Here is a 288358-nt window from a genome sequence, read left to right on the forward strand (position 1 = left end):
ATGTCTTTGCTGGCCTTTCCAGGGTATTCTGTAACACATTTTCTCAGAAAAGGTGTACTTTATATAAAAAGTGTGCTGGTTTTGGCTGGGATAGAGATATTTTTTTTCACAGTATCTAGTATGGGGCTGTGTTTTGGATTTGTGCTGAAAACAGTGTTGATAACACAGAGATGTTGTCATTTTTTCATACCTGTGTTAACTCACCTCCTCCCAAGGTTTCTCAAGGAAGGAGGTTACTCAAAAAGGAACCCGTAGATCAATGGCACGAAGGAACCAGCCACCAAGAGTGATTTAATCAAAGGTATGAGAGTTGAAATTAGCAATTAGCAAACGTCCAGACACATGATACTGATAAAAAGAGATTAGAAGGCTTTGTCCACCCTGCTTTCCATGGGGTGTGTGAGACAGGCACAAGGTAGCCTTAATCCCCTAAGCAGAGGTAGCATAGCGGTGAAGACATGGCAGCACGGTGTGGGCCAGTAACCAATATAGTCTGTCTTCATTGTATAGCCCCAGCTACTCCTGATGTTACGATTATCAATGCTGTGGTTAACTGAGCAAGCCAGATTGCAGCCCACACAGTGGTACTGGCCAGTGCTGCTGCTGTGCATCCCATGGGTAGGCGAACACGTGGAGAGGCCAGTGGAGACAGTGGGGTACGCTACTGTCCTGGTTTGGGCTGGGATGGAGTTAATTTTCTTCATAGTAGCTGGTATGGGGCTGTGTTTTGGATTTGTGCTGGAAACAGTGTTGATAACACGGGGATGTTTTTGTTACATAGAGATGTTGTTGTTGTTGTTGTTGTTGTTGAGCCGTGTTTACACAGAGCCAAGGCCTTTGCTGCTTCTCACCCCACCCCACCAGCAAGGAGGCTGAGGGTGCACAAGGAGTTGGGAGGGGACACGGCCGGGACAGCTGACCCCAACTGACCAAAGGGATATCCCAGACCATATTGACATCATGCTCAGCATCTAAAGCTGGGGGAAGAAGAAGGAAGGGGATGACGTTCGGAGTGATGGTGTTTGTCTTCCCAAGTAACTGTTATGCATGAGGCAGCCCTGCTTTCCTGGGGATGGCTGAATACCTGCCTGCCTGTGGGAAGTGGTGAACGAATTCCTTGTCTTGCTTTCCTTGCGTGTGTGCCGCTTTTTCCCTACCTATGAAACTGTTTTTATCTCAACCCATGAGTTTTCTCACTTTTACTCTTCTGATTATCTTCCCCATCCCGATGAGGGGGACTGAGCGAGTGGCTGCATGGTGCTCAGCTGCCAGCTGGGGTAAAACCATGACAGTCTTTTTTGGTGCCCAACATGGGGCTCAAAGGATTCAAGATACTCACAGTTTTGATTGGAATGTGCTAGTTTGAATTTATAGCTGTTATTGCTGTTTAGCTATTAATTGGCAGGCTCCTGTGCTTGCCATGGGGCTTGCTTGCCTTACAGTATAGTAGGGTCTAGTGCTCGTTAGTGGCTGCTTTTCACTTTCGCTGCTCACTGTACTGCTGTACTGCTTATCATCTCACTGTGCTGTGCCTGGGAACATTGTGATAACAGCAATGGTGATGTGCCTGGGCTGGCCGGTGGCCAGGGCATCGCTGCTGTCTCTGTGCTGCTGTACTGGGCATGGTGGAACTCCGGTGTGCACTTGAGTCGAAGGGACTATGACGTGTGGATGAGTCCACATGGGAGCAGGACACCCTGATGTGTCTGTGGCCATGAATAAGTCCACAGCAGAGCAGGTATATCTTGAAGTGTCTGTTTCCGTGGTTATCTCTGTGCTGCAGCAGGTATACCTCTGAACGGATTGTGGCCCCAGGTTAAGTGCACACTGGAGAAGGTACACCTTGAAGTATCTGTGCCTGTGGATAAGTCTGTGCTGCAGCAGGTACACCTTGAAGCATCAGTGGCTGTGCATGGAGTCATACTGGAACACCTCAGGGCATGTGGCCATGTATGAGCCCCCGTCAGAGCAGGTTTATTTCTGAAGGCATTGTGGCGAAGGCCACGCTGGAACAGGTGCACCTCTAAGTGACTGTGGCTGTGGTTAAGTCTATGCCACAGCAGGTGTACCCCTGGAGAAACTGTGGCTCATGGATAAGGCTCCACTTGGAGCAGGTACACCCCTAAGGGACTGCAGTCTGTGGGTAAGTCCAGGATGAGCAAGGGGAGGAATTCACTGCAATATTAAACCCAATGGTCTGGTCCAAAGGGATCAGGGGTGGAGATTGTAATGGAAATATCTTTAATTTCTTATAAGTTGGGATTTGAGTTGCATGTTACAGGAATTGCTATAGCAGGAACCATCTGAACTAATGGAGGACAAGCCTTACAAGAAGCAGTGCAAGTGCAGCAGTGACCTGACCTAAGCTGGCTTTGGGGTCCAGTAACTCCACGCAACACACCACCTCTCGTGTCCTGAGTGACCACCATAACAGATGGAGCCCAAAGTCATGGACTAAATGAACTCAGTGGACTTTTTGTGTACATTTGTAGACATTTATGGACAGTTTACAGGGGTAGTCCATAGACTAAGGGAACAGTATCTGTGTATGGGAAGGGGGGTAGCGGTTAATGAAGTTGTATTGGATAGTGTGGTACCTGAACGTGACATAAATGGTATGGAATAAGGGGTGGATAATGCTCTGGTTTTGGCTGGGATGGAGTTAATTTTCTTTGCAGTAGCTGGTATGGGGCTGTGTTTTGGATTTGTGCTGGAAACAGTGTTGATAACACGGGGATGTTTTCGTTACTGCTGAGCAGCGCTTACACAGAGCCAAGGCTGCTTCTCACACCACCCCACCAACAAGGAGGCTGGGGGTGCACAAGAAGTTGGGAGGGGACACAGCTGGGACAGCTGACCCCAACTGACCAAAGGGATATCCCAGACCATATTGACATCATGCTCAGCATCTAAAGCTGGGGGAAGAAGAAGGAAGGGGATGACGTTTGGAGTGATGGTGTTTGTCTTCCCAAGTGACCATCACACATGATGGAGCCCTGCTTTCCTGGGGATGGCTGAACACCTGCCTGCCCGTGGGAAGTGGTGAATGAATTCCTTGTCTTGCTTTCCTTGTGTGTGTGCAGCTTTTTCTTTACCTATGAAATTGTTTTTATCTCAACCCACGAGTTTTCTCACTGTTACTCTTCTGATTCTCTCCCCCATCCTGCTGGAGGGGAGTGAGCGAGCGGCTGCGTGGTGCTCAGCTGCCGACTGGGGTAAACCTATGACAAAAGTTAACCTGAAAATCTTTCCACAGATAATATTAGAAAGTATTTAATTGAAAGTCATCTTTAATATGTTATGGCATTCACAAAGCCACAGGTTAATACGCTGTCTCTGTAAATATACAGGGAAGGATTTTGCTTCGTGGAGGAGTCTTGAAATACACCTTTCAAGCTAGATATCGCAGGTTTCTTGAATTAAAATAATGACTCTTCTCAAATGCAATTACTGCCCCTGACCCATAAGCAATCCAACTTAGGAGAACAGGAAGGGGACAGACTTTCAGGTGGTAATCTAGGGATCTGAAGACCCCGCATATCAGCTACTCATCAGTATCTGACTATATGCCTACTTTCACCTTGTGGTAAAAGTGAGTTCACGGGGGGTGGGGGGTGATCTGTTTGCCACATTCTTTGGAGATTAAACCAGACAGTAATTCATGGTAACACTGGCAATTAAGGGACAGCTGATGCATTGTGAATTCACACCCTGCCTTAGCCTGCAGTAACTAGCTGTTATGTTCACCTCTTCAATATACCTTCCTGGTATTGATATGAGACCACACATGGTTTCTTCTTGGCAGACATGTAAGATAAAGACTAGGGCACAACCAGATGGGATGTTATTGGTTACTCTGCCAGGCTTCTGGCCAGCTAGTTTAAAACACTGTGGGATTTTTAGACATGGGAATTCAGATTCCAATGAAACAGTCAACGTGGAGTTTAATGGTTTGGTACGTGAAAAGCTACATCTGTTTAATGTTGGGTGAGAACTCAGCAGATTAAGGTGCTTTGTGGTTTCTGTGAAGAAATGCAAAAAATCAGGCACTCAGCTGCCATGCACTTCAGAAAAACAGCAGGCACTTTCTTTGGACAAAATGGGACACAGTATTTCATAGGGTGCTCACAGAATAACATAAGCTATAAGGCATTGGATTTGTTCAACCACGAATGCTTGATGCTTTCAGTTTAACATGGAGAGCAAAAATCTTCCTCCTTATCTACTTAGATTATGTTGGATTTCTTTGCTACAGTGAATAATTCACTATTTCTACTTGATAAGTTTTTAAAATGTAAGTTCTATTATCTTATCATTTATTTTTGGAAGGAATAACATTGGTGAGTAAGACAGCTTTTATTTGTAATGTTTTTTGGAGGCATCTTGAAAGTATTAGTTTACATTTTTGTATGAAGAGATGGTACTGAGGCGTGAGACATGCCTGTATTGGTTAGTGACTGGGAAAGTAGGTGTACCTGTAAATACTCGGGATGCAGGCTTTATCTCTGTTCTCTTTACAGAAATGATAGAGATCATGTGCTGAAACCACTTTCAACATCTGTAGGGTAGTTTTCTTTTACATCACTCACTGACAGGTAGGATTAATTGCTAATTCAAACATAGCCCAGTCATCTCCTCAGAACACTTTTTCTCTATGCTAGTTCAGTCCTTCATCTTTGGTGCTACCTTGCTCAACACCCAGGCCATCTTCAACGGGCTCAGTACTTTCCAAACATCGACTGGGATGTTAATATTAACGGCTTAAAGTTTCCAACATAATTTTTCAGTGTTAAGCGTGAAGGATTCCTGACAGGTTTCTCTATTTGGAAGGCAGTCCTTGCAGTGCTTTCTTGGTCATACAGGATCTTCTTTTTTGACAATCAAGATATTCAATTTGGCCACAGATAAATTCCTAATACCAAGTGATAACTAAAGGAAATAATCAAGTTTTCCTAGCATGTATGAACTGGCCAGCACAGGTAGGGTCAAAATGTCCACAACTTCACCTACATGTGACTGTACTTCAGTTTTGAAGGATTTAATATCAGCAGTTTTAAGATCATTTTCTCACTTAAGACAATGGTCTTAAGGTCCTCTAAGGTGTCATAATCTGAATTTCAACTTTCCCAGGGTATAAGGTAATGAACTGGATAACTGGAGTGGTTTCTCCCCTGAACAGCATCAGAAACGTGCACTGCGATGATGACTTTGCTTCCTTTGTTCTTGTATTTTTCTCCCTGGGGACAAGCCCTCGTCATACACTCTAGGTATGGAATAACTGGCTGTTCTCATGTCTTTGCTTTTAAAAAGAAGTTTTGTTTCTTCTTACCTCTGGGTACCTATTTCACACATAGCGAAAACAAGTGTTACTGCAAGACTACAGCAAGTAGATCAGCCCTTCCAATGAGCCTGGCATTGCCTTGGCAAGTTTAGCCCTCAGGGTTGCTGTCGTGGTTTTACCCCAGCTGGCAGCTGAGTACCACGCAGCCGCTTGCTCATTCCCCTCATCGGGATGGGGGAGAGAATCGGAAGAGTAAAAAGTGAGAAAACTCATGGGTTGAAATAAAGACAGTTTCATAGGTAAGGAAAAAGCTGCACGCACGCAAGGAAAGCAAGACAAGGAATTCGTTCACCACTTCCCACAGGCAGGCAGGTATTCAGCCATCCCCAGGAAAGCAGGGCTGCCTCATGCATAACAGTTACTTGGGAAGACAAACACTATCACTCCGAACGTCATCCCCTTCCTTCTTCTTCCCCCAGCTTTAGATGCTGAGCATGATGTCAATATGGTCTGGGATATCCCTTTGGTCAGTTGGGGTCAGCTGTCCCGGCCGTGTCCCCTCCCAACTCCTTGTGCACCCTCAGCCTCCTTGCTGGTGGGGTGGGGTGAGAAGCAGCAAAGGCCTTGGCTCTGTGTAAACACGGCTCAACAACAACAACAACAACAACAACATCTCTATGTAACAAAAACATCCCCGTGTTATCAACACTGTTTCCAGCACAAATCCAAAACACAGCCCCATACCAGCTACTATGAAGAAAATTAACTCCATCCCAGCCCAAACCAGGACAGTAGCGTACCCCACTGTCTCCACTGGCCTCTCCACGTGTTCGCCTACCCATGGGATGCACAGCAGCAGCACTGGCCAGTACCACTGTGTGGGCTGCAATCTGGCTTGCTCAGTTAACCACAGCATTGATAATCGTAACATCAGGAGTAGCTGGGGCTATACAATGAAGACAGACTATATTGGTTACTGGCCCACACCGTGCTGCCATGTCTTCACCGCTATGCTACCTCTGCTTAGGGGATTAAGGCTACCTTGTGCCTGTCTCACACACCCCATGGAAAGCAGGGTGGACAAAGCCTTCTAATCTCTTTTTATCAGTATCATGTGTCTGGACGTTTGCTAATTGCTAATTTCAACTCTCATACCTTTGATTAAATCACTCTTGGTGGCTGGTTCCTTCGTGCCATTGATCTACGGGTTCCTTTTTGAGTAACCTCCTTCCTTGAGAAACCTTGGGACGAGGTGTTGCTGCAGTGCATTAACACAAGTACAGTTTGCTATCCAAGCCATGGTTCTTTTCCTAATTTTCTGCTGCTTTCATACCCCATCAATTAGACAAGTGTGGAGCTCAGCATGCAAGATCTGATTCCCAAGGAAATAACCTGATTTTTCATTATCAACCTTCTGGCAAACCTGTCAGGACAGAACAGAGGAACTGGCTCTGTATAGAATCATGATAATTTTTTAAGCTATGTTCAGATTCTTGTGGAGCGAGCAATTATTTCTATCAGGCAGTAGTCTGTACCATCCTTCATATTATAGGTATTCCTTAAAAAATGCCATTTGGGTAGCAGGAGCAACCATGAGACAGCATGGAGAACCGTGCAGGGTAGAGCATGGCTTCTCAGCTCGACAGTTCTCAGCAGCATATGGGAACCCACGCTGCTCTCTGTTGCTGCCCTTGGACTGCTTTCAATAACCAGGTTAGCTCATTTCAGATGAGTTAAAATTAAGAGCTCTAACGAGGATGTCCTGAGGTGGATCTTTTGGCTCTCATGCTGCTATTTACAGCTGTGATAAAAATCAGTTACATATTTATTCCTAATAATAAGATCTTAAAATGCACCTCATGTTTGGCAGGCTTACATCAATTTTTTCTTCTAAATATCTCCTGAGGCTATGTTCTGGGCAATCTGCCTAGTAACGGCTTCCACTAGCTTTGCTTCATTGTGTCATCTTGAATCGCAATTTCGGCTGGAAAAGTCAGTTCCTTTTGTGGGAAAACGTCATCCAGTATTATTATTTTAGCCCTTTTTAATAACTTACTATTAGGGATTTGACTTTTTCCTTCACCTTCAATTTTAATTCCCTTCATGCTTTACAGAAACAGCATTTCCATCAATTTTGTGTCTAGGCTAAAATTTCAGTTTGCTTCTCTTTTGCTGACTTTTAAAGTCTATTTTTTTAAATTCCAGAAATGGTAGCAATCTGATATTTCAAATCTTACCATTCTCCACTGTTTACATGGTCTCATATCATGAAAACAAAAGAGCTCTTTATTTCCATTTACTGCGAGGTATCCCAAAAATAGTCAAGGAAATATTCAATTCCCTAACATGTTTATTCTTCAGTTGACCAAAGTTTTCTTTTTTCATTAAAGAGATGTAGGAAAATAAGCCTTAATTTAAAATCTATCACACTTCAAAAACTTGCAGAGAAAATATTAATTTTCTTTATACATTGAAAATCAAATCACAAACTTCAACTCAAGGGAATTACTATTTTGGAGAAAAGAAATTGAGAAAAATAAGTAGAGAAAATTACAGTCTGCATTTTGTGGAGAGTTTTGATGGGATTATCTGGTTGTGTTGGTAATTAAAAAACAATCTACATAACTTCAGCTTAAGCAGTATCCAGAAGCAGGTATTTTTCTGAGACTGCAACAAAACATTTGTATCTCAGGTTCTATCTTCCTCTCTGGCAAGGTCTGGTTAATCCCTATTTACTATATGATTAGAAATAACAGGGTTCACTTTCTCAACAATGCTGATGAATAGTAATTACAATGTGCCTCCAGTGACTGCTTAAGACATTAACATCAAGATGATGCAACACAAAGCTGACCCATCTGTATGGTACTAGAATCTGTTGCTTGTAATTTTAATTATCAGTCCAACTGAATATTATAGTATGATATGTTGTTATTTCTTATCCGGCTTCACAAATGAAATCAATTTAATTTTGTCCCCATCTCATTTTTGGCCAACTGCCTGAATTTCTTTGTGTTTTTCCAAACTCTTTCCAATTTGTAAATAACTTTGTGATAATGTACTAACTTTGTGATAATGTGGTTGGTAATCAGGAGCTGTGGTGAGGCTTTTAATGCAGTCTGTCCAGGGCTATTAAGAAAAAGAAGATAGGAAAGTCAGAATCTGATCTCTCTGCTAATTCTGGCAGCAAAGGTATTTGAATTCATATCCCTGCCATCCCGGCTGAAATGACAGGCTGCTTTGTTGGCAGATCATTAATTTGCTGTACGGTTGTGGTTTGTGTATGCTCGCAGTTCATCTACCACATCAAAATCTCCAGCTGAAATGAGGAGATGAGTGCTTCAATGTCGCTGGAGGCTTCCACTAACACTAAGCGTGAGACAAATGTCAAACGCTGCATGTTGTTAATGTTTGAGTCATTTTCTCATTATTATCAGCAAAACCAGTGAGAACTTTCAAGGTAGAAATGAACTGATCCATTTCCAGGGGTAGGAGATATTTTTTGAGAGTAATTGGCCTGAATGTTTTGACCATACTGCTCAGAAAAGAAGTGAACCAGTTTGAGAGATTCCCTTCATCCCACTGCCTGAGATTACTTTCCCTGTAGCAGAGTGCATCAAAAGAAACACATATTTGAGCTGCACTGTTTCAGTTGAGCATCCCGCTTTCACTGTGATTAAAGAAGTAGGCTGCATTCTTTATCTGCATTAGGAAAGTAGTGACCTCCAACAAAAGAGGGAGAAAACAGGTAAGGGGTGAAAAGCAAGATTCATGAAAGCTCTGTCAAAATCTTTAATTGCTTCAAATGGCAATTGCTTTTGGGGGGGTCAGTTATGACATACTTATGTCCTTGTGTAACATCATCTATACTTCCCTTGCAGCATTACTGATTACCCACTTAGTCACTCTTTTTGAATGCTTGCAGGGTTGGGGTTTTTTTTAAATATAATTTTGTTTTCTGTTCTGGTTCTATTTTGTATTCTCCTAAGATCGCTATATGTCACTCACTTCTATTCCAACTCCTCCCATTCCCTTATCAATTTCACTAATATTTTATTTACTTCCTTCTTATGGTCATTAATAAAGATGGGTCAGAAGTGTAATCTCTGTGGCATAGTAACACATTGTTTGGATGCACTGATAATTCAGAGGGTGGAGTATTAATGATTGGCCACTTACATTTTAAACCCTATTTCTTCTAGTCATGAGGGGACATTTCATTCCAGTAAAAATGTATTATTATTTATGCAATAATAACAATAACTGCATTTAGAAACTTATAATAGTATCTTCCACATGAGGAACTGCAATGATTACAAATCCATTATTATCATCACTTTTCATAGATAAGGAAGACGAAAGAAAGCAAAACACTAGGTGTTAGCTAAATATCAGTAATGTGGTGGAAGACTTCTGAAGAAAATGCATGTCTTTCCCCTACTGGCTTTTTGTCAGTTCCGTTTTTATAGAATTGTTGAAAAGGGATGCTGGGAAAAGAAGTAGCTGGCAAGTAAGACGTGGCATAGATACAGGGTCGTACTTACTCCTGAGGGGCAGAGGAAGTGTTCCTATCTGTTGGATTTAGTGTCTGAAGGCCTGATCCTGTCTATGCTTTTTGGACCTTGACTGTGCCTTCTTAGATGTAGGCATCCTAAGAGACCTTCTATCTCTCTAGGTCTACTCTTTCTCCCAGCAGATGATTTCTGGAAAACCAACCCATCTGCTGGTTTTTTGTTTGTTTGTTTGGTTGTGTTTTTTTTCTGTTACTAAGTATCATAGTTAGATGGGCTTATAGAAGCTGCATATGAAACCAGTCTGATAGGAACTGACTTCTTGGTTAAATATTTAAAAGTCACTTCATGTTCTTCTGGTTAAGAGTATCATGTAGATTACCCAAATCTAGATCTTGCCATCACTTTTTCAGGACTGAATTCACAATTATACGTGGTATCTTTTCTTGCTTTCACTGATTGTGGAAAAGGAGCCATTAAAGAAGACTTTTAACAATTGCAATGGTCTCAACCGTTACACAGTCTGTGGAGCAGCATGCCCAGCATTTTATAGCTCTCCCAACCTTCCAAAGACCCCACACAGTCAGATGGACTGGTGAATTAGCAGAAACAAATCTGTATCCTATTTTCTCTGCATCTGACAATAAACAAATGTGGTTCAGTATTTATCTTTTTTTTTTTAGACACTGAAACAAGAATTGTCTGATACCGTAGCTGTATGTCATATCACAGTTATAATGGTGATTGTTGTTTAGATGTCTGTTACACCTCTTTTGAAAGGTGTATGTTAAAATGACTGATGCACACTATTGCGTTATGGCCACCTACTCTTTGAAATACTCTAATAAATGCAGTGAACAATGGTAACATGTTGTAATACCTTTAGACCTTGATCTAGCACTGTGCACAAGTGCATCTTTCACCCATGTGCATTCTTAAATTTACTACTTTGAGCTGCCCAAGTACAACTACTTTTACTCGGTTCTTTCTGATAGTCTAAGTATTTTCTCCAAAACCTAACAAAAGCACAGTCTCAAGTCAGTCACTTATAAGGAAAGATGTGAAGAATGGATGTTAAGCACTCAAGTCTTGGATTTCTTAAACTGGAAGGCATTCACAGATGATGTCCCTCTGCCCCCACCCCTCATTTTCATTAAAAAGCAAATTGCAGTCTCTCAGAGCTTTCTAAGGGAGAGGTGAAAATAGATTCAAGTTTCTCCGGCCAAGCTTAGGCTAGTCACATAGAAACCACATGCAGTCTAAGGGCTGTACAGAGGAACACTACGCACAAACTATCACGTGCTGCTTCTTAGCCAGCTTCCAGAGTATTGTTCCAGTACAACGGTGTCTTTTCTAAACTGGACCCAGTCCATGTTCAACTGGACCAGAATGTGGGCAGAAAAGATTGGAGCTTGTAGCTATCTGACTAATTGCCCTCACCTGACTACTTCTGCCAAAGCTTTAAGCACAGAAGTAGTACCCAGGTAGTCAGTATGTCTACAGTTTTACACATCAAAACTCAGATTTCAAATTTCACTAAGGTACTGATCAGCAGTCAGTATAACAAGTTTGATAGGTTTTACTGCAGTTAATATATATTATCTGACATTTTTAGAAATTCAAGCATGTACTTATATAGAATGTACTGCAGTAAACATGGCAACTGTACCATGCTTAGCTGCTATGAGATGGACTCTCAAAAGGACATTTCTGATAGATTTATATACAAAGTACGTTTTCTTCTGTTCTTTTCACATGGACATCCAACGGAACCTATGGATCCAGCATGACCTGAAGTTGTGAACCTGCACAACAGACTGTTCAGAGGATTTCTCAACTCTGTTCTTTTCTAGTTACTTCCAGCCCACATGAATCTGTAACTCAGATTGGCCATATATGAAGTAAGCTGCTGAACAGCACTGACTGGATCTGATGAAATCGATATGTACTGCTGGGTATTACCCTCCTACTGAAGGTACCACAACTCTCATATCATCACGGATTTCCTGTGTGTCCTCATCCATACATTGTACTGGCCAGATAACAGAACAAAACACAGGAGAACTCTGGTTGAAAAGTCATCCATGGCAGATTAGTAGTTATCCAATATGCAGGTGAGCAATCACCTACTGTTTGTTGTACTCAGTGCCAATCTGTAGAGGCTGACACTATAATAGGTCTACAATTATCACCATTTGAAGTGGGTATATATAATAATGTACTTTTCCTCAAAGATTACTGCAGCTAGTGAGTGCGAAAGAAATCCTCAAATGAGAAAGTTTTTAATGTGTTGGAATTGATATCAGGATCTCTGGGACTGATCTCTAGATCTGTTTTGGGCATCCTGTATGACTTAAGGTATGCCACTGTGGTGGGTTGACCCTGGCTGCAGACCAGGTGCCCACCAGAACCACTCTATCACTCCCCCTCCTTAACCAGACAGGGAGAAAAAGTATAATGAAAGCCTCATGGGTTGAGATAAGCACAGAGACATATCACTCAGCAATTACCCTCATGGACAAAACAGACCGAACTTAGAGAAAAATTCACCTAATTTATTATCAAGCAAAACAGAGCAGAACAATAAGTAAAACCAAATCTTAAAACACCTCCCGTCATCCCTCCTTTCTTCCCGGTCTTTACTCCTGATTTCTACCTCGTCCCCACCAGTGGCACAGGGGGACGGGGAGTGGGGGTTACGGTCAGTTCATCACACATTGTCTCTGCCACTCCATCCTCCTCAGGGAGAGGACTCCTCATACTCTTCCCCTGCTCCAGCCTGGGGTCCCTCCCACAGGAGACAGTCCTCCACCAACTTCTCCAATGTGAGTCCTTCCCACAGGCTGCAGTTCTTCATGAACTGCTCCAGCATGAGTCTCTCCCACGGGGTGCAGACCTTCAGGACCAAACTGCTCCAGTGTGGGTCCCCCACGGGGTTACAAGTCCTGCCAGCAAACCTGCTCTGGCGTGGGGTCCTCCCACCATGGGGCCACAGGTCCTGTCAGCAGCCTGCTCCAGCATGGGCTTCCCACGGGGTCACAGCCTCCTTCAGGTGCCTCCACCTGCTCTGGCATGGGGTCCCTCCAGGGGCTGCAGGTGGAATCTCTACACCTCCTCATCCTTCCTCCATGGGCTGCAGGGGGACAGCCTGCTTCATCATGGTCTTCTCCAGGGGCTGCAGGGGGATCTCTGCTCCGGCACCTGGAGCACCTCCTCCCCCTCCTTCTGCACTGACCTGGGTGTCTGCAGTGTTGTTCCTCTCACATGTTCTCACTCCTGTTTCCATCCGCTGTTTCCCCAGCAGTTTTTTCCCCTTCTTAGACACATTATCCCAGAGGCGCTACCACCATCACTGATGGGGCTGGTCTTGGCCAGCGGCAGGCCTGTCTTGGAGCTGGCTGGAACAGGCTCTGTCAGACATGGGGGCAAGCTTCTGGTATCTCCTCACAGAAGCCACCCCTGCAGCCGTCCCGCTTCCAAAACCTTACCATGCAAACCCAAAACAGCCACTCACTTTCCCATGCCTTAGTTTTCCAATATAAGATGTGAATAGTATTTCTCGGTCTCACATAGGTGCTGAAAACAAAATTCTCAGATATTTTCAAGGTATTCTGATGAGATTGTGATGCACAGAAAAGCATCTGAAAACGAAAAGGCACTGACAGGATGAAAATGGGTATTTGAATTGTGCAGCAATTCATCACTGAGATATGCAGGCTGCTTTGTTATTTCCGAGGGGAGTAAGTTAAAACTTGAAAAGTGGGTGATCAACTGAATTAAAGGCATTCAGTTTTAACTTAAACCCAAAAAGCAGAATGTCCAGTGAAAAAGTATATCCATGAAGGCAGGAAGCTAGTAACAAATTAGGTTAGGGGATACAGCACAGGACAGGATGAGGAAAAATGGCATTGCTTGTGGAAGGAAGCAGTTTAGAAAGAATTAACTTTATTTAATTGACTGCACGTTACACATTTAGACTAAGATAGTTGCAGACTAACATAGCTCTCAACAGTCAGCTGAGAAGAAGAAAGACACCTCCAGAGAGTCCCTCAGCTCATCTGCGGACTGGAAGGACGTAGGGTTAAGACAGTCTCCCTGCACTGGCTGCAAAGGGAACACGGATCACTAGCTTTGACTGGCTATCTACTTTTCAGATAGCTCAGAGGAGGTAAAATTAACCCCACCCTCCTGTTTTGGGTTTTATCCAATAGTAAGCAAAAGCTCAATGCTAGTGGTTATCTCAAATTGTAATAATGAACAATCACACATTGCACCACCTGAGTCACGATGTGTCCTTATTGTAAAAGAAGCATAATTAACCCTATCTTCTCCACAGCTCGCTCCGGTGCAATGCTAGCTTTTTTTCAGCAACTAGGAGAGGTTTATATCCAGATTAGGCAACTCTTGTTTGATAGATTTTGAATATAATTTGAGACTAGTATTCCTTAAGCAGCAAAGCAAAAAAGAGAAGAACAAAGAAAGAAGAGCAGAAAGTGGGAGAACAAAAATTGTATAGATTTATATAAGGGATAAGAAGATTCATCAGAAGTTATTCCTCTGATTCCCCAGGAAGCAGATGCTGTGAAGAAACAAATCCGAAGGAAAGAAACTTCGTAAGATGAGACCCAAACTTTACAGCGATAAAGAATGCTGATCAATTCTTGAACACCAAGATATGTCTCTCCTGAGTCTTGTGGATTCAGGGAGTTTAAGGTGGAAAGGACCATTGGATTATCCAGCCTGATCTCTTCTTAGCACAGTTTAGAAATTTTCATGTGGTAGCCCTACTATTGATCACAGTAAGTTATGCTTAACCATATTTTACTACAAGCCTTAACTTAACTGCCAAGAGCAGGAAAATATATGCATTTCTTTCCAGAGCTTATGATCCCTTTTCCCATTTCTCAGCTCTTTTTCACCACCCTTGTGCCTCCCTTTCTCCATCCCAGTCTCCTCCCAAACACATGACCTGACTCGAATTCCTTTTTCTCAGTTAGTCTCAGTTTTGATAAATTTGTATTCAAATCTGGTATGCCTGGTAGTGATCTCATGATGTGGTTACGTAGGTGCTCTTGGTGTTGTAGGACTGTACTCCACGAAAGATGCCATTTCCAAAATATTCCCCATTGAATACCCAGGAAGTTTGGCTATTGCTCACATAACTCCCCTGTAACCACTTGTGAGATCCAGCCACCTTCCACAGCATTATCTGTAGCTGTCATCAGCTTCTCACAAAGTTATTCTTGTTCAGCAATTTCTCATGTCACATCCACTAGATTTCCATGTCCCCGCAGTTGGCTTAACCTAGTCTACAGCCCAGTCATTTGCCTGCAGCTTTAACACCACCTTTGTATCAAGTTTATTGGCAGCCATTTTATATGAACTTCTATATCACCAAAACAATACTCAAAATACATCGTGGTTAGAGCCAATCTGTGAGGTATCCTTCTGAAATGAACAGCTTCAACACTTCTTACTGACACTTCTTTTTTGGGATCTGTTCATTAGCCAGTCTATAAATCAGTATTTTGTGTGTGTGCACATCTATGCATTTTATAGACTTTTAGCAAAAAATGGTATCAAACAACACAAAGAAGCCCTGGTTCCAAGGTTCTCATTGTTTTTTGTGATTGAATGCGTCCATCAATATGGAAAAAAAAAGTTGATTTTCTATGTCGGGTCACAAAGCATGCATCAGATCCGTAAATGAAGAAACGCCATGGGATGAGATCCACTGATACAAATAACTATCCTTCTCTATTATTTTCTTCATTAAAAAATGACGGAAAAAATACATATAAAGTCTCAAAGTAGTCAGTGGCAACAAACAAGTAGTATGTCATGGAAACATAACACCTAGAAGGAGTGTGAACACTAGACATCTAGTGATTATTCTTGCTGCTGAAAATCTTGATCGTTTGTTAATTACCCATTTATTATTATCAGAACAACTTCTCAGTTGTTGAGGTGACTGCCATCTAGAACGTTTGTTTGCTTTTTCTTTTGGATATCTGTAGTTTATAGTAATGCATCAGCATTACTGTTCAGATACAGTCCAGATACTCTCAGTAAACAGTGTCCATGAAATACTCCACAGAGCTTTCTCGAAATGCACTTTCCACTGAATCAGCTATGCTGAATGCCATTGGTGGTAACCAATGAGCTACCATCTCTTTTCTTTTACACCAGCCCTTTGTATCAGAGACATTAAACCCCAAATGCCAACTCGAGAGGACGGGCTAGTAGCTGCCAAATTTTCAACTAGAGGAGGAAGGCCTTTCTCTTATATACATTTACAGAAAACAGCACTGTGTTATATAAACATTTTATCAACACTCAAAAAATCCTTCATGACTCACCTGTTCCTTTGCTACACTCGGATTTGCAATACCATCATCCAAACTGCACAAAATCTTACCATATCATCAGGTTTTTAAAATAATAAACAGGATTCTTCTGATGGTAACTCATTGCAAAAGACTGACCTCTTTCCTTTTGTTTGTCATCCAATTTTGTCCTTGTTTTTTTCACTTTAGTCATTCAAAGTGGAATCACCTTTAGGTGGAGACTTCAATTGGTATACTTCTTAAATTCCCTATAGATCTGTGACCTTATAATGAATAGCAAGCATAAGTGAACCAATGATGGTTCTACCAACAATCCAAACGCCACACATGTATTTTGTTGAATAATACTAAATGGAGGTTCCTTCATTTTTTCTAAGGGTATTACAGCCTTTCTATCTCTGACCCTTTCCTCTCTTTGCTGCTTTTTTTCAGAGGTCTACCCTGTCTTCTTTCTCCCATTCATTTTGGTTTTGCCAGGATTCTACATGTTTTTGTCACAGCTACAGAAATCGAATGATTTTTTACAGCATTATTCACTCACTACAACAATCCAACTCTCATCTCCTTTGACCCAATCAAAACTCCTCCTAATAAAATAACCTATGACTATGTAACTCAAGTGAAGACAGATGCAGAGCAGACTCATGCAACTTGTGCTGCATCTTTAATTTTTCACTAGATCTGGCTTCTAGTGGAACACAAGAACTCCAACACACAAAAAATCATCAAAATCACCACAAATGTGTACATGCAAGGAGTTAAGGCAATATAGAAAAAAAAATTATCTCTATCCTAAAAGTTACCTAAAAGTTAGAATTGCTCTGTACTTTGTAGAGAGAAAAATGAAACCTGCCTCCATGGGATGATCCACTACATTCTAAAATATGTGTTTGGACTGAATTTTTCTCTTGAAATGCCTCTTTTCCTTGACTGTAAAGTGAGCTTGTATCACTAGATTAGACAAGATACTTAAACTCTAGATGAATAAAGATGAGTAAGATAAATTTCAATGATAGGCCACTTTAGGCATGATATTATTAAGATATCATGTATGGCATCTATGGAAAGCTAATGATTAATAACTTATCAAATGAATAAGGCATATATATACATCTCACTGGTTTTTACAGTGTTAACAATCTTGAAAATAGAAGAACCATACCTGCTATAAAGAACACTAATACGTGCAGCCAGAATGTAAACTGAGAGAGGCTGAACTGTTCTACTTAGTGCATTTGCATTACTATAATCCAACTCCAAGAAGAAGGGGACAGCTCAGAGAAACAGCTGCTTTTAGCGGCCTTAGGCGTACTGCAGATACGGGATCAGCTTATGAAGAATCCGTTTGAGAAAAAGGTAGAGGAAAGACATAATCTTAAGGAGCTGGTCAGGACACACAGTCCCACAGCTGTTACAGCTAAATGAAGCTTCAAAAAAAAAAAAATAAATAGCCAATTATCACTTAAAGAGGAAAATATTTTTCAGATATATTTTAAGTAAGTCTGTATTATCTCGTTTCTGTGCTCTACACTTTGTAATCAAGAAATGAACCGGGGCAGCTCACACTTCCCTTTCCCTCTCCGTGGGAATCGGGAATAACGACTGGAGCCACGCCAGAGGCCGGGGCGGCGACGAACCTACTTCGACCGCCCCTGACCAGCGCTCGGGCGGGAGCCTCCCCGCCCCCCAAAGTCCGTCAGGGAAGAGAGGCCTGCGGCGAGGGGAAAAACCCGCCACCATCGCTGAGGGAAGCCCTTCCCGCGCTCCCGTCACTCCAGCCCGGACAGCAAGGCGCTGTCTTCTCCCTGCGGAGCAGCGCGGGCGACCGACTCCTCCCGCCTGCAGGGGCAGGGGTTACCGGGCCGAGCAGGAGTCCCCCCGCCCCTCAGCGGCTGGGGCGGCTAACGGCCCCACCGCCCGCCCTCCACGGCGCGGGCATCGGAGGCCCACACGAGGGGCTGGGGGGAGGGAGGAGCCATGACTGTTATGGATAGCGCCACCGCTCTCCTCCAATAGGCAGGCGGACTCCGCTGTTTTTCTCTCCTCCGACCAATCAGCACTCGCTTCCTCCCCCCCGTGAGCCGTTCTGGCCAATAAGAAGCGGGCTCTTTAGGCGTCACTGATATTCAAACTGGGAGCGGCGCGGATGCGCTTCTCTGGCCGGAGCCTCGTCCCGGCCCTGAAGCAGAAGCCGGCGGTGTGGGTGAGTGTGGCCGGGTCGCGCCGCGGGGCCGGGAAGGGCGGAGTGGCGTGCGCCTCTGACGGGGAAGTTTCTGAGCGGTGCTGGAGCCCGGGCTGAGTGTGGCGGCGGCGGTGCCCGCGGGGTTCGCTTCCCGCCGGCCCCGCCCTCCGCTCCCCGCCGCGGCCGGGAGGCCAGCGCTGCCCCGCGGCCCGGGAAACGGCACTGTATGGGGCGGCCTCGGCGGAGAACGGGGCCTGCGGCCCCGCTGGACTGCCGCCCCTGGGGGTGAGGAAACCCGGTGTGTTTCTCTCTCCCCTCATCTTCCTCACCGCCTTTTGTCACTGCCTTCCTCTTCTGTGATTTTGGGTTTTAACCTGAATTTGATGAGGGATTTCCAGAGTGGTGTGGGGTGGTTTTTTGGTTTGGTGTTTTTTTTTTTTTAGTTTACGCTTGATATATTATGAAATCAAAGGAAAAAGAAATTCTGGATAATGCAGCTGGCAGCAGACTTGGCAGCATGTGATAAGATGTAATTGGGTGAGGATATCAATCCATCGTGCAAGTTATCCTCAGGTTGAGGAGTAGCACTTTATAGGAATAGCCACAACACAGACCTGTGCTTGGCACTAATTTACTCATTGTTTTGGAACCAGGAAGGTGCATGTGGGCAAGGAGAGGGAAAAAGAGAAAGACTTGGGAATGTGTGTCCATCCAGCTCTGGCTAGTACAGGTGGTAAAGCAGTAGCTATTCCTGAAATTATACTCTAAATTAAAACTACTCTTGCTTATGCTCCTTATTACTACTTGGCTATATTCTTAAGCCTTCAGATGTTAAAACTGTGTCTCAGTGGTTTTGTGTGCTGCTCTGTTCTCTGCTGTCTCTTGGTAACTTTTACATGCCATACAGCCTCCAGTTTGTTTATGCTACAGTAGTTCACCTGCTTCCCTGCTGTTGAGCGTCTTTCTGATTAGCCTTATTTTGTATCTTTGAGTACCTTTTTGTAGTTAATGCTAGAACTTCTATTTTTCCAATTTATATTCATAGTTAATGTTGCTAACTGTTTATTATTTTTTTTTAAAATATTGGGGGCTTTTGTTTTCCTTGAAAATCCCGATTTAGGCTTTAGGACTTGTAAACAAAACCAAACAAAGGTTATGTGCATATATAGCCTTTTTCTAAAGCCTGGATAGAGGCTTTGAAAACACCACATTTCTATGTATTTTGGGGAATAGTGTATGAGTAAAGGAGAGACTTCTACTAGTGGCTGCACTAGGGAATGGGTTAGAAGTGAGTTAACAAGTCTGCCTAGTTGGATAGCTAATTAATAAGCTTTTAACCCAGTCTTGTAATCAGGGCATCATATGGGACATGAAGGGAACTGAAGTTAGAGATTATTTGGAGGGTTTTGCCACTTGTTCCATAAGCCATCACCAAAACCTGAATTCAGACAACTTGGCTTGATGGTTTCTACTAACAGCATTTTTTTAACATTTGTCTGGATGCAAGGAAAAGTCACAGGATTTTTCATGTTCTTACCATTGCAATTTGCTCTTTAGACTTTAACCTAAAAGCTTGTATCGTTTAGCAAGCAGATTTGCTTTCCCGTAGCTTTTTAAGAAACTTGTGTGTCATGGCTTAGTGATGAACATGGCAGTGTTAAGCTTACAGTTGGACTTGGTGATCTTAAAGGTTTTTTTCCAACTTAAATGATTCTATGATTCCATGAAAGCTGGTATCTGTTTCTTCAAAGGAGTAAAAAAGACTAGTTTCTGCCATAATACCTACAGAACAATAATTGATGGCTGGATGACTGACAGATAATGCCATGTGTTTCTGAAGATGTTTTTGTGTTCTTAGCATGTGTTTCCATTCTTACTTTCCTTGAACCAAGCTAAGATCTCAAAGGTAGGAACGTTTAAACACTTGAATGTCTGTGTAATAGATGTGATGTGCAGTAAGGGTCTTTTGGCAGTGTTGATGGAACTATATTTGGAGATAGTTCTACTTCCTGACAGCATCTGCTATACTACCAGCAAGCATGTGCATCTTTGCTTAAATGGTGAGAATTATTAAATAATGAACTGAATACATCAGCAGAATAATGCAAATACTGTAGAAAATGAAGGCTACAGTTAGCTTTCCCCTCATGTTTGTGTTTGATCTCCCTGCATAGGAAAGGAAGGCACCAGAAATGGTGCATGGGTGAAGTTCCTGATTTAGAGGTAACATTTTTAGCTCTTCTACTGAGAGTAGAGGACTTAAGTTTTCAACACTTCTTTTGACACTAGCAGATTCTTTAATCAGACCGTAGGAACAGAGCTAAACAAATATTTAACATAATAGTTGTAGCTACAATGGTCTGGGGGTAAAAGGAAAATATAGGTAATAGGATAACATAAATGTATTTTACTAGGCTGATCAATTCACTTGGAGAAAAGCCAGGCAAGCTTTTGGGCACTTGCTTAATTTTTTTCTGCTCTTCACTTCTCCTTAGATAGAAAGATGCAATATTTTAGGGATAGGAAGAAAGTACCTTTTTGTTCAATAATTAAAAAGTATTTTTGTACTTTCTCAAAGTTTACATTTGAGGAAAAACTGCATCTGGCTCCATTCAGAAACTGAATGGAGTAATGTAACTAATGTAACACAGCAAATCCAGTATATCAACACTGGATGTTATTGTTACTCTTTAGTATCCATAAATATTGTTGGGTGTATTACACATGAATCCTATGTATAACCAGTACTGCCACTTCATCCATTTACAACATAGACTGCTCTTTTACCCTCTGTCCCTTGGCTCCTTATTTAGTGGGTCTGTATGAGGGGTTGAAGTTATTTTATTATGCTTTTTTAAAGGTTTTTCTGTATCTTCTTGATCTCTGCACACATGTTCTCCCTCTTTTTTGCTTCTGTTTCTTACCTCTCCTGGATGGCTTTTTGAGATCTCAAATGTGCTGCCATGTAGCCATTGCAGTTAAAAGGTTACACAGAAATAAATGGCAAATGCTTTCTTTAAAAGTAATCATGCAGCAGACTAAGCCAACATGAGACTCTGAATACTTGTTTATGATTGAACTGTGACATGACTAGAAAGATTAGTTGCAAATTGTGACAATACACAGGTGATTGATGGTCTTTTTATGGTGTATTTTTATCTGTAAATGTCATAACAAGCTGACACATTTGGAAGTGCTTGCCCTTAGTCCAAAATAAATCTTTGAACTATTTTGTACTGTTTTATTATTAACTAGGAATAGTTTTATTGATTTAATGAAAACTGTATTTCTGGGATGCATTGGACATGAGGCAAGCTTATAGGGTATACGGATATATATTTAGTTTTCAATGTCTAACCATTCCAATTTTGATACACAGGAACTTCTTCAGGATGCAGAGCTACATTTCTTGCTGGATTCTTGGGATCATCTGAAGATAGTTTGACCCTCATCCTTGTTATTTTTTTGATAAGGCATATCCTTTCTTCAGGAGAGGTTTTCTCCATATAGTACGCGGTGAACCTTGAACAGTTAGTGGCACACCAGAAACGTAAGTTTGGCATGTACTGATGAGAGTTAAGATCACATTTATGCAGAAAATGTGTGGGGGGTTTTTGTCTACTGCATTTAGCAAGCTGTGACTGTAAAAAGAATAATGAACCTTTTACGTTGGCAAAGAAAATATAAATACTGTGTTTAAAAAAATATCCATCTGGGAATTGTTAGCTGTTAGAGTTGTAATGAGAGATCGTGGTGTTATTAAACTTAAGGTAAATTTCTTTTGATCTTGTGCTTCAAGTTTTGGAGAAGCTGATTTCATCTGTACTTTGAGGAAATAGGTACAGTTCAAGGACAGATCTTCAAGGATATTCTCACCCATAAAGAAGAGATCTGGAGTATTGAATTCCTGTAGCCTTTTCTACTGTATTTATCAAAGGCAAAACTGCAATATGTACCAAAATCTTATGAAGAGACAAATATTTTTCCCCTATGAAGTAAATAAGTATCATATTTGGAATGGTACATGAACAGCCTTTGCTACAGTTATTGCCTACATAATTTTTAGCAACATAATCCCCAAAAGATGGGACAGTTTACAGAGTGAGTCTCAGAATAGCTTAAGATTTTTTTTTCCCCTATGCACTTTAGGGAGACACAGGTATTAAAGGAAGTTCCTAATGAGCACTGAAATTTGAATTTATTCAATGTACTACTTTTTTTTTTTTTAAGAAAAATGAAGGGGGAATTCTTTTTATTTGGTCTCAACTCAGTGAAACAAATTGTTTTTTCAGATAGCACTGACTTAGCATGCTGTCTCTAGCTTTCATGGCTTTTTCCTGTATAGGTCTTGCTTATAGCCCTATTTGGGGGGATGCCTACTTCTACTTTTCTTAGACCACTGAAAATACTTCATTTTGTAAATGAAGGAAGGAACCACTTTCAGAACTTAGTGCTTTCTTTGCTTTTCTGCAAAGATATTAAGTCATGTGTTGAATATCTCACCAGACTCAGAGCTGTTAGTGATGCTAAAACATTTTGATAGTAGTAATGCACATGGTGTTTTTGCCAGGCTACATCTTGGAGTTAACACAAAAACCCCCTTTGTGTTGAACCTACTAAAACAACACTTCTATATAGAAGACGAGAGCAGGCTTAATATTCTTGGTGGGCCATTTCTAATACAGGAAGAACATGAAATATGCCTACTGCTGCTGTATAAGCAAACTCTGTAAACATGAAAATCTTTCTGGTTTATGGTATCTGCTTGGGGAAAGCTGAGAGTCTGCTGCTTTTAAAGAAGTGCAAACTTGTGACAACTAGGGCTCTAAAAATTAATTATGAGGCTTTCTGAAAGTGATGCCAAGTTTGTTTCAGATATGGAATTAGAGGTGGATGAACTTACTTTGTTCCATTTGATTACACCTCTATCAATAATAATCTCTAGGTCCTCTTATTGTCACAAACTGTGCAAAATAATGCTGTAGATGCAGTGTGTCTTCTAAGGTATATGTTTTCTTACTGACTTTGCTTATTTCTCCTGAACTCCTTTTAGGCAGATATGCATAGTTCATCCCTGTCTCATCACAGCCTTATCCAGAATTATCCATTGTTTGGTTTGGTTTATATGTAAAAGCAGTTGTAATTTTCAATTATTTTCCCCTGTCTTCACTGCTAACCAGGAGAGCAGAGATTTATCTGTGATTAGATATTCATCTGTGACTTTGCCTACTTCTAGCCAATTTTGTTCATGCTTCTCTAACACAGTAGTAGTTGCAGTGAAGCTTTATAATTTAGTTTCCAGATTGAATTACAGTGAATGAATTTGCAAGGTGTTGGAGTCAAATGTGGGCATACAGAAACAGGTTTGTATAGCATACCTTTGAGTAAAGAAAACTATCTTTTTTGTTAGTAAGCTGCTACCCATATCAGTCATGCTATCATATCCTTTGAAAAAATAATATGGCTTATGCTTTGGACATGTGCACAAGCATTTGCCCTTCCTGAACAGAGAGACTATCGAAATGTTGAACATACATAGTTGTGTCTTAATTTGAGGTTTACAAAAGTAAATATCAGGAACATTACTCCAGTTATGTGGAGATAATTCTTAGTAGCTGACACAAATTTGCTTTAGGGTTCTCTCAGCCTGCATGTAGGCTGGGAAACTCTGCAGATACATCTTTGGCATTTCATGTGTGAGCTTTCTTCATCTTCTGAATAGCGTCTCCTGGCTAGTCCTCTCTCCTCCATCAGTTTTTAGTTTCAGTGTTAGATTGTATTCCTTAATAAAGCAGACATTCCAGTCAGGAATTAATACAAAAGTTGAATATTATTCATTACAAGCAATGTAGTGTAGCAACTTGTTACATATTCCTTACTGATGCATCTACATTCAGTGGTTTGTGTAATCTCTTAGAATGAATCCTGTTGGATAGACATCTAGGCAGTAAAATTTTGCTGCTGCAAAACTTAATGAGAACTAGGACAAAGAACTATTTCAAAATGTTTGATTTAGTATCTCAGTGGTATAAGTGCACCACACTTAAGTGCTGCTTTAGAGAAGGATAATCTGATATTTTTCAGAGCACATCTTACTGTCCAACTATACATGTATTAAATAAAAATATCATGCCCATTAGAGAGAAGAAGTAATTGTAAAAGATGGGTTGTAAGTATCTCATGTCTTGAAACTTATGATTTCTACTGTAAGTTATACCTGTGATGGAAAAGATTAATATTGTTAAAAGTTCAAATTCATATTACCAAGTTTTCTTTCCATCTGAGAAATGTTTAAGGGAGGTGTATGTGTGGGGTGACACATCTAAGGTAATCTAACACAGCCTTACAAGTGTTATCAAATGAAAGTCTTTCCTTCCTGCCTTTCTTTTCTCTTGTCCATATGGTGACACAGTTTAGAGAGCAGGAGAAACATTAAGCAAAAAGATTAAAGCTCTCCCCCTTTTTTATGCAGTTTTCTGTTGGCATTTGTCCCTAAGCCAGATCACCATGAAGTTTGACAAATGCTTGTTCCATTGCTCTTTATTCAAGAGAAGTGGCAGGAGTGTAATGGCTAGGAAGAGGACTGCCTCTTAGCCATCCTAACCTATGGATTCAGGATGTGATTGAATACATTACTCATAGCTATTCAGGCAACATATCCCACCCTCCATTTTATTCAAACACTGGATATACCTTATTGAAAAGGGCTACTGTAAAGCATGGACTATTATTTGAGCAGATCAGTTAAGTCCTTTTGCTCATCTGCATTGGCTTCTGCTAAGGAGTTTACTTGTATAACTACACTGACAAAGGCTTAATAGAGTATTTATGTTACATAATGTGGTTGAGTCTCAATCTGCAAAATATGCATGAGAGGCTTTCCCATGGCAATTCTAATTAAGGTTTGCTACAACAGGATTATTCAATAACTTCACTGTTTTTTAACCTTGTGTCTGCAGATGGAGGAGGAGGACCTAAGTGAAAGAGGATTGCCACAAATTGCTTCAATCATGAATAGAGTTAGAGACTTGAAAAACAAATACAGAAATGAAGAAAATATCACAGATGAACTTAACTGTACTAAAATCTCAGCTGATATAACAGGTATGTGTTTTTGTTACTCTGTTGTCACTTACACAACTGATCTTAATGTCTCTTTCACTCTTAGTTTAGGTTAACTGAAAGGATTTAAGGTTTAGCATTTCTTCAATATTGACCACAAAATAAATTTAATCTCTCCTTGTTTCTTTAGTTAACTGGGTTGCTCTAATCTTCTGTTTAAAAAAAAAATAAATCACTAGTTGTCTTAAATGAAAGCTTATAAAAAGTATTTTCTTCTGTTCATGTTTGCTGCAGTTTTAATCAATCTCCTTTGTTTTTCTGTCAGATAACTCTGGAACTGTTAATCAAATAATGATGACAACAAATAATCCAGAAGATTGGCTGTGTTTTTTGCTTAGACTAGAGAAAAAGGGTATTCCTCAGATGGATGTTAGCCTATTGAACAGACTAATTGGTCGTTACAGTCAAGCAGTGACTGCATTACCTGCAGAAAAGCATAGTCAAGATGAGAGCTATGCTCGCATCCTTGTGAGATTTGCTGAGTTGAAAGCGTAAGTATAAACTTTCAATTTTTGATATAAGAATTCATCCTTCAGAATTCTGAATTTGATAAAAATTGTTTGTTCTCATTAGTAGTTTCTGTAATGAATTATCATTTTGAGTAGGGATGTTTTGATGCTGACTCCTTGAAACTCTGAGCAGCTTTGGCTAGTCAGCTTATCTGTTGTCTCCACAGTACTCGCATTTTTCGTATAGGCTAATAAAAATGATTGTTCAGAGCTATTTGATTTAGAGATGTTAACGCACTTTTTTCTGGGATCTATGTGTAATGTGCATGGGGAAGTAGCATGAGACTTGTTCAGCTCAAAAGAGGCTGCATGGATGAAACCTGTTATAACTTTGAGTAACTATAATCTGTGTATTAAACTGTAAGTTGTAAGTTAGAATTAATTTCCCTGTGGACTTCTAGAACTGATTTGGCTGTGAGGTAGACAATTTGCTATTATCTAATCCATCTAATCAAACCATAGTGGTCTATCCTTGTCTAGTCTGCTTTTTCCCTTGCTAGGAAAAGTGCATCCCAGCTATGTTAAATAGTAATGTCTCAGAACATCATTCTCTGCTTCTGTACTCATGAAACTAGTTTTGCTTGTGGCCATTTATTGCTTTATTCAATCCAAATTTGAACAGTGTGGTGGTTCAGACACAGTTTGGGACATGGTTATATTTTGACTTTTTTCATAAGGAGTTCTTTTGTCACGTGAAATACTGTGACAGCAAATATTTTGAAGAGTTGCATTTTAATATCACAGCAATCCTTAACAATTAGCATGGTCTTCCAGTGAATATAGCTAGTCTTTTTGTGTTTCTTGTATGTCCTCCTATTTGGCTTTTTGGTAGGTGGCTTGATCTTGCAGTACGATATGGTCGACTTCTTTGTACTGTCACTTGCATGGCTCTTCATGCTTTCAGTAAACACAAAGCATACAATGGAAAGTAATCTGTTGAATCTACTGTTGAGAAACAAGCAGGAGTGAATAGTGACCTGCAGTGAATCCTTAGTATTTTGGAAAGGTAAAGTGTTTTTGTGGAGTGGAGCATATCTTCCAGAAAGACCTCTTGTCTCTAAAGATACTGAGAGATGGCATTTTTGTTCAAAGCTTAGTTGCTTTTCCTCAGAACAGAAATTGTGTAACACCAGGTTTCCCGATCATACTTTCTGGAATTTCTTTTTCAGAATGGTGATTGGATGCTACTGTCAAGTCACATCTGTTATCTCATTATGTACAGTAGGAGTTTATGTTCAGAAAGATTGTTTCCTACCTCCCTAATCACTTCAAAACTCTTGAACCTCTTTCCACTTGATCTTTAAAACATAGTTTTAAAGGTGGATACTTAAATGGGTACTAGAACTGTGTTCAAGTATTCTGTGCATTGTCTTGCAGAAAGCAAAACTGAAGATGCTGTCAGTAGCCTGTTAATGCTAGAATGCATTAACGTTGACCGCTTTAGTTGCGGTGTCCCGTTGAAATGTCTTCAATTGCTTCACTGCTACACCCTTTAGGGACCTTCTTGGGAGAATAGTCTGTCTTGTTTCACTATTAAAATGCACTCTCTCTAGCTATACTAAAATATACTGGCTCACTAGGTAGTTCAGATCTGCTCTTTTTGTGTTCTACTTAATAATTTTAATTGGTAAATGCCTTAAGTCATGTTTCCTGACTTGCTAATGAAAATTATTTTTAAAAATAAAGAGGAACAGCTCACTCCCAAACCCCTCTTAAATGTACCCACCAAAACTTGACATAGTGTCAATCCCAATGGAATTTTGCTGTGTCTCCTGAAGTGGTCCCTTATCTGAAAATTACTTTCAGAGATTAGCTAGTTCTTAATTTATAAGCTAATACTTTCTCATGCATTGTGGCATATAATATAAAGTCAATTATTTATGAGACTACATCTATGAACTACATCTGTAACCTCACTACAACATGAAGTTTTGGACTGATCAGATCTAAAACCCAACAACAATTCTGCTTGTCTGTAGTTTTTGGAGATGAATGTTAAGTTTATCAGTGACTGGTTATTTGGATCTTTTGTTTGGCATGTTCATTTATTGCTTGCAATTTTCTTGGTGTTTGAGATTTCCCTGGTGTTTCAGACTTACCTTACTCTGTTCCTGGCTGTCAGTTTGTCTAGTACTATCTATTTTGTCTCTGTTCAGTTTTAGCTTCTGTTCAAGAAAATCCTCTTGTGACTTCCCAGAGTGGTTCTAATTTATTTTTTTCACTATTGCAAGTAAAGTAACACTTCGATACATAGGTGGTCTGATGATACTGCCTTTGGAAGAGGAAAGGTTCTCTTCAGTAGAGTTCTGTTTGCTGTTCTCCCAAATGTTCCACCTAACAGGAAAAGCAAGTCACAGCATCACAAATTTCAGAAGCAGTGACAAAGGCTGATTTTAGTGTCTGTTGGCATCAACCCTGTTATCATCTGATAAAAGCTGCATTATTCCATTCTTGGTACTGGACCTGTCTTGGTACCTTCTCTAGCTGGAACCTGACTGTGCCAAAACCTTTTGACCTATTATGATACTGAGGTTGTGTGAAGAACCCTTGAATGTACTCTGAAACAGAGAAAGGTGAATTGCCAGCTGCATCTGAATCTGTATTGCATATTAACCGTGCCAGGCCTGCTTTCATGTAACGCTTCTGGCTGTAGCACAGTGCCACCAAGCGTGTGGCACTTGATGCCTGTTGCTAATGTTAGGTCTTGTTATGCAGATTGCTATCCAAGTCATTGCTGCTTTCTACAGGAACTTAGATTTTAATATGCTTTTTGAAAGTGAATGCAATTCACATGTTACAGCCTAATTTGCTGCAGGCTCTGACTGCATCTGGGTTATTCTGTGCCTGTCCTATTGCTTTGGATGATCAGAGCTGAGTTTATTAAAGTTACTGGAGTCCAGTAACATGCCTGAACTATGATAGATGCTTTTCTCATTCTAATTCCACAGAATTGTAGTGGAAATATGTTCTCTTTCGCTTTCCATGTTGTATTTTTCTCTACTTATTTTTTTAAGCCATTGTCATCAACTTTTCACCATCCCCAGTTCTAAGTCCTACCTTTGCTTACCTGTTGAACCAGGGTGGAATTTTGGAAGAAATTTGTTTATTTCTTGATTGTGGATTTTGCCAGTAAAAGTGTTAAAAGAACTATTTGTTTTAGTATTAAAAAGGGGGAGGGAGTCCATTGAAATGTAATGCTAACTTATTTCATAGCAGTATAGATCTGGGCCTCTTTTATCTTGACAAGCATTTACTTAAGCTGTAGATCCTCTGGTGTACTGTGTGCAAGCATCTCAGTTGTCCTCCTTAGCAATCTATGGCTAAACATAAAACTAGGATTAAAATTTAGTAAAAATAAAGAAACTATTAAATGTGAAATATTTTGTCTGGACTTTGTGGCACAATCTCTATTTTTTCAAGTATACCGTGTTTGCAGACATACTGAAAGCAGCAATGGCAGTAAATGGACTTAAATCCACTTTGTGTTACCAAATTCAACTGTTAAGACTGTGTTGCTTAGGAGTATGGGGAAAATTGAATGAATTTCCTACATTTTGCAAGGAGTCCATGTTTCTGTAGAACCCTTGATAGAAGTAGCTATTGTATAAATGTAAGCAGTGTTAAAGAATGAGTACTTAATCTTTCTCTTTGGGCTTAAGCACACTCTGGGTTTTTGGAAAGGGTCAGCTTGATGCTTTCATTTATTAGCTTTTTAAAACTCTTTGCTTACTTGTACTTCACTAATGGCTCAAAGGAAAAACTTCAGTTATAGATGGATTGCTTTTCCAGAATTACCTGAAGTCATGACCCAGCACACAGAACTTCATCCTCGTTACTCAGGCTTTTCACCTTGTGTAGCTATTGATATGCTGTCTTTACAGTCTTCAAGATCCAGAGGAGGCACGGGACCAGTTTCATCTGGCCAGACTGAACTGCAAGAAATTTGCTTTTGTGCATGTGGCTTTTGCACAGTTTGAACTCTCACAAGGTGAGTAGAAAAACTTGTTTGCTGCTGCTGTTTTGTGTTGTTCTAAGCTTGTGCTCTGTTGCATAATTTGCAAGGAAACTGATAGGTATTAAATTGGAAAAAGAAGAATCTGGATTTCTTCTCTTTTGATTGAAATTTAACAAGAATGTGTGTTCATTTTTAATGAAAATATGCACACAGTTCTCAGTTTTTTCCTTTTCAGGAATAACTTTTGAACAACATGAAAATTGGCAGCAATTTCTGTTTTGTGATTTAAGCTTAGACCTTACAATGGGAGGTATGAGTAAGGCTCTTGCTGCATTGAAAAATGATGCTCAAATTTGGGTGGTAATTTCCCTTTAGATACTTTCAGCTTTCTTGTGAAAGAAATTCTGGCTCCTTCCAAAAAGCAACTGTAGATTCTTTGTGTGGGATATTTCTTTCATTAAACCAAAATACACTGTAAACGTACAATTTGGTTCAATTAAACTTTCCCCTCTGTCACTCAGGTTCTTAAGTAGCTAGCAATTGGATTTTGATTCTTATGTTTCCTGTTTCATTGCTGAACATTCATACTGGGACAGTAGAGATGGTTGATATCTTCTGTGCTTCATAAATAGCATGGACTGGCTTTTTTGACAGTATCATAGATGCCATGTTCCAGTCAGCTTGGGGGTATGTTTGTTATTATTCAAAATAGAATGGTAATTTGCCACACAGTGCCATACAGCAGTGTTTTAGGCAAGCCATTTTGATATGAGAGCAATAATGTCTTTTTAAAATTCTGGTTCCCAGGTCTGTCCCTGCTAGGGATAGTTGCACTGGGAGCAAACATTCCATGTTTATCCTGTTCCTTGGTGTACTGGATCTGGCTTGGGTGGGGTTAATTTTCTTAGCAGCTTGTATGATACTGTGTTTTAAATTTGAGACTACAACAGTGTTGATAACACACTAATGTTTTAGCTGTTGCTGAACACAGTGCTTGCACAGTGTCAAAGCTTTCTGTCTCTTGCCTGGCTGTTCTTCTGCCCAAATGGGACACAGCTGGGACAGCTGACCCGAACTGGCCAAAGGGATATTCCATGCCATAAGGCATCACGTTCAGCAATAAAAAACTGGAGGATAGTCTTTCCACAGTAGCAGTTGCTTGGAGACTGGCTGGGCGTTGGTCTGCTGGTAGGAGGTGATGAATGATTGCCTTTGCATCACTCTTTTTTCCTTTTTTGTTTACTTACTAAACTTTGAGTTGTTTCTTGTTCTTGCTCTTCCAGTTCTCTAGAGCATAACTTATAGTCTAGAATAGTCTAATATCTAGAACAATAGGCCCTCAGTACTTTTAGGCCAGTAGTCCACAAAGTTCACCTTGACTTATGTCACTTCTTTCCTATTGTGTGTAGGGAAGGTGGCCCTGGTACTAGGTAGCAGGGTTGTGCTGCCTACCCAAAAATGTTTAGTGACCACTGTATACTTATTAAAGATAATAAAACAGTAATACTTCAATAATAAAGATATTGTCAAAGAAGTGTAGTAAAGAAAACCTACTGTAACTTAAGTATAGAAATGTTACTAGTGGTTGCCAATTAAATTCATCCTTCTGTCACAATGACTTGTGAATTTAATTACCCCATGGCTATGGGATGTGTTAATGCAATAGTTTCTTTTACTTTGACAGCAGATAATTAACCTGAAATGAAACCAGAGGAATAAGCCATTTATGATTGGCTTTGCTTTATTGCCAGTGTGCTCTGATTTGTATCTCTTACCTTTGAGCTGGTCTATTTGACACTTGGTAATATGTATGGAGCTATAGTGTCCCTGCTGGGTGCTTCAAAGAGGATTAATGTACCATGTGAGTTGTATATTGTTACTTTAAAGTGCTGTTACTTTTTCACTGAGTGTGTTCAGCTTGGGCCAGAGGGAAAGGAGGAGGGTAGTGCTTTGTTACCTCCTCATCTTGGTCACTTAAGCAGTGCTTTGGCACACCTCCCAATTGCTTCTGGATTAATCTGTATTTCCCTTTGTATTAAGAAGAAAGTTAATTATATGTTCACTTGCCTGTCTTGAGCAAAACTGTGAGCTAAAGCTCAAGTCAAAATTCTGAAATTATGGTTGGCAAATTGATATTGATTTCCTTATAAATTGAATATTCATGACCTGAAAATGGAGTGGCACAACAAAGATGGCATTCTGATTTTATTTAAATGCTGAATACAACTTCATTTAAATAGGTCAGATGAGGACCTGTCTCTTCCTTACTTTTGGTGTGCCTTGAGTAGTGCTCTTGAAGCAAGATTTTCTGTGAATTCCTTGGAACTCATGGTGATATATAGCCAAAAGTAGAGTTTTATTTAATACGTTACACATCGATGGATCATTCAGGCTTTTCATATGTGATGAAGTGGACTGATTGAAAATCACAGATGCTTCTGGTTTTACTTTTGCGCCTTGGCTCCTCATCCGTTCAGGGGGATGCAGCAGTTCATTTTTCACATAGGTGTTTTGGTATCATGTTATTCAATGAGGCAAATAATACTAGGAGGAATTGCTTTTCATTTTGAGTAGCAGGTCTTGTAAGCACATACTGCTTCAACTAAATATAGCCAAAGGTAGAATGCTGGTGAAGGATTCTTATAAAGAAATACTAAGCCTATCCACTTGCTGAGGATTTGGAAGAAAAATAGTATTTGATTATATGATTAAAACCAGTCATAACAAATAAGCACAAAATAGATTTAAATGAAATCATAGGCAATCTTATTGTGGCATTACCTTGCTTCAGTGTCCAGCATCACCCATTTAATATTCTTAAAATAGATTACTTAAGTGTAAGGTCCTAATATATATGCCCCACTCCTCCCAGTCTGAACTGCAGGTGACATTGACATCTGAACAAATTATCAGTAGTGTCTTGAGTGCTGGAGACATCATGGGGCTCAAAATATACTATTATATAGTAAGAAGTACTTATGCATGTATGTGGCACCTATAAGAACAAAGTAGTTTATGTTTTGCTGCTTTGACAGCATGGACATTTGGGACTTCAAGGGTGTTAACAGCTGTAACAAAACATGAAATCCTTTTGCCCTGGTGCTCTCTAAACCAAGGAAAAAGTTTTGGTTTCAGTACACTTATTTGACTCTTATGTTTTTCTAATAGCTATGTGTGTATGTGCTTGTATATGTAAACTGATTGCTTTCAATATGTTTTGTTAAGGTATTCCCTCTTCCCTCCCAGTTCTTTTCAATCTCTGTTTATGGCACTTAGTAATGTCTAAAACTATAATGAATATCCTTTTCTCCTCCTCTTTTCTTACCTGTGGTGCTTTCTGGAGTAGTGATGTCTGATTTAACAGCTGCTTTTAACTTTGATTTCTGTTAAATGCATTAAAGACGTTTTATAATGCATGTGTAAATACAGTTTATATCTGGTCAGATCTAAATGAAAGTCCATAAAAGTAGCCTTTCCTTGTTGATACTACAGAATAAAATGGATTTTAGAATTTTTGTTTTATTTAATTACAGTTCCTGTAATACTAAACAAATACTGAGAATGCAATTTTGTGAGTTCATAAAGCATGTTTTGTGACCTGGTGTTCAATTACATATGGAAAACTGACTTACATGACTCACTTGTAACTAGTTCCAGGCAGTATCTTTAAAGTAGGTATCTTAAAGGGGGAAATGCCCAATGAACAATGGCTTCAGAGAATAATACAAAGTGAATAAAAGACAGCATGAATGTAATGACATCTTTAAAAGTAGACCACGTTGTCCTACTGTAACTACTTTCCATTTCCTTGATTTCTGTCTCTGTGATCATTACTACTTAGGAAATACAAAGAAGTGTAAGCAGCTCCTTCAGAAAGCTGTGGAGTGCTCTGCTGTTCCACTAGAAATGTTGGAAACTGCTCTACAAAACTTTCATTCACAAAAAACACAGTTGCTTTCAGATGAGGAGAAGGAGAACTTAGGAGGTAATTGCAGTTTCTTCAAATATTGGTTGTGTTTATGCATGTTGTAATTCTAGATTGAAAAAATCTTTCTAATGTTTGTCCCTTCTAGATATGAATGCATAATCTACTATTGTCTAATAAAGTAATATTTATCTATTATCAATTTTATTTCTTGAATATTTGGGTTCCATCTTCAATGCAGTGACTGGTTTGCAGGAGCCATAGGATGACAGATTCTCTAATTCTGAAGAGTGTTTCTTTGACTCATTTGGTATTTGTACTTTGTAATAGACTTACAGCTGAAAGTGTGAAATATGAGCTACTGGTAATAAAGAAGAATTAGAACTGAAACATACAGACTAAACTATACAGATAGCTTACTTTGAGGTGTATCTTGTGACAGGCTGGTGAACTTCTGGCAGATGCTTCTGTGAAGTTAAATCTAGGAGAAATAATCCATTTCGGCTTTATTCTACAAATGGACAAAATCCATGTACATGTTGGCACAAAATAGAAGTGCTCGGCTATATCAAAACAACTGATACTGGTTGCTGGTTATACAGCTTCAATAAGGGAACAGTTATTTCATGAAGCTTTCAAGAGATAAATTTGTTTGAATTTCTCTTCCAGGAGTGGTGCTTAACATTTTGATATTTTTTTGTATAAGGACAGAATTAGTGCAAAACAGATCTGATTCCATTTTCTTAGAGATATGCCTTCAGGAATGTAGTTGGAGATTTGGCTGGCTCCTGTTGAATCGACCTTTGTGTAAAACTCTAGTTTTGTGGAGGGGACCTCAAACATCTGGCAACACTTGCAATAATAATCAAGTTATGGTACTTTTTTAATAAACATTATTTTTGGTCCTATTCTGTTTACCATTAATCAGATATAGACATCGTAAATGCCACAGCTGATGTGCTATGCAACAAGAGAATATCCTGTGGAATATCCTTCATGGAGTGTACAATTTCTATCTGATATTACTGGCTTTGCTTGCTGCAAAGCTAAGGGAATACCTAGGAGAGAATAAGTGGCAAAAGCCTGTTGGCCATTTAGGAAGCAATGAACTTTGGGGAAAGAGTAGGCTCAGTTAGTTTTTCATTTATATAGACTTGTAACATCAGGTATTTGAAAAATGCTAAGTATTAATTCAGCTATTTAAAGATAAAAGTTTAAAGGGCAAATAAAACTAGACTTGAAATATCTCAAACTTAAGGATGTATGTGACTTAAATCACTGAACTTGGCTTTAAGTGCATTTGTATGCTCTGGAGCAATAGAGATTGTTTTAATGTATGGGCATTTGTCTTGTCTCCTTTGTATTTCCATTTAAAGAGCTACTTCTGAAAGCTTTTTATTTGAAAATAGGAATGCTGTATATGTCAACACATTTCTTCACAGCTTCAAAAGATTATTCAGAAAGCTTTTAACAAGAGTTTATGCAGTTATACTGTAGTGATGCAAATATAAAAATCATGCAGCAAGTCTAGAAGCCTTTGGTTTAATTCCTTCCCCTCTTTCATTCATGCACAGCAGTCTAAAGTATTTGACATACCAGGTGCAATCAAACATGTTTAGTTGGGAAAAATTAATTTAGTACTTATAGCTCATAGAATAATTTTAGAATCATCTAAGTTGGAAAAGACCCTTAAGATCAGAGTCCAACTGTAGTCTTGAGTAGTATGAGGCAGATAGGCTGTCTCAGACTGTGAAGGAATAAAAGTATCGTAGATCACCAACTGAATGTGAGAGTCCAGTGGTAAGCTTGGGCAAAATATCTTTCTGTGTATATGGAAAAAAAATGTGAGGTGGTAGTGGATTGGTAAACTGCTAATTCAAAACTATGTTCGGTGTTACAGAAACAAAACCTTACAACTGCATTATACATGGTGGTATTTGTCTCTGAGTAGTTTGGTCTATTAGCATAAGTAGTTTATAATAAAAATTAAGGACTAGAAACAGCTAATATGGCAGTGTTCATCTGCCAGAAGTCTGGCTTTTGCTGGCTGAAGGTAGAAGGGGGACATGACAGGATTCAAAATAAAAAATCAAATTACTTTTAGTGAACTGATCCATAATTTAAAAATATTGAGAGATGGTATATTAAAAAAGTACTTAAATTCTGATTTGTTGAGAGGCTGTGGATAGCCATGAATTCTTCTGTTTATTGGGCAAGCAAATAATTTCCTATACTGATGGAAAACAAGGCCTATGTGATGTAGAAGAACATATTACATAGCATCTTAGTTGTCTCTGATTTTTTTAAATACATGTTCTTTATCAGATTTTCTTTTAAAAATAATCTTGTATTGTGGAAGAGATCTTTTATCTGAATAATCAGATATTAATTTCAATTTTAAAAAGCTTGTCAGGAAAATAACTGGATTTGAGAGGTTAGTGTGTATCTGAAGGCTCTTAAAATAGCTTATACTCAACAGTGTTCCTTAAACGAAGAATTAAGCTACCTTTTTTACATCTCAACACATGAACACAATGTGTTCATGGGCAGTTATGAAAATGTTGATGTATTTCCATTAGTGTGTTCTGACTTCTGGTCACTTGGTCATCTCTGAGAAATAACCTTTCCTTCACCTCTAGGCAAAAATCATTCAGATGATGATGATATTGTCTTGAGCTGTTTATTTGTGGTTTTGAAGTTCTAAAATGACTTTTCAAATAACTTCATTTCTGGTTCTGCTTACTGTAATGTACATTGGAAATATATACTTTATTTTCACAAGGCTCATTATTAATGTGACCAGGAGTTGACTTGACACTTCATTTTAAGATTCACGTACATCTTCATGTAAGTTTTGCTAGATCCTCAACAGTTGAGCAAGATTCTGTACTGGATTAAGATGGGGCTGGTGAATGAGTTGTTTGCTATTGCCTACCTCAATCTTCCCTGACCTGGCAGTAGAGCACAGCTTATAAGATCATTCTCAAATTTGCTATCAGTGAAATCAACTGGTGTAATTTAACCCAAGTAATTGCTTAGACAGATTCAGTTGAATTTTTCTGATATGAATTAGGGATTACTCTCAAGTGCTGTGTTGGCAAGCCAGTGAGGTAGAAGGACCAGCAAAAGGTCTTGGGCAACAAGTCACTGAGCTGGTAAATTCAACTGGTTAGTAGAGTTGGCCCTAGAAGGGAATGTGCCTGTGGCCTAAGTCTGTCAGGAGGTTTGGAGGTCATTTTGAAATTTCTTTCAGCCTAGGATTTGTCAGTGTGAAAATCATGTTCAGTAACTGAAATTGAGAAGCTTCTTAGGATTTTAATACACTAAAACTGTCTGTATTTAAATGCCTCTCTAAGAAGGGGAAGGAGAATCTGAGGGAGAAAATCAAGTGTTTAACTGATGATTGGTAATTCTGATGTCCTGATTCTTGTCTCTTACCTCTAACACAGTAGGTAGTTCTAGGGATTTAGTATGCAGCCTTCCAGAAACTGTACTGAAAAACCTAAAGGAGAAGGTATGCTTGTAAAAAAAAAAAAAAAAAAAAAAAATTCACCTATTTATTGTGATTGCTACTTGTTTATTACTTTCACTAGAACTGAAAAGGCTGCATGCTTTTGCAATTGCAGGCACCCATTAAATGCTTTAAATCCAGATGGATATACAGAAACATAACGGAGGTAGCACAAAAATGTTGTTTCATTTTGATACCACAAAAATGAAGTCAGAGCCCAATAGCAAGTGTTCAATAGGAGGAGAACAGGTCAGGGATATTAATATCTTGGGTATCTGCAGTAGCAGGGAGTTTGTAAGTATGGTCTAGACAGTTGTACCTTTGAGATACTACATCTGAAACAAGCTGGGGTTTTGATGCTTAATTTAGGATTTATTGTATGTAGTTAGGCATGGGTGTCCTCATGTGTGCTGATAAATAGTTGGAATGAACCACGAAAGCATCCAAATGTAAGCAGTTTTAAATCGGAGGAGTCCTTATGGAGCAAGCTTCAGAAGCATCCTTCAGATGATGCTGTTTTGGAGTAGAGATTTATTCTTGGAATGTATATTTGGAAAATCATCTTGCTCTGAAAGCGTGGGTTTCTTCCTCACTCCCTCAAGATACTGTTTAAACCATGTTTTTGGTGGTTGTCTTCCTCCTTTAACATTGTAGAATAAGATTAACAGTGAGGTTTTTCAGTTAGAAGTAAACTTTCTTGGATAGTCTTTGGACATCTCGAATCTCCCTTTTATGTGTTTAAAATTAGTTTACAACTATAGCTGTGTAGAAAACAAGTAGCTAATATATTTAACAATTGTTACGGGCCATTTTTTGCTTATTCTGGAAAGCTCCTTCTGGTTCCAAGTCTGCATTTGGATTTTTTCTTTTTTCATCTGAGCTATCATATCTTGTATCTCATATAATTATATAAAATGTCTATCTAGATCAGTAGAAAATGATATATGTCATTGATATTAGATTACTGGAAATGTATATTTTAAAATTTCACTTATGAAAGAACTTTTTTCTTTTGAAACAAATACAATTTACAGTATTATCTGAATAATTGTAACTCATTTACCTACAGTATCAAGTACACAAGAATCTGGACTTCATAACATAGTTGGAAATCACAGAAGCATAAAAAAGAATGATTCTGGTGAAAATTCTTCTACTGTTACCAGACTTTTGCTTGGGTAATGGCTTGATTTCTTATTTAATTTCTTAAAACATCATTTAAACCAAACACAAACATTGTGGGTTTTTTCCTTGCCTTCAGGGAGGAGAAGTCACAAGAACTTGATGCTCTAGTTAACTACCACAATCCATTAAGACCACTAAACAAATCTAACCAGGTAAAACGTGTAACATTTTGCTTAAAAATCTTAAACTTTTCATTCTACTTTACACATCTGATAACTTTCAATTTGCTCTTAGGCCTATCCCTTTGGGAGGGTTCCTGTTAAACTAGTAACTGACGCTGATGATGTGAAGACAGACGTCCCACTGACAGCTAGTGTAATGAAGAGGTATGGTTATTGGGTTTACTACAGCGCAACAGATTTTAATATTAATTTTCAACAGGGTTTTTATTGGATAGTGGAAATGTCAGATGTTAATGTTAAATTGATCTAAAGATTTTTGATGGATAGTCACTCTAACTGCAATATGTATTATAATAACTAACTTCTGATCTTAATACATTCTTTGTATGAGAACGTGCAAAGATCAATTTCTTGTTCTGGCTAATCAGTAGGCTAACAAGAAATGGAGACTAAAACAAAAATAAATTTTGTTCAAAATAACTTTACAGTTTTATATTCCAGTTTCTAAAATTAGATATAAGGTGGTCTTGTAACTTCCAAAAGACTTTTAAATTCTCACTTTTAACACGATCTACATGGCAATTATTATATTAAGTGGTTATGTTCATTTTCTTGTGAATAACTCTTCAGCAGTAGAAGAATCTGCCAATTAAAATAGTACTTTGCTACATGTTACCTGGCTGTGGCATTGCTTGAAAGTAAAGAGAAAGCTTCCCCCCTGCCCCAATCAAGTCTGTTATGCTGTCTTTAGCTCTTATTGCTGTGTGATTAAATTCATGCAGAAATAGGAACTTTAGGGAGAAGTACATAACCAAAGAGTAAAAACTGCATATTTAGCCTCTCAGAAGTTAGCTAATTTTTTTGTATTATTTCTCACTTGGCTGTCAGAGTGGGCCTGCTTTTCTGTATATTTGAAACTTGTAGACAACAGTTTTCACACAACTGCCTCTTTCATCTGGTTCACAAAAGGCAATCATTGCATTATATGTTGGCATGTGATGTAACTAACAATGTTATTTCAATAGGCAAATATCCAGCTCCAAATGTACAGCCTTCGCTGCACCATTTCTGCCATCAGAACCAAAATCTAGTGGGAGTGATTCATATGACCTGGGAGACTTACAGGTAACTTAAATCTTTTAAAAATAGCTATAAAGAACTCTGCTTCGCTGCCCTATGGTATTAGAAAGGAAAATAATAATACTTTTTCCAGTTCAAGAAAGAAATAAGGTAGAATTCTCCTTTATATTAAGTAATCAGTTGTGAATAGAAACGTTCATTGTGGCTTTGAAATTAGAAAATTGTTATGCACAATCAGGCATTTAGAGTGAGCTTTCTCTGAACAATACATCTGATGAAGGAAATGGAGGGGGGTGTTAATCTGTCATGATTTACGAAGAGGGGATAAACAGATTTAATCTTGACTACAGGAGCTCTTTCAGCTGTAGTCATGATTTTTATCACGGGAAGTACTTCATTGAATAAGGTCCATTTAATTGACTTCATTAAGTGCTCTATAGAGCTTTAAATTATGACTTTTGATAGAGATTAATTTTGAGCTATGCCTTTTCATGTCCTGTGTTCCTGTCTCCTGAAAGAAAATTCAAACATAGAAAGCGCTTAGGTCTTTGTTATAGAAACTGTATGATGGAATTCGGAGTGGTGATGGATTTAAAAATAGTATCAGTAATACTTGTCTGTGTACCCTGCACTGTTTTTTGAAGCATATTTGCTTTGTGGGATGTTGGTCATTAATTATCATAAAGAAATACCTTTTGGACACTATGTTTGGGATCTCCTTTGATTCTTTTAAGACCCTCTTTTTCTTGAGTCCTTACAAGAAAAAAATCTTTACTGTTGCAGATGTCAGATGAGAACAGCTTAGAAACAGCTAACAATTCAACTGTAACTCTCAAAACCAAAATGGATACCAGTCTTGGGACAAAAAGAGAAGGTAACTATTAATATGTGATTGATGTTTTAGTAGTTTGAAATAGAATAAGCATTGAAAATTTGCAGGTCTGTATTGTTAAAAACAGCATTACTACATAAAATATTCCTGAAAAGGTAAAAAAGTTGATGTGCTTGGAATTGAGGAGCATTTAATTAAAATTTGGCTTTTGAGTGGTACCTGTGAAAGTAGTAAAAGGAAAAAGCAAAGTGAAAACCCAATCCCCACAAAAATCTCCACTGCAACACTGTCCAAAAGTACGGAGTACTGGGCCTAAAGTAAAATGCCGATGTATAGTGCTAATTCATTATGTCCTTAGCTGTTACAATATACAACACAGGCATTGAAATAGCAACAATGAAAGGTTTCAGATTAAGACTTGCCAGCCTGAGTGTAAAAAAAATGTTGCCAGAGTGTCAGGTAACAGTGCTGGTTTATACAAAAAAAAAAAGGTGGATGTTGGCCAAGAGAAATTCAAATTAGTAGCTGTATTGCATTTAACTTCTGCTCAGCATGGGATACTGCTTTCTAGTCATTTGAAAATAAAACTGCTCAAGCATGTGAAGTAACAGTCTTAGGCTGTGCTACTTGCAGCCTGCCCTGCAAGATTCCACCAACTCAATGTCCTGTTACCTCTGCAAAAGGAACTGTGAGATGGACCATGCCTTGTCCCTTATGCCTCTGACTTCAGTTGTTACACTGCATTGTAGACTGCCTATTGTCACAGACAGCAGACTTCTAATGAGAAGTGTTGCAATAAGCTTATCTCAAATGCTTTATAAACCTGCTCAGTGTCCCAGTATGTTGTTGTACAAATGATGAATATGATCTTGTTCTGTATGTTGGTGAAAGAAACATTTGTATCTCTGTTACTGTTATAATAGTATCCTAAGATTTTGAAAAAAGTTGCCATGTTACTACACTGAACTGAATATGAATCCTGAAGATTACATTAATACCTTTTAATGCCTGATTCCAGTAAGTCAACTGTGTTAATTTTGTTCTGATATAGAAAATGAGGTAAAAATCCTCTAGAAACTATGGGATGAATCTGCCAGAAATTGTTACAAGTACTAAATATCAAGTCTTTTTAAGAATCTGATTTTTTTCCCCCCAGAGAAAGTCCAGCATCAGAAGCTGAAGATACCAGAGCCAAGGAGTCTGGAAAGTCAACAGCAACAACCTAGTTTTGGAGAAAGCTATAGAAAGCAATTGGATCAGATTAAACTAAACTGTGTTAATGGCAGAAAAAAATGGCCAATTCAAGAAGCCATGACACAGAAAAGCTGCTATAGAGAGGTAACAGCTTTCACCTGTTAAAGTGATTTCTGTGTTCTTAATTGTGGCTCCTTGTGTGGAAGAACAGTATCTTTCTTTGCCCTCTGTAGGGAAAACAACTGAGCCTTGAACAATCTGGTCATCCTGTTTCAAGAGGTTTATCACCACCAGATGCTGTTTCTAAGAAAAGTGATCCATCACATGCTTGTGGAACACCAAGCACCACATATAATGACTATATGGACTGGTAAGCTACTTTTGAGCTGCATACTCATGAATGGTAGTCAATCTCTGGACAGACTTCAGCAGTTTTTAACAGGGTTTCTTAAGGTTTTCTGTTCAGATAGCAAACAAGACTTCTGAGTGCTTATAACCCTTGATGTCAAGTGTCTGACTTGAAGATTCAGATTGCATTTAGGGAACTATGTCTCCTGGTCAGCTTTTCAGCATTTAGAACACCATCAAATTACTAAGTCCTTATTACAGCACTTACTTCTTTCTCTGTTCCCTGCTACATGAAACTCTTTTGGATGCCTTGTTTTTTGTGGCTGACAGGCTTTTCAGATTGATAACTGTATATCTGTCTGGTTCCCATGATGCAAGTATCTGTGGGTTTTAAAAAAGAAAAAGGGTAAGAAATCTAGAGGCTTGCAGAATCGAGCACTCAAGTTAGGAAATGCTAGCATTTGTTTATCCATGCAATCTTAAATTAGGCATAAACCCCTGTGCCTATGTTGATAAATCTTTCTAATTATATGATTACTTACTATTTTCATAAGTCTCTAGGATGAATCATATAGGTCAAGGCTGTATGATGTGTAAGCACTGTTCCTGTTGGTAGGATCTCTGTTACTGTTTACATATTTAAAATATATGCAGTGAATGAAGCACACCATCTCATGATGGAATTTAATAAAAGTGGTCCTTGAATAGATTCTGTTCTTGCTTCTTTCAAACTTTGGGATTTTTTTTGAAATTAAATTCTCACACACAGTATATATGGCACATAGAAAATATGCAGAATTGTTGAGTGCTTTTATGTTCAGTGATAACTTTTTAACTGGTTTTAACTTTTTTCAAAACTTTGTCATTTTATTCTCTACAACAAAGTCCTAGGTATAAATTATTTTCCTGTTATGATCTTAGCATCAATTTTTGTAAACACTAGGGGGGAAGTATATTTGGTAATATAACTAGATATATAGTAGACACATCAAGGGAACAAATGTTAAGGATTTCTTGCAGTCTTTAGTTTTCTTAGACATGATCTTTCTGCTCATACGCAGTGTAGCTAAAGCTCTCAAAAACCCTTTTGTGATTGCTTTGAAGCTGTCTCAATATGCTCATTTTAAAAACAGTTTCCCTTAATTTAAAAAGGTTTTTGAATAAAGAACAATAAGCTAAAGAAAACTAATGGTGGCTCAGACTATCTTCCTGTCTTATGCTGCTCTTCTAGTTACATGGTGCTTTTATTTTCCAGTTTGTGGGCAGTGCCAGATAGTATCTGAAGATGGGGATTTAATTAGTTACTGTTTTAAACTATAAAATACTTAAGAAATATTTAAGTGTACTTCTAAGTCAAGAACTTAAAGTGATCTTAATGCTAATTAATGAACGTAGCAGAGGCTTGGGCTTTTGCTAGTCAACAGGGTTTAACAGATGATTTCAACTTGTTGTTAGAATAATTGTAAAACCATATAACTAAATGCAGATATTTGTTCATAATTTCCTTTAGTTTCAGAACACCAGTTGTAAAGAACAACTTTCTACCAGGATGTCAAATTTCTACTCCCTACAGCCAGCTCCCATATTTCCTACCACATACTCCAGCAACTCCATTTCAAAATCAAGTTGGCTTGCAGGTAACAATTTTAGGCAATTAAATTAATTAAATTTAATGGCAATTAAAATCTGCCATTTTTTTAGTTCATATTTTCATTGGAGACTACTTTAGGTTAAATATATGCATGTGTGTATATAATTTTTTTAATCTGAAGTTGCTATTCATCTTTCTGGATGAGTAATGGAAAGTAGTCTGTATTGCTCATTCTCAAAATAACTTTCTTCATATGTATGTCTGAATTTAGGTAAAGTAAGTCAGCTCTTGAAAAATCAGTTCAGTTGTGTCAAAATCCTGAAGTCTTTGTCTCAAATCTAAGCCTTTTCAGATCCTCCTTCATGACAGAGGCAAGAACTAGTCACTATTTGTGTTCCGCTATACTTTTGTAGTGGTGCTACACACTACAGTGGAGTACCCAGAAAGAAAAGCAGTGTGTGTTAGTAACCATAAAAGTCCGAGGGAGGTAAAAGAATGAAGAATTAAATTTCTTCATTTTGTTAGATTTCACAAATTTTGATGCACTTGTAGTAGCCTGAAATCATGTAAAAATGGATTACCTTAGACGAGTTGCACATTCAGGTAGGGATCTTCCCAACTGTAGATAGAATTGGAGGATAGATTTAAAATTCCTACCGGAGGATTAAGATTTAAAACTTGCGGCTGTTCTACAGCTTGGCGTAGCAGGTACGGGCAATACAGGCTGTTTCAGCTTCACAGCACTGAAGTCTGCTAGCTAGTAGTTAGCTTCAAATAAAATAGCAGGTGATTTGAGTAGAGCTCTAAGTTAGTTGCATGCTGTGACTCTAAGTCTTTTAGATAGTCTAGTCTCCAATGTTATCTGTAAAGAGGGAGGTGTCTGTAATGATCTCAGAAACCTTATTAAAGAACACCCTGTTCTTGATTTCCAATGTGAAGAGCATTGGTATCTTTTATAAGAGTTCAGTGATGTTACATGCCAAGTGATGATCATTATACAAACACTCTTAGTATGGGGATCTTTAGCTTTCAAGACAAACATATTTAAAGCGTGCCAAAGCTAAACTTTAATCTTGTTCAGAAAGACCAAGACAACTTAAAGCATATTAACTATTGATATACATTCAGCAGAACATGGTAGAGATCTACTTTTTAATGTTATTTTCTTAACTTTTTCTGTATGTACACAGGTTCCAGCTTCTATACCTTCACATGAATGTCTTGCCATCCAAGGAAAAGTTTATACAATACTAAAGCAAATAGGTAGTGGAGGCTCAAGTAAGGTAAGATGCTCTTTTGTCCTTTTACAGTCATTCATTTACACAGCAGTAGTTGTATTGTAAACATATATGTTGAAGTTATCTAATGAGGAGTGTCTAGTACTAGTTCTCTACAAAGTGTTTGAGTGACCCAGAGAATCTAAAATTTGTTGTTTTAATGCTATGCTTAGACTTTATCTCTCATGGATGCAGAAGAAACATAATGCACAGATAAAACAGCATTGTACTAAATCTAATCTGAGTCTTCAGGTAACTGGCAATAACTGAATTAATGTCTTATGAAAAAGATGCTTCAATTATTACAGGATGTTAAGCAAGTACTGTTTATTTGAGTGGAGAAATAAAGTAAAAACAGTGGGTAGATAAAAGGGGGGTGCTGAAGTAAAAAAATAAACAGTGAAGAGAAATTCTGAACAGATGTGGTCAGAACACTGAGCAGAAGTTACAGAAATAAGAAAGTGATCACCCAACTCATGAGCATCTAAACTATCACTTAAATCAGTAAACAATGGTGGGAGTCCACTTCCTTTTGGTTTCTGCATGAAGGCCTGAAGGTAGATTGTGTATGCTCTTGACGATAACCCTTTCTATGGTGGGGTGAGTATTAAAATTGTTAACAAAATCAACTCTTCTGTTATAAGAGATGTGCTGCAGTATTACTGTACATCTTAATTTGAGAGGCGGCTGTTTAGGGCAGTGTGGTTACATTGCTGGGAAATGTATGGCTTGTAAGGTTGAAGGTTCCTGAAGTGGGCAGACCATCCATTATTACCAAAATCTTCGGAAACTTGTGAGAGAAATGAGTGTAAGTATGAGTGAGCTGCTTTTTACAAGGAAAATTAGGGTCACAGGAGCTTGAGAACCAGCTTTGGCAAAATCTTTTTCAGAAAATAAAGAATTGTAACAAACAACACAAGCAGTTTTGTGTGAGTTAGATCTCTCTTCTCTCCCACACCTCTGCTTCACCTGTATGCTTCTGTCTGTGAAGGCTGTATTAGTAGTCACAGGGACAGCCTAAAAAACTCTAAGTGAAATCTGATACACACATTGGTTAGTAGCAGCCTATGTACTTAGTCTGCAGCACATGCAAAGTGAAATGGTTACTCTCGGTTAATCTGAGGCACGCAGTGAAATACAAGTTACATACTTAAGTTAAATGATAACATTTCTATTTTTAAAACTTTTTTAAAAGTATTCTTTTGACTTGCCAAAAATTCCCCAGAAAGCCTAGTAAGAGCTAGTTTTAGAACTGTGTATTTCTAATCTTATCCTTAAGTCCAATCCACTAAATCCTCTGGTGTTTTGTTTAAAATGCATGGATTTTCCTGAACTGGTTTTAAGTGTCTGAGATGGTACTTAAGGTTGGCCTTGTTTTATAGCTTTTCAATTTTTTTTAATTAAAAAAATATTTTTTAGTTGTCACTTCATCAGTAGCTTAATGGAATGGAATATGCTCCAGCTCTCATGTTGCAATTACCATACTCACTTAAAATAGGCTTTGTCCCCTGCAAAACTGAGGAGTGTAGAAATGTGCGTGCTCAAAAAGTGACAAGTATTGTCAGCAGCATGTATACTTTATTGGTTTTCAGGTATCTCACAATCCAGTAAAACAGTCAAAGAAAATAGGATTAGAACTTTGTTCAAAAATCCCCGTATGTGTAGATTTCAGAATTTTAAACACAATCATATTTATTTAGACTTGGCTTATATTTATGACCCTCTGTGCCTACTCTTTATTTTGGTTTCATGTTTGCATATGAAGGAACTGACAGAACCAGAGTGGTACTGAGCAATCAAGCCATGTGTTTTCTAGTGATAGAAGTCTGGGTGCATCATAAGACATGGGAAATCACTTTTAATTGTTGTATATCTTACATGGTTCTGTTAATCCAGAGAGTAATAAATTGAAAAGACTAACAGAATAGAATATTTCAGTTGGAAGGGACCTACAACAGTCTAGTCCAACTGCCTGACCAGTTCAGGGCTGACCAAAGGTTAAAGCATGTTATTAAGAGCATTGTCCAAATGCCTCTTTAAAACACTGACAGGCTTGGGGCATTGACCACCTCTCTGGGAAGCCTGGTCCAGTTCTTGACCATTCTCTTGGTAAAGAAACACTTCCTAATGTTCAGTCTAAACCTCCTCTGGCACAGCTTTGAACCACTCTCGCACATCCTGTCACCGGATCCCAGTGAGAAGAAAGTGCAAGACAGACATGGAGCTGTTGGAGTGAGTCCAGAGGAGGGCCATGAAGTTGATCAGAGGGCTGGAGCACCTCTCCTATGAGGACAGGCTGAGAGAGTTGGGGTTGTTCAGCCTGGAGAAAAGAAGGCTCGGGGGAGACCTTATAGCAGCCTGCCAGTGCCTAAAGGGGGCCTACAGGAAATCTGGAGTGACTGTTTATAAGGGCTTGCAGGAATAGGACAAGCGGTAATGGCTTTAAGCTGAAGGAGGGTAGATTTAAATTAGATACAAGGAAGACATTCTTTCCTGTGAGGGTGATGAGGCACTGGAACAGGTTGCCCAGAGAAGCTGTGGATGCCCCCTCCCTGGAAGTGTTTAAGGCCAGGTTGGATGGGGCTTTGGGCAACCTGGTCTATTGGAGGGTGTCCCTGCCCATGGCAGGGGGGTTGGAACTAGATGATCTTTAAGGTCCCTTCCAACCCAAACCATTCTATGATTCTATAAGAGCTCAGCACCTCCCTCTCCATGTCCTCTCAAAGAAGCCATAGGGAGCAATGAGGTTGCGCCTCAGCCTCCTTCTCTCCAAACTAGATAAACACAGAGTCCTCAGCCGCTCCTCACAGGACATTCCTTCAAGCCCTTTCACCAGCTTTGTTGCCTTCCTCTGGACGCATTCAAGGACCTTCACATCCTTCTTAAATGGTGGGGCCCAGAACTGCACACAGTACTCAAGGTGAGGCCGCACCAGCACTGAATACAGCAGGACAATCACCTCTCTTCACCGGCTGGTTATGCTGTGTCTGATGCACCCCAGGATATGGTTTGCCCTCTTGGCTGCCAGCGCATGCTGCTGACTCATATTGAGCTGCTGTTCACCAGCACCCCCAGATCCTTTTCTGCAGGGCTGCTCTCCAGTAACTCCTTTCCCAGTTTATACTTGTGTCTGGTGTTACTCCATCACAGGTGCAGAATCCAGCATTTGTTCTTGTTAAATTTCATGCCATTAATGATTGCCCAATGCCCCAATCTATCTAGATCCCTCTGCAAAGCCTCTTCTCTTTCAAGAGAGACAATAGCACCTCCCAGTTCTGTATCATCAGCAAACTTGCTAATGATGCTTTCAACTCCTGTATCCAGATCACTGATAAATATATTGAATAGAACTGACCCTAGAATTGAACCCTGACGAACACCACTGGTGACCAGACGTAGCCCCATTCACTACAACCCTTTGAGCTCTGCCCTTCAGCCAGTTCTTCACCCAGCACACAGTGAACCTGCTTATCTCACAGTTGGACAACTTGTCCAGAAGGATGCTGAGAGACACAGTATCAAAAGCCTTACTAAAATCCAGAAAAACTACATCCACTGCCTTCCCTCCATCTGCTAAGCAGGTGCCCTTATAGAAGAATATCAAATTGGTTAAACAGAACTTTCCTTTTGTGAAGCCATGTTGTCTGTGCCTGACTGCATTGTCCTTGAAATGCCATTAGTAGTACCCAGTATGATTTTTGTCTCATTTTTCCAGGAACTAAGGTTAGACTAACAAGTCTGTAGTTTTCTGGGTCTTTGCTCATGCCCTTCTTGTAAATTGGAGTAACAATGGCTAGCCTCCAGTTGGCAGGGACCTCCAGGAAGAAATGCTTCCTGTGTTAGCAGCATACAATTGTAGAACGAGGTAGGATGGAAGGGACTTCTGCATGTCACTTGGTCCAATAGTCTGATTAAAGTAAAGTCAAAATAGAGCAGGTTGCTCATAGTTTTTTGCAGTTGAGTTTTGAGTATCACCGCAGATGGAGATTTCACAGCCTCTCTGGACAACCTGTTTCCCTGTTTGACTACACAGTTATAAGTTTCTTGATATGTAATTGGAATCTTCCTTCTTGTTAGCTATGCCTGTTGCCTCTCATACTTTGATGGTTCAAAAGGAGTTTATCTTTTTCATACTTTCCCTTTAAATAGCTGAAGGCAGCAATAAGATTCCCTGTAGTCTTCTCATCTTAAAACTGAACAGAATCAGTCTCTCAGCCTTCTATGTGCCATGTAGTCTAACCTCCTAAACCATCTGGGTGTGATGAAATGGATGTGCAGTGGCAGGTCAAACACACCTGTTGGAGGTGTCATTTTGCATTCTTTGTTAGGAACAGTTCAGACTTGTGATCAAATACATCTAGTGAAATATGTGGTACCAAGATGGTTTCTGATAGAGGGTTGTTTCTGTTGTAAGTGGTGACTTCTTTCTTAGTTTTTCTTCATGCTGACTTGTATGGACTTTGTAAATTTAGCATTGCTTCTTCCTTTTAAAAGGTACACTTTTTTCTTTGAAATTCTGGCTGTGGTGAGATGAAGGACCATAGTAAATCAGAATTAGGATTGAATGAAGTTACTAACTGATACTGTTTTGCAGGTGTTTCAAGTACTGAATGAAAAGAAGCAGCTGTATGCTGTCAAATATGTGAATCTAGAGGAAGCTGATCAGCAGACTGTTGAGAGCTACAAGAATGAAATTGCTCATTTGAGTAAACTACAGCAACATAGTGATAAGATCATCCACCTTTATGGCTAGTGAGTAAACACTAATTTTATTAAACTGGTATCTTTTAATATAAAGAAGTTGCCTTAAATTTTAACATAAGTATATTTATTTTTTAGTGAAATTACTGATCATCATATCTACATGGTAATGGAGTGTGGAAATATTGATCTCAATAGTTGGCTCAAAAAGAAAAAGAATATTGATCCATTGGAACGAAAGAGCTATTGGAAAAATATGCTGGAAGCTGTTCACACAATCCATGAATATGGTATTCTTAAATAATTCTAGGTATTTGTATAGGTTACATGGCAGAGAGTAATATGAATGTGCTTAAATTTTGGAGGTGGTACTGCTCTTAGTTTTTGATGTAGCTTAGTGATCTTCAAAGATGGGTATTTAATGTGTTGTGAAAAAAAAATTGAAACAAAAGCCAAGAGTAAATCTTGGTGCAGAGGCAGACTTACTAACTGAAAGGGCTCTCCAAGTATCACTGCTGTATAATGCTTTATTTTCTGCTGTTGCAAGGAAAGAGAAACTTTTTTCTGTATTAGACTATGTTGTATACTCCCAAAACTGCTTGTTCTCCATTAGATTCACATTTCAGCCACTTACCCTTTCCAGAGCAGTTTTGACATTAACGACAGCTTTTACACAACTCTGTCTTCTTTACTTTGACCTGGTGTTTCAGCTTTTTGTCATAGTTCTGCAGGCCTTCCTTTCATCTTTACTTATGTAATTGAAATGCATCCATCTGTATACAGTTTGGTTGTATAACATAAGGGAGAGAGGAGATTTGGATCCTTACCCTATTTAAGAAAAAAGTCAAGAGACCTGTACATATAGCAGAGACCATCACCTCTTCATAGCTCAAGAACACTAGAACATTCAATAATATAAAATGACAGAAAAATCTGCTGAAACACAGGGTATATATTATGTGATGTTTCCTTGAAACAAACAATTTTGCAAAATACAGGGATGAATTGGTTGATTATATGGATAATAACGAAATTTCATATTAAATCATGTAAGTAGGGTTTGTGAGAGGTGGGTCATATGTAATCCTTAGTGAATGGTATCTTTGATATTAGGAAGCAGAAAACATCAGACTAAGCAATGTAGTTCTTTTATTTTAAGTACCTGCTTAGCTCATTATTTAAGAGAAAGCTACAGGAGTAGACAGGTCGTTGAAATGGTCCAGAACAGCAGTCCAGTATGGCAGTGTGCGCATACAGCTAGAGCGCACATCCCTAACTGAGAGAAACTGCAGCTCAAGTCTCTTGGAGCTATTTTGGGGTGCCTGCAGATTTAAATAGGTAATAATTCATACTATAAACTCATGCAAGTTTTAACTGTTTAAAAAGAAATGGAAACACTTTGAAATCTGTGAAGAATAACTTGGGTTTGGCCAAGTAAAGCTGATCTGCACCTTCTCTCTGTGCAAGGGTCATGAGAATTAAGTAATTAAAACCCCCGTACTTCGGTAGGAACTTGGATTGACTAAACCTGGATTGACTTTAAATTCTGTCTTACAGGTATTATTCACAGTGATCTGAAACCAGCAAACTTTCTGATAGTTGATGGAATGTTAAAACTAATTGACTTTGGTATTGCAAACCAAATGCAGCCAGATGTCACAAGCATCATTAAAGATTCTCAGGTGAAATACTTCTGGAAAATAGATGTACACTTCTGTAAAGTGCTATAGTACTTGCTGATTATGTTGATTAATGTAGTAACTTTAGTGAATACTGAAAATTTATGCTGAATAGTTTTATATATGTATAAAAACATTCATATGTATGAATTTTTACATGCTCTTATTGAACAGAATAACAATGGCCTTCAGCCTTAATAGAAACAAATTTTCACGATGCTTTTCAGTGCTTTGAGACAAAAATCTAACTTTTTATTGAGTAAAATTAAATGGTTATTTCACTTAAAGGAATATTTTTACATTTTTTGGCTAGGTTGGCACAATGAATTATATGCCACCCGAAGCAATAAAAGATATGTCTTCCTATGGAGAAAATGGGAAATCTCGATCTAAGGTAACATCATCTTTTTTTCTTCTGATTCCTTTAATGTTAAAGTAATTCAGGCATATATCTTAAGACTTTGTTTTCTCAAAGTATTCTACTGAAACTAGAACACAAGGAAATTCATTGTGTCATGGTGATGGTGGGCAGATTGAAGGTTAAGTTATTCCTTTGAACTACCTAAAAGCATTTTGCAGATGGTTAGAAAAACATAAACAGTGAATTAATGAGTAAAATTGAAAGCAACTGAGTGTTGGAAAAGCTGATAACTATAATATCTAAACTGATAATAAATGTAAAAATATTTTTAAAATCTATTTTTATGGAACAATATAAAAGTCTTCCACTGTTATCAGTGTGAAAGGCATTGAATAGCAATAGAGTACAGGGAATGCATGCGGCCTTTCATGTATCGAAGGCTGTACTGATGACTAATATTACAAAAGTCTTTTGAGCATGTTAAGGGTCCACCATGCTGTGTGTCTCTGACAAGCCCTTCTTTGCACTGAAATCACTCCACGCTAGAGCTTTTAGGGAAGTGTTTCTGGGTGGATCTTCCATGGAGTTGAGTGAGAGAATCATTCCTCAGTTGCTTCTTGGTTGCCTATTGTGCTGCTTATGTCCTTTTATCTTAGCTTTGTTCTACCAAAAATTGATGCAGCTCTTATGCTACTGCTAGCTGCTACACAGCTACAGCGTAGCATTCTGCAGAAAAAACTGGCTTGGAAATCCTCTTCTGAAAGGAAGATGATTTGCTTTCTGATATAAAACATTGTTAGTATGTTTGCTTAAACAACAAGATATGATAATGCTTGTGTCACTGTCATATCTTTGAATCCTAAGTGAGAGGCAAGTTTTGCCAGAAATGAGTGATACCTAATGAGGTTTTTAAAAAGATAATGAAGTTTATTTTAGAGACACATGGATGAGTTCTGTGTATCCCATTAATTTTTCTGTGCTACAGAGTACTGTGTATTGTAGAACTTCTTATTTCACCAGGGTAATGGAATGTGAATCGTGAGGAAAGTACTGAAGGAAAGCCAGTTAAACTTCAGTTAAGGGGTACATAGTTTTGTGGAAATGTATTAAAGTCTATATTCATGCATATGCACACTCAAAGACTGTGCATTTTTAACACTTGAATGGAAGTATTACTGTGTAGTAAAACACAATATTGTCTTTCTAAACACAGAATGGAATGTTTTATAGATTAATTTCTTTTGTTAAGGATGGTACTCTTAAAGTTAAAGTTTTACCTTAAGTTTTTAAAAATTGCATGGAAAGTACAGACTTGTTCTGAAGCTCAGCTCATCTAAGTGAAAATGTAACCATTGTGCTGGCAGTTGGGCTCTTTGTGTGCCTCCTTCCCTACCTTCCTCCTGTCCCCCACTCCCCCAACCTTAGGTGCTTTTCTGAAGTGCTTGAGCTTCAACAGGAGAAGTAGAAACTCCTCCTGTAAGGAACAGACCAGGTGTGGTGGTTGAAATCTGGATCTGAATCCTTTAAATGTGGAGGAACTGAACTATGGCTTCCCCCTTTGGGGATATAGCTGTGATGTCTTGCTGGTTTCTGGATCGAATTAATTTAGTATACTTTTATTTGTATTTACTTGTAAACCTGAAATTAGAATCCTGCTCTTCAACTTGTTAAGGTTGACCTTTATCTTAAGTTAGTTGTTAAAGTAAGTTGATTTTTCAAAGATAATTAATAAAAATAGTTTTCTTACAGAATATTACTGAATGAAGCCACATCACTGTCTTAGTAGATAATGGCATGCTGTCTTGATTTTGTGTGATAGTTACTAAGATCTGTTAAGTGAAATGACAATACCATTATATGATAAACTGACTGAAGGGACAGTTTAAGTGAGGAATAATCTTATTTTTTTCTTTTTATATTAGATAAGTCCCAAAAGTGATGTGTGGTCATTAGGATGCATTTTGTACTGTATGACATATGGAAGGACTCCATTTCAACATATAACAAATCCAATTAATAAATTGCATGCTATCGTTGATCCTAGTTATGAAATAGAATTTCCAGATATTGCTGAGAAGGATCTTCAAGATGTGCTAAAGGTAACTGTTCCTTAATTTTGATTCAAATAATGGCAACGTCTTTATTTAAAGCATATTTTCTGAAACCTAATGAGTTGTGCTTGAAGTTTTTCACAAATAAATGCTAACTGCTACTTGTAGTAACAGGCCTTATTCCATAAGAAGACTTAATGAAGCCAGAGCTATTTCATGTAGTTTCCATAGTAAAAGTCTATTTTCAACTCAGTAGCAAAAAACCAAGTAAATACAGCAGTCTGGCTTAACTCCTTTGGCTGAACAACCCAAAGTAAATACAGTAGCTTTTGTACTTGCCATCCCTTTCCTTCACCCTGCATATTTGCCCGCTTTTGAAACTTGGCCTATGCTTTTACCTGAGCCCTGTGTTGCTCAGCAGGTAACAAACTGAAACCTAGAAACACTTATCTCCTTAACTTTCAAATCTCAGTGTCACTTTGTGTAATTCAGAATAAAAGGATACTGCAGGGTTCTGGTCTTCATCTCTTCTGACACTGTTGCTTGAGTAAAACAGAGTATCAGACTTCACTCTGAAGATAACTGCTAATGAAAGCAATTGGGTTCATCTGTTTCTGTATTTTGAGCTGAGTCTTTGAGCATGTAGCTTGGCTGTAAGAAGTTCTGACATGCATCTACAGGGTCTTTTAAATATCCTCACTGTTAATTCTTAGGAAAATTCTTAATTTATAGGCAAAGCATTCTTCCTTTTTCATTTGCAGCGCTGTTTAATAAGAAATCCTAAACAAAGAATATCTGTTTCGGAGTTGCTGATACATCCCTATGTTCAAATCCAAAGTCACTGTCAAACAGGTATGTTTATTTCAAATTACATTTTTATAAAATATTACTTGTAATTCTGTTCAAGAAAACAAAATGCTTTACTCTTATTTGTGCTTCCCACTTGCTGGTGTAACAATCTATTTTGTTTGGTGCCTATGTATCTTTCAGAGAAGATTTCTATATTTTAATTCTTAAATTCTTCATTTCAAAATTGACTTTTTGTATACCTCTTACAAACTGCACTGGTAGTTTATACATAGTTGTGTAAAACTTCAGCATAATTATAAATTAACTGCAGGTGTTCCAAATGCAAAAGGAACAACAGAGGAAATGAAACGTATCCTTGGCCAGCTTGTTGGCTTGAATTCTCCCAACTCTATTTCTAGAGCTGCTAGGGTAAGTAAATTTTTCCATTCTATTTTGTGTGTTCATGCAAACAAAGGTTAGAATGTTTAGTAGTGAAAGCAGAAAGGATACAAACATATCAAAGCTTAACCACTGTTGAAAAACATTATGCATTGTAGTGCTTTTGTTTGCAAGCATGGAGAATCTCTCCACATCCTTCTGAATGGAAGGGTTGAAAGCATGATGGTAATCTGGATTTTAGCTTTTTCTTTCTACATCCCAGTATATCTATATTGCTTTATTTCAAAATCCCCCACTACCCCAGCATCTCCCCTCTAAAACAGTCCTTACTGTGCTGCTTTGCTTTTAAGCTGCCCAAAAACTGTAGTAGATCTTCCAATTTAAGAACCACCATTATGGAGAAATTACCTAAATCGATCTGTCAAGTGTGCAAGCTTTTGGACTGCAACTGTTCTTACTTCCTGGAAGTTGCTGAACTGTTACTGCATTGCTATGTGTAAAGTAGGCCCTGTATGTGGAGGTATTATGATTCCAGCCTCTCAGTTTACTGCCTGAAAGGGAAGCTTGGTAACCCTTCACCAACTTGGTTCTTTCCACCTGCCTCTCAGAGGTGATGGTAGTCAAATATACAGTAAGTTGAGATGGAATGCAAAGCTGTTTTCATGGGTAGGAAAGCAAATTCAGTATCCATAAAGTAAACCTAAAGAAGCTTATTTACACTTACACTGCTAGTCATACCGCTTGGTTTTTTTGTTCAGATATGGGGGTGAACAAGAGATTATCCTTTTAACAATATTGTGATGTGGTTGTGTTTGTGGCGAGTGATTTTCCTATCTCATGTAAAGCTTGCCTACTCTGAGTATACAAATACATCTCTTCCATGCTGATGTTTCCGTGTCAGAGACAATGGAGTAAATTTGATTTTTAAATCTGGTAATTAGTTTTGTTCTCTGCCAACTTGTGAAACTCTATACCTTTGCTCATGCTGATAAGTCAGTGTATGTGTTTTCTTTTACATACTACATTGCATTACAACTGGTACAACTATGCTGTCTTAAGTGTATCTTTATTGTCTGATTTGAGAGAGAAATTTTAGTATAGAGTTTGGAATACTTCAGTATGTGATGACTTCAAGTGGTAATGTTTCTTATAAAGATATAGTTTGAAGTCGTGTGTGATAACATGCTCACCTGAATACTTGTGTTTTTATTAACTTTCAGACTTTATATGAACAGTGCAACAGTGGTAAAAGTCTTGATGTATCAGCATTTGCAAAACTTGGGAGTCAAAAGTCACGGACAACAAAATGATGTACTACTGTTCAGGATGCAACAGATGTCTGGTCTGTTCAAAAAATATTTTGTGCTGCTAGCTTTTAAAAGGACATTCAGCATAAAGTTCATATTTTTAAAATGTTCTTTGTCTTCTGATAATGCTTGCAAATCATTAAAAAGAATTTAATTGAATAATTTTCACTGTGGGCTGTTTCACTCTTTGCATGCCACTTGGATTGAACAATAAAAATTGCTAGTTGATGATTATGGTCTTTGTAAGTAACATAGTTGAAGTAACATTTTGAAGTACAAAAACTTGTGTGAGAATCTTCAAGCTCTTTTATCCCCTGAAGCTAAATCAAAAAAGTTCCTGAAATGCCAATTGGTATACATGGAAAAACATGCAAATACCTCTTAAAATATCTCCTCTGACATGAACAGAGTATTATGCTGTTCTGTCCTTTGCCAACAAATACCTCTTGTGTCCAGTTTTAATCATAACAAAGGACATAAGCACTCTGTTTTATATAAGTGATCAGTTACACTACTGGTAGATACAAGTAAATGTCGCCCAGTTTTTGAGCTGTCCCTGTGGTTAAGTAACACAGTGGAAGCATCAGTGCTGTTCTGAACAGTTAGATGAATAAAATGACTTTTGTTTTGTTAAAAATGCTACTATAAATCCAATATGCTTTTCAAATTTCAAAATAATAGAAAACCCATCAAGACTCATGATGGTCAGCAATTACTAATTTGAATTTTTAAAAGCATGAATACTGAACACTCTTTAAAATGCACTGAATGTAGCAGGACTGTTTTTACATGATAGTGGATTGATCAGGTTTTAGTTTAACTGAGTTACGTTTCTGGTGCCAGTGTATAAATTTTAAATTTAATTAAATCATTGAAAGTAAAAATAATATTTAATAGTTTTAAATTGAAAAAATCTTGCCTTCATTTTCATGACAGCTGCCATGCTGTCTTGGATACCTTCTAAAATGTGGAGCTTGTCAGCTCTCTATCTTGATCAAGCACTTTGAATTAGTTTTGTTTTGCCTTTCCTTCATAATAGCTCTGCATATAAAGATCCCAACTTCATTATTAAAGTAGATCTTTCCTTGTTTATCTGCATGAATTGAGTATGCCATACTCCTTGATCAGTGATGGAAGAAGTTGACGGTCAGCACTAAGGAAGTTTTCCTTGACAATGTCTGTGTCTGTTTACTGAGTTCATGTTTTAGCTTCTGAAGAGCACTGAAATATTTCAAAGTCTTTGTGATACCTTTTGTGTTTAAGTTTGGATAACTCCTATTGGGAAAAGATGTCATAATGTAATGTTGCACAAAGGCCTAAGTTGAGAGGTTTGTCTTTCATTGTAAGTATATATTTAGATATTCACTTCCCCCTTTCTGAGCTTTTTTCCAGATTGCCTGTATTCATAGGACTCAGTTGTTTTCTTTTTGATTGTGGAACATTAGGTTTCACTGATGTCTTACTACCAGTTGATTTCTGCAGCTTTCACTTCCATGACTCTTGAAATATTTAGAGGATCAAAAATCTGAGTGGCATGGTGCTACTGGTTACCTGTAACAGTACTCTGAAATCTCCATAAAGCCTTTGAAGAAGGGAGATAGTCTAGTTTAAACTGCCAGGTTTTACTACCTGACAGAAGTATGATTTATGTATCCAAATACTGGAGTGCAAATGAAATTCTTTCTGTGCCTGTGGTGGAAGTGCATGTTCATATAACTTCTGTTATCTGTATGCCATTGGGCAGGTTGATTAGATCAGCTGTTGGGGGGCGGGGGGGTTGGAAACTGGTCATTCTTGCTGTGGAGAGGCTTACTTAAGCTAACACATCTTGCTGCCTTGTGAAGATGTGGCTGGAGTCTAGAGAATTCTTACAAGTGACTGTGAGCATCACAAAATACCAAGTAGTTGTGTTTGATATTCTGAGGATGTGGATATTCTTGAGAACTTCCAGTTTGACCTTACAAAAGGGAATTCCCTCTGCCTTTGCCATGTGTATTAGCAGGGCTGAGATACCTTTATCTTCTGCGTGTTCTGTTCTACTTTCTGCAGGATCACTCTTTACTGACAACTTTAAAGAAATTGTGTTACCTTTTATCCCTGGAAGGTGCAGCTATTTCTGCAGTGATCTGGATACAGAGTGGCAACTGTAGTTTGCGTGATTCTTCAACTCACAATATAACCCTTTTCCATGCTTGCACACTGAGCAGTAGTAGTTCTATTGATATCACTCATAGCACTATTATGTCTTGATCTGAAGATAATGGCAAAGAGGAGAGATAGCAAGTTGTAAATACCTTATCTCAACAGCAATATTGGAAGAAAGACCCATATTTCAATGTATTCTTGTTATCTTTCCTGCCCTTGATTTATCAATTTTTTATGACTTTATAGCCCTATAAGAACCAAAGAATGAGAGAGAAGAGTAGCACAGACTTTGATCTTAAATGATACATGAAACTTGAAGTATTCTATTTTTCCCAAACTTTAGTAACTTTTTTAAAGTTTTCCAGAGCTTGCTGATATAAAAGCATGGCTTGATAGGAGGTGGGAAACTTTGTTCTTAATTTGCCATATTCAAAGCAGCAAAACAATTCTTCAAATAATTTAAAAAGTTCTTTAATGAAGAATAGTATTCCTGTAATTTTATCATCCCTCTGCTTAATCTGTGTTTCAAAACTCTAAGCCCTTACCACATTGATGTGCCAGTCAGGACTATCCTGCTGTGACAGAGCAAGTGCTTGTAAGAGAGCATTAATTATTCTGGGGTGTGGTGTTCCTGTGTCTGTTCAACACCTTTGTTCCAGGTTAGCAGTGATTCTCTGGATTACATGGGGAGAGTGATTGGGAGTGGGAGCTACTTCTGATACCACTCCTATCCTCAGTCCGGGCTGGGAGGGTGGCTGAAGCAGGGGGCAGAGAATGTGTGCTCACCCCAGTGATGGGGCATGTGCAGGAACAGTACATCTCCCTTGTAAGGGCAAACCTGGAATGATAAACTTAACAACTTTGTTGTTGATCTAATTGTTATATGAAACAGACTGTGGAGTCTCAATTAGTCATCTGGGGGTGAGGGGGAAAGCTATCCCATATTTCTAGAGGAAAAAAAAGGTTTAAAGACTTGTTCCCTGTAATGATCTTGTTCTTTCTGGGTTTTTTAGTAAGACTTCAGTACTCCTGCAGAAGTTCAGTGGTATTTCAAGCATAATGAGCACATATGCTAATTGTACTCTGCATGTCTGTTATATAAATGTTAAAGTTATAAAGCTTGAAGCTACCAAAGGAAAAAAGTTAGTGTTCTGCACCTTTCATGTTTTAGACAGTTTGGGAGACTACTTATGGTGTGGGAACTGAAATACTACCTCTAGCTTTCTCTGGAGAGGGGGGGAAAGAATACCAGCCTCTTCAGAGGAAAACTTGTGAAGAAAATCTTTACTCTGCAGAAACATCTCTTCATAAACAGTTACTATTGAAACATCTCCCAACTACTTGTCTAGATTACAGATCTTAAAATATTTCTGCATAATTGTTCTAATGTTATAATTAACTTTCACTGTTTTGCTTCTTTGCCTAGTGTTGAATATGCAGAGCAGCAGTACTTCATGCCTTGTTTTTTTTTTCTGTTGCAATGTATCATTTATCAATCCTCTTTCTCATTCTGTGACTGCTCAAGAACTCACAGGAAATATAACTGGTGTGAGAGGGAGCTTATGAAAGAGGACTGGTGCTGATGAGAGGCAGCAGGTTATTATCAGTCATCCCTTTTATTTAAAAATTTTCCATTGTAAATGGGTAATTGATTTATATTCCTTCCCTGCCTTAATGACATGCTACAAGATGTCTGCCTACCTTGGCAGCTGCCACTTACTGACCCTCAGTCTATTCCTATTGTCTTGGGGTTTTTTTGATGTTACAGCCAGCCATCTCCCTTTTCAGATTCTGCTGGGATCTTAGGTGTTTGAAGTACAGAATAGCTATGCTTTAAAGGGCAGAAAATGCCAGTCTTAAATGTTGGGTAACAGAGGTTGCTGCCTGAAGCTTTCTCCAGATTACAAAATGTCCATCGTGCATTATTGTCACCCTCAAGGCCACAGTTCTGGATGTTGTGTATGTATAAAATGGGGAGAGAAGATGGGTGACTGTCTTTTTGTGATCACTGCTACTGGATACATGTATAATATAAAGCTGTATCAGCTAGTGTTGAGATACAACTACATGAAGAGGAGAAAAGTAAATGAGAACTTCAGTAAGCTTTCTTTAGTAATTCTTGTTCAAAAAAATGAGTTTGGAAACTTACAACCTTTAATATTGTGGTCCAAAAATCTTTTACTTGGCAGCTAACACTAAGAAAAGCCTACCTGCATAAGGGTGACTTCCTTTCTTTTATTTGTAGATTAGTATTACTCAGCCTGAACAGCTGCATGCAGAGTTGGAATTTGAAGACTAAATGGAGTTTAAGTTTTTGAAGGCTCTGCTCTTACTGGTTGTCTTGGTGTGCCAACACCCAGAATCGAGTCCTTGACAAATGTAAGAAAAGGAAGCTGTTCTCTTGTGTAACTCCTGCTCTCGGGACACTTGTCCAAGGAGCATGACAAGTCTGTCCCCTCAGCCCTGGAGGAGTCAGATACCTGTTTCTCATCTGGCTTTGTTGAAGGCACTCTAAGCTCCTACTGTTGAATGTGTAGCTAAGTGGGAAGGGAACGGTTATAAATACCTAACAGTAGAGAGTGCAGAGCAGGGTATGAGTTAATCTGAAAGTGGTCAATTTGTCACTCTATTTTGGTCCCTCTTACAGATTTCTGTGCTAAACAGAGAACTAATTCTGGGAGTGGTGATAAGCATCAAATTAAAAATTAAACATTTGAAGTAAACTTGAGTTCTAGTCCACCTCTGAAGCCTAGCTTACTCCTGAGCTCCTCAGCAAGGATCACAGGCTAATCCTTGCAGGTGCCAGTTACAGGAAGTAAGAGCTGAAAACTATTTGCTGCTTCCTTCCTGATGTCTACACTCTCATACTGCCTTGCTGTTCCCTCAGTTTCTGTGAGTTCTCAGCAGCAAGAATAGAAAAATTACTCCTTTTAATCATATTTGTATCTTGGATGCTCACGGCTAAGACACATCCTGTTTCAGCCATGCATGCTCAATGTATAAATTGCCTCCCAACTCAGTTATCCATGCCCACCTGCCAAGAGCACAAAGCCTGTCTGTCTGTTGGTGAGCTTGCAGTGTAAGCCCTTGTTTGCTCACTGCTCTGCATAAAGTAATTGAGAGAAATCTTCTTGCAAGACAAAGGCTTTAAAGAATGGAGCAGGCAATGTAGTGTGATTTCTTGTAGGATATAGAGGTGTACACCTGTGTGGAAACAAGGAGTCTTTATACAGCCTGCCCATACACTTTCATGGGAGCTGCTGAAATGAAACCTGAGATAAAAATCTGACTCCTCACCTCAATTCCTTGGCAGGTGGAATATCCACAGCTAAACAGTGGTGCAATTCCAAGACACCAGCTCTAATCAGATGAATTGCTAAAATCCAGGCAGCTTTTGCAATGAAAGAGATGACTAATTTAATGAGGAATAGTGGTGCCACTGTTTTGAACCCTTAGTAAACACAAGGAAAAAATCAGTGATTAAATAGCATTAGCCCATTGGTCTTGACTCTTACAGTATTGTAAAGATCTCTGATTTGTCTCTGTACCCACTTTAAGTGCATGTTATGTGGTAAGCACAAGTAAACTTTGAATACTTGCTTGTTACGTGCTTTGTCTATCTGCCTCAAGTTTTTCTGTATTTTACATAGCTGTTGAAAACCAATTAAAAATACAATTAAGTAACTATATTAAAGGAAATATGAATGAGATTATTGGCATTGATGCTTGCTTCCTGTGTGGTCTTGGATAAAGTATTTCTGTGAGTCTTTGCTCTTTATGTTCCTTGTCTTGTCTGCTTACAGTTTGGCAGAGAGCTGTTCTGTACCGCAAGTCCATACAGTGCTTGTTGTGTTTGTGACTGGAGAATAGAGCTCTTGATGCTGCTATTGCAGAGTGGCATCATACTTTGAAATATTCTTAATGGGGGTAAAGTTTGTCATCCACATGGTGTTTGGATGTTTGTACAATAGAGCTCTGATTTATGGATGCACTGTTCTGTGCAGCAGAAGGCAGCAAGTCCCCTCTGCAGTGTCTAAGGAGCACTGGGCACCACAGCAGCTGCTGTGTGGTGGAGGCACTCCTGAGCCAGCCACTGGGAAGCACTGACCCAAATCTGCCCCTTGGGCAGAGGACAGCCTGTAGCCTACATGTTTCACTTCACTGATAAATGTGCTAGCTATTGCACCAACATGCAAAACGAAACTTCCAGGGCTGCCTCTGCTACCTCTGATTTGGATGTATCTAGTGGCCTGGGCCCTTCAAGGAACTTGGCTGCTGACACAGGGTTTTCAAATTCATGATGGTTTGGGTAAAAGACAGCCAGGTGCTCCTTTCCAACAAGCCAGTGATGCCTGTTGGCATGGGCAGCGGTGGCACTGTAGTGCTTCAGTGAGGTTTACAGGTGAAAGTGCCCCCAGATAATGAGGTTACCTTAGTCATGAGACAAGCAGGAGTCTTGAGCAGGACTTGGGTACCTGACTCAAGGGTGAGTGTCTACCTAAATATCTTTTGGCCTGATCTTGGGACTTAGCAGAGGTGCAGCACTGCAAAAATAAAGATGTTACCTATGTGCAGTGACATGTGGGCAAGCCAAATATGAACAAGGAATTGGTTTTAGGGAGAACAGATGATGATTCAAAGAAATCCTGGCTTTCGGCATGTTGTTCACCTTGAGTTAAAGAATGCTCCTGTTGATACTCTTGCTTCTCATCTTCTCTAGGGAGAGAAGACTGTGACAGAAAAGCAAAGTAAGTTACCTGCATCGGTGCTTGGAGCAGAGGAATTCAGAAGCTTTCATGTCAGAGTCTTGCTTTGTAAGAGATTAGTCCAAGGAACTATTTGAAATTGATGTGCCAATAACAGCTTTTTAGGGCAGTTGATAAAATGAGCCAATAGCAGCTCTCCAGGTGGTATTGCCTGAAGCAGTCTAAAGGAGTTTGCAGTAGCTGTGCTAGACATTGTACTTTGTGACTTTTAAATTAGCTTACGAACACAGAAATTGGTATCACATTTACAACCTTCAGTGTTCAAGAATGTTGGAGCTTGTAAATTAGGCTACTAAGTATGACTTCCATACCAAATAAATGAAAGGGAGAAAATGCATTCAAGAGTGGAATAGGGGGATAAATTAATATGAAGTGTTGAGAGAGAACCCTTTGCAGAGAAATAATGCTTACAAATCTACTTAGTTCTTTCCAGTGAGTGCATGAGCATGATACTCCTGTATGGTATATTTGGATTTTGCAAATGCTAGTAACGCAAAGTCCTTCAACAGCACTTAAGAGAAGCTTAGGAGAAAAATCTCAAGGGTAAACAGGTGAGAGAAAGCTATGGAATAAGTAGTCAGCCATTCCCACCTAAGGAAGATTACCAGTAAGGTGTGTCAAGGAGCTGTGGTCATGCACATTCCTAAGTCATCTTATGGTTCAATAGCAGATTGATTGTTGATACAGGAGAATTCAGAAAAAGAAAACTTGGAGCTTCCTGTGGGAAAACAGGTAGAAGAATCTTGTATTATTGATGAAGTGGCAGGGGAAAGCCTACATTGACAGAACACAAAGGAATTCACATGGGAGGAAGGGATCCTAATGTGTATAGGACAAAAAGCTTCAGAGGGGTATTTGAGGAAGGTTCTTTGGCATTATGCATAGTTCTCTGAAAACATCTGCCTGACCCTTGTACTGAAGGAGCCAATTAGAATATGAATTATTGGGAAAGGAAGAGGACAAAACAAGATATTGATGTGCTGCTATATAAATGTGTTTTGATCTGAATGCTGTCTGCAGTCCTTGAAAAGGATCTAGTAAAAGTAGAGAATGTGGAGAGAACCAGTGAAGGTGTCCAGAGAGATGGAACAACTTCCATAACAAGGCTGTGAGCTGTATGACTCGCTTAGGAAACTGTGTCACACGGGCAGGGTGCTGGAGGGGAGAGATCAGCGTTGCACAGGGCTAGGAGCTGATGAAATGATGGGTCAGAATTTTCAAACAAATGAAAGAGGGAGATACTGGGGTTTGTATGCAAAAATGGAATTGCACTCCAAATGAGGGTAGTGGTGGATATTGTGGGAGTCAAAGGTATAAGCATGCTCAAAAAGAGATTAGATACATTTGAGGAGGTTAGGATGGCTCTTGGCACTGAGTGTAGGTGGTGCGGATGTAATCTCTGCCTTGGGAATTCCTTTTAAACCTCTGATCCCAAGTGCCTGGGATGTTTTGCCAGAGATGGAATCGCTTACCTTGCCGAAATGGTTCGTGTTGGAAAAGGATACCAGACCACACTGCCTCCTGCTCTGACCCATTGTGGCAACAGTTAGATTCCTTAAGTGGAGCCCTGTGGTTGGGTTTCTTTGGTACTGGATACTTGATTTCAATCTCCATGCCTGTCAACATGACACTTTTTGTAAGCAGCATTCAAATGTACTTAATTAGATATGTCAGTGTCAAGCAAAAAGCAGTCATGTTTTAGCAGGTATTTTGTGTACCAGCAATGGTTTGACCATGTCTGTACAACGTTGTCTGGCATCCCACTGTCACCTTCTACCTGAGCTGCTGCCTCAAGTAGTCATGCAGGTTTTGTAACTTTGCTGTAACTTCCCTCCTGAGATCGTAGGCTGTACCTCAGAAGGGCGCCTGGAAGCTAGGATCATGGCAAAGGCTTTTGCCTGGGTGCGAGCTGGGAGCAAGGCTATAGGAAAGCAAGTGGCAGAGTAGTCAGCTACGGCATGTGTGGTAGGAGCGAGGTTCAGGTCTGCTTGTTAGAAGTTTGTTCTTTGGGTTTGGCCTTACAGCTTCACCTTTAGGTCCTGCGTATGCGCTATAACTTTCTCGACTCGGCTTGTGACCACACGCTGACGTAGTTGGCACTTGATGACATTTTTGCGCATAGCCTGCCAATAGCGCCAGCAGCAGTTCCTGCCGGCTGCTTAGGTCGGTGCAGGTGGCGATGTTCCAGTAACATTTGGCACGCTGGTAGGTTTTTTTTGTATGTGGGCAGGTCTATAACCAGTCCTGCAAAACTTGTTTAACTAGCCCTTCCTTTGCACAGTTCCCTGTGTGCTCGGCCTTCCCACAGCGCCTTGCCTCACACTTTGCTATATGTCTGTCCTTATTCCCTGTTTTAGAGCAACAGCTGGAAGCTTTCCAGTGGTGGTTTTGTGGGGAAATGCCAGTTCAAGGAGTTTGCAGTATTCCTTTCAAATTCTTCTGGGTTTCGCTTTTGACAGGTGCCCAGTATCTTTTGGGTAGACTCCTGCCATAGTTCCTAGCATACGGCCTCCGTGCCCTGGAGTTTAGGTCCCTTCAGGATCTGGAATAAGCCTGCTGGGGAAAAAAGGAGCCCCACAACACTTGCTGTTCACTTTGTGGTCTGTCGTTGTATCAGAGCATTAAATCTTGCCCCATCAGTCAAGGATGTTTTTGAGTTCAGGGAGGGTTCTGGTTCATGGATGACTAGTGAAAAATAAACTTGCCTGGGTATCGGACATCCTGCTTTTCTCTATGTCTGGAAACCTATATGTTCCCAGAAGGGATGTGCATAAAGACCGGTTGTGTAATGAGTAAATCCATAAACATTGCTAATGCATGAGTTGTGCATCCAAAGCTAGTGCATCCAAGCACATTTTCCATAACAGCTTATTCATCTTACCTGCTTACAGTAAACAGGAGTCATTACAAGTGCTGACTTGTTCATTCTATTAACCAAAATATCATCTCTTTCTCTCTTAATTTTGCAATTATAATAATACCTTATCTCAATATAGACTTCAAGTTATCACAGAGGTTAATAGATTTTCATCTTAAGCATCTCTTAGAACAGAAATGGAGAATTTCCTTTCCCTAAGCCAGGCCAAACATAAAAGAAAGATGAAGATATTAACGCAAGACTAGATAATGCATCCACTTCCCTATGCAGCAAAACCACGCTGTAGTTCCTGGTGTGAATGGATCCAATTTAAAAAAAAAAAAAAGGCAAAAAAAAAAAAGCACACAGGCAAAGGAACGAGCCCAACCAGAAACAGGGAGGTGCTGCATCTCCACTGCTCTGCCTTGTGAGCTGTCAAGGGCCTCTGGGAGGGTGACAAACTGCCTGGTGCCCTCTTGCTTACTCAGCCAAGCAGGAGGCAGCTGGGAGGGAGTCTGGCCTTTCTGTAGAGCATTTTCCTGACCCACCTAGTAACCTGTCTTTGCCCTTTTGCATGTCCTGGTTGGCCACACTCAGAGAAGATGAATTGAAAATGAAATTGTTTCAGAAGTCTTACCAGGTGCCTTTTAGAGGGAAATATTAACACTGCTGTGTCTTTTCAGAGAATACTTTTCTCAGCACAATCCCTAGGCTGCATCCTTTTTGTTGGCTTAAGCAGTTGTGATTGATAACTAATAAAAATGATTAATACAGAACACTCTGGTTTTTATTTCCCTCTCTCACCTCCAACCACAAAGCTCGTAGCATGCGGGTGAAATGCTTTGGTTCTTTGTATGATTGAGTTTACTGCGACTTGTTTTTACCTCTACTCATGAAGATAACCACCTAGACCTGAATTTGTGATCCTAAATTGAGGATGATAAAGGCAGAGGCAATGATAAATTTCATTTGAATGCTGATTTTGTCATTAATGAAAATATTAGGCTGTGATCCTTAAACTTTGAAGGAGCTCTAAGAGCCTCTTTTCAGCCTATTGAAACTGGCCTTGCTTTGCACCGAGCTCCTCAGGCTTCTGACTTCTCTCTGACCAAGCAGGATGACATCCAAATCCACATGATGAGCAAGACCAACATTAGTACTTTCTGTGTCTTCTGTCTTTATGGGTCACTTTTTCCCTATTTCAACCAGTAAGAAGCTATTGTGCCAAAAGCTGTATGTGAGAATACATGCAGTACATCCTGACCTCCTGACTGCCAGGAGGAAAGGAATTCTTTGGTAGGGTCTGATTTATCATTAATAAACCCAAGTTGTATTTTGTGTCACTTCCCACATTATTATTGTTGTGTTTCTTAAATCAAAGCATATGTTTGAGATCAGGCTAATTAGTCTTGCATACATCAGCACCTTTTTGCCTTTTTTTATCTTGGTGATGTTCAAATGTGTTACATTCACTTTAAAATGAGTCTACCTCACCTGCAATTCCATATGCCAATCCTTTTGGAATAACCAAAGACCAGCTTCTTGGGGTCAGAACTGAGGTCCAGGGAGCCTAATACCTTGTGTCTGACCAGTGCTGGATGCCAAGGAAAGAATGGCCTGAGGCAAGCGTGCAGTGCTGCTTCTGAGATGGTGATTAGCGCCTTCCCTTGAGTGCAAATTAAATTGCCCTTCCAATTCCAAAATAATGGAGTTGTGCAACACCGTGCTCAGTTTCAGTGGCCGTCCTGCATTTGGTCCATGGAGACGTTGCAGCCCTCACTGAAAACTGAAGTAGAGAATTGGTTTCTTTTGGGGTTATATGTAAATTTAGGTATCTGTATATTGTCCTCATTTTTCCCTGTTGCCTTTTATGTATGAGAGGACATCCTATTTGTTTTAATATCTTTTGCAAGGTCAATCTTAGCATACCTTTTAGATGAGAAATATGTTTTTTGAGAAGTCTTTCCCTATTTTACTTTGGAAGGTTCTCAAATTTTTATGTCTGGAATTCATGCTCTTAAAGATTTTAAAAACCAAAAGCTGTATTCTTAGATCTATTTTTGTTTATTTGTCCTGCTACTTTATTTTAATCTGTGATCACTTGCTATTTCTAAAAGAAAATCTTGCAACCCTTCTATCCTCCTTGCTTAACAAAACCGAGTGGCTTTTGCTTTTACAGATTTAGGGCCTATTTGGTAAAGAGAAATATCCCTCTCCAGGTTGTCTCTCGAACATTTTTTTTTCCCCTCCTATTTTTTTCAAGGATGCCAGCCTTCCATAAGAGTATAGTATAGGGTGATGTTTAGTCTCTGGTTTAGCCGCTGTGGTGTCTGGACAGCGGTTCTTTCCTGTAGGCAGTGCTGCTGCCCAGGGTGGTAGGTGTGGATGTCACCTGCAGGTCAGAAAGGAATCAGAAGCCTGAGGAGCTTGGTCTGAGGCAAGACCATAAATCAGTGCCCTCCTCGCACTGCTGGTATGGCACGGCCACAGATTTGCCCACTAACTTCACTAACAGATCACTTCAACTGGGGCCACTAACTGGTGCTTGGTGAGCCCTGAGGAACTGACTAGAAGAGACTTCCTCAGGAGAAGGTTGTTCCGCATCTTCTATGCCCCAAGCTCAACTACTGGCCCTAATCGTAACGTTGTCTTTTAATTGCTTAAGGTTGCGTTTCTGCTGTAACTGCTGCTTCCTAGTTGTCCTTGCGTTAATGACTGCCAGCTTTTAACGCATGTTGTGACTGTATCAAAACCAGATCTGTACCAGCGCCAGCCAGAGCGCAGGTTTGCTTCCTTTGTGGATATTCAACTGTCCCAAAGTGTCGTGTGGGGTGGTTTCTCTTCGTACTGTTGTCAGGTATTGTCCTGGGGTATGCTATCGTTAGTGATGATGATCTAGAACAAAACGTCATTGTCCAATGTCAAATCGATACCAGCATCAGTATAAGAGCTGGTATGCCAGTGTCATCAGTCCCTTCTCTACTTTGCACGGATCTGTACTTTTGACATAAAGCTGGCAGGTCTCGACAATGTCTTCAATCCACCTATTCATTTCAAGCTAATGCAAAATGTCTCTTTAGCTTTCTTAAAATTATTTTATACATAGAGATATAGATATTTATTAGTCAGAGTCTAGGTGCCCTTCTACCTGCACTGAGAGTTTCCTCCTATGTCAGTAAGATGTTGTTCATAATCTCTTGTATTCATAGCTCTACCTTTTATTTTTTTGTACAGTTTTGTTTTGAGTTACAGCTCTTGTAACTGTTTTCTGAGCTGTACAATACTTTACTGACACACCGGTGGCTCTGGACTATATTTTAGCTCACTTCTGATGGATCCTTAGGGAAAAAATTCTGCACTCACCAAATCTCTCCCAGGCTGGCATTTGATTTGCAAATTATATGTGTTGACTTCAAACACACAGAGCCTTTTAGCAGTGTCTGAAAAGTGTGTTTCTTGAGGCCGTTGATTGCAAAAGTTTTTTTGTCCAGAGTCAGACAACACTGCTCTGCTAACAAAGAGGTCCGAAATTTGTTATGACTATATGCTGGGACCAAACCTGCTGTTTCTGCTGGTTACTGGTGTCTGTTGGTGCCTGGTCCACATACTACGAGCCCGACTGACTCCTATTGACCATGATTTCTCTATACCTAGGAAAGTTCCTTCTAATAAATACAGTTTGCTGTAGCTTTAGTCTTATATTGCCAGTTCTTTCCCCAGCTCAGCAGATTAAGTCATGCTCAACCAACCTGCTTGCCTTCTATGATGAAATGACTGGATCTGAGGGTGAGGGGAGAGCAAGGGATGATGTTTACCTTGACTTTAGCAAGGCTTTTGACACTGCCTCCCACAATACTCTTGTATCCAAGGCAGGATATTAGAGGATGGATGGATGGATGACTGGATAGCTAGAAGATGGGTGAAACGCTGGTTGGATGACCGGGCTGAGAGGGCACTGGCTAATGGGTTGTACTTTACAGACCCTTGTGGTTCTTTGCTTGTCACTGGGGTGTGTCCTATTCAACATCTTCATTAGCGACCTGAAGGAGGTGATGCAATGCACCCTCATCAAATTGCAGATGATAAATGCTTGAAGGCAGGGCTGCTTTTCCTGGGCAGGCTGGAGGAATGGGCCAACAGGAACCCCATAAAATTCAGCAAGGACAAATGCCAAGCCTTGCCCTGGGGAGGAAGAGCCCTGGGCACCAGGAGAGGCTGGGACTGCCTGGCTGGGGGTTTCTCTGCAGAAAAGGCCATGACAGGCAGTGAGCTGCGCGCAAGCGTGAATGTGCACCAGCACCGGCATGGCTCTTCTGACAGACCTCTGCCCATGGAGTGTTCAGCTGAGGTAAATTAGCTAAGCATCGCTGAGAAGTTTTACATCACCCACCATGACTCAAGTCCTCTCTAGTGGCAGTATCACTTGTGCTGTAACCTCTCAGCAGTAAGCTCATTGTATAGGTTCATTGTACAGTCTTAGAACTGAGGGATTTTTTAACGTTATGTGAACTGGGTGTCAGGGTCTTTTAATTTCCACTTCAGCCTCTCAGGATGTTCCCTGCCTTCTTTAAGAGTGTCTCCTGGAGCCCATGCTGCCCCTATATCTTTCTGATATGACATAAAGCACAGTACATTTGTAACATAAACATGGGAAGGAGAAAGCCATAAATGGGTCCTGTGTCTCTTCTAGTATTCTGTTAACGTCCATGTCTGGTTCCCTGCTGATTTTCTTTATGCCAATATCTTTACTGCTGCTTTCTGTCCGTCTTCTGCTGTGACAATGTCGTTACTGTGAAAAGCGGTGATTCTGGCATCTGTTTCCAGCTAAATGTTGCAGTATCTCTTGGTGAGTAGCAGCACGCCTGGCTTGGGACTCGTGCTGGTTTCAGAGCTGCTTTGTGCAGTGCCCAGATTGCACCTGCACCCTTATTATGTGACACAGACCTTCCAGATGAGCATCTTGCCCTCTGCCTCGCTGCCTTGCGTCTGCTCTGGTAGGTAGAGCAGAGCCGAGCTCCTTCCCCGTTCCTGAGGGCCGGGGCACTGTGTGGCTCATATCCATACACCTGAACTCGCTTCTGTCCCGGACCAGGGCTGTCTCACCCAAACTGCCTCCCCTGAGCTTGCACTGTCCCTTGAATTTTCTGGGAAGGGAGTAGTTGGCTCAGGCAAAGCTTCTGGGGGGTAGTTTGCCACCAGTGAAGCAGTATGGGGCAAACTGGAGTATGTCACAGCTGCCGGCACAGTGAGGTGACCGGACGGCACGTCGGCAAGGGCTGGTGTCAGGAAATTTGGCATCAACTGCTGATTTCCAGAGGAAGGCAAACAATACTGCATCTGGGAAGGGAATCAAGGTCAACGGCATTTGGTCTGCTCTTGGGTTCCAAAGCTCCTTGATTTTCTGCTTATCCCTTGGAAACTTCAGGAGGGTAATGCTGCAATCAAAGCTTTTTTTTTTTCTTTTTCACCTGAATCAAATAATTTCTTGAAAAAAGAAAAAGAAATTTCTCTTAACAAAATGAGAAACTTTTGGTCTGGCAGTCTGGTAATGTTGAAGGACATTTAGTCCTCCTCCATTGCAAAGGGTCTTAGGGTGGGCACAGGCTGTGGTTGCAGTCTGGGGTTGCACACCAGAGAGCACGGACCATCTCCCCAGGAGAACCCGGGCTGCAGCACGTTCCTGAGTGTTTCGCATCCACTTGAGGGCACCATACTATTGCCGATAGCAGAGTTTTTCCTGACTGGACGGTGACTGTTCCCTGCATTTTAAAGGCATCTTTTAGAAAAAAAGCAATTGCTTAATTTATTTAAAACTACCACCATCTCGTAAGGATGCCCGTGTCTGATCTGGTTTATCTTCCCCCGGATTACGAGCATCTTGCCCCAGCACACAAAACCCTCTGTTGTGGTGCACATCTTATACCAACCCTTTCAGTAACTCCAAACAGGGAGGTGAGCTTTTTAGGTGAACAGACTCAAACAGAGAGAAAACAAGGAGTGATTTAGCTCTGAGCTCTTGTGAGATATGACCTTTGCTTCGGGAGCCAGGGCGGTGACAACTCATTTATTCGAGAAGGGCCTGAAAGGCGAAGGCAGCCGCTGTGCCCAGCATGGCGGGTGGGCTGGGCATGCAGCCCCTCGCACCATCGCTCCGAAGCCTCCTGCACTGAGGTGCTGAACTGCTTCTTTCTTCCCTTTCACCTCCCGTGCCCGCTCCCCATCCTTCCTCTCCCTTCGCGCACTGCTTTAACCTCAGCCTCCGACATTTCCAGCAGCAACCAGGCTAATGTGGTCGTGTTTTTTATTACCCTCCGCAACATCCCCAGCAGGCAGGGGCAAGTCCAGATTTGGAGTGCAGCTGCGTTCGCTCAGCAAAGAGAGTCCCTGAAACAAGAAGGTCACCTTCACGTGGCTGAGCGTGCGTGTGTGTCTGTGTGTCCCCGGTATCGCACAGTTCCCAAGAGCAGCAAAGGCTGAGCAAACCCCAAACAGCCTGGAGTCGCCCTGTGTCCGCTCAAAGATGTGGCGTCTTGGCTTTGTCGCTTGAAGGAGGGCGATGCTGACGGTGGCTGATGGATGGCTACTTGCTGGTTTTAGGGGGATTCTGAATTTTTGGCAGAGAGGGTTGACTGAGGGTAAGACTAAACTGGAAAAGACAAAAGGGTGATCTGCTCCTGCTAAGGACAATTGCTAACCACACAGGAGTGTGTACCCAAGGGGTACTTTGCATTTAAGCTTATTACCTCAGAGGAATAAAAAGGAGGAGGTGTGTGCTTCTCTGGCAAGTACCGCGGGCCTTGGAGTTGTGCCCCAAAAGTGTTTCTGTTTGTATTTCAGAGGATGAGCCACTTCAGGCTTGTCAGCACAAGAACGGGCTCCCAAATGCATAAAGCTTCAGTAGGAGAGCTCTGTCCTACAAAGCGAGAAAGAGCACGAGTAGATTTAATTTGGGGCTCGGCCTGGGACTCCGAAGGGCCCTGGCTGGCAGGGCACCGGGCGAAGAATCAGGAAAAATGGTTTTGAGTCTGAAATCTACTGCCGAGTTATGTGATAAACTGCGCAGCCTCTCTGAGCCTCAGATTCACTAGCTGCACGCCGCGCTTAATTATGTTCAAATTCAATGGCCTAACACGTAAGGGTGACATTGCTGTCTAGATTTGCTTTTCTTATTTATGGTCTCGTTGAGGACCTTATCTCAGTGACTCATCTCTTCCAGAGCTTCTCTGTGACAGATGAAATTTCACCCGGATAAAAGGCTTTAGGCAGGCTGGCATCAGTCTAAGGGGTGGGAAAGAGGAATGCCTCTTGTCACTGGGTCAGCTGCTTGCTTGCCGAATGTTCCTCTGAGATTTTAGCTTTGTTGAATGAGGCTGGTGATCAGGCTGTGAGATTTGGGACTGCCGGTCATTCTGGTGAACTTGTGCCAGCTGGGGGTGAGGTGCAGCCCCTGCTCTCCACAGAAGATGCAAATGGGACGGCGGCTGATTTTTATGAACTGTTTGGAGAAGGAATATCAATAGAAATAACTCCCTGGCTTTCCACGGTAAGAACCCAGCTGTCTCCCCCTCACAGAGCTGTGTGAGGGTCTCCCACCGTCCCGGTCAGCCCATGGTACCTGGGCTGTCTCTTGCTTCACATACTCCTGGACAACGTGTGGTTTGAAAGCCCGGGGATCAACTCTGCAAGTCGCTGTGGCCGTTATCCCCCTCTGTCAGGCCAGCTAATCCACCCATTTTCTGTAAAGAAGTCAGAGCTATGAACTGCAAGTATTGACTCCAGGAACATTTCTGAGTCACCCTTTCAAAGCAGTTTGGTGTAGGTGTCAGAAGAGAATGGTTCCTGTTCTTTAGCATCTAAGAGATGACTATTTAACAGGTACCTGCACAGTTCAAGGAGGCATTGAGAAATAGGCTTGACTGTATGTTTTTGTGGTGTGTTTCTACCACCTTCAGAGGCTTGTAGGCTCTCCTCCGGTTGTCTATGAACTCTGCACTCTCCCTTCAAGGCGCTGGGTAGCTCAGCTCTGTGTCTCAGTCTCCAGCTCCTTTCCCTTCCTGCCCAGTTGCTCCATCTACACCACGAGGAGCGGTTGCCTGCAAATCCCTCTCACTCCTTGTTTTCTTTCGCATAAGTCCATTACCTTGGCAGCCTCTGGTACCTATACGTCTCATCTTCTCCAGTGCACATTTTTCATATAAGTTCTTACTTTATCTTGGTCCTCCTGGCCACCATCTCTGATGCGGTGAGATACAGATTCCATCTGTGTCACCGCAGAGCGGTCATTGCAAACCTGTTTTGTATTTCTAGCTCTATCTTGTACGGCAGCGCTGCCCAAAACAACCTTTGCCCCCCTGTTTTCATTTCACACGGAAATCTTGCTCATTCAAACTGACTGAACCAGCTACATGCAGTGGAACATAGGGATGAAGGTGTGAAGGGCTTTGTCAATAAATTTAGGTAGGGATACACAGTTTACCTTTTTTTTTTTTTTCTCTGCCCTATGTCTCTTGTGAACATAAACTAAGAAATTAGTATTAGAATTACACCTCTGGAGACAGGTGCAACAAGAAGGGATCAGTCATAGGTGATGTTTGCTGGGGAAAGCTGCGCCTGGGCTTTCTCTTGGACTGCTCTAAATCACAGCAAAGCGTATGCGAAAAACTGAGTAAAGAGGCCTCCTTGTGCTTAAATACATGTATGTGTAAATTATGTTTTTATTTTAAAAAAACCATCTTTGGTGTCTTTGTAAAGTTGACATGAAAGCACTGGTTTCACAGTGTGAAGTAAAGACGAAATCAAAGCAATTCTACCTGAGGCTTGGTGTCAAACGGCACTCACTGCGTTGTGGCTTCGTAACGTAAACATGGTTGTGTCAGATCAGAGATTAACATTTTCCCTTAATTTTACTTGTTGCATAAACAAGATGGGATTATGTGTATTTTTGTTTTTGAAAAGCAATATTTAGCAAGCACACGCTGCTGCTGGATCCCAATTAAAGGTTAACTACAGTCAGCTGTCATATTCGTCTCTTATCAGTTGCTTTCTATCTGTGAAGTCAACCTGTGTATAATTCTCTGTCCTTGGATGTTGCAATTACATCTGGGTAGTTTGGTTTACCTTTAAGACAGTTGGAGTGAAAATAAATAATAAACTTATGGAGATCATTGTCAGATCAAAAATCATTCGGTTCTTGCATAGAAACACCAGGTGTGTGGTCATCAGCCTGTTCGTAGCTGATCCATCTGCACGTTCTGGGACTCAGAAGTGTACCTGGATTTGTCAAATGATGAAGTGAGGAAAAAGAAGTTTTGGAAATAGAGTAACAGAGCAAAGCTTCATAATACCCTATAAACAGGGAAATATTTTTCCATCACTGCTGCTGTTGCTATTTGTATTACCATAAATAGCACCTGTTAGATGTGATACACATATATCAGGGTATATCCCAGCAAGTATCTTAGAAATAATGATATATGGTAATAAGGGTTAATCTGCCTTCCATTTTTTACTTTCACATTTAGAAATATTCTGGTTTTTTTGAGAGAAATGAGCTAGGATGCACCTGTAAGTTGCTAGTGCATGTTTACTTCTTATATTAATTTGTTTTGTGATGACTCGAGTATCAAAGTCCAGCTGTTTTACCTGCTCTACAAACACCCTGTGACAAACAAGCGCACAAAACAGAAAGCAGGAAAGTCAGGGCTAGCAGAAAACATTTGATTATGAAGGAAGTTAATGCACATTTTGATGTATCTTCACACGCCATTGATTCTTTTAGCATTTTTGAATCACCATATTGGCTATGTGCAGCTGAGGCACATCCAAACCCAACTTTCTTGTGGACATCAGTGCTAGAAATGCTTTATTTGCAGGGAAAAAATACTTTGCTGTTAGAAAAGAAAATTAAAGAGAAAAAAAAAATGTTCCTGCTTTTCTGGTTTTTATTTTCTTTGAGATTAAAACTTTCACAGTAAACTCCTAGCTCAGACAGTGAAGTGTTAATTTCTTAATAAACAATAACAATGAACAACAATAACCAGTAATAATATTTTTTTCCCAATAATTTTATTTGCTTGCTTAATTTGCTTCCTCAGTTCTCTTCTTCTAAACGGCTCCATCTGTTGCGATTTCAGTGCCGGGATTTAATATGTAACAGAAAGCACAAAGACCTCGCTCTTAATCTCGCCCTTATCCTTTTCAGCACTAAAGTGGTTGCGTGACCATGTGGCATCTGAATCATTTTCATGGGTTTACTGTAAACGGCAGAGGTATAATAAAACAGGAACAGGTGCACTTCAGTGCTACTGCATGGTGAAATCATTCCTTTTGATGACGTCAATACTTGTGTACCTACTCTTTTGTCAAAATGTCCTCAGTAATGTTTTTCAGAAGAAAGCTTGATCTTCCAGAGACCTCTTCCTCTCCTGTTATTATGATTATTTAGTGGGGTGGGATTTTCTATGTTCTACTCATTTTTTTTCTCTTCTTTTGCTGCCTGAAATGACATTTTGGGTTTAGACATGCAGTTTTTGATGCTATATTAACAATCTGCTAATCCCCCATGCACACCGAGGCCCAAATTCAAACAGAAGGTGAGGAAGGCTAGCTAAACAGCTAATGAAACAGCTAAACCTCTGCTTAGTGTTTTTTCAAACCATACAGCTTGCTGTGGGCACATGAATTTTGGGGGAAAAATAAGTTCTTCCAAAAATAAATATTTTTAGCTAATCTGCATGGCACTTTTAACATATTCTATATCACTTGTTTTAACTTTAGCAGTGTTTAAAGTGACATTTTGTTTTGACATTGAAAATAAAAACAGAATTACTTTTTCCCCCATTTGTTTTGACTTCATTTTTGTTCCAGTCTTATATTTGATCTGAAAAACAAATCTCTTCTTTGCCATAGTTCATAGCTTATTAGTAAAGTAATGTTAGGATGCATGATAGCAAACAGAGCAAACGTGAATGCTGTTCTTCCAAATGCTGCTTTTGTTACTGAGCGGGTCGCAGACCCTGGCTCCCACGCTCAGCGCAACTGCATGGCAAACAAAATCACTGGTGGATGCCCCGGGATGGGAAATGCTGCTGCTGCCTGAGAGTGAGACGGAGCAGACGGGGAAGCTGTAGCAGCATCTTCCCTGCCAGCCATCTCCTGCAGGTCCTGACACGTGTAAAGGTACGCAGGACCACGTTAGTCAGGTTAATGTGCAACAAAAATCATTATTACTGCCACGAGTTTTGCTCTGGATCATAATTTCTCATGTCTGGAAAAATGCAGTAGGAAGAGTTATCTGTCTTTGCTGAAATACCCGTGCTGGGCAGAGTCATCATTTCCATGTCCCGCATAACCTGAAGTGTTGGAGGGAGCCCTGCCCCAAAGGTCCTGGTAAGACTCTCACTCAAGCTGGTGAGACTCTCCTTCTGCTGAACCAGAGACAAGGTTTTTGCCTATCCCTCAGACCAGCTCTGCTGTCCTTTTCCACTGATGAACCAACTCAAGGTCATTTTCTTCTCTCTGTAGATGACTTTTCTCCTGCTTTTCAAAGCAGATAAGACACTCTGAGGAGTGTGGTGGGTGCAGAAGTGTGCAGGACCCAGCAGGAGCACGGAGCTCTGAAGGGGTGGCCTCCTACCACAGGATGGGACCTGTTGGGTCACCTTAGCACATCTTGTCCCAGCAGCCTCTCCAAACACTGAGCTGGTAACTGGGTTGAGGTACCCTCCAACATACTGTCACCTCCACACGTGTGGTTGCAATCAACTCTAGTCTTGGATGAGATCAAGTAATGAGCTGTGTCATTTGTTCACACTTATGAGTTTGTGTAAAACATGATTAGCAGGGTTCATGGTGTGGGTACAGAGTAGGAGGTTTAATATGAAACATTTATATCCTGGGATTTGGGCATTCCCTAGCTCAGCTCTACTTCACAAAGAGCTGAGAGCTTGTTAAGAGTCTTGGCCCGTTATGGGAATAGCTGTGACCTGTCTGAGCGAGGACAAACCCTCCAGCCCTGTCCAAAGGAGATTCAGATCTCCACAAGAGATGGTATCAAGTACTGGCTTAATGGAAGTGCTAGAGCCTTTGCTGCTTGACCTAATGAACAAGAAGTATACGGGGCAGAAGGAGGGAGGGTAAGGGGAAGAGGTTTGGACCAGAATGACCCCACTGTTGGATCTGAGCTATAAAGGGAAGCAGGTGCTGAAGGTATAAATGCTTCAGTCCATCTGAGTTTGGATGTCCCCTCGTACAGGACTGCCGCAAAGCTCTTAGCATCTTGTCACAGGAGTCGGGGAGGGTGGAAGGATTGTTGAGCACTAACTTAAACACTCTGCAGACACGTGCTTCTCTTGGTCTTTTGTCTCTTTTCACATGTTCACGCAAGCCTTGCAGCTCTACTGACAGATCTGGATTCTCCAACACTCAGTTGCTTTCAGATGAATCTTGCCTTTCCGAACACGATTTCAAGTACATGGCTGGAGTCTAAGGTGTCTGTTCCCTTCAGGGTGGTAGTTCTAGGTATCAGACACTCTCTCGAGGACAACATTCCTCATACATGTGTTTCCCAGGGGAGCTAAAGGAGGAAAAACGTATGTCTCTGTTTAGTTTCAAAGGTGACAATGTAGACATCTCTGAAGGAAAAATACCTTTTGGTGGCCACAACAAGCTAGGAGCAGTGACTGGCATATAGCATGATAAAATCAATCCCAGATTGTATAGGTTCTGAAGGAGAACGTTACACTAAGACTAGAGAACACACTTGATTTCTTGCCCACTGGTTTATAATGTGTTTGAAATCAGTACATTGCATATATTTCAATTTCCATTGCTCTAATGATCTGATGATTTCCTGAAACACTTTAATGGAGTTTCCATTGACCTTAAAATAACAGTAGTTTTTAAAAAGTGGTTTAAGTGCAGACTTTTATGAGACAAATGGAGCCAAACTTCTCTTTCAAAAATAAGATTTTTGCAAATGTGTTTGCTTCCAAAAATCTCACACATGTTTTTTCAGCCTGATAGGAATAACATAAATGCCAGAGTAAGGAAAGTTGATCTCGCAATGCTGAAATCTCAATACTGAATGAACAAAGCATTCAGTTACTGCATACAGGAATAGGTCCAGAAGAAGGTCTGAATGTCTTTCAAACTACCAGTGGACAGCATGGAAGTGCTTGTGTTTTGTGGCCACCTTTGACCCCACGGGCAACTCAGATCTTCATATGAATATTTGCAAATAACATTTATCCTGTCATAATCTGCTCTTATTAAATATGCTCAGGTTTATCTTTTCCTCCTTTCCCTCCCTTCAGTTTTCAACCCGTACTATTTAAAATTTTCAGGATCTTCAGGATACTCTGTCAGCATCCTGGTTCTTTCTACACAGAGACACTGCGACTATCTTACTCTGGGTTTGGGTACTCAAAATTCATTTTCTTATCCTTAGTTTCCTAATCCAGTTTGCTCAAAACCATAGTGCTCTTTGGCAAGGTTTTCACAGCCTTTCCTCTTCATTTCTGCTGGACTCCACGGTGGTCAGAAAGCTGGCTTTTCCCCAAAGTATCTTGACAATAGAGCCTCACGCATGGAGATAAAAGCATTTCCTTTACAATTTCCAACATGTACATGACATCTTTTCTTCCACCCCAGTTTTGTCAGACCAGCCTATTCCTAAAGGAAAGATTGCCTAAAGGTTGGCAGACTCTTGCCCTTATTGGTCTTCAGTGGTGCCAGTTAGGTAAATGCTTAACAGATTGAGTATCAGTTGTATGTAATACCAGAGAATTTCTAAAATTTGAAGTAATTCAAGCTCATGCAATTGAATGCAAGCTCATGTGCTTAGACTTGGACGTACAGCTTTTGCAAAGATGTGTAAGCTCCAAAAGTGGACTGGGTTTTGTTACTCCTCTCAGTTCCAGGGATCCCCTGATGTCCTAGTCCCCAGATGCAGTGGGTTTGTGAACTCCTCTGTCCCTGCCTCTTTGGGAAATAATAGGAAAACAGTAAGGAAATAGATCTGCAATACAATCCTACCACAGCTGTGTCTGAACTCTGCCCAGCCTTACTTCGAATCAGATGGGAAACCAGCTGCAAAAAAACAGAGCAGGTATGTCCTTGGCAGGGGTGTGGTAGAAGAAAATCACAGCAATCAGGGTGGGGAGATGGTCAAAGGCAGATAGAAGAAATGGGGCTCTTTCCTCTGGTGAGGAAATATCTGATGAAGAATCTCTCTGGGGTTGGGTGAACACTTGGAGATTTGTACATACAGGCTCCATGAGTCATTATCAGTAACTGATTATGAAGAATCAAACCCAAATGATGTAGATTTTTCTATCAGTTTTTAAGTAGTCTGAGCTCTAAGAAAATCCAGATTTTGAGATAGAACTGCTTTCTTCCTCCCCCCCCCCCCCATCTGAATAGATAGATATTTTATTTAAGAGTTTAAGAGTTATTGATAGAGAAGTTGTCCTATGGCAAACAGTGAGGGAAGTTTGGGCGTGTTAATTTTGTCACAGGGAAAACGCAACGCATTAGACCTATACCTCTAGTAGAAGTTAATCTCCCGTCATATATTTAAAAATAAAATGTGTGTTTAGGATTTGTTTTTTTGGACCACAGATTACTTGTTTAGCCCTCGCTCATTTTATTATAAGTAAAATGTGTAAAGATAAGTCTGAAGATATACACCACATATCTAATCTGCCATCTAACCTTCACTTGCTAATCTGTAGTATTTATAGTGTGCTAATTACTAGATTGGGCATTTATCTTCAATGATATAAGATAGACTTAAGTTTAGTATGATAGTGGGCTCCATGTGTTAAAATGTTTATCATCTCAACCGCTCTTCTCAACCAGGGAGGGGGCTGAAGGGAGGACTCACCTTTTCAGTGCCACTCTGGAGATGGCATTGCTAGCCAGAAGCATTTTCTAACTTTGCTTTTTGAAAACTGTGCCCATTTTCTACCATGCTTTCCAGCATTTTCCACTTGCTAAGCAATACTAAGCGGTACATCTATCTATATTTAAAATGACAGATGGTGCCTGTCCCAGTGCTGATAAGGATGACTGTACAAACACCATCATCTCCTTGGTTGGGGAGCAATCAGATACAAGGTCATTTCTGGTTTATTTTATAATCTCTACACCCCACCCCCTCCAGATGTGCGCTTATAAAAATTTGCCAATTTACCCTCATAAAAATTACCTTTTTTTCCCAGTATGAAGAAACCAAACAATTGATGTTGGGCAGCTTAAAAACTACTCATGTCTCCAGATTCACGCCCCTCTCTGTACACTGCTTAAACCAAACCCTTACCTTTAACCAAAGGAGAAATGGCCCAGCAGCAGCACGTGTCCTGCTCTGGCACATGCAGCGCTGCTGCGACTCCAAAGTGATGACTGCTTGGGTTTTTAGATGAAGAAGGCTCTGATCCCAAGTTACTGAGAGGCAGGATAAAGCTATTCAAAAATCACTGAAAGAGTTTACTTGTCCAGCTGGTTTTTGGTTTTTTGTTTGTTTGTTTGCTTGTTTGTTTGTTCATTTTAAACAACCATGAAAGCCCTTTTGGGTTTATTTATGTATTTGCATATATAGGAATCCATTGTTGCTTTAGATTCATAAGAAGCTGAGGAGCTAAGAAATATGTTCCTGTGTCACCCCATCTTCTGCCTGAGGAGCATCACTGAGCTGATTATTTACTTTCTGTACTAATATTTTAATCTCAGATTTGGTTATAACTCCAGATGGCACGTGTTTGCATTCACATTTGCAACAGCTGACATACGGTCGGGCAGCATAAAGTCTCTAACAAAATGTTCTCAGTCTAAAATGAAGACAAACACTCTCCCTTCTTCAGCCAGTGACCAGCACCTGAAAAAAAGTCATTTTAAATGTTGCTCCAGTGTGTTTGGAAATGAAGAACAGCAGAACATGAGTTAAATGTAGATGCCTGGGGTAGGTTTTTAGGAAAGGGGCTTCTCAGAGCTCCTACTTCATGTCAGGATGTGAGGCAGAAGTTCAGAGGCACTTGCTTTTTCTCTAACTAACTCGGTCACCAGAGGCAAGTTTAAAACAGGCCTAGTTTCAGTGATGGACAACGTTTCACTGCGGGGCCTCCTGGGGCAGCTGCCTCTCTATTAATTTGCTACTTGTATTCAAATGGCTATCATTGAAGAGATGCTGATTTTACCGGACCTAATCAAGCAAAGTATTTTAAACACATGCTTAACTTCAATCACTTGAGAAATTCACCCACTGACCTTCAAGACAAGCTAAACACGTTTAAATTAATTGCATTTACAATTTACATACCCTTGCTTCAGATACAAGGGCCAAATCCTAGTTTGCCGTGGCATTACCCATTGGAGCACAAGCTAATGACATTGTTTCAGAGCCTGTTTCAAAGCTGATCAGGCTTTAATTTGGGGATGATACTTCCCACTATCTGCCTGGCCAAAGTAGGCTGTTTGAATGGTAGCTCTTGGTTCCTCTGGTTCAGAAGTGAATACCTTTATTGCTCAAGAAAGATGGTGTGCACCATGGGACAAGGAGGAGATGGAATCTGTCTAGAAAGATAATGGTTTTATTACTGGCTTCAGCTGTCATCATAAGGGCTGTTAGTGAAGTCAGGTGTCCTCAAAAGTACCAGTGACACGAGATTCACCCAACTCCTCCCAGAAAACAAAATGTTTAAAACTCCTAGTGAAAATCCTGTTCTGAAGTCATATAGATATTTATAGGCCAATCAAATGTTTGTACAGGAGACCAGAGAGATAAGAGATCACTGAATCAAGGAATACGTGCATGTATCAGACTGGTGTGACAGGATGACCTCAAAAAGGCTGCTGTCAGCTTCCTAGGAAGGTGTTTCCTTTTTGTAGCTCATATGCAATAATAGTGGAAGATTCTTCTCCTCCGTAAGTGTACCTACCTCCAGTCTCACCTCTTCAGAAAGTAGGACAGCTCACATCACTGCTACTAATAACTTAATTACTATATACATTGTGCTCCAATACAAATAGTCCAACATATCTGTGCTTGTGTACATGGACACTCTACTGCAAGGACAACATCAGATTTTCTGCCCCATAGTTAAATTATGATTGTCTTTTAAACAACTGACAGCACTGAGTGAACTATTCTGAAGAGCAGCACATTCAAAGTTTCAAAATATGAATGTTTGCTGACGATTGATACAAAATTATTCAGAGGAAGAGTAGGGCTGTCAGAAGAATTGCAGAGGGCTTTATGAAAATTATCAACTAGGTGTCAAATGATAATTCAGTGTAAATATGGCAAAGGATGCACATAAGATAAATCAATCCTGACTCCACTCCTGACTAAGATGAGAGGCTCTGAACTGATGACTATCACCCAGGAGTAAAACTTGGGGGCTCTGACAGTCCTAGATACCATTTCCTCTTCTGATACTTTCCCCACTTCCCCTTAAAGAATGTCTTAGAAAAGACATAGGGCTAAGAGAGGTTCAAAGAAGGGTAACAAGATGATCAAAGGCATAGTACCATTCTAAAGACAGAACAATTTTGGAAGCTACGTCTCTTTAGTTTAGACAAAGGATGACTGTGGGAGTCTTACTGAGATTTATAAAATAAAGGAAGCTATAGAGAAGGTGAATGGGGATTGACTGATTCCTTTTTTTTCCCCAGTACGAGAACAATAAGGCACCAAATCCAGCGAATGTCATGCTTGATCAACATAGAGGTCCATGACATAGGCTGATGTGGATATTCATGTGTTTTCTAGGAGCAGACTGCATGAGATCATAGAGTAGAAATTAATTGAGAGTTATTAAATGCATAAAATCACTCTGGTTCAGGAATTCCCTAAGCTGCAAATGACTGAAGGCAAGAAAAGGACTTATGAGAAAAGTGGTATATATATGACACTCTTCCTGAAGGACTCATGTTTGGCTACTGCCAAGGTAAGGATGAGATGGCCACTTAGGCTCTTCAGCCTTCCAAGTATTCTGTTAGGCAAATTAAGGCTATGGGTTAAGAACCAAAAATGCTACATGTCTTATACTTTTGGACCCAACAGGATATTTAAGAATGTGTATAAGTCACTGGGTATTTAATAGTCAGAAATACCCCTCAGCTCCTGCTGACTTCATTACACCGACCCTGCTATCGCACACTGGTCAGAGAGGGTAGCAGCCCGGGACCACCTACGCCTAGCAGGCAGTTTTTGCAAAGCTGAGGAACCCAGGGATTTTAGGATAAAGGTTGCATCATGTGTGAATCACCTAAACAACAAAGATGAAGAGTTATATTAAGTATATATTACCTGTAACAGTAATATACAGGTGTGCAAAACAACATTACTCATGGGAGAGACAGAGACGGCAGCCTTGCTTGGAGCAGGACAGTTCCCAGCAGTGGTGTGAATGTCCACGAGCTATCTGTGGTAAATTTGTGTGTGGACTTAGGATACCCTTTGTTGTTATCCGAATGGTGGCACTTTTGCCTGAGAAGCAGTTCTGATGGTTGCAGAGAAAATGTAGTAGCAGTGAGTATTTGTGGGTGTATATGTGCTTTGTTGATTGAAAAGTATATAAATGTAAAGCAGAAAAAAATTAACACTGATATGACTGTGTCTTACTGTTCTCAAACCATCATGCCAGAAACAGCTAAAATAGATAAAAGTCCATGGGGATTTCTTATATCACAAAATTGTTTTTTGCATAGCATACGTTCTTAACATTTGAAAGTAAGAAACATTGCTACTGTGGCAGAAAGACTGTAGATGCTTGATATCTAGGTGCAAGTGGCTTCAACTATTCTATAGGCAAGATTTAGGAAGAAAAAATAACTATTGGCTAATTTATGAGCATAGAGTTAAATTTAGCTGCTGGTCCTCTACATTTGAGAGAATCAGGTCACACAGAGACAATTCTGAATCAGGATCACCAGGATCAGTTTCACCTGCAATTCAGTATTGACTCATAATTCTAAGTAATCATTCTCTCAGAAAAAACTGATGATGTGTCCTTAGCAGTAACCTTTACTCTGTATTTTTGGTAAACAGTCATAAAGCTATTATAACATGCCAGGAATTCTTGTCAGAAAAAATATAATTTGCTTCTGTCTTTTAGAACTATACACAAACAAAGGAAATTAATTATGATTGATAAATCAACATCAGGTAGGATGGGGTTTTGAGCAACCTGGTCTAGTGGAGGGTGTCCCTGTCCATGGCAGGGGGGTTGGAACTAGATGACCTAAACCCAAACCATTTGATGATTCTATGATAAACAGAAATGATATCCAATACTATATGTTACTGACATCAGGACTCTCCGCATATGACTGATGCAGATCTCAGGAAAAAAAAAAGTAGGACAGGAACCAATTTAATCTGGAGTAGAACTTGAATAAACACAATTAAGAGGAACTGTGAAATGATAACATGAACCATGAGGGTGAAATGATGGTGAACTATGAAATGGTGCTGATTTCAGCTGAAGTCAAAGATTTTTTCCCTTGGAGTAGAGGAGTTGGGTTTATCAGAGCTCACTCAGCTACCCAGATTACTGAAACACCACCATGCTCACCAGCAATTAGGAGTCAGAACTTTTCACAAGCAAACTCTGTGTACAAATGATTTTAGCAAGCTCAGTCTCTCTTTCTAGTACAGCCTTTAGCCAATCTATGTAACTCATGCAGAACCTCAGATGGCATTAGCCCTGCAACTGGAATTTCATTCCACTGAACCTCAGTCCAGCTAGAATTTTACAGTGAGAATAAGAATAGGACTTTCTAGGGACTTCTCTGATACTGTGCCATTTAACCTAAAAAGCTCTTTGATACCCAAGCAATGGACAACAGCAGAGAGCTGCTGAATGGATGGAGAGGTGGACAAGCAAATCCTATCATCAGGTGTTCAGTGCTCTGGGCCCCCTTGACCTTCACTGCAGTTAGTGGTAGTTGCACCTCAGCAGCACTACACTTCTAGATTGCTCAACTTTGGAGCAATCTCTTCCTCCACTTTTTGTCTGCTCAGAAGGGGAAAATTTTGCAATGTAAATATCATGGAGAGGTAAATAAATGGAAATTTTAAAATGGCCCAGTATGGAAACAACAAATAGTTGTAGCAAAGGACAAATTGCATCTGGTGGGATGGCCTTTACACACCTAAGGCTTGGAGATCTAACAGAATCATAGAATCATAGAATGGTTTGGGTTAGAAGGGACCTCAGAGATCATCTAGTTCCAACCCCCCTGCCATGGGCAGGGACACCCTCCACTAGAACAGGTTGCCCAAGAGAAGTAGCTCTTGGAACTGTTTTTTTTTAATGGTTTTTGGTTTTTGTCTTTTGGGGTTTTTTTTGTTAAGGCATGCTAAGAGCCCAGACAGTAGGAATGCGTAAACATTATGCCTGATGAAAAAACATAGTACCTCTTCCCCCAATGAAAGCAAGCAAGAGAGTGCGAAGTAACAAAAACTTGAAGTATCAATTTCTTCTTATTAAGGCTGAGTTCCTTGCATTCCTGCTACTTAATGTTCCCTGATGTTGACTGAAGAGTCCTGGCAATTCTATCATTCTGCTCTTCCTCTGCTACAAAAGTTCACACATACAGCAGTACGAATTACCATTTTGCTCTCTTTCTTCATCAGTTTTATTTCCACAGCTTGTATGAAGAATATTTAATTACACAGCAAGTCTGGCAGAAGTCTACATGTTCTATGTTTGAAATTATCGTATGTGAAATGCAGGAGATATAACATTGCCATGAGCTATAGCAGCTGACTTTCTCCGAAGTTTCTCTCAAATCTCCCAGGAATGTGAAATAATTGCTATACATACACATTTCCATGCCTGGGACTTTCACCTGTGAGCTGCTTGATATAGGTGTCACATCCTATTAGTTACAGTGTAAAATGTGAACACTGTTAAGTGCTCTGTGAAAAGTAATGGTAGACATCGACAGTGTCTTCAGGTGGCTCCTTTTAACAAGAAATAAAAGCATCTACTCAAGGGGATGCTTTTATTTATGCTACCACAGCATCATTCCTAAGTATAAATGTATTTCTGCGCACTCCAGAGCATCAGCTAGTGAGGCCAGGTCCGTGTATCAATAAAAATATAGACAACTTGTTCCTTCTTCACTTACAGTGTCACAGTTTTCCTTTGGCTTCCTTTCAGGGGCAGGTTGTACGCGTGATACAGCTGGCCTGTGCAAAAATACTGCTGCTGCTGGCAGCCACACAGAGCCGCTGGCATGGTGGCAGAAGGCCCAGCACAGCCTGCCTGCACAGGGGAACGGTGGTGAGCAGCACTGGGGTACAGCCTGCCTGCACCGGGGCACAGCGGTGAGCAGCACTGGGGTACAGCCTGCCTGCACCGGGGCACTGCGGTGAGCAGCGCCGGGGCCAGTGCTGCCGGCAGGCGGGAGCTCTCCTTCTCCCCTGGGGAGGATACAGCACCCTGTGCCATGCCGCCTGCAGCCCCGCCTAATTCGAAACAGACCGGAGCAAGTAAAGTTCAAGGTAACTTTACAGATCGGGGTCATATTACTTTTCAACCGCCGGTGTATATAAAAAGCACACAATGCCTCGCTGTGTGGCAGAAATGCTCTCCCCTGTCGCTGATGCATAGCTCCACAAGCGCCGTTTCCTGCCACGGCAGGGCCGTCCCACGGGACGCGTTTGGCTCTATGGATAGCGAGATCCCAGCTGAGAAATTTGGGAAATGTCAGTGTGAGCCACACCGTGCCGACAGCATCCTGTACCAGATCCTTAAGAAAGAGCACGCAGGTGAGACCAAGTGGCACCAGCAGTATCATGGTCCCCACCGCTCCACGGGAAGCCGAGGCTGCTCTTGCGTGGACAGGAGAAGAGTTGTCCTGAAAACTCCAGAAGCCACGTGCAGAAGAGCTTCCGAAGTGCTCTTGAAGACTTTAACTTTTATTAGAAACCTGCCTTCTTTTTATCACGTGCCTTGGGAGGATCAGGTTGTCCTCATACAGCAGAACTGGGCCCCTCTTTTTGTCCTGGGCCTAGCACAAGAAGGGGTGGATTTTGACCTGAGAGAGATTTCAGCCCCTAGCTTATTGAAAAGAATCCTCCTCAATCAGTCTTTGACAGCTAGCAATGAACTGGGCAGCTCGGCACTGGGAGCATCTTTAGCAGAAGTTCAGAAGTTGAAGAATTTGTTGTGGAAATTCTGGGACCTGGACATAAGTGCAAAAGAATATGCCTATCTTAAAGGAATTATTCTTTTTAATCCTGGTAAGTCCTCCTGGAAATTACACAGATGATTATGTGCCTAGAAGGACATTTTGGCATTTTCATTTACATATAGACAAATGTTTAGTTTTACTCTTTTCTATGAATATAGCTAAATGTTCTCAAAAATCTATATTCCACAATTTAATGATTTTCTGCCTGAAGGCGTTTATTTCCATTCCTTGGATGTGTGCAGTAGGTCACCCACTGTAAGCCAAAACTGCTTCTATTAGACAAATTTTAAGTCATAAAGCATAAACTGTGTCACTTCCAACTCATTTCCAGTTCAAAGGTAACAGAGCAGCTTCACCCGTAGCACAGCAAAGGAGAGATGGTATGTGGGTACGTGATGGGAGTATTAGAAGTATTTTAACAAAGAATTCCTCTGTAGCAAGAACACTGCAGAAGATAAAATAATCTGTATCATCTGATTTTCATCAATGAGGCAAAAGAATATTGCGTTGAGGTCACACAGCTTTTATTTATTTATTTATTTATTTATAGAATCATAGAATCATAGAATGGTTTGGGTTGGAAGGGACCTCAAAGATCATCTAGTTCCAACCCCCCTGCCATGGGCAGGGACACCCTCCACTAGACCACATTGCCCAAAGCCTCATCCAACCTGGTCTTAAACACTTCCAGGCAGGGGGCCTCCACAACCTCTCTGGGCAACCTGTTCCAGTACCTCACCACTCTAACAGTGAAGAATTTCTTTCTAACATCTAATCTAAATCGACCCTCCTTCAGCTTAAACCCATTACCCCTTGTCCTGTCACTACACTCCCTGATAAACAGTCCCTCACCATCTTTCCTGTAGGCCCCTTCAGGCACTGGAAGGCCGCAATTAGATCTCCTCGGAGCTGCCTTTTCTCCAGGCTGAACAACCCCAACTCTCTCAGCTTGTCCTTATCCTTTAGTATCTGTATGTTCAAGGCCCAGGGCAACAGTCACGGAACAAACTCAGACTAGTGACTGTATCCTCTCACTTCTGGTGCCCGATTCAGCCTCTTTAGGAAGGAAGGTTGCCTAGGTCAGCACCACAGAGTGCGTGAGTCCTTAAAAGCTGAACTCTACATCCACTAATGTAAATGGAAAGACTTATGGCCTCCAGGCTGCTCTGGCTCAGATCCCCGACTCCTTCCCCAGCAACCACTGCTGTTGGCTGCACTGTCAGCAGTGTGCTATACTTGGGACTGCACCAAAAGGATACTTGAACGCTTCAGTTATTCCATGATATTTTTTGTGGTGAATGGTTTATAGGCTGCTCAAAGGCTGTAGTGACTTTATATCTGTTTCCAATAGGATTCAAATTCTGATTCTTGAGATGTAATGTCATCCAGATGTTTGGTATTGTCTTGTGTGTCTATGCCGCAGCACCAAACCAGTTGAGTTGGTTTCAGTGCAAGTTATTTTCTTAATTTTTCACAATAAAATCAGGCTGAAAGACACCACCAGTTATATCCAGGGTGATTATAAGAGGAGAAATCCCTCATCTGCAGCAACTTACACAGTTTAACTATCAGGTATTTTTATTATCTCCATGGATAAATGTGATTTTGACTTAATAAAGGAGAAAGCAGTGTTATGTTCTGGATTTGTGCTAACTCCTGCTGCTTCCCCGGGGCGCAATATGAGAGTCCCAGCAGGCCTTGATGCTGTCTGCAGACACCATCCATAGCTTCAGGGAGATTCCCCAGTCGTTAGGTGCGATGACCCTACTCTCTGGAGGCACCTTTCTCTGAGGGCTGCAGAAGGCAGCTGGGAGGACCTCAGTTAAGTCTGGATTGATTCCAGATCAAAGAGTCACAGTCTAACTCTGGGCTGAAACAGGTACTCAGGGATTAAACACAGCCCAAACCACCCTTTCTCTACCTGTTTTGCTGCAAAAAAAAGTGTACAACTGTCAATTCACAATTAGTATTTTTAATAGTTTTTGCACACTTTCCACCAAACTCAGAAAATGTTTTCTACATACGTGCAGCACATTTTCAGCTGCCCTCTTAGTTTTAGCTTGATGTTTGGCCAAATCCTAATGCAGACCTCAGTTCAAAGTGGATTTCAGGCAGTCACTGGCAGCGACAACACTAAACCCTCTCCTGGGTCATGGACTACCTCATGTGGGGTCCTACTCTATACCTTTTATTCCTGTTAGGCCCACCAAAACTGGCTGAGGCAAAGGGGAAGGACCAGGCACGGAGCAGTCCAGAGCTGGGTTATGAGTTGGAGTTCAACAACACTGGCCGCAGCAGCACAGCTAGGCCAGTCCTTGGAGAAGCGGTGTGACAAACAAATATGGCAGAGCTTTGCCTGTGGCCTAAGTGATCTCTTGTGGCATAGAGATTGTGCTTACTATCATAAAAAAATCCATTTGGGGACAGGGTGGCAGGCAGCATGGGGTGTAGGTCCTCCCACTAAAGCACAATTTGTGTAGTACTTCTGTGCAGGAGGCTCTGGCTGGGTTACTGATTCACCATGTCTGGGCCAGCAAGAACCTGTGAAGGAGAAAGTGTGCGCCCAGCCCCTGAGGGGAAACAGGCAGCCCTGCACCAGCAGAATCCAGGCTCTCCAGAACATATTGCCATCCCTGCTCTTTGCAGGGGTGCTTTGGCTAGGTGGCTTTGGAGAGGTCAAAGTGTATATGGGCGAAGGGTCTGGCTGCAAGGCCTTCTCTAGGACTCACGCAATAAGTCAAAGGAAGGAGCAGGTAGGACTGTCCCAGAGTGTGGTGAAGCTGCTCTTGCTGCTTTTGACAATTATCTGAAAAGCAATGGGAACTGCACAGTGAAGAGATGGGAACTGTGAAAAACAGTGATGTTATTGTATCAGTGCCATATATATATATATATTTATGGATAAATAAATAAGTAAATATATAAAAAACTCCACCAAGGCTGTGACAGGACTTCTGTTAAAAAAGATGCTCTTAAGAGGTTTACAGTTCAGCTGGAAACATGTGTCTGACTGAATATTATTACAACAGATCTCAGAACAAGAAGTTTCTCATTATTTGTAAATTAAAACCAGTGTTTGATTACATATAAAAGAAGACCAAATGGGGAAATCAAGCAAATTTGAAGGGTTATAAGCAATTGCAATTTCATCCTGAATATACAAAATCCTGACAACTTCCTTTCCATGAAATATCTAACAGTTGGAACCATCCTCACAGCTTGCAGCTGGTGGTAATCCTGGGGGAGGAGAAGACTTTTCCAAACCCTTCATTTCTGGCTAGCCTGGTTGCAGGCTTTACTGAGGCTTCTTCTCCTCTGGCAGTGATGTCTAGGGAGAAGAGAGTTGCTGAAGACTGTCAAAGGGCAGCCAGCCACAGACTGAAAAAAACCCAACCAGGTTGGTTTTGCCCTAGTACAGAGCACTAGGTAAGAAGGCAGAACCTCCCACACTTAAACAAATGATCCTGTGTGAAACACTCCTCGATCTAAGTTCTTCAGATGTGGAGTCAGTCACTGTAAAAGATGCTAAACGGGCCTGGAGTCTGTCTTGGGAGAGAGGTTAAAATAAGACGTGGGAGGCAGGAGAGGCAGAAGTCAAAACTTGGGGATTCATGCTACCCCTGTCCAGGCTGCAGCAATTCTAGGAAAGAAGAGATGGTGTTATCTTCAGGTGGTGAGGACAGGAGGCAACAGGTTGCTGAGAGCTACATGACAAGGCAAGGTTCCTTTGAACTGAGCCCTGGCATACACAGAGACCCTCAATGAGCCAGCAGGTTAGAAGTCACGTGCTATGGGAGATACGTCATTGAGGGTCAAGACAATGGATCCATAAGGCAGAGACCTCCCCCTCTTCAGAAATGGCTGAGGAAAGGGCATACAAAACTAGGAAATACAATTATCTGTGCTACTCCTGTGGGTCATGATACATCTCACAGGGAACCTTTACACTCTTTTTAGACTGTAAATGAAGATATCTAGATAGCATGGTCAACCATAGTGCCCCAGCTTAGTCTAGCAAGCAGAGGCAACAGGAGGAGGGAGATGGAGCTGGGTAGACTGGAAACCTATGTCTTCACACTGCCAGCCTGCTCGCTGCTCCAAGCCACCACCTCCATCCTCCTGATGTTACCTACCTATTTTAGATCAGAGCTGGAATGTTTCCACCTACTCAGACTACAGCCTCAGCACTGCTTGGTGGGTAGACAACACTATAAAGCTTCTTCTCCATCTATACTGAGTCAAAGTTACCTCCTGTTACCTTTTCAAAGCTGGATTTAATGTAACAGGCTAGATTCCAATGTGCTTACAATTCTCCTCAATGTTCCTTCAAACTATTGAACTATGCATATCTTCTTTTTCAAAAAGGTATGTTTACAAAGTTTTTATTGTTTTCTAGAGAAAGTTGTACTATAAGCTAGAAAGCCAGACACCCATCATTATAAGGGACACAGAATGAAAGTGTTTACTCAAGATTTATTATTTTACTTTTTGTTTTGACAGGATGCCATGCCTTAAAATGTCTCTCCTATGTACAAACACTGCAGCAGGAGGCTCAGCAAGCCTTGATGGACTTTATCGCAATGATGTTCAATAGAAACCTAGGCAGGTTTGCTTGGATTCTTCAGCTAATTGCCTCTCTCCAAGACATTGATGCAGATGCTATTGAAGAACTCTTCTTCAGGCCTATCCTAGGAGAGGCCACCCTAAATGTATTACATCCAGAAACCCTATATATCAAGCCACACTTGCTTTGAAAACAGATGACATCTGTGCTCTCAAATACCTGTTTTTGAAGAGATGAGAACATTCTATGAGCTAAACACATTTCAAATAAATCATTGATGCATCTTTGTAAGCCATATATATTTTTTGTATGATGAAGTAATTTTATAACATTTTGGAATTGAAAGCAGAGATATCTAAGCATTTCATGATTCGGTGTGCTTTCAAAAATCTTTAGTCTAACATATTCAAAGACTGTCTAGGAGCACCAGCATACTTTCCAGTTGTGCTAGGTTCAACCACATTACTTCTAGTGAGCATTTTTATAGCTGTTGAAAACTGTACTATATGCTTTTGGCTTTCAAGAAGTTTTTGCTTTCAGGAAAAGGGGCAGTGGTAAATTTTATTCAGTGCATCACCAATTGAAGACAAATAGACACATAAAAGGCTGATCAATGGTAAAATCAGTATAAATCCTTCCTTTTCCTGGGATGTCATTCCCTGATCCCAACTCCTTTTCTGTTCCACTGACAACTCTAGTCCTTGGCTGTAATTGCTTGATAGAGCTCCTCCTTACTAACTGCATTCTTGTAGGTTCCTTTTCTAAGTCTTGCAGTAAAATGTGGGCATTAAATCCCTCTCCCATTAGTCACAAAGTCCTTCCCTGACTAAGAAACTCAACAGTATGATTCAAAAATTTGTTGACTAGACAAAAGCCATCATTCAGGATTGCTTCCAGGATGGGAATAACAAAGGCTGAAAGCTACTGTGTTATGCCATAAGCAGCAGAACTAATGTAGCCCAGTATCCTACATATTTAAAACCTTTAGCCTTCCCTGCACCCTTTCATAATTACCCTCACTTCCCTCCAAACAGATGGCAGATGTTCCTTGGACAGCAGAAATGCTGAAATATGGTTTCCTACAGATGTGTACAATCTGTTCCTCCATCTCTCACTGCAAGAGTTCCACGTCTCCACCTCCAAGTGCGCTATGGCATGCCCTACAACATTTAGCTGTCTCCTATCTGTCTGGCTGGAGAAGAGGCAGCACGTGTTGGGATTGGCGCCAAGCTACGTGTGTGCTGACTGGTCATCCGTCAGGATGAAAAAACCATAGGGCTTGCACATTAGCTGCAGTAAGGGAAGCTATTTGTATCTCTTTCCCATTCCATTCCTTTCTCAATGATTTCCAAGAAACTAAGAGGAATTAATTTCTGAGTTTTTTTCAGCTGACGGTCCAATCTAGTTTTCTTTGGCAAGGGGGCTCAAAAATCACCAAATAGGGACTGACAGGCAGGTAGACTGACAGGAGGACAAACAGTATTATAGCTTAATCCATTCTTCCTTAGAAAGTCAAGCTAAAATCATAAGGAAAAAAACCCAACTCACATAGATATACATGCACACATCAACACATATTCGCAGAGATGGATGTTCGCAGGACTTTAAAAGAAAGTCAGTCAAGGAAAAAAGAAGTTTAAACAATAATAAGAGTTTACTACCTACCACTTTTGACTAAATACCACATATTTTTCCCTCACTTTGGTAACTGAGGAATGAATTGTAAAAATAAGGGGGAAAAAACCAAACCCCAAACAAGACAAAACAACTAAGCCCCTGGGTAGATCATGGAAGTAACAACCTCTACAGTAAACACAACTCACCTTCCTATGTTACAAGCTAACCAAACCTTTCAGAAATTAAGCTCTTTGGACTGATGTTTTCCATGGAAACCCTCCAGGCTACCAGTTTTTAGTAGTTTTTTGGTAAAATGTCTCAATAGTATTGCCACACATCAAGTGGTGTGTGGTAACAGGATATTCCATGGTTAGTTGTTTGTGTTAGTGCATGGAAACATTAATTCCAGAGGTTTGCTTTTTGTATGTCCTTTTTTAAGATTCACCCAAGCAGTATACATCCAAAAATTGTATTTGTACATTTGCTATCAACAATATCATATGGTAGTAGACGTACGAGTTTTTCTCTCTCAAACGCCTCCCAAGTCCTAAAGGCTTCTACCTACTGGCTACTACAAATGCTTCCCTTGCCCAGGTGACAGAGCAGCTCAGGCCAGGGCTGCGGGAGCAGGATCCTGCTGGCCTTGCCCATGCAGCACCTGCTGCAATGAGAACGGGAAGAAGATCCCTGCTCTGATCGCGGTACTCCCACTGCTGGTGTGAAGAGAGCAGAGAGGGGAAGAAACATCCTCAGCTCGGTGGGAATAGTGAGGAATTTTGGATAGAGGTAAAAGTACAGGAAACATGTATAAGAGAAATAGTCATGGGTGGCTAGAGACAGGAGGAAAAAGGGAGAACAAAAAAAAAGCAGAAGAGGACAGAAGCATCTTATTAATAGAGCTAATTTCTGTGTAGTGTCCAGTTTACCTTCATAAGCCAAAGGCCTGCTCAGTGACTCACCAACAACCTGAACCCAGGACAGGGTTCACGATTCAGTAGCTACTGAGAGCACCTCAGACAGTCTCTGCTCACAGCTTTACTTATCAAAATCTACTTTGAGGTCTTTGACTTTATCTTCAAGGTATACATTGGCTTCAATTCAACTTTCTTTGAATTGGAGGGCACAATGCCAACAAGTTGCCATGGCTTGGCTCACCTGGAAGACAATGCTGTATTTGCTGACTACCCTTTTAGCCTGATGGGTGTCTATGTAACCAGCTGTCTGAAAAGAATGCCTAGCGCTCCACAGTGAAGATCATGGTCAACGTCTTCAAGAAGGCGTTACCTTCTACCATGAAGGTAAATACTAGGCTGCAAAGGGAAGTCCCACAAGATCTGATGCTCATGGACCTCACCTCATTGTGCTCTGAATACAAGATTGAGTCCTCCAACAGGTCTTTAACAAAATACATCTTCTTTAGTATTTATGCAATTAAAAAACTCAACAATATTGAGCTAACGCTGTATGTAACCAAACATTCCCCATCTCACAGACCTGATCACAGAGAGAGTGTGAATCTTAATAATCATTTGCTTGATATCCAGTTCAAAGGGGATAAGATACTATTGTCTTGCTGAGGGCAGAGTAAGAATCTGTATCTATAGTAATTAAGCTGTATATGAAGGTGTGGGCTGTGAAGGTACAAAAGGCAGGCAGGAACAGGAGAGGTGAGGGATCATGAGCAGAGATTGGGAGAAAAGCAGGAGCTCTCTCTGGAAGGAGGAACGGCACCGCATAAGGCAGCCTTTAGAAGTCCATGGAAATAACACATTGGAATGGAGAAGCAGAGGCACAAATGAACAGAAGGCAAGAGAAAGCTAAGGAAAAATTTCCTACCCCCCCCCCCCCCCAAAAAAAAAAAAGAAAAAGAAAAGAAAAAGAGAAAAAAACAACGAGGAGAAAAAGGTTTGTCACACCTTCCTTTAGCTTCTGGAATTGAAACCGGAAGCAGAAGCACTGGTTCTCCGGCTGTGAAATCCACCAGCAAATTATGTGTATCCACCCCCCTCTAGTGCCCAGGAGATGACAGTATTGCCACCACCTAGAGTATGAGCTTAGCTGATGAAGACCTGACAAATAAAGTACCTGGTTGTGGTCAGGAACCAGGCAGAGCTTTCATTCAGAGACAGCTCTCCTTTCCCAGTTGCTGAATTTTTCAAAATACTGTATGATGATATTTTAAAATTGTTAGAAGAAACCTATATTTGCAAAATCAAGAATGAAAAAGTAAATTCAATTTGTGAAACCTTACTCCAGCCTCCTTCTGAATATTATCATAAGCTCTTTTAATGACCTGATTACAAACTCCTGTGGTTTCCCCTCAGGACTCCCTTCCTTACGTGGGGCAAAGAATGGCCTGTGCTGTGGGAATTTGTTATGACTGCGCAATGGAGGAGGCTGCTAAGGCTCAGCTGCTTTCGTTGCAGCACCAACATTGCAGAACCTGGATTAAAATGGGTCTGCAGTGACAGAAACAATGCTCTTCCAGTTAAATTGGATGAATGACACCTCACAGACTGTGGGGCAACCATGTAAACTCAAGTGGCATTATTCCAGGCACTCCAGAGTGGCATGTATCCCAGAATAAAGCTGCTACTAACAGTGTTAAACTGGAATAAAACTTTTTCTTTTTTTCATAGTGGCAAACACGGGGTCTGGGGAAGCGTGGTTTGCAGAATTCAGTAGGCTCTCACAGCTGCAACCCAGGTCACAACAAACTGTGTCTCACACTTCCAAAATGATGTATAGTACTGTAAGCACTGAAAAATCAGTTCCCAAAGTGCAGGGAAGCTTTGAATGACTCTAATCTCACTGCTTTCATTCCTCCTTTGTCAAAAGACGTCATAATAAATTGCTTCTTTTTGTGACAGATCTCTGAAGACATTAATCAGTGTTTGTAAAGAGCTAACAAATGCTATCATAGAATCATAGAATGGTTTGGGTTGGAAGGGACCTGAGCACCTTAGAAAATCCCACTGAAAATGAATAATTCTGTGTTCTGTGCTATATTCAATAGCACACGGTAAAATAGTGCAGAGGCCTACACGTTATAAGGAAAGGATAAAAAAAGATGCTGAAGAGTAGGAGCTAGTAAGCAGTGAGTGAGGCAGTGATCCTGTAGCAAAAATAACATGCCATTTGCTATGGTGGGATCCACCTTGCAAGCAAGTCACTTGCACTCTCTCTAGAGCAGAGACAGAGGAGCACGGTCCAAGGGAGGTGCGTGTCCCTTAGACACCTCTTTTAGGTTTGGATGAATCACACTATGAAGTGCTTTACCTCTGCCTATTGATACAGCTAAGGAGCCTACCTGACCATTTGAGATTCATTGCCTAACTTTCAGATGGTAAAAGTGAGATTAATCCCACCTCTACAACATCTACAGACGTGGTGTGGATCCAGTTTGCACATGCAATATTAACTTTAATGTCTTCTAATGTTAGTATGCTTGGCTTTGCAGTCCTGATCTTCTTTAAACAGTAGGTTTTAGATTTATGCTTCCAGCTAAACATGTATTTCTAATAAACAACAGGTATCTGATATAGGCTTGGAAACAAAGATAGTTCAGTGATTTTATTCACTTGTCCAGAAAGGCCTAAGAAGACACACTCATCTCTTTTAAGTAATACCAGATTTCAAAGCCACATGGGACATCATACTCATCTCTGTGTCCTTGTCTATATCAATATTTCTATGGGTTTTTTCTGTGTAATGACTTTATTATCTCTTTTGTAGAGACAAAGGTATTTCATTCAAAATCTAAAATTTCACTTTTGCTCGAAAGCAATTGCAAGGCATAATCTCAGTCTTAAATATAACTTTATTTGAAGTTGAGCCAAATATTGTAGGGTACAGATGTGTGAGAAACGCAGTGCTGTACTTCATATTAATATAGTCACACCAGGAAAGATATGCCGCTTATTTCCATCACACGTCCACTGATAAAAGCAACTCGAAAAAAACAAACCAAAACTGGAGACAAGTTTCTATAATAAAGGTATAGGCTAAAGAAGCTCCAATTCTTTTAATGACAAAAAGGGATCTCACTGAAGCCAGTGGTACTAATTGCACAGAAATTCTCAATCTTTTCCAGTGGGGCCAGAAGAGGGGAGGGTGAGTCAGTAGTTCAGTTTTGCTTGGGCTTGTTATCAACTGTTGTCGTAGGTGAGGTTGTGATTTTGAAAGTACAAGTTGTCATTCTTCCCGTGCGCTCACACTCTCTCTCCCTCTCTCTCTCTCTCTCTCTGCCTGGGGGGGTAGCAGAAATGTTGCAAGATGAAGCACTCCACATCTCACCTAAGATAAGAGCTTCTTAATCAAAGGAAGACATGGCCACAGCTATCTGCTAGCAGGTAATCTCAGGAGCCAAGAATGCAAAGCTTCAAGTAGCGTGGGAATGGTCCCCTTTCAGCCACAGCAGAGTGTGAGCCACACACACACTCACGCAAGCATAGATGTTTACTAGGAGGGCAAAATGGAAATTTAGTGTGGTTGAGACAGCAGTCAGGATGGCAGGAGAGGAATTTGCAAAATAAAGGTCTTGTTTATGCGCATGATCATGCAGTGAAGGATCTTAATAATCTTTCCCCACCAGGATCTTATTAGCAATTAAAAATAATCTGTCATATGCCTATAATATACAAACATTTGCTTCCAAATATACAAATATCAGTTTATTGGAACATAACTTGATGCAGCAGATGGCTGTGGTCGCTGCAGCATGAGCAGGGGTTTGTACTTTTGTTGAGGAGCAATGCAACTTCTGGAAACATGACATGAAGTATGATGACAGACAAGGAAGGGATGCTCTAACTAGGAGGAACAGTGGCATCATCTCCCCTGTGCTGTGTTCTCTAGGAACTCAGCACAGCTTGGAGGGCAATCAAAGATGTAAGAGTAAGTTGTTGTTACTGGTGACATCATACACAATTTTGGTGAATCAGACTTGAGTCTGCCTCACGCTGTCATACAGAAGTGACCAGAGAGATGTTGCACGCGGCTCCTGAGTGCTGCTGTGGTACCCTGGAGTAGTAGATGTTGCTACTATGTTTCTTCTGGGATCTCAGCCCTGCTACATCAGCTTGTACAGTCCCTGCACCCCTCATCTGAGTAGTTTTCACACTCCTCTGAGGCACTGAACATGTAAGCCCTGCACAACCCTCTGAGGGTGTACGGATAGGTGTGGACTCCCTCGCCCACACTCCAAGTTAGGCAAAAGCAAGCCAGTTCAGATCTGAAAGTCATGCATTTGCACAGATTTAACAACTTGGGCACAGCCCTGGGCCACTCCAGCTACACAGATTCCAGAGGTGGGTGGCATCCAGTTGGCTTGGAAAGCGAGTGAAGCAAATGTGTGTCTGTCTGCACCTGTCCTGGTCAATATATATGAGTCAACAGCATCATTATTAGGAAAATAAGATTAGGGCAGGGACTAGGAAGGTCCTCCTATAACATCCAATCTGGTCTCTCTCATCATGGATATCAATCTTCTATATGATTACATCCCCAAACTCAGCTCCACCTCAGGATAATCTAGGATGTGTTCGCACACTCTATTCCTAATGGAACAGCACCCAGAGCCTCCTGATCTGATGGTCAGGAACTTTCTAATTTCAATTCTAGATTATTAGTGACTAATACATGCACGTTCTGTTTTGTACTATTATTGTCATTCGATTCAAATAGCTTTTCTCACTCCAAGGTGTTCATCCAAGACATTTATAGACAACAGCTGTGTACGCTATTGATCTGCCTCTGTCAGCTACTCCTGCCATCCCTCCTCTGATGGTTTTCCACTTCTCATCCATATCTCATTCTCTTGTTTTTGTCTGATGGCCTAACATTATGTTCACTTGATCTGCTTTAGTCAGAGCATGAATGTCTCTGGCACAGATTTGCTCCCATCGGTCTCTCCTTCACCTGGAGGTCATTTTGCTTCCTGTTATATGTCATAGTCTCATGCACGGCCTCATTGCTCTGTCTTAGGCTCCACCTCTTAGCTATCTATCTCAATCATATCTTCCTCTCCTCTGTTGCAACTGGCTTCCCTAATTTTCTCTTTTGCCATTCCATCATCTGCCTGCTTTTTCACATCCATTTCCATTACTGCAAATTCATTTCTCAACTTATTTTTCTCTATCAGTAAGTTGTTTTTGTTTTGCAACTGCATCCTTCTTCCTCCTTAACCTTCAGGTTCTTTTCCTAGATCCCAGCCTTAAAGAAAGGATGAAAATCCTCAGACCTCCTCCTACAAATTGCTACACAAACCATCCTTGCTGTTTGTTTTGGACAGGTAGAGCATTGCTTGCAAGAGTAGTTTTTCCTTTGGTCTTGTCTGTAACAGTCTTTCACAAGAAGCTGAATGTATGCAGTCGTAGGCATTAGCTTTGACAGTACACGTGAAACCATCAATAGGTCTTGTACCACCTCCTGGCACATTTGAAGGAAAACAACCCTAGGCATTAATCTACTGCAATGTAAATCATCCCACTATCTTGCAGACGTGAACAAAACCACTCCTGTTTTCTATCTCATCCTACTTCTTGTTATCATCTTCTCAGCATGCTAAGAAAAGTGTACTAAGAAAGCATACTTCTTTCCTTCCACTAATCTAATTTCTGGGTGATGTGACCTAGCAGAGAAGACAGAGCAAGATGGTATAGAGCATGAGTCTTCACAGAGTCATCATATGCCTAGGAAATACACTTTGTCCTGCTGCTCTCCTGAATTTTTTGACTTCTCCAGCTAACCTTGTTCTACCATCCTGCCTGAGATTCCCCCTTTCAAAGGAAACTCTGTCATTCATTGAGTTAGTTCCGACCAAGGGTTTTCCTCCTATCTTATAGCGAAATGTTATCCCTTCTTTGCATTCTGAAATATATTTCAGTTTACTGGGGGGTCCTCAAAAGAAAGTCCTGGAAAGTACAGATTTACAGTTTATTACCTAGACAGTTCAAGAAAAACAAACTGATGTATCTCTGTAAAAGGAGATGAGGCAGAACAGCAATAAAAATTAGTAATATTTTTTTTGGTGCTGAAGTAGATAATTTGTCATGTCCTTGTCTTTATTACATCCACCTCATAAAGTAGATGGAAGACACAAAATCCTGCAAGGGGAGCTGAACTTTGTCCTCTTGGACACAGGTCAGGAGAAATCCAAAAAGTGTTTGTGACCACTCATGCAAATAACTATAACTTCTAAGGAGGATCCAGTGAGACTAAATCTTGTTTAGGTCCTTGCATTCTCAATATATGACAATATCTTAGAACATGCTTATTCTCTTCTGGGGCAGACTGGGACACCACTTTCACATCTGATTGTAAAACAATGGAAGGACCAAAGCTACAAATGGAAATTTTCAGGATTTGGGCCCAGCTGAGTAAGCAGCTCTTGACATTTCTGATACAACTGTGAAGAACATCGTATCGAAAACAGTCTGATAACAGATGAATAGTCTTCTCTAGCTTCAGGCATATGGTAACCCACGTGTGAATCATGCAGACTGAAAAGACCTTTCGTTTCTGGAGATCCAAATATTTCATACTACTTATCTGTGGTTTAAAAAACATAAGGCAAGATAAGTGATGAGCTTGATCTTATGATTGTTTCTCCCTTTTCCACAAAGATAAGTAAATCACCTCTGCCCCACACCCAGTCAACAGCATTAACCAATGTACTGTTAGGCACCAAGCTAGTGAGAGCACAGCAGCATCATTAGTAGTTACAAGCAGAGATCACTTCATGTGAAATCCAAGCCAGGGGTCACAGTGTGTTGTGGACTGTGGGGGCAAATTACCATGTGCACACAGCTTGCGCTGCATGTTGTATTGCATGACACCTACCTGTTCCCAGCAGCCTGTCCTTCAGAGAGCCTGGACAGCCCCATTGAACACAACCCCCTCAGAGAAACACACTTGCTTGGTGACTCCTGTTTTCCATCAAGTCTTTCACAGACAGCAATGGTTGGCTATCGAATGGGTCACAATGCACCAGAAAAAAATATCGCTCATTTGGTTTCAGACAGGGCCCAAGTTCAGTCTCCTTATGCACTGCATCACCTTGTGTGGTGGGTTGACCCTGCCTAGGGGCCAGGTGCCCACCAGAGCTGCTCGATCACTCCCTCTATCACACTTATCGCTCGTTCTATCACACTTAACTAGACAGGGGAGAAAAAGTATAACAAAAAGCTTATGGATCGAGTTAAGTACAGGGAGAGATCACTCACTAATTATCGTCACGAGCAAAACAGACTGAACTGAGCAAGGGAATTCATCTAATTTATTACTAAGCAAAACAGAGTAGAGGAATGAGAAATAAAATCAAATCTTAAAACACCTCCCCCCACCCCTCCCATCTTCCCGGGCTCAACTTCACTCCCGGCTTCAACCTCCGCCCCCCCTCAGCGGCACAGGGGGACGGGGAGTGGGGGTTACGGTCAGTTCATCACACGGTGTTTCTGCCGCTTCTTCATCCTCAGGGGAAGGACTCCTCTCATCATTCCCCTGCTCCAGTGTGGGGTTCCTCTCACGGGCTCCAGTCCTTCATGACCTTCTCCAACGTGAGTCTCTCCCACAGGCTACAGTCCTTCACGAACTGCTCCAGCGTGGGTCCCCCACGGGGTCACAAGTCCTGCCAGCAAACCTGCTCTGGCGTGGGCTCCTCTCTCCACGGGGCCACAGGTCCTGCCAGGAGTTTGCTCCAGCGTGGGCTTCCCACAGGGCCACAGCCTCCTTCGGGTGTCTCCACCTGCTCTGGCGTGGGGTCCTCCATGGGCTGCAGGTGGAATCTCTACACCCCCTCATCCTCCCTCCATGGGCTGCAGGGGGACAGCCTGCTTCACCATGGTCTTCACCACGGGCTGCAGGGGGATCTCTGCTCCGGCGCCTGGAGCACCTCCTGCCCCTCCTTCTGCACTGACCTGGGTGTCTGCAGAGTTTCTTACATCTTCTCACTCCTCCCTCTGGCTGCTAAAGCTCTCTCTAACTGTTTTTTTCCTTCTTAAATATGTTATCACAGAGGTGCTGATTGGCTTGGCCTTGGCCAGCAGCGGGTCCGTCTTGTAGCTGGCTGGCATTGGCTCTGTCAGACACAGGGGAAGCTTCTAGCAGCTTCTCACAGAAGCCACCCCTGTAGCTGCCCACCCCGCCCCCGCTACCAAAACCTTGCCACGCAAACCCAACACACCTTGCCCATGAGCTCCCTGACTATGCTGCATCTTTCCTGGGATATCCATAACCTACAGAGTTATAAGGTAGGAAAAGGGTAGAGTGATCTATGGATTGACTGCAGGACTAATCCATTTGGAGTAGCAAGACTGCTGTCAGGTGCTGAGGCTGATGGTATGCTGAATTAGCTTCTGTCCTGTTTGCCAGCTTTCTGAAATCTGTGAGTTTTTTGTGAAGGAAAAAAATGGCTGTTGAAGGTGACCCACCTTTTATGCCAAGAGCCATGGTGGCCATGGGACTGTGATGTGCACAGGCAGTAAGATTTCTATTTGGAAGGAATCTGATTATCTGCAGTCCAAGTTAATAGGATCTGTTGCTTAAGTCATCTTGTAGTACCATCATTATGATTTGGTTTGAGATTTTTAACTATTGAAGATTCCTGCTTGGATACAGTTTCCCACAGGATTGCCTATGTCTGAACTGGGCGGATAAAACACAGTGACTGAAACTCAGGAGCTGTGATGAAAAATACTGGATCCAAATCCAAGCAGACATGTATATCTCACGAATACTGAGATTACAGCTTGTGTGCTTACTGTCAGTGTTCTCGGGCAATGCTGGGGCTGAGCTGGGGGAACAAAGGTCCCCTTGCTTCCAGACACGATTGCCTGGGACCAAAGAGACACACTATAGGAGTTCTGTGAGTTGCTACCACACATTTTTCTGTGAATAATGGATTTCAGTCTCTCTACTGTCACTCACTCAAGTCACGTTACAACTGCATTGAGCTGAATTTCTCTGCATATCAGACAAGTCAGTAACAAATCAACAAAATGTCCCTCCCGTGCTTTTCTTCCTTTCAAGTGTTAGCTTAACAAATGGGTACGGCAAACTGCAGCTGTATCGTATTTTCTAGAATTGTTACTTCTTTCTTTGGCATCAGTTTATTGCATAAACATATGGAAAAATCTGTACCAGGACTTTCCAGTTAAGCACATGTGACAATATGTGTGGCGGAGTTCCTAAGAGCTCGAGGGAATAAGAATAAATCTCTTAGGGGCCACTCCTGCCAGGGACTTAATTCTGCGTCTCTGGGAAAAGTTGAGCATAGGCATCCTTAACTCCAACAGTCACTGGTAGCGGAATTAACTTCCCGTACATCTATCATCGAGTGAGTTATCAAGCAGTCAAGTCTTGCTCTGTGATTCCTGCCACCTACCCTCTCACCCGTGACATCCACTGCAAGTCTAAAATCAGCGGCCATCTAGATTTAGAGAAACAAATGTTGCTGGCAGTATAAATTCACTATCTTTTTACATGCACCCGCTTATCTGTCTGCCTGGGTATCTAAACCCCATCACTTCAATCTTCTTGTACCTATGCTCTGTAAAAAGTCCTTATTTATAGCTGGACCCAGACAAAAGCCTAGCCCTTACAACCAGTTTAGAATCAAGACTCCCAAAAGAATAAATAATAAAGTTTCTTGCCTCCCACTAATGCTTGCTGGAATTAGCCTGGCCTAGAGGCTACTTCCAACAGTCAGATTTCGCCTGACCAGAAGCCGAAGTAGAGGTTAGAAGTAGAGATACAACTGTGGTCAGATTTAATTTTTAGAGAACTCCCAGTAGGATGAATGCCTTGTTTTTTTCTCATTTGACAAAAGGATTGCACAGAAATGAAATCTGAAACAGTCTTGATGAAAGCAGTGAGCCCTGTTGGTAAGTCATTTAATAATTAACTAGACAAAGCTCTTGACAGTTCACAGTAGGAAATATTTCTGATTCAAAAAGGGTGGAGAAAACAATATGACAGATCTGCATTTCAACATATGTATAACATTTCATCAAGTAAATCTCTATTGTTCCCTGCCACCTAATGGCGTACATGAAAAATAACAAGTCAGTAAGACAATTCTCAAGTTATGCTATTTCTAATAGACTTTGATATATTTATTTAAATATAAAGAAATATCAAGGTTATGGATAAAAATGTGAATTACTGTTACTGTTACTATTACTTTCAGTGAGATTCAGGTTGCCTAATTTAGTCTGAATTCTGGGTGTTCATGAAGCTGTATTTCTACATTAAATGCCTGTGCTGCCTATGGATGCCTCTGAAAACCCACTACAAGATATTCAGTTCATCTAAATTAAACTTACGCAGAAGTTTGTCACATACCTACTTGAAACAATTCTTTATATTAAAAAAAAATAGAATCAGTGCATAGCATTGCCACAACCTAGCTGTTTTTTTGAATGATGCAAAAAAATGTTGAACTAATCTTAGATTTTCCCAGAGCCACACGAACTGCACGAGTGTTAAGCATTCCTAGTTTGAGTGGTAACCAACAGAATTTGCAGGTACTCTGTGGTGATGAAAATCTTTAGGCAAAAAAAATGTATAGAAAGATATACTCTTTAAAATTAAAAATGCACTTATTTTTTGCTGGGATGAAGAAAATGGATTGGGTGAAGGAAAAAAAAAAAATAATACCACAACCAGCTACCTTATTTAAAGATGGCTACAGGCAGGTGAAAGCACTGGTGCAGACACCAGTCCCACACCGACTGTAGCATTAGAATGTGAATACGAACCAATACTCAAAACCTTTGTAAATCAGCCTAGGAAAAATACCTAGAACATTCTCTAACTGCAAAGATGGTTGAACTAAAAGGGAGAGGTACACAGAAGGAAAAAAATATGCCACTTGGATTAAATTTAGGAGAACTGACAGCTGAGTATGGGGTTTTGCTTTTATAAAAATAGTAGCATTGGCGCCCCTAGAGTATGATCTATTTTGGGGTAGCTTTGATTATTCACACCTTGAATACAGTTTTTTCCAGTCTTCTCATGTTTGAGAGCAATGAAATGTGGGCCTGGATACTGCACCCACTTGTGCAATATTGCCTCTCTGGCTACTGATACTAGTTCAACAAACGGGCAAGTGATACATAGAAATTGATGTCTCCATACTTAAAAGTCTAAATGTTACAATTGTATGGCAGCAGTATGACTTGTTCACTTGCTGGTAGAGTACAAATTCTTTATGTTTAATTTACAGAAATTACTATTAACATTATGGGGTGAGATTTACTATTTTTGTAACTGATCACAGCTCCCACTCTGATCAGCAGCGCAAGGTCAGCCTGTGGCAAGGCAAACGAAATCTCCAAAACTTATTTAAACCTGTGGAACATGTTGCTCGGTACACAGTTATCTCTAGAGCAGTACCTGCCAGCGGCAGGCAGAACACTGTGGAAACCTGTAGGGAACTCATGTGATCCAAAGGTGACTTCTTTAGATCACTTGACTGTTACTTAAAGCCAACTAAACTGAATAAACCCACATCTTCTGACAAAAGATAATTCATGGACAGTGGATTTTCCTTTCTATCTCCTTTTGTAAGGCACTTTTACCTGTACACATGGGAGGGTTTACAGTTTATTATTATTTAAATCAGAGCTAATGCTATCAGTCTGAATAAAATAAGCAGATAGTCCTCTAATTAAAATAATAGCAGAAAAAATAGAGGATTATGCTTCAGACTTACCTATAGAGGACAAAATGCAGCATCCACTGAACATGACTGTGCTATAAGCAGGCATCAAAACTGACCAGTATACTGTAGTATCTTATCAAAATATCAGACAGGCATTCCAGCATGTTTTATATATGATTTGCTGGACAGATATGTTTTACCCCAAGAATCCTGAATACAAAACTTCTGTGTATTTGCTTTTTGAACACTGTTTGTAATGTCAGTTGAATATATATGAAGAATCCATCTCTCCACTCCTTTCTGAATCTGATTGATTGAGATTTTTTGGCATATTTTCCTGATCAGTAAAATAGCAATTCTTGCTTATTAGTGAACAATAACTAGTATTTTAGAACTGGAAGGTATTAATATGTTTATTTCAATATGACCTCACCCAGTAGTTTTGGTATCAAGATCATAACTTTTGTTTGAGGTATAATACATCTTCTACAAAGAAATCTAGTTATTATTTGAAGAATGGAAGTGATGAGAATGTTCTCAGGTAAATTGTTCCTACATTTAATTACCCTCAAGATGAAAATGTGGTCCTTATTCCTTGTACAAATTGGATTTCATTATGATTTTTTTTGCATTAGAATTATGAGCTGTCAGCTATTAGAAATCATTTCCCTGTACAGGTATTTCTAGATTAAGTCACAGTAGAAAATAGAGTTAAATACGCTCTGTGGTTTCAAAGCAATTAAAATTGATTGAATTCAACAGAGGATAGTGGGATTCTCTTCCCATAATTATGAAACACTGAAATGTCTTATAAAAAAAGCTGAATAATGTCTCTGTGGATAGACACTGCTGTTTCTAGCATTGCTTCACTTAATGTTAGGAATTACTCATATAATTTAAAAATAGGATTGTCTTCAACTTGAGTGTGATCATTCTGGTGAAGTGTTTAAAAATCTAAAAAGCAGCTGGGGATGAAAGCCACAGTTACTATTCTAGACTGAGTGGGAACCACTGTCTTAACACAGAGGTGGGTGATATGGCCGAAGTAACCAGATGATTTCTGACCCTATGTGCAAATCAGTACTAAACTACTCCATTAAAGTTTCTTTTCCTGTTTTTCCTTGCTCTCTGCCTGACTACAGCTTGGCTGGCTCCAGATGCAGTGCTCCTGGTCTGCTTTTTGTCAAAGTCTAAAATAATGATTTCTCTGCTAAACCGCAAAATAGTCCCTGGCATTTATACTACCTAAGATGAAACCATTCACTTCTAAGTCCCTTTGCTCAAAGCCACTGCTGCTCCGCTCTTGTTCAGTTTGTCTTGTTCCTAGGGGTAAGACTACGCTTTATGTTCACACATCTAATCTGTACAGGACTGATAATAATAACAGCCAGGCCAAAAGATATATCTTCTCCTTTCCACAGTGCATTTTAGAAAACAGTTCCTCAGTTATACATACCCAAAAAAGAGATGACTGTCCCTAACCAGCAAAATAACCCATTTGTGTGAGCGATAACACAGTGATGGGGACGAAACAGCTCCAAAGTACCAATAAATTATAGAAAAAGAAGGATGAAGCAGATCATATTAGGGTAGGAGGAAGACAGAAGACAGCAAAGGAAGCAAGAAAACAGCTGTAGGGCCAAGACATAGTATTAGCGTGACAAGAGTGCTTACTAGCAGCTCGTATAAGAGGGGGTGAATCAGCTAATCGACTGTTGGGGTGGAGAACATGCCACAAAATTCCTTCAATGAACCACACAGCAGTGAGGAAAACTTACAGCAACATTACAGCATGACAGACAGAATTGACAAGAAAACAACAGTGAAACTACACTCAAAGGAATGCAACAGAAATCACCTGGATGCCTTATCATCTACAGAGATGTAATGTAAGTAAAGCAACACCTACTGGGAAACGTGACAAGGTCAGGAGGAGTCTAAGTTTCAGCTGCAAGCTATGTCCAAATTTTGAGAGATTTTGGAGTAGAATAGTAGACATGGAGCCATATGCTCATGTCAGAGTCCAATACTTGCAATTTGCTCACAATTAGATCCATGTCAATCAGAGGTAACAATGTGGACTTCAAAGGAGTTACATCTGACTAATGCTGGCATAAACATGGGCATAATCTGGTCCATATCAGTAGGGTCTGCAGTCATCATCAGATCCTCATTAATTGCTCTGCATAATTATTCAGGAATAATAGTAATGACTGCCAGAGTTTTTTAATGGTTGTCAACAACAGTAAGGAGGTACATAATGACTAATACACACAGATGGGGAATTTAGTTGAGTTCAGCTCTTGAAAGTCTGATGTATAGATTTAACAGAAGTGGCCCTAAGTGACTGAACAACTTCCAAATGAGAAAGCTGTCTTCAAAATGTAATTGAAGTTGCTGGAATACCATAACATATACCAGAAACAACGTGGATATAATTACTACCCCATCAGAGCTGGAAATACATGAATGCCAGGACTCATCTCTGCTAACATATCGGTCAGCCAAAGTACACTTGGATAAACCTCTTTGATTGCCCATTTCCCTTTTTAGTACCAGTGGAAATTCCTGAGGCCATGTGGGCAAACTACCTTTTGTACTCAAAAGGCAATAATAATTGAGGTGGTAAGCCTCATCTCCAGACCCTTTTTTCTCTTTCACCTAGGTCTGAATAGCAGGTCAACAGGTCTTACTGAATGAAGGTATTTCTTCTTTCCACCCTTCCATCATAAATGCCATAACTTCCTCTGTCAGATACTGGGCTGCATGACCATTGTTTTCCTTTTCAAGTTCCACGTATCGCCAGATGTAGAAGACAACAGTCACTGAACTAAGACAGCAAGGGGTATCCTGCCTGTGTTGAAAACTGAAGCATCTCCTGGAATATCTGACCAAGTTTATTGCCACATTTCATAAATAATACAGCATGACAAATACTAACTGTACATAAACCCAATACATGTCATAATTTATACTTTGGGTTTAGCAATCCACAAGTCTGACAACTGACGTATTAATAATAGATGACAGACTTAACAAGTAAAGTAATACCTTGCTATACTATCTGTTCTCCATTTGTACATTTTGCAGATTGGGCCACAATGATGTGTAATATAGCTAAATTCCTCCTACTCAAATACATTGCTTACTGAAAAGAAATACAATTATTTGAATAATAAACTCGGATATTTGTAATCTCTTACACTATTAGCCATACAAATAAATGGTTATATATCATTTGGTGGTTATAATGTTTGCTACATACTAAACTTTTCCAAATATTTACATTTTGCCTTCTGGTGGAGTTGGAAGCAACCTCAGCATTTGACATTTATATTCCTCTTTCATTGGAGAGATTGCTTTTCTATTGTTTATTAAAATTCTTGCCCCCTTTAGAGACTCATCAATATTTTGCTTTCATGGGATATACTGGGATATGTTAGAAGAACTTGTTTGATCCCATGATCTCAAGTGCTTTGTCAGCAGTCTCTAAGGATAAAAGGCATGTTAAAAAGCAAGCAACTGGTCTCCCCAATTAGCAGTAGCATTAAGCCTTTTATCTTGCATAAATCCCAATGATTAAGAAATTCATAATCAACATGAAAAAATAATTTTTCACACAACACATAATTAAACAATGGTCTTCACTGAAATGGTCCTGTGGTCATTAACAGGGATATTCAGTAATGGCTTGGAACTCACATAGAAAAAAAGAATATCTAATCATAATAGTGATACATTTTTTTCATATTAGATATGCAGTCTCATACTCATCTTTAAAACAAGGCCCTATTCAGAAGGGGTTATACATGAGCCCTCTTATTTGAAGGGGAGGTGAATGGAGTTAAATCCAGTTGGTGACTGGTCACAAGTGGTGTTTCTCAGGGCTCACTATTGGGGCCAAGTCTCTTGAATATCTTTATCAATGATCTGGACAAGGGCATCGAGTGTATCCTCAGGAATTTTGCAGAGGACACCAAGTTCGCTGGGAGTGTTGATCTGCTTGAGGGTAGGAAGGCTCTACAGAGGGATCTGGACAGGCTGGATCGATGGGCCAAGGCCAACTGTATGAGGTTCAACAAGGCCAAGTGCCAGGTCCTGCATTTGGGTCACAACAACCCCATGCGATGCTACAGGCTTGGGGAAGAGTGGCTGGAAAGCTGCCTGGCAGAAAAGGACCTGGGGGTGCTGGTTGACAGCCGGCTGAACACGAGCCAGCAGTGCGCCCAGGTGGCCAAGAGGGCCGACAGCATCCTGGCTTTTATCAGGAATAGTGTGGCCAGCAGCTGTAGGGATGTGATTGTCCCCCTGTACTCGGCACTGGTGAGGCTGCACCTCGAGTACTGTGTTCAGTTTTGGGCCCCTCACTACAAGAAAGACACTGAGGTGCTGCAGCGTGTCCAGAAAAGGGCAATGAAGCTGGTGAAGGGTCTGGAGCACAAGTCCTCCGAGGAGCGGCTGAGGGACCTGGGGTTGTTTAGCCTGGAGGAGGCTGAGGGGAGACCTTATTGCTCTCTAAAACTACCTGAAAGGAGGTTGTAGGGAGGTGGGTGTTGGTCTCTTGTCCCAAGTAACAAGCAATAGGACAAAAAGAAATGGCCTCAGGTTGCACCAGGGGAGGTTTAGATTGGATATTAGGAAAAATTTCTTCACTGAAAGGGTTATCAATCACTAGAACAGGCTTTCCAGGGAAGTGGTTGAGTCACCATCCCTGGAAGTATTTAAAAGACATGTAGATGGGGACATGGTTTAGTGGTGGACTTGGCAGTGCTAGGTTAATGGTTGGACCCCATGATCTTAAAGGTCTTTTCCAACCAAAATGATTCTATATATACACATCATTCTAGTTTTTAGTCTTTTTCTCTGAGGCAAGGTTTTGGAGTTAGAGCTGTTGGACAGAGAAAAAATGCTATCCAGTATGGTCAGTCTTACAGATAAGATCAACACAGACAAGGAAAAACAACTCAAAGGGGCTTGTCACGCGTGGGAGTCTGCATGAAAGGGGTTTATGGAGGAGCATGTGTATGGACAAACATGAAGCAACAATGGACATATGGAGGAAGAAAGGCTGCAACAGTAGAGCGTTTCACCTGGGTGATGAGAGCATATGGAAAAAGAATGAGGTGGTCACTCTGGTAAGAACATTAGAAAGAATGTTTTCTAAAACCTGACAAGGAAAAGAGGTACATATGAAAGACAGCAACTTCAACTGAAAAAAAAAAAAATGAAGGTATGAGCAGGAGTGTTTGGAGAAAAAGACCTTGGACAAGAAGAATTAAAAATAAGACAGACTCAGAGATTGGATGTGCAGCTGAGAGGGGGTTTGAGAAACAGAGGGAACAGGTAATATCTACAGGTCTATTAATTCTTCTTATCCTTCCAGGCCACCTGCAGGGGTAGAATTTGAGGATTTCAGACATTGGTTCAATTGTTCTCAATGCCGAGATAGCAACAGGAAAATCCCAGTGGAAGAAGAGAAAAACATTTAAGCAGAAAGGCAAAGACATTTGTTTCAGCCATGGCTGTTGACAGAACCAAACCAAGCACACCGTTATCAGCAGCGCGGAGGAGAGGGACAAGCACCCAGCCCAGCCCAGTCACACAGCCCCACCGCTGCCCTGACAGAACCGCCGCCGGCCCCACGCTGAGGGCGTGTATTCACTCACTCTCGTGCCATCCCCACGTGCCGAGCACATAACCTCACCCTCCCCTACCGGGCCTCCTCCCTAATAACGTGCTTTAGGCGCACGCGCAGTAAGCCCTCCCTCTCCCCTCCCTCCCCTCCACCCACCGCAGAACGGCTTCTGATTGGCCCGTCCTCCACCAGCTGCTGGCCACTCAGGAAGCCCGCCCAGGACCCCGCCTCTTTAGAACGCACGCGGCGGCCGCGGCAGCCCCTGACAGCGGCGGCGATGGCGGCGGCGGGGCTGGCGCTGCGCGGGGCGCTCGCCTCCGGGGCCGTGGTGGCGGTGCGCCGCCGCGGCGGGCTCTGGAGCTGCCTGCCCCCGCTGCCGGCCGCGCCACGCCGGTCCGCGGCGCACTTCGCTTTCCAGCCGGACCCGGCGCCCAGCGCGTACGGTGAGAGCGGGGCCGGGCCGGGGTCCACCCCGCGGGCCGGGCTCATCCTCGCTCTGCTGCCGGGTCCGCTCCGCCACCACCGCCTTCTCGGGGGAGGCCTCCGCCTGTCAGGGGTGGGGCGGTGGGAGGGAGAAGGGTGGGCGCTTCCCGCCTCCGCCCCCTCGGGTCGCCCTGCCCCCGGGTGGCCCAGGCCTCCGCCTCGGTGCGTTTTCCCCGCTGTGTCCGCGGCGTTTCCACCCGCGGGTTTTCCGCGAAAAACTTGGGCTGTGGGTGGGAGGGCCCCCGTGGGCCGCTGGCGGGGACGGTGGTGCTTCAGGCTTCTTCGGCACCTCACCGTTACTCCTGAAGCGGGTGTTTGTTGAAGTGTGTTTGGGCAGTCGGTGCAGTAGTTCCGATAGGCCTACCCGTCATCTCCTCTTCCCCTGCCCCTCTCCTGTGTCAGCGGTAAAGCTTCTGGCAGGAACTTAATGACTTGCGTCCATCCCTGTTTTTTCATTGTATGCTGAAGTCATGAATGTGGTAAGAAACCTGTGATTAATAAAGAGTGCTGTCTAGTGAAAGGTTTGAGGTAATCCTTGTGGTCACACGACCGAGAGTAAACACAGATTGGTTGGAAATGAACAGCTTGGAATGAAAGTTGGTGTTTTGACTTTTATTTCTGAGATACATCCCTGCACATGAGTAGTGCTGAGTTCTGGAAGAAGCCTGCCAGCTGCAGAATAGCTGTTTCTCTCACATGAACCACACTGTTGTCTAGAATGGTGTTACTTAGGTGGATACCTTGGTGTTCCAGCTTGGTCATTAAATCTGAGAAAACCCTTGGCCACTTCTGGTACTCGTTGGGAGGTATAGGCATCCAAGGTGTCGTGGAGTAAAGCCTGTGTGCTGCAGGTCCCTGCTTGAGATCGTGGTGAAGAAGCTCTAGTGGGGCAGGACAGTTTTTTGTTGCCATTTATTAATATAAAACTACTTCCCTTTGATTAAAATACACTTTGAAAGTCTGTAAAAAATAATGAAAGTAAAATAAAGTTATGCCAGTACTGATCCTGATATTGTTAAGATAATGCTTTTCCAACTCCACAGTTCAAATCTGAAGGGCACGATTATTTTTTCCTTTCCCATGAGAGCTGAAACAGAAGCCATTATTATGAGCAAGAGCGTTAGGTCAGAATGTCATTTCTGACAGTTGCTTAAATAACAGGCATTTATTTATATCAAATACTGGAAAGGATTGTATCTTGTGGAAAAGATAACCTAAATACTAATGTGGATGACTTGGGAAAGAGAGAAACAATTGCTGTTCCACAGCTTTCCTTCCCTTGAATTTGTAAGTGTTGATTATTTGTAGTTTTCATATAATTTGAACAGTTCCCATAACAGATTTTTTTACAGCTTCCTCTTCTTAAAGGGCCACGTGAAATGTAACAAGTGAATCTACCAAGCACAGGAATGTGTAGGAATGCAGCTGCTTCAGCTCTGGTGTGGCATGACATGAGTCTTTAACAAAAAATGCTAATGTTAATTAACAATTTAGGAAGAAGGGAAGCTGAATGGTTAATGGTTGTTGAGAGATACTGTAGCTACTGGAAACAGAATTGTAGTTCTCCTTTCTGATTTCTAACACCCATTCTCATGTTCGTCTGGGATCTTCACCTAACCACCTAACCATCACTCTTTCTTTTTTTTTTTAACATGCTATGTGTGCTGGTATGTAGTATTCTCCTTGGTTGTGGCTCCTAATCATGACTTAGATAGAGGTTTTGCAGGTTAAAGAGCTACCAAATGTCAGCCAGGCAATTTCTTATTCACTCAGTTTCTGATACGGCATTATTTTATTTGCTTAGAGAATCTGAATTGGTCACAGTTGTGGGGATTGGTCTGTTTTGCTCCATCTTTGCTTTGAGGTCTGTTTGTTTTCCCTTGCAGCATTGTAATGAAGAAGAGCACTCAGTCTCTCTTGGTTTTGAAGGTTTTCTTTCAATCTGCTCTGCAGAAGATTTTAATACAGCAGTCTGGTGCATTTGCTTTACCCATTTTAAGTATAGATGTTCAGTATCAAGTTTTCTTTCTCTGGAATGTGGATTTGATGCTTCTGACACTTCTAACTGCAGTCCAGAGAGTAGGCTGATGGTCTAGAAAACTTATGGTAATAATAGGTGTCTGTAAACAGGAGAGGCTGGAGCTTTAAAAAAAATAATTAAAGAATGATGAAGTAAGTTTAATGAGATGTAGTGAATCTTAGCAGAAAGGATCCCATCCTCAAAACAATAATGCTTTACTATGGTTTCTTCTTTTGAAAAACTGTTGTATTGGTCATTGTTTCTAGTGTTTGACTAAGCATTGTAAAGCTGCATTTGCTCTAAGAGCATAGTTTTTGAAAAAAGATTGAATGCAAGATAGTAGAATTATAGTCCTTGGGATTGCGAAGTATACCATGCTTAATCCCATTTGCCCCATAATTTAAGTTTACTCAGCAAATGAATCTCAGGTACTCCTAACAGGGATCTTGTTTATGACTGTTAACTAAGTTTTTAGTCATGTTTTGCACTAGTGTTTTCTAATGTACTTTGTGTTTTCAACCAAATGAAATGGCTAAATAATCACTTTCACACAGGGCAAACTCAGAAGATGAATCTCTTCCAATCCATAACAAGTGCCTTGGACAATGCCTTAGCCAAAGATCCGACTGCAGGTATACTGTACTTGTTAGTGTGTTTTGCTTTGTATAAATTGCATTTTGTTTTGCCTATTTGTGTATAATATTAAATGCATTTCTCATGGCTTTTAAAATTTTCTTATAAGTTATTTTTACACTTTGATCTGAAAAAAATTAAAAATGTGTTGTATAACAGATTATTAATGGGTTACATGATCTAAGATGCATTTGTGTCTTCTGTATTAGCTGGGTGTGTTTCACTTGAAAATTGGGACAGAAAGATACATTGCTTAACATGCTTCTGGTATAAATGATGTGAACCGTACTTAAGGGCAGCTTGAGTCCCACCAGTAAGTAAAGGAGTTTTTAAAATGTAAATCTTAGGTTTTAGTTCCTTCAACTCTCGATGCTCAAAAAAGTGATATTTCTTAGAGACTATATATTCCTCGCCCTGTCCATTCTCCCTTCTCTCCTTCCCTGCCCTCCAAAATTCCTTTCCAGCTTTACTGATTTCTGTTCATTGTTGTGCATGGGCAATGTACGGTTTCCTAGGCTTTTGCGGTCTGGATAACCCGTAACTTTGAAGAAGCTAGTTCATCATAGCTTGATTTAAAAGGGTTATCCTGAACTCTTCTGCACAGAACTATTTACTCTGCTTTTAGTTCTTATACATAACAGGAGGTCTGTTGCTTCTGTTGTCATGACAAAGGCGTGATGATGGCCAGATATCTGAAAGAGATGTTTAATGTCATGAACACAGCTGCAAAAGCTGTATGATCTGTTTAATTTTGGTTTTTCTTTTTAGTGTGTTAGTAACTCTTTTTGGCACTGCTTGAGCCACTGTTCAACTTGAAGTCTGACTAATCGTCTAATCTGTTAGGACAAATTCCATGTTGTCTGTCTAGTACTGTGCCTGTATACATTCCCACTCAATCTACAGCTGTGTTATAATCACCTTATTAAATTGAACTTAGACAACTGGGGGTAAATTAGTGCTAAAACCAGATTTTAGTACCATTTCTGTAGAATCAGCCATGTAAAAGTAAGTAGAATGTTAGTCCAGCAGCAACCTAAACTCATATATAATCTTCAGCCTTTTAGTTGCTCTAAGGTTTTAGTCTTGCTTCTCAGCTTTGCAGGGCTGGATCTTTGCAAAGCCCTTTGCAAGGTCATGTTGGAGTTCTACAGTGCAGACATGTGAGTTGTCAGTATCACCCTACTTACTGAATTAATTAGTACTTCTTGAACTAGAAAGCATGCCCTTCATATGTTTTTAGTTGTATGGGACTTGAGCAACTGTTGTTAAGTAGTGGAAATCCTCATGCTTGTGTTGATGAGTATTAGAATCTGTCCAGGAAAATATTTTCAGTGGCTGAACAGAATTAGTAAATCCATGCAAGTTTGCTGATACCAGCATTAAATGGGATTTTTTTATGCCAGCTGACTCAGAAGTGAATAGCCATATGGTAATGGAAAGGTCTTACAAAGATTTTAAGTACATGAAAAAGCAAACAAATTACTATTAAATATGAATTAGATGGTGTGGGGACATACTTCAATCATAAACTCCGTGACTACATTGATTTTACATCATTATACAAGTTATTTTTCTTTAAGTGGTGTCTTTAATATGATCCTCAGAAGTGTGTTAATCCCTTTTAGTTCTTCCAATCAGAAATGCATTTTATTTAAATAAACATAATATTTGAACACAAGGAGGCTAACTCATTATTTTGTGTCCTTTATAATATGGAGAGTATTGAGGAACTGACTCCAGTTCATGCAAGCTGCTGTTGGTGATACTGCTGCACATCTCTTACATGCTGAAAAAAATGGAAATGGGCAATACTTGTTTCTGTGAATTAAACAACAAAACTATTTTAAGAAAAATTCGACACCATCATTCCATAAATTCAAAGAAAAAAACGCCCAGATTAGTTGACATGAAGCTAAATTTTAAAGGCAATTACTTGTAGTGATAGAACTTTATTGGCTACATCACTCACACCATAAAGATAGTAGTTGTCCTGGTTATTAGATAGCCATATTTTCTGTAGAGGAGTTCCTCTGGAGTCACTCTTCAGGGATCTCGCAAGTATGTTTGGAGAAGGTTTGAAATTTTATGTTGGATTGGTATTTTGAAGAAAAGTTCAATTTGACATTTTTCAAAACGCTGCATTTACTGAAATCTGTAATGAAGAATGCAGACGGTTACCAGTTGAAGCAGAACACATAACTTCAGTGACTCTTTAGTGATTGAGTTTGTTTCTTGGAATTGCTTTTATTCATTTAGATTTAGATACTGTGATATTATAGAATATTTCAGAAGAATAAATAGATGATTTAATGAAAGCATAGCTGAATCAATTTCATGAATTCTGTTTTGAGACATAGTTGTGTTGCTGTACTGCTTCCTCATTAACTTTGGTTATTTGTTATAGTTAGTCTGTACATGAGAATTGCTTAGGTATAGATAAATCTTGAAGTAAAATGAAATGTTAGGTGCCACTTGTGTTAGTATGTCATATAAAAACCTTTGAAACACGTGAATTAAAAATAAGATGCACTGGAGTAACATTAGCCTTCTCTACTCTTCTTATTTTTCAGTAATATTTGGTGAAGATGTGGCCTTTGGTGGAGTCTTCAGATGTACAGTTGGCTTGCGAGACAAATATGGTAATTTAACTTTTAAATCTGACGTTATTTTCATATTAGCATCTCTCTTCTTTTGTACCCCACTATGGTGTGTGGGAAAAGAGAAGAACACATGAGAGAGAAGCCTTATAAATGGATTTCTGTTTTCCTTTCTGTGCTTGGAAATAGAAAATGTTTTGAACGTGTTACCATTTATGTAAGCTTTCAAAGCTTTCAAAACTTTCCGATATAGTATCAGGACTCTTCTATTACTTCAACTAACTTTATCAATATAACTTCATTTAATTTTTTTTTAAACTGCAATTGAACCAGATATTCATAATTGTGGCCCCATTTAATTACTGTAATCAAATTAAAGCCTCTTAGCAACAATACATGGTGATGCTTTTTGATCCTATCTGCCAAGAAAGGGGAAGGAATTACATTAAAATGGATTTAAACTCTTTGTTAAATATAGTATTTTTCTAGCGTGGCCTGGAAAGCCAATATAGAAATGAAGTGTTATAGCTATGCTTGTGCTTCATCTAGAATGTGATTGATTTACTTGTTTGGGAGACTCATGTGAAGGCATTCAGAGAAATGGTATAACCTTTGTCTCAAAGAATCTTAGAGATTCTAAGCCTTTACCACTAGATAGGAAAAACAGGTTTGCAAAAGTATATGAAAAATAACATGGTACGCAGTCATCTCATACCTCAGACAGTTGAGGTGTGTTCAGTGAAAGAGGAAAAATAGTTACTTGCAGGAACTTTAAAATTATTTTTAAAACTTATTTTTATAAATTAATAAATGGGAAAGTTTTAAAGTTTTAAATAGGGAGTTTCTTTAAAACTTGCAGGAGCTTTAAAAAAATTCTTGTGTGATCTGTGATTTAAATTAATCTGTATATTGCATTCATTTTGGAGGAAACTTAGTTCCACTATTTCTGGGGGATAGTCTCCTATAGCTGGGTATCATTGGCTTCTAAGAGAGGTGGTGGGAAGGAAAAGACTTTCCTTCAAACCATATGTTGTTGCACAAGCATTTAAGTGTCAGCTTCACAGTTTTAGATGGATAGAATTTAACCACCTAGTTAGCGATACCTGGTTGGCAAATGTAGAAGACTTTTCCAAGTCCTTCACTGTTATTCCAGTTAAGCTTCTTCTTTGGTTATCCATTTGGTACGGTTTCATGCAGTACCCATTCTTCTGTGAGAAGTACTGTTACTGGAATGCTAAAAAAAAAATAATCAGTGTTTCATGTATCGCAGCTAGGTAGTATATTGCAGTTTACACGTCTTGGAAACTGTGGATACAGTAACCTGATAGCTTTTAATGTGGCAGTCATTTTCTCCCCCACTGGGCTATTAAACAGAAGAAGAGGTTATAAAATATTTCAGCGGCTTACTTTCTTCAAGGCACAAAGATGACTGGGACCACTTGCAGCCAATGATTAAATCTATTTCATTTTCCTCATCTGGAGGAGATGAGTTATTGCTATCCTGGAGATCACCAAGATCCACTATTTTTGAGCGAACCAAAAAAGGGAGAGGAGGAAAACTATACTTTTAAGAAGTTTTAGAAATATAACCATATTTTCTTCTCCTGTTTCTCTGCTTCAATTATTATGTGGATGTTTTCTCACTCTCTGGTTCATACATTAATGTTCAAGTAGTTTGGATATATAGGACTTTTATTAACAATGATCTTTAGTGCTGCATGTTGAGGTTGAGTTAGAGATCTGTAACTCTGGTGTGATATGTTAACTCTGTTTACTAGACTTCGTGTGAAAACAAAGCCTCTGAGACAGCAGTTGGTTGCTGGAAACATGGGCAACAGAAGGCTTCATTTGGGAAAGAAGCAACAGGAGCAGATGGATCCATAAGCAACCTTCTTGGTTTTAGTGAACATTTCCAGTTTAAAAGACAAAAAGAACAAGCTTTATGTTGTTAGGGTGTTGCTTTGAGGGTCATTTGTTTTATTTGATGTAAGAAAGTCATATAATATTGGAATGAAGGAAAGACATTAATTATTGTAGTAGCATTTTATTGATGATATATTCAGATGTGCCAGTGGTGTTCAAAGTGATAACACCTCCCCCAGAGTACAGGGGGGGAAGAAGAACTATTTACACTATGTTAGTCACTCTGACAAGCAACAGTTGCAGCACATCAGCAGCGTAGCTAGAATCAGATTTATTTTATGGGTATAACAACAAAGATTTTTAATGAGATTTTTGAGGAAGATAAGACATGACTTTGGGAATATTTGAAAAGAACTCCTTTAAAGCATGAGAAGCAACATGAGAAATTGTGGGAGTACTTTTATGAATATTGATCAAGGGCTAATGAAAGCTAGTATTGCCATTTGATCAAAAAGGGTACTAACCTCTTCATGGTGAATGAGAGGATAGATTTGGTAAGGAGAAACTTAAGTAGTGGTCTTGTTTAACGTGACTGTAAAATAAAATGGGTGGGTACATAAAGTGTTGGTGAGATCAAATTAACACAGTAGGAAACTATCCACATTGATTCAGAGAATTGCAAAGATTGTATTTGCTAGAGGAAAAGTATATTAGCTGGAAGAGAAGGAGACATTTGAAAAGCTTTTTGCTGTTTTCCTACTTAAAAAAACCCCTGTCTTACAAATTCATCTTAGAAGATCCATTTGTTGTGCAGATTCTGAGATTTAGGTCTAGGTGAGAAGTGAACTGAAGATGTCGCTAGTGATTGAGAGAGAAGGGGGTGGAGAAGGCATGACAGGAAAAATAAATAGGAATTCTTCATGCTGCTGCTGAGGCGCCCATGAGTAAATGAAGGCAATATCTGAAATACAAGTTTGGACAGGAGAAGTCTGAAGATAGGGTGAATTTAGGAGTCATGCAACTTTGTAAGGCAGATAAGATGATGCAGTTCACTTGGATTCTTTCTTCACTAACAGTGAAATCCTGTAGAAAACGGGCAGTGGTTGAAGAGGGGATGGCAAAGATGAAGTAGTGGATGTATTGAAAATATAATTACAATGCTGAGGAGAAGCAGGAAAGACTGAAAGCACAAAAACTGAAGGAATCTGAAATTTTGAGAGGAGTGTTGCTGTCTGTTAGTGTTGTCTTAGAGATTAAATAGGTTCTGGATGCAGTGCTTGTTTTATGCCAAGGCTGGAGTCCATGTAAAATGAGGAATTCCAGACAGAATCGATGAACAGGCAACCTCATGGATCTTACCTGTACAAGGAAGATTACATATACTTACTGACTTTTCTTTCCCCATTCCCCTCCTGCATTTACCTTCAACATAACAATAGGAGATACAAGTGGTGTAATATGAGGTTGTTTCTATATGTTGATGTAAAATACGAAGGAATTAATTTTTTTTCCCTCCTCTCCTGGCAGAGAGAGGTTGTTTAGTGTTTTTTTTTGTTTTGTCGGTTTTTTTTCTGTAGATAATCAAAATCACTAGATGGCAGTCTATGCCTATAGTTATTTTGATACAAATTGATAGTTCATTTTTAAGCACTTTTATAGAGGTCAAAGTCTAAATATCCCCTAATATTGTAGTAGGGGGAATTTAGTATGTTAATACTCAGTAGTAGTACTATACAGATGTTGATTGCTATCCAGACTGTTTCTGAAGTCTCTCTGGAGAGAAAGAGAAGGGAAGAAATTTACTTTCAGAATAAGTCTGTCATCAAATCTAACCCCCCCTTTTTTTTTTTTGCCAAGAAAGCCATTTAAGCTTGAGTGTAGAGCATTGTTGTAATACAAACACAGCTAGAGGCTTATACTAGTAGGTGAAAAAAGTCTCGTTGACTTTGTAAGGAAATAAATCCTAATTTTTGATCGGATTAATTTTTGACATGCTACAAAGAATTTTGTTTGAAAATGTTAAATTGAGGAATCATGTAAACAAGTCAGTATGTGGAAGTTTCTTTTCCACAATAGCTATGACTTAGGATAGCATGTTTGTTTGTATACATCTTATGTCAACATTTGAAATAGGTGATTCCAGTTCACTGGCACCGCTTTGCTTCTCATGATCCTTCTATTGGTGTTAGTGTATTTTGCATGAACTGCATGCTTAGAAGTCTATTGCTGTATAATTCTCTGTCCTGAAAATGAATAGATGTCCTGAAATTTTTATGTGGAGAGTTCCTTTCAGATAAGGGAAGGGAAATAAGTGTTGTACAGTTTTTTTCCTTTGTCCCCTCCTTCTGTTCTTGCACACTGGAAGGCATATTCTTGTTTTATTTCCCCATCACCCCCCACCAGGTTTTTGATTGTCACCATTTTGCAGAGGTTGCATACTCTAACCTATAGAGTGTCTTTACTGAAATAATGAATGTCTGCTCTTCCATAGTCCTGCTGTCTGGAGATGTCTCCTGTCTCTAGAGCAAAGATGTAAACTGCGTGATTGATAGCCTGCTTCCTTGCCTACTGTACTTTTGTAGCCTAGGTAATGTGTGCAAACATTTTTTTTTTTTAAGGGAAGTATATTATTATTTCAGTCTTTTGAAGAAAATGCTATCTGAATGAAATACTGTACATTTATCTTTGAGTCTGCAGATGGATTTGAAACAATGAACTTGGAGTGTGAATACATGTGCCCTATTGCTCTGCCTGAAGTGTGAAATAAAGTTGCAGCATGTAAAGATCAGTATCATCCACATGACAAAAATACAGAGGAGATCGGAGGTAGGCATTAGATGACAAGAGGTAAAGAAATGGGAAGAAAAAACAGAGACTAAGGTACAATTGGAGAAAGTGGACAGAAGTAAAGACTGAGAAACAAGAATAGCAGAAATAGTGATTGACAAGGAAGGCTACTCAGAAGAATGCCAGAGCATGGGGGTTTTTTTTGGGTAACTCCAAAAAAGACCCATCTAGCCTACTGTGGCCAAAAGTTAGGATTTTGAGATTATATAAACAGAGGAAGTAAGGTATATATAATACTTTTCTTGAATACTCCTTCTGCCATCCTCCAAACACTTAAAGCTTGAGGGCTTCCTTGTCTAGAAGTGCTGCTGTGTAGTCATCGGCCTCAATAGAGATTTGTTTTTAATACCATCCTGGTCTACACTTGAAGGAGGCTCTAATGTGCACTTACTGCTGCGTCAAAAGTCTGTCCTTAGTGAGGGTAAGGATCAAGAGCATTCTGACTATTTCAAAGCTTGATATTCTGAGAATGTGGAATAGGATCCGTCCTTGCTCAGAACTCTGAGAATCTAACAGAAGTAAGATTGGCTCGGCAGGTCTTTCCCCATATCAGTACTTTGGGAAGACTGAGGGGTTTTTTGGTTTATGTGTTCACTTTTATAGATGAGATTTGGGTAGGTGGTAGACACCAAACCCAGAAGAATTGGAAGAATTGAATACATTTAAAAAATTGGAATCTTAGATTGAGTTATTGCCCATGCTTGTTGTCATCTCAAGAAGTAATATACATCTTTAGTAATTCATGTCTATGTGATAAAAGATTTATGTGCAGGCTTTCTGATACTACAGCTGTTTGTAAGTCTTATCAGTTACATGCAGTTGTCTCACACAGATGCACGCATTTGTATGTATATGTTTGGATAACTATTGGAATTATTTTTGGATAGGAAGAGTAGTGTAAATAAGGTTTTTTTACTTTTCAGTAGGGAATTCTTGAATAATGCCATTTTAGTTCACTTGCAACTATTTGGAAATACGGGTAGAACATGAATACTTGGAATGGGAATTTTTATTTCAAAGATCTCCTCAGTTCCTGGAGGATGCCACTGTTGAGCCTCCCACCAGAAGTGAGTGCTGTCCCAGGGTAGAAGAGACTTGGCCTCAGTTCTGTCCATCAGGAGTTCTGAACTTACTCCCAGAAGAGTTGACTGAGAGAGCAAAGGTGATCTCTGTGGAGATGCAGCAGAAATGGTTTTGTCGGCAGTTGCTCTTCTGAAATGTTTTGGAATGAATTTGTCTTTTGCTCATGTGATTGATTTGTCAATGTTTGGGATCCTCTGTGTGACAGCAGGGTGAACAAGAGGAAGATAGGTTTCCTCCTCTGCAGATAAATGTCCCATCACCGGCTGGAGGGGTTGGAGGGTTTTACAGTCATAGCTTTTATTTTTGTCTGTTCTGGTTTCTTTTAGCTGTTCTGTTTGGTCTCTGTTATTGCTGTCCTCCTCTTTTTGTTTGTCAGTGCTTGCAGGAGGTACTGTCCACAGCAGCTTATGGTACTCTCATATAAAGTCAATTAGTACAAAATGCTTTTCGTAAGGTTTCTGTGTAACATTGCTAATATGCTTTGGGGTGATGTTTGCTGCCTTTATTAGCAGGGTGGTGTTGACTGTTAGTTTGTGGCATGCTTCGGTCCCTAAGTCCCTTCTATTGTACTGCGGTGCAGCCAGTAATTGCTGCTTTTCTGGATGGACACTTGATAAAATGAAACTCGGTAAGAACAACTGTGTGTCACTCCTGTATGTAGGATGAACCAAAATCAATCTCAGATCATTTCCTTTCAGGTAATTTTGAATTACGTACATGGCTAGAGACATTCATACATGCAAACAGTAGTAAATGAGGAATAAGCAGTTTCATTTTTTTTCCTCCTTACTCGTTTTTCATAGCTAAAATAGATTTCCTCACATGGAGTAGAAAGGGTGCAGTAAGTATGCACATGCAACTTGAAATTTCTTTTCTTCACTTATTCTGTTCAGTCATATAGGCTTATTTTATAAATAATACTTCCTATGTTTTATTATTCTGATGCAGCTAAAAGCATAGATAAATTTGGTAGGATTTTTTATTAAAAAAAAAAAAAAAGCAACATGGATGGGGAACAGATTGTAAACGGCAATTAGTGTCTGTTCGATCAGTCCAGGATATTTTCTTGCAAATTTGAAAATCACAGAAGAAAAGGAAAATCAAGAGAAGAAATAACACTTGAATTGAATCCTGTGAGGGTGGGGGGAGTTGAATCAAAGATTTCCCTTGTGGAAAATTTCAAACACATCAAAAAGCAAGTGACTGAGCTGCATATGAGACTACAGTTATAGCAAGAAAATAACATCCTTATGTCAGGATGACCTAGCCACATTAGCAATCAGCTGGATGCTTTAAAAATGATTTTATTTATCACTTCCATATTTGTTTTCCCCTACTTTCTGCCTGCCTTACAAAATTAGAGCTCTGAAGCACAGGATATGTTTGGGGACAGATCAGCTGGCAAAGGCTGTTCTTAGCCTTCGGTGTTGGAGATTCCCTGGCTTCCCTACACACATGGTCGCAGTGCAGTATTATTCTTATGGTTTAAAGCTTTTTCTTATTGATCAGTTTTCTCTGGGCTCTGGTTGCTGCAGCAGAAGGATATGGGCCATCCAAAACTGGATACATTACTCTGTGTCTTCCTGAGCAAAACCTGGTTGCTTACAGCTTTCTGTTGATACATCTCATGATAATGCTAGCTTGTCTTGCAGCAATAATGTTTATTTCCAATGTCTGATCCACTGTAATCTGTGGTTGTTATTCTGTAGACCTTGTGTCTAAAGTGTAAACACCTGTGTGAGTTTTCAGGGAACACTTCATTCTCAGTAAATGAGTCGTTTGTAGTCCAGCAGAATAATTCAGGAGTTTTTGTTTATTTGGACAGGAGATGGCTGTACCTAACCATGCCTCCCTGATGCTACTAGTGGTTAGGTATTACTTTAACAGGTCGGGAGACACTCTGGCGTTTTTTCTATGAGGTTTTTTACTCATAATCATCGTCTTTTGCATGCTTTAAGAACATAGCAATATGCTGTTACAGGGAGGAGAAAAACTCAGCCTGAAGTAGCATAAGAGATAACTGTCTATAAACAGATAGAAAATGTTAGCTTGATGCTTCAGAAGCAGACTGCAAACTTGTTGAAGCCCCGTGCTTTGTCTTTTATGTAGGTGCTGGTCCTTCCTAACATATTGCACGCAGTAGGATGAAGTAGTTCAGGATTTTTGACATGGTGGACTTAAGATGACGGTGGAACAAATGAGTAGTTGTTGTGTGTAGATTGAGTAAAACCTAAGTAGTCTTGAGTTGGGTTATCCTTGTTTCTTTGTGGATGGATTTAAGTGGAGAATTCTGCAGCTTGCTTGCCTGGTTCTTCCAGAGCAGTTTGGCAAGATTTGAATTTTGTTCTGATTTATATAAATGTCTTTGAACAGTAACAATGTGTTCCAAACTCATTACACAATAGTACATTTTGTTCATTTTAATCTTAAATAGCCAATTCTTTTCTTAAGATTTACAGTTAGAAAAAAAGAGAAGTTATTTGAGAACTTGATATGATGTAGTATATCCTTTTACACTGTTTGTGTCTGTGGGATACTGATATAAATCAGTCTGTGTCAGAGCTAAATACAATTTATTTTAGTTTTGGTTTTATTTTTTTAATTGTTCTGATAGTGCCTGGTGTGAAAACAATATTTTGTTTGGGACTTAGTAACATTTATTATCTTTCTTTTTGTATGTTGTAAACCTGTTTGAGGGAAAGATAAGGTATATACTTTTTAATATAGAACTTGATGCTCAGTACAGAGCTTAAGAAAGCTGTTCTAACACATTTTAAAGATATTTCAAGATACATTGCTGGGCAAAAAAAGTATATGCTACTGAACTTCATAAAAAAAGGAATTTTTCCACTTCAGAAAATACTTGCAGTGAAACATTTAAAAGTAATATTTTAGTAATATAGTGTCAGGAGGATGAAACTTTATGGATTAGAGACACAAGACAGAATCGATGAGCATAACTAGTATTCACATTCTGTATTAATACCAGCTCTGCAGGCACAGTTTGTGTACCTTGTTTTAGATGTCAATCTTTACACCTTTACTATTTCTTGGGTGGAATTTAGTGATTCTCAATTTCCTTGGTTAGTCCTGTGATCAGTATGCCTTCTGTTTCATTCGTACTTGTCAAATGGGACTAATTTAGTATGTCCGCTGTTTTTTCTGCCTTTGAGGTTAGTGATGAAGAGTGTGGTAATTATCACCACTTCAGTTTAAGAAGGTGCTGCAGACTTTATTACAGGGAGTAAAACAGAGTTTTCTTGGAAGTAATTTGCTAGAAGCCTAGAAGGGTCAAAAAGGTCAAGACTACTACCGCAGTCCAGCCAATTGTCTAAGCAGCTTTGCAGCAGAAGTTCTTTGAGGAGCAGATTAATCTTAATTTACCTTGATTCAGAGCCATCTTCGAATGACCAGGCTGACTTAACATGCTAGTCATTTATTATGAAAGATCTCCCTTCTTTTTAATTTGTAGGCATATTAAATCCTCAAAAACCTGGCAAGGAGTTTTCACACTTACATGAAAGCACCAAGTATAGATCAATTTATTGATTTTGTTTGTTTGTTTGTTTTGTTTTTTCTCATGCATATGCTTTGCATTGTCAAGGGACAGTCATGGCTAAAATTGAGATTCATAAGCTGTTTTTTCATTATTGCAGATTACTGGTCATTCAGCACTTTGTTCTTGGGTACTTCTTTAGCAGCATTAAATCTTTGCTTTTGTGTTGAGAATGGTTGCTTCAGAATTTAATGTTAGATCCAGCATGCTTTCAAATTTGCTGTAAAGTATTTCTAGACTACTGATACTGAGGAGTGCGAGAGAGGGTGCCTTGTATTTGACACAGTTTTGCTTATTCCTCGGTTTGTCATGCAGATGTGTACCCAGCCTATTACAGCAGAATTTTCATTAACATGTTGTAATACTTAGCTTTGGTACTTGTTATGTGTTTTTCTCTTGGATCTCTTGTCATGTCATGTAATGTTGCAAATAGTCTTAAAATGTGTGGAACTGACCCGAACCTCTTAAATAAAGCTGATACATTTTTCCTTGGATATACCCACATATAAGTGTTTGGTAGATGTCAATTTTAGGACGTACTTTTGCAAGTGAGCATTCTGTCATCTGGTATAGCTTCACACATCTAACTTTATAGTCAGTTATGCTTTTTTGCAAGTGTGCTTCTCACACAGCAACATTTTTTTGTGGTTGAGCAAGGAATGTTATTAATCATAGCTGGAGGAACACTTGAATGCTTTGGTGCAGTTAGGCATCATGCTTTTTTTTCTTTAGGCTGATACAACTGGGTATATGAGCCAGCTGATCAGAAGGAATTCAGTGTGGACTACCAGCATAGTCATCAGTAAAAAGAAATTCTGGTGAGCACATCTGCCACTGTGATGTGAGCTGCTTATTGAATATTTTTCTAACAGTGTGGAGCTGAATCAGTACTATTTTATCAACGTCATGAAATGCTTCCATCAGCAGGACAGGTACAACCATAGAAAGTTTGAGCAGTCAGCATGTAACCCTGCTTGGGGCTGTTGAAGAATCATGGAATAATAAGGGTTGGAAGGAAAAGACCTTGAAGGTCATCTGGTCCAAACTGATACTCAACATAGAGCTGGTTTAGGTTGTTTGTGGTCTTGTCCTGAATATGCCCAAGGAAGGAGCTTGTGCAACCTCTCTGGGCAGCTTGTTCCAGCATTTGCTGTCATACTGAGGTTTTTTCCCTCTTATATAATCAGTTTCCCTTTTCTGCATCATTCTTTCACCTGTGACTGTGTACCTGAAAACAATCTGATCTTCCCCCCCCCCTTGCTTATACTACTGCTTGGCTGCTTTTTCCTGGGTTGTCCCTTATCCAGAGGGCTAAAAGCCTGACAATTGAGTAAATGTTTAATGTAATGTTCATGCTGTGAGCAACTTTAAGAATTTACTAAGTTTTACTAGAAAGCAAGGTTCCTTTCCTTCCAAACCTGCAATTCAGTAAATGCACAAATTATAAGAATTTGTAGATAACTGAGTAGGTTACTCCCCGTCCATGGTAATGTTTTCTTTGTACTCCAGCAGTTCTCCTGACTCTGATATTGTTATTGAGAGTGAGGATGCAATGAAAATGCAATAAACATGCTTTTCTCCTAAGGGAATCTTGGGGGGAGAGGAGGTGAAAGTGCAGTTTGGATCTATGGAGCTCTTGGAAGAAAAATGCACTCTCTTGAATAAGAGAATGACGTGGAGAACGCTTTGAGCTAGAACTGCTAGTTCAAATATTCATGTCTATTCAAATGTATGAATGCCTTGGAATTAGTAACTGGGGAAGACTTAAAAGGAAAACTTACCCTTCAGCTGTTTTTAATTTCCAATTTACTTGAAGTACTCTTCAGAAGTGTTGGTTATGTCAGTGGAATAAATGATAAACCTGTGAGAAATTCCTGCTCTTACCAGTTACCTGTCAGAACAGGTGTCCTTTTCTTTGGGCAGTATAGTGGTGATTAGTGCTTCAGAAGGATACATTTTTTTCTTTTTCTTTTTTTTTTTTTTCCCCCAAATGAAGCTTAATTAAGACTCCTGTAAACAAGTGAAACTGAGTAAGGAAGACGTATTTGTCATTTGACCTTTATAAACCACTTGTCTAGATTAAGAAGTCAGGTCCTTTGTTGCAGAGTAGAACATGATAGCACATTTTGCAGCAGCTAATTTAGTTTAGTGCATGCATATCTCCATTCTGACCCAGTTCTCAGTCAGTCACAGACTTCTGAAATACCTTTTTTGACTGATTCATGTATCTTATTGCCATAATGTGACTTTTTGGAATATTTAAGGAAAAAGTAATGGCAATCGGCCATGGAATTAGTTGCTAATTAATCAAAATTTGAATTAATTTTTCATTCAAACTAATGAAATGTTGAACTTCTTTTGAAAGCGTAGGCTGCATATACACAGTGATTTTTTGATTTTTTTTTTTTGGTGGGTGTGGATATATGTGTTTCTCCTATAAGAGACCCAACTCATTGCACTTGACTTGAGACTTTGAGTGGACTTAAATCGGGACAGAGACCTGGCTGCTCAGCCCTGTAGTTGGCCGAGCTACACCAGAGGTATGGCCGAGTCCTTAAGCCTGCTGTGAATGTCTAGGCACACACAGATGTTCCCGGCTCAGACTGTGCAACTCTTGTAGAGTACAGAATTGGGGAAGAACAGGAGAGGAGTAAAGCTTAATTCTGTAAATTGTATTATTCTACACACAGTAGGTAAAATTCATCATAAGAAGTTATAAGCTATTTGCATAGGAAAGCTTTTCATTTTGTGTAATTGCTTTTCATCTGTTAGGTAGGTGAAATGATCTGTTGGGCAGCTCTGGAAAAAGCAGCTTTTTAAATGGCATGGCACGTTAGTGTGCAAGGATGCAAGATTGAGAGGTAAACCTTCTCTGTGTCTGTGAAACTGAAGCCCTGCTTTGGACAAGTAGATTTGAAGTTTGCGTATTCAGCTGGAAAGCTAATGTGTTTTTACCAGTATTCACTGTAGAGGAACAGTGCCCATTGTGCACCCTTTTTTAAAGCTGAAGAACTGTGACTAGGATATCAATACAAGAAGTGGTAGAACAAATTGATTAAAATTAATAAGAAATTACTAGAACTGTTTTGTGTTCAACCAGGAGCTCTAAAAGATCTGAATATGAATTTACCTGCCCTCTCACATAGTATCAGAAAAATGGAAGATAACAAGTGTCATCAATTGTAAAAGAGGGCTTAAAATGGATTGTTTGACCAATAAAGTCTGAATGCTGGATAGATTGTGTTAAATTATCTTGAGGACTAGAATTAGTAGACTTATGTAGCTATACATCTATGAAAAAGCCTAGATATTCTAGGATTAGAACAGGTCTTTAAAGGCAGGAGTGATTTGAAACCAGTCATTTCTATTTGAATTTTTTACATGAAATCCCCAGTGAGTAGCAAAGAAGCTAATCTGCTGGGACTTCATTTTCTTTGTGGTCCTCTGTTTCTCCATGTGCATCCATGACTGTTGCAGTTGAGGACAGACTTGTTGGACTCTTCTATTTGACTTCTAATGGATGTTTTAAATGAAAGTTAATGAGATCATGGGGACAAATAAGATGCTGCCTAGGTATATTGTTAATACTAGTCAGTACTGACATCTTTTAAGATGCCTTTTTAAAATACAAATGATGTAGAAATATTTTAGATATGAAACAAAACACCCTCCTTTGACTAAATCACCAGCAGTACTCCTTAAACCACTCAAATTGTCCCCACGTAGGCTCTTACACCATGATATGAAATTACTCAGAGTTGGAGCCTTGGGTGGTGTGTTAACATTATAGGAGATTTGATATTGTTTGAATATCTTATTTTTGAAGTTAAATTAAGACAGGAACATGTTTCATTGTGGGGGCTGAAATCTGAAATACTTTTTTCCTGATGGCTTGGAACAAATAAAGATGAAGCAGGCCAAAACATTAATGCACAATAATTGACTACATATGTCTGTAAACATGTTCTGTTAGGTTGCTATGAAACTTATTCTTGGAGGATGAGAAGATGACTGTAAGACTGCCTTGAAGCTGTCGCCCCTTAAACAGAGGGTCAGTGGTAATTTGAACGTTTGTGGGGTACTCAACTCTTGGCTCTGAAAATCACAAAGATCAATCTTTTATTATTTAAGCAAAACTAGATCAGGGCAGGATGAAGTAATTGTTTAAAATTCCTTTTAATCAAATACTACTTTTTCCCTTAATTTTTTTTTTACTTTTTCAGATTTACCTTATTAGGCAACACTTCTAGTGTATTTATTCATTTGCTTACCATGCATCTAATCTTCTTCCTGAGTTACTGGGATGGAAAGATGAAAAGAATCATCCTTTTTTCACATAGCCCTGTTTGCCATATTGCTTCCCTCACTACTTGAAAAAGGGCACCAACGTGTTCAGATGGCTGAAACTAGGGATGTTTATAAAGCCGGGCAGGTTAACTGAAATGGACACCACCATAACCTCTTTTTTCAGAGGCTGACGCACCTGGTTTCAGATAATGTAGAGGTACTACTTTCACCTGGAGTGACGAGTCAGCTTGTGGAGTTTTGTGTTAGCTTGTTTTGAGCTGTGTGGCTTACGCAAGTAAGAGGAGAAGAGTACATTTTAGGAAATGTTTCTTCATTGGTACGGAAATGAAATATGGAAAGATAAAGCATCTCTGAGTTATTTGTCTGCTTGAGTCAGATTTCACCTGAGTGAAGGGTTTGCAAAGGGTGGTGTGAATGGTTGTTTATCAAAATTGACTTCCTTTTCACATTTTGAAAAAAAAAAAGTGAAATAAAATAGATAAAAATACATAGGCTTAATGCCTTTACGTTTTCAGTGTTTAAATAATTTATATTTGTTTTAGTAATGATTTTCATATTGTATAAATAAAGATAGGAGGTAAAAGCCATGCCATATAATTTTTAATGTTTGAGGAAATTAATAAATTTGTTTTATCCCAATGATATGTGGGTATTTTTGTCTTAAAAGACTAGGTTTAATTAAAAATAAACCAAAACAACCACCCAACCTTTGGAACTCTATCCAAGGCTTGTTTTCCAATCTAATGAATAGTAAAGTGCTTTAGGTTTTGCTTTTAAGAAGGGGTATTATTGTTGTGCATGTAAAATAAAAACCATTCCTGAGTACTGAATCTCATTCAATGACAATTACTTGGCTCTTGCTTCACTGTTGTAAGCCATAGTAGTCAGGATTATGCCTTTAATTCTCACAGTCCAAATTAGGTGCTTCAAGCTGATCATCTTATAATTGTCATGTTGTATTTCACATTTACTTTTATTGATTCTCACTTCATTTATTTCATCATACTCCATTGACAGCAGCATGCTACCTCTCATTTAATATCTCAATAGTATTGATAAATCTACCAACTATGAAACTCAAAACACCAGGTAAAGCACAGGGACAGAGTACAAGCAGTGACAATGCTTGCTGGGTGATGTGTGGAGATGAAAGACGTGTCCTTAAAAGATTTGTAAAACCTGCCTCCCTTTAGTATATCACAAATAAAGCTGTGGGTAATGGTTCTGCTCTTATCCCTTTTTAAACCCTTTTGTTAGCTTCCCTTTCTCTAGTTCATTAACTTGCAGCTATTGAAATTAGGAGTCTTCGTAGTAACAACTTCCCTAATTATTAATTGATTTGTTTGATCTTTCTTTTATTAGTTATTTAATTTATTTCCTAGCCACTGGTGTGCACCTTGCTTACTTTTTTCCATCCAGTTTGAAATCTTGGCATATTCATGCATGATGCACTCCTACAGAAGCCTACTGTCTATTTCCCAATGCTCTGAAAGGAAAATTTAATAGCACAACTAGGTTCTCCTATTGATTTGCCGAGGGAGTACAGTACTGCTGGTGAATATTGTAAATATGTCTTACAGAAGGTATCGTAATGGTGTTTCATCTACCTCCTTGTCCTTGTTTTTAATTTCATGAACTGAACAATTTTGTCTTCATCTATTATTTGATGCATATTTGGAATCTGAAATTACAGTGGCACAGAAATATGTCAGGGCTAAAACAACGTTTTTGCACTCCCACGGGGAAGACACAAACCCCAAAATATTTGATTTCCAATCTTGTGCCTCCAACAGCACAAACAGCTTTTTTTTTTTTCCTCTTGCTTTGGCGACAAACCAAATTCTTTAGTCAGCACGGCCTTACCTTATGAAAGAAGGCTAGTAAGACTAGGCACTGTTTACAGGCAGTGCGGGGGAAAAGACGGTATACTTTCATACGGATGCTCTCGTAGATCCATCTGCCTTTGAATACGGACAGCTTTTATTGCTTGTAAGTACTTATTTCTCCCACATAAGCATGAGGGGTATGCATGTTTATCTGTATATACATCAGAACAAGTTATTTTCCTTGAAGTGTTAATAAGAACATTGTAACTTACAGAAACTGTTCTTGTGTTTTGTTTCTCCTTGTCTCCCTCTGAGCTGTTACAGGTTAAAGTATCTTTATCTATAATGGATGTTTATTGTTGCCATACCTAAAAAAGCACATCTAAAAAGCCATATGCTTATTTGCAGGTGATTTGTTTATAATTTGAATATTTCTGGTGTGTTAAAGGAATTGGTTTTTTTAATTTTTTTTTTTTTTTTTTAATAGGTAAAGATAGAGTTTTCAACACCCCCTTGTGTGAACAAGGAATTGTTGGCTTTGGTATTGGAGTTGCTGTTGCAGGTGCTACAGCCATTGCAGAAATTCAGTTTGCCGATTACATTTTTCCAGCATTTGATCAGGTTAGTACTAATAAACTTGAGCTAGGTAAAAAGAAATCTTGTGACTGTTTAAATTAATTTCTGTTAGCGTTAATACTTGGTTTGAATATGCAATGTTTGCAAATATATCCATGCTGTATTACTAATATTTATGCATGCTTTAAGTAAACAGGAAGGCCAGTTTGAAGGCTCATTAAATAATGGAAATTAAAGATGTGGTTTGAAGCAAATGTCTCTTTGTTTTTATTTTTAGTTTTGTGGCTATGTTTGCCGCAGCACCCTTAAATTCCTCAGCTGTGTCTTCCCAATACCATCTCTCAGTTCTCTCTGCTGCTGCAGCCAGCCCCGTGTCCACAGGACAAACTACATATTTGAACTGGGCTGATTGACAGTGTGGGAATGGGGAAACAACTGGGTTATGTGGGTACTCCTGAGGCCTAGGCATCTAACATGAACACACTAAATTATTGCCTCATTTGCCTTAGAAAATGTTTGCCTTTCCACTGACTTAACAGGATTCCTTTGCTTCTCATTTGGCCCTCTGAATCCCATGCACAGTGCAGATGATGTAGCTATATCTTATGTATTGTAGGGGTTTAATGACGCATAACTAAAGGTGTTGGATTCAATGTTATTTTTGTATATAAATCTTCCCAGATTGTTAACGAAGCAGCAAAATATCGATACCGCTCTGGAGATCTGTTTAATTGTGGAAACCTCACCATCAGAGCCCCCTGGGGCTGTGTCGGTCATGGTGCACTGTATCACTCTCAAAGTCCAGAAGCTTTTTTTGCTCACTGTCCAGGAATAAAGGTACAGTACCTCTTATTTTATGAAGATTTTTTTTTGTTTGTTTGTTTTAATGAACCTGAATAACAATGAGTCTGGGGGCAGGCAGGCAGGCAAAGATTGGAAGTCAAAATCCCCAACAAAAAATCTGAATATGTTAATTAAAAACTCTTTTAGAACCTTTCAAGTTATAAAAGTTAAACTGTGTAAGTGAAAGGTGAGGTTTGGATTTCCAAAGCAAAAGGGAGTTTGCACAACTTTGGCTCTTCAGGGGAAGGACTGTAATCATGAATGCTTAAAACAAGGCTTGTTTGGGTGATGAGGACATTGCTAGATGGTTCTATCTTTTGTCTATTGTGAGGATGTATTTCTTAATGGATCAGTCTTCCAAAATTACTGCATTGACTCTCTCCATTCCATTGTAAGACCACTCCAGAATATTTCCCATCATGGCTAGAAGCTTTCTTTTCATTTCCAGCTTAAATTTGTTCCTCGCTAACTTGTATATGTAACTTAGCTGTCCTTCATCTTCCTTTTCATATACTATGAGAACAATTGCTTTCCCTTTCATCTTTGTTCTGTTAGACTAAACAAATCAAACTATCAAAGAGATGTAAACAATTCCTGGAGCTCTTTTGGCATCTGTTTCATTCGTTTTCTTTCAAAACAGTTGATACAGTTATGAAGCATTCCATCTGAGTTTCTAGCAGTGATTTTTTGCAATAGCACCAACATTTCCTTGGCTATATTATTATGCTTTTTTTAGGTCTGTACTGCATAGCATCCTAGTCATCCTTTGAGCCAATAATAAATTCAGATCTGAATTTCTACTACTGAGTTCTAAATTTATAAGAAAAATGTAGTTCTTAAATGTGTGACTTGTCAGTATGTATTGTTCAGTTTGCTTTTGCTTTTGTCAGTCATGTCCTCACTGTGAACTAGATCTTTTTGATATCATCCTCTGTAGTGGTAGTGACTCTCAGCTTTTGAATAGTTTTCGTTACTGTGTTCTGACTTCACATCATAAATGAATAAGGTAAATAAAGTCTGTCCTAAAAATGATCCCTAAGGAGCTGCACTGGTAACATCCATCAGTTGGGTAATTTCCCATGTGTCTGTTAGCAAATGCTTTGGTGAAATATTAATAGACTGCTTCTCCCTTGTTTAGAAAAATCACTTATCAAGTTAATTTGATGTCAGAGCAGATTTAGGTTGTGGTTTTGACTCTTTTCTATTACTTTTATATAATTAAATGTTCTTACTCTCAAAAAATATTTTGAAGCCTTGGAAACTCCTGGAGGCAGTAAGTTAACATGTCTGTAATTACATGGGTTTTTTTTTTTTCTTTAAAGAAGCGCTACAACTAATTTTTTCAGTCAGAGAGGGACACTTCTAAATTCACAGCTATAAAAACATTTGCTAGTAGACTTCACAATGCATGTGCCAGCTCTTTGAGATCTCTGGGATGTAAATTAGCTGGTCCTTCTGATTTGAGGGAATTGAGCTCTTGGGTTTTATTTTCATTAAAACTGATAATTTGGTAATTTTCATAATAAATTTTCTCTAAGGTCGTCCAAATTCTGTTGGCAAATCAATTATACTTTTTCCTTCCAAGTATTCAGATTACATCTGGAGGCCTGGTTTAGTTTTCTCTTTGCTTGATAATAGTTTCAGGTATTTTTTGGTATTTGTTCATTTCCAAAGTGAACAAGTTTCAGACTTCTACCATAAGCAAAGGAAGTCAACTTTAAATAGCTATTTCCTTTTTTAGTCTTCAAAACTTACTGGGCTAAATCTGAATACCTTCCAGGCCTGCTCTGATGAATCTTTACCCAAGAAACTGAGGATCATTCAGCTGAATTTTTTTGTCATACATCAACATTAATTTTACTAAACTAACATTTAAATATTTTTCTTTTTAACCTGACTTTCTTCTGTTTCTTCTACCTCAAAATGTTATTGTTAACATGTTAGTTCTACCTTATTGGAGGACAGTCCATTAGTATTTAAATCATGGTGTAGAGGGGAACTATTCAAGTCTCATGAATAAACAAAATTCAAAAGTTGGAGTGTGTGTTAGTAACGGAGCACTGATGTTAATTCACTTTGTAAGAACTGCTCAATCTGTACATGGTTTTATTGAAAGCAAATAATTGTTTGTTTTTTAATATTAATTGAGGAACCTTGTAGCAGAATTGCAGTTTAAATAAACTATTTTAAAAATATTTTTACAGATTGTTATTCCAAGGAGTCCTCTTCAGGCCAAAGGACTGCTGCTGTCATGCATCGAGGACAAAAATCCATGCATATTCTTTGAACCTAAAATACTTTACAGAGCTGCAGGTAAAGATTTATATGCTGTATTTTCCAATAAAGTCACACTTTTTTTTTGTCTTTTTTTTCCCCCCACATATATGTTGATGGTCACAGCTAAAACAATACTGTAACAGAAGTCTTGACTTTTACTTGTTTTGTCTCTAGTTACGCTTGGGGGTTGTGTTTTTAGAGGAATTGTGAAAACTGAATAAGATCTCTAAATTTGGCTGCAAAATACAAACGAACATTTACAGTCTGATTCATGCTCAGTTAACTTGGGAAGTGGAATGCTTTGTACAGTCTTGAGTTAATAAATAAATAAATAGAACTAAGAGAGATTAGCCGTTATCAAATTGCAAGATAAATTTGACAGAAGTTAAACTGCTTTCTTTTTGATAACTCTAGAATCTAAAATAAGTTTTCAGATCAGTTTTTAAAGTGCTTTGAAGTGTTTAATTTCTAAAAATCTTGAAAATCTACCCCCTTAGATTTTAGTCTTATGTGGAAGAAGTGTAATTGCCATAACTTTTTCATTTGCTTTAGTCATAGCGAACTTTTTGGTTCAAAGAAGTTTTAGCAGCTATCATTATGCGTAACATACAAGAGCAGAGTGATTTGAAGATGATAATGCTTGAGTTGGTTGTAAAAATTAGCTTGTTACCTCTTTGGACTAGAGAAACTGGACTGAGAACAGATAGTGGATGAAAACAGATTTTGCACGTGGAGATAGGCAGAGTGATTGGGTGAGCAGCTGATAAAACAGAACTCAAGCCATCACTTACCTTCAGTGTTTCTATGTCATATAGATTTATATACCAACTATGCTTGAATCTGTCAGTCCAATTTATAAGTTGACTCTGTGTGTGGACTGAAGTGAAGGACAAAATGTTTGTATTTTACTTTGGACCTTTTAACAGCACTTTTCCATCAGTGCATCCATTTTGTTAGTAAATGTATCCTCTTCCTGGAGAAGAGAACCAAAGAATAACAGGGAAAGATTTAGAAAGTAGACATCAAAGCTACAAAAAATAGCAGAATAACTCGGGAACAGATAGGATATTTATTGGAGAAACTGCTTATTTGTTTTTATGTTTTTCAAAAAAGACCCAGAATTCCCATTAGCAATGTATTTTTAAAAGTGCAGCTATTTTTAGAGTGGTGTGATGTGGTATGATGTACCCTGCATTCCTTAAGTTCAGTGTGTTTGAGAGCTTACTGAAATTTAGCAATGAAGACCTCTGACCTTTCATTTGGATGAAGTAGTTTGGAAAACGAACTTGAGTCTTAGACTCCTGTTAAACAAAGAAGTTTAAAATTCTTGTGTCTTTTAAACAACCCTTTCTTTCATTTTTTTCCCCAGTATTTACAAGTCACAAATACAGACTGTAGAGTTAATATAATGCTTGCTTTCATAGTGAAATGAGTGGCTGCACATCAATATCACATCAATATATTTTGAGAATATAGGAGTGTCTTGTATTTGAGGAAATAACTTGTAAAGCAATTGCTGGATAATCTAGTGAACATAAATCAACCTTGTGACTGAAATTTTGAGTGAAGACGTGCTGAAATAGTGGTTAATGTGGTTTATGTGCTGGTCAATAACCAACCACAATGTTGCTGCAAAGTGATGTTGGTAGTTTCTGCAAGACTGAGATTTCCTCCTATATTCTGATGGCCTGATTTTCAGAGATGTTACCTACTGTTTGATCTTAAAATTTCTAAGAACATCAGTTTAGCAATCTAGGCTCAAATTTATAGTACACTTGTGTCAACATGTGACAGGGATGATTGTGACAGGTAACTTCTTTTGTTTTGAGACAATTTTCAGTGGACTTTTTATTATTTCTACAATATAAAGCAGGAATGTTTTATTATGTGGAAGGGTTTCGATGTTCCTTTTATTTTCATTGAACCCCTTTCCCTCTGGCATCATTAGTTCATCTTCTTAACTGTTTAGCTGTCTTTTTTGGGTTGGGTCAGCTTGAACTGGAAGAAGAGTGGTGTCTGGGAGTTTCTCCTAGAACATTCATCTCTCTTAGTGTTTCTTCTTATGCTGCTCGTCAGAGTTTCTTGTAATTCCACCACAGAAACGAAGTGGCCTGGTGAGTTCAGAAATGGGAATTCTTGTAAACAGTCCCTCTCCAGCTTTCCTGTAGGCCCCTTCAGGCACTGGAAGGCTGCTATAAGGTTTCCCTGGAGCCTTCTCTTTTCGAGGCTGAACAACCCCAACTCTCTCAGCCTGTCCTCATAGGAGAGGTGCTCCAGCCCTCTGATCATCTTCGTGGCCCTCCTCTGGACTCTCTCCAACAGCTCCATGTCTCTCTTGTACTGGGGCCTCCAGAGCTGGACACAGTACTCCAGGTGGGGTCTCACAAGAGCAGAGTAGAGGGGCAGGATCACCTCCCTCGACCTGCTGGTCACGCCTCTTTTGATGCAGCCCAGGACATGGTTGGCTTTCTGGGCTGCAAGCGCACACTGCCGGCTGACAGTGTTTCTCCCCCTGGTCAGCTCTTTTCCTTTCAGAACTCAAGTGGAGGATCATAGCCAGTCTAGCGGCCCTGCATGGTTCCCACAGGAGACAGAACAGCCTTTTACTTGTCTCACTCCAGTCCATCCTGGTAGCTGGTGTTTGGGACACATGCTGTTCCCGCCCCAGCAGCTGGTGGCCAAGACCCCCACTTGCTTCTGTAGCTCACACCACAGGCCCAGGGTGTCTGTGCCCTGCTTTGACTCTTGTTGCTGGCCCAGTGTCTTGTCTTCTCATGCTGGTCTCACCAGCAGCTGGCACTTAGTTCTTGCAGCACATACGCCTGCATGGGCTGGGATTTCAAAAGAAGCTAGGACTGACCACCATGATGAGGCACAGGGTTCAGTCAGACAAGCATACTGACTGGCCTCATTTTATGTGCAACTGGCCCCTTCTATAACCTTTTACATTTGTTCCCCTCCTTGTTCCTCCCCAAGCCCCTTCACTGTCACATGCCCTCGTCAGCTGGTGTAGTTCTATACATGCCCACTCCAACACTTTGGGCCCTCAGGTTTGTGTGCTTGTCAGGTGCAAAGTCCCATTTTGCCCATAGTTTCTTGATAGCCCTTCACTCAGTGTGTCTGACCAGACTTGTTTCTTGTCTTTGTCTCTGTCTCTGTTTGTCTTTAGGTTTGTGTCTCTGTATATTTGGTTTATAGCTTCTTTTCCTTTATCATGCCATTTGACAAGGTCCTTCATCAATAATCTTACTGAAAGAAACACTCCCACATTCGCCTTACCAATAAGTGGGACTGAGCAGGTTGGTTCTTGTTCCTGCCTCCCTCATCGTTTGTCGGTTAGGTTTGTGTCCCTGCATGTTCTTCCTTTTGACTTCTCCCTCTTCCTGTTACCCCCTTTTGCATTGAAAAGATCCTTGTCCAGACACTGTTAAGGGAGCAGATGCTCTCTCCTTTCACATAACCTTACAGTGGTCATCAGAATTTTTTTGTATGTTAATTTGCCTTGTGTAAAATTAGAAAGGAGCAAAGCAATGTAAGCCTTTCTGGGTAAAAGTGCGAAATTAAATATACAAGTACGCATATAGAGAGACAATTCTGTTGCTGGTTAACTTATGAGAGTATAATGTTATTGAAAGTGCTGTGGTGACGTCCCCCTAAATGTCAGAGATACTAAGAAAATATCTGAATTAAAAAGAAAAAGGAGGCTTTGATTTATAAAAAGTAGTTAACAGCCTGTGCAGTGTCAAAAGCACATAATGATTATGAATCAAAGAAGAAGATGAGTCACCTTGACATTATCAGGTTTAGACATCTTGTGAAGAACCTACTCTGATGTTTTTTGACCTTTTCAGTTTCATTTAATTGTACTATATATGACATTGGTGGTGTAGAAATAAATACAACTTGCATCAGTGGTTGTTATAGAGACAAGACAGGTAAGATGAGAAAACGTGTTTTCTTTCTGCTGTTCAGGTTGCTCTTTTAGAAAAAGCAACAGATGGTGCAGCCTCTTAAATTAACTTCTGATGGCCCTTTTTCTCTGATAATTACAGCTGTTTGTTAATTGCTTTATTTGAAATTGATATTTGAAATATCTGATTTAAAATTATTTATATCTTCAGTAATATGCGAATGGACTGCTTTGTATATAAACATTGTTCTGGTTTGGTTGCTTATTATGGAAGAATATGCATAGAATAATTTCACAAGATCCTTTTCATCTTTGTTAGTGGAGGAAGGAGTTTTTGCAAAGGCATTTGAATAAAATCCTGCCAAATCTGGACTTCCTTATAAATTTTTGACAGGCTGAATTTTGCATTTAAAAGTGTCAGGAACTCTAGATGAACTCATCCAGTGGATGTCTTGTTGCAGAATGGTTTAGCTATAAAAAGAAATCACTTAATTTGTGTAATTGTAGGTTATATTTAATTTCTCTAACTGGATAAAACCATTATACGGAGAAGGAGCTCCTTTTGTATCATGTACACCTTCCAGTTCTTCCTCTGGTACATCCCACTGTCACTTCAAAGCCTTCTCATACATGTCAGTTGCCTGGGTTTCCACTCGAAGGTCCTGTGGCATCTTTATAAGGTTCTTGTTCTCCAGGTTTCATGTAGATGACAGTCCCATGAAAAAGACAGTTTTGCAATACCAGTTAGTATAGTTGTGGGTTTCATTATCTTTCAGGGTCTCTGCTTTCTTTTGCCCGAGGGCTTTACAATGTGCAAAATCCATAGAAGCCTGGTCTGCTTTACTGCCAACCAGTAATGTGCAGTGAGCAAGCGCTGGATGTGGCTTTTCCCTTTCTTTCCCCACCCTGTAGTCCTTTAGCCACTTGTTATTCAATGAAATTATTACAGGAAGACACTGATATTTCAAAACATTAAAATAATAGTTTGCAAAGAGATCTGATTTTGTTGTATGTTTGAAAGCACCTTGTATTTAAAATTCTTTTTTTTTTCTTTTTTTCCTTGATTGAATGGACATGTGTTCTTGAATTATGCCCAGAGAGGTGGTGGACTCACCATCCCTGGAGGTGTTCAAAAAACGTGTAGACATGGCACTTTGGGACATGGTTTAGTAGACATGGTGGTGTTGGGTTGACAGTTGGACTCGATGATCTTAAAGGTCTTTTCCAACCTTAAAGATTCATATATTCTATGAATATGACACTTATTTTCCCCTTTGTTTTTATTTATTCAGTGGAACAAGTTCCTGTGGAGCCCTACAACATTCCACTGTCTCAAGCTGAGGTGCTGCAGACAGGCAGCGATGTGACACTGGTTGCTTGGGGCACTCAGGTCAGTAAGGCTCTTACAAGCTATTTGTCATCCAGCAAAGCCTAGGCTAAGGGTGATGTTTTAGTAGTGTTTCATTCAGGCTTAGGTGCCAGACAGTAAACGGCATGCATCTTCCATCACTGTATGCTTGAATAAATGATTGACGGTGTTTATATTTATATGAAACCTGCTTTTTATTGGGTAAAATTTTACCCATTTTTAATTGAAGCTGACTCTGGAAATGTGGAAGAGGTACCTGTGCAGGAGGTTAAATGATTTATCCATGATTATGAAAGTGATATATTTAAAAATGGGGCAGAGAGACGTGAATCTGAGGAAGGCAATGGGAAAAGAGAGTTCAAAGAAAAGTATAGATTTTTACTGCATGATTTAAAAATGTGCAGTTGGGGGTTCCCTTTATACAGAGAGTTAAAATCCACTGAACATTTAATACAAATAGGGAGTGATATAGTTTTGATTCTAACAGTTATATTTCAAAGCTGTTCAAAAATATGACTGGAGACCCGCTCCCCCCAAATCAAGATATGTAAGTATTGAAAAATCTAGTAAACCCCCCATATTCGTTTTCAAGAATTATAGAAAAGAAATTTGAGTCTAGTTTGAAATTACCAGAAAAATATTTTTATTGCCTTTAACCTATAATTAAGAAAATTGCTATTTTCCTGGCCTAACTATATCTGAGAAGGTTTTAGAGGAGAGAATGTTTTAACTTTCATCACAGGAGTATTGAATTGATCTCTGGGCTTGTGCCTTTTCATGTGGTTTTTTTTGTTTGTGTGTGTGTGTGAGGTTTTGGGGTTTTTTTGTTTTTTTTTTTTTGTTTGTTTTGGTTTTTTGTTTGAAATCTATAATCTTCAGTGCTTTTCTGTGATAGTTTCTTTGTCCTCAGACTACTTGATCTCCTTCATATCTATGGTTATTCCTGCTAGTCTCTGATACTTTGCACTCGTATTAAATTATGGACTCCATCAATGCCTTTACTTGTACTCATTTCTCCAGAGAAAACAGTTTCTATAGTTCTCCCTGTTCCCTTTTGAAAGTGGAAATTTTTGCTTCATTGTAATGAAATCTTAGTGTTCATCATATTCCTAAAAATTGAATTGATAAAGTAATGGCTTGAAAGCTGGCTATGGAGATTTAATAATATCTTGAGTTTTCCCAGTAGGCAGCAGTGCAGAGAGAGGACTTGGAGTGACATCCTTCAAAAAAACTGCTTGGAGCTTGGAAAATGTAGGCCAAGTGTTAAGACAGGCAGTTCTTTTGATGTGAATAGTAATATGACAGATGTGCAGACCTAATCCAAATTTAGGAGCTGACCGAAGCAGGGGTGTGGAAGGATAGTACAGCATGGGGACATGCTTAGCGCATATGTAGTAAGTCCAGCATGTTCTGGATGTGTTGAGCTTCTGCAGATCAAGTATGTTTAGTGAGTTTGTGCTGAGGATGTTTGCAGGCTGTGTACATAAACTTGGAACTTGTTTGCTAAATGTGCAACCAATCCAGAATTTATTGTCAATAGGCAGGGTGATTCCACGTACTCACTGGCTACCGGATGTTAGATAGTTGCTTGCAGCTGCTGCTCTGATGGGGTTAACTGATGCTTGCTTTCCTGGGTGGTACTAATGAGGGGCAGTAAAGGCTTTTAGTTCCTCTCTAGTTGTGCTCAGTGGTTTATGGTCGTTAACTAATCCTTATTCCCTGTGAGCAGGTAAACATTCTCACTTATACATCAGAGAAACTTCAAAACCATCCGGATATCCCACGTGTCATGTTGAAAGTTCTCAAACCCTCTTATTACATCCACAGATGTATTAGAAGTTTAAACAAAAACACTACAAGCTATATTTTCTTTTTATTATTGCAATACTTGTATTGATTTATCTTTTAAAATTGTCCTTTGGTGTTTAGTTATTCATATTTGCATTATGTAGATGTTTAATGTTTAAATCCTTAATCATCTTGTTTCAGCATAGATTTTTGCTCTGTTTAGAATTTAATACTGCTCTCTGACCCTCGGGCAACTGACACTGCCTGACCGTGCCCATATTGTTAAATTCTGTTGCCTTCCAGACCAAGGTGACCTCATCCAAATAGCTTATTGGGGATGGTCCTTGGCCTCCAATCCCTTAAGCCGTGCCTAGAAGTTGCTCGATGGAGGTCATCTGCCTCAGTCCAAACCTGTATTACAAAATGTTCTGACAACAAGGAAAATGTCAGACTTTATTGACAGCATCATATTGAGAAATTCTTTTTTTACCCTCATATCTTATGACCAAATACTTTTTGCTGAGATACTTGTGGAGGATAATCTGAGTCGTTGTCATAACAGTTGTTATTTTCTGTGTTGGAGCATTTGCCTGCTAATGTTTGTTTTAGGGAAGCCTTACATGCTTACAATATGTTTTGTTTAAAAGTGTTGTATAACATAATGTCAAGATACAGTTTTGAGTGTATGTAATATTGCTTTCTTTTCTGTTCATAACATACCTTATGAAAAGGATGCTAATAGATGTGGATTGGTTTACATCTACTTTGACGCACTTATACATGCTGCTAATACATTCCTTGACTGGTGGATAGTGAATAACGTGTATTCTAATTCAGTACAAGCCTCTTGCTAGGGGGGAATACTTTTTTGTTTTAATAAAATGTTAATTATAATAATCAGATAATGCAACTTTTGTAATGTTGGTATTAAAGTATGTTGGAAGACCAGTGAATGGTCATATTGTCATATTAGTGCTAATATGCTTTGAGTGTGGGGGTCAGGACTGGATATTTATAGGTATTTTTTTTATGTGGTACTTACTATCTCTCCTAACTGTTCATAAGATAATGCTTTGGAGATGGTTACTTGGTAATCTATTACTCTGTCAGTAAATTGTAGTAAGTGTAGTTACTAGGGCTATTTTTGAATGTACGTAATGCTACTTGCAGAATTTCATGTGACTGCTACATGAAAATACATTATTCTGATATATTTGGGTCTTAGCTTAGTTACAGTCCTAAAAAAACCTTATCCTAACCCCCAAATTGACTATAAATATAAAATACTGAGGCCTGATACTGTTCACTAAAAGATAGTTTTCTAGAAAACAACAGTTTTGTTTTCATTGATTCTTCATCGAAGTTAGTTTCTGAAGTGCTGCTAAAATACTAGGAATAATGTAAGCAGTAAATAAGAAGAATGAACTGAGTAATAAATGCTTATTAGATGATTGAATAAAAAGGTTTCTGCTAAACATGCAAGTAGTATGTTAAATCACTGCTTGTATTTAGTATGCGTAATTTAGAACATCTTAAACAGAAACAAAATGTTTCCTTGGTGATAATGCATTGCCTTTTCAGGTACATGTGATCAAAGAAGTGGCAGCAATGGCTCAAGAAAAGCTTGGTGTGTCCTGTGAAGTGATTGATCTGAGGACGATCTTACCCTGGGATACAGAGACCGTTTGCAAGGTAAGGAAATGATGCATGTTAATTTAAAACCACAACAAACCCAAATATCCCACTAATAACAATTTAAATGCAAATAATGATGTATTTGTTCTTGAATTTTTTTAAAGGCCTACATTTTTGCTCTATATTGTATATATTGTTCTGTATCATATATGATGAGTAAATGCAGATTACATGGACCAAACATTTGCTTTAGCATTGAAAGAGAATTATGTTTCAGGGTTCAAAATAATGTTAGAATACATGTTCTTGGGGTTGATCAGAGGGCAGGATTTAATCAGATTTGTGCTTGAAAACTACTTTTCCATGATTTCTGGCTCTTTCTATGATCTTTGCTGTCTTTGGGACTCAAAAGATCAGGGGAAATCTTTTTTTTTTTTTCTTACTGTTTTACACCAAATCTTTATTAGTTTTAGATCTGCAATAATTTGCCTTAGGTTTTTTTTTTAAATCCATATTTCTAGAAATAAATATTTTTATTTAAGGTATATGAAGTCTTGGGCTGGGGAGAAAAGGCAGCATTTACAATTCTCAGGGTATCTGGTTTGAAATTCATGGTACTGTGAAGTTCTTGTGTCATGGTGTAGCCCCAGCTGGCAGGTAAGCACAATGCAGCCCCTCACTTACTGCTTCCCCCGCAGTGGGATGGGGAGGAGATTCAGAAGAAAAGGGTAAAACATGTGGGTTGGGATACAGACAGTTTACTAGAACAGCAAAGGAAGAGGAAAATAACAACATAACTGATAGAAGAATGTACAAAGTGGGTGATACGCAATGCAATTTGCTCACCTCTGGAGCCCGATGCACAGCCCGTCCCCGAGCAGCAACGTCTTCCTGGCCAGCTCCTGCCCTTATATACTGAGCATGACATCATATGGTATGGAATATGCCTTTGGCTAGTTTGGGTCAGCTCTCCTGGCTGTGTCCCCTCCCAGCTTCTTGTGAGAATGAACTCTATCCCAGCCAAAACCCAGGATACCTTGTGTGCTCTATTGGGAGTCTTTGATTCTGCAAAGAATTTCTTTCGAAGCACTGGACAGCTGAAACTGTAATTTGAATTGCCATATACTGAGAAACCATGGGAATTGGATATTTTACTTACGTATACCTTGGTTTGCTTACCTTTCCTCCCCTCCCCGTACTGCTTTTTCTTCAGCAGCTAAGAGCTATTGGGAGGAAAGACCTTAAAGGAAATGCAAGGGGGAGTATTTCCCAAGTCTTTGTAAATGTAAGAAAGAATCCCAAGGTGCACTTTTTAAAAATGCCATTTGAGAAATTAAAAAAAAAACAACACAAAAACACCACACCAAAAAAAGTGGTGGTCATTAAAGCAAAAACTTGTATCTGGAAAACTTGATTTCCCTGCTCCCAGTTGTTATCTAACTTTTTTTCCTGTTGTCTTGAATTAGCAAATTTTTGTGTGCATTATTAACAGTGCCTGTAATCCTTTTTTTTTTTTTTTCCCCCTTCATTTTTCACTTACCCATGTGATGAGGTACTTTTAACATCATAAATACATGAATAAACAGATTCTGCAAAATAAATTGTTAGTATTGCTGCTTTGGGAGCATTCTTAGAGACAGATCTTTTCCATAGTTACCTCATGAAAACTAGTTTGAAGTCCCTTCCATGAAACCATTTTTGGTCAAGCTACTTGAGAACTATGAGAGAAGAGCTGCTACCTGACTGCCATCCAACAGTACAAACGTCAGTGAACGTGCTTTTGGACTGCAATGCTCGGAAAGGTTCTGCAAGTGTTTTTGTCTTTGCATTATTTACAGCATTAACCATTAGAGCACAGCCAAAGGTTTGCCCCTCGCTTTATGGTAATGGCTCCCTTGATTTAAGCTTGGACAAGTTGTGTGAGTTAGCAGAATGCTTGCTGCTTCTACTAGAGCTATGAGTTTCCCTAAGTGGGCTTGTCCACAGTCCTGCAGGACTATGGCTGACAACTCATTGAGTCCTTATTCAATCTCTGTACCCTAGCTCATTTTATGCTGCTGATAAAATCACTCTGAAACTTGAGAGATGTCAGCAGCTTAGTTAACTCAGGCCTTGTAACTGTAGAGTACTGGGTTAAGATAACCATAGGGATGAGAAGAGCCACAGGCTTGAAGAAAGTGTGATTCCATCAAGTACTTTCTCTGCCTGCAGATTCTAATTTAAGGCAATATGGTGTCATATCTACAGCTAAGTCAGATTGTACAGATGTTTAAATAGGGCAGTTCAGGCACACCTCCTTATCTGACTCTCTCTGTATTTGGAGTATCTTAATTGCGTAGACAAGTGTTTTGTCATTCTGTAGTTGCTCAGTAAGGGGCTTGCTCTTGGTCAGGTAAAGTATTAAACAGATTAAGTGTGACAAAGGGAAAGACGAGCCATTGGCCTGCTACTCTATGGCAAAGCTTGTATTTCTCCACAGTATGAATTTTACTGTTATGTTTGTCTGAGGGATTGCCAGGGGGACTGGATGGAGCAGATGGGAGGAAAGATCCATGTTGGGCGTCTGCTATTGGCAGTGTCCTATTGTCCAGTTGTGGATGTGTAACCAGTTATGTACTTATACACATAGCTATGTGCTGCTTCATATAAATTTGATCTTCTCAGCTGAAGTGTTTTCAGTGTTTGTTTGCAGTGTATTTCATGTTACTTGGATGCACTTTCTATCTGTAAAAAATTAAATGTGTTGAGTTGTTGTCATCAGTATGAAGAGAAACTTTGGCAGTAATAAATCTTTTACAATCCCTTCTGTACAAATAAGATTATTCCTTTTTTTTAGTTAATTTTTCTTCCTTCTTTAAAAATTTGCGCTGTCATTCTGTGAAAACAAAGCCTCTCTTTGAAAGACCATTTAAGTCTGTTTCGTTGATTTGGACCTACACTGAAACACCATCAGGAAAAAATGCAGCTGTGCATAGGATGTGCAGAGCTTTAGTTGTACAATGTTTTTCAAATCTTTAAAAACAGATATTCCATGAAGATTTTCAGCTTATGTTCCATCTTGGATATCTTTTAAGGTAACTGTGGCATAAATAAAAAGATGGAGCAGATAGACCTGTTGCTTTAAATCTGTTAATGAATTTACTATTAAGAATTAAAAGAGAGTTATTTCTAGAGAAATATAGTGCACATTGGCTAGGAAGTTCAGCTATATTATAATAAATACCAAATAGTAAATGTTTCTTGCATTGCTCTTATATTAGTATGACTGCAGGCTGGCCAGTCTGATGGGAGAAATGTTAAATTGTCCTGTTGGAGCGAGTCCAGAGGAGGGCCACGAAGCTGATCAGAGGGCTGGAGCACCTCTCCTGTGAGGACAGGCTGAGAAAGTTGGGGTTGTTCCGTCTGGAGAAGGCTCCAGGGAGACCTTATAGCAGCCTTCCAGTGCCTGAAGGGGACCTACAGGAAAGCTGGAGAGGGACTGTTTACAAGGGCATGTAGTGACAGGACAAGGGGTAATGGCTTTAAGCTGAAGGAGGGTAGATTTAGATTAGATATTAGGAAGAAATTCTTCTCTGTGAAGTGTTCAAGGCCATGTTGGATGGGACTTTGAGCAACCTGGTCTTAGTAGAAGGTGTCCCTGCCCCTGGCAAGGGAGGTTGAAACTAGATGATCTTTAAAGTCCCTACCAACCCAAACCATTCTGTGATTCTATGGAAACAATAGTTGTAACTGCTTGCTGTAGCCTTATCCCAAGAGGAACTGCTTGGTGCAGCTGTTGTAGATGACAGTGGCCTACAGGGTCAATTCTGGTGATGGCACTTGTTATTCCCTTCCAGACATGCCAGTGTCAAGGACCAAGAGAGTGGTAGAAGAGTTGGCCATGCCAGAGAAAGTCCTCAGCTGTCTATTGGCCTGCTTAAGTCCTCTTTGTGGGGTCTTAAATGATAATGGGATTGCTTTTACTCCAGTCCAACCAATAAGCAAATCATCAGCTGTTAGAGTCTGCCCTTTGCCTCAGGCTATTACTTATGTCAGCCTCCATAAATCTCAGGCCAAGTTTTTTTGTTTTTCCTTGTCTTACATATGTATTTGAAATGTGTTTGTCATCTCCTTGTCCTGCTGGACACAGAGGTAAAGAATGGTGCATGTGATACACTGCAACCTTATTGCCGTTCTGGTGCTTGGATACACAATCCTCTGTTGATGGGATTCTGTGCTGCAATCTTATCAGAGAGCAGGAGTTTGGGTTTTGATGTCCATTTTACTGCTGGGAATGTTGTTCTTTGTGGTTTTAGTCCTGTTATTTTAGTCCTTGGCCTGCTGCTGCATTCAGGCCCTGCACATGCATGTTCACATGTCTTTCATACCAACCTTAACATACCTGTTAAAATTCTCCACGTTAGTATGATTCTCCAGTCTTCTAGCTCTTTCTAGAAGGCAGGGAGCCTTATCTAGCTTCTTGTAGGCTGTGTGATTGTTCCTAATCATGCGCCTGACGTTTGGGTTCCCTGCGTTCCATATGGGTCAGGGTCATGAAGATTTAATAAAGGAATTGAATTTTACAGAAGTTGTATGCATTTGCCAGTCTAATATGTTTTACTCTGCAGGCTTATTTTATTCTTACGCTAAGCCAAGAAATGATGCATTTTTATATAGAAATATTTCTGTGAATTTTCCTTGCCAGTCTATGTAATTTTTAAACAAAATCAAGGAGCCTTCATGGTTGGTGTTGGGGAATGATCTGGCCTCATAACCTTAACTTAATTGTTGATATCTTTAGCAAGGAAATAACTTCAACACTGAAGTTTTCAATGCTGCTATTTAAACATGAGATGCTTTACTTAACTGGAAATATATGCAACTTTAAGCCTAATTTGACAATTGTGGTGTAGGCATGAAGAAGGATGGGCTGAAATGGTTAGTGCTTTGGAGATGAGCAGTAATATGTCAGAATTTTCACTGCAAATCTAACTGCTTAGTCTCCTTTCTGTAGCTGTTTGTATATTGAAAATTATGTCATCAGAATACATATTTCATAAAATATGAGAAGTTATACTTCACAACTGCCACCAGAGGCCTCTTTTTAACCAAGTTAAGCCCCTGCTTTGACTTTGCATTGCTCCTACGAGTATGTTTATGAATATATAGCTCTGAGTGAAACATAAATAAACATAAATAATAAAAATAGTGAACATAAATAAAAATTGCTGCCTAATTTTACTGATAGTTTCTTTGCATTTTTAAGATTTGGAGATTATGTTACGTTTTGAAATAGGTTAGCATTTGTCATCTGCATGAGAAAGAGACAAGGGTGTGCCTGCCTGGAGCAGACTGCTATGGCTTTGAATGGGTCCCAGCAGTAATTGAAACCTTCTCGTCATTTCAATTCCTGGGATGGGTAAACGTGCAAACGGGGGCTAGATTTTTCTTTTGTCAGTCTTCAGATGTCTGAGTATTGAAGTTTGAGCTAGTTACAGTAGCTCATAGAGCTATTCTAGAGAAAGGATATCTCTTGAGGGTCATTCATCCCAGCTGTTTCAGCAGCCTATTTTGGGAGGAGACAAACTGGCCTCTAGAAATGTCTTGGTTTAAAAGTGGTGGGAGTTTTTTTGGTGGTTTTTTTTGGTTTTTTTTGTGTTTTTTTTAAAAAAAGCTAAGGGAGTCCTGATCGATGAGTGTAGTGTAAAGTCAGGTGAGATAAATTGCACCCTCATTGTATACCTGAGATGACACCTACTGCTGACAGAAAGGACATTAGTAGTTGACCTGTTTAAAAAAATATCTAACATTTCTTTGCTAGAATAAAAGCAAAGAATCTGTGTGTGTCTATATTTATATGAATATATATATTTTTTACATAAGGCTTCATTACTATTTAACTTGGACAAGCTTCTTGTGAAAGAAAGATGTCCTTCCTCACTTAAAGGCAATAGATACCAACAGTACCTTGTCCCTGGAAATTGATCTGGCCTGTTTCAAGATTCTTTAGCATTCTTAAAAAAAAATAACATTCCTGTTCTGGATCAAGAGAAATCATTGATTTTACAGGCTGACAGCTTAAAAAGACATGCAGGAAATATTTTCAGTCACTTTAGTTACTTTAGAGCTTGTATTTTATACTTTATTGCTTTTCACAGAAATCTGGAGAGGCAAAAATGTTAAACTACATAAAATGTAGTATATTCCTCAGTTGTCTATATTCAATCGGAATTTGTCATTTTGAACATCTTTCAAACTGCTGACATTGTGAATTCTGTGCATGTGTTATGTGATAGGCTCCATGCTGTGAAAGCTCGATGTGATGTGTCTTCTGAGCTTTATTACCTGAGTTTTCATGTGCTTAGAAAACTAACTTCTGAAGTGATTATTTTTCTGAATTTTATGAAGTCTTTGTACCAGAGAAACTTTTTTTACAAAACTTGAGTTTTCGTTTTCTTTTGATGATGGCAAGGACTTTTTTTAATATATCACTTATTTTCTGGTTATATGCTTAGGTTTGAGCTGTTGTGCTGGTATGTCATGATCACTAATAAAACACAGCACACAAAGATTGGAACCCGGGATCTTTTCCTTTTGGAGAGTGCCCTCCTTACAGGAATGATCACATTCCCTTTTGTTTTCTCTCTTACTGTTGCCTGGTGCTTATTCTGTGCAATTTATGGTAATAACAGCAATAGAATATGAGCAGGCTGATCTCCCAGTTTATCCTATAATTTGCTAACAAGGTCACACCCCAGTGAGATGGAAGATTGGATTGGAGAACCTGTATGCTGACAAGGCATTGAATCCAGGTCTTGCTCCTCTTGAGCATGTGCCTTTACCACCATCTCTAATTGAAGAGCTGAGTAGCTCATAAGCTTTTGTCCCCAGGGCCATGCTACTTTGCTATCGGTTCAATTTTAGCAGATTATCAGCATGCTCAAAGCACTCTTCAGCCTCTGGAGGATATAATTTGTTGTGGTTGCTTAGGCAGTGCATCCTAAAGGGCTGTATGTATGAGCTGTGTGTTTATGTTCTTAGTAAGCCTTTCATCATCCCTTAGGTGAGAAGCCTGGATCCACTGCAGACTTGATGCAACAAGTGTCCCCACTTCCTGTCTTTGCGATCTGCTTTTGTACCCATGTCATGGTGCATTTTGCTGTCTCTACATAATATTGCAGTGTGATGTGATGTACTGTGAGATGCCTGGGTGGTTACGTGTAGTTATTTTAGGTTGTTGACTTCAGCAAGTTTAAAAAACTTTTTATGACATTTTTTGCTCAGTCACCATAGCCACTTCAGTTGTGTGGAAGAAATGCAAGATCCTGGTAGTGTCCTACAGCTGTCCTTATTTATAGATCTGTTCCTAAAAGGAAGAAAAATGGTTTTGTTTATAATTCCTTTTTCATGATAGAAGATGGAGATTTCCCTGACAGAGGTGGAAGCAAGTCTTTTGCAAGGAAAGTCCATCAACAGTTTACTTTTATTGAGCATGGAAAGAATTTTATATACATTAAAACACACACCGATCTATAATCTTTCTAAAGCCTTTCACAAGAAAATGGAATTGATTGTACAGCTTGTACATGCATAGAGCTCCAGTAGAGTGCTTCTGAATGAGACATGATGCAATTACGGAATCACAGAATGGTAGGGGTTGAAAGGGACCTCTTGAGATCATCTAGTGCAACCCCCCTGCTAGAGCAGGATCACCCAGAGCAGGTTGTACAGGATCGCCTCCAGGCAGGTTTTAAATAACTACAGAGGAGACTCCACAACCTCTCTGGGCAGCCTGTTCCAGTGCTCGGTCACCCTCAGGGTAAGGAAGTGTTTTCTCATGTTCAGATGGAACTTCCTGTGTTCCAGTTTGTGCCCGTTGACCCTTGTCCTGTCACTGGGCATCACTGAGAAGAGTCTGGCCCCATCCTCTAGACATCCACCCTTTAGATATTTATAAGTGTTGATAAGATCCCCTCTCAGTCTTCTCTTCTCCAGACTAAACAGACCCAGCTCCCTCAGACTTTCCTCATACGAGAGATGCTCCAGTCCCCTGATCATCCTTGTAGCCTTCTGCTGGACTCTCTACAGTAGTTTCCTGTCTTTCTTGAACTAGGGAGCCCCGAACTGGACACAGAACTCCAGATGTGGCCTCACCAGGGCAGAGTAGAGGGGGAGGATACCCTCCCTCCAGCTGCTGGCCGTGCTCTTAGTGCACCCCAGGATACCACTGGCCTTCTTGGCCATGAGGGCACATTGCTGGCTCACGGAGAGCTTGTTGTCCATCAGGACTCCCAGGCCCTTCTCTGCAGAGCTACTTCCCAGCAGGTCAACGCCTAACCTGTACTGGTACCTGGGGTTGTTCTTCCCTAGGTGCAGGACCTTACACTTGCCCTTGTTGAATTTCATATGGTTCCTTTCCGCCCACCTCTCTAACCTGTCCAGGTCTTGCTGAATGGCAGCACAGCCTTCTGCTGTGTCAGCCACTCCTCCCAGTTTTCTGTGGTCAGCAAACTTGCTGAGGGTACACTCTGTCCCCTCCTCCAGGTCATTGATGAATATGTTGAATAAGACTGGACCCAGTACTGACCCCTGGGGCACACAGATAGCTACAGGCCTCCAAGTAGGCTCTGTACTGCTTATCACAGCCCTCTGAGCCCTGCCATTCAGCCTGTTATCAGTCCACCTCGCTGTCCACTCATCCAACCCACACTTCCTAAGCTAATTCTTTGCGCTTTACCTCTAGAGGATTGAAAGTGAACCCAACATCAACTCCCAGTACGTAGCTGAATAGATCAGCATGAAAAGTTGTGTCATCTTATGTTAGAAAAGTGACACAGGCTTGTTTAAAGAGTATGTGCTGCCTTTGCTGCTTCCTTAGGAAATGTAACAGCAAAGGCTGTCTTTAAATTACTGAGCCTCTTGTCTATATATACATTCTCAAAGCACTGTGTCATTTCATGGGCCAGTGAAAAATGTCGTAAGACTCTTGTTTACTTTGACAATCTTCACTGATTTCTGACTAAAGCTCTTGCTTTATTCCCCAGGGCTGGAGTATGAGTGATGCAGCGGTTATGATTCAAAGAGCGAGTAGTTAGCTGTCCGTAGAGAGGATTACTTTTTTTTTTTTTGAGGGAGAATGCATTCCCTGTGCTTATTCGCACATCACCATCCTATGTCTGTGTGTTTAATTCGTGTATGAAGGAGCTGGGATCAGGAGTAATCTCTCCCCTTTACACCTTCAGCTGTAAACACGAACATATGAAATTAACGTGCTTCTCAACGTACATTGCTGATGACAAAATCTCTGCCTTGACCATGCTCTTCTGACTCTCCAGCTGCTGCATATGCATGCAGACATCTGCATTTAGTGCAGCCACAGCAAAGATGTCTGTTCCTATCCCGGCAGGTAACACTTTCCTACTACTTGATTGATCAGCTGTGTTGTTATTGGAAGGCTAACCTATCATGAAGGGTGCGACTCAAGAAACTGAAACATGAGACATATATGAAATATCTATAAAATTTGCTACTTTATAACCTACAAAGCTGTTTAAAGACACTTTTTTTCCCCTTTCAGAAATTAAGTTTTCAGACAAAACTTTTTTTCCCTTCATTGTACGTAACAGATTTGCTTGGAAGCTTTGGAGAGATTAGACTGTGTGGATTTTTCTGTCTGTGATCTTTTGGGTGGTGTGGTATTGATTAAACAGCCAATGGCACGCTTCCCAGTGCTTTACTGGTCACATTCAGGGTAAAATTTTGTGGTTGTAGTGTTTTTTATATTAAAATGCATGTGTTACTGCAAGTGGGAAATCTAGCTCAGGATTAAATACTCTTAAGGGATTGTGCAAATTACTGTATTTTATTCACCCTGAATTGAGCTGAGCATGTTATTTAAACTTTAAATTGATTAGTATCAATCTGCCCTTTTCACTTTTGCAAGTGAAAATTTGCAAATGGACATTTTTGTGCTTTTGTATTATTTAGAAGGCAAGTATTTGCCACGCATAATGATGATTTGCATTTATTACCTAATTAGTCATATCCTAATTTTCTTCAAACTGTTGCTACTGTAGTGCAAAGAAATGCTGAGAATTATGCCTTCATGACTTAGTAATAAAAGCACTGTAAACTGAACTGCAGTATTAAGGGCTTGTGGGTTACTGTGAGCCTGGATAACCATGAATTTTGAAAAAAAAAAAAAAGGTGTCTTTGCAGAAACATAGTTTATGGATTGACATTATCAATGATAGTAATTCTGAACTTGCTTCTTTAGGATACTGTACTACAGACAAGTGAAGGGGGTGTATGTTCTTCTGGGCACTTGGTGGTGCTTTGCTCTTCCATAGGAAAGGTTCTGCAGACCTCCCCTTGGAGATCGGCATAAATGCTTGGCAGGCTGAAAAAAACATCTGCCCTTTCATTGGAAAGAGCAAATCTGAGCAAAAGAGAAAGCAGCGACAGTGGGAACCAGTGGGTAACATAGTGCTGGGGAGCAGGTTAGGGCAAACTCTCTGCCTGTTTTCCATCGAGGCTATTTGATGGGAGCCATTTCATCAGTGTGCACTAGAACTTTCTCCTTAATGCATAGGTGGCATTGCCATTGCCATCAAAGTGACTGAATAATTGTCAGTAGTAGATCCCTGGTGCCCTGTATTTAATAGGTATCATGTCCTGGCAGACCTATTGGTCTATCAGCTTGTGTTTCCCATTACTTTAAGTTTACTTCATCTAATTGGACTGTGAATAAAGGAAAATCAAGACCAGTGAGGCTGATGTGGGTTTTTTATATATTAACTGCACTCACGAGGCATTGAACTGTACAATTGAACTGTACAATTGTAATGCAGGTATCGTGGGATCATATTTATGTTTCTTGGCCATCTGTTCTTGATCTTTTGCCATTTTTTTACATGTTGCTCCTTTGATTTCTTACTGAATGGATCTCACACCTATAAAATGTGATTAAAGTTGTACTGCTTGCATGATGACAGTTAACTTTGTCACTGTTTCCATAAGAAACTTGTGTCTTTTGGTCTTGTAGTTTCAGGCTGCTAAAGTATGCTGTTGGCTGTTGCTTGGCTTCCAGAAGCAGAACACTGGAACTGTGCTAGCAGGCAGTCGTTTTAAAGTGATGAGAATATATATAAACATTTTAGAAACCAGTTATTCACATCTTTTGCTCTTCTATATTTCAAGACAGCTTTGAATGGAAGCCTTGTTGTTTGTTCCTATGCACCTTGTTGTTTCAGGGAAGTACCTCAGCGCTGAGGCATTTGTTTTCTCCTTTCTGCCTCCCAAAGTAAAAATGGTTCTCAATCTTTAAATTCCTGTGTCTGATTTTGATGTATGTATTGATAAATGGTACTTGAAAAAGAGTCTGACTATTGAAAACCTTGATTAAATAGAGAAAAGGCATTTGTGTGTAGTTTCTGTTAACATTGATGAGTATAGTGCTGATGATACGGTCCATGAATTCCTCATAAAACCTTTTCCCTTTTGCCCACATTCCATATTACAAGCTTCAAATTTAAAGGCACTCCAGCAAATAAATGAGTAGTGGTGCATAGTCTATAGTTAGAAGCTATTTTATAGCTTCAATATGTGTTTTTAGTTTTTTTCCATTGCAACTGGTGCTGATTGAATTCTAATGAAAGTTGGGATGAAGTTCTGCGATGGTAATCATATATGAATCATTCTTCCATAGAGATAATTATTACTTCTCTACAGTATTGCCTTTCTTTAAATGTCTGTAGTTATTTATCCTGCTAATATCACTTAGTTGAGCCAGCTACTTTTTTGAACTATATTTTAGGATTCTCATGCCATAGATTCTTATTATTTGTGCATTATTAACCTTTACCCTGAGAGAATGTAGTTTTAAGTATTTCCGCAATAATTTTGTAATTTTTAAGATAATGTTGACATTTGTGATGCTAAGATTTAATCTGCTTTTCATTGGATTATTGTGTATAGCATATGCATTTATTAACAGCGTGATGCATTGTATTTGGTTTATTGTAAGTATTTTTCTTTTCATAATAAGTTTTGTGTGAAGGCAGTCTGAAATTCTTGTAATGCAAACATAGACTGTATAGACTATGCAGACTGCAGAGATTTCCAAACGTAAATGTTGTTTGATTTGGCTTTTTAAATTTTTTTTTTTTTAATAAGATCTTTGTTTTTTGCTAAGATATTTACTCATTTACCAAAGGTCTCAGAGCTGTATCTGGTACGATTACAGGCTAAATGCTGACCTGATAGATATGTTGATTAGACTTAGTTTTCACTATGCTGTTACCTTTTCCAATGCTACTAATATGGGAGTGCACAAACCATTTACCTTCCCTCCTATCTTCGTTTTGCGCTAAAGAACCTGTACTTATGGACTGCTTTCATTTTTGGTCTGCCACACAACAAGGCTCACCAAAATTGAAGGATTTCTTCTAAATAAACTCAATATATTCTCCTGTAACTTTTTCTGTTAAGTTACTATGGAATACTCCTAAAATCCCCCAAGTCTCTTGAAATTTTTTAGCCTGTTTGACTATTTCCCTCTGCAAATCTAGTGAGCTGAATTAATGCGTGAAATCCTGAATGTTTGGTTACCTAATTGACTCATAATGTTAGAAAACAAGTATTTTTTTGTGTATTATCCTGTGTTATGTTTTCTTGTTATGCACCTTTTGAAGGCTGTGACACACGGTAAGACCTTTACCATGTTGAAATGTTTGATGTCCTTAATAAGTTCTTTATTACTATTTTTATCAGATAGATACAGAACTAATCTGAAAACCTTGCCATTTGCTTATTTGTTCTTTGTATGTAACTTGCACTGTCCTGAAATTTATGACAATTGTTCACTTTAAATATGATAGAGTAGGACAGAATTTGCATTGTCTTGGTGGACACTTTACTTTTGCGTGTGGATATAGGAAAGCAAAAAAACCTGCTGTCCTGCCTGCTGTCCTGTAATGTCATGAAAAATGTCCTAGAATGAGATGCATGGACTTTAAGTATTGCATGACTATATAGTGGTTTAACACATGGAAAAAACTATTCTAGATTTTTTTTTTCCTCCCCAGAAACAAATCAGACTAATTTTTTTCCTAGTTCTTTATGTTTGCAAAATATGCTTTTGATATTTAAAACTGTTACTACTTGTATTCAGAAATTGTTTCATTTGATGTACATTTTAGAGAATCTTAAACTGATGTGTATATCTCAGAACATTCTGAAGACTTTTTTAAACATAAATGCAAATAATAAAATAAAAAAAAATTAATTATACATTTTTCTGTGATACTACATTTCAACAGAATATTTTAGCAATTTTTTTCCTCCTTGTCTGTGACTTAATTTCAGTTGTTATATTGAGCTAAGCCTACAGAACTAAGAAGCTGCTTGTTGTGCAGAATATCCTTTTGCAGATAATACAGGACAGAATTTCAAGGGACATATCTTACCTTTTGCTCTTAGTCTGTTCTGCTTGAAATTTTGCTCCCAGCTCAATTGCATATCGATTTTTTTAATTAAAAGGGAATGTAGTAGCTCTGTCTGTACTTAAAACTCTCTAAAAGACATATAAAAAATTCAGTTCCATATAAATTTGCCAGAGTTTAATTGCTCAGACTTTTCCATATTGAGTGTCAACCTAAAGCTGTTTTTTTCTTTTTCTCTCTTTGTTCTTTGTGGAGATTTTGCTTGGGGTGTTACATTTGCTAAAGTTATTCATCCGTATCTCAAAGTATGGTCTAACCTACTGGCTGAGCTGTTTGTTATCTTACCCATAGCAATCATAATGAGTTGTGGTAGAACAGCGAGACTGAATTGGCTTACTTAACTACATTGGCCAGTGCTCACGGATTATGGCTACCACTTGTAGACGTTTGATTTACTGGGTGGAGAATTGTTAGCTTCATGGTTGGGAAGCCTGTGATTGCTTTATATTACTTTTTGGTGGGGTATAATGACTGTGACTGGCATTGCTGGAACCTGCAATTATAATAAAATACCTGTATAGTCCTCTACATTTACTTACGGCATTTGTACCTACATGGAAAAAAGTGAAGCTAAAGCAAGGTTGGGAGTGTATTGAAGCAAAGCAGTGTAAAAAGTGAAACTAAGGATGGAGCAGGAAAAAAAAAAGAAAAAAAAAGATGTCATCCAACACCTGGAGGAAAAGCTCTCGTGGAAGGAATTTAGGGATATGGAAAAAAATGGTTCCAAAACAGAGACGAGTATGTGTTAGAGGCTTGTGCTACATTTCCTCATGTAATGAAATTATAGGTATAATGAGATTACACTACTGCTTCATTTTATTCAGACATCTGTCTGTAGATGAATTGTATAACATTGCATAGGAAATGTAGGCTTGTATTATTTAAATGGTTTAATTGACTGTTCAGTAGGTACAGTTAGAGAACTATTGCACTAGCATTTTCATACACAGCAGCACATTTAACAGTGTATCAGTCACCTTGCTCCCTTTTTCACTTTGAGTGTTTTACCTATTGACTTTCATTAAACCCACCTCAACTTTGCCTAGGTGACAGCATAGCTTTGATAGGTGTCATTGCTGTTTTAATACCTCTACTCACCTGGTACGGCTCTTATATTCACCTTAAACTCAGTGTTTTAATAGTTCTCTAAAATGACTAAGAGTATGGAATGTCTTAGGAATATGTCTTCATATTCCTTTGCAAATTTGGAGATCTCTGGAGGTTGTTGTACCTGTTCATTATTGGCACCTGAATGTATTCTGTTTTCCGTGCTGAAAAAGAGGAAAGCTTTGCTGTTGTTCAACTTGATTCTTCTTCTAGGCACTGAGAGAGAAAGAAAGAAAAGAATAATAGTCTTTGATTCTAGTGGTTGTCTTTGTCTCTTCCAAAGACAAAGAATGGGAGGAATTACTGTTGCAATTTTTGCTACTGCTCTTGTTGCGCTCTTCTTTCAGGTATCCATTGTCAGGGATGTGTTCCATTAATTTCTAGCCTTTGTACTTGAAGTACAATCTAGTTAAAGCTGTAAATGCTGGACAAGAAGGAGCCAAATGAAGGGAAGTATTCAGAACTGTGGCATATGTCATCATTATTTTGAGAAGAATGGAAGAAGTTGGGCCACAGTGGTAGGATAAGCAGGGTGGACTAGTGGCATCTGAGAAAAAGCAGGAGATTCAATTGGCAGTGCTAGAATGTTGTCATATTCTTTCTTTGTGTCCTCTCCTTCTGTCTATGACTTGACTAAGAACTACCCATCTGTATAGTTCTGGAAGTGTTGTGATTTTACTTACTGCATAATGAATTTCACGACAGTGCTAAGCATGCAGGGAAATCAGGTGCTCTTTGCTTTTGGTAGATCTTAGCACAAAATATGTTTCCTGTATTCTGTCATTTACAGCGTTCTTCTTCCCCTACTTTTCTACCCATGTGATTACTCTGCAAATGCTTTTGCCGTTAATCAACATTGTGGGCTTGTGAACTAGAGGTGCTGGTGTTACATGGTTGTTTTGCAAGTTTATTCAATTTAAAATGATAAGATGTTTATTTATAAAATTAAATTGCAACAAATAAGTCTTTAGGAGGAATTAGTTCAGGCAGTTTTCTCTTCTCTTTGAGACAGAATATGAAAGATAACATATAAGAAGAAAAGCAGCCAGAAATTGAATTAGTAAATTACTGGAAAGTCTTAATCTGAAACAATCTAAAATAACCTTGTTAAACATTAGAGTAATCTTTATCACTTTTTAAAATCAGGTGATGTGAGGGGAATTGTTCATTCAGCCTAAATTTCATGAAGAGAAGAGGCTGCCAGCATTATGAATGATTACCATGATACCATTTTAAGATCATGCATCCATTTGTTCCATTTGAACTGTGTGTGAGGTATTTATCCACTTGCCTGAGCAATATTCTGTTTAAACTATCGTCATATTACTTAGATCAGCAATGTGGTGTGCTGTAAGTTGGAACTGTTCTTTGGTTTATGTCTTGTAGCTTAAGACTTGCAATTGTTTACAGAGAATGCTAATCAGACTTTTCAGATGAGAAAAACAGTAAGTGGTAATTTATAACCGCTTGGTTACAGTGTAATGCTCATGCCGTAAGTGTGCATTATGATTTCTCCATCCAGCTAAAAACCCCGTATTGCCAGTTTTATTAAGTTACTTGGTCTGCAAATGACAAAACTGTAAAACCACTCTTTTGGCATGTGGTCAAACATTACTGCTAAGTGTACTAATCTATACTATATTATCATCTCTGGCATTTGTGGTGCATTTACCTATACTTTGAAGTTCACAATAGTGCTGTGTTTGGAAGATCACAAATTTCTTAAGGAAAAAGGGCTTAAATGGCTTTACTGCAAAAGGGGAATCTATTTTGAATTTACAGAGTAAGCAGCATCTTTATCATTTACCAGTGAACTGGTTCATTATTTTAGCACTAAAAGCAAAAGTGGAATTATTAATTTTTTCAAAGTTTTGAACGATTTCTGTTAGAAACTTCAATTTCGTTAATAAGTTTAGGTGTGATTCTTTTTTCTCCTCTTTCTCCCTACAGGGACAATGGAGTTAGAGTTGAGGAGAAAAAAAGAAATTTGTATTATTAAGCATAGCAATGTGACTTCTAGTTTTCCATTTGTTAGTGTTGAACTATTTGCAATAGCAAACAGCAACAAATGTGGTGCTTTAAAAAGCATGTGGAAACAATTAATTTCTAATTACCAGCTACAGTGTTTTGTTGACATTAGAGAAATCTCTTTATGCTATCTTTTTTTTGGCTTAGAGCTTAATGATGTTTTAAATAATGGATTGACTAGAGGAAAATGTGATTTTTAGATTTTAAAAATACTGTCAGTAGTTTGTGTTAATCTAGTTTTATAGTTTTACTTTCTTGTGAAAGAAAATAAATCTATTAAAGTAACCTGTCTACCTAGTCACCTAGTGTAAATTATCCTTCTACTGGACAATCAAAATGTATATAAAGTAGTTAATGCAAATGTTACTGGTTATGTATGTCTCTAGATTTAAAAAGTATCATCATGAGTGATGTAGCTGTTTTGAAGTTAAACCTTAAAGATCTTGGTTGTTTTACCTAAGTATGTTTTCTTGCACTAATGAAATGTAGAGATTTTCTTGAGGCAATTACTTGGAGTAATTGAATAGCTAATATATGGAACCTTTCTTATTTCAGAAATGACTTAATATCACATTGGAATTTGCTTATTAGAAAAGATAAATTTAGCTGTATTTTTTTTCCTGTGACTTCAATAGTTATCAGATATTTAAGATTGTAACTTGTTTTACTTAAAGCATCATAGTGTGAAGTAGTTTTCTGACCTGTAATACATGGTAATAAAATACATTTTTTTTTTTCAATATTGAGAAAAGATCAAAATATAGGTCACTGTAAAGTAGAAGTCAAGACTCATATTCCCCCTCCCTCCTGTATTCTTTATTAGTTTCATCTGTATTTCATGATCACCTACGTTAATGTCAGAACCAACATGATTGAGCAAGCTGAGGATTCAGCAAAGTACTGAGGAAATTGCTGTTGTGATGAAGTTTTAAGTTTTTACCATATGCATTCTTACAATATCATGAATCTTGTATACATCAGCAAACTTCTAAAGAAATAAAATACTTAGTGGTAATACAGAAATGCTGATCTTTAAATAAATAAAAGACTTTGAACAATCTGAAATTATATAATTGAGAGACTCAATGCTTTTATAACTAAACATCATTAGAAATGCAGGAGTATAGAGGAAGAGATTGTGATTTGCATTAGTCAAGCACCTGAGAAGTCCTTTCTGCCACATACTACTTAAGATATTTGGCAAGTTACTTAATTTCTTTGTGCCACGGTCTTACCATTTATAAAATATGTATTAATCTCTCCTTTTTCCTCTGTTGTCTAATGTAAATACATTCATAGTTTGGGGTTTCCAGTAGCTTTTAAAGATTTAGATCTTTTCTCTAATTTTCTTCAAGGCACCACAATACAACCACTTAGTCCCTTTTTCCAGTTTTCTGAATTCTCCATGCTAGCTGTTGAGTATCTGCTTTATCAATTCCCCTTTGATGAAAATAAGTGATAACAAAGGCTGAGCAACAGTCTCTCTCTAAAATGATTACACTGAAATGATTTTACTCTGGAAAACTTTACCTGAGAAATCTAGAAACAGTGATAAACCTGCTCATGAAAAGCTTTCTGCAAAAAGCTCCAAAGAATAGGAGAGAATGCAGATTTTGTTATTGAGCTGTAAGTTGATGAGCTTCTGTGAAAGGGAATGTAGAGTGGTTTTCTGTAAGCAAATGCAAATGTTGCTCAGAGTAGGAAAATGGGGAGAACTAGTAAACAACCACATTTTGTCTACCACCTACTGTGCTGGGTAACTGGTCTTCCCTCTGGCCCTTCTACTGCCAAACCAAGTTTTGTAAAGATCTGTAACAGATCTACAGCTCTGCTAATTACTGCTCTCCAAGAATGAATTGACATTCTGGTCAATAGTTTTGCTCATTTGACAAGTTTGGTTATGCTTCTTTTGTTGTCATGCTCTGAGATGTGCAAAGCTCCTTGGTATTTCTAGGGATCCGCATTTAATGTCTTCTCTCTCTGGTCCTTGTATATATAGAGGATGCAAATGAGGAGATCTCTACAGGCATTTCAATGATTACAGTGATGCAGAATTAATTTCTGACTTGGAACGAGTGTTATTCAATAACTTTATGTTAGGAAATCAAAGCTTCAGACAAGAAGGGCTCATTTGCATCTTGTATGGTTCTTACGCCAACTTCGTGGTTTTCTGTCTGCATCATATCTGCCATCAAACATAAAAACTGCCTTAGTGATTTGGGAGAAAAATCTTTGTGTGACGCTTCGTCTAAGACTACCACATTTCAAAGTGTGTTAGAATAAACACTCTGTCTCAGATATGTTACTAAAACATAATAAGCAGAAAGGATGGAACAAAGACTTCATTATTCAGCAATATTCAGAACTCTGAAGTGAATGATTTACGGGCTTTGATTATTTATTCTGTCACGTACAAAGATGACTGCTGTCTTTTAGTTGATAAGCATGTAAAGCGTTCAACATGTCTTTTAAGCTGTTGATCTAAGTGAAAAATGCTAATGTTTGTGTATCATGTTGAATACAAGAAACCAAAGAATTGGTTCTTTGAGGAGTATACGCTAAATAGATATGGATTATTTTTAAACTCTTAATGCTGATAATTTGTTCATGCTGCTGACTCATTTTGATGCTCTGATGATCACTACAAAAAAAAAAAAAAGAAAAAGAATTGTATCAGTTAATGGAAGCAGGCTGTTTTTCCCAGGTTATTTTCACAATTTTTTCAGCTCATCACGAGAGGCTATTTAAAAGTAAAATATATTTCTTGGTCTATAAATAGATGTTCTTTTGTGTACATTTAAAAATCACTATAAGTAGTGATTTTTGGGCTAACATATTAAAAGATTGAATGTAGCAATTAAATGTAGCTCTATTGTGTGTCAAGAAATGTCTGTCACAAATATGAGGCTTGATTTGGTGTTTGTCATTGAAGAGCCTTCCACTGACGTCAATGAAAAAATGTGTGTATTTTGTGACAGTTTCTGGGTCACTTTATATGTTACTGCTTTATTGTCCTGTGCTAACCCATCAAATGTCATTGCCTTACTATAGCTCTAAGTAGCATGTCACTTGTGCACAAAGACCACTACACTTAATGGAAATGGAGAATGAATTTGGTTGAGTACAAATAGAACTAAAAGGCACATGATTAACCTTTTTAATGCCTTTGAGCATTGGGAGAAGTTCTTATTTTAGTGTAATGTAATCTTATTAGTTTTAGCTTGGATATGCAAGACAGATGTTGATGGAACATGCTGGAAGATTTTAATAGTGGCATTTGCCTGAAAATATAGATTATAAAACTCAAGTTAATCTATAAAGGAAAGATTGCTGAATCTCAACCTCTGTTTACGTGATGACTCATTCTATATAAATTTGCCATTTTTACTTTTCCTGTTTTCTGAACGAATTGTATGTGACAAAAAGTCAGAAGCTGTATGATGTAACCTTAATCAGTTGATATTGAGAGGTAATGTCAATTACCTCTCAAATTACCTTTATACCAAGCATTGCAACTGTAGTCATTTTTCTGGGGAAAAAGAAGTTAAATCCAAATTACTGGATTGAGTGAGATGCATCAAAAAGATTAAACTATAAAGGTATTGTAGTAGAAGCGACAGAGTTGTTAGTTAAATAGAAAATATTGTTTCACATTTTGAGGTATTTTAATGGAAATTTAAATTAAAAAGTTACAGGCAAATTACTGAGTGATAACTCTGTGCTAATGATTCAAAAATCCCAACAATATAGTAGAAAAGTTCCATGAAATGGAAGCCTCTCTCAAATATAGGTTCCATGGATTTTTGATTTGGCCATCTTGGTCTACTTCATATTTTTCTTAAATTATTTAGTGATTATTTTGCTCAGATCTTTCCATTGTATTGCCTCATGCTTTCCTGTGTAGTCCATGTTAATAATTCAGAAGCTAATTCCAATGAATGCTAGGCATAAGTGGGTTCAACAGCTGCAGTGAAATGAATTCAGCTGTCTTGTGATGAGCTGTATTAATTTGTGCTATCAGACCTGGAATTAGGTTCAGGAAATAGAAATGAAGCAGATTCTGGATGCATAGATGCTGAAGCTCCCACTTATGGAGTGTTAGTGAATTTTTTTTTTTAAGAATTGTGGTATAGTTTTTCAGAATAGTTATTCAGATTATAAAATGCACTAGCTTTCAGATTTAGCATACATACTCTGGTCTTCTTTGATGTGATTGTTTAAGTTTTACTTGAAAAAGACAGTTGCTGATATGAAGAATGTCAATAAAGTGGTTCTCTCCACACACACACACTTGAAAGACGTCTTCACAGGTGTTTATTGGTGGCTAGAAACTTATTGATATTCCCTTCTTCTGTGTCTAAAATGTTTAGTGAACGTGTGGCAACTAGAGAACACTGGAGGTAGGGCTGAGTTCATTATTTTAGCCAAACTGGATCCGTGAACGTTTGAAGATCTAGAACAACCTTTTTAAACGTCTGTGATGGGTTGGCCTTAGCTGGAGGCCAGGTGCCCACCAAAGCTGCTCTGTCACTGCCCTCCTCAGCTGGTCAGGGGAGAGAAAATACAACAAAAGGCTCACGGGTTGAGATAAGGACAGTGAGAGATCATTCACTAATTACTGTCATGGGCAACGCAGACTCAACTTGGGAAAATTAATTTAATTTATGACCAATCAAATCAGATTCGAGTAATGAGAAATAAAACTAAATCTTAAAAACACCTTTCCCCCACCCCTCCCTTCTTCCCAGGCTTAACTTCACTCTCAGTTTCTCTACCTCTTCCCCTCCAGCGGCACAGGGGGATGGGGAATGGGGGTTACGAACAGTTCATCACTTGTTCTCTCTGCTGCTCCTTCCTCCTCAGGAGGAGGACTCCTCACACTCTTCCCCTGCTCCAGCATGGGGTCCCTCCCACAGGAGACAGTCCTACACAGACTTCTCCAACGTGAGTCCTTCCCATGGGCTGCAGTTCTTCACGAACTGCTCCAGTGTGGGTCCCCCATGGGGTCACGAGTCCTGCCAGCAAACCTGCTCCAGCGTGGGGTCCTCTCTCCACAGGTCCACAGGTCTTGGTACCTGCAGAGTTGTTCCTCTCAAATCTTCTCACTCCTCTTTCTGGCTGCAATTGCTCCTGGTGGTTTTTTTCCTTCTTAAATATGTTATCCCAAAAGTGCTACCACTGTCACTGATGGTTTCCGCCTTGGCCAGCAGTGGGTCCGTCTTGTAGCCGGCTGGCAGTTGCTCTGTCAGACAAAGGGGAAGCTTCTAGCAGCTTCTCCCAGAAGCCACCACCTCTAGTTCCCCCACTAGCAAAACCTTGCCACCCAAACCCAATACAACATCTATGTCTCTTTTTAGAAGGCTGCATATTAGTCTTGGGTTGAGAAATCTCCTTTTAACTTTCACAAGTCTTACAACTTGACTTTCAGTCTCCTTCTGTTGAAAGGTTTGTGAGGTGCTTGGTCAGGTCAGATCAGTTCAACATAGTAGCCTCAGGATGCTTTATGTCTTAGAAGGGATTCTTTGAGCATTGTGTCTGTTTTTTTTTCTCCTGAAAGAGAAAGGTAAGCAATTACATTTGTGGTTTGGAAGACTGTCAGGGGGCTTAAGCCTTAGAATGGAGCAGAAGCAGATGTAAGGGAATCTTTGAAGCCACTATATAGGGATAAAGAGCAAATTGCATAGATGAGGCTAATAGTGGACTGTTGTGGCCTTAACAAAGTCTTGCTGCTGTCCTAGTCATGTAAGAACTCCAGTATGAACCAGAGTGAAAAACAGACAAGTGGTATGCCACAATTTGTATTACTAACACTTTTCTCAGTTCCTTTCTCCATACCTCCAGTTCTTTTCTTTCTGCAACTTGGCATCTCTCTTGCCTTGGCCTTTTTTCTTGCTGTTCTTTTCTTCATCTACATTTTTGCACTTCTCGTTTTCCAGAATTCATGTTTTTTCTTCTGTGTGTTCTGCCTTCACGTTCTTATATCATTCTCACAGTCTTTCTCTTCATCTACAGTTTTAAGAAACATCAGTTTCATTTTAATCTTTCTATTTGGAAGATAGAAGGGGTGCCCAGGTAGTAAATGACAATTGCAGGCTATCTTGCATCTGTCTCCTGTTGTTCTACCTGCTGGCTTTCAGTCACATGCTGCACCTTCTTATTGACTGATAGCCTTTGTATTAGGAGATGTGTGTGACTTGCCATATATTTTGTTAGGTTTGTCATTACAGTTTTAATGTAATTGTAAAGATGACAGGCTGTGGTTCAGATACTTTCTGTATATCTTTTATTGTTGTGTCATGGGTTGAGCAAAGCAGGATTTTTGCTGGAACACTAACTATTATCTGTCCTACATGGTTATTTGAAGTGGGTTAGAAGCTACTGAATAATTTTCTGAGGGAAAATAAAATTATGATGGGTTCAGCAATGAAATTTCAGACTGTTTTACTTATTTTCTTGGTTACCTGATGCTATTTTTTTTTCTTTTAAGAACAATTATTTGCTTTTTTCCAAGTTCTCCAAACCTATAGTTAACTTCAATAAAATTATTCTGAGGAAGCCTGCTATGTGAGTCATATCTGGCAGCACAGTGTTTTGCTTGTGGATGAATACCGCTAAAATTTGTTCCAGACAGTGGTTTTGTGTGTGTATCAGGGTGTGCGTATGGCAGTGACTTAGTTGGCCTATTCTTGGATCTTCCAAAACACCTGGAGAGGTTGTTTATCTGGTGTTCTGCACAGAAAGTATGGTACAACATTTGCACTAACAGAAGATTTACGAATCTTAGAAATAACTGCATTGTCCATGGGAGCTCTTTCAGAACTGGCCAAGATCCCATCTGTTTTTCAAAAATAAGAGAATAAATTGCATGTAGGAATCTAGCTGTTCTTCCTCGTAATGTTTTATGACTCAGCAGTGGAATTAAGAGCTTCATTGTCTGAGTTTTCCGTAGAACTCTATATGAGAGTTAAAGCACCTGGAAGAGTTAGGGTGCTGAAAAGGGAAAGGTGATCGTTATGAGGAAGGGAGTAAATAAAGCTAGCTAGATCCTCTTAGTGTCTCAGGAGTTTAGGCACCTTGGTAATCCTGAGATAGTTGACTCTAAGAGTGTGGGACTTGCATCCTATGCAATGTGGGTGTTTTCCCTGCCTTTTTGAGTGTAGAAGACTGCAGTCTTTCCTTAAAAGTTGGCTTGAGAGGAATGTCAAAAAATACTCAAACTTAAGACCTTGGAATTTTTTTTTTTATAAAAAAGTATTATAGTGAAAAGGATATATACTATTACAGCCCAATTATTCCAGGAGTTTGTGGGACAGCTGAAATTTTCAAAACCTGCAATTATTAATAAACAATATGCACATAATTTCTGAAAGGCAAAAGGAGGGCTAACTAATCTCAGATTTAAATAATAATTTATTAATAGACTTACAACTTCTGAGAGCTAAAATAAATGTTAGTTTCGAACATAGGTATAGAAAAACTGAAGAAGCAAGTTAATTTATGAAGACTCTATTTTATATGTGTAGCAGTGTAATTAAGACAATGAGGAAATAAAGAGTCTCAGAAAAGGACTTTTCCCCATGGAATGTCAACTGAATGTGGTGACGCCACACAAACTTGAAGATCTTATAATGTGTCTATGAAGATTTCTGGGATGGAAACCACATCTTTAGTGAAAAGGATCTATTTGGTACAGCATTGCCCATATGTATTTGCTGTATTTGCCAAGATTTCCTAATTTTGCTTCCATAAACAGGGAATTAAAAAGTAGTCTAGTGGGGGAAGGAAGGACAAATTTGTCCATGGTACGTTATTAACTACTGTTCAGACTGGTGAAGTTTGGAGGCTGCCACTGAAGTTCTTGTTCTCTGAAACCTTTATTATTCAGTATTATGTTTTAGGCTACACACTCAGAAAGATTGTTTGAATAGATGTATTTAATTGTGGTTAAGTAGGCAAATATAGTTCAAAGTATTGAGGAATGATGAGGTACCAGTCCAGCGGATTCATGAATATTTTCCATTAGTTCCATTGCCTTTATACTTAAAAAGACTATTTAAGGAATCTGTTCATAGTTATTACTAGAAGACAATGACTGGGAGATTTAGAGGCATTTGGTCAAAAGAAGCTTGCTTATATTTATGTTACTTATTTCAGTAGTGTTATCCAGGTTGTATGTGAGGTCCTCAGAAGGAAACAGGGACTCCTTGCACCAAATGTATACTAAAAATATTATTTGTCACTATTAAGGAGAGCTTCCAGTATCAGAAAACGAATGAGATGTGAAGAGGTGGAAGACAAGAATGCAATAAAATCAATATAGTGTATATGAAATAATAAGAATGAGCCAGGTGGATTTTATTTTCAAATTTGCTTTTAACTTCTGAATCAGTTTTCTTTCCTAAACAATTGATTCCAGTGTGTAAGTAGCAGTTTATCTTAAGGATATCAAGAGGTCATGCTAAGTAATTTTTCTTTGCCTATCTCTTACTGAAGTTGGTTAGTATGTTCCTAAATATTTTTTAGGTTAAGCAGGAGTATCCATCTGCACAAAATACAACTTTTCTCCGTTGTCTCCACATCCTACGACCATTACTAGCAGCTACTGTTTTCTTAGCAATTAACCGCTCACTTTTCACAGTTTCAGCTATTTAAATTGAAAGTTGTTTTGGAGAGGAATTCTCTGCTACTCTGTATTTTTATGGTGCCTAACACATTGGGAATCTGTCCTTGGTTCTTGGCTTTGCAGGAAGCTTACAAATCTCTCTGAACATCTCAGCCACACCCTGACAATGTTGTGTAGGATGTCAAGGCCCTAACTGGTTTATTATCCACTCTCTTTATTGCTTCTTAGGATGTTCTGCCTAGCCCTGTAGCCAACTCTTTTGGTTTTGATTGTAATTTTTTAAATTTTCCAGGTTACTGTGCTTGTTTTCATTTTTCATTATCTCTGCACCACTGTCTTCACACTACAGCATTATGTTTTCAGTGCTATGCAGGAAGAAGCCATGTTAGTGTTTCAGAATTATTTTTGGCATTTATAGCATAAAATGATACATATTGGAATAATAAAATTCTGGTGTATCGATGCAGTAAGTTTTATGGTTGCGCTAACATTTCTCTGCAAGATGTTTCATATGTGCATCCCAGCTGTGGTCACATTAGTTCTTTATGAAGTGTTCCTGCCATGCATACATTTTAAACTAGGGAAAAGATCCATCCTGATGTGGATTTCAAAGTGGTGAGGTTTAACCAGTGCGTTATGCAACATCAGCGCAATAGCATGAACTATGCAGCCCTGTCATTGGGCATCACCAAAAAGAGCCTGACTCTGTCTTGTTTGCGCCCTCCCTTTGGGTATGTATATACATTGATGAGATCCCTTAATCCCAGTCCCTTAATCATATTTGTGGCCCTTCATTGATCTCTCTTCAGTATGTCCATGTTTCTTGTACTGAGGAACCCAGAACAGAACACAGCACTCCCAGTGTGGCCTGACCAATGCTGAGTAGAGGGGAAGGATTACCTCCCTTGACTGGCTGGCAACACTCCTCCTAACGCAACCCTGGATACCATTGGCCTTCTTTGCTGCTGGGGTGCATTTCTGGCTCATGGTCAATATGGTGTCCACCAGGATGCCCATGTCCCTTTACTGCCAAGCTGCTTTCCAGCTGTGTGGCTCCCAGCCTGTCCTGATGCCTGCGGTTGATCCTTCCCAGGGGCAGGACTTTGCACTTCCCTTCTGGAACTTCATGAGGTTCCTGTCAGCCCATTTCTCCAGCCTGTCCAGGTCCCTCTAAATGGCAGCACAACCCTCTGGTGTATTAGCCACTCCTCCCAGTTTGGTGTCATCTGTAATTTTGCTGAGGATACGCTCTACCCTATCATCCAGAAATGACTGAAGAGTTGCCTGAAAAGAAAACTGCAATAATATTTTCTAAATAATAATTTAGAATACACTTCTGCAAATGTGTACTGAGGTTGCCGAGTGTTCCCTACTGTGGATCATCTCACTGACAGCAAACTGCTTACAGATGCGTGTCTCCTGCTTCAGTAGCACTTGGTTGCCTTTTTGTGATCAAATTTAGGAAAATGTTGTATATTTCATGAAAGAATTATCAGTAAATGCTTTGATGCTGTTTTTAGTCACTAAAACTAATCTTCTTCACCCAGACTGAAAGTTTCCCATAATTTCTGAACATATTAAGGAGAAGATGGGTAAAAGTAAGCATGGTCTTGCTAAGGCTAATTCATGCTCAACCTATGTGATTGCCTTCTGCGATAGAAGCGTCTGGATCTGTGGACAAGGGGTGAGCAACAGATGGACTTCAGCAAGGCTTTTGATACTGTCTCCTGGAATACTCCTGTATCCAAGTTAGGATGTTATGCTCCAATCAGATGGGCAGCTGGATAGGGAAAATGCTGTTTTCATTGTTGGGCCAAGAGGATCATGGTTAATGGGTAGAGTATGGTATTCTACTTGGAGGCCAGTGACAAGTGAGTATCTGGGATTTTCTAATAGCTGGTCTTTTACTCTGATTTAAAATTAATTAGAAAGGAGGTTAGACTAACAAGTTTTGGCTTTTAGGTTTTGGGTGTTTTGTTTGTTTTTGTCTTTTGCTCCAGAGAAGGCAGGTAAGGATATAGTCGTAGTGTCAGAGGAGGGTTGTGCTAACATGTTAAGGCATTGAACACTAGTGGACAGCTGTTCTCTGTTCCTTCACTAGTCCCTGTTTCTCCTTCCAAGGACCACGTTTTGGTTCTCTCTGTAAGAAACCAGAATCCATGCCTTTGCAGTCTGGGGGCCCTAACGGATCTGCTCGTCCTCACCATGTAAATTACTTACCGCAGATCCTGTTGCTTTGGGGAAGCTCTGTCCGGGCCACAGCCTGTCGCAGCAGCCTCGGGCCGTGCACCTGCAGTCAATGGGTTCCAGGCTTGTAGGGCAGAAAGCACAAACCTCGGCTGACCAGGCAGGCAGTAATGGATTAAAAGCCTCTGTTCTGGTTAACTACTAGAAAGAAGACAAAGATTTGTGCTCTGCTAGTGTGGATCAGTTAAAGTGATTAGCAACATTTTAGTGATTTGTGTCAAGTTAAAAAGGAAGTTAATTTTCTTTTTCATTCCCTGCTGTTAATCGGCATACTTGTCAATTACAGAACTGCCTATGTTTTTTCATTTTATTGTTTGAAAAATTTTAAGAATTTTCTCCAATGGCCTTCCTAAGTGATGAAATAAGTAGTTTTATCTTTGATCTACATACATTGTTGCCATTGTTCAGCTAGTGTTCTCTGTGATATTATTGCAATACTCTGATATGTTTATTATACTTACACTAGCCTTATGAAACTTAACCGAGTAAGTGTAAGGCTGACTGTCTCATTACCAGTAATTGAGAAATCTTATTCATACTTTGGGCTATTCTCTTGTGTGTGATGAAATAATGGTTTGTCATGGCGTTTGTTTGTCATTGCATCTTGATTTTATTGATAAATGAGTTTCAGTCAGCTTGGGAGTGTAGCATGGACATGATATAGTAGATTTGAAGGCGGTCTCTCATTTTTCTTCTCTGGGAATTTAGTACTGTGGAACTAAATTATGTTATTTTATTTTCTTTTAATTCAGGTTAATTATTGAATATTTTTTCTTTAATGTTAAGAATTTTTTTTTCTGTTTGGAGCTTTAAAGAGTGCATACCGTTCCTAGCTTTTACTAGTTCTAGGAGAAGGTAGTTCTGTGCAACTGATAGTTATAATTCGCAAAGTAGATTGTGATCATTAGGCAGTTACAGGACTTTTGTATCTCCAGGCTCCTAGGACATCCTATTCCTCTTCCCTTCTATTCCTTCTCTTTGCAGTCTGGTGGTAAAAAAAAAAAAAAAAAAAAAAAAAAAATCTGGGATGTCTGGAAATTTCTCTGTGGGAAATGCTGAATAAAAATCTGGGATCCTATTTCTATCCCTATGCTTATGATATTCAGTACCAAGAATGCTGCTACGCAATTACATTTGTTATTGAAACATTAAAAGGAGAGTAGAATGGGTTGGGGAAAGTAGCGTCCCTTAGGTTTTACAGTTTCCAAGCACAAATTCATTAAAACTGATCTAAAAATGAAAAAGAAAAAATATTTTTCAAGGCATTTATTGAAACTTTACTAAGGTGGGGGTTTTTTTTAAGCTTCTGTATTCTGATTGGCTTTCAGTAAAGGCATGTATATATTAATACTCACTTTTATACAATTTTATGATTGTTTGCATACATGCTTAGTGTGAAATGAGATATAATACAAATACAATTTCAGTATTTTTGCCAGCTTCTTTAAAATTATTTTGGAAAGCTGTTTTTTTAATTATGCAGGAATTTTTTATATTCTCTAAAGAACATGATCAAAAGTATGCAAAACTTTAAATGTGAAAGTGAAAATCAAAATAATTCCTTTTCTGTAAGCGATGGAAAATCTTTTTTATTCTGAGAACAAGATTTTCTTTTTAAAGAAAGCTGGCAACTTGCCATTGTGTAACAGCCATTTATAATCTAATTCTGACTTTCATAATTTCTTTAAAGGCAGATGCTGTGTTAGTGAAGCAGCTGGTTACACTGGAAGTAGCACTTTTGGTATGTGAGTAGAGTAATAGTGTAAAATGCAGTTAACCATCGAACTCTTTTTGGTTTCAGTCTGCTTTTTCCTAAGTAAGGGCATAGTATGTTGTTGGTAGTGTCAGCACTTAGATTTCAAATTGCTTGGAAGTGCCAGACTTGTGTTGTTTCTTCTGTCATCAGTGCCCGTAGGAGGGGAGAAAGCGGCCAACATGACGAATCGAGTTGAACAGAAAAGTGATTATAGAAACTCTTGGATAAAGAGTGTGGTCAGGGAGGTTGAAAATAATTTGCTCAGCTGCTTCACTGCAAAAATGCTGGGCTGCAGTTCAGAAAACCTTCAGAGTTCAATCTGAAAGCATTAGTCTTGCAAAGGCATTAGGGTTTTTTTTACATTTCATTATCAGGGTGATCATGCCGCTAGCCTTTTGCTCTGATGCAACGTCAGCTGTCGTCTCGTGGATGACACCAATGTGAAACAGTCCTGACAAGGAAATTGAGGTGGAAAAGTATAGTCAATAGTGGTTTCTGGTTTTGTTTTAGGGTTAATTTAGTAGTTGAAGGCCCTAGAGTCTTTTCTCTAATAACTGGCTAAAGCACAGGTAACAGTGTTGTGCCATGACCTCCAGAGAGAGGGGGTACTGCTGAAGCTTTCTGTGAGTGAATCGTGATCTGCCTCCAATCTCTGAATCTGTCTCTGGGGTGGTGTTTGCTGCTCTGTGCTAACTGTACACTGCTGCAGGATAAATTGGATTTTCTCCTGCAACTGGCTTACCCCATGGCCCCTTCAGTGCTTGAGGAGATGCCAGGGGTGAACTGGGAACAGGAGGTTTTGGGTAGAGCAGGACCTCTCCCATTTGGGAGCAGCCAGGGTTGCATCAGCTGAACTCGGCTGTGAAAGTGCAGAGTGACTGTGATACAAAGAAGAACTATGCTCCCTAAATGCCTGGATGTTGCTTCTGACTTTCCTCTATGGTCTGTTAATAAAGATGGCAAAAACCCATTTCCATTTTAATTGAATTTGAGATAGGAGATAACCTACAGAATCTCTTAGCACCCTCAGAAGTCTCTCTGGACTTTAAAGATGAGAAAACAACAACTTCTGGTTGTGAATGTACAGAAGGAACATAGTAATCAGTGACAGTCTCCTAAGCCACACCGTATTTTTAAAAGTACTATACATGAGATGCAGAATGGGCATGCATTTCAAAATTTCAATCTCTGAGTAAGAAGAGTAAAAGCTAGGGTTTTGGAAGATAGAGAGGGGATGTTGGGGAAATGGAGGAGAATCAAGCCGTTACAGAAATGCAACAAGTCTCTGATTGAGGGGACAAAATACATTGTTCCTTGAAAGGCCATTCTTTTCTCTAGCTAATCCAAATGAAAAAAATCCACTCCAACTATCCACCTTTTTAAAAGGTGATAAGATGATAGGATTATATGCTGTCCAATTTGTTACACTGTGCTGATTTAACCACTGTCTTCTCCAGTTTCATGCCAGTGGTATTTCCCATTATGTTTGAAGGGTAGGGACCCCATTAGTGCATGTTACCATGCTGCATTTATTTGGACTGTAAATGCTCTTCTGAATGTTGGGCTTTGGTTATTGTGGAGTTTGAATGCTTGCCTCATTTGATTTGACAGGGGCTAATGGTTTATGGTATCTTTTAAAAATGAAGTCAATGTTTTATAGAAGAGCATTGATATCTGAAAATAATCATTAACAATGTCCGCTGTGCCCTGTAGATTGTAGAGCAGTTGCTTTATGAAATTTTCCCTTTTAACTGATTAACCATCTTACGTCCAGGAAATAAGATTAAATTTCCATATGAAGATAAAGAAATTAAGTAAGTTAGCCATTCGAGAACACTACCAATGTAGGAAAAGGTTGAGCTTTTTCATCATGGGCTATGATTTTCTTCTAAGCTATATGGTCTGAAACATTTTTACCTGGTAATACATATTTAAAAAATTTGTTTAAGAAAATCACATTGATTGCTATTGGCTGCTGTTATTACTGTATAGTACTGTCATCTGAAAGATGGAGAAAACAATGTAATAATTAAAATGATGAGGGCATATAGACACCCAATATGTTTGATGAACCAAAGTATCTGTCTACCAGTAATTTATTAATCCAATACTGTATGGAGTGGTTTTTCCACAAAAAAAACCCAACCCAAACCACCAAAAAAATTATATTCCTGTCCTGGTTTCAGCTGGGGTAAAACCATGACAATCCCAAATCAGTTACAAGGAATAATCTATAAAACTATAAAAAAATTAGCAAGGAAGAAGCAAGTAGGGAGAAATAACTTAGAAAAATACAATCAACAATTCCTAATTAGGTACTCACAAAAGAAATGAACATGGTTGAGAAGTAAGGCATTAGTGCTGCGTTGACTTTAACTGTATGTTATGTAAAGACAGTGCTAGTGAATGGAAATTGTAAAGTCAGTGAAGTTCTGCAGAATCTGATTTTTAACCTGTTTTTTAGTATTTCTATCAAAGATATGGAAACACTTAAACCCATTACTGATAAGTTAGAGGTAACAGACAGCTGGAGAAATAGATAAAATAGTCACTGATAAAGAGAAGATAGGTTCATTAACTGAGCTGGGTTGAGGCACACAACATATTTTTCAACATACCCAATTTTGTATCTTGAAATAGTAAATGCGCACTATATTTCCATCTTTATTCCAAGAAGCGATTATCCTTTACTAACAAAACCCTCTTTCCCAAGAACAGGGAATCGCAGTCACCAGTTGAAACTGGACTCATGTTGTTATGCTTTGGCCAAAAGCCTCATACATCCAAGAGCTGCAGTATTGAGGTTATATTATCTCCGTATTTGGCGTTGTTCTGAAAAAAGGCTGGAATGCTGGTTCCAGATGGGTGTACTTCAAGAAGGACATTGAAAACTGGAGATGATTCAGGCTGGGGTTGTAAGAATGAAGGAATTGGAAGTTTGCTGTATGGTGAAAGATTTAGAGCTCAATCTGCTTAGTTTAGCAAAAGTGTGGTTAAGAGATCATTTGATCACAGTCTTAACGTATTCATGTGGGGAGCAGAAATGTGATAATAGCTTCTCCGTCTAGCAAACAGAAGTAAAATAAGAACCAACAGTTTGAAGTTTTGAAGTCAGCCGAATTAGTTTGGAATTAAGGTGCAAAATTTTAACAGGGAAGGGAGTTAAACACTGGAACAACTTACCAATAGCTTTAGTGCATTTGCAAACACTGGAAATACCATAATTAATATTGCATGTCTTTCTGAAAACTCACTGTAGCTCAGGAGCAAGTGTTAAGTGTGAAGTAGAAATTGATGCAGGGGAGCCTGTAATATTCAGGAATTGCAATACTTGCATCCTTCGTTAAGTCCAAGACTCTATTTGCTGTGAAGTGTAGTGGCTAATTTCTGCTCATTTTGATTCTGGCTTAACCATTAGGAGAATTTTTAAGGTATGTCTACATGGCACAATGTGGTGCAGGTATCCATGCTCACCCTGAACAAGCTAGGATGGGTAGTAAAAGCACCAAAGCTATGCTAGCATGGTTGCCCACCAGGAGTGATATACAGTGCTTTTTAGCAGGGCTGAGATGCTTGTATGCGATGCTTGGTGATCACAGCTGCTTGTTTGCTCTGAACAAGCTCCTACAGGCAAGGAATACTTGAAGCCCTTGGGAATCATATGTAAAAATAAGGATTCCTCATATAGCAGAAGCAGGTTTCTGAAATGAGGTTTTTTTCCTTTGTCTTTTGCTTTATTGTTTACATGGGTTCAGTTTGAGAACAGATACATTTATGCAAGAAAAGTTATCAGTCAGAGCAAGAAACTGTATTGGATTCAGGAAACCTGTGATATGAAAGTAGTTGGAGGCTGAGAAATAGTGAAGGAACACGTTAAAGACCCTATTCTTAACTCTTACCTAAGTATCAAATTATCTCCATTGTGGAAACATGATACTGGTCAGCTGGATTACTGGTCTGATCCCATGTGGATTATTTTATATGCATTCTAACAGTGTCTGTTTCATACTATTAAATTCTGAGAAACCAAATCTGTAACTTTAATGATAGCTTGTAATGTTTCAAAGTATGAACCTTTCAAAACAAATACATGCAAAAGAATTTTTGTTTAAAATAAAAGAGGATTCTCAAAAAAAACTTTACAATTGATTAATTGTATCAGTTTTACCATAGCAACTTAAAACCAGTTTTATCATATCAACTTAAAACCGGAGTGTACATTTTGTTCGTTGAACTGTCATTTTGATGTATTGGACAGATTTATAGTACAGTTATTGCCTCTGCTCTTTAGATATGAGTTTCCAGTGCTGGCAAAAGGAGTTCAAGAAATCAGCCTACAAACTGTGGATTACTTTCCAACTGTTGAAATGCCTTTTCCTGTCTTTACCTCTGAATGTTGTCAAACCACTTCATAGTACAGTATATGGATCATCTTGTTGATAGGCCTGTGACTTGCCAGTACATCTGTGGATGAGCTACTTAGAGCCATTGATTGAGTCATTGCTAGAAAAGCAGAAGAATTAGAAAAGTACTTGAATCAGAAGGAAAACTGTATAATTAAGGCATTGCCTTTCTGTATTCTATTATGGAGACAACATGAAGCTGCCCGAATGGAGAATGTGCTGGCATAGACATTAAGTTGAAGATCACGGCATTAAAAAAGTCTGACCTGATAGCTAGCGCTGTCTTGGGCTTTTCCACTTGATGACTAATGGTACACCAGCAGTACACTATGTACTTATCTTAAAAATCAGATTGTAACTGTTCTTGAAAGATTAACATACACATTATTCTGATTTTTTTTTCCTGATGTGAGTCTTTAGAAGTTCATGAAACTTTTTTATGCACTTTATGAAATTATAAAATGTGTTTTATAAAAAATAAGGTTTTGCTGCCATATTTCTGACCAAAGGTATCTGATACTGTTTGATTCTAGGCAATTTAGCATGCAGTAGCAATAAACTTCAAGATATTTGGGTGTGGTGAAGCTTTATACTCCCATCAGATTAAAAATATTTTTTCATTGTTATGTTTCACAATGAACCCAGTTTGTTTTTTGATTAAAAGATGCTTAGATTGCCTTCTGTATATATCGTGCTACATAATTATTTATAAAGCAGATCACTTAAAAACTGCACAAACATTGAGATTTAAAATTAGAAGATTTTCCTTCTAATTATCATGTAAAACTTAAATAAGCAGCATTGATCCACATGATTGTTTTCTTGCTAAAATTTTTGTTTAACAGTTTTGCTTTCAGAATAGCTATGATTCATGACTCGACCTAGGATCTGGCTGTGCAGAGATATATATCAGTGAAGGATTTTTAGTGTGTGTCTTTTAGTATTTTCAGGATCCAAGTCTTTACTGACTTGTTAAAATCCTTATTCTCCTTCAGAAATGTTACAGTTTGCATTGACAGGGTAAATTCATATTTGATGGAATCAATTTTTATTCTTGATATTTGCTTAAAATGGAGTGGATGATGTAAACACTTTTATAGTAAATTTAAAAACATCCTATTAATTACTTGATTTAGACTTGTAGGTTGCTTTATCTTTCAGTGAAAATACAAGAGGGAAAAAGTAGCTACATTCTAACACTGCTACTAATGTCACATATTTCATATGTTCCATAAGTAAAAAATCACAAGAGCTGTAATTTGATTACATTTTTGGGGTTTGTTTTTCCTTTTCAGTCGGTGGTGAAGACTGGGCGATTGCTGATTAGCCATGAGGCTCCCTTGACAGGAGGATTTGCGTCTGAAATCAGTTCCACGGTTCAGGTACACAGGTTGTTTGTATTTAACTGTTCTGCATGGCTGAATATGGTTACTTATAGAAATAATATTTATTATTACGTTAAAAGTTTAATTTTTGTTTTTTAAGTTTTTCTCTTTTACGTTTTTATTAAATTTCAGTTTTGTGGATGCTTATGTTACTTTACCTGAACAGCTGACAAACCACGTACCTACCAGGCACTGTGCACAGCACCTGCTAAGCTAAAAAATTTAACTTTCACTGAGAAGCAGGGAGGATGCGCTGTCAGATGCAAAGGAAAAATCTTTATGTATGGTCTGGTTTTAGGTACTTTTTTTACCTTTCTCATATTTTTATCCCCAAAGCTTCTTAAAAAAATACATTCTAGGAATGTTGAAATCAGACACAGAAGAAGAACCCAGGTCTGGTAGAGTATAATGTGGTGTTAGACATGGTGTTCAGAGACCTCCTTAGGAGAGTGGTCTGCGGAAGTGCTTCATGTGTAGTTGTGGCGATGCTCACACTTGTGTAGAGTTTATGTGCACAGAACAGCTTTGAAAGGTTGAGATATACATCAGTATCAGTTGTCTGGAGCATTAAGCTTTAACTTTTTTGGAAGTCCTTTTGAGCTTTCTGACCTAATTTATATCGACACTTGCATACAGATGTTCCCCTTAACTTGATTTCTTTCCTATGCATGTTAGTGATACTGGTTTATAGAACATCTAAACTAATTGTGTCCATCACCTTCTGATTACTATTTTCCAATTATTCTGTTCTTGGAGTAGTTAAATTATAGGACTAGAGAGAAATGGGATTCTAAAATTCACAAAATATAAACTGTACAGGCAGTAGTTAAAGCTTGGGAATTAGCCTTTTTGTAGGAAGGAATAGAGTCAATTGTTCTGGGAATGTAATTTTGAATTAAATATGCATAAGGAGTCGGAAAAATATTTTTCTTGATCTTTGTGATACAATTTCCTTTACAGAGTAATTGTATTAATTTTAATATAATTATATTAAGGCCATTAATTTTGTCTACCAAAATTTTGTCTCCATTAAGAACCCAATATTTACCATCCTTCTGAGTAATTAGTATTTGATCTCCCTTCTTTTATAGATAACCTCTTTGATTAAAATAGGTCTAGTAAAGTCATAAGGTACTGCCAACCGTGCGTGTTGAAAGTGATGATTTTTCTCAAATTCTTACAAAAATGTGAAATAAACTCAACCAAAAGAGCCTGCCTTTTAGTGTCTTGTGTTATTATTAACACTTGAAGAGAAAACTATTCTAAGCTGTGCAGCAGTCTCATAATTTACCGGCATAACAAAGGAAAGCATATGTGTTGGAGAAAAAAGTGAGTTGAACACAAGAAAAGCTTATCAGTAAATATTAATAGAAGAGCATGGGATGCTCAATATATTGCTGAAACTACAAAATGAGTTTTTAATCTCCTCAGACCTCCACTAAGAAAGGTACTTTGCTGATTGATCCATCTTGGGGTTGTTTTTCATCAGAGATGTATCTTGACAAATATAAATTATTTAGAAAACAAAGTTTAAAATGCTTCAATAAAGGGCTATTTATTTCTGTCAATATTGAAAGCAAATATTTGTTTCATGGTGGTAGCTCATAATTTTATATTCATATTTTTTAGGAAACTGGGATTTGTATCCTGAGAAATATTAGTTAATTTATCACACATGCTACCTCAGAATAAATTGGAATATAACTCTTTTGCATTGAATTTATCCAGGGCAAGTTTCTTTCATATAAATTGGTTGACTTGAATCCATGTTATAACCATATTGTCATTACTCTTTGTATCCATTCTTGAAGATTTTATCATCCACACTGAAATTTTGATACCAGTTTTTTTTAAGAATATTCATACTGCAAAAGAGATTAGAATAATATTTATAAAGCATTACAACTTTTTAAACAACAGTATTGCCTTAGGCATAATAAAGACCTTGCTTTTTTTATTCCATTAAAACACTTGATCTCTAAATGATCAAGTTAAGTCCATATGTCTAATATCACTGTGCTGTAAAAATAAAAATGAAAAGTGAAATTCTCTTTTGCTGGATACAATGCATACTGAGAATGCCAAAAATTGGGGATTGCAGTTGGCTTTCCTTTCCACTTACACATGGAAGTAATAAGACTTCAATAAAGTGTGTCCAGTTGGATTAGATGGTTAGTTTCCATATTGTTATTCCATCCTTGCTGTGAGGTCTCTCGTCATAGAAATAAGGTGAATAAAAGTACATAGGTTATTTTAAAAGTTAACTGTCGCAAACACTTCATGGTGACGTACACTTCAAGGAAAAGAGCACGAATGCAAATGATGGCTTTCACTCATAAACTATAGGAGAAAACTGTATTGAACAACTTTATCTTTGCATATGAGAGATTAAAAGCAGTGTTTGGAGAGCATATTAAATAACATTTGTTCTGTGTCATATACAGAGTATTTTAAAGGGGCACAATATTGCATTAAGTGGTCATTTACTCTGATTTCTCAAACACATAAAACTAAGAACAGGATGAAGTGGTGTAGTTAAAACTCTACGTGATACGACTTTGTCCTTTGTATTGATGTTTCATATGTGATCTCAACGGGTATTCTGAAGTGAGCAACAGATGATTGGATAAATTCAATACAGGTACAGTTAATACTTCATATTGATTATATTCTGCATAAAAAAAGTGACATGTTCAGCAGAGAAAGCACTAAACTTTTGCATAAGGCATACAGTTGGAGCACAGTTTGAGAAGCCTTGGAGAAGGGCCCACTGAGATGTCACTTCCAAAATAATGAGGCATTGGGTGTGGAAATCATCAGTACATTAATCACTTGTAATATAAAAGAATGTAAATCCAGTATTTTTGTCCCTGTTAAAAATAAAAAAAAAAAAAGAAGAAAAAGAGAGAAACAGGATGTTTTCAAAGAGGGATGAGAGGGAGGAAAAAGGGAAACATGAGTAGATTATGTTAAGTTGTGTGATAAAAGGCTCTTCTCCACACATAGACATGCAAAGGAGCCCAGAGGCACAACGGCAGGCAGGGGAACTCTGATAACCCAGTCTGGGAAATGGAGCCCTGAGTCAGCTCCTGCCAGGGCTGTCCCCAGCCTCAGCCCCATGGGCCAGGGCAGGGGACACCCAGCACCAGGAGTGAGGGACACTCTGGACCACTCTGCAGACTGAGGGGGCTTGCTGCCTGCCAGTGTTTGGGACTTACGGGATGCAGAGAGGAGCATTTTGGAATCATACAAGACTTATGGGATGTTTAGAGGAGCAACCAAAGGTGGAGAGAGGTGGGGACCTAGGTGGTTTGGGGAGGGATACGGGAAAATTGAGAGATAAGGGAATAAAAAGGACTGGCTGCATATAAACAGGCTGATTGGTATGACTGGCCGTGCCCTGTGCCTAATCAGCATAATGTGTCCTGTCTTCTCATTAAACTCCATTTCTAACTATGTTCTTGAGTGAGACTCTATTCTGTGTGCATGTGTGTGCATGGAGGTCTAAGTGCCAGCCACTGGAATCAGAACATGGGTCATTGGGGCCAGTGTGCCCAGGGTGCCAGACTGGCAGTGGGTGAGTGTGTCAGGGTCTATCACGAGCAAATATCAAGCTGGACTGGCTGGGGGTAGGTTAAGGAAGCCAGGTATCATATGGATCTATGTGTGTGTGTCTCTGAGTCAGCTGGAGACGTTGGCTACTGGAGGAACCAGGATGTTCAAGCCAGCTACTGGAGAGACCATAGGGTCTGGGGTCAACTGAGAGACCCATTGGTGGGTGTCCGGCAGTGACTGAGACAGTAAGGGAGATCGAGGATCCAGGGGAAGCTATTGGACAGACTGCAGTGTTGAAGCCCACTTACTACAGGGATCTGTAGCGCATGTGTCTCTATGTAGTAGTGTCTAAATTGAGATGGATGTCTGTCCTAGCAGCTGGAGTAGGGGCTTCTGTGAGCAGGTGCCAGTAACTGGAGAGACCAAGGATCTTGGTCTTAGGAATTTATATCCTAAGATATAAATTTATAATTTATACCTATATTGCAGGGTAATGCAAGTGCATGCTGTATTATTCTACCTTTCACTTTTGTTAATCTTGTAATCACTTAATTTGTCTATCAAAAAGTGGCAAATATCATCTAATCATAGAATGGTTTGGTTTGGAAGGGACCTTAAAGACCATCTAGTTCCAACCCCCCTGCCATGGGCAGGGGCACCCTGAATTAGACCAGGTTGCCCAAAGCCCCATCCAACCTGGCCTTGAACACAATCAGGGATGGGGCATCCACAACTTCTCTGGGCAACCTGTTCCAGTGTTTCACCACCCTCATCATAAAAAAATTTCTTCCTAATATCTAGTTTAAATCTACCCTCTTTCAGTTTAAAGCAGTTACCCCTTGTCCTATCACAGTCTGTCCCCTGGAGGACACGGTTAGCATTGTGGGCTGGAAGCGCACATTGCTGGATCATGTTGAGCTTCTCATCTGCCAACACCCCCAAGTCCTTCTCCTCAGGGCTGCTCTCAATCCATTCTCTGCCCAGCCTGTAGTTGTGCAGGACCTTGCACTTGCACATCTTTTAAGTGTCTACTGTTCCAGAGCTACTTAGAGGTGAGGCTGACCAACTTATAAGCGTGTTATTTCTCTAATTAAAGTTTCTGAAATTAGGTTAAGCTCTAATCCATGGCTGTCTTTCAATAGTGTCCCTGTGGAAAAAAGCTACCTTACAGAGCAGCAGCTTGCAATCCCACCTCCTCCTTATCATTCTTGTCTTATCAACAAATTGAAGATGATGGTGTGACACAATTTTGGAAAGAAGTGCAAGACTTAGTAGGGGACTATGAAGCAATAGGTTCTACAAGGGAAAATGAACTCAGTTGCGTGAAGAACTACTCCTTGATTTTCAAAGTCTTTCATGCTTGCAACGGTTGATAACCCTTTTATCAGATCTCTTTGTTTGTAGCTGCTACTGTGTCATCAGTGTTGCAATTTAAGTTGTTATGTGTTACTTTTTTCTTACAAATAAAGGGATTATTAGTCTAGGTTCCTTTTACTGGGATGAGCCTTTGAGCATAGCTGTATTGATCTCTGTAGAAAGATGAGTTCCTTCTGAATGGAGCACTCCTGTTGAGCTGACAGTGTAAAGAGGGTAAGGAATCCAAACATAAAGCTGTAATCCTGCAGTAACCAACCACCATCATTTGCAAGAATGCTGTAAAGGTTTTGGTTTCAATAATGAATAGTTCTTGAAAGGCTCATCTGGAGCTGATTCAAAGGTGATCTTTTTTTCTTTAAGAAGTCATTACCATCATCTTTTTGTATTATTTCAAAATTACTTATCTTTTACTCTGGGATGTAATATATTAGAAAGCTAAACTTACACTGAGGGTCTTCTGAATCTTATTGGGGTCTAAGCAACATATCAGATTTGAAGAGAGTTCTCAGATTCTGTTTTAGGAAGGACTTAAATGAAACTTTTTTCCTTTCTCCTAAAAGCAGATGGCTTTTCAATGTGAAATCTCACTTATATTTTTTTGTACATAATGTATTAGAAGACAGTTTTTGAAATTTAGGTATGGCTGAAAATTTCATGGCAATCTGAAGAATGCTGTCTGGTTTTTCATTAAAAACATTTTGAATCATACGTTTTTGAGAGAAAGTTCATCTAAGCCTGAAACAAATAGTTTTTGTTTTTAAAATTGAATTTTTAATAGTCACTAATATACAGTTCTTGCCATTTTCTGGTTTTACGTAACTTCTGTGTATGATAGAATGTGCACATATTTTGAACATTCGAGGCTATTCTGCTTAATTTCTGGCACATTTGGGTCCAATAAATAGCAACTGCTTGATTGTAAGACTTTATCAGCACTGAATTGGCATAGTACAACATGTAACGTTCATTCTTGTTATTCAGGTCACCTTTCTTGTCCTTCTTTATCCAAACTCCATCTCAGCCAGACCCAATACACAAAACCTATACTACTGTTCTGAGAAGTGAAGGCAATTTGGTGGAGTATATATGTGGAAATTGGAAATTGAGGAGAATAGTATTAAGATCGCTGGCGAAATTTGTAGGTTGCTGTTGTAGATACGCGCCTGTTGGAAAAGGATTAGGATGTGTGTACTGACTAGTGGCTTGATTTTTTTTCCTAGTTTTTAGGCCTTGTACCTCAAATGTCACCCCCCCAAAAAAAACCCAAACAACCCTACTAAAACCATTTCTGCTTTCTGTGGGGCTAGATGTTGAAAGGCTGTATGATGGTTACAATTATATGGTGGTTACTGTATTCTGATAGGTCTGAAATAAATGTAGAGAATTAGCATGTACCATCTGAGATTGATCCTGCAAATACAGAAAATGTATGTCACAGGAAAGTGTTGGTGGTTTCTACATATTCTCTACAGATAATGGTTAAGTTATCGAAAAATCAAAAATTATTACTAAAGTTGAATGTTTTCATTTAATGAATTTAAAATTCCACTTCTGAATTTTGATCTTTGTGTACATCGGTAACATTATAGCAGCATATACCATGAAAATGTATGCTGTTATTAAAATTCAAGAAATGCATGTGACTAAATCAAGTGTTAGCTGGCCTGGTAAAGATCATTGCTGTCTATAAAATAACAAGTCAGCACAGTATTTTTTGTAGAGGGTTGCACAGATGTAAAAGGGAACATATTTTCTTCATACTTGCAAGAACAGAGTGATTCTGGTTTAATCGTGCTTTTCTGTCTTAGTAGCAAAGTTTCTTTTCTTATTGTCCAGTAACCACTTTGGCCCTGGGCATCTGGCTATGCCTTGTGAGGATCCAGGGAACAGGGGATGTTGGGTCAGCTACCACCGAAACGTACACGTGACCAGAGCTTAGTCCTCAGGAGTCCTTCTAGAGGACTCGGGGTGTTTCTCAGAGTTTCATAGGAGTTTCAGTCTTATAAAAGATTGACATTTATCAGGGGATAGGTCCTAGCAAATTCAATGAAATAACCCGTTTCTGAGAATTGAGTTATGTGATCTTATTTTTGCAGTTCTTCAGTTCTGTATCTAAAAATTTGATATAATAACCTTTGTCTATTTAGACTGGTGGTGCTTTAGATTTCCTCCTGCTGCTGCAAAATAAGGCTTAATCTCCAGTAAGTGGTATAATTTCCTGCTAGTGTGTGACATTAGGAGAAACTATTAGGTGAGGTATTTTTGTGAGAAGCATTTCAAGAAAAGGAAAAGTAGATATGTCTAGGAATGCTTTTCAAAGATGTAAGAGTTTCAGAGCAATTGTATTCTAAAGCAGGGTGCCATAGAAAGAATTTGCCAAAACATCAAAAAAACTCCTTCAACAACAGCAACAACAAAAATTTCAATGATTTCAGCAGTATGAAGATTTAAAGTAAAATAGCCCTAAGTCTGATATTGGACAGGAACTGTCTTAAATAACTATTATTTTAAAGAGTCCTAATGAAAAAAATTCACCTTTCCAACAAAATGCTTTCAGAATGTTTGAACTGAATAATTTTTCATGCTATTGCATTATCTGTCTTAAGAATTTGAGATGTTGAGATATTCCAAACAGTCCTATTATTTCAGTTTTCTGGTGAACTGAAGTTATTCCCAGTGAAGCTGTGACAGTCCTCCATGGCTCTTTGTGATTCTTGGAGGAAGTGATTGCAATGCAGTACTCCAAAATATGTGAGACCAGGTTTGAGTTTCAGATTACACACCTGTGTCTGTACTTAGTGTAATAGGAACCTATTAATAATTTGATGTGATCTGTGAGGTTTATTTTGAAATGATAGTGAGTAACATCGAATCTTGTGCTGGTGCCACTTAAAATCTAATTTTAATGAACAGGCTGTAAACCTGCATTAAAGTCTATCTTTATTGATAGAGTAATTGTTATTTATTTTATATTTAAATAATTTAATTCTCACAATATGTATTGAAGCAAATTGCCTTTTCAACTGACCATTGAGATATAATGGAATGTATATGTCTTAAGAAGTTGGAGGAGTTTGAGGTACAAATTGTTAGAACTAAATTATAGAAATGAAAGAAAATTGAAATAATTCTCTATTGAGTTGCAGAAATAATAAAAAAGATGGCTCAAACATGTTTTTTTCAAGTTGATTAGAAAGATGATTGAGCACAGGCCAGCGTCAACAGCTTTTTGCAGGACACAGACTTTTTTCACTATTGAGTACCATTTAATGGAATGGCTGAACAAAGACTAAACTGTGGACTAAATGTGACACGGATACCCAAGAAAAAGACGTGCTAAAACATGTAGGTACAGGACTATGGTAGTTCAGATGACATAAGAAAATAATTAAATCTGAATTCATGTTTTGTAAGTTTGCTTCGACAGAGTCACAATAGGCAGTAAAATTGGAAGAGATGAAATACTGACACAATGTAGTCCTTCATTTGCTATCCTATTTAACTTTGTTTGCCACTTCCACTCTTTTAGCCCATATAGCAGGAATTACAAGCTATAAAAGCCTGATTTATAGATCACAACATCAGTTTCTGTCACTAGGAGCATGATCTAGGAAGTGCTGGTATAGAGTATAAAGAAAAGCTGGAATAAACACAGGGAAGTCAATTCAAGTTGGAGGTAAAATGTATAATAATACCAGTGATTTGAAGGAAAAGAAAATCAAAACATATAGCAATAAGCCAGAATAATGGAAAAGAATGTTATTTCTTAAGGAGTTGGGAGTAGTAAGGGAAATATCATCAACATAAAGTTGCCATTCAGTGGCAAGTCTGAAGTCTTGCATAGTATTGAATGTCATCAGCATATTTTGGTAAGCAATGTAGAAAATAAGTGAATAGACAAAATGTAACAAAACCAGGATTTGTCAAAGGAAATAAAGCTGTATCGTTCATCAATGAAAACTGAAGTTTGTATACTAAAAAAAATGTTAAAAATGTTAAAAATGTTAAAAATGTTAAAAAAGTAAAGTGATACTGAAAAATCCAGTAAAATCAATATGAAAAAGGGTCTTTCATATTAGAAATTTGTCTTATGAATTTAATGTGAATCTTTTATACTTATTATCAAAGTGTTATTCTGTATCTTAAAGAGCTTTCTAAAGAGCTTGGATACACAAATAAATATTTGAGATTTTCTGTTTTCTTTTGTACATAGAAGATCAAGTTGTGTGCTTTGTACTCCACTTCTAGACCTTTGCCTGTTGCTGCTTGTGAGATTCTCTGCTGCAATGCCTGCACAGCACCTGGTGCTTGCCAGCCCAGCGGTAGGGATTCGGTGGTTGCGTTTGTCTGGCAGAGGTGGTATTTTTTCTGAACCTGTATCACTTTCAAAAGAGAACCAAAACCCATCAAGCAATGAATGTTCTCAGGGTAGTGCCTGTATTTTCTCTACGTTAACTCTTTGATGCCAAAATTGTTCTGAATGTTATACTGAAGTCTCTTATTATAGTTTGACTCACTGTGTGGAAGTATCTTAATTTTCATCTTGTTTCATGTTCTGATACCTATGACCCATACAGAAGTCTTGTTTCATAACTGTAAGAAATGCAGCAAAAGATGAATGGACTTGCAAGAAGCTTTCTTCAATGTTATCATGTCATAAAGTCCAATTTAATCATGAGACTGTGAACTTACTTTACTTTTGGTGGACATAGGAAGGAACAGATCTCTCTAAAATGCAAACAGAAAAATCATTATAATAGTGGCCTGTGTTATCAGTTCAAGCTACAAGGGAGTGTTGTGTTCCTCTAGGTTGGAATAAATTCTGTACTGAGGACAGAAAAGTGGTCTAATGATTTGAATATAGCCAAATATTAAATGGGACACACAGTAATCTGTCTGTACTGTGTAAAACTCCCAAATACATTTCTTAGAATAAGCAAACAACCCCCAAATCCTAAAATAACATTCCAGTTGGAAAATGAAGTGCTCCAGGATTGTGGTGGATTTTTATAAGATCTGCCCCAAAACGCACTCTCTAAAGTTGTAAACACAGAGTGTTTCCATGTCTAATTAGTCCAGTCTCTAGACACAACAAAAATCAAAATGTCTTATTCATCTGCAGTTCAGCTTGAAGTCTCTTCAAGTGAAGAAACGCTTCATGGAAAGGTCCATGTCAGAGTGGGCACGTGTGCTAAGAGTTGTCCCAGCTGTGAGGTTGCTCATGCACGCTTGCCCCTCTTGTTTTTGGGGACAGTCTCATTCCCTGCATGAGAGGGACCACAAGCCAATGCCCACTGCAGGCAGTGTTTCAGCCAGCCACTTGTGGCACATCCTTCTGATGGCAAATGATTAACACAAGCTTGAATCCTGCTTGCGCTGGTTTGGCATGTGTTTCTACACAGTTGAGTGTGTGCCCTGCCTACGTGGCTATGGATCTGTCCTGTCCAAAAATTATGGGTTGGACTAAGATTTTCTTGTGCATCATGGGAGTATCCTCACTGCCAGCAGGAGCTAAAGCTGTTTCTTTTTTTTTTTCTCTAGAAAGGTAGAGGCAAGAATGAGACAAGAGCTTGGCAGTTTCCATAGTCACTGAAAGGAGAGGGAGAGTAAGCACTGCCTCCTTACAAGTCTTTAATCAGTGAGAGAACAAGGCCACTGGTAAGGTTTTGAGGGGCCATTCCCAGTGTATGAGAACAAACGCCTGTCCTCTTGGAGTACACTGCTGTCGTGGTTTTACCCCAGCTGAGCACCGCGTAGCTGCTTGCTCACTCAGGATGGGGGAAAGAATTGGAAGAGTTAAAGCGAGAAAACTCATGGGGTGAGATAAAGACGGTTTCACAGGTAAAGCAAAAGCCACGCATGGAAGCAAAGAAAAACAAGGAATTCATTCACCACTCCCTGTCAGCAGGCAGGTATTCAGCCATCCCCAGGAAAGCAGGGCTCCTTCACGCATAACGGTTACTTGGGAATACAAATGGCATCACTCCAAATGCTGCCGGCTGTCTCCTTCCTCTTCCTCAAGCCCGTTACATGCTGAGCATAATGTCAATATGGTCTGGGATATCCCTTTGGTCAGTTGGGGTCAGTTGTACTGGCTGTGTCCCCTCCCAACTCCTTGTGCATCCCCAGCCTCCTCACTGGTGAGGTGGGGTGAGAAGCAGCAGAGGCCTTGGCTCTGTGTGAGCGCTGCTCAGCAACAACAAAAACATCTCTGTATAACAAAACCATCTCTATATTATGAACACTGTTTCTAGCACAAGTCCAAAACGTAGTCCATGCTAGCTTTGCTGCTATGGGATCGGAGGTCACGGATGGGAAGGATGGGTGGGATGACAGGCATGTGCCAGTAAACAGCTCACAGTGGATGGAGCAGGGAAAGCTGAAGACAGTGGGCAGCTTGAGACTGCCGGCTTCTCCAGACAGACATTTGTGGTAGGCAGCACCTGGCAAAATCAAGCGCTTTTTAGGAAAGCATTCAACTGAGAAAAAATATTTTTAAAGCTTGGCATTAACGTGTATGCTTTCTATAGAGTTATTTATTTTCAAGTAATATATTGAATATATGCTTTTGGCAGTGAAGCAAAATAGCCCTCTCCTGTCTGTTTTCAGCTGTGCTGTCTGTTAGGCAAGGGGCAGCGTTTCTTCCAGATGCATCCAACCCCATTTGCCTTCTGTCTGAACTGGTGTTCCTGCGTTGGTGGGGTAGGCACGTGTGCAGCCCAGTACTTTTTTGTTTCTTATGCCAATTCTTGAAGAGGTGCAAAGAGTTTATCCCAGGACAATTCAAAGTGCTAAAGTGGCAGAATACACTGAGAGTCATTGTGGTTCAGTGAAATCAAAAGTTTTGTCTACTGAACAAGTTCAGTGTTGGATTCATCTTAATCACTCGAGTGTATAGTGTTAGGTATGCTCTTAGTGTATTTACTGAGGACATTTTTTCCACATTCTGATATTTAATTTGGCATGCAAATGTTGATATGCCTGAGGCTGAACTCCAGCATCCTTGTCCTGCTGATACATCCGTGTTCATTCACAGTAATTTATAAGTTTGAACAATGTGTTTGGCCTTCCATACACTAATTATAAAAAAGACTAAAAATATGGGCACTGAGGCAGAATTAAAATTTTCTCTTTGCTGTGCACTCCCTTCCTGTTTGCAGGTTCATATGTCTTGCTGTTAGAAATCGTTGTCCTACAGGAAGGAAATTGTTTGTGTTTATACTTACTCTAAGGTACAGTTTGCATTTTCAGACATAGAATTTTAATTCAAACTGCTTTGATTAGAACTACATTGTGATCGTAACATTACATTTTTGATAGCCCACGGAGCTGACAGAAATGAGAAAGTTTTGCTCCAAATAGTGAGGAGGGCAAAAAACCTTCCATGGACTGCATATCCTATGTTTTCTGGGCTGTGATGTGGTGATATTTTTCCACTTTTGTCTGTAATACCATATTGTAGTTCAGTAACATCAGCATTTTTAACTGGTATATAAACATAACTAATGATGATTTAGAAAACATCAAAATCATGAACTTTCCTATAGCAATTTTGGGTAAATGTTAAAGCCGTTCCTGAACAGGCCTCTATATTATACCATGTCAGATCGCCAACTTGTTTAATTCAAATTAATGTAAAAAAATCCATTCCATTTTAATAGGCTTTACAGTGCTTTTAAACTCTGACTCTAATCTGATCAAGATGATCTGAAGCAGGATTCTAGAATAAGGCAACTCTGCAAAGTAATTACTAACTCAAGGATATTTAACTTCTCTTCTGCTCGAAAACCTAACAATACTGTGTTTAACTTGCTTTATTTTGTTTGGCATTATCTTTTCTTCCGAACAAGTTATGAGTCGCTTTAGAACTCCAAGTAAGTGGTGCTTTGAACAGCAATTTACGATGGTGTGCCCAGGAGTCCCCCGTAAAAGTGTGGTAATGACCTTTCTTCTGATTTCCAGTGCTATAAAAAACTTCTTGGGTGGTTGAAATCACTCAACCTTTTGACATCATTTCTCAAAACATTTCAATGGGATGCTAGAATCCTTTATTAGCCACAGGTACAGCAACTTAATACGTACTAAGGCACCCTGGCAAGCCAGGATAAAGAATAATGGGGAGTTTTTTAGTCGCACTGTGCTTCAGATTTACTTCTTTGGAGCAGACAATCAGTAGCTTGTATTATTTACTTAAAAATTTACTTTAGTGGCTTGGTTTGGTGTTGTCAAGTGTTGATTCACGAAAACATATTGTTCTGTTTTTTCCTGGCCTTTCATATTTTGCTATGGCCATTAGTAATGGTCTGGCTAGACCATCAGTTTAGATCAACAGACATAGTTCAGAGTGGCATGACTGGAGAAGAGTGGCCAGTGGCATATAAACATCTATGCAGAATAGAGGGGAAAATATAGTACAAAACAAAAATCTATGCTTGCATGTTAATGGCTCACTGAAGTTTTTAAAATACTATATATAAGGAATATTGCTTTTTTTCCTTTTCTTACAGGTTTACTTCAATTAATACTTAAAAGTCCTGTAAAACAGTATTTATTGATGTTTTATGTACGCACACAAGATCAAATTTATTTCAGTTCCATGCTGAATGTATTCATAGGAGAGGATGTAAAGAGAACCTCTTGAACTCTTCTGCGCTTCTGTGCCCTTCCAGAGCACCGTGAAGTTTATACTGTTGCTGTTGGCTACATTCAGATCTTTAATACAGAGGAGAAAATGGAGGCTGCAGTTTTACTGCCTAAACAAACTAGTCTAAGCAGCTTCTGCTGCGGGCTTGGGAAGGGAACTGCTGGCTCTGCCTGGGGACAGACACAGCTTGTCAAGTCTGGACATATGATTGTAGGGTAAATTACGATAGTGCTGAGTTTCTGTGTGACAGCTTAGATAGGCACAAAGAAATTTTGGAACAGTCTTTTTCTTCGTCCAATAGTCCTTTTGAATGAAAATAGGCACATGTTCATCACTATCATGTAGGGATGTAGCAGTTAAAAAGCTACAATTAAAAAGCTACAAAGGAATTAAAACCGATTAAGAATTCCTAAGTAGCAGATGTAAACTCTGAATGAGTTCCTGAGAAAAAGAAAATTGCTAATTTCAGCCAGTTACATGAGAAGAATAACAACATTGAGAGAGAGCCCTGCATGTCCCTCTGTTCCTATGGCCTTATCTGCGACGATGTTTTAAAGTGCTAGAGAAAGGTATATTGCAAACTGTAACACCAGCATAAGAGAATGAAGATGAATTACTGTCCTAGTTGTAGATATAATTAATATACTGTATATAGGCAGTGCCTGTGATGCTTTATGTAATTGTGCTGTGTTTGCTATCACAGTGGCATTTTGAAAGTGCAGCAGCTTTACTGAAAGAGCAATAGCAGTACAGGCATCTGTCTACATCCCACTGGAAATGTTTGTCACTGTTACCACGCTTAACAGTGAACATCTAAGCAGGAAACAAAGTTATAGGCACACATAGAGCAAATCATTCTACCGTCAGTTGTCTCACAAGGAGCAAAAATCAATGAGGATTTAACGTTAGACGTGACTGAGTCAGGAAGGAAGGTCTGCTTCCACTGTACTGAATACCGAAGCAGTCATTTTATAGAACACCCTTCAAAACTGAAAAAGTTTCTCTACAAACAGCCAAAACCATCTTTTATTAATCTATATATGGAAGTTTCTGACTCTGGAAAAGTTGATCTGTGTAGCTGGAATTGTTCCTAATATACATTGGCTTGGAAATCATATTTTGCTCCCTGTCATCACTGAAAAAGTGCCTTTTGTCTGTGTTATTGCAAGTGGAGTTTCGATCACCCAGCTGCGTTTTGCTGAAGCACTAAGCACGCACAAATGACCACCAGTGCAGTAACTTTGACGTCTGAGGAGTGTAAGTATCTTCTTGGATGGAAGTCTGAAGTGGGGGGCAGAAGCGTTTCTCTCTCTCCTATCATTCGGTGAAAAAGTACAATTTCTCCTGTACATTTTAAAGAAACTGCTATCCTACATTTGAGGTAATGCAGGTTAGGAAGGTATATAGGTAAAATGTGGGTTTCTACTCAAGATAACATTAAAAAATTACCTAACTTTTGGGAAGGGAGGTGGTAGGAAAAGCAAGCTGCTGAGATTTCGGAGCCATTCTCTGGATGCTGTATCTTCTCCCTCCCCATGTGTCTCTGGCACTATCAACTTGCCTTTAAGTCACCCAAGGTGAAAATGTAGGCCCAGGCAATGAAGTCAGTGGAATTAAGATTTCATTCTGAATACCACTTTTTTTGGTATTCCACTTCTTTTACAAATCAGTGTGTGGAGAGGATGGTTGGCCCTAAATGTCACCTGTTAATTTTTTTTTTTCTTTAACTGATTGCATGTGTAGGATTGGAAAGCTTGAGTTCTTTACAGCAAAAACTACAGTGCTTTGCTTTTTTGTACCTTCTTTTGTTCAACCAACAACATTACTTGTACCGTGCATCGATGAATAACCTTGCAATAAGTAAGTCCCTGAAAAGTGCAATGTCTTTGAGCCAGGAAAATGCCAAGAATGTACTCTTAGATGACATTTTTGTGAATAATATTATTGATATATTATTAAAAAAAAGGAATGTCACCAAACCTTCTAGAAAGGAAATGTCTCACGTTTTCACTCTCTCTAGTTTTACTGATTGCTGCAATATTATATCAGAATCTTATATGTCTTTGTACTTTATAATACATGAATAACCAGAGTTTATTGTATATGCAGAGACATAAATGAAGTTGTTTAGCAGGCAGCTCTTAGAGTAAACTTGTAACTTGGACACACTTATTTTAAGCTATATTAGTGAAAACGTTGTGCATTTTTTGAGAGGACTCAAGTTTCCTCAACACAATGATTTGGTTCAAAATTGCACCCATGCCTCATCAAAAGGTAAAAGGAGCAGTAAAGAAAGAATCCTCATTATCCATTAGTCCTTCAAAAATGCAAGTTAACTATTAGAACTGTGTTTTGCCTTACTGGAAGTTATAAAATGCAATGCAATGCATTTATGGACATCACACAACCCTCTGAAAAATAGGCCATAGTTAGGGTGGGTCTGTCGTGGAGAATCAGAGAAAGCAATATTTTTTTTTAACCTTTGGTCTTAAAAGCCATTTTTGAGACTATGCAGTTTTCATTTTTTTGATCCTTCTCCTACATAGGTTTTTTTTTAAAGGGGTCTGTTGTTTTCTTTCTATGGTACATGTAGTTAGACTACGAAGTTTGTATGTGGTTACCTAAATATATGGCCTGACAAAAAAAATTCACATCTGTCCTGAAGCTAACTGAAACATTCCTGCTGGCTTCTTTCTCCTAGAACTTCTCATTCATGAAAAACAGAGTGATTATCAAGTATATGAAAAAGGTAATCTAAGTATCTCCTCGTTCTTCCTTTTGAAGTTGATATTCCATAAATCATTCCTTAAGAAGTAAGAGAAAAATGACATAATCACAGTGATACTTTTTTCATAGGAAAGTACTGAAAGAAAAAGAAAAGAAGCATTATGACTTAATGCCAGTGACATTAGTAACTGGTATTTATCTGTATTTAAGTTTTCTGTTCAAGGATAATTCAGCCACTGAAATCAACAAGTCATTGGTTAACTTCGGCAGAGCCAGCATTTCAAAACTCTATAAAGAAGGTTTTCTAGACTAACTGAAATCTTTAGCAAGGTACCTTTTGAGAGAGATCAGGTTTTTACGCAGTGGCTTTGCACTCATAACTGTGTGACTGAAAAGGAGTTAGGTTTTGTGTACATATATGCCCATTTATTTACTGGTTTGAGAATATCTTTTAAATTTAGAGTGCTTTAAAAATAAGAAAATAAGAAATTGTGGTGTTTAAAAGATTCTCTTAATATGAATTGTAATTTTGGGAGTATCTTATTTCTTCTGAGACAGCAGCAGTTTCATGGTTAACAGTGGTGTGTTTCATGGTTTACAAATTAAATGATCAAATCTGGCTTCCCAGGGACAGAGATTGATACTTGGCTTGCACATGTATTATGCTAATAGGTACAGAAATCTATTATGCTAATAGACCCAGAATTTCTTTTGAAATAAGAATAAAATTAACATTTGGAATAAAAATTACTTTTCATTTCCTTCTCTCTGATTTATTTCCTCATCTGTGGGCTGAACTTGCCCCAGGGCAAGCTTTATTAATAGGTGGGATGGCTTGCAAAAAAGGATAGCCGAGAATTATTGCAAGCTGTGTTTCAGGCATCTTTCCATACTAAATTCAGAGTTTTCATATGTCAGGGATGTGCGCCTTTTAATGACTTAACTTGTAGAAAGTTGTCTGACTGATGTGATTATGTGAGTACGTAATTTTTGGCCTCCTATGGTTAAAAACATTGCTTTTTCAGCAATTGATTTATTTAAAAGATGCAGATGATAATCTCTACCATACACATAACACTTGTTGGACAGTGAAATATCCAGTATGGTAAAATAATGTTTTTTCTGTTAAACTGATCATATATTTTGTATTTAATATGTGCAAACAGTCTAATAAAAAGGAAGCAGAAATAATTGAAACTCCACTCTGATCCCATGGTGAGACTATTACTCATTATTGCTTCTGAACACCACAGCTAAGTACACTCTCGATGGCATCATAAAATTAGCTAGTAATTTCAAGAAAAATACCACATATTGGTTTCAAAGTGGAATAAAGAATTATAGTGATATGTACTAGAATTGTACTATGAAAACTGTTGAAACTTTTACAGCCAAGCGACTTCATGTTGCAAAAATGAATTTCTGGTCTGAGTTGTGGTGGTACACGCTACTATTTGAATTAAAGAAGAAAGAAAAATCTGCTATTGAAACTTGCATTCCAGTGTTAGTAACTGAGACCATGATCAGAATAAAATGTATTTCTAAGCATACAAACATGCATTGCAAAAGAAAATCTCTTCACTAATCTTGACTGCAGCCCAGTAGTTAAATAAAACTGCAGAATATCTTAAATAAAAGTTTTGCAGTGTTAAATAAAATGGAGTTTTGTTGTTGAAGTTTACAGGCTACAGAATTTTATAATTATGTGGATAGGTTTCTTTTAATCAGCTCTTAAAATGTTAATTATGCCTATATTTTATACTATTAAAAATAAATCCCTTCACTGACATTTAAAAATATTTTCTGGGGAAAAAAAGGGCTGCTTGGTTGCATATGTTCCAGCATTTTACTGTGGGATGTGGTTCTGCGTACCGTTAGTCCTTCTCTGAGTCATTAGCCGGGAGTTGTGCTAAAAATATGATGAAGATCACTTACACCTGTGGAAGTGATTCAGTTTTATCAGACTTGAAAAGCCCTTTGCAATATTAAAAATTGATTGCAAATGTGAGATCCCAGGCCTCTATTTGCATGCTAACAGGTATTGTGCCGGCTTCAGTTGGGAGCCCAGCGCTCGCTGCCTTACGAGTTGTCTGGCACTTTAAAAACTCAGAGATAGGAGTGCTAAGTATCAGACATTGCATAACGGGAATCTTAATCCAGTCCTGCTTCTGCAGTGGTTAAGGTTGAGTAGCACTGAGAGACATACAAATAGTGCCAGTGATTGCAGTGTTTCAAAACAGGGGTGAAGGAAATTGTGAAATATGTAAGGGCCAATGTATAGGTTACTTCTATTCTTGACTGAATGTGACAACACTAATATCACAGCCAGGATCGCAGTGAAAGTAAGCACTTAAAATGCTGCTCTGAAACCGTCAAGAAGAAAGACTGAAAAGCTCTAAAAGCATGGAATAACATTAGGAAAGGCTGTTGTTTCATGGTTTACTGGATGTGCAGATCGTTTTGCTGGCGGCAAGTTATTCAGTTGTGACAACTGAGTTAAACACACATGTATTTCCTTTTTACTTTCCTCATCATCGCAAGCAAAGGGAGGAAAGCCTCTTCAAATAGCTCTTAAGTTTATTCAATGCATGTGTAATATATCCATAGGAATGATATGAAGCATCTGCCTCCTGAGAGGGAAAGCACGACTTGAACAGCTGCAAATGACATGACAAAAAAAGGTTGTTCAAAGTATCAAAACACCCCAAACCCTTCTTCTGTCAAAACTAAAATCTCCTGTGGTACAAATCCATTGGCTAGAGTGGAGTCACGCTGCATATTAAGCTTACAAATGTGTTTACTTGAATACAGCATAACAGCATCATTTTGAACAAAAGCCAAAGGTGGTATCTTCTCCCTCCTCCACTTTGATATCTGTTGAGGGCTAGAAAGAAACCCCTTGGTTTTCTTTAAGAACTGTCATTTACATCTGCTTCGAATGCTGGAGCCTTAGCAATTTCCTTAGAAATAGGTGCATTGTGCAATAGCTTTACTCCGTGTAACTGACGGTTTATGCAAAAGCATAAAGGCAAATTCCTGGCTGTATTCCAGGCAGCCCCACTGCTTAGGAGTCTTACACGTTCATCATTGCTTTCCCAAGTCAGCTGCAAAATAATTTAATCTGTGTTTGCTTTTAATTTTGCCATAATTTATTAGCAGTAAATATATTAAAAACACAAAACAGTTGAGGAAGATGGCTGATACAAAGAATTTTCAAATTACTATGCATTTTGGCTTTACAGCTGAAGTGATTAAAAACAATCATATTGCAACATGCCTTTTTGCTCCTCTGACTGAAGTGGCAATGTTTGTGCTTCCTGGAACCTTAGGGTACACAAATCGGAAGGAAAAAGAATGGAGAAACATGGCTGTAGATTTTTACTGGCAGTTTTCAAGACTGAAAATAAACAGTAAAATAAATATTATTTTGATGTGCTTCCAAAATGGAAAAACTCCTCCTAATATTTTTTAGCTGTAAAAGGATTCCTCAATTTTTGGGAAGGTTTTGTTCTTCCCAAGATTTCAACTGGATTAAGTCATGTGAATGATGCTGAGCTGCTGGTATACATAGATGATGGAAAATCACGCCAGTCATTGCATTAAGCTTCTTATATAGGTGATTTTTTTTTCCCCTGTACATTTTGAAAAAAACTTTTTTTTTTTTGAGATAACAAGAAATAATAGGAAAAGCTAATTTGTGGAAGATGTGTGCAAGTGTGCTCCCTTCATACTGTTCTCTTATTGTTATGCTTGCAAAAATCACAGGTTTAGGGTAGTTGTTCTGCTACAGAGTCATGTCTGTGTTCGGTGCTAAGATCAGATTGAATTATTCCTGTACAGTTTCTTTGGGCTGAAAAGGATGTGTTCACGTTACTGTTTCTTCAGGCCCATTGAGCCATTTTCCCCACCTTCTCACCCACACTTGGCAACATGAGCTGCAGCTCTCTAGAAGATCATTAACAGATCTCAAGGATATTTTCACAGCCATGGCCGCTCTTTCTTACATTTTTGTGTGCCTTGGGGATGGACACGGGAGGCAAATAATGGCTCTTTACTAACACAGAAATAAATCATCTTCTAGTCTGTGATTATGAGTTTTAAATTATCATATATTGAAATTCAAAGGTGTTTTGTTAGCAGAAGGCATGAACGTTTGCTACCTCTGTCACGCAACGCCTGGGACTGTGCCCACCATAGCGAAGAGTGTTAATTAGGGAAAGCAGGGCAACAAGGGCTTAGAACTATCTCAGTTCTCACAGTAAATCCACATCTGTTATTTTACAAAGATTTCAAATCGTAAAAGCTTTTTGCAAAAGGTTGTCCAGCGTCTAATAACCCTACAATACTGATGTCAGTGACTACGCAAGCAGGCTTTCTAGTTTACTTTGCACTTCCCCATATACAATGCAAACAGATAGCTAATGACTGGGTAAATACAATGGGAATGTACTTTGTGCACTGTGTGTTCTGAGCTTGAGTGTTTTGGTCTTTATTTTGTTTGCCTATTTTTATATTCTTTCACAAGCACATTTTGTAATGATGGAATATTACAGAGTGCCTAGTACAGTACAGAGGAATAACACAAGGAATGTATTGTGCTCACTCTTTTTAAATCTGAAATCCTTGCCGATGCCAATTATTTTTGGCTTTTATTCTTTTGAACTAATGTAGTATGAACAGGGGTTATGTGTTATGATTCTTCAGCACAAGAGTGCTCCTTCAAAGCAAAAAAAAAAAAAATCGACAAAAACGTATCTGTCAGACTTCAGTGTATCCATTTTCTTTTCCTACCTTTTTAACTTTTTTTTTTTAAATAAAAATCTATGAAAAGTTTAAATGTATGAAAGAAATGACAGTGAGAGCTGAGGAAAAAGTCATTAGCTGAAAACTACTACCAATTGTAGTAGTATTACAGTATTGTAGTACGGATTACATTTGAGTCCTGTAAGGAATATGATTTACAAAACCACGAAAGACAGACATTGAAAGCAAAGTCTTTAAAACCAGGCTGATCTTGGATTTACTGACACAGCCCAGTAAGCCATTCGCTGCCTTTGCTGGAAGTGTCTGCTACTGCCTGGCGTGCAGCTTGTTGCCCAGCAGGATTCCTGGCTTCTTCTCTGCAGAGCTGCTTTCCAGCTGGCCGCACCCAGCTTGCACTGGTGCACAGGGTGCTTGGAGCCTGGGTGCAGGACTTGTTGTGCTTCATGACGTGCTTGTCACTCCATTTCTCTGTCTGCTGAGGTGTCACTGAATAGCTGCTCCGCATTTCAGCTTATCAGTCCTTTCCCCGTAGTTTGGTGACACCTGCAATCTTGCTGAGTGTGCTCCATCCCATGGCCAAGATTGCTAATAAAGATGTTGATGAATGTTGATCCCTGAGGAACATGTCTAGTAACAGCTGCCAACTGGATTTTGTCCTGCTGATCACCACCCTTTCAGCCTGACTGATCCAGCCAGTTTTCCACCCATGCTCACTTTTTCAACCTGTGTTTCACCAGCTTGGCTAAAGGGAGACTATGCGAGGCTGTTGATAGCCTTGCTAAAGTCCTGGTAAAATGATATCTGCTGTTCTTCCCTTGCGCGTTAAGTCTGACGTCTCATCTTAGAAAGCAATCAGGTTGACCAGGCAAGATTTGCCTTTCTTAAATTCATGTTGGCCGTTCCCAAACAACTTGCGGTCATTGGTGTTCTTGGACATGGCATCAAGGACGGCTTGCTCCATCTTTCTAGGAACTTGAGGTTAGGCTTACAGTTGCAGAATCACATTTCTGTAGATCCTCCTTCTTGCCCTGCCTAAAAATGTGAATTAATTATGTTGCTATGCAGATCACGTCCCTACTGAGTCTTGTTCCTGCAATCATACTGGATTTGAGGAAGAAATCAGCTATTGTAAATCTTTTTCTGGTACTGGAGAGTCCCTCTAAGCAAAAAAAATCAGCCATCTGATTTAGTTTAAAGGTTGTGCTGGATTTTGTTTATGCAGTACCCAGTGGCCTGAATGGAATGGATTGGCAGAAGTGCATTGGCTAGTCTTACATAACTAACTTTCCTAATTAATTTAGAATATTATGGTGGAAAGAAAGGAAAACTAACGATAGCATTTCTGTGAAAAAACACTAGTGCCTAGCAGTTATTGTGTCAATATGAAAAGCTGCAGTGACCATGTGAGACCGGAATGCTTTTGCTACATATTGTGTTAACATCTCTTACTGCCTAATTCACCTCTCATCTAGGCTGTCAAGCCCGGTCATCATCAAACAGGTCGATTTGGGTTTTGTTTGAACGTTCTCCTGACATACTTATCTCTAAGGTTCAAGCAATGACATTTGGAGATATTTGGAAAAGATAAGCTAAATGAATATTTTATTGCTTTTGAGAGAAGGAAGGTATTTATTTTGGAACTCAGATAGGCTTCGTATCCTGAAGGGACGCATGGTCTTCAGCATCAGATTTCTCTGATGGTTTTTTGCATTGCATTCCTTTGCAACAGCTGGAATTGGCCTCAGAAAGTGGACAAATGGAACAGTTCTCTGAAGAAAATTTGGAAATTTTTCTCTCCTGGATTCCTGTTTTGTATATTGCTGGCTGATTTAGATAAAACTGAACTTTAGTTTAGAAAGTTTGGAAGCCTATGATGTGTTTGTGTGGGAATAATTAGCATCAAAAGCACAGTGTTGCAGCCTGGGTGTTCATCTGTTCTCTGCGATTACTTGTACATATTTCTCCTGATCGATTCCTTGATGCTGGATGAGCCTTGGCTGCTGTTGACAAACAGCTTTCACTTTGTCACTTGGTTTTTTTGGTGTCAAATAGTTTCTGTGCAGTTTCAGCATTTGAATCCATTTTGTATTTGGGATAGCTGGAAGCTATATCTGGGTGAAACAGAATTGCTTGTTCTTTATGGGGCAATGGACTAGATGTTGTGAAGAATGCTTCAGATCTCCACACTATCAAGTTATGTGGCAACGTTACAGAAACTTTTGCCTTTATTTTGTTTTTAATATACCTTTCTTATTTTCATTCTTGCCTTTTCTCAAATTCAGCACTATTCACTTATTTTAGCAGCTCTTTCAAATGTTCTTGGAAGGGAAGCAATCATATGGTCTCATTTACAAGAAAATTTTTTAAAACTATCTAAGGAAAACTTATAATAGTAAACTGATTTGTTTTTAACTCAAGCCATAAAAAATAATTAGAGAAGCATTTTGAAGTTGCAAGTAAACCTGCTATTGTCTTAAAATGAATTGCAGAGTAAGCGAGTGTACTCCATAAGGGATTTTGCAGAATGCAGCACAAAATGTTTGTGGAAGTCACAGAGGCACTGTGACTTAGAATGCAGGATTCGTGCCCTAAACCTTGGCAGTATCGGCAAGCAGCTAATTGATCTTGCTGAGACTGCTGCTTTAGGTGGGTGCTCATCAACAATTATGTTATATTGAATTACTGTATAACTGAGCTCCACTGCTCATGTAATTTACTTCCACTCGGCATCAATGTAATCAATAAAAATGTCAACAATTGAAAACTTTCAGTTGTTGTACAAAGTTTGCTAGCTTTGCTTACGAATGTTAATATATGAACTTTATAGTTCAGCTCAGAGATGTGTTGATGTGATTGGTGTATTTGCTCATTTTGCATTACTTAAGAAATGGAAATAAGATTGTTTAATAACATTCAAAGCAAATGTTGAATTGATTACATTCATGACTATTTTATATTCATACGCTACATATATCTATGCTTGAATGTGAATGTGCTGCTTCTGTGATGGAATATTAGCCAATAGTTTAAAGTTGTATTGTATTCTTAGTACAAACTACATTGTCAGAGTTTTAATTGATTAAGGCCAGATTTGTCTCATCTGATTTTTGTTACAGCAGATGAAACAGACTTCTATGGAGAATAGGTGACCCTTTTCTAAAATAGATTGACAGATGCAGAGGCTGTATAATCTCTGCTGTGTCTTATATTTCCTATGTAAAGAACTTTGATGCTAGGTTAGTTAAGATGCCTGACTTAAGCTGAAGTTAGGGAGAAGTTCCACGTTTAGAGGGAAGAAGTAACAGACAGCTGAAGTAAATAAACAGCACAGACCAAACCACATCATTCACAAAAGAAGATTTACAAATTCCGTGTCTGGTAAGAATTACATGCTAAAATCTTTAATATTGAGTAAGAAGTGTCATCTATTCACACAATTCATGAACATTTAAAAGACAGCACATTGTTTTCAGAAGTATTTTGTCCAGTTTTATTATTGAAAAGAGAAATGGTAATAGTGAATTACAGCGTTCCAGTACTTAAAGGGTGGCTACAAAGATGATGAAGACTCCCTTTTTACAGGGAGTCAAATGGAAAAGACAAGGGGTACTGGGTGCAAGTTACTCCTGGGGAGAGTTACTCCTTGGACACAAGAGGAAAATTTTTCACAGTGGGAACAATCATCCATGGGAACAATCTCCCCAGGGAAGTGGTGGATTCCCCAACATTGGACACTTTTAAAATTCAGCTGGATGGGGTGCTAGGCCATCTTGTCTAGAGGGTGTTTTTGTCTAGACAGAGCTTTTGCTAAGAAAGGTTGGACCAAATGATCCTTGAGGTCCCTTCCAACCTGGTATTCTATGATTCTATGATTAAATTATTTGTAATTAGCACTTGGAGACACTCAGGTTTCTCAATTTAAAGTCAAGCAATTTATCTCCAGACTAGACATTCATTGCCAAATAAAGGACTGCTGCGCTATTTAAAAGGGCAGTTGTATACCTAGGATACTCTCTCAATATTTTTAATAAGGTAAAGAATGCATTTAGAACTGAGATAAACAGCTTATCTCTTAAGGCCAGGTGTGGAGGAGATTAGCTCTAAAAAGTAGAGGCGATTAAGAATTTTGCACTGAGGGCAGTATCTAATAGTAGTATGCCATGAGCTGTAACATGAGGAACCTATAAATAAAATGCAAATGAAGCAGAAGAAGCAGCTACCCTTTAAATGTATATACCTTTGAATATATCTATGTAACTCTAGTATAAAATAAGGAGTCATAGTTATAAATCTCAGTGAGGGAAAATGCTCTCACATATGATTATTGTGTGAATAGGTATTTATGGAACCAAAACACAATCAAAATTACTATTTAATCTATCATAGTGTCTCCAACAAAGTTACATCCTGCATGATCTAGTAAGATACAGTTTTCTGAGTATCTAGAAGCCTTAGCTTTATATGCTTACATCTCACTGGTTTGTAGGAGCACCTTGCAATAGTGACTATGAAAAGGAGGAGTTATAGGTTAAACTTCTTTTCTGAAGACAGCTGCAAAAGTAGCCCCTTACCCTACAACAGCAAATATTCAGTGGGAAGTTTGTAAGTGAAATCAAACTAAATTTTCAAATCCCAACCTTAAATTATTCTTACAAAAGGGATAGTGTACCCTTTCAAACATTAAACTACATTCAAAATGACAGTTTTGAAATCAGTCATGAAGGATAAGCAGCAGTGTTTTACACAATGCAGCTGAGAAATGTAGGGATTAAAAGTTTTTGAAAATAAATAATAATTCTCTCAGAAATTACAGTACGAGAAGTTGAAACAGGTCTGTCAAAAATCTGTCTGGTTTAGTGTAATGCTATAAACAAAATGACACTTTACCAAATGAAAGTAAGCAGCTGCTGCATGAAATCTTTAAATATTAGTAATAAATACATTAACAACATGAGCTTGATCAGTCTGGTACATTTGCCAGATGCCTGAGTTTTCAGATATCCTGAAACAGTGACTTAGAAATCTGAATTTCTGTGGAAAGCAATTACTGTAATTCTCTCACTAATATTACTGGAAAGAAATAGTATTGGAATTGAGAATGGAGTCCAAAAGAATTCAGGGGAACTCAGGAGTGTTTGCAAAGTTCAGAGTTCATAAGGAGAAAGGGAGAGGACACACAATCAAGATGATAGTCTTGAAAAGGACAGATGACATTAAGTCTGGAGGAGAAGCATATGAAGGACAATAAAATAAATAAGTGTGATTGAAGCTATGACATAAAACTGGCTTTGCCCTTGATTTACTAGCTTTGGTAATTGTGTAGACTGAGAGGATTACGTGCATAAAAATATCACAGATTGTATTTAAACTATATCAGGAAAATATATTCTATTGTTGAGAGGTATTCTTTCATGTCAGTCAGGCTTTTTCACAAATATTTTGTTATGGAGAGTTGTTTCATATGCTTGTAATTGTTTAATTATTTTGACACTTTTCTGGACTTTCTTTTTTTTTCTTCATTGAGACACAATTTCTGGAGAATAAGATTAAGAATAAAACATATTTGATTAAAACTGTAAAGGCTGTTCTTAATTTTTTGCTCAGGTTCCTAAGATCCAAATTGCTACATGTGTGCCAGATTTTACTAGTGAGCAGTATTCAACAGACTTAATAATGTTCTTTTGTATCTGAATTTTTGAAAATCAGGATATGTGCAATAATTTGCTCTGCAAATGCCATTGGTGCTTTGATTTGATCATGTACTGTAGCCTCTAACTCTTCAGTTCCCTGGAAAAGCTGATGCAGACTTAGCAGAGCAAAACGTTCAAGCCGGTTGGAACCACTGACGGTTTCAATTCCATAGCTGGGAAATAGTGAGCGACCCATTACTCATGTTTCTCCTATGAGTCTTCATCTTTGAATATTAAGGAGAGGAAATTTCTTCTCAGCTCAGGAGTGCTAAATAGTTATAGCAAGAGAGTTGAAAACTAGGATTTTCAGCTGCAAAACTTGGGTCTTTATGTTTTAAACTGAGTGTTAATCCAAGATAGACTCATTTCATCTAGGCACTGAGCGATGCCATAAAATGGTGAAGCGCTGGAGCCGGCGTCTGACACTAGAGAAGTGGGAAAAGGTTTGATTTTTGATATAAACCAAGTTAAAGACACTGCCGTGCAGATAAGCATGCTGATAGTCAAGTGTGTTACAGCGGTATAAACTGCTGAGCATTTCAATAGCACAAAAGTATTTTTATACTTTCCTTTTACGCTGCAGCGCTTTTTGGCATGTGGAAGTTCTTAGTACTGGTTCTTTGCAGTTCTTTGGCTGGACAGTTTTTAGCTATTCCTCCGTGGCTCTCTTGATTTAAGACATGCTTTACGGTGACATCTACCAGCATGTATTGATTTATTGCACTGTATGAAAAATAAAGATATCACTTCACTATGTAAGCAACCGCAAGGATGACCAGGGCTCATGGTAGTTGTGTACACCCTGCATGTAGTTCTGTGTGTTCTTTATGGCTTGAATAATTTAAATATGCTATTGATATTTTTTTATAAAAATGGGACTTCGTTTTTGATTTAATTTTTGCTTGACTGGACAGTTGCCTGGACCAGATTAACTGAAGGGGCTGGGAAGTTTTACTGCCGTACGCTCCCTCCGGAGCGGCAAAGCCGAAGGCTCGGTGACGCAGAGCTCCTGGGGACTGCCTTGCCCCTGGGGAGGGCCTGTCTTCTCCCTCAAGTTGTGAGGAGGTTCCAGATGACCAGCTTAAACCAGATGCTGGCTCTAAAATAGCCAACTGAGGTTAGAAACTGCCCACCCTAATGGACCGATTTCAGACATTTTGTTGATGAAACAGTTTTAAATTAAATATTTTACTGTCCAAAATGCATTTTGAAATTCTTTCAGGTAATACTCAGCTGCAGTTGCTGCCATTTCCCTCTGGGTAATACAGAAATACAAATTTATTCAGTGGCTTCTGAGTAACAAAAACTGCTTTCAGATATTTTAAACCTGCCAGACTGGGGGTGCAGTGCTTCAGGTTGGAGGGTGGTCGCTGTGGTCGCTGTGCCACCCCTCTCTGCTCTGTGGAGAGGAGGGGTCTGTCCCCTCGCAGAGGTGGGAGATGCCCCTCAGCCGGGGGGGGCTCCACACTGGGGAGCTTTGCCAGTCACCGCAGCGGTGCACTGCGTTCTTGAAATGTGTCCTGAGTGAGGTGGCAGTTTTGGGTCAGGAAGTTGCTTGCCTAGACAATTCGTAGAAGGTGTTTGCCACTTGAATTCAGAAATAACTTGGAAGAGGGCACACAAAATTGATTTTATTGAAGCGAACTGGTGATGAATGGAACATGCTACCATTGCTTTTCTCAGGGGCTGACTTCCAGAGCAGCGGTCAAAGCAGACCTGGCGCTGTGTTCGAATCAATTGAATTACAATAAGTATAAAGCAAATTCAGTTGTCTTAGCTTTTACAGTTTTGGACCAGATATCTTAGAAATACGAATATGTGACAGTGTGGATGCCTATCTTCTTGTATGGCCAAAGTACCCATGGAGTTGAACTGGAGTCCTGCCCGAGGACACAAAAACCAAACCAGAGAGTTGTTTTACAAATGAAACGTTTCTTGCTTTATATCCACAGTTTAGTGAGCTGTAACATGTTCGATCAGTAAATTAAGTAGAAATAAGACGGTTTAGTGCATTAACATGATTTGTACTGTTTCTTTCATAAAAAAAATTCAGACCTAATCCTTTTTGTGTTGTTTATTGCTGTCATCTCTCAATGAGGTGTGAGAGTTTTAAGTAAACATGGAAGCATTTCACAGCTCACAGGACTGGAGTTGTTAATCTCTATGCAATGTTAACCTTTTTGCACAATTTGGAGCCAGCACTTTTGTTTACATAGTAGAAAGAATTCAGAGTGGTAATTAGTGAAAGTAAGAATGAAAAAAATTAGGGTGTCTTTCTATATAAATATTAGTGATGACTATGAAATATATTCCAGAGAAAATGTATGTTTTTGTTATTACCTCAGATAGTATATTCCTTTGCACAGCTTGACGCTAAAAGACAATAAATTACCTCTAATTCTCTTTATGTATGCAACAAGCATATTTGCAAAATCTCACCATTTCAAATAAGTATTTTTAAAGCTTTATTTTCTATAAACACAGCATAAGATGATTGCAATTGGAGTTAATTGCTTCCATGTGCTCTGGTTTGTAGTAGCACTGCAGCTTTAAAATCTGAAAGCTAGTCTCATGCCTGTTTCATAGCATGAGATTTTACAGTAGGTTATGGAACATAAATACAGAACTTAAGTACTAGACTGTAATTCTAAATATATTCTTTCTATACTAAATTGATGTTTATAACTTAATTACTTTTTAACAGATTCTAATTTAATTCTGAAGATCAGAAAAACGTTGAACATATTATTTGTATTAGCTGTTCAGAAAAAAACGTAATTTTTGATTTAAAAAACCCCACTGACCAGTGCCTTGTAAACCTGAAACCTGTTTTCCATAAGTAAAAATTATTATATTAATTATAGTACTGTATCTGGAACTCTGTATGTTTAAAGTTGTGGGGGGTTTTGTTTTTTCTTTTTTTTTTACAACCAAAGTAAAAATTTTCCTTCCTACAGCTGTTCATAGGTTTTAAAGTTGAGAACAGTTTTGAGTAGTACAATGGAAACTTCATGGGGCTACATTTGTACCTTTGCCAAATAATGTAATTAATTCAGTGCAAAAAATACATTAGGGTATAATATTATAATTATAAAAATACACAAACTGTAAAATGAAGTGCAGTCATCTTATTTGAAACAATTTACTGAATGTGAATCATCTGTTAGCTGAAACTGAAACACAAGTCTAGTTCCATGTGATTTTACAATCTGATCTAAGTGTGTAAAATCTTTGGAGCGATATAAATATATGTGTAAATGAATTGGTTTAACATTCAATTTTTATAATATAATTGCCTTGAATCATGAAACCTCAGACCTAAGATGTTCCGTCAGGGTGGCAGAAATACTGCTAACAGTGAAATCCAAAAAGCATACAAGAAACAGCTTTTGGGTTTATGAGTCCAAAGACAACTCACGTGGTGTTCCTGCAAAAACTTAAGGGAAAAAAAACCCCAAACCAATAGAAAAACCCACTCTTTAAATCCTGCATTATAATGTGAAAGCTCCATGCTTTTGTTGGACAGCTTAGATGGATGAATCCTAAAATATTTTAAGATTGGCTGCTGCTCTGAATACAGTCAAACTTATACTGTTCAGCATTGTCACAGAAAAGAAGTTATCTGCAAGCCCAAGTTTCTGTAATTAAATCCTGGAAGGCCCCCTGGGTGGCTAGCATTGACTGGTGTTATTCAAAAGAAACAAGCATCTCATTTCATTTATGAAATACTTGACTAGAAATACAATGTATCTGTCTCTTTGCCTAACATAGTTTCAATATTTTTCTTTAAGAGGAACTGTAAAAGATGTGCAGACTCTTAGATTTGACTGTGTCTGTAAAGGCTAGATCCAAGGCAATAATGATAGGGAGAGAAGAAGACAGACGAAAATCACTGACAACCTGGAATGACCACCCAGTTCCACTGTCCAGGGGCTGCTAATATGTAGTCCCTGCAAACCTATTATTTCCATCAGGCAGGAAGCTAATTACATGTAACACCTTCATCCTTTAGCAAAAAAGATAAAGTGCTTCTGGTTTGGATTACCTGTGGATTTTTTTACAAAATATTGTTCTGTCAGAAAATGCCAGCATCAAATCTTTTTGCAGTTTTACCAGGCAGTTTGTCAGGGAGTAGTTCTGTCTTTCCAGGAGGAATTTCTGACAAACTTGATGATCTTGATTGAAAGTTTGAGTTTCTTCCCTGGGCTGTTTCTCTGGTTTGCATCTGCATCTCAGACATGCCATGTGCTCTGGAGATGGGCAGTCTGTGTACTATTTCCCTAAGGTTCCTGAAACCTTTTTGAACCTGGGTTTCCAGAATTCAGGACCTTTGATTTTACTCTTGATCTCCTTTGTTCTTCTGTTTGTACCTAAGGGTTGTGTTTCTAGATCAGAAATTAATAGTCTTGTCACCTTACAGATTGAAGAAAGCGTCTTTGGGGCACTCTGATAGTAAAACTGAGTGTAGCTTAAATGTGTGTTTAATTTTACATGATCTACCATTATAATGCTGGTTTTAAACTCACTGTGGAAATATGAGGATGAGGTTAACTTTCAGGAGGTCCCTCACTCCCACTGTTTCTCTGACTCACTGTGCTTCCACTGCAGGGAGGACAGGAAAAATCCGTAAGGGAGTAGCCAGAGTAAACAACCATCCGTAGTGGATGCAGATACTGGGGCTTGTATAAGAATGAAGGAGATTTAATCTTTTTCCTACTCAAATTATCTCACACATCACTTGGTCGTACCCCTGCAGTGCTGCGTTCACTTGCTCTCAATTCTCCTTCCCAGCAGGGAGGTCTTTGCTGGCCTGGGACCCTCAGGCGAAAAGTCCGGCACCTGGCTCATGCTGTCCCGCAACTCGTAGGTGCTGGACTTCGGTGCTAGCAGCCATGGTCCCTGGGCATGCCTGCTGTTCATCTCTGTCATAACTTGGACTTATGAGCATTTCTAACTTTATGTATAAAACTTGGTGGTACTGTCTTTATGGAGGCTAAGAAAACCATGAGTTATGTTTCTTTTTTTGCAGTGAGAGAGGTATCTCTTACACAGCAAAACATAATTGTTGTCTACAAAACCATATTGATGGTGGATTTTCTCCCTGCAACAGATTGACAAATAAAACATTCAGTAATGTAAATCACTGAGTGTATATGTTACTACCAATGTGAAGTTAAAAATAAACCAAAGTTTTTGCAAAGGAAATGCTGCAGAAGGATACTCCTTTTACTAGCATAGTGATGCAAGACTTCAATGTCATCTTAGCAAGAATCCCGAAAAATGTGCTTCAGTATGTCCTGTGCAGCTGCTACATCTTCTTATGACCCAATTTCTTCCTCTCTTCTGCTGTGATTAGATGGGTGAACCTTACATTTATGAATGCTATTTGACTGAGAATAAGAAATCTTTAATATAAAAAGCTAACATTGAATATTCTCTTGTATACTTTAGGTGTCAAGATCAAGTCTGCAATATACACATATGTTTGAGTCAACCGCAATATATGTTGATGTTGATGGAATTCACATGATAATATGCTAATAAATATATTGATAGGATTATGCTGTATTCAGTCTCACAGAGGAGAAGTGAAAGGAGAGAAAATGTCTCTGAAAATAGCAGTTGTAACACCATATATTGCTATGTGTCAAGTCAGCAAATTGTTCCCATTTATTCAGAATGCTTCAGATAAACAGTTTATCTTCAGAATGTCTTGAGAATGCTTCAGATGAAGAAGGAAGCTGGTAAGTAATACAGAAGAAGCAATCCAGTGTTATTCAAAACTGAAATTACATCATCAGTGTTGCATTTCCAAAGGCATTTTAACAGCTTCCTTCAGAGGAATCCTACTTGGTTAAATTGAGAAATTTAATTTCCTTTGAGGGAAAATCCTCTAATCTTTATGTATTTAATCACTATCTATACTCAGAATACTAAAAAAAAAAGATATTTCATATAAATAAGCTTGACAGGATTAAGTGACTAAATGTGGATATTACCATCTTTGCAAATGTTATAAGGTATCTTTCACTATTTTTTAATGATAGAAGTTCTCTGATTTAGCTTTAAGTAGGAAGATCTGAACTTCTCCCATTTTCATATGGAGTTTTGAGCTACTGGAGGGAAACATCTGTTTCTAAATACTACATGTGACATTACATACAGATTTAGAAGTGCAGTGTTAGGAGTGTGGATCAGTGTATTCTGTTACACATCCTTCCTTATCAGTTTTTATATTTGCATACATTCATTACTCACGGAAGGTTAAGAAATATCGTCTAACTGGATTCTGTTCTTAGGAAATGGTAATTCATTAGGAAATAGCCTCATTTGAGAAGCCAATGTTAACCTAAAACATGCTGAAATGAATTTATAGGAGCAACTTTAGAAGTTACCGGGTCACCTAATGAATGGTATTTTGTTTTCTTTTATAATATGTTTGATTACCTGCAATCTTCATTCACCTTTAAAGCTGGATATTATACCAACTTTGAATTCCAACAGGTAGTCAAGAAACTTGGAAGATCTGAAGACCTTTCACTATCTGTGTACTGACAGCATATATTGTCCTGCATTTTATGTCCCACCCTTGACAGTTAGTAATGATTGGAAAGATACGGATGGATTTTTAAAGTAACATTGTCTCTTTTACTGTTATTGATGGACATTCTCACTAGGTACTACAGATTTTGTATTGGTCCAATTTGGTATTAAATAGCTTCAACAATAATTCCATTTAACTTTGAGCAATTGTCTTATCTCTGCAACTACCTGTGTAAAGACACCCACTGCAATGAGGTGGCATGGATTTGAGTTTTTCTTCATAATTACTCAGGTAGGATTAATCTAAAAATTACATCTCTAATCCATTCACTCCGGCCATCCTTCCTAGTCAGTAAGAGCAAACATCTTCAAAGGGTGGCACATTTCATTTATGAATAATCTCCCTATGGAAAGATTTGAAACTTTTTAGCAGCGACTGAGAATTAAAGATCCCGTTGAATGTTTCCTAAAATAACTATGTCCCTTACAAGAACATAAATAGCATTGGACGTCCGGCCTCTGATCTGTCAATGCAGATATATGGCAATTGAGATTATCCACGTCAAAGCTGCTCGGCTGTTTTGCAGTGTTAGCAGTCGGTCTGCAAGGTAGATTGCAATTGTCTTGCAAACTGTATTCTAAACCACCATAGCTTTTATGTATTTTTAAGAATAGTATTAAAGTTTTGATTGGCTTTTGGGTTTAGTATGAAATATTTTGAGGTTTTACAGTTAAGTCAATTCACTCCCAAAAGAATTTACTTTTTTTAATTTTAAACAGCTTATAGCTTTATTCTCATGTTGTTCAGATTTATTAGTTGTCCATTACCATAGTAATATTCTGCAGTTTACTTACTTAAAACCACTCACACCCTCTGAAATGACCCATCCCAAAGGAAAGTCCCAGAGTAAAGGAAAAAAAGCCTGTCTTAATAGTTCTTTTCGGTTCTCAGAGAAGCTGAGAAACTTAGCATGACATGTAACAGCACAAAGAATAATATTTAAACACTGATTAGAGCTGAGAAATTCAGATACATATTTCATATTCCCATTTTTGCAGGGAAAAATCAGAAGTCTTGAAAACAGCTGGTTTAAGATGCAAATGGTAATCATTTAGAAAAGTTATATCAAATAAGTAAGAAAACCTTCAAAAGATGTTTGGCTATTGGAAATCATTGCATGCAATAAGAAAACTGCAAAGCAGCAACTTGAATTTCAGCATGCTTTGGTCACCATGCTACAGTAAACCTCAGCCAATGCTTGCTTTGGTCAGAGGGTCTTCTAGGCTGAAGTTGTTTATTAACCACAAAAAGCTAAGCTTTTCTTTCTCTATATAATTTGTGGACACCACTAAAATAAGTAGAAATATCTTGAAAAATTATACACTGCTCAGAGAAGGCTGCTTAAGCCTCTATTATAGTAGAACTTTCAAAATAATATTGATTTTATGATGGATAGGAAACTATGCAGCCAACAAACCCCGTAATTTCTGGAATATGCCTGCATTCATAGTAGATACAAACCATGAAAATAATGTGTTACATGTGAGCTTTATTTCTGTGGCTTTTTTTTTGTTGTTTTTTAACCGGCCATTTGAGACTGTGTTTCTTACCTTGATCAAGACAAAGTACAATGTCAAACACTTAAAGCTGGATCTTCAGTGATACAAACCCATGCCTGTGGTGTCTGCAGGATTCTTTCTTATAGCTGTTAGCAGAATTGGTTGACTTTATGTCTACCAGCTGACACGTGAAAAGTCCACAATTAATGTAGTCACCAAATACAGTGAGAAAAGCCCCATAATAACTTCTGTACCAGCTGGGTTTTTCCCAGCACTGGTTTTCCATCATCATAGCTCTGAATTCCTTCCTAAAAGCATAAAGTACTCATTTTCTTCACTTAGTATATTCTGATATTTTTTTTTGGTCAGGCTGATGTTTTCTGAAACTTAATTTGTTACCGAATTTGCTGCTACCGAATATAGCAAGTGTGTGTCATGCCAGATTAACCTGACAGATTAGATCCTCACATTACAAAATCGTGACAGTACAACTGCAAGGTATATGATGAGGAGATTGAGTATGTTGAGTTCTCAAAAATGTTACCAGTTGTAAGAGGCTACTAGTAGCATTTCTTAAGACTTGGTTAGTTCCTAACACTCTTTTTAGTTTCTGAGTTACAAACAATAGAATTTGTGAATCATAAAGTTGGTCTATTGTTAATATAGTAAAAATTAGAATCAGATAATGAACCTGGATGACGTTGAGGGTCTCAGAAGCAGAAACAGAGTACAGTCTAATAGGGTAAAGTACAAGGTTACATAGCTAGGAACTAATAATTTTTTTTTTTTTTACATAGGCTTATAGCTTATTAGTTGGGCAAAAGAGGAAGAGCTAGTGTATCAGTTACCTTCTGCTTTTTTGTGTACCACCACCATCATGCAGATGGATAAAAAGAGAAGTGTGTTTAGAGAGCCCTTACAGTAGAAACAGTAAGAACTTATTTTGTTGTAGAACATAGTGGTAGCATCTCATGTGGAATATTGTATATACATGTGGTCAACTAGTTTTAAGGAAAAAGCATTGAAACCAGATGGTGTGAATGAGGAGCTGCTAGGGTAATCAGAAGCTGTGGAGAGCCTGCTGTATGAAAGTAGCTTACCAGTGCCTGCCTTCTTCCCACTGTCAAAATGAAGGCTACAAGGAATGTAAGTCCTATTTATAAATTTACTGGGGAAATGAGCAGAGGTAACTAGCAGAAAAGGACCTATTTTACTAAAGTAATACTGGGGAAAATAATGTACAAATGAACTTGAAATGAATGGCTTGAAATTAGAAAAAGAGTTTTAAGATTACATGTCATACAGAAGGAGCGGGGATAAAAAAACCCCAGTAACTGCAGTGTTACCACAGTACGGTACAATACAGTCAAATATGATCAATTTATGGTAGCAACTGTGGCCTTCTGTGGTGGCAGAGAGTGGACTTTGGTTCTGAGACCTCAAGTCTTGTGTCCTTACACTTTCTCAGAAGTTCAGGAAAGAAAACCTTTAGCTGTGCATGACCTGCTGGTCTCCTTTATTGAGCGGAAATCAGATGCATGGGCTGGTGGGCGCAGGAATTTCCCTGACTTGTCAGCCGTCATTTAAAAATGTGTTTTGGTTTTGTGGTTACACAGTTGCAAGAGCACATCAGTGTCAGTGCACCTAATCCCTGACTTCTGCCATCAGTAGTGACTTTATGTGATGGGAAATCTATTTTGAACAATGGTGGGTTTGGCCACCAGCAAAGGAAATGGACCTAAATAAAAGCTCAGACTTCCACAGAATTCTGCTTTTCGGTGTTTCTCTTTATGCTTCCTCTTTTATATCATATATCTCAGTCTCTGTGATTGCACGTGGCTAGAGTTTGTGCTACTGTATAATTATAGTACTGGATACAGGGTGAAAAAAGAAGCCCAGTGTGCTTCAAAAAATATGTTAAATATTGAAAAAATGAGCTGACATAGACACCATTAATTCCTAAGCAATCCTGCTTTAATATAATAGCTGTGGATATTTTTTTTCCAGGGGAGGGAGATTAGGATTGCTGTTACTAATTAGCGTCGCAGAATCAGACCTTGTAAATAGTAAAACAATCTTGATTTGTACTGTAGTTCTATTTTACATTTGTGATATTGAATGCAATTTATTAGTGATCTCCACGCCTGAGAATGCAGCTTGTGTTGATAGATTAATCTCAGCAAAAATTTTACTTATTGAATAAACCGAGAAAGAGCTTCTTAACATACTTACATGAGGGAAACATTTTGACTTTTACTGTTTAGCAGTCATATAGAGGGAAAAGAAAATCTCAGCCTGCACTGGGTTGTAATTTCCTTTTTGCAATATTGCCAATAATTTATTTTTACATTTCATTCATGGCAAGTGTACTTTGAGTGCTAACTGTTTGTAACTGAAAAGAAGAAAATTATGCCAGGTGCTTCATGGTAACTAAGGTAGCTGTGTAGGTATTTTACTTTTTACTCTGGTTCTTCATTAAGAAATTTGCGATACAATTCATAACGTTGGTGGAAGAGATAGGTTAGATTACGTAAAAGATTTATAGTTTTGGCTGTGAAGCAGAAAGTTGTGGAGTGAAAATTAAAATTGCATAATTGATTTAGTGGAAAAGTAAAGTTCACATAAGAATTTTAAGTATGAAATTTATTTAAACAGTCAGTTCTAAAACATAGACCAAGTTAAATACTTGGGCTTAATCCAATGAAAACTTCAGTGAGACTCCTAGAATATAGTTAACCTCTACCATTACATTTCTCTATTATATAAAAAGAATTAATTCTGTTATCTGTAGTTCTGTTCTTAAATGTTGCTAGATACTTCACAGGTCCCATGCATTTGTTTTTATGCATGCAGTTCATTGACACTTCAAAATCAGATCAATCATTTTGAGTTGTTAATTCTGGGATAAAGGTAAACTAAAATTTTGTAGCCTCTGAAATATATTTTTTCTGGTCTTCAAATTAAGAGATGTAATGTTTTATTAAACATTTTAAAATGAAAGTGTTTCATTTGCAGCACATTTATTGGTCTTTTGTAACAGTTGCATTAACATTTTATAGCTGGAAAAATTAATAAAGTATTTATTCTGTATTTTCTTAGAAGGTTTATAGGTTGGGGTTTTTTTGTTTTGTTTTGTTGGCAGTTTTTCTTTACAGTGGAATAGCAATGTGGCTGGTTTGTTTGAAGAGTAATTTAGGAAATGTAGTGAAAAATGATCAAAACTGTAAAAAATACATCTCTAGGAAAGAAGAAAAGCTAACTATTGTAAGAAAGTTGGGCATAACTTGGTATAAAAATTTGAAGTTTGTGTAATAAAATAGTTCTTTCATGGTTTTTAAGTCTGTCTGTACCCAAAATCTCAGTCTCCAGTATGGTTCATTCATTTTTTTCTGAGTATTTTTTTGCATAAACCTTTAAACTTTCTGTAAAACTTCATTGCATTTCTCTTCATTCAATATTTCACACTTTTTCTGTACAATAAAAAGACCTCTGTATACTTACAAGTCAGCTTTCCGAATAGTTACTTCTGTCATTATAGGAGAGGATATTGAATATGCGAGTTGAAGCTTTGCACTAGACTCATTAAGCAGCTTCCTATAAATGCAATACATAAGTAAAATGGCAACTTGGTTTAAAGAATACACTGTAATCTGTTTCAAGCAATCTAATATTTCCCTGCCTGCTCTGAGTCCATTTTACAAAGACGATAATGTTAAAAAATTCCGTGGAAAAATACTAGGTAAGTCGAACCTTTTCACGGGTGGACAAGATAGTTCCTTTGTACTTGCCTCTCCCTTGGCTGCCTGGCCAAGCTGCGGGTTTGCACAAGAGAAGTGTTTGGTGACAGAGTGACAGCATCGTTTTCACTGTGCTGTCACAAAATACAAATGCTTCGGTATAAAATGAGAAATACGCTGGTTTAAATCTTTTAATAACAGCAGTTGAAATTGCATTTCCTTTGAATTTAATTCGTGTGTGTTGAGTGAAGTACTTCTATAAGGATTTTACTGTGCCAGATACATAGATTGACAAGGCTGTCTTTGCGAGAATCTCTCAGCTGCCTAAACAGCTGTAAAAATAGAAATACTACTCACTGGCTATTAAAACTTTTAGCAGCAAATCCTTCCAGTCACTTCTGGCATGCTGAGCTTAACCAGGAGATGTTTTTGAAAAATACTTAAATAAGTAATTAGAATGGTAGGTGATAAATGATGATCTGAAAGTATAAAAGCTGATTATATTGGTAGGATATTTCTAGCTTTGTGATTAAAAGATGTAGGATGTAATTAGAAGGAGGATGATCCTCACTTTAAAAGCTTAACAAATGTTTATTATATTGCTCGTTCATGCAGAAAAATGACTTGCTGCAAACATTTCACATCATAAGAATAATTTTATGCAGGCACTTTAGCTCCATTGATTTAATGTGGACTGTTCACCTGTGTTAATGTATGTGTAACAGTCTGCAGGGTCATTGACTGAACAGATGAGTTAGTAATGCCAAGTAACTAAATAAAGCAAGTATCTTCAGATACTCATGGGCCTGGGAAGTCATTGTAACTGTCTGTGGGCCCTAGGGGATACTTCTAGAAAATATGTGGCTCCCAGTGCAAATATTCATAATTGCCACTTCAAGAAAGTACATACCAAACTTGGAATTTCCTATAGAATAACATAATTTGTAGTGAACGTAAGGTTGTTTGCTACTCTACAGAACGAATAACTTCTCTTTGAAGAATTTCATCGTATTTTGGGTATATAATATATAGCATATGTAATTTGTAGGAAAGACCTGAGATTGTTTCAGATATGATGTAGCAATAATTGCCAAGGAAAAATTAGTATTTCTAGTACTTGTAGTGAAAAGATGGGAAGTGATCATCCAGTGGATTACAATTAAATATCGAAAACCCTTATTTGCCAAAGAGCATTGTTATGGTTCATTTAAGGCAGTAGTGTATTCTAGCAACCTGGAAGTCCTGTTACATCCTCTCGAGCGTATCCGTCTTGTGCCATTTATTTTGTGGAGAAGAAGCATGCTGGCTGCTGCATCTCATGCCCTAAACAATGCAATTTATAAATTTACTGGGAAGAACTTAATTTCTGTCAGTGTGTCATTCTGAATTGAATATAGTTCAATTCTAGTCCTAGATTCCACCAGATTGGATTTAAATTGTTTAAAAATTTTATGGATAGCCTTTTTGCATAAAACATAGGATGGTATGGGAAGAAATGAAAATTGCTTTTTATTCATTTATCTCCTCTTGTGGGAAGAATAAGATCTTTGACATAAATAGTAGTGGGTTTTTTTTGTTTTGTGGTTGGTTTGTTTGTTTGTTTGTTTTGTAAATACCTTGGGATTGTGGTGCTGATTTTTTTGTGCAGTTCTACCACCAAGACAACTAAGCCACTGACCAAGGCTGTAATCCCATCAGCTTCGAGTTAGTGCTGTTGCCATGCATGTTTGTTGGAGTGGTTGTGTTTTAAACTTGATAGAATTTAATGAACAATATCAGTCTTGCATTGGGTTATTAAAGATGTTCTGTTCATTTGTGAAGGTAGCTGAAATGAAATTTAAAGGCAATCTTCAAACCCATGTATGAATGAGAACTTAACTACATGAGGCAGTCACTGCTGAGATAGCTAGTGTTGTCTTAAGTTATTGAAGCTGGAGAAGTTAATTTCAGTTCTTCCTCTTGGAAATTGCAGAACCTTTTAAATTCGCTGTGAATATTTCATAAGCAGTAATGTTATTCTGCCTGTAAGCAGTTCATAGAATCATAGAATCGTTTATGTTGGAAAAACCTTTAAGATCTTTGAGTCCAACCATTACCCTAGCACTGCCAAGTCCACCACTAAACCGTGTCCCTGAGCACCACATCTACACGTCTTTTAAATACTTCCAGGGATCAACCACTTCCCTGGGAAGCCAGTGCTTGACAACCCTTTCAGTGAAGAAATTTTTCCTAATATCCAATCTAAACCTCCCCTGGTACAACCTGAGGCCATTTCCTTTTGTCCTATTGCTTGTTACTTGTGACAAGAGACCAACACCCACCTCCCTATAACTTCCTTTCAAGTGGTTGTAGAGAGCAATAAGGTCTCCCCTCAGCCTCCTTTTCTCCAGGCTAAACAACCTCAGTTCCCTCAGCCGCTCCTCAGAGGACTTGTGCTCCAGACCCTTCACCAGCTTCATTGTTCTTTGGACACACTCCAGCACCTCAGTGTCTTTCTTGTAGTGAGGGGCCCAAAACTGAACACAGTACTCGAGGTGCAGCCTCACCAGTGCCGAGTACAGGGGGACAATCACATCCCTACTGCTGCTGGCCACACTATTTCTGATACAAGCCAGGATGCTGTTGGCCTTCTTGGCCACCTGGGCACACTGCTGGCTCGTGTTCAGCCGGCTGTCGACCAGCACCCCCAGGTCCTTTTCTGCCAGGCAGCTTTCCAGCCACTCTTCCCCAAGCCTGTAGCATCGCATGGGGTTGTTGTGACCCAAATGCAGGACCTGGCACTTGGCCTTGTTGAACCTCATACAGTTGGCCTTGGCCCATCGATCCAGCCTGTCCAGATCCCTCTGTAGAGCCTTCCTACCCTCAAGCAGATCAACACTCCCAGCCAACTTGGTGTCCTCTACAAACTTACTGAGGTTGTGCTCTATCCCCTTGTCCAAATCATTGATAAGTATTACAGAGACTTGGCCCCAATACTGAGCCCTGAGGAACACCACTTGTGAACGGCGGCCATCTGGATTTAACTCCATTCACCACCACTCTTTGGGCCTGGCCATCCAGCCAGTTTTTTACCCAGTGAAAGTGTATGGCCATGCAAGCCATGAGCAGCCAGTTTCTCTAGGAGAATGCTGTGGGAAATGTGTCAGGGGCTTTACTAAAGTCCAGGTAGGCAACATCCACAGCCTTTCCCTCATCCACTAAGTGAGTCACCTTGTCAAGAAGGAGATCAGGTTAGTCAAGCAGGACCTGCCTTTCATAAACCCGTGCTGACTGGGCCTGCTGACCTGGTTGTCCTCTACATGGTGGGTGATGGCACTCAAGATGATCTGCTCCCTGACATTCCGTGGCACTGAGTCCAGACTGACAGGCCTGTAATTTCATGGATCCTCCTTCCAGCCCTTCTTATAGATGAGCATCACATTTACTAACTTCTAGTCAACTGGGACCTCCCTAGTTAGCCAGGACTGCTGATAAATGATGGAAAGTGGTTTGGTAAGCACTTCCACCAGCTCCCTCAGTACCCTTGAGTGGATCCCATCTGGCCCCATAGACTTGTGTGTATCTAAGTGGTGTAGTAGTTCTGTAACCATTTCTCCTTGGATTATGGGAGCTTTGTTCTGCTCCCTATCCCTGTCTTCCAGCTCAGGGGGCTGGGTACCCAGAAAACAACTGGTCTGACTGCTAAAGACTGAGGCAAAGGCGGCATTAAGTACCTCAGCCTTTTCCTCATCCTTTGTCACTATGTTTCCCCCACCGCATCCAATAAAGGATGGAGATTCTCTTTAGCCCTCCTCTTGTTGCTAATGTATTTATATTTACATTGCGGTGTAAGTGAAGTACAAAAGTTTTGACTCCCCAGAAATAATGCATGTAGATTTGGAAAATGAAGTCCAGCTCATAGTGAGGACTCTGTCCTGAATTTCTGGTCAAATCCTCTTTCAGAGTGTTTACAACTCCCAGAGGTACAAGTGACAATGAAGATGACATTATCTTCATTTGTTTTACTTGTCTAATTATGCACATTCCTTTCTGTGAAATGGAAGTAATGAGCTTAACAGAGTAAATTGGTTATTTTTTAATATAAAGAAATTGCAAGTGGTCTGGAAAAATATGCAACATAGACATTTTTCAGTGACTTGAATTAAAACATCCTTTCAGTGTCATTACTTTCATCAGCTAATGACGTGCCAGGAGCAAAACATGCAAATACATATCTGTAATGAAAGTCAGCAGCGTATCCAGCATTACAGAAAAATAACATATGGGATGCTTTAGATACTGATTTTTCACAAAACATTCATTTAATATTTTAATCAACTTGTGGATTCTTTACTTGCACACAACAAAGAGCCCATATTAACAGCATTGGCTTGCAAGGCTGCTGCTGGTGGATAGCTACCCCATAGTTTCTGTGGTGACCTAACATCATCTTATAGGACTGCAGTTATGGCTATAGCACCAAAAATTCTGTCCTGCCTGAAGAGAGCAGTTTAGAAAGAACTTTATTTAGTACATAGGAATGTTTGTATTCTTACAAGTCTGGTTTACTTCCACTTGTATCATTTTCATTTTACATTGCTTGTGATTTAAACATATTTTCATTCAAATTCCTTGAACATTTATTGGGAAACCTTTTAGTTATATGGTATATAGTGGAAATATGTTTTCTAAAAGTGTGTGTGTGTGTGTCATATCGAAGGAATTCATATTAACTGTCACCCTCCTCCCTCTACCCAGTCCTACGTGTTTCTTTTGATGAAGGCAACATTTAAAGCACACATGCACTCCCTTTCTTTTCTAGTAAAGATATTAGTACAGAGAATTCGTATATCATTTTTTTTTAGTTTGAGATGAGTATCATAGTGCAACATCTCATAGATAATTTAAAAACATTTAACTATTAAAAGTATTTAACTATTAAAACAGCATTAAGTATTACTCTTAAAATACTGCATTATGTTGTATATGTCTGGATTCTAAAAGTGCTGTGGTCAGAAATATATTCACTGCTAGTAGATTCAATGCTTGTGATTAAAAATAGCTGAAGTAAATTCTTGTTTTGTCATGATGGATTTAAGAGGGGTGTGAATTATTTGGAAATAATTTTGTTCATTTTATGCTACAATACTTTATCTCTTCTATAGTAAATTTGACTTCATCTATAAATATTGTTTTATGTGATTCAGTTCTAGAAAGACAGTATTTACCATTAATTGCTTTTTAATGGTAACAAGCCAGTGAATTACACAGAAAAAGACCTTTTTCCCCCTAAGTGCTGCTTTATTTTTTAATTGCTGATGTATTTTGTAAGTAAAAGTGTTATCTGTTTGGCAATCATAAGATAAATAATTTTAACTGTGAACTATTTCTCTGTATTTGACAAAATATTAATTATGTAAATTCAAAGAATTGGTAACAAAATGAATCATTACAAGCTATAAAAGTTATAAAAGGATTGTTTTCAAGTGATCTCAAAAAGGAGAAAACTCTGATAGAAGTTAAACGTTTACAACATATAACTGCAGAGTTCTCTGAGGAAAAATTGTATCACTATTTTAACTATCAGGAAGAGATTTGTAAAAGTATTTTAAGATGAAAATGGCTAAGCTGTTGGAAAAATAATGTTCCCTCTAAAAAAAAAGTATAAATATATATATACCTCAACTTGAAAATATCTCATGGGTGTATAGTACTTATGGACTGTTCATAAGAATGTAACATATATATGTTGTCAAAGCAAATTATCTTTAAAATTTGTAGCATTTGGTGCTTGCAGCTGTCAAGGAATTGTGAGACATGAAAACTACAGATGCTTGACTTTTCTGTTATTGAAAGTAAACGCTTCAAATTAGACTTTTTTTTTTTTTTAAGCAGAAACCAAAGAAAAAGACATTTAATCTATATTTAGTGTCAGCTTTATTGCATGAAATCAACCTTTTATAAAATGAGATTTGATCAACTACCTCTTTGGAAAGCTTCTTTTGAAAATCTTTATCTAAGCTTTGACTTAAAAAATAGTTCTTGTTGTAAATGAGATCATCACGCTCATTAATAACCTACAGTAGGATTAATCTCATTCTTACAATAGCAGGTAATTTACAGTTGAAAACCCATATGGAGAAGTAATAGATAATATAAATGTAACAGTCATCTACAGAGTCATATGGAATAAGTTTTCTTAACTGAGCCCCGCATTTTAATTTATGACAACAGCATAAATAAATCAGAATAAAAATATCAGAATAGAAAGTGAAACTCTAATGTGATAGGTTTTCTGTCTGAAAGGTTTTTCAAATATCTGTGTAGTTTTTAAAATTTTGTAATCTATAGATGAGACGGAAAAATTCAAAATTCTAATTGACAGGAACCACAACTGAATTAAACCTTTGCAACTAGTCACTGAGTTCCTGGGTCTAAATTTTGTAGTTATTGTCAGCAGAAAAATAAGTAGTCTTGCATGAAAGATGTTCCTACAGTTTGCCTTTAATGGGCCTTAACCTTATGTTTAGTCTTCTTTTTATTACAATAGCTGTAGTACCAAAAGAAATATTTAACATTTCTATCAAACTCTGCCTTTTCATATTAGTCTTTAAAATTGACTTTTGTTTCTCATCCTACAGAAAGTAAATTCCTGTACTGAAAAAAGGACTTGTAAGATCAGTGTTCTCATATCATGACTCTGTAGTCATGTGATACTCTGCAGCTCTTAAATTTTTCTTAGTGTTGCAAAATAAGAATAGCATGGGAGAGATCCCTGGGACATGAAATGTTGCAGAAAGAAATGATTTTTAAAGGAAAGTTTTCTCACCTTAGGGAGTATTCTACAGAGTAGTAGAATTTAGAAATAATTAAAAAAAATTAAATATTTCCTTTTTACTGATTTTAATCTTTGTCAATCAGAGGGGAAAAATGAAATAGATCCAAAAGATTTGGAAGGAAAGAGAGTAAGACCGAAATAGGATAATTAAGGGGAGAAGTGTCAGTTTGGAATTGTCTGTCTTGCGAGCTACATGTGAAATAATCTCATTTACTGGTACTTACCAAAGTGTTTGTATATGGAGGTTTGTTTACTATGAATATAGAAAGATAGAGATGCCTTTCAAAGGAAGGTCTGGAGCAATAAACCCTTTAACTATTTTCATATTGGCCAGATGCCTAAAAACACTTCCTCTAAACAGTGGACCAGATTGCTTTATTTTTCTTTACGTTGCGGAGGGATGAGTAATGTTTTCTTTTAGTAATGCCCAATAATGGATTTGTTTTCTTATTTTATCCTTTTTTGTAATATTGTATATCTCTATAAATGTCTGCAATTCTCAGTTGTACAGGTTTTTAAGAGTTTAACATTCAGAGCCCTGATCTAGCAATAAGTACCAAAATCTCTGATAAGAATAAAATATACACTTAAATAAAGCAAAAATAAACTTGGATAAAGTTTTCCATATTAGCATACTGGAATATTATAATTTGGGGAAATAGAGGGAGTGTACCCAGTACTAGAGGATGGATTTCAAATACAATCATGAACCATCTAGCAAGTCCTTGGTTTTAGCATCTATTCTAAAAATCAAGGCATAAAATTGTTTTGAAGTGGCGTGTGTGTGATACATTTGACTGATTGCTATGAATTTCAAGAACAGATTTTTAGTGGGACCTGTACTCTTGTTTTGAAAAGTCTTCCTAAATGTGTATTAAACATCAAATGTTGAGATGAAATAATATGACCAATTAAAATCATAGAATCATCGAATCGTAGAATGGTTTGGGTTGGAAGGGAACTTAAAGATCATCTAGTAAAATGCCTTTATAGAATATAATATTGTATTTTCCAGGAGGCTTTGAATGAAATTCGGGGAAATTAAGGTAATTGGCAAAGGCCATATTGAATAACTGAGGCCAGAATTTAACCTCTGCAATTAGGAAGCAGGAAGAACAATGATTTAATGTTTTGTCTGAATTTTTTAAAATGAAAAATAAATTGGATATGTTAGACTATTAACTATATCTGTTTCCTTATAAAGATTTTTTTTCTAACAAAACAATAATTTTTTACTTCAGTTGAATTTTGGAAGTTAGTGGATATTTCACTAAATTAGTATGACTCTTTCATACTGATTTTCAAAACTGAATTTAAAACATTTTACACTGAATCAGAAATCCCATGCCTACTACTTTACTTCCAAAACCATTTAATTTTTAAGTTTTTTGCTAAGGTCTTTCCTTGAAAGATGTCAGATTGTTTAAACAGGCTCTCTGAAATATGCAGGGATTTATTGAAGGCTGTAAGCTTGCATTCCGCTCCTGTGCAAGAGCATTTTAGGCCAGTACCAGCCCTTTATATGCCCAAGTAGTACAGAGTAAATCCACTTAATTTAAAATTTTGATCTTCTATCACTCTTTTAAATACTGCAGTAAACTTGTTCTGATAGGCTTGTACAATGAATGTTTGCTAATTAGTCTTTAAAAGATTTGTGTATTTAAATTAAATTGTGTATTTCATGTTCTCAGTTGTGTTTCCCTACAATGTGGCTGCACAGGTGCAAAAAATCTGGCACAGCAATATGTACCGCAGATGTGGCAGTATCATATTCGGGATGAGGTGAACTCTTGTTTCTCCTACAGACTAACTTTTAAACAGCAACTGTGAACAAGAATCCGTATAAGATAGGCTATGATCACGTGAGTTAAGTGATCTTCAAGCTCAAAAGGGAAGATGAGTTAGAAATATGTCCATAGCCTATATAATTTTTTTAATGTTAGGATATAAATCTTGCTAACACTATGATTTTTCAAAGTGTAATGGCATCTAATGAAGAACATCTTCTCATTTGCTCAGATTACAGTTGTTAAGTTAATGGCATCAAGCAGGGAGTTTCATATTCTATATCTTTGTACAAAAGTTTGGTTTGATTTGGATGTAAAGGACACAACTGAATATATTGTCCCATAAATTACAACTGATTCCAAAGATAAATCAAAACCACATGAACCGATAAAATTTATTAGTTGTATTTTAAACAAAACTGGCTCCAAACCTAATTGTAGATCATTACAAGCAAAGACCTCAATCCCACAAGAGACTTGCTGTATACCTAGATGTATCTAAAGCACAGCTTGTAAAGTAGTAGTATCTTCTATCAAACCACCCTACATATTTGTAAAAAAAAAAAAAAAAAAAAAAAGGACTAAGATATTTTCTTTAGCTTGTTTTCTATGACTGTTTATGTGTAAAATATGTGGATTTGTGATTTTTTTTGTTTTTAACCAAATACTTACCATATGGCAGGAGTATCACTGTGATTCTATGAATAAATCTAGCTATCCTACTGTGAGCATGTTGAAACTCATAAAAACATTAGCTTTATTACGTTTTGAATGAGAACTGTGATGCCAAGGCCAGGTGTTTGTCAGGCTCTTAGCACGATTAAGACTCTTGTCTCTTTACAATACTTTTACACTGTAAAGTAAAAGTGCTTGTTTTCTTGATTGTTTTCAAATACCTTATTCTGATGATAACTTCATATTCCACTTTGTGGGTTATCATTTTATTTCCACTCTGTAAAAAAAAAGATAAATCTTAAAAAGCTGTTATACTTTGCAATTTGCTCTTATCAATATTCCTGCAAATATTTTCAGTAAATCTGTAAATTAAATAATATCAGCTGAATCATCTTCCTTTTGCTAGGTCTGCAGCATTACTGTGGTCATTGACATTGAGGGACTTACTCCAATACCTTCCATAACCAACACATCACCTGATCCAAACCGATGTCTGTAAAATGTATGCATCAATAATCTAACAATCCTCCACATAATAACATATACACATGGTGTATAGGATTTACATGTGGTGTATAGGACTTGAGGTATGGCTGGTAAGGTAAAAAATACATTGTAAGATGTGCAATTGAGGAATGGACTAACTGATCTTTGGCAGTCCCTTCCAACCCCAAGCATTCTATGATTCTCTGATGGTACTCTAAAAACTGTAAGCAATTTATTCAGCCTATTGTTATACACCTTTTATCAGTTTAGTAGGAAAATTATTTTTTCTGATAAACTATTAAAATGTGAAATTCTGTGTGTGACACTATTACAGTCAGAGCCACTTGGGTGTGAACCTTTGTGAAACTGTGTTGACTTCAGTCAGATAATGTGTAGGTAGGTAGTTTCCCTCATGGATTTAACTGATGGCTTGGGTCTGTTTTTTCTGCCTGTGAAGTATTTTATAGTGCAATAATTTAGTTAAAAATCTGCAAAGACCCACCCTCACCTCCAGGAAACTAATAGTAAGAGTAATTTTGTGTATACACATACACATACACGCAGAGACTAAAGAGCTCTTGGATTGTAATTCAACCCAACCTTTCTTGGATTGTTGGTCTTGCATGGTATCTGACAAGACAACACTGCTCAGCTCAGCTTCACTCTCTCGGTTCCTCACTGAGGCAAGGGGAATCCACACGACTCTGGAATCTGTACAAGGTTCAAAGCAATGGGTGTATGCTCAAACTGAAAGCAATTGCTGAGTTTTAAAACCACAGAAGGAGTGCTTGTAACAGCTGTTTTGGGTTGTCCCTCATCAAAAAGAATATTAAGTAGAGTTCTGGAAAGTCTTATGACTTAATTTTTATTCTGAATTAAATATAATAGCAATAACATTAATATATATGCATGCTTGCAACTATTCTAGATGGCTTGGGTCTACCAACTGAGATTTATATTTACAGCTAAGGCTGGGGACTCATTCAGGGGAGGATAGCACGCCGCCTGCCAGTCGCAGCTAACATTTCTCTGTCTGCTCCTTGGGCCGCTGAAGGTGCAGCTCTGCTCTCTGCATAGATGTCCAATGCATGGGGAATATTGCAGTGAATATTTCCAGTGAAACTAATGAACTTTCTCTCCAAGCTTCATTTGGGATGAGCCGTTATCGCAGAGCTGGTTACAGCGTAAACCAAAGGTCTCTCTTAGGTAGTCGTCCTGTGATGGGTACTCTGAGACACCAATGCAGGACTAGAAGTCTGTAGGTCTAGAAGAAACTTGTATGTTTTGGTGTAATGCAATCTCACAGGTGGTCTGGGCAGGGCAGTTTTGGAGTGGTCTGAAAGTTATTGCTTTGTCTTATTGGGCAGTCACAGCATGGGAACCAAGGACTGATTAGTACCAAAAATATCCTTGCCATCAAGTTGGGGTAGGAATATCCTTGCCATCAAGTTGGGGTAGGACATCATGATCTACCTCATGGACAGATAAAGGATTTAATATGCTTTACTTCCCGGCATTTTGTACTAATGTGAATCTTTCACTTTACAAAGAAAAGCCTTACAAAGGAGTAACTGAAAATGGAACTCAAAAAAATCTTTATATTATTTGTATATATTTTTACCTCAGACCTATTCAGACTCTGAAGTTTTCTATTCTATTAAATGTATTGACACTGTATGTAATCACACGACCTCCTGGACTTTTTACTTCCATTTGTCTTCCAGAAATATGTTGCTTCGCAATGCACCGAAGTGGTAGCTGGAGCAAAAGTTTATAATCTCAGTGTGTTACGAGTACCTTCTATACTGCCAAATATCGTGATGTATAGAAGGAACAGTAAGTTAGAGTTAGGCTGCCATTGACTGCAAGACAACTTGCATTCATCAGTTCATCAGTTCATCAGTCTGAGAAAATACTTAGCACTTTGCTGCAGCTCTTTGACTGTTTTCCTTGTGGGCCTGGTGGAAAAGGACTGTTAGATAATCCTTCACCTTCCATTTTGCTGAGCCAAGTACAGGGGAAGTTGCTGGCCAGGATGTCTCAGTTGCTGCAGTCCGTAAAGGAGAGGCCAGGAGGAGATACGTTTTGTCTCTTCGTTTGTCCCCTCTGGAAAGTAAATGCATATGCTAAAAATAGGGGGATAAAAGAGGCTGATGATTAGCATCGACGTCAGTTTGATCTGGCAAAGTTACTTCTTCATCTACTTCTTGCGAATTTTCATGGTCCATACCATCACTCTGGTACTTGAGAGAGGAAGATTGAAACCCCACTTTTTATTTTGTTATTAAAGCTGGTATTGTTACACATATTTCCACAGGTTACTTTCAGATTAGTGTGGTGTATTTGTAATATTTTGTGCCCTACTTGGTCGAGTAATGAAACTCTCACAGTCATTGTCAAATCCGATCTCTGAATAGAACACAAGTTGTTGGGTTTTCTGCAGAGTGTGGATTTGACTCAGGGGTTGACAATATGCAAATCAACTTGAGTTCAAATTCCTAATTTCCATAACTACTTAATGCTTCTCAGACAGAGTCTTAATAATCTAAGGGGTCAAAGAAGTTTGCATGTGATGTTCATGTATCCGACAAATAATGCATGCTCTTAGATTATGTAATTTTTCTATATGTTTAAAAATGGTACAGGAAAGAAACATTTATTCCTTTGTTCCTAAAATATTTGTTTCTTGGCAGCACTTTTCTGGATGTATAGCAGATGTACTAAATATGACCTGCCGATGATTTAATGCAGCACACATGTAGAAAATGAAAATAACATTAATACAAGTTGTTATTTTAATATGGACCTTTGGGCAAAAGGAAGCACTGTTCTGTTCTGGACTGCTTATACTGTGATATAAATAGAAAACTTGAGTTTCCAGGACTGACAGTCTGGCAGAGTTCATTCGACCTCAATTTGTGATGCAAGACTCCTGAAAATAATGGCCTCACTAACATTTATTCTGTATTTCTGTTAATAGGAGGAATGCTTTTTGAATTTAGAAGCTCCTATTTCAAGAGTATGTGGCTATGACACTCCTTTCCCTCACATTTTTGAGCCTTTCTACATCCCAGACAAATGGAAATGCTATGATGCTCTTCGAAAAATGATTAACTACTGAGCAGTAGTACAGGTGAGAAATAATGTCTTATACTGACAGTTTGCCTGTAAGGATTCTGACAGAGTGATTGAAAGGTTTGGGGTGAAAGTACTACTTATTTATTTACTTATTTATTTGCCTCTTACTGCTTTGGGCCTTCAGTCTTAAAGGCATCTGAATATTTTTAAGTAGTGTCATCATAGTTGGTGTTTAAAATTAATTACCTTACTTAATCAATCTGAAAATTAAATGTCTTGTATCCTGAGAAGTGAAAGGAATGTAAAGTGAAAGATGAAAGGAATAGTAATGCACAGAATATATTTTCACCCTTATTAGAACACTTACAGTTATTTCATAGGCAAAGCATATTGTTAAATGCTGTATTTTTTCACTATTCAGGGTGGCCTGTAATCCTGTAAGGTACTAATAAGGCCCATTTTACACTGAATGTAGGCACTGCACTGCAAACATACACAGAGCATTGAAAATAAATGAAGTATCTGTAGTATCTTAGAGTTCTGTTCAAATAAAATTATAAGGCTTCTATTTAATATTTATTCTAAAAATAATTTTTCTGTATAATCTTTTATGTAATTTGCCCACACTTGAAGATTTCTGTTTGCAGAGCCCTTCAGGCACCAAGTATGTGAAGTAGTAGATGTAACATCTTTTGCCTTTCATTTTATTGTAATACAATACTAAACAGCATTAGACTGTGCAGTGGCCAGCCAGGACTTCGGAGAGTATTGTGCGTTGCGGTGAGAAAACTTCTCATGTTTAATGACCAAAGTTAAATAAATAGTTAGGAAATATGTCAATGGATTGTGTTCTCTACTTCCTTTAATTATGTGAATCGAGTAGCATATTTTTGAGATTGAGTCTTGATGGGCCTTGTACTTCTGAACTGAAAAGAAAAGAAGAAAACAAGAAGCCTGTTTTCCTGTGGAATAAGGAGATCCTGTAACAGGCAGTCAGGTTTTTTTTAACATGTGGACACCAAAGACAGGAGGGCCAAGGTGGGCCCTATATTAGGGGTGCCCTCTTGTGTCCGTTTTACCTATACCTGAAGCTGTGAATTCTATTTAGGGCCAGGGATAGAAGGTTGTCAATACCTTAATGTTAATCTCATTTATATGCATACTTACTTTCAGGACAACCTTTTGAATTTCACTCTTTTTGTTTCCCTCAATAGCTGATAGTGGATCTCCTGTAGGTGAAATGGGAACTCTACCAGTAAGGCAGTGTCTTTGAAAAATAGTGTAGTTCTACTTACAATATTTCTCCAAAATCACCCATTATTCACATTTCCTTAGGCTTAAAACTGAAGAATGTAGTGATCTGTTTTGCAGAGCACGTGGTAAATGCTGTCTTTTTCATGACAGTTCTTCTTGCCTTTTATCTGAGTTGAACTAAACTTATTAAAGCCTTTTTTTCTTCTTTGTTTGGCATGTCTGTAGTACAGCCAGTGAAGCTCTTCTAACGAGAATGAGATGTCTCAGCTCGTTCAAGTGAGTTGCTGGGCCATGCTAGGTAGCCTCTGTTCTGTTCTTTTCAAAGGAAACCAAAGGACCAAATAATCTTACCCACGTGTAAGTAGAGGGAGACACACTGAGGACATTTGGTGGTTCAGAGACTTAGTTTAAGCCCTGTTCCTCCATAGGATGGTAAAGCAAAGGAGGTATGAGGAAAAAGAAGCAGGTTCTGAGATTGCAGTGAATTTGCACACAATCCAGTTTCCACACTGGAAGTCCACGCTAAACCTTTCTGGGGAGGTAACATGGACTAAAACTTGGAACAGTCATCTGCACATATTTACATTTACATTTCATATTTACATTTCTCCTGTGGGCTGCACCCTGCACCAATATCAGAGGAGGCTATTGGCCAGCTGAAAATGTGGATTTAGCATATCTAGGAGCTGGTTTATTAGGGTCTATCTGGAAAACAGTGTAAAGACATAGAAAACTGCTTTCTGGTTTGTGTAAGAAAACATCCTGATGGCGTGGCCCATAACACCACATCGTTTGGTTCGTATGACTAGATACTAGTGTTACACAATGAGGCACTCAAAAGTTTTTCTAAGAAGGAACCATAACGTTCCTTTGTTGTATGGCACATTTCAGGGGAGCAGTGCCTTATTTTTCTCTGCTGTACTAGGTAATTGGTCTTATGTGCTTGACACAGCAGTTAAGGTAGATCTCCATTCTGCCATCTACTCCACAGAGTTTGCATATAAGGTAATGCACTTATGTTTCTGAGAAATGGAAGGATTGCTTTACATTTGCTGCTTTTTGTACTCAGTGTAACATTTATCAGTGATGTTTCTTGCCATGGGTCTAGACTGATGAGGTTAACGTGTTCCAAATTGCCTCATGTATAGGGAGACAGGGATATCTTTTCTAAGAAATGGTGTTATGGTTTGTGTGGATTTGAGCACAGCCAAATCTTCTGGCTGTTAGGAAAGTTGGGCCCCTTCTGTCCTACTGCTGGAGAGACAGAGGAATTAGCAGTTCCCCATGGTGAAGAGGGATGTAGGGTTGGCTTTTGAGTGACGGAAATGGCCAAGCTGGCTAAGTTGTTGCTTTCGTTATGTTTTAAGTCATTTCTCTTGATACAACCTAGTAGCATGGCTGGCTACCTCCTGCTTTTCCCCCCTTAATCGACAATTTAGAGCTTGCTTCTTCCTTTGCTTTCAGGCAGGTTGTGGGGAAAAAAAACAACCAAGTGATAGTTGTCAAATATATCAATGGTATATATCAGATTACCCTTTCTAACATGGCCTGAGATCTCTGTAGTTTTACTGAGAAGCTACCTGCAGCTTCATTTCGTGAAGTCTGCAGTGATATGATTCCCTCCCCTTGTTACTGGATGGCACAAAGTTGTATAATGTTTCCTGGTCTACCACTGTTTGCAAGTTCTCTTCAGACCTGGAAACAGGTTCCATATTAAAGCATGGGGATGCTAACTCCAAACTTACTTTTACCTGTTACAGTATGTTTTTCCTTAAGTTATTGGTGTGTCAAAATCATTGTGTCCTTACTCACACAAGTAAGTATTTCTCACCTAACAAAGAATCAATCTACATCTTCCTTAAAAAAGCACAAACAGAACCCTCCCTGACTTATGTTTGTCTGTGTGTACAAAAGTACCTCATACCCAGAAAGGTTCCTCTCAGGCTCCTGAATTAACTTACTGCTTTGTGTCTGAGGCTAATGCAGGGTCTCAGGGATCTCAAGCGGGATGCTACAGTCAATCATTTCTAAACTTAGCCTTATTGTCTTAATGTACATTTGGTTTTCTTCAACCTGTGTTGACAGTCTCTCACACAGGCATAGTTGCTTATCTTGAGATTGACAATACAGATGGTTTTCCTGCTCAAAGACAGAGTTTGACAAAGCATACAGTATACCTCACCAATGAGATAGGCAAGAGCAAAATCTGTGTCTTTCAACAGCTTCTTAGTTATTAAAATTTATAGGTATGTTAGCTGTAAAAGAAATAGCTTCCAGGTAGGCAGCTGTGTTCCAGGTAACTCTTTGTAGTTGGAAAAAAGATAAAGAGAAAAGAAGCAGTGAGATTAGGATGGATACACATTTCCTGGATAGATGGAACGGTGTCTGGCTGTTCATTTGGGAAGGGGGAAAAAAAAAAGATAAAAGAAGAAACAGAAGAAAACAGCCACAAATTTTATAAAATATAATATAAAGTAAAGTATTGAGGGGCCGCTATAGCATAGAAATGTCAAATAGCCAAGTGATTTTCTGTTACCTTTTGCAGCTTTTGCTACCACATTTGCATATTCTATTTTCTTGTCAAATTCTAAATTTTAAAGCTGTCTCTGCCAGGTGACAGTTTACCTCCAGGAGAGTGTGCGTGTATGTGTAGAGACACCATTACTATTACAAATTCAGTCTCTAAAACAAAGTTATCACACTGAACTTCATTATGGAACTATTTTATGGAAAGTTTAATCTTGGTTCTTAAAGGTTAGGTGACATTAGGGGATGCTGGGGGGTTGATTTAAATTTATTTTTCTTTCCAAGCATGTATTTGAAGTTGTATTATGATGACATCCAATACAGTTTGCTCAGAACCAGCGCTGCAGTTGGGAGAGACTTGCGAATGACAGCAATGCTTTCCCTTTCCCAACCAGTATGTTGTGCTGGGAAGCAGGAAAGGACCTGGTAGATACTTCGGTTGGTAACTGTCTGTTCTTTGCACTCCTGGTTATTAGGCAGAGCTTCACACAAGTTAACTTGAGGCTCAGAAAAAAAGTAATTCCTCTCCTTGTTTGGTAAATAAAATATGAGAGACTGTGCAAGATCACTTCTTTTTAACCTGAGACTAACAACCAGGGTTTTTTTTCAACACAGAACCCCAAATGTGGCAGGCTAGACTGCTTGCCTTTTATAATGCGCTGCCTGTATCCCACTAGAATAAACAACCTCCAGCGGCTTGAATAGGACACAACATTCCTGGTTTAGAATGTTTTCCCGCTGGATGGCAAAAATCATGTAAATGGCCAGTGAATCATGTCTTAGTCACAAACAGTGAGTAGTCCAAATAGAAGATAACAGTCTACTAGTGCTATGAGTTAGTCTGTTAGGATGGCTGTTGCAAGTCTGTAGTTGCATTCAAACCTTGCTGAGAGTTCATGCAAGATCAGGAGTAATGAAATTATCTTTTTAAAAAACCCTATAAATAGAAAAGGTATTGGGTATAGTTTTTTTACAAGACACCTCTACACTGTAATGGTAGATTGATAGTATATCTAGTAGAGCTTTGAAAAAACAACATATAACTTCGCTTAACATGCTAGCATGGGAGGGAAGACACTTCATTGTAAAGATTTTGCGTAAATGGTGGTGATTAATGTCTTGACACTAGATATCAGTTGCAGTATTTCTAATTTCTGCATGTCTGCCTTGGCAGCTTTAAAAAATTAATACAGTTTTTAATACATAATAAGTAAGTATTTTGTTAGAGTTCACACACCTTGCGATTAAAAGGACATTAAAAATTTTAAAAGAAAGATAACCACGGAGGGCGCTGTGTGTTTAAGTTGTGGATATTACTTTCAGCCTTGAGATTTGTAATTTATTTTGTCATCTTCTTCTGCAGAGATGAGAAGGATAACAAGGAAATACAGAAGCCACCTTCAAAACTCTTGACACTTTACTCAGATCTTTTGGGTTTGGAATTCACATAGCAGACTGTTTTCTCTGAACTCAACTATCCTTAATATTCATCTTGGCTATTCTTCAGAAAGTTCAAATCTTCCTTAATTATGAAATCAGTGATGGGCAGGTGACTGCTATAATAAGTAGTTTCAGGTGTATTTAAAGATACTCCGGATGTTGTATGAATGTTACACGTTGCCATGCTTCACTAGGTTACATCTCTAAATTTCACTGTGTAAATATTAGAAGCAGGATTTTACTCAATAAAACATATTATGCACATGTTGTCTCTTGGTTTTGTTATTGTTTTGGGAAAACCCAAAGAAGTTATTTGTATGTGACTGTATTTTCAACAAAATAAACCTTAGACAGCCAGACCAACATGTGCTTCTGGTCTGACTGAGACCTCCTTTAACCAGTGTCATTAGGTGTCTTTCGGTTGAGTGGCTTTGTGTAAAATAGTCCCAAATACTGATTTTCCTTCCTACAAGGGAAATGAAAACTCCATTTTTCTTGAGAAGGGAGGAGAGATTCTTTTGCTTTCTTGCTATAGTTGGGAGCTCCATTGGTACATCTTTGCTGCAATATCTTTGTTTAATTATTTTTTCTCTAAATATGGAATGTTTCTGCTGCTAAGCAGTTGTGCAAAATGTGCCAGTTTATCAAGAAAGATAACAGTACACTGACATATTCATGCCAGTGGTGGGAGAAGAGGCAGTGCACATACCAGGACACAGAAACACAAAATTACCAAAAAGATTCTACTTCAAAATTAAACCTGAATGTTTATTTTTTCTGTGCTAGTGTAAAGGGCACTGAACATCCCTAAGTGCAAAAAGGAGTCCAACATTTCAGACTGAGAGCTTCTGAGCTCAGTGGAGGTTCATTTAATTTTTAATAATGCCCTTCTTTTCCATATGACAAGCCAAGGACACAGCAAAGATGTTGTGAAAATTATCCTCTTGTCCTACATTCCAGGACTGCTCAAAGGGCAGCAGATCTTCTTCCAGCACAGTAGTTTCAAAGCCTATTACTGAATTCCTTTGGTACCAGCTCTGCTCATTTTTCCACCACCTAAATTGAGTGTGAATTCAGCAGTTCCTTGTCTTTTTTGGTTGCTTTGCTCTCTGTACAAATCAATCTCATGTTGCCTTCTTATTATATGGGGCAAGGAGGGGAGGGGTGGGAAGATGTATGCCAGTAGCCAGATAATGACATTTCCATTATTATTCAGAGGGATCTTTCAGGGAGAAAGAAGAATACCTTTGTATACAAACCTGATCAGGGCAGTCCTCAAGGTGATGACTGAAACCTGCCAGGGAGGAAGCTCAGGAGGAGAACTTCACTCTGAATGTCAGTGGATATTGCCCCCCCCCCTCCCCCCATCACCCATTCTGATGATCTGGGAGGCTGTTAATCGAGCAGATCCACTGAAACCTAAGGGAAATCTGGCCTTTGGGACAATGTCCTTGGTTACGGGTGCCCAAGTGCACACACGGCATCTGAAAGTGGTGTGCTCTTCAGGGCTCCTAGCCAACTCTCATCTCACTCTCCCAAACCTCAGGAGCGGTCCTTGTAGTGTGGTTCACTGTTTGTAGCGTGGGCCGATGCTTGCCCTCCATTCAAAAACCCACGTTCAAAGAGCTTGTACAGATGGAAGGTGCTAAATGATAAGCTACTACCATTTTGTGTAAGATTCTGCGTTCTTACTTCATACGTTCCCTACAGAATCCCACAACTGATAATGAAGCTATTTGTTAATGTTTCTAATCGAAATGACATTATTAGTCAGGTCTTCTGTCTGTACGTCTCCTGTAAATGCTGTGTATAGAATTTGTTTATTGTTTTAAATAAGATAGATGCATTATGTATTTTATATTTTTTGTGCTGGATGGAAACTATTTTGGTTTTATGAAGAAAAATGGTTTTAAATCTTTGTAGAAAATCAATAGATATTTTAGTAATTGTTCTAAAAATGTACTGTTACTATATTTCAAAGCATATAAAATAGATACAATTATAGTATTGCCATAGTAAAATGTGCTTTGATAATTAATAGCCTTAATACTATATACTTGTATTTGTGGTTTTCATAGATAAAAGCAGTTTGTAATTTACTGCAGATCTTAAGTTCAAGTTGCGTGAATGTATGGAAATACAGAATAATACATTTCTTAATAAACATGTAGAAAAAATTTGCTCTTAATGGGACTACTACCGTCTGGTTGAGGTGCAGGTTTTGTATTTTCAGTGAGTGGTGATGTGTCGTTTTTTAAAAGTATAAAAAAATGTTCCTTTCTCCTCCGTTTTGGATAGTAATGTTTCTCCCCAGCAAAGACTGTTCTAAAATAGGTGCTGCTCCCCAAAGCCTGCCTAGATGGCAGTATCCACTCACGTAACCCGTGCCCAAGGATGGCAGCTGTTTAATGTGCGTGTTATGGAAAAATGACATGGAGTTGTAAATTGGACAGGAAGGTGTATGCTGTTACATACAAATAACTGTTTCTCATTAAATTCCTTGATAATAAAATCCAAAGACAAGTCATATTTTCTCGGTTTTAACCACTTAAGTCTCTTAATTAGATTAATTAGTTTATGCAAAAAATGTATGGAGGAATATTCTCCCGTTTAACCTGGGCAGTGATTGTTCCAGTAGAAGTAATTCCTTCAAAAGCAAAAATCGTGTCAGTACTCCTTGCTGATAGTCCAGAAAATTACTAATCTATCTAGTCATGCTCATTTAACACTTAATTGCTGGAAATACTTATGGTACATAGTTTAATGCTGGATCCTGAGGTTGGAATTCAAGAAGGACATACACAGCCTTCATGGGATACCAGATTTATTAACTGCAGATGAAAGACTTGTATACTCTTCTTCTGTCATCTAGCTCAGTTAAGACTGTAGTGCCGTAACAACCTTGTCATAATAAACAGTGCACCAATGAAAAAAAATTGGATTTAAGTCATTAGAGGTATTCTCCCTTGTGGAAGTGCACGTGTTTATAAGAGGATTAGCTTGTAGTACGTTCTCACTGCAGTAGCCGGGAGCCTTGACACAATGACCTTCCGCTCCTACGGTCTGATAATCAATTCTGAGCTCATGAATCTTTTCAGACAGCTCTCTCGCTCCTGTAGCTAAAAAAACGGTGTTCCTGATGCAGTGGTATATTGCAGAAGCTCTGTTCTAGCCACATAACTTCAGAGGCAGCAACTGAAAGGAATCCATTCAGCGAGCTGGCAGAGATTGTTATCGCAGCAGCTCACGGGGTTCAGTGAGCATTATATGTGCATAACAAAATAAGCTGACACAGTCTGTAAGCTCTGCCAGATCTCAGTAGACCTGAAATAAGGATGCAATTCTTTTGTAGCTCTTTTGCTGCTTAGCCACTCTGCAAGATACGTGTTTGTTAGATATGGGAGATGTACGTCTGACTTCAGCATAAACAAAATTTTTTAGAACTTAATTTGGTTGCTTATGCTTTGGCATCCAGTACCGTTTGAGAGACTCTGGGGTATCCTGCGTGGTCTCCACGTCTCCAGTTGCTGCTTCCATAGGTCCTATGTGATATCTGCCAGCCCCGTGTGTATCTTGGGTGCCTTAGGGCATCTCAAATGGCACTAGATGCCTGCGTTCAGGCATCTAAATGGAGCCCTTTGTTTTCTGGGGCTTGGATAGCTGATGTCTGACTATTTTTCTGTGAGCTTGCATAAAATGCTAGCACTGAGATTGGTACATGCCTCAATTTTCAAAATAAATTGCTTAAATCCCCAGTAAGTACATAAGGTAGGATACATGACATGTTGTGTGTGTGAAAGAAAGGATTGTCTCCTGGTTGATGGGCTGATGCTGAACTGAGCAGTTAGTTCCTTGAGGCGAATAATTTAGAGCAAACCCTCAGCTTTATAACTGTCCCCTGGCTGGAGCCGGCTGCTGCAGCTCACAAGGTTTCTGATGAATATCTGAAGATAGCGTGTGGGCAGGACCCAGTTCAAGTTCAGCAAAGCCATGAGCAACAGTGGTGAGTAAAGGGGAGATGAGGGATCTGCAGTCCCCTTGCTTTCTGCAGGGTCTGTGTGTGGGATTCAGCTCAGGATTAAGCCATCTAAATTTAAGAGTCGAGATATAGTTGTGGATGGCCAAGCAGAGCAGTTGACCTAGCTAGTAAGTGCCCTTAGGGTAATCAGCCTCCTCCTGTAGGCTGAACTGACTACTGACTGCCTTGGTTAAGTTGTCCATGCATAGTGCGCCATGAGATGCTGTAAGGTGAGATGAGATGAGATGCCTTCGGCTGGGTTCAGGTCTCCCATCAATCCTCAGTCATACCTGCTAGCTCAGGTATATTTTGCATGCCCTAAGTCACCTCAGGCATCATTGCTAGATGCTTGTGTGGGCAGCAGGTCATGGGATCACAGCCCAAACGCGGGCTTCAGATGCTTAACTTCAGATGAAATTGCCCATTCAATGCTTCTGACAGAAGGGAGAGTGGAGAAGCAGCACACGAAGTGTTAGGTGGATGCTGGGCCACGCACTGACTGGTGCAAGAAGCTGGGAGAAGACAGTCTGCCCCTCAGTCCAACTGCTACAAACAGCGGTGGCCTAACCCATACCTAACATCATGTTAGTCATCCCTAGCCCTCTAACAGAAAGGACCAAGCCTCCTACTAACAATGCTGATTAATTTGATCATTAGCCTGTTTTTATAAGTGCAACACTGAATCGACCCCAGCTTTGGGTTTATGTTGCTTACTTTGAAATTATTGTATGGTCTCTGGTTGCACTTTTAAACCTTATTTTTGTCTGTCTTGAAGGAAAAAAAAAAAAAGCCAAAATAATTGTACTACATTATGAGTAGAAACTAGTGTCTGTTCTTGCTCATGTAGGTCCGCAGATAAGTATTCTACGACTGACAGTAATGTGCCACCAGTGTTTGAGAAGGACTCCTTGTTGATTCCTGTGTCTAATTAATTACTTTTATATGATAATTAAATCATTCCTGTTTACTTGCACTCTGTTTGCTTGCAGCCAAGTACTTGCTGAAAACAGAAATTGCCTGAATTTATGACGCCTGTGGTTGCACTCTTCTTGCAGCGTTTGCGAGCTCTGCTGTGCCTAAGCCACTGCTAGTTCTAGTTTTGGGCAATCTCGGGCAGTTTTGAGGTAAATGACCCATGCTGCAGGCAGATGGTTTCTTTCCAGTTTTTCCACCACAGCCCTTGCTGGCAACCCCCTTGGCCCAGGCAACGAAGCAGTGCAGTTGTTGCACAGAACTGGCACAGTTGTTCCCCCTCTGGGCAAAGCCTCTCTGGTTAACTCCCACCATGAATTTGGGCTGCTCACGCCTGGCCTGGACTTGGCCCGCCTTTCCCGAGGGGAACCTGGAGGACAGGGGAGATGGAGGAGGTGTGTGGCTGCTCTGGCAGCTGGCAGGGGGCTGGCAGGGAGGCCATTCCCCACTGCCGCCTCCACCCGTGCGCTGCGGGTCAGTGAGAGCCCCCTGTGTACAAACGCAGTTTCTTGGCTTCCCAGGGCTCTGGCATAAGCCACATGGGTGGTAAAGCTGTGGCACCCCCTTCCCCTCTGCTGCCCTGCCAGTTTAGGCTGTGCCAAGGACCTCGAGGCAGCCCTTGCCAAGGGTCCGGCTGATGCAGGACAACATGGGCGTGCAGAGCAACGCCAGGATCCCGAGTACCTTTGGTTTGGCCTGGGGCGGGGGCAGGACCGCTCGCACGAACACTGTCTCTGCCCGAGCTGCGGCAGCGGGGCGGTGTGGGCGATGTGGGGACTGCAACCTTCAAGGGGTTGGAGAAGCAACCTATGCAAGGGCAGGCGATGGCAGCGCGGGCAGCAGCCGGTGCGCAGACCCAGCCATGCCTTCCTCCCTCCGGCAGCTGAGTCAGAGCAGTTTGGTACCCGACAGGCACGAAATAAGCCGTGACGGGAGACAAATGGAGGAGCTGGCTCACCCCTGCAAGCCAGGGGACGAGGTCTGGCGGGCCTGGAGCAACACGTCCTGGCGGTAGGTCTCAGTGGCAGGTGGGATGCAATTGCACAGAGGAGGCATTAGAGAGAGATTGTTCGGTGACAACCTGGGACCTGACGCACTGTGTGACTCAACGCCTGCATGCATTTGCAGTGCAGCACCTCAGCTTTCCACATGCTTGGGTTGCTCAGCTATCTTACACTCTTTATTTACTAATGCAGGGGTTTGCAGAATAGGGCCAAACTGGATATGTTTAAAATTTTGGGCTGATTTGTGCCGAAGACCGGGAAGGTGCCTCCAGCAGCACCCATAGCTGCCACCAAGCGCTTTCCTCTCCCACCCAGCCTGTGGCAGGGCAGTGCCTCAAGTCAAAGCAGAAGACCCTTGAGAAATATGCATGTGTGGTTTAGGGTAATTTTTTTATCCCATAAAAGACAGGAAGATTGTGTCTGCTGTGACGATAAAGCTCTAATGCCTGCTGGCTTGACCTCCGGGATTTTCAAAGATGCCTCTTGAGAGGGCAGTGAGGCAGTGGAGGAACAAAGTGCAGCCTTGTTCAAGTGCAGCTCCAATGGCTCCATGGCATCTCATGTTGTAACCCAGCAGTCCTGTGTTTTATTCACAAACCACAATTTAACGTAGGAAGGAAAGTGTGAGCAGGTTGCCATTCAAATGTTAATACATGGAGAGAAAAAGGAGTAAGGACAAGGTCAGAGTAACGATAACTGTTACTCCTTTGCAATGATTTTTCTTGTCACCCCCCCATCTCTTCAGTATAGTTTTTCCCTCCCTTTTTGCCAGTTGCCTAGCTACTTTTTCTACTACAATGCTTTTGAACTTCTAAAGTGACTTTTGTCTCACTTGCTTGTGATACAACCAAAGTATAGGTTATTGAGCTGTTCCTCGTTTGGTGTTTGTTACACTTGAGTTAGAGGTGGCTGAAGCAAAGGCAAGCGGGTGTTGAGCTGCCTTGCAGAGCAGAGACGGTCTGAAGCCATTTGCCTTCTCGCTCGGTCCTTTCCTTCCCGGCTTTGCCCCATGCCACAACGAACCCATGGCTTCCCCGCATTTGGGGAGACTTCACTGCCCCCAGGTGGGGGCCGGGGCTGAGCCGGGGGAGACGGTGGAGCAGGTACCGCAGCGGTGGCGGCTGCTGCTGCCGGGCGATGAGAGTGAGAGGGCGAAGAGGAGCGAGGTGGGCACTAGCATTTTGTAGTGGGGTCATAGCCTTGCCCACCCTCAACCCATGATCCCAGCTTCCCCAGGGTTCCCCTCCGCTGCCAGTCCCAGCCCCTTGGGAGAGGGGGCCAGCCTGGCCATCACGGACTGTGCATCGGTTACCTGCCCTGCCTGCTGTCACCCCGGCCCACCCCTCGTCATTCGGTCTTCTTCCTTGCCCAGGTGGAGGCAGTTTTGGTGACTTACAGCTGTTCACTGCTCAGGACCATCAAGAGGCTGAACACCCACTGAGGCTGTGATAGGGGTGTTGTCATACACACGGCGTGAGCCTTTGGGAGATGGTGCTTTATCTAATTAGCTTTCAGCGGGGAACCTGTGATTCATTTTGTGTTACGAGCAGTGAAATCACTGAGAGTTTTGCTGTCGGCTTCACTGACAGAGCCCTTAGCTACCTTAGAGCTGCAGGTTAAGTGAAGCCCAGCATGAATTTGGGTTTCTGATGATGCTGCACCAGCTCAGTCTCCTCAGGTTGTTGCTACCTCTGCTCTTGCAAAGCCATTTTGTGGCAGCAGTTCAGCCTGCTGTTTTGGGGAGGAGGATGTTCATGTTATTGATATGGTTAGAATGATCTTGGTGGAGCATAGTTGCAAAAGCAAACTGGTATTTGTGTGTGTCTGTCTGTACACACTCAATGAAATGAGTGAGGCTGTTCTTAAATGAATGTGGGTCCCTGAGACTGAAGTTGAAAGTATTTTTCCCAATGATTTCGATTAATTGTATTTTTAAGGACAAACAATCCTTGGGTTTCAGTCGTTTCCTTCCACTGTGTTGGTAACATCTGTCCAGATCCATAGATGGAATGTTACAATCCTTCATCTGGATATGAAATATGGGGGCATTTTATAAGCGGGTTCTTTGGATTCATTTGCTTATTTTTCAATCAGGGGGAATAGTTAAATTATAGAGGGCTTTGTTCTTTTACTACTTTTTTATGAAGCATTTTAATTCTTTCATTAACTTTGATGCTATGCTGAGAAATCTGCTAGGCAGGCTTGCCAGGGAACTTAGAGACCTGACACTGCAGCTGATAAATAAAGCTACCACTGTATTTTCCTGTGTCCTGTGCAGCTGGAAAGCATCAGCTCTTGCCACCCTGTCTCAGGCCCTGGCCATGATAGCTGAGACAACAACAGGGCTTGTGCAGGACTGACCACCTCTCAGCACATCCTTCTGGCTCGGGGAGGGTGCCGAGGGCTGTGAGTTGGCAGGAGCACCAGACCAGAAATGTTCCCAAGCATTTGCATGGGAATAAGTGGTTCAGGTCCATGCCACTGCCACCACCAGCTAAATGTTGTACTTACAGATGCTAAATGAAATTTCAAGTGTTGTGCTGGCACGCTGTGCATCCTTACTGGTATGCAGCTGTAGGCTCGCTCCCTGCATGGTCCCCCCGCGCCAAGCCCCCTGGACAAGAAGATTTCAGGCTCTCATTTGCACATAAACCCTGTTTTCTTTCCAGGGCCGTTGAACTGTGTGGGTGGCAACCCTTTCGTTTTCGCCAGCCAGTTGTTTCCTCTGCCCACAGTGGAAATGATTAGGTGTCCCTCTGCCCTAAGACGGAAGCTCCTCGCTTTGTAATTTGCCAGCCCCACCACAATGGGAGCGGGCCAAGCCTGGCCATGCGGGACATGGCTCCCGAGGCAGCATCCCAAACGGGCACTTGACCCCAGAGGCTGCTAATGACACGGATGTGAAGGGTGACCTCAGCTTGGCCAGTCTGGGGCTATTTATACACTCTCGCTTGGTTTGATCAAAAAGTATCAACCATGGAGATCGGTGAGATTGGCCCCATCCAGCTGGTGTAGAAGTGCATGAATTTTAGGCTGGTAGAGCAACAACTACTGGCTGCGTGTGTTTATATATACACTTTGGTGTAGAGCATACTCCAGGTACTTGAGTATCTTGGAGAAAAAAACCCCCACCACAAAACACTGCTTTTTAAGAGACTGTATATAGTACGGCACTCTAGCTGCATCCCATTATCTGAAATGAGATGTTCAGAAACATCTCAGTCAAGAAACAAGAAAGTGACAAAATGTGGTGAAGACTATAAATCATAAACTACAAAGCAAGCCCACATCTTGCAACAAAAGCTGCTTTATTCAGGCAAGGAAGTGCACTTAGGCGTAACTTTAAATAGCATGCATCAGAAAAACTCTCTCAAATTCTATATAATTTGACATAATTAAATGTAGGTATTTCATCCTACTACAATTTACTGCCTTGCCCCTTGTGCCTACAATGTTGATATTCATCATAGATTCGAGCAGTTTATTTCAGTGAAAGCTAACCCACACTTGCAGAGCCCAGATTATAATTATCCTACTCCGAAGTGCCAGTCACGGTCCCCTCCGCTGCCCGTCTGAGCGCTGTCGGAGCCAGCCCCAGGCGGAGAGGCGTTCGCAGCGCAGCGGGTGCAGGCACGTACGGGCAGATCCCTGAGCGAGCTGCCGCCCGCCCGGTGCCCCCGTCTTCCTTCTGGATTCTTATTGTCGAGACTGTTCGGTTTTCCTCCTTGTTCTGTTCCTCTTGTCCCCAGCGTAACTGCAGCTCTGCCTTTTGACTGCTGAGGTCTGGGGATGTCACGGGGATGACAAGGGATGTCACGTTCCTGTGAGAAAAGCTTTGTTTCAGGGAGTCTAAATGGGAGGAGAAAGTCATGGAAAACCCATTTAATCCTGGCTGTTTTCTTTAAGCCAAGGAGAGCCGAGCGACGACAGCCACGAGATGGACAGGCGGACCCTGATGTGGGGCTGAGTGTCCAGCTTCTCCTGGACCGTCGAACCATTGGGGTTTGGTGCAGGAGCTTCACAGCGGCTCTGGGACGTTAAACATGGAAATGAACTGGCCATGGGCACAACATGGGGGCACAGGGACCCCAGGTTTGGCACGCACCCAGGAGGAGGTGCCGCCCCATGAAAGGGTGCAAACCTCCCCAGCAGCGGTGGCGGTGTGCTCAGGGGTACGGAGGGTTGAGACCGGGGCACTCTGGGCTTGCTCAGAGCCGGCACACAGGGAGCACATTTTGGGAGGGGCTGACACGGACATGTCGGTGCCGGCAGCAGCTCTTGTTTGCGCTGAGCAGGCAGGCAATGCCGTGCCGCGGTGCCAAGAGCAGAGGCAGCAGCCCTGCTCTGCCACAGGGCTGGGAACAAAAGGCTGTTTTCCAGCCCAAACTGCGGTCCCCGGGTTACTCGCTGTTACCGGTGCAATGCCACTGGAAATGTCGTGTGACGTGCAATGAGGAGGATGAGGTCCTCGCCTCCCCCCACAGCCGGCGGTCCGTCGCGGGGGTAGGCACACGTGCAGTGAGGAACAGCCGAGGAGCTTCTCCCTCAGCCCTGCCGGCATGATCGCCTTAAAAACTACCTCATCGCTTGCCACGCTACTATCAGTAAACATCGTATACTTCTCTCTGTAGTATATATACTCAACCCGGTATATACTATCGGACTGACTGTATTTTTTGCTGGGATGAAGTCTGCACATATTACCAAGGTTCAGCTTAATTCCTTTGTGTCTCCTGTCCTTGCTTATTATGTCATTATTGGAAGGGAAAATATGACCAAGAGGCTTCTCCAGTGATTTATGTGGAATACATCTAAAAATCTGGCCAGCAATGAACTAAATGAATTCCTTGATGTGGACTTGACACCCAGATCTGTGTTTAAAAGAAAGAAGTTGGTTTAAGTTCTCCTATATCAGCCTGACCCACCACCACCACCATTATTTTAAAATTTTTTTATTTTCACTTTTTTTTTCTTTTGTAAATGTGTTTTTGTTCTCTTCTTTTTACTTGTGTGAAAAAACACACCTGAGAAAAAAATGCCAAATTTCTGCCAGTGTGCCAAATGCCAGAGGTTCACCCAGGTAAATGTATTGGAGAAGAGGGATTACGCTTTGGTTTTCTTGCTGGAAACTGGTTTTAGCTCCAGAGACTTAAGGCAGGGCTTGTAGCAATGGTAGCTAAAAATACTTTCATGCAGATGTAAGATTTCCAAATTGACACAATTTCTTTAACAGAAAAATCTGTTTAAACAAAGCCCTTGATTTATTTTTTTCTCACCATTGCCCCTCAGACTTGGCTGCCCTCACCTTGCAGCATAGGTACAGCTGAAGATGATGAAAAACATGCAAGAAAGTGTGATGGGGGTTAGCTTGCGTGTTTAGCCATTCCCTAAGCAACACTGGCCGGGCTTTCAGGGAGAGATTACCATATCCATACATTTCTATTTTTACATCCTGCAGCAAACATGTTATTACCACTGAACAGAGCGGTGCCTGCTGAGAAATAAAACTTCGGGCACAGCCTCTCACACACCAGAGGAAACCAGTGCCATGAGCCCAGAGTGAGTCGGCTCTGGAAAAAGTGGTGGGGATGGGATGGGGTCCGATGGAGATGCTTGACCTGGGGGGAGCTTGCTCCTGGCTTGGCCCCGAGGGAGTCTCGGCCTCCCCCTGCCCCGGCTGCGGCTCCCGGCGTGGGAGGGAAGGTCCCGGTGTGAAAATCAGAGCCGGTTCCTTGTTTTCCATGTCCTCAAGGGGAAGCCATGGGCCGGCACCTGGACCCAAACCTACTGGCACCTTCAGGGCTTTGCAGAGATAAGTAACTTTTATCAAGCCCTTTGTAAGCTTTCTAGTTTGCAGCTAATGCACAGGTCAGTGCACAGTTCAGCTACCAGGATTAAAGTCTCGGGAGCGCTGCTGAGCTTCCAAAATAATAATCATAATTAAAAACCCCCAAATTTTTCCTATTGCACGAACATGCCAAAAGATACAGGAAATCCATGGAAAGATGGATGGATTTTTCATTTTGGCAGATCCCATAAGATTAATACATTTGCTGAAAAGCCCTTTTGCAAGCAGTATTTATGCCAAGCATTCACTTCTGAAGCTCACAGAGTATCTGAAAGTATTAAAAAATCCAAGTTCAGTACCTGTATGGCTTCCAGTTATAATAAAATCAGTCATGTGGCAGATATGATTGGACTGATCTTTTGTAGCATTTTGGGATTGTTTACATATTTGAAGTTTTCTAATTCAGATCCCTGTGCCAGAAACATGTAGCAACCTTTTCACGTTGAAATTTTTTTTAAAGTATTATTTTTCACTGCGTTCTCCCACAATCCCACTTTGCGCTTTGATGCAAACTGAGAAAGGCAATAAATGAAAGGTAAAACTGGTGCTCCGGGTGTGATCCTCACCGCAAATGTTTGCTGAGGTGAGCTGTCCTGTACAACACATACCAGTTTTTGCACTTGAGACTTCCTTTGGGCAAAATCACGTTCGTGGCAACGTGGTGCAAGTTAACAAGAACACAACAGTTGGTCGCAGAGGGGCGTCTTCTGCAGTGGAGAGCACCGTGGCTTGGCCAGGCCAGAGGCTGATCTGCTAACTGCAATAATAATCACTGGGAATGTCTTGGTTACATGTTTAATTCCAGTGAGATCTCCAACCAGCAAGACAAGGTTGGCTCTATAGGAAGGGACAGTGGCTGCCGATGGGGGTAGATGGGGCGGCTTCAGAGGTGGGAGGTTGTGTATGGAGCAAACACGGATGCTGGCAGAGACTCCAGAAAATGCACTGGAGAGCCAGGGCCAACCATGAGCCGTACCGCCTTGGCAATGGCCTCCTCATACTTGTGGTGGTTTGGAGAGAGCCCGTGGAAGGTTATAGCGCCTGGGAGGAGACGTCAGAAGAAATAGAAAAACAAAACTGCAACTTCACGCCAACGTGAACGTGGTGTAAAACCCCATCCCAAAACCAGCCAGTTGGTTTAAGGTATTTTTGCAGAAATTGGGAAAAGGTGATGGCAATTACGTCTTCTTTTTTTTGGGTGGGCTAAGGAATGCCTCAGGCAGCAACGCTGAGGTGGTGTCGCCTGATGGCAGGAGCACTGGGTGTGTGGGTGAGCAGATGCCTTGCAGCACCTACTCCTGGCATGCAGGCAAAGGTGCCAAGCAGCGCCCGACATGGGAAGGAGGCCTGGATAAGCTTTGTTTGCTTTTTGCTGGAGGAGAACAGTAGATGCAGCTCAACAAGAGTAAGTAAAGGTCAGTGGTGCTGAGGAATTTTGTTTCCTTGGTGAGCCCGTACTGGTATGGCAACAACAGAAAGGCCAGAGGAAAGGTCAAGAAGCTGGTGAAAACCCTTCAACAGGTAAAACACTGAAGCATCCAAGTACCGACACTGTGCTTTTTGGTGGAAATAAATATGGATGGTAAGAGTTAAAACCGTTCACTTTGTCTCATAGAGCTGAGAGAGGATAATAGCTGAGAGAACACGCTGGGTTATGGGTCTGGAAACGTCTGAGAGAGCTGGACCACAGCCAATAAGCTATGGTAGGAAAGCTGGTTAGGTCAGGCACATAGTGAAACGGAAAGCTGGCAGGGTCCTGTGGCCAACACAGGTCCAGAAAATGTTTGGGAAGAGAGACCATGGATGACCAAGAGCATTGTGTCAACAAAACATTAACAAAGACCTAAATGAGCTGAAGATCATTTGGGAAGAAGTAGATGAAAGGGCCAATGGCTGTGGTTTTGGAGAAATCATCTGCTGGGTTTATGAGTCACGGAGAACAAACCCAGTTAAGAACAAGAACCGGGCAGTCACTGCTGGGTCTGGAGATGAACCACTAATTTATTTTGCATGTACTGCTGATTCCCTCCATATTTGAATTAAAAAATAGGACTTTTTACACCCAGAAAAATGAGTAACGCTTGTGAGCTTAATTCATACCACTTGTATCACTGCTTCTGTGAATCTGGTGGCCAGCAAGTTTAAGTGTGCATGGGAACCACGGGCTGTTCCCTTGCTTTCATTTCATTTATTTACTATGCTTATGGTGAGACACCGGAAGTGGCGATGAGCATCGCAAAACCAGGTTGCTTTTGCTGGATCCCATTGTGTTGCAGCTCCAGCTACTTTTCTTTCCCATGAAGCCACCGAGTCCTGCACGGTGTGGTGCAGAGCTTTCTGTCCCAGGACAGTATCTGGAGAGGCGACAGCTGTCACACACTCATGGCCAGATGTGTGTGCATGGCTGCATCTGTATCTGTAACAGAATGGGATGCAGCCAGTTATGAACTGCTTTTTTTTTATGATGTGCTGGGCTTGCTTGGAGCCTGGCTGAGGACAAGCCTTTTCTGTCACATTCCTGAGAGTTGGGGGAAAGATTTCTGAGGGCCTTTTATGGGGTGTTACTGAAGGCCACCATGACACAGTAATTTAAGTATGTGACACTGACTGTTTCTCAGTCACTAATAGCCTCATGGTGCTTAGTGGGTGGGGACGCCAGCATGACTGACGGAGCTGGTGTTCTCCATCACTCCTGATGCTCATTGACTTAAAGGGGGTGGTCTCAGATGTGCTAGTGTTTTCCTCCTGTTTGTGTAGAGTGTGGCATATCACATCTTGTGATTGTCATTTCTAATAACAGCAACAACCATGGTAAGCCTCCGGTACACATAGGAAGAGCGGTGGAAGAAACAGTAATGGTGATCTGTCTGGGATGAGTTTCTACAGCTCTAGTTGACAAATTCATGATTTCCCCCAGCAGACAGAACACAAAGCCTTGTCAAAACATCTTTTACCTATAGGAAGAGGTGAGGTCTGTTTTTATCCTGAATGAAACTTTGACGCAGTCAGTCATGGGATGCTCCTGATTACTGCAGTCCCAGAAATGTAAAGTACATAGTTCCTTCACAGGTCATTTCAAATAGTTCAGCTGGACAGAAGTTCGGCTTTTCACTAGAAAAGGTAGTTTTCTTTTCAATTGTCATTCCAAAGCAATGCGAGGAATGTGGTCAAGAAATGCTATGACATAAAACTTGGACCAACTTCAAAATAAGTTCTAAATGTATTTTCTGCATAATTATCTACGCTTAGACCTAGACTTTTTTTTTTTCCAAAACACTGACGGCAGTTTGGAGACCACAATACATCTCTTCACAAGTGCAGTAAGCTCCTGGCCCACAACTTCCCAGAGTCTGTCCAGTCACTTCCTTGCACAAATCCCATCAAAGATGCCTGTAGCTCACCAAAGAGCTCCATTTTAGTTACATTTTTGTAATTATGAAGAGGCACAGGATATATCTCTCTCCAAGCACACTTATTTTTCTCTTTATCAAAGACACTTGTTCCCTTGTTCAGATCAAAGACACTTCTCAGTGTTAGAAGTTTCTTACATTAAGAACTAAGCCAAACAATTACAGCGTGCTTGCTTGATACCTCTATCAAACCGTACCTCAGCATGTTCATTACTTTTTACTTTGTGCTCTCTCTGCTGTGTTTACTTTTTGCTTGTTTTCTTTTAACATCATAACCACAGGAAGGCTGGCACCAGGCACCGCAGTAGCTTCGGTATTCCTGTTGTAATACAGACCTTTTCTTAGGGTTGGTTTTTTTTTTTTTTTTTTTTTTTTTTTTTTTTTTAAGTTTCACAAAGGCCTGGGTACATATTCCAGAAGGTTATGACAGGTATTTAAAACTGGATTATGGGCTCCCATAGACAATTATATTAATGAAAAAAGAGACTAAGTGACCATCCAGGTGGATGCAGCAGATGATGGGGAGCTCCAGGGAGCTGTTTCTTACCACACTCAGGCATATTCCTTCAAGTAATTGCCTCTCCGCCCTAGAAATTGCTCTGAGTGTCAGACCATATGCACTTCAAAAGCACAAGACTGTCCTTTGCCATTTGCTAATTAGTCAGAAAGCTCTGATAACACTGGCTAAGGAAAAAAAACAAAACCCAAGTGGGGCTGGCTGTCTTGGCTGTCTTGTCTCCTTCAGTGGGACCTGCCCCAAATACACAGACAGAGGTGTCAGCACCATGGCCCAGTGAACCAGCCAAGCCAAGCGTGCATTCCCTCCCAGCACTTTCCTTACCAAGTGAGGACAGGGGAGGGGGGATGGGGTCTTGTGGAGCAGCAAAGTAGCTCTGACATCCCCAAGATTTCAGAAAAATCTTTTGTGCCTTCAGAAATGAAGGGCGCCCGTGAGCACAAAACCTCAGATTTGAGGGAGTCAGGTTTGAGCCTCTTCACTGTTTTGGGCTCCTGGTGATAGGCAAGATAGCCTTTCCCTTCCTTTCCTTCCCATGGTGCTCACAGACACTTTTCACAGAAGACCCCAGTGGGTAAAGCCCCAAAAGTTACTTATGAAGTAGGTGCTGATCATGGGACTGCTAAATATACAAGAAGCGAGGCGTGAGGCGAGCTGGACTCCTTGCGCTTCTCGAGGAGTCACAGAAACTGAGCCCAGCTGCAGGAGAGCTACCAGCTGCAGGCAAAATGTAGGCTAAAAACATCTAGTCAAGTTTTAGGATGAGACAGAAAACATCTTCCCTGTAGAGATGGGAAGCATTAGCACCGCTGCGCAAGGCTTTATGTATGATTTTGTTTAGAAAGCTGTTTCCAGCTCTGATCAGCTGTGTTTTAATAAAAGATAAACTGGAACAGATGTGGTGAAAGGCTCTAAGGGTGATCAAGGCAATGGGAACTCTATCTTCCACGTGGAAACTGAGTGACTTGTTTGGCTTAATGATAGGAAGAAAGCAGGACCTTCATGAAAAAAAAAAATGATGTGAAATCATAGGAAAAGAACTATTTTGGTTATATGGCAAAATGCTGATAGTAGAAAAAAAATGATGAAAATTAGGTCAGAAATGAGAAATTGTCCAGTTGCCCAAGGAATGACATCTGGAAGGAGTTTTCTAACCAAACGGAGCAGTGAGGAGTTGAGATGGCTTCAGAAGGACCTCGCTGTGTGTACAGAATTTCCTTCACATCCCCCTGATGTCCTTGAACCCTCCCGGTGCGGTGACGTGCCTCCTGCTGCCGCACGTACTGCGGTCCCTGTGGGGCACTGGAAGCACAGTTGCTTGTCCCTGTGCATCCCTGCGCCTCCCCGTATCCTGTAAAAGCACTTGGCCTCGGGCTGTACGTGCTGCCAGATCCATGTTATGTTTCATAGTGCTGGGAAACACAAAGCCCAGGTTTCTCATGTCTCTAGCCTTTGGTCTCTGTACTGCCCTTCACCACTTGCTATAAACCAGAGCTGTCACAGCTGGGCTGCTTAGCAGAGGTGCTGGGAAGATTAATGTGCGAAAGACGGCGAGGTGCTCAGATGCTGCAGTCATGAAGGTCATGTGAGCATGCGAGGCAAGCAGGCAGGGATTTCAAAAGCTTGGAGGAAACTCTGCTGAAAGCCAGTGACACCTTTATTCCTGTATCCCTGGGGAACTTTTGAAAATCCTTCGCTCTGACGGCAAAGAAAACTATTTTTCTTGCAATTGCTCCTCTGCAAGTTCAGTGGGAAGAAGAGAGTAGGGGATACACTGCCTGGCCTGTGGCTAGCATGCACTGAGCAATTCTCCCACGTTTCTATATTCCTCTGCTTTATACTCCAGATCCTCGCTCTGCCTTCAGCATCCAACCGCTTCTGCTCAGATTTTCATCGGTCCGTGGTCTTGCAGAGCCGCTTGCAGCAGACGCTGCTTAAAAAGCCGACGCCTGCAAAACAAAGCTAGGTTCTGTCCTCTGCCTTTCGGAAGAGTGTGTTAAAGCCTCTTCCTATTCCCAGCAAAGTCAGCTGAGGCTAAAATTTTTATCCTCCAGATGTTCCCTCCTTCTGGCTGGAGGTCAGTGCCATAGTAATCAGCTGGTCTAAGTTTATCTGTACAAATGTATGCTTTCTTGTAAACAGGATAGAAAAGTGACACGGTGTTTGTGTAGTTTAGATATTGTTTGCAGGACTCTTGAGAACTGCTAAAGAACCATGGACAGACAGGAGTGCAATGATGATTACTTCAATCTGGTGACGGTCTTCAGGATGTCAGCCGCGTGTTTCTGTCAAACACCTATGTGGAGATTACACTGATCACAACTCACATGGTGGTTAGGAGATATCAGGAAAGGAGAGCAAAGGATCAAAACTAAATCATTGCTGAACGTAAAGCAGAGCAAACTAGCTGGGACGGGTCTTCAGCCAGCGGAGACAGGCAGTGGTACGCTGCCGCTTCCTCTCTCTGGGGTGCGAGATGAACGAGCTTAGAAAGGGCACCTCTTCCCCTACCTGCTGCCTTGGGCTTTCTGCTTAAGTTTCACTCAGAGAACTAGTTAATGATTTTCACCTCACTTTTGATAGAAGAAACATAGCCCACTTGTGTGGCTCTGATTCCTGTTTAATTTATCTCTGTGTGTGTTGCATCTGTAGCTTTACTGAGGCTATTTCTCAAATAATAGGTCCTGCGGTGCTCTAAGTGTTACCCGAGAACAGCTCTAAAGAATTAATAGACTTAGAGGATCTGGTCAATATAACAACAACAAAAAAAGACCAATTTCCTCCCAGTCAGGAGCTTAATCAGTTTTATCACAGCTCATGCATTATCAGCACTTTCTCTTTGATCAAGACATGTTCGGGCTTAGGGGGTTGTCATTGCTTTTTGTCTGCTTAATTCAATTACTTCTTTGATCACTTCTGAGAGAAGTACCTGTAGATTAAATTCCCATTCACTTTGGGACACGAGCAAAGCACGCACCAGCTGCAGAACTCACCTTTCCCTCATTTCCCGGGATCAAAACAGCAACGTGAAGTGTATATTTATTTGCACACACATCAACCACATGCCATCACTCCCTGCTGAGGGCTTTCGAATGCAAGACCAAGTTGTTCTCCCACCCCATGGACCCCAGTTATCTGCTGGGAATTACAAGAGCCCCTCTCACTCCCCCGCAACGACACACACCGCTCCCAAAGCCTTAGCTCAGATCCCACAACTCTGCCGCGCTGTTTCGTTGCAGTTGCGTCGGATGTAACATGAACACACAGTCTGGCACGATGGACACCAGCAGTCAGATTTCATTCCTGACAGAACCTCAGAAATAGCAAAACAATGTGTTTCCTGAGGGAGCTGCAGGCTAATATTTCAATAAAACTCCATAAAATGAGCAGTTTATGAGTATCTAGAGAGCAAGTCACATGGGGCTGCAAACGAATGTTACATTACTGTTACACATTGATCAGTGTGGTGAAGAAATGCTTAAAGAATGTGTAAAAATGCAACAAGATATAAAAACATGTTTAAAGACCTAGTTCTTCAGTGATTGTCCCCAATTTCATTTCTGGATACCATGCTATCCTGCTTTTCCTATGATGTGTGAAAATAAACAGGGCAAACCACAGCACTGATTTTAGCTGTAAGAAACATTAACCCCACCTCTTGATGTATGTTTGAATGAAACTATGGCTTTGTAGGGTAGTTGTGTTCTGTTCAGCAGCAAGCAACTGTTAATTAAGGCTCATTTAATCTCAGTCTGACATGGCACAGTGCCCTCTCCATGAAACCAGCCCAGTCAAAGATTCCTGAGCGCATCCTCACCCTCCCCAGCTCTTGGTCGCCCAACACATTCTTGTTCTCATGAACATCTCCTTCTTACCCGAGGTTCCTGCCTCTGCCTGATCATCCCTCTCTCCCCAGAACTTCTGGTGCCTATCTAAACCCTTCCCACAATTTCATTTGTAAGGGGCTATTGCTCTTGCCCCTTCCTGGGCCCTGAATTAACCCCTGAGAAGCTGGTTCCTGTGGAAATGTTAAAAAAGCCCATGTGGAAGGCTTTTTTTCTGCAAGGTTTTTTTTATTCCTCAGCGATGGTTTGTGAGCCTCATTTTAACTTGAACTCAGGTAAACTGCAGAGCTGTAGGCAGGATTTGGCATGATTAAAAATAATACTTTTCTTCCAGTTTCAGCTTGCAGCCCTCACCATTTCTATGGTAAGTTGCTTCTCTGTCTATTTTAGTTCATGTTTAATGTAGAATATACTTAACAAATATGAAAGAGCATCAAGCTGTAAAATAGTCCTCAAGTGAGTCACGAGCCCCAAATAGCTCTGCTGAAAACAAAACAAAAGCGGTTCCCAGGTCTTAACCTCTCCATGGCCACCCACGTTTCTCTGCACCGCCAGCGCCTACCTACACCCGCTGGACGTGAAGCTGCTGAAGTCCTACTCTGAGAAATGTTTGATATGACCCTTATGATTTAAGGGGTGTTACACGTGCGCTAACTTCTTTTGTATGTGGAAGGACTTGACCATCTGCTTCTGTTCTCTGAAGAACTGGTGTCACGATGCGTCGCAGCAGGGGTAGCCATACGGCTCACGCAGCTTATGCTGCATTTCTTAGTTTTTCTTTCGCAAAAAGTAACTTGTGACATAGTGTGATTTCCTCCACGAAATTTTAATGATGCACTAATTGGCTTTTTCCTAATTGTTTTCCCAATAGAAAAATCACTACATCACTTTATTCATAATGTAAGTACAGTTTCTCCTGCTGAAGCCCCTCCCCCAAGCCTATAAAATAAAAAATTCTGGTCTATAATTTAGTTCTTGCAGGTTTAACTGAAAGAAAGGCATATATTTTTTCAAATCATTTAAATCTACATTTTAGAATTAACTCTGTAGGGACAGCCATGTATTACTAATATTTTCTAAGGATGTAGTTCAGACATGATTCTAATTTTTTAAAAAATGGAAAACATTGTATAGCTAAATGAAGAGTTGCAAAACATTATTTATTCTGGAAACACTTTTCCCCCTGACATTTCTACATGTTCATGCAATTCTTTACCTACAAAAATAATTTGTAGTTTGTTATTGAGTTGGGGCATTTTAGAAGATTCTACTCACATGGCAATAAAACATACTTTTTCATTTACAGATATCATCAGAAAATAATACTGAGTGAGGACTCATGACACATTTATGATTTTCAGCTCCAGGTTCAAGTTGCTGAAGAAATATCAAGCATATGTTTTAAACATGTCATGATCAGTATCCTGATTACCTTTTCTTTTCCAAAGTCATCCACTATCTATCCATCAGACTTTGTGATGATGTTGCATAAATTATGCTAAAGGTTATAGTGGCAGCACTGTAAGAATTGTAACTTAGGTGATTTCAAAAAATGAGTTATGAGTCTTTCTTTTCTGCATGTTTAAAAGAGAAAGTTACAATTACTGTAGGCAACAAGAGTGGTCTGTTACTTCTGCATCAACAGGAAACTCAACAGCACCGGAGCTTGGGTGATGCTCGTTTGAGGAAGTTTACTATGGTTTCAGTATTTACTGTCAGACCACCTCCAGCCATGCCTTAGTGCTGTCACTGCCATCAGAGAAATCTGTAATCTTATTAATTTACTCACTGATTTTTCCTATCTGTAGCTAATATAGTCGACAAAAGGTAGGTTTGCTGTGGGAGATGTCCCTGTGGGTTTAAATGTTGCTGGTATGATAGAAGTAGAATATGTTTCATCTCTTGTCCCCATTCCCCTGTCCCTCATCGCCCGTTTCCCATTCCCTGTCCCAAAGGAGGAGCCAGGATTTGGAGCCTGCCTGTCGGCAGGAGGGATGCTGCAAGCATCACCTCCAGAGCTGCCGTTTTGGGAGGTGTCTATCACAGCCAAATTCATTGCACATTTACACACTTGGTCTTCCTAAGTTAGGGCGTAGAGTCACTACCCTAGCAGACTTTCTGAAATCAGGGGACTATTTATTGTATTTAATATTTGTAAGAGATTATGTAGGTAATTAACCCATTAACTTTTGTTTCCTCTCTGTTTTTAAGTGAAAGGAGCTTGTCGGTGTCCGTAGGTGTTTTGTGACATTGGCACTGCTTTGGGCACCGAGGGTTAAATCAAAACATCTGCCTGGGCTGCTGTTCCGAGGACCTGCTGCAAGCCTCAGTATTTGTCAGGACGAAAAGAAATGATAGAGGACATGGCAAAGTACCGTATGTACGCGTCACTGTGATTGCCGTGGCAGGGCTGTCACCCCCGGCTGAACACCTGGCCCCAGAGGAGACAGCCAGTGGTCTGCTGATACCTGCGAGGATGTCAGTTCTGCATTGAGATCTGTGTTTCTATAATGTCACAAATGGAAATGGACTGGTAATCTCTGCTGAGTCTCTCAGGTGTTTTTCCAAATCAAGGAGCTGATGCAGATTTCAAGCCAAATTCAGTCCGTTCTTTCACTGTCTCTAAACAGAAAAGAAGACCTGAAGTAAGTGTGTTATAAAATCAGCGCTAGCAACATTGTGTTGCAAATGGAGGTAAAATATCCCATTACTTGTTATTAAACAATCATGACTACGGTGTTGCAAAATGGAAATGTCATAACCATGCTGGCTCATTTACTACAGTACAATGAGGGGTGTTGTGCAATTTATCTGAGGCATGAACTAAATAAATATCCTTTATAGGTAGATATCATCAGCACACAGCCTTGTTTGCTGTTTTTAGTTAAAGCAGAGCTATTGGATATTTATGGAGTCAAATGTCAAAGGTAATGGCTATTTACCTGGTTGTCACCATTTTATATACACCCACTCAGCTGCTGTATTGCTTTTTGTACCTGCTTCTAGCTCGTAAATACGTTCCTCTGCCTGTTGTTTATGAGGCCCCTGCGTGCGATGCGTGTGGGGTTACTTTATGGGATCCCGGTTTCTGGGGCTCTGCCTTGCCACAGCTGGGAGGAATAGGTACAAAGCCTGACTGCAGCCTGCAAGCTTTAGTGGCATTTGCATGTGAGATCTGGGAAACAGCAGGCTACTAAACTTTGGTTACATTTATGGGCATTTTACTGCTGTCAGAGCGATACTCCAGAAATGTCCTTTCTTTCCCCTGATGATTTCATTGTGCTTATGCTTCTTGGCAGCACCTCTGATTTCATTAATGTCTTTAACCATAGAATTATTTTACATGTTTTCTTGTAAATCTACCCAAAGATACCATTGCTGCTTAGTTAAATGTGTAACAACCAAGCAACAACAAAAATCCTGTAAAACTAAGCTTTAATTCCAGGTCTGATGAGCCTGAAATCCGATGAAATGCTTTTGGGTGTGTGAATATACACTTATGAACACAATCCAGACAGTCACCTGGTATTAAAAATCCCCATCCAAGGAAACGCAGACTGCACCCTTGCCCCAGGGTCTGCCACGGGACACACACTGAGGAGGGGTGGAGGGGTGGGTTTGAAGGCTGGCTGGGACAAGCGGCTTGCACGGTGTTTGCCCCGTGCCGAAGGATGCAGGGACGCCTTGCCCAGCATCCCTGCCCCTGGCTCCGAGGTGGAGCCGGTCTCATGGTGCTCAGCCCAGAGCTGCCGTTGCTCCTCGGTGCAGCGCTGCCCCGCGGCGTAATGGGAAAGGTGGAGATCAGCAAAACAGGACCGCTCTCGGCATTGCTCTATCTCAAGCTGTTTATTTCCAAAATGTTTCTGTAGCCCCCATCATTCGTATCCCTGCTATATTTTCAATTGCAGCCTGAAGAATTTTCAACATGTAATTGGAGGGGGGGGGGGAAAAAAAAGGTTTAATCATGAAATTCTGAGAATGCGCTCATTAGTGTAAATGTTTGGATGTGGATCGTTGTTTACTCCTTCACAGGAAAATTAGACATTTGCCTTTGACAGCTCTCACAGTTTTGTTGGAAGAGAAGCACCAAACGCAGAAGGGGCAGACCTATCAGCGGCTCCTCATTGGTACGTCTCTGTCCAGAAGCAACCTGCATTACCCGGTGAAGCATTCACGCCTTCAGCAAAAACCGCCTTTCCTAAGAACGCGTGGGGATTGCAGCACTGTTCGTGTGTGTGCATTGAGTGGCTGTACCCGTGTGTGTGTGTGTGCATTGAGTGGCTGTACCCGTGTGTGTGTGTGTGCATTGCGTGGCTGTACCCGTGTGTGTGCATTGTGTGGCTGTACCTGAGGGGCAGCGGCTGTCAGGGCAGGCAGAAGCAGGAGAGAACGGAAGAGTCATTTAGGTATCTGTGAAATATGTGCAAAAGCTGTAGCGCTTTGATTAAATTTAACCTCCTAAGTGCCCTATGATCAACAACCCCGCTCTGTACAGCACCGGTTAAACTAGGAAATGAGCTCCGCTTTGGAAGCAGTGAGCAAATCAAAAAAGTGTTGTCCCATGCACCCAGTCCTATCAGAGCTCCAGTGAGACGCTAACGGATGGCGGAGCAAAGGGGTGGCTGTGTCACTGCACAAAAAGGGAAAGAAAGAGAAAAAAAATGCGTCAGAGGGCACATTTTCTTGACAAAATGGTAAAGAGCCCATATCTGAAAATATAGCTATCTGTGTATAAATACTAAAAATAATAAATCAGAGCTATCTGCAAAGTGGCATATGCTTATACAAGTGTCAGAGGATAAACTGAGCTTTCCAAAAGCTGGTGCCAAACGTGCTGCTACTGATTGTTGAGGACAGTTTGACGGCAGCAGGGCCCAGGAGCCAGGGTACGCGGGTGGAGATGTGGGTGCCTGGGGGCAGGTCCCCCCTCCTCGCCTCATGTGGTCCCACCGGTCTGTGCTCAGTGTGCAGGGCACGCGATCATCTCCATGCATAGCAGGAGCAGTAAGTAGGCAAAGAGGAAACCCCAAAGCACCAAAAATGTCTGCTCCATACCCTGTCCTAAGTGTCTGCGGATGCTACGCAGTGATTCAGTTGCACAGCTGCAGGATGTTCACAGTAAACTGAGTCGCCCTCCAAGCTCAATCTCTAACAGGATTCCAGGCACTTACTTCATAAGAAGGCACTTAAATTTAGGTGTCTTAACCTTGAACTGTATCCCGGCCTAAGTATTCCCTGTAGGAGAAACAATGGCTTCTTGCAAGTGAGACTTTTTTCCCCAATCTCTTTAAAATGCCTTTGAGCTCACCCAGGTGTGAAATCAAATAGCAATTAAATAAAGTCCAACAGGGAAAAATAATTGTGATGAACAATGACTTTTAATGATTACCTGTAATGAAATAATTTAGCCTTCCTGAGCAGACCAGTTCCTTTCAAACTCTCCAGTGCAGCTGTCCAAGGCTCCCTTCACAAGAAGTGAGAACAGAAATAAAAGAACCTCTAAAAGTTTTGAAAAAGGCTAATGAGGGTTTCTAAGCTGCTGTATAATGTGAGATTAGAAGAATGGAACAATGGTTTTCAGGCTACAAGGAGAAAACAAAGTACTGGATACTGAAAGGCGCTGGGCACCGGCACTGATTTTGACTGGAACCACACATGGCTGGAGAGATCTCTCCAGGGCTGTTCTTTCTGTGCCATGTGAAGTCCAGTGGATAGTGGGTAACAGGCATGTTTTTGGGTAGCCTGCTAGCAGATTACTAGAAGTATTAGCAATGCTGTGGTGCAGAGTGAGTTGAGTGATGCCACAGCATCCCCTCTGTTAGAGCACCAGGTCCTTCATCTGTCATATGGGATTGGGACAAGCTCTGGCTTCTGATAGATATGCATCAGCTGTCCATTTTCTTATCATGGCATGCGGAAGGATCCTTAAGCATACAGTAATAGCCATAGCCTCACATGGCAATAAAAGCGAAATGATGAGCTGCGTTTCTGAAGACCTCACTCAAATTGCACATGTGACACAGCAAGAACAGCGAAACAAGAGGGAAGGGTGAGGAGCATCGGGGTTACAGCAATCAGTTCCTGCAGCTCCTTGGTTTGGGCAGCTGTGGGGACTGTCCTGGTCCCTCCCCTCCCAACTGCAGTGACTGCTGCTGTGATTAACCCCCTCAATGGAGAGCTCCTCCGCTGCTCTCAGGCGACAGCCCACCTCCCCACAGCACCTTGTACCACCTTCAGAAACTTCCACACCTCTCTGGTTCTGTAGTTTTGTGCCATGTGAGGTATCTATTTCACCTAAAAGGCCTGAGTAGTGGAGCCGATGTAGACGACAGTTCCCCTGTGTGCGGTGCAGTGAGCGAGTGCCCGAGTCCTGCTCAGCACTGCGCAGCGCGGCTTGTACCTCCCTTTAACTTGTTTTTTTATGAGATGTCTTCACTATAACTTTCTGATTTAGATACACTCCAGGTTTTGGTTTTTTTTTTTTCACTAAACCCTGCCTTATAACTATATTGTTTTTTGCCAGCAGGAAGAATCTGCATCCCTAAGAACAGTGAAACTCCAGGGCTGCATGTTAGCTGTGCTTATTGCCAGGGAAGCAGAGCTCTGCCGGGGCAGCCCGGTGCGGCTGTGCACGTCCCTGGCTGCCGGGGACCTCTGCACGGTGGCTCAGTGCCACTGCTCAGCTTGATGGCGGCTGGAGGCACCGGTGGCATTTACCGGGGTGTCGTTTCAAAAATTTGCCCAGTAAACCCCAGGCTAAGACACCCCACTGGACGGAGCCCCACTGCGGTGGTCCTGCCCTCTCACCATCGCTTCTTTCGTGCGCTGGGTGCAATGGCTCCTCTTCGCTGCCTGACCTCACATCCCTCACAGCAGGACAAAACCCAGACAAAAATATCACCTTGTTCATACATAATAAAAAAGTAATTTTCACCCTAAACCAGGACTAGTTTTGCTCTAAAGCTGGCATGCTCTCAATGGAAAATGGGCCTGATACTGCTTTAACAAAATATGCAGAAGTGAACCCATTTGTTTATACTGAGCTAGGAAAATCCCTTTACTTTGCTGTAGTTACAAATGTTTTTCACACTACTGTTCAGGACTTCTGTTTTTTACGTCTGGCCTAAAAGACAACTCTCTCCAGCCATCGAGTACTTGTTAACCCCATTTATGGGAAATGGTTGCGCACTGAGTCAGAGGGAAGAATGACACTTATTGAATCACCAGCACCAGTGTCCCATGGGTTTTCCTTGGAGGGCTCTCAACTAAATATTAGCTAGGAAAACACAGGGTCATAAGGACTGCCGCACCGACTGCAGCCAGCGGCTCACCTAGCGTGGTTCTGTCCACACAGACATGCCTATAACCGATGGAGCCCAGGCTCTGCCTTGGCGCAACGTCAGGCACCGCAGGTTTGCATCCAGAGCTCGCGTCTTATTGCACATTAATTCTTTCCAAGTGGCGGATGATGTTCTAGCCTCGGTGGGAGCCGGCCTGTTGCTCTCCAACAGCAAATTAAATTGCTTCCAGGCAGAGTTTGCTGCCTCTCCCCCCACCCCAGCTCTGCCTCTGGCAGGGGCAGGGGGTGACAGCACCAGCAAACGGAGCTTTCCTGCCCCTCGCAGCCCGCGCTTTTCCCTTTGGGTGCGACACTCACCAAAGCTGTCCTTCGAGCACGGGCTTTGGTTGTGGCACCCTCTCCATTCTTGCTTCCTTCTTCCGAGGAGGTAAGTTATGGTATCCCACAGCCAGGGGAAGAGGAGGAGGAGAGCTCGGGAAAGCAAAGTGCTGCAAGCAAAGCTGGGCCTCGGGGCATCTGAGACCTCGGAGGGCACGACTGGTCAAGTCAGAGGAGTCATTTGTGCACTGAACTTGTTTTCATGCCTGACTGATCTGAGCAAATCATGACCAAGAGAGGATCATGGTGTTTCTCTGAGTCCTTTACATCCTTACTTCTTTCTGGGCTGCAGGAGTTGGGGTGCTGAAACTGACTCAGAGTTCAACCTCTGACTCAGGTATGGAGTGAGCAAGAGACATTTCCACATGGAAACAAGCCCTTTCCACCATCAGAATGGGTGAAGCTGCCTAGGTAGGCTGGGTAGCTGCAGAAGTGGGTGCCAAAATGGATATTTATTAGTAATTGTTCAGAAGAGAATGTTTCTCTTAATCTGAGATCACAAAGCAGTATTATGTTGACGCTCTACAGAACTTTTTTATCCTGAATTTTTAAAGTGAAAAGGTTCTTCTTTAAAAAAAAAAAAAGAAATCCTGTTTGCTACTGACTTACTTGTGTCTAGTAGTTTGTTATTTTCTGCTTCGTGATAAAATGTGCTGTATTTGTTATTCTTCTGTTGCACAAAATGTCTTTTTAAAATTGCTAAGAACACTGAAAAGGCTTGATGGCAGAAGTTTTATGCAGTCTGGATGCATTCATTACACAGAAGATGTATTCTATAGTCTTTTATGTAGGCTTTGCATTCTTTGTTTCACCTGAATGTGTTTTAAAGTGCAGATAACAGTATAAAAGACATCCAGGTGAAACAAAGTTTTGGGGTTTTTTTTGTGTGTGTGTGTGTGTGTGTGTGTGTGTGTGTGTTGGCAAAAGAGAAATGGAGAAAAGCCATCCTTCACCTCACTTAGCAGGTGTGAAAACTGCCCAGATCAGTTGCCTCCAAAATTATGCCAACATACCACCAAGCACACAAGTCAGGAGGGCTGAAGGGGGCTGTGGGACTGAAGGGTGTCACACTCCCGCAGCTGGCAACGAGTCAATTCAGCAGCCTCTGTAAATCTCAGCAGAGGATTTCAATGTGTGGTCAATAAAAGCTTGATCCAAGCCAAGGTCCCTGATGCAGATGATATTCCCCTTGTCTCCTGGAAAAGTCTTTGAAGCCAGCTCAAGTTATGTCACCAAATTTCTGGCAAAGTCAGATGTTTCATGATCTCCCCTTGCCAAAAGGAGGTTATCCCGATAGAGCAGTTTCAAGTGCAGAAACGACTGTCTTCCTTTGCTTTACAAGCCATTGCTGGCAATTCAAAATTACTTTTCCAGTCCACCTCAAATCTGGACACACTTCAGTGGTCTGTGAAGCTCCTTAGTACTCTCTCTCACAAGGCCCTGTTCTTAGGCACCAATAATTTTGTTAAATTTTGGTCTGACATTTTCCATCGTGGGCATTGGCCTTAAGCTTTTTCGTTTGTTTGTTTGTCTGTTTTTATAGGAAGATGAAGGAGGAACTGGAAATTTCAGCAGATTGACATGATTCCTAGGCAATCATTTCCAGAAAGGAGGTTAGAGGAAAATATACGGATTTACCAGAGGGATGTGGGGGAGAAATCTTGTGCCCTTTCCCCTGGATGAGATCCATACTTTTGGGATGGTGGCAGTGGTACAGGCAGGGTGAGAGAGGGTACGGGAGAGGTGAGAGGGCTGGGAGGAGGAGGATCCAGCTCTGGGCTGCTGTATGGAGTGAGGTCTAAGAACCTTGGTGAGCACCAGTCTCATGGACCCTAGGAGGCTGTGGAACACACACTTGTTTTTTCTAGGAGGACTAAGTCCAGTTATACTGTAGAGCTTCTTACTGCCTGTATTTTACAGCCTTTCTTCCCCAAACCTAGCTTTGAATAGTATATTCATAGATGCTAACTTCTCTCAAGCCAACAGCAGTGTTTTCATTGATTTAACATAGCCAAGGTTTCAAGCCAGGTCCCAAAAAATAAATGAGATGATTTTCTCTCAGTTCAATGGGAGCTAAACCATAGCATCTGGAATATTTGTTTCCTGCCCTCTTGCAGGACTGAAGGATTGAGCGTATGTTGTGCAAAGTTTAAATCAGACAAATATTATTAAAAAATCTGTTGTATTGGCTGTTGCTTGATGTTAACAAGTTTTGGGTATCCAGGGTGAGAGAGGGTTTGTACTTGGTTTCAGAAATCTGACGTGCCTGTGCTCATAATGTTTGCAACCGTTTATCGCTGGTGGTCAAGCAATAACTCTTTCACAGGGCAAACTTTAATAGCACTGAGGAGCAAAGTAGTAGTTTCTGGTCTTCTTCAGTAGGTTAAGGAAGAGCCATTCTCCAAGAAGCCCCAGTTGTGTTGATGTGTTCTCTCTTCGTTGACTTTTTTGGTTTGTTTTTCTATTTTATGTTTCTCCAGAGTACCAAGGGCTGGTTGCTGGGCAGGATTCATGAACCCTCTGAGACTGTGCAGCAAATCCTATTGGCTTTCCTGCCTGACTGGTGCATCTTCCTCTTCTCATCACCTGAAGCCAACATGCCATCTTACCTCCTGGCCTTCTCTTCAGCACATTGGCAGGGATAGTGATGTGATTTTTTCACCTCTTTAGTAGCTAGAGATATAATTTAGCTTGTGGTATGATCTGATCTTTTCTGTGTTCAGGTTTTTTGCCATTGTAGAGGACTTGTGTATCAGTGGCTCCAAGCTCTTTCCCACTTTCTGCATGTATCTTACTTTTAATGTCTTGAAGATGGAAATGACTTAGTAGAAGTTTCTGGATTTAATAATGATATCGGGGTGATTCGTTATGACTTAGTTATACAGGAGAACATACTAAAGTTGCCTTTGGAGATATTTTCAATGAACGTGTCCACATACAAAGACTCGGGCTAGCAGGGAGGGGTTGCATAAGAAAGTAGGATCAGCCATATTGGGTCTGACTCCTTTTTCAGGCTGGAGACCCTGCTGGAGATAAGGTACTGCACCACACAGAACATTGGCCTGGCCCAGCATGGCAGAGCTCACACGTGCTTTAGCACGCTCAACATATTGCAGAAGGAACTCCTGCAGCTTAATGACCTGTTGTACAAAGAAACATTTTCTTTTATTTAGCTTCAGCCTGTTCCTTTCTCCTTTCAGCTGATGCTCCTCAGTTTGTGTATTGGAAGAGACGGTGAAAAATTTATTGAGTGTAGAAAGAGTAATCAGCAACTATTGTGAAGGTTTAAACATAAAAGAGTCATTAACATGCTGTTCTACTAAATTTTTCATAACAATATCAGTTTCAGCAACATTCCCAAAAGCAAGAAGCATCTTAAGAATGTTCAGATTTCAAGAAGTCATTGAGACAACCTCTATCACAGATTCATATCTTGATTATTTGGCTTATAGTTGGTACCTGTTGAACCTCAATGTGCCTATGGGCTGGGGATCTGCAGGCAGCAAACTCTCTTGTTGCTTGATCCTTTCCCCCTGCTTCATCACATCTCCTGCTGAAATGCACTGTGTGCAAAGGGGATATAAGACACAGTAAATTAGATTGCATTTTGGACTAAAATGAATTTATTATATGAAATGACCATGAGCTAATATAGACTACACTATTTTGTTCAGTTTAAAGTGGCATTTTATATTATATTACATACATATAATTGAAAAGTACATCCTATCTTTTCTAGTACGAAGCTGTTCTACAGGTCTGTCTATTTTTCTTTCTCTCTCTGCACAGACTACTCACTCTGGGTAAGTGGTTTGGGAAATGTAAGTGAAGGTTAAGCATGTTATTTCTGCATTATATAACTATTCTAGATTAGTGCTTCTCTAATTTATTTAAAAGTAAGTCTGCATTACTTTCCTGTCACTCATAAATATTGATAGGTACTATTTGGCTAAATAAATAATTAGGACAATCAATTTCACTTTGGAAACCATCTGAAGCTGCACTGGCTAATCTCTCATCAGTTAATAAATATTGGCCAGCTGTGTTTGGCAGTATCTTAAGAAATCCAAGGATGGGGGCACTTCAGATTTAATACAATGAGCTTCTGTTATTCTGGTTTAATGATTAGTTTCTTACGCAGATGTTTTCATCAATTGGTAAGGGGAATGCTTATTCTTTTGTGTTGCCATTTAGAGTACTGTCTGTCATCCAAGGGAGCTGGCTTAAGGAAATGTAGGTGCCTGGGGCAAGGAAAACAGCTTCCTACATGCTGCAACAGTGAAGGAAGAGACAGAAATTTGTCTCTAGTCAGTTCCTGTGAGGACAGGCTGAGGGGGCTGGGGTTGGTCAGCCTGGAGAAGAGAAGGTTCCAGGGAGACAGAGCAGCCTTCCAGTACCTGAAGGGGGGCTACAGGAAAGCTGGAGAGGGACTGTTTACAAGGGCATGTAGGGATAGAACAAGGAGTAATGGGTTTAAACCCAAAGACAGTAGATTTAGATCAGATGTTAGGAAGAAATTCTTTACTGTGAGGGTGGTGAGGCACTGGAACAGGTTGCCCAGAGAAGCTGTGGATGCCCCATCCCTGGAAGTGTTCAAGGCCAGGTTGGATGGGGCTTTGGGCCACCTGGTCTATTGGAGGGTGTCCCTGCCCATGGCAGGGGGGTTGGAACTAGATGGTCTTTGAGATCCCTTCTAACCTAAACCATGCTGTGATTCCATGATTCTATGAATTGTTGCTCTTCTGGGGGCTCTCTCTGAATTGCAGCAATCCACACAGCTCAAGAGGCAGCACATGTACGTGAGTTTTGGGAACATGGATGCATTACCCTGGGGTATGACAAAACAGTATTTCAGTGCATGTCATCTGCTCTAGACCACCTGTGCATACTGTTGCTCTGCCTTTAATATAAAATAACTGACTCACCTTTACTGGAAAAATAACTGGCAACTAGCTTATGCGAAGTATCTTGGCATACATTTCCTTTCATCCATAATATTCCGTCTGTCCTGGATGAGTTGAAATTGTCACAGAATCTTAAAAAAATAAAGCATTTTTTAAATAATAAATTGAAATGAAATGAATAATCTTGCCAGGTATTTGTTCTCACTGAGAAAGTCTGAAAAAACTACTGTAAATTTGCTCTGATTCCAATTGCAGCCTTCCTTGAAGTGGAACAGAGCAGAGTTCTGGTGTTCAGCTGCAGCTCAGCTCTTAGGAAACACCATTTTTCAGCTTGGCTGCCATCTTCAAGAAATAAAAATTTCCCATGCTATTTCAAGAAGTAAAGCAAATATGTATCTTCACTGTTTGCAGAGCGCAAACTTCCATTGAGCTATCATTAGGAAAAAAAAACCCAAAGACAACACCACCTTTCCATTAGAAAAAGAGTATTCAAATTAAAACCAAAACAATTTGTGCAAGTTATCTTCCCAGTCTTTCTATGCTAAAGTCAAATTTTGAAGGATTCAAAGCACCATAACATTTTAAAATCTTTTCTGCCATGGATAAAACCTCCCTAGGAGCCATGTTTTTTGTTTCAAGGAGTGCAAAATGATATTCTTACTTCAGGAATGTATTTCATAGATAAGGAGAGTTTTACTGTGAGTCATTAGCCAAATAAAATTTCTTTTAGAAGAATGGGTTGTGGAGGTGATATTCATTGTCATTTGTGGTTAGGTTACTTGAAAACATGTTCTTACCAAAATATAGTCAAATAGGAGTTTCTCCTACTTGCTGCAAAGCTGAGGCTTTGGTAGGATGGAACAGGGCTCAGGTTATTTTGTTGTTTTATGTTTTTGAACAAATCTGAATGGCATGATAAGGGCAAAAATAAGCCTCCAGAGATAAAACAGGAGGGAGCAACTCCCTCTGGTCATTCCTCATGGCTGTTCCCATGCTGGCCTCCACCAGGGAGTAAGAGCAATTACATGTAAAGTCCTGACCAAGCCCCATCAATCCACAATGGAGCATGCTCGGTAAAACACATTTTGGGATAGTTTTGCTGCCAAACACTAACAAGTATTTGCGTTTGTCTTTTGTTGTTGAGTTTTTTTTGTTTGTTTGGGGTTTTTTTTGTTTTTTTTTTTCTCCTTCAGAACTTTAGCCAGATTTGGGCAGCTTTTCTCGGGCATATAATTCCTGCTCAGTGTTAATGCAGTCTTTCTGCCAAATTTCAAGTCTTTGTTACAAGGATGGGAGGCAGAGCTACAGTTTTTCAACAAAGGAGTAGATTTTCACAGAGTAATTCAGGTATAGATACCATTTCCAAGGCATCTGTCATGAATGACCTCCAGTGTTTTCCAAATCTTTGTTGCTGGATTCAACCACAACTTTTTTTTCACTAAAAGATTCTTTTAGTGCTTAATTGTATACATCTGCAATTGAATACACATAGTTATATCTGTTCCAATGTTATTTTTCAGTTTTGGAGGAAACTAAACTTGATTACAAGTGTTTTATTCCCTTCCCCATACATTTTAAAAGGCAATGCACATGGTTCTGTCTGCAGTGATGTGATAGACATATATTGTTACAGACATAAACACTTTCCAAATGAGTATGAAGGAACGCATTGTCTTCACTGTCAATATAGTGTCGAGACTGATTGTATTTTAATTTGATGTTTGCCACCTGCATGTCTCATAAAAAGCACTATACACCAAACCAGGAGAGGAAGAAAAACAAATCCCTGACTTCTCGCCTTGCCATAACAGAGCTGGAGCTATTTCAGGAACAAGCTGGATTGGTTTTGCCTGGGACTTAAAAATATACAAGAGACCGTGGTTTCCAAAAAAGAATCAAATGGAATGAAAAGCCAGCACTGGAAGAGGGAGAAAGACCCTTTCCAGATGCTGGCTTGTTTTTCACTGGGTTACTCTGTTCTGGATCTTGGGAACATGGCATTCCACTGACCGCAATAGCTCCTCCTGTGGCTAGTCACAAATCCACACCTCCCAGGGAGAAGCAAGCTGTGGATACTGAGGAAAATTAATTTCTGATAGCAGTATGTTTGTTAGGGAAGCACAATACACTAAAGCAGAGTGTTCCCATCATCACCCATTGATAAGAGTGCTTTCCATTGGAAAGGGCTGATAATGATTTACCAGCAGCACCAGGTCCAGACCATCATCTTTTACTTCCAGTGAGTGTGAAGGACAAAGTCAGGATGACTACCAGCAGTGTAGGGTGGGATTTCCTACTCCTAATAGCGTTACTGATGAGCTTTTTCCTGTTAACAAAAATAATAGCAGCTCATCCCTTGAGCCTCCTTAGCATTCCTTGAGTGCTAAATCCTTTGCTTCAGCAAGTTCTCCTCAATTTTTACTAAGTATATGGGCAAAACCTGAGCTCAGGCTCTTCTTCCTTCATGCAATGTGGGTAAAATGCTGCTGACAGGGGAAATGGTGGTGCTCTATCTGGAGGTTTTGGGGGCCACTTGTGTTGCAGACCTGAGGATGTAGGTCTTGTTCCACTGACTCTGCTGTTATCTTGCCCCAGCTGATGGCCACCTGAGGTACTCTGACTACCTCCTTTCATCACAGGTGTGACAAAGATGGTGAACCTATGCACAGCAGAATCTATTAACACAGACAGCCCTGACATGGATGATGACATTGTATCATGCATTTGAGATAATGAATTTGGTTTGCTGAATGCATCAAAAACAGTACAGTGGATCATGCATTGTTTTTGTTCCACAAGAATGTGAAAACACTTATTTTATAAACTCAGTTGGGTTACCTCTGAAGATAAATTTAAAAGATACATTCAGATTTTAATCCTTTTGAGCCTGACGCTGACTTGACTTCATCTTGTTGTGATGCTCAGGACAGCCAGTCATGGGTCTGGATCCCATTTTAATAGGCACTTTACAAATATAGAATAAAGAGCTTCTAAGTATGAGCAGGAATTAAAAGATATGTCTTAGCTTTATAAGTAGTCATAATAGCATTGCCACTTTTTTTTTTTTTGTGTGTGCGTGTGTGTTAAGGAAGGATTTGAAGGATGATAATGAAGTAACTATCATTCTGCACTTTAATTACAAGCATGCAACATGAAATCATGGTACTGCTTCATTCTAGTGGTTTGGGTTGTCCAGTGTCTGGGAGAGAAACGTCTTTGTTTTGTCAGGAGCTTTCCTAAAATCGGAGACTGTGTTCCAGACACCGTGGTTGGCAATCGGTGTTTCAACAGAGGGATTCCTGATGTGAGAGGGACAGTTCGTGATAAAAACTGGTCTGTCTTTGTTTATGTAGTGGTTGATGACTGATTTTGTAGTAATCTGGGTTTTGATCAGGCTCAGAGCTCATTGACTGCAATGGGTTGGGGTTAGACCCTGAGCTCTGCTCTGTTTCCCAAGCCACGGAGCCTGCTCTCAGGACTTGTGAAAAGTGTGAGAGGTAAGTGGGAAAATAAGGCAGTCCATTTCTCAGGATAGTTTTCCAATGAATAAACACTGAGTACTTAAGAATTCAAAGGGAAAAAAAGTCCAAATCTTTCTCTGGTGGGGAAGGCAAAAGTCTTGGGGAAGAAAAGACCTCAAAGCAGAAAAATTGTCAGCATTTTTTTCCCCTTTTAAGCCTCATGCTTTATTTTTGTTCAAAGCTTGGGTTTGCTTTTTTTTTTTTTTTTTTTTTTTTTTTTTTAATCAGATGGAGTGCATATGGGTCGGTTTCACTGGAAATAAAATTTCAGCAAAAAATTTAAATTATTTAGACTTACTGGTTTACAGAAGGCACTAAAAAATGTCTAAACACCAAATATGCCAATAATAGCAGTACAGTATGAAATGTTCAACAGAAAACTCCAAATCCTGCCTAAATATCCCACATCACCAAGTTTACCAAACTGTCACAAAACTAATTGTGCCTTGGTAATTTAGTGGAAACAGTAACAGTGCCCTGCAGCAAACCTTGTTGTGTACCAGGCACAATGTTGCAGATTAGAGACTGCCTGGTCCATGTCTGGTGCATTTGAGCTCTTGTTGAATACAACTATTCCATGAGTTCATTTTTAAGAAGGAAAACTTATTTTTAACTGTTGCAAATATTAAACAAAAATATTGTTTTTTAAGAAACAACATGTTGTGAGACTGTGGAGGATGCCTTGGTCTGGATGCAATATGAGCTTTCATTCTGAACTGAAGGCACTCCAGAGCAGTCACTACAGCATTGTTCCTGCATAATATAGGTAAATGGGAGGAATGTATTTTCTCCCTTTTATCACAATAAATTTTATAGTCTGGATTAGCAGTCTTGCCTCTTTATGCTCAGGGTTGGTTTGCATCCTGTCTGATGGACTCTGGGGGTCTCATTGCTATTCTGTGAGTCTGTCTGAGCCTGCCCCATGGGGAAAACATCTGGGTGGAGGGAGATTGAATTTTATCTTCATGTTCCTTGTTACTGCCAGCGAGGAGTTTTGCTGCTGTTGCACTGTCATTGGTTGTTGGTATGGACCAGCTAACACCTTTTCTATGATATGCCACCTAAGTGCTTTACGGTGGAATGCTTCATCATGAATGGCCACTGAGTAGAAATGAGATGTTTTCTGGCAGCAAAACAGTGAGAGCCTTGAAAAAGAGACAAGTAAACTGAACCTCGTTTTAAGCTGACATCTGTTTTAAAACAGGATACAAGAAATAGTTATTTTTATTTGAAACTTTTTGGAGTTTCTTTTTTTTTTTTTTTTTGTTTTGTTTTGTTTCCACCTTCAGCAAATAGAAAATTCTTTATCTTGTAAAGATAACAACAAATGGTGGCTTTTTGATATTACTTTATAGAACTGAATGGCTGCCCTGGGTAACCTTTTTTTTCCGAATCAGTTCTGTGGGAAACTATGCATCAGGAAATAATCCTTTGCAAAGCTGAAGACATAAACTTGGCCTCCTGCTCTTCTTTTTTCTGATGTGTTTGATTTTGTTTTGTTATTCTCTTCAGTCTCATTTATATAATTTTCCTTTTCCCTTTCCATCCTTTTCAAATTTTGTGGCTCTTATTTTTTAAAGTGTGTAAACAGAGATGGAAGGGCTGGGTTCCAGTTGCTAGTTTCATTTATCAAAATGTACAACAATAGCTGAGAATCCTGAAGGATATTATTTAAATCAAACCTCTGGAATGGTTTGAAGGCATTTCTAGCCAACCGCTTGAAATTTGTGGGGCTATGTTGGTAGGTTTGTCTTGTGGTGCCAAATCGTTGACATAGTGCCCTGCAGAAAATAAAACCAATTAATAAATGGATATCCATTTAAAAAAAAAATTAAAACTCAACAATATTTCATAAAATATTGTTTAGAGGATTTATAGAAATTAAATAATTTTCTAATGTATGAGGATGAGAACTCCTCTCTGTCTCCCCCAAAGCTGGAATGTAGGTTTCCTTGGTCTAGGAAGTTTCCTGTCTTAGAAATCTAAGATGGGAAGGAAATCTTAGGAATCTTCAAGGTTTGGGAGAAAAAAATATCACCTCTCATTTTCAGCAGAATATTCATATCTAATATTCCTAATAATGCATCTAGGCAACAGCCTCCTGCACTATTGCTTCCTTTAGTTTAATTTTGCAGCTTCATATGTATGTACATTCCTTGGTTCTTCTCCTGGATGAGACTGCAAGACTTGAATATTCTCCTCTCTGAGTATGCTGGTACCACTGCAAATATAATAGCATGAAAATTGCTGTCACTAGAAATGATGAATAACCATTCTTCTGCACTATATATGCCCATAACTCCAATAGGGAGAGACATGGATTTGATGAATGGACCACTTGGTGAGTGGATAAGGAATTGGCTGGATGGTTGCACTCAAAGAGTTGCGGTCAATGTCTCTATGTCCAAGTGGAGATCAGTGACGAGTGGTGTTCCTCAGGTGTTGGGATCAGCACTGTTTAAAATCTGTCAGTGACACAGACAGTGGGATCGAGTGCACCCTCAACACATTTGCCGATGACACCAAGCTGTGTGGTGCAGTTGACACACCTGAGAGAAGGGATCCATCCGGAGGGACCTTGACAGGCTGGAGAGGTGGGCCCGTGCAAACCTCATGAGGTTCAACAAAGCCAAGTGGAAGGTCCTGCACATGGGTCAGGGCAATCCCAAGGACAACTACAGGCTGGGAAGAGAACGGATTGAAAGCAGCCCTGAGGAGAAGGACTAGGTGGTGTTGGTGAATGAGAAGCTCGGCATGAGCCAACAATGTACGCTTGCAACCCAGAAAGCCAACCTTATCCTGGGCTGCAACAAAAGAGGCATGACCAGCAGGTCAAGGGCGGTGATCCTGCCCCTCTACTCTGCTCCTGTGAGGCACCACCTGGAGTACTGCATCCAGCTCTGGGGGCCCCAGTAGTACAAGAGAGACATTGAACTGTTGGAGCGAGTCCAGAGGAGGGCCACGAAGCTGATTGGAGGGCTGGAGCACCTCTGCTATGAGGACAGGCTGAGAGAGTTGGGGTTGTTCAGCCTGGAGAAAAGAAGGCTCCGGGGAGACCTAATTGTGGCCTTCCAAGGGGGCTTACAGGAAAGATGGTGAGGGACTGTTTGTCAGGGAGTGTAGTGATAGGACAAGGGGTAATGGGTTTAAGCTGAAAGAGGGTAGATTTAGATTAGACGTTAAGAAGAAATTCTTTCCTGTGAGGGTGGTGAGGCACTGGAACAGGTTGCCCAGAGAAGCTGTGGATGCCCCATCCCTGGAAGTGTTTAAGGCCAGGTTGGATGGGGCTTTGGGCAACCTGGTCTATTGGAGGGTGTCCCTGCCCACGGCAGGGGGGTTGGAACTAGATGATCTTTGAGGTCCCTTCCAACTCAACCCATTCTATGATTCTATGTTACTGTATACACTAAGGAATTTTTTCTTACATCACATTACACTTCTTTATCAGCTTTTTTCTTGGCTTCATTCATTCTGTGTTTTCTGCATGGCAGACCAACTTCATCCTCTGGTGCAATTTCATAAAAACTTGAGCTTCCACAAGGGATGAAGTTGGATGTTGATCAGTCAGGAGATGTGTGATTAATATCCTGCTCAAAGGCTGGAAGAGATGGAAGAAAAGGAGAGAGCCAAAAGTGGGACTGAGAAGTTTATTTCATTCTGTTGACAGATCGGTCAGACTGTCTCATCTATTTGGAGTATTTGAAATACTTTTTAAATGCAACAAATGTTTATGACAGTACTCCATGGACCTAGGAGAATAGATCCAGTTAAATGAGAACAAAGGACTGGAATACTGCAGAAGTGGTGAAAAGCACCACTGTGGATTTTTATCTGAAACATATGGTTCTCTCCAGTGTGAAGTGACCAGGTTGAATCAGCATTGGAAGTGGTAGCAGAAATGCTCTGGAATCTAAGGAGAAACAGTTCTTCCAAATGAACAATGTCATCATCCATTTTCACCCATCCTGAAAAGATCTGTTTTACGTGCAGGACTATGATTTTTATTTCTTCTCCTCTCCCCTCTTCCTTCTCCTCTCTTCCCCTTGCTCCTGCAAACATGCGAAACATGGTCCGAGATTTGACAATCACAGCAGATAATTCCTGAAGTACCCTCAGTTACTGTAACTACTGCAATGCAACCTTTCTAAATATGTGACTACAGTATAGTATCAAAGTCCTAATTCAAGAAGGACAAATACTGCTGAAGAGCAGGACTCCCTTCTACTATTTCTGTTCAGAAATGTTTCTCATGATGAAATGTCATCTTGGTTATGAAACACTGAAATGATGGAAGAAAAAGGCTGAGCTTTTGATGAATGAATAATGTCAGAAACCTACTGCCTGTGGAAGGGCTGGTCACACTCCAGATTTTGTTGCTGTTTTGTGCCCAGATTGGATCTGCATTTTGCAGCTTCATGGAATTTCACATGAACAATGGACAACCATGACAGTCAGATCAGCTCTTTCACTTTGTATACCCTAAGACCCTCCCTATCACTGCCTTTCAGGAAACAGCTCTTATTTGATTACTGTGAATTGTGTCATTCTTCCTATGCATATCACCTTGCATTTGTCTGGGTTAAAGTGTGTTTTGATCAAAATTGATCTAACTGTTGGGTCCCCCAAATTATTTGTCATTTTGCAGATAGCAAAATTTTAAATTTAAACAGTATCCATATTTTGCTGTTATCTCTCAGTTCATGTTTAAAGATACAGATTAAAGCTGAGACTAGAGCAAACACTTGCTCATTATCTGGAGTAACTCTCTGTGATCTCTGAGAAGCCAGTTTTTAATTCTTTTAATAGGAAAATAGGGGTTTTTAACTTTGTGCATTCAGATACCAAGGCAATGACTGATGTAAGGGTATGAATAGACTAGCCTAGTATTATGAAATGTGCCATGTGGACAATGTTTTTAATAGTCTTAAACTGGAAGTTTAAGACATGTTGTTTTATGTAGGAATCATTTCCAGATATTGAAGAAAAGTGTTAGTTTTCTCAGAAATGTTCAAGTAAAGTTGAGTTTTATATAACTGTTAAAAAATGTGCTGCTATGTGCAGAAATCTTTAAAAAAGTGCCAATTTATATGTCTTTTCCCTAATATTCCTAAAATGGTGTTTATTTTCTTAAAGAAAAGAGCCAATATGTCTGCCTTGCCCAGAAATATTTATTTGAAAGTACATTTTGAAAAGTAAATAAGTTTATTGAATCAATACATTGAATTAATTGAAGAAATAACAAGTTCAAAGGCTAATAATAATAAAGATGATGATGATGATGATGATGATGATAGCAACAAAAGTCCAAACAATGAAGCTGTCATTAAAATGTAGACCCTGGGGGAAAGGTAGAGCTTGTTGAATGAGAAAAGACTGGTCTGTACAAACTGTGAGAAAAAGAAATGCCCTATGATTAATTTATGTAATGTACTAATCTATTCATCATTATTTGGATGTCCACATGGAATGGGTGAAAATATGCACAATTCATGAAAAAGGAAAGATTTTTGGGACATGATTTTCTCATTTGAAGATTCATAATGGAAGTGAACTTTTGATTTTCATCAGTAATCAGATTTAAGCATTTGTCACTGATTCAGGGATTAGAAACAATGCCATATGGTTTGAGTGGCCAATCACATAGCACAAATAATAACGAAAAGTGGTCAGAGGGAACATCTGGTGAACATTCTGAATCTGGAGATTATCCTGATTATTCTATGAATATTTATGAGTAAAAACCAATTTAATAATGAGCTAGTCCATTAGTCCATAAGCTGTTCACTGTGAAAAGAAATAATTACATATGCAATCAATATTATTTCAAATGAATAATTGAATCAGTTAAAATTTAACATACTTCTGGTTATAACAAGCTTTTTGCTCTGCTGGAATCTCCATCTCTCTGAATCTGGAATCTTAAGGCAGCCTCTGCCAAGAGGTTTTAAACCTGTGTTTATATTTTGATATATTCTATATTCCCAGACAGTGCATCACTAAAAAAATTAGAAAATTTGTGTCAGTGTATTTAGAATATATCTCACAGATTTCAGAATGCAACAAAGAGTTTAGGATAGCAGAACATAACTGTACAAATGTTAAAGTGTGCAATAAATTAAGAAGAAGTTGAATTCACAGGAACTGAATCTTTAGGAAAGCCTGACTAATGTACTTACATAGTTTTCATGTATTCAAAACTTTTGGTAACTCCTAATGCAGAATACTTGGGAGACTAGAGAGACTCACTGAGTATTCATAAAAGTTCTTCAGTAACTGCAGAAGTAAACTGCAAAAAGACTTGTTAAGTGCTAGGAGCAGGCACATGCTGCACAGAGTTGAAATACAAGATTTCAGTCACTCAGTCAATAGGAACTTTGATGATGACTTTGATGGATGAAATGTCATAGTCTTCAAATTCCTTTTAGAATCATAGAATGGCTTGGATAAGAAAAGATCTTAAAGATCATCTAGTCCCAACCCCCCCTGCCATGGGCAGGGACACCCTTCACTAGACCAGGTTGCTCAAAACCCCATCCAACCTGACCTTAAACACTTCCAGGGAGGGGGCATCCATAACTTGTCCCTGGAGCCTTCTCTTCTCCAGGCTGAACAACCCCAATTCTCTCAGCCTGTCCTCATAGGAGAGGTGCTCCAGCCCTCTGATCAGCTTCTGACCCTCCTCTGGACTCACTCGAGCAGGTCCATGTCTTTCTTATGCTGGGGTCACCGCAGAGCTGGATGCAGTACTCCAGGTGGGGGTCTCATAAGAGATTTTAATTCTTAGTCTGAAAATGGTGAAAAATTCTGTCACTGATTTTACTGGGCTAGGATTTCCGCCTTGCTTTTGTGCCATCACCATACAGACAGTATATCTGCTTCGGCAAGGCATTGCATTGAGAGTTAAGATTTTAATTTCATCTTATCTCAATTTCATGTTCTGTGTAGGTCACTCCTCCCTCTGTGTCTTTTGTTTTCCCCATCACCTATCCTTTGTGGTGCTTGTTCACCTCAAACATGAATGCTTTGGAGCAGTGTCTGTCTCCCTTGCACATTACTTAACACCCTGAGTCTTGAAAATCATTAAAGTGGCGCTCCTCAGGGGTCGGTTCTGGAACCAGTGCTGTTTAACATCTTTGTCGATGACATAGACAGCGGAATCGAGTGCTCCCTCAGCAAGTTTGCCGACGACACCAAGCTGTGTGGTGTGGTCGACACGCTGGAGGGAAGGGATGCCATCCAGAGGGACCTTGACAGGCTGGAGAGGTGGGCCCGTGCAAACCTCATGAGGTTCAACAAAGCCAAGTGGAAGGTCCTGCACATGGGTCAGGGCAATCCCAAGGACAACTACAGGCTGGGAAGAGAACGGATTGAAAGCAGCCCTGAGGAGAAGGACTAGGTGGTGTTGGTGAATGAGAAGCTCGGCATGAGCCAACAATGTACGCTTGCAACCCAGAAAGCCAACCTTATCCTGGGCTGCAACAAAAGAGGCATGACCAGCAGGTCAAGGGCGGTGATCCTGCCCCTCTACTCTGCTCCTGTGAGGCACCACCTGGAGTACTGCATCCAGCTCTGGGGGCCCCAGTAGTACAAGAGAGACATTGAACTGTTGGAGCGAGTCCAGAGGAGGGCCACGAAGCTGATCGGAGGGCTGGAGCACCTCTGCTATGAGGACAGGCTGAGAGAGTTGGGGTTGTTCAGCCTGGAGAAAAGAAGGCTCCGGGGAGACCTAATTGTGGCCTTCCAAGGGGGCTTACAGGAAAGATGGTGAGGGACTGTTTGTCAGGGAGTGTAGTGATAGGACAAGGGGTAATGGGTTTAAGCTGAAAGAGGGTAGATTTAGATTAGACGTTAAGAAGAAATTCTTTCCTGTGAGGGTGGTGAGGCACTGGAACAGGTTGCCCAGAGAAGCTGTGGATGCCCCATCCCTGGAAGCGTTTAAGGCCAGGTTGGATGGGGCTTTGGGCCACCTGGTCTATTGGAGGGTGTCCCTGCCCATGGCAGGGGGGTTGGAACTAGATGATCTTTGAGGTCCCTTCCAACCCAAACCATTCTGTGATTATATGAAGTATTTAGATGCTATTGGTATATGAATAATAACAATTAGAATGCTATTCTTTAAAGAAATCCAAGCTGGCTTGCTGCATGGATTCATCAAATTCTTTACAGGAACAAGACATATATTTTTAAAAGATGTTTAATTTTTAGCACTGGCTTCAGCTGATGTTACAAGTCTATGCAAAAACGTATGTATTCTGAAATTCTACAAAAATAAGTTTGTTTACTTTAAAAATAATGAGTTTATACTAGTTATTTTTGGTGATGTTTCAGACCAAAATAACACTATAACTAGCTGCAGAAAGTCTTGTGGCTCACACCACAGCAAGTTTTAAATCTTATGGAGTCAATGGCACAGTTTTCACTTAGAAAAAAAGATGAAAATAAAGAGCTTCCTAGATTTGTTTTCCCAAGCCAGGCTAGGGGTGTGACCAGCATAAAGTAGTTTCTGCAAACACTTCCTTTGTTAGTAGAATAATGTTAAAATCTATTGAAACTGCAACATTTTTCTTCAGAAAGGTGCTCTTATTTTGTTTTGTCCACAGTGTGCTAAGCAGCAACAACAGCTTCATTTGAAAATTCTATCCTTAGAAATATTAATTGGGGAAAAAAATTTCAGTAATTAATTCATATTCTACAAATGTATTGCTGTCATTATATTTCAAAATGGCAAAATGTTTGAGAAATAAAATGTTTCTGATGCCAATATTTCCAGACTAGTCATTGGCTCAGACTTTATTCCATACCTATTGCCATTCTGGCAAAAAATTGTTAATGTGACCAAGGTGCAGTTGAAGTCAATGCTAAATCAAAATACTTTTCTGAGCTCTGAAACAAGAGCTCTGATCTCTTTTTATTTAGACTTCTTTAAAAATCAAGATTTTATGGTGATGCTGCCAAGAAAATGGGATACTATTTTTAATAGTTGTTTAGAAATGCTTGCTTTTCTACCCCTTCAAGCTGCACAGTAAGTCTCAGAGAACAGCAGTGCAGTCTCACTGTTCATACTTGCTTTTTCTTTCCCATTGAGTTTCCCTATTTTATTGTCATCCTCATCACCGTGTCACATTTGCAAACTGCTGCAGGCAGCAATCTGGCTTTTCTTAGCCATACTTTAAAGCACCTTGCTCCTCCTAGGCATTGTCAAATAAACAATAAAAAGTTACAATAATTTTGGTTGGAACAGAACCTGGTGGCTAGAGGAGCACAATGGTTAACTTGGTTTTTTTCACTTTAAGGACCATTCAGAGCAGATATTTTTTAGAGCAAGATTCAAATGGTTCTCAGGAGAAAGGAGAGCATTCAAGACAATTTGTATTGAATCTTCCCTTGCAGAAGATGATAGACTCTAATCCTTGATTTCAGCATCCCAGGGAAGACCAAATTCTTCCTAGATTTAGAAAAATTCTCACATAAGATAATGGCAAATCTGAAAGACCACCTTTTTAGTTATGAGGAGCTCAGCCAGCAGGCCAATGGAAGAAAGACGATCTATTTTGTGTAAGGCAGAGAATCTGAGCCAGAAAAGTCAGAAGTCGAGAACATCGAAATAAAGAGGATTAGACTTCATATCCACCAAGAGAAGGACTGCCTGAATCTGACAGATGTTGTTCAACCTCCCTCTTAGTGGTTAGTATTATGTTGCAGCCTAAGCAACAATAGAAACAGAGGAAAGGACAGAATTAGGACTTTTGGCATCTGCTGCTGGTTTTAGCTCAGTTCCCTAGCTAGTTTCACAAAACTTTTGGAAACTCCAAAACATTCCTGTATCTTTCTGAAAGATAAGCAGCCTGGTGGAGGAGAGAGCAAGACCCCTCAACATTCCTGTCAACCTGTGTTTATTAGACACCAGCGGTCCACACAAGGAAGTAGCATTACAGGTCCCCCAAACTGGACAGTATTTTAATAGGGCATTTAGAACTTGGGGGTCACCAGAGAATTCAGTCCTGAGACAAGAGAGCATGGGAAATTGGGGATTGTTACCACCAGTATCCAGGGAATTATTTGTTTTTGTTGTATTTGCAACATCATCCTGTGAGGGAAAATCTTTTATGTTTTAATTTTTGCTTCTAGGTTTTTTTTTTTTTTTTTTCATTTTTCCCTTGAGAATGTCATTTTCAGGGAAGTCCCACTCTTCAGCTGGTCAGAGTAATGTTAGTAACTAAAGCAAGCTGCCATCTTGATCTCTACAGAGACCAAAAGGATTTCTGGTGATGGGCAAATCACTTTAGGATCTAGGCAGCTCCTAAACTTCCTTTTTTCACAGGATCTGACAGTCCATAACTACCCCTTGTGTCCCCAATCACAAAATCTGTCATTTCAAGTTAAGTGGATGTGGCTCTTCTGGCCAAGGATGGTGACAGCAATGAAGGTGGTAGCAAGCCAGAAGCTTACATGAAAAGAGTGCTGCTCAGTGCTCCCAGATAATTTGAAACATGAGGGGAAAAAGAAGGAAGCAGGAGCATCGTAGCCCATGCTTGGATGCCTCCAAAGACCAGAGGTCTTGCTTGGCAAGGGAGGCACAGGACAAATCCTCTCCTGGAGAAGAGAGTCTGAACCAGGAAGGTCTTTTCCCATCATGACCACCAAAAATTGGGTTTCGCACAGACAGAAAACACCTATGATGCTGGGCTGAATTAATGGCTAAAAAGATATCTAAGGGCAGAGACATTAACATCCTTAAAAGAAAAGGAAAAACTTCATTTCTGCTAATAACCTCCCCCATTTTTAATTTATTTTTGTAAAGTCAGTTTCTGTTTTGATTTGGCTTGAGTGAAACTTCTTTTTTAACTTTTTTGATTCAGTCCCAGACTACAAACTCTATTATTTGCTGAGATCTACAAAATGTAGTTTATAAAGAGAATCTAAGTGAGTTATAGGCCTGTTGTTCCAAAAAAAAAAAAAAATGTTTACAGCCATTGCAATATTTCACTTGACTAATGTCATAACTGCAATATAAAAAATGGAATATGTATAGGAGTTTAATACTAAAGTTATGATCTAGAAGTTAAAATGAAATAATGGAAAAACTGTTGAAAGGTAAAATTTTGCCATAATAAAATAAATTTTGTTGACACCTGGAAAGAAAAGAAGAGTTGGTACTATTAATTTTTGTCTCCCATTGTAAGCTGTCAAAGTTAACACAACTCCCAAATGTTTCATACTTGATAAAAATACAGGTTTTGCTGGAAGAGTGAACATTTTTTTGAATACCACTGCAAGTTTGTACCTACAACAGCATAATGTTGATCTGCTGTGATCTGTGACAATCCCAGCAGCATTAAAAAATTATTAAGACGGGAGTCACATTTTTTCTGTGCATCTTAGAAAGGAAGGAGAAACAAATACCTATGAATATTTTACAGTGATAGAGGCCATTGGTGAAAGTAAAGAGAAGCTGGCAACAGGAATAGACTCTGGAGCAGATGGCCTGGTGCTAGGAGAGCTGAGTGCCCTGGCACAGGAAGGAGTGTGATTGCCTGCAGTCGTCCTCTCCCTGGGGACACCAACTACATCCCTCCGCCCACCTCCTGGAAAGCTGGTAGGAATTGAGTAACTGGGCTTTAAAGTGCTCTATCCATTATCAGGCTCCAGTCCAGGACAAAGAGGATGGGAGAAATTGAGACGTAGAAGAGAAGAAGTGGCCTTGAGGACCATACCCTATAGTACGAGCAGATGTGAGTTATCCTGTACCATTTGGTCCAGGGACCAGGGCTTAGCCTATGTGTAGTGAAAACACAAGAGAGAGAGCTGGGAACTCTAGTCTTCTGTCAAATTTAACTGAGATCATCCAACAGCTTCAAATCTACTGGGCTAGGGGAGAATGGGCTGGTGGGTCCCTAAACAGACAAACAAACATATAAGCACACAGTACATGCAAGTTGAATATAAAATAAACACAGAGAAGAACACTTTGTTATTATTTTTTTTCTTTGCTATGTGTTGCAATAACTGTCAACTGTTGTAGTAAACTTACTGAGGTGTTAAAAGTCTTAAGACATAAACTTGCAACATGGAAATCCCAGCCACTTTCCCCCCAGCTTTTCTGGGAAAGCAGATGGAGGTGACAAAGGCGCTGAGCCCTGCTTCCCACACTTACCCAGGAAACCTAGCCATCAGCACTAGTCATGCGGCATTCAGTGAACTAGAGAAATGCAAAACACATCTACCCTTGGGAGCCCAAGTTACCAAGCAGTGCTTTGCCTTCTCTTCAGGGAGTACGTGGCACACAGATGCTAGCAATGTCAGGGGAAACAAACTGGAGCTTTTTCTCACAGGGTATCCAGAGGCGTCACCTTCTCCTAAGAGCACGTTGAAGAGCCCACCTAATGTGAGTGAGGAGAAGTTGAATCTCTCTTTGTTGATGTCGTGGGTATGACTTCATCGACCAAGGCTGGGAAAGGCTGGACTGGATTGCCAAGAATCACAGTTGGTGCAGAAACATCAATAAAGTTGTGTGGTAAGAGCAGAATTTCTGCCCATCTCTTCCTATGTCAACTTCAGTCATGTTACTAAGGCAGTAGAGATAAATAAGATTCACTAACGACTTGGGAAATAAATAATGCAAAAAGAAAGGAAAACATTTTATAAATTACATTCATCACTGATGCATACAAAAACTAGCTCAGTGAGCCTACAGAAACAAATGTACAGACAAAGGGATTTTGTGGTACTATCCATGTCCAGGAAAGCAGTCACTGTGCACAACTGCAACACTCACAATGTGAGAAAGAAATCTGGAAATAAGAAAAGACAAAAAAAAAAAAAAAAAAAAAAAGTGGCTCAGTTTTAATGGCACTGACTTGTTTATACGATACCAGCATGTCATAATCACTCTTTAGCATTAGTTGAGATATAGATAGGATCTGCAGGATCAGGCCTCCTCCTTCTTTTGGTTTTGGGAGCAGACGCCAGCCTTTCCAGATGTGTGGAGGTTCAGGATCAGGAGTCAGGGTGTTTCAGGCTCTTGGTGTTCTCTGCAGACAAAGCTCTGGTGTTCGTGCAGTGGGTCTGAACTACCCCAGGTGTACTGTTGCACATGTGGAGAACAGTGCGAGGCATTGTGGTACAGCAGGCAGTAGGGCTTTTTGACCTTCTCTGGGCATGGAAAGATTGATGTGTATAAAGAGTGTACAGATAGTTTTCTTGCACTCTTTAGTGACATGAAGAAGGCAGTCCCTACAGGGGACAGTGCTGGCCAAAGCTCTGTAATGAAGCAGTTAGGGTCAGATGGCCCACATCCCTGCAGTAACACAGGCACCCAGAAGTTCTTCATCACACCTGATACAAAATGACTTTGGAGGGTTATTCTGCCTTCCTCACTCCAGCCAAGAGTTTTCTTAAGTGCTGAGAGGAAAGATTGCGCTGATAGTTTACCTGTGTCCCATTAAAATTGTTTTTGGTCTGTGTTGGTTTTGCGTGGCAAGGTTTTGGTAACGGGGGGGTACAGGGGTGGCTTCTGTGAGAAGCTGCTAGAAGCTTCCCCTGTGTCTGACAGAGCCAATACCAGCCGGCTACACGACAGAACCGCCGCTGGCCAAGGCCGAGCCAATCAGCGCCTCTGAGCACTATAAAATTGCTAATCCTATGTGGTGACACAACTGTGCTGACTGATGCCATAGCGTATTTACCAAAGACATCTAGATGTACATACAACGGTGCATGTATATGTGTGTATATATGCACTTTTGTATGTGTAACTTGTGATTATATTTTCAGATAAGGTCTTCCTGTTTGTTTTTAATAACTAAATACTTTTAATTGCTTATATGGAACACAGTTGGAGTTCATAGAGCAGTAGCTGGCATCAAGGCATTTCTGCCCTGTATCTGTGGTGATCCTTACCAACATGAGCCCTCTGTATCCTGACATGCTCTGTAGCCTGAAGCTCTGGGGCAATATCTCCCCCAAAAGTAAAAAGCTATGCCTGTGTTTATTTGCATGGGCCACCAGATGCCTGTGTGGAAGAGAGTTGTCCAGTGACTAAACACGATGCTTAAAGTCCGAGGTTCCCACGGGAGCGCGTGATGCACAGCCGACTGGAATTACAAACGAGCTTTGAATAGGATGTCTTAGATGGAATGTATGACTAAATAGGAATACCTTTCCTTAAAAATAATAATGATCATCTTTTCTCAGGCCCAATCTTCTTGCTCTCAGTCATTGCCATGAAGTGAGATGTTTTGAGACCACATACTGGCCTTGAAAGAATGCCTTTGACATTTGTTGAAATTGGTTTGACCAGGGATTCTTTTAGTTATGAAAAAAGGAAGAAAGTTAAGAAGTGGAATGTCAAAGACTCTGGGCAGCAAATGGAACAGAGGGGTTTTCTTAAATGCAGGCTGAAACCCGAAAACAAAGTTGGAATCAACATTTAACCCTCAGGGATTAAATTAAAACATTTCTGTGCCATTTCGCTTCCAACAAGCGTGATTGACACCATCTTTCTGTTTATGTTCTTTAGCTGGGCTTCTGGGATGCTGATCTTAGAGAAACCACTTAAACCACATTTCTCATCCGCTTGGGTTCTAACCAGCTCCTAGTATTAAATGACAGACTTATTTTCTACTAAT

General features: G+C 39.7%; 3 protein-coding genes across 5 annotated transcripts; all 3 read left to right on the forward strand.

Moving 5' to 3' along the window:
- The first annotated feature begins 18193 nt into the window (after positions 1-18193).
- Positions 18194-56421, forward strand: TTK (TTK protein kinase). Its single transcript, XM_075747566.1, has 23 exons — positions 18194-18336; positions 21701-21851; positions 25281-25425; positions 25709-25934; positions 29834-29940; positions 33749-33892; positions 38413-38521; positions 38605-38680; positions 38763-38854; positions 39676-39775; positions 40514-40604; positions 41719-41900; positions 41990-42126; positions 43615-43741; positions 44886-44978; positions 49567-49724; positions 49812-49963; positions 51231-51355; positions 51666-51746; positions 53636-53812; positions 54526-54616; positions 54885-54982; positions 56173-56421. The coding sequence occupies exons 3-23, from the start codon at positions 25281-25283 to the stop codon at positions 56260-56262; spliced, it is 2601 nt and encodes an 866-aa protein (XP_075603681.1). The 5' UTR covers positions 18194-18336; positions 21701-21851; the 3' UTR covers positions 56263-56421.
- Positions 56422-87607: 31186 nt separating this feature from the next.
- LOC104632843 (nuclear receptor subfamily 0 group B member 2-like) lies at positions 87608-93054 on the forward strand. Its single transcript, XM_075750051.1, has 2 exons — positions 87608-88279; positions 92731-93054. Exons 1-2 carry the CDS (start codon positions 87640-87642, stop codon positions 92982-92984), a joined length of 894 nt encoding a protein of 297 aa, XP_075606166.1. The 5' UTR covers positions 87608-87639; the 3' UTR covers positions 92985-93054.
- A 19880-nt stretch (positions 93055-112934) lies between these two features.
- Positions 112935-240207, forward strand: BCKDHB (branched chain keto acid dehydrogenase E1 subunit beta). 3 transcript variants are annotated; one of them, XM_075747567.1, is made up of 11 exons: positions 112935-113153; positions 115768-115845; positions 118417-118485; positions 134414-134547; positions 135184-135339; positions 137550-137658; positions 142825-142922; positions 146271-146381; positions 181265-181351; positions 232697-232849; positions 237938-240207. In XM_075747567.1, exons 1-10 carry the CDS (start codon positions 112988-112990, stop codon positions 232835-232837), a joined length of 1149 nt encoding a protein of 382 aa, XP_075603682.1. In that variant the 5' UTR covers positions 112935-112987; the 3' UTR covers positions 232838-232849; positions 237938-240207. The 3 variants fall into 3 exon arrangements, with proteins under 3 accessions (XP_075603682.1, XP_075603684.1, XP_075603685.1); XM_075747569.1 differs by lacking the exon at positions 181265-181351 and having other exon boundaries at positions 112951-113153; XM_075747570.1 differs by lacking the exons at positions 232697-232849; positions 237938-240207 and adding an exon at positions 181487-182406 and having other exon boundaries at positions 112951-113153.
- Positions 240208-288358: the final 48151 nt, after the last annotated feature.

This window comes from Balearica regulorum, chromosome 3 (assembly GCF_011004875.1).
Source record: "Balearica regulorum gibbericeps isolate bBalReg1 chromosome 3, bBalReg1.pri, whole genome shotgun sequence".
In the NCBI taxonomy this organism is placed as follows: Eukaryota; Metazoa; Chordata; class Aves; order Gruiformes; family Gruidae; genus Balearica; species Balearica regulorum.

Excerpts from the sequence above, each read along its gene's own strand:
- TTK (XM_075747566.1), top strand. The coding sequence starts at position 25,281 with ATGGAGGAGGAGGACCTAAGTGAAAGAGGATTGCCACAAATTGCTTCA. Across the intron at positions 43,742-44,885 it reads AAAATCAAGTTGGCTTGCAG|GTTCCAGCTTCTATACCTTC; the intron begins GTAACAATTTTA and ends GTATGTACACAG. Across the intron at positions 49,964-51,230 it reads TCACACAATCCATGAATATG|GTATTATTCACAGTGATCTG; the intron begins GTATTCTTAAAT and ends TCTGTCTTACAG.
- LOC104632843 (XM_075750051.1), top strand. The coding sequence starts at position 87,640 with ATGCATAGCTCCACAAGCGCCGTTTCCTGCCACGGCAGGGCCGTCCCA. Across the intron at positions 88,280-92,730 it reads AATTATTCTTTTTAATCCTG|GATGCCATGCCTTAAAATGT; the intron begins GTAAGTCCTCCT and ends TTGTTTTGACAG.
- BCKDHB (XM_075747567.1), top strand. The coding sequence starts at position 112,988 with ATGGCGGCGGCGGGGCTGGCGCTGCGCGGGGCGCTCGCCTCCGGGGCC. Across the intron at positions 113,154-115,767 it reads CCCGGCGCCCAGCGCGTACG|GGCAAACTCAGAAGATGAAT; the intron begins GTGAGAGCGGGG and ends ACTTTCACACAG. Across the intron at positions 137,659-142,824 it reads AATACTTTACAGAGCTGCAG|TGGAACAAGTTCCTGTGGAG; the intron begins GTAAAGATTTAT and ends TTATTTATTCAG.